General features: G+C 40.5%; 1 protein-coding gene and 1 pseudogene across 2 annotated transcripts; both read left to right on the top strand.

The window, feature by feature from the left end:
- Window positions 1–19,181: 19,181 nt before the first annotated feature.
- LOC106004085 lies at window positions 19,182–19,524 on the top strand (annotated as a pseudogene).
- A 73,108-nt stretch (window positions 19,525–92,632) lies between these two features.
- ANTXR2 (ANTXR cell adhesion molecule 2) lies at window positions 92,633–238,606 on the top strand. 2 transcript variants are annotated; one of them, XM_045070080.1, is made up of 17 exons: window positions 92,633–93,029; window positions 93,665–93,736; window positions 95,836–95,907; window positions 110,290–110,371; window positions 110,841–110,948; window positions 111,078–111,146; window positions 111,937–112,017; window positions 130,950–131,010; window positions 133,139–133,237; window positions 135,056–135,125; window positions 146,936–147,014; window positions 158,584–158,679; window positions 177,360–177,404; window positions 178,235–178,327; window positions 184,316–184,483; window positions 184,784–184,864; window positions 236,702–238,606. In XM_045070080.1, the coding sequence occupies exons 1-17, from the start codon at window positions 92,878–92,880 to the stop codon at window positions 236,738–236,740; spliced, it is 1,467 nt and encodes a 488-aa protein (XP_044926015.1). In that variant the 5' UTR covers window positions 92,633–92,877; the 3' UTR covers window positions 236,741–238,606. The 2 variants fall into 2 exon arrangements, with proteins under 2 accessions (XP_044926015.1, XP_044926300.1); XM_045070365.1 differs by lacking the exons at window positions 92,633–93,029; window positions 93,665–93,736; window positions 95,836–95,907 and adding an exon at window positions 107,302–107,742.
- Window positions 238,607–288,358: the final 49,752 nt, after the last annotated feature.

The raw sequence follows: 288,358 nt of genomic DNA, 5'->3' as shown, positions 1-288,358 counted from the left end.
TACCCGTGTTCCTATCCCAGTTTTCATTCCAGAGGACAGGTTACCGGTGGTGCCATCCAGAAAGAAGAGAGATTTTGGTATCACAGCCGCCATTGTGACAGCATTGACTATATCTACAGCAGCTGCCGCGGCAGCAGCAGTCTCGCTTGCTGCAACTATACCCACTGCGGAAGCTGTGAACACCCTTGCAGAAGGAACGGTGGCTTCCCTTCAAACACAGACTCAGATCAATGCACATCTGCAAGCAGGAATCCTGATAGTCAACCAGAGAGTGGATTTGGTTCAAGAACAAGTGGACATATGGGGGGCCCTATTGGGACTGGGATGTATAGTACCCTTCCCGGCAATTTGTGTAACTCCCATAGCCTATACTAATATGAGTGACCCTCTCCCAATACTTGCGGGGGAATTAGTCCGCAGAATTCCAAAACTATACTCAGCACCTGCTACTAGGCATAACAAGGATAAATAACACCAGAGTTGAGCTTGCAACCCTCCCAGCGATAATCAAAACATTGCAAGATGTGTTAACCTTTACGAAACAATGGGCTAGCGTAATTGGTCTGATGACAATCCTCGTGATGGGCTTGATTCTGCTAGTAAGGAAACTGCAAATTTGGAGGTGACAGCAACCTAGGCAACAGCAAGCCATGGTGCAGGCCTTGTTAGCCATCGAGGCTGGAACATCCCCCCAAGTGTGGCTAAGTATGCTGGATCGGTAGTCAATGACGGGTAAGATTGGTGGGGGAAATATACCAACCTAAGACAGGACGCAGATCATTGATATCTGCCGTCTGATGACGGGTAAGGATATTCCCCGCCACTGACAACCTAAGACAGGCACGATCCCTGCCATAAAAGAAAAAAGGGGGAGATGTCGGAGGCGGGCCCCTGGCCAGGGCAGCTTCCGCCATTAAAAGATGGCGCCTGGCTAGTTGCCAGGTTAGGATTGCCTCCTGAGACTAAGCGGAACGCCCAAAGAGGAAGTAAACAGCATTGGTTTCTAGTGAAGTTGTTCGTTTAGGTGCGCAGCCTGATTCGCTCCCTCCTGTACCCTGCTCGCTGATTGGTCATGTAAACCTATATAAGTGTGTAGACTGGCGGAAATAAAGGGAGAGAAGATACATCTGAACTGGGGCTTCTTGTCATCCTTGCGGTTCGAGGGCGATAATAATCAATGAAACACAAGCTGGTTCTTTGAAAAGGTTGATAAAATTGAGAAGGATCTAGCAAGACTGACGAAGAAAAGAGAAGACAGAAATTGCTAATATCACGAATGGAAGAAGAGATATAACTGTGGACTCTAGATGATAAAAGGATACTAAGCTAATACTATAAAAAACGTGACAAATCCATGAGATTCGATGAAATGCCAATTCAATGACAACCATAAACTACCAAAGCTCACCCAAGATGGAATGGATACCCAGAGGTCCTATACCTACTAAAGAAGCTGAATTCACAGCAATCAACAATAAGAACTAAAAAGTCATCGCTTCTCGGCCTTTTGGCTAAGATCAAGTGTAGAACAAAAAAGTCATTTGAAAAAATTTCTATGCTTATACGGCTTAACTTGTGAATATACCAAATGTTTAAAGAAAATATAACAGAAATTCTATGCAATTTCTTCCAGAAAATAGACAAGAGGGAAATATATCACAGTTCATTTTATGAGACCAAAATACGAAACCAAGACAAAGGCAATACAGAAAAAATCTCACAGATCAATATCCCTCATGAACATAGACATAAAGTCCCCAGTAAAATATCAATAAATTGAATCCAGCAATATTTAAAATGAAAATGATACTAAAGAAAAATGGAGTTTATCCAAAGAATGCAAGGCTGTTTCAGTATTTGAAAACTAATCAGTTTAATCTACCATATTAACAACCTCACAAAGGAAAACCCACATGATTTTATCAATCGATCCTGAAAGAGTATCTGATAAAATTCAACATACATTTTTGTTAAAAATGCTCTGCAAACTAAGAATAGGGGAGAGCGTTTTATAAACAACTACAAATAATCTACAGTGACATTGCACTTGGTGGTGATAAAATGCATGTTCCTATGTTTTTTTTTTTTTTCAGGGCAAATAAAAGAATATGGTTTTATTAAAGCACAGGGACAGGATCTGTGGGCAGAAAGAGCTGCACTGGAATTGTGAAGAGTAATTGGTTACACATTTTTAAGTTGGGAAGGATAGAAATAAAGGAAGCGTCCAAAAGGATTTTCATATGCTAACGAAGATTTATGGAATCCCGGAGGCCTGATTATTGTCAAGTTGAGGTTGTTTTTCCGCCTTTAACAAAACATTAACCTTAAGAGAGTTGGGAGTTCCTGGAGGAATGTCATCTTCTGCCTGTCTCAAGTATTTGTCAATGGATGACAAGTTGTATGGAAACTTAATTCTATCTACATTTCCTTTTGTCTTTGTTCTCTACATAATTCGCCCTGGAACAATCTTTAAGGTTGTTGAGGGCGGAAGGTCTTCTCTTCTGTGACTTCTTCCTGCTGAACAGGGGCATAAAGATGTCCCTACCTATGGGTCAACATTGATCTGTTGCAGAACTTGTATATATGCGTATAAATTCATATATATATATTTTTTTCTACATATAGGATTTCTGAATATAGATATGTATATATAGGAGCTACCAAATGCAGTAAAGGAGTCTTGGCACGAGAGGAGAGCCAAATACTGGAAAAAACAACAAAATAAGGTTTATATGAAAAAAGAAACCCCAATTAAAAAAGCCTTTGATAGTTGATCAAAATTTTCTTCCAGCCCAGGAGTTTAACCAATCACGAAAGGATAGGGAGAGAGAGAGATCATGTAAAGCATCAGTTCAAGTATTTATCTTTTAGCAATCCTGCTACATTTCTGTGATGATCTGGAATATATACACAACGTCCTGTTTTTATGATAGCACAAGTTCCACCTTGTGCAGCAATGAAAATGTCTAATGCCGTTTTATTTTGTAAAACTGCTTTACCTATTTGCATTACTTCAGTGTTTAATAGGGAAATGCTATTTTGAGTTTCATTTAGGGCTTTGATTGTGTATTATCAAGAGCGTCCACGTGCCAAGTGACATCCTCCAGACCTTCGTTGTCATTTGAAGAGAAGTTGGAGGTCTTCCACACGTTCACGGGACAAAGAAGCCATGTTAGTGGGCATACTGGCTTCCGAATTTGCAGAGTCTCAGAGTCCAGACGAGAAGACTCAGCTGGCGGGTTGGGCACCAAAATTATATGATTTGATGTGGGGTGGGGTCCTAGAGTGAACCGTCAAGAAAGAATTCTTGAGATGTTTTTGTGCAAAAAAGATAGTTTTATTAAAGTATGGGGATAGGACCCATAGGCAGAAAGAGCTGCACTCAAATATTTAGGTGATTGGAAAAAGGAAGGAAGTTCACTTTCCTCACTACTATTGAATACCATTCTGACAGTCCTAGCCATTTCCGTAGGGCAAGGAAAAGAAATTAAAGATGTATGGGGTGGAAAGGAAGAAATAAACTATCCCTGTTCGTAGATGACATTATTTCCAACACAAGTAATTTCCAGGAATTTTTCTTAAAATTTTAGGAAAGGGACGTCTGGGTGGCTCAGTTGGTTAACTGTTTGCCTTTGGCTCAGTCATGATCTCAGAGTCCTGGGATGGAGCCCTGCATGGGGCTCTCCACTCAGCGGCAAGCCTGCTCTTTCCTCTCCCTCTGTGATCTGTCTCGTTTTCTCAAATAAATAAATAAATAAAATTTTTAAAAAAAGAGTAAAATTTTAGGGCAAATATATGAGCTAATCAAAGTCACTAGATACATCTTCGAAAGGTCAGCACACAAAACAACTATGGCATACTAGCAAGGAGCAATTAGATATCAAAATTTTTTAAAAATTAAAGAAGTTTCTGACAAGGAAAATACCTATGAATAATTCTAACTGAACTGTGCAGTATCTGCATGCTGAAAATAAAAATGTTGACAAAAGAAATAAAATGCAATTTAAATAATAGGTCTTATTTATGAATTAGAATACTCACTATAGGAAAAATATCAATTTTTCTTCGTGTATAGATCTAAGACAATTGTCAAAGTTACAGAGGGATATTTTGTAAAGTATTTATGGAAAGACAAGGGAAATAGAGTCGCTAAAACAACTTTGAAAAAGAAGAATACATTTAGAGAACTTATAGTACCTGAATTTTAGACTTACCGTGAAACTACAGTAATCAAGACAGTGTGGTATTGGCAAAAGAATAGGCAAGTAGGTCAATGGAACAGGACAGAGATATAGAAATAGATCCACACAAATGCAACCATTTGATTTTTGGCAAAAGTACAAAAATTCTTAAATAGAGAAAGAGTAGTTTCTTCAACATGTAGTGTTAGAAAAATTAGATATTCATATCCAAAAGGAACTCCAAAAGAAAACAACTAAATTTCACATTTTATATACCAATATTAATGCAAAATGGGTCAGCTCTAAATGTAAGGCCAAAATCTAGAAAACTGAAAAAAAAAAACAAGCACATCCTCATGGCCTGGCATTAAGCAAAGACTGTACTGTCAAAAGATGATTGATAAAAGAAAAAAAATAACTCGGACTTAACTAACAATCAGCTTTTATTTTGGGCAACATTTTGGTGGGTTTGAGCATGAGACTGTCCAGAGGCCAGAGTGGGGGGCCACCATTCAAAAGGGGGGAGTGCAAGGGACCTTCTCAGGGTCAGGAGTTGGGAGACATGAGGTCACACGGCAGCCCGACAGGATTCTCCAGGTCAGAGAGTTCTGAAGAGCAGCCACAGTTTAGGGTCATTATCTTATCTATGGCTAATGCATGAGCAAGATTATGGGGTAGCAAACCTTGGTGGTGTGGGCACCTGGGTGGCTCAGTGGGTTAAGCGTCGGCCTTCAGCTTGGATCATGATCCCGCAGTCCTGGGATTGAGCCCCACGTCAGGCTCCCTGCTCAGGGGTAGTCTGCTTCTCCCTCTCTGCTCGCTCTCTCAAAGAAGTAAAATCTTTAAAAGCAAGAAACAATTGGTTGTGTAAAATGTGAGTTTGACAGGGTGGGGTTTGGGGCTAATGAGTCTCAGCCTGCTGTTAAGAAGTAAACAACAGTGGCGCCTGGGTGGCTCAGTGGGTAAAGCCTCTGCCTTCGGCTCAGGTCATGGTCTCAGGGTCCAGGGATCGAGCCCCGCATCGGGCTCTCTGCTCAGCGGGGAGCCTGCTTCCCCCTCTCTCTCTGCCTGCCTCTCTGCCTACTTGTGATCTCTCTCTGTGTCATATAAATAAATAAAATCTTAAAAAAAAGAAGTAAACAACATAGAAGCCAGTATGTGGAGGCCATCTTTGGCTCATGTATGTAACAACTGGATAATGGGTTGTGGCTCGAAGAAATTTGAGCGCATACTAGAAAGAGTCTAGATTGCCTTGAGGAGACTGTTGGTGGAAATGTGGATAGAAAGGCGATTCTGGTAAGGACTCAGAAGGAAAAGAGGAACAGATTACTGGAAACGGAAGGAATTTTATATAAAACTGGAGGAATTGTTATATAGTGGCATAAAACTTGGCTGCATTGTGTTCTGCAGTTGTGGAGAAAACAAACTGTAAATGATGAAATTGAATATGTTGCTGAAGAGATTTCCAAGCGAAGTACTGGAGATGCAGCCTGCTATTTTCTTTCTGCTTAGTAAAACGTAAAAGGAAAGAGATAAATTAAGGAAGAAACTGTTAAGCAAAAAGGAGCCAAGACTTGGTGATTTCAGAAGTTCTTGGCTTCTCCAGATTTCAAAGGATGTGAACATTAAGAAATTCACTATTAAGGAAGTGTGTTCTGGAGAGAAGTCCAAGTGTAGGGCTGGATAAGCTTTTGCTCATACAATTAGGATATACTCAATCATCTCAGGAGAAGGCAGAGGTGATGGGGTTTTCCAGAAAGTATCTAAGGCTGTGGACTCTCGTGACATACACGAGGGACCCACATGGTTTTTGAGAATGTTATTTCAGCAGGAACACTGCTAACTTGGACTGAAAGGGACAGAAACAGGACATAATGAGAGAAAGCTGTTGAGCTTCCAAAATTACTCAAGCAGGAAATTACAACTGCAAACATATGCTACCCTTCAGGAAAAAGTAATAATGATTCCAAGGGTAGAGCCCCTGCAGGTTGTATAGAAGCCTCTGGAGTCTCAGGGACAGAGCATTAAGATACACCGTATTATTCCCAGGTCCTGAGACTTAACAGAACTTTTCAGTATGTATTTCAAACTTACCTGGCACTGGTGACTCTTTATTCTTTCCACTGCCACCCCCCCCCCCCCCAACTCTCTTTGGGAATGGGAAGGTCTATCCTGTTTATGTCTAATGTTACACCTATCTCATCATTATATTTTAAAATTCAAATAATTTGTTTTCTTGTTTTATGTGTCCACAGAAAGAACTCTTTTGTTTCAGGGCAGAACACACAGAATCTGACCCGTACTTGATGTAGGTGATGGGATTTGGGACTTTTGTGCTGATGATAATTAGATGAGATTTGGGACTCAGAGCTGATGCTGTAGGGAAGTGAGTTTGGACGAGGATATTGGGATAGAGTGAATATGTGAGACAGACGTGAGTTTTAGGGGGCCAAAAGTGAACTGTGGTGGGTTGCACGGTGCCACTCTCAAAATATATGTCCATATTCTAGTTCCTAGAATCTGAGAATGTGATGTTGTTTGGAAAAAGGGTTTTACAGATGTAATTAAGTTAAGGATTTTAAGATGAGATCATCCTACATTTCATGAATAGGCTCTTAATCCATTGACAAATACCTTCATGAGAGACACAGAAGAGAGGCGTGGCAGAAGATGAGAAGAAGGGCCTGGAAAGACAGAGGTTGAGACTGGCATTATGCACCCACAAGCTAGGAGTGCCTGGAGCCACCAGAAGTTGAAGAGACCAAGACATTTTCTGTCTTAGAGGCTTCATAGAGAGCAATACCTTGACCTTGGACTCCTGGCCTCCAGAACATGAAAGAACTCATTTCTGTTTTGTTACAGAGCTCATAGCAATTGGTTGTGGACGCCCTAGGAAACAAGTATGTCTACCTTGTTCTGGTTTTAGGGTTAGGAGCTCTGTTAAGGGAGAACCATGTAGCATTACAGAAGAGTCCTGACATACATTTGGTTTCTTGGTGTAGGTGTGGGAGCCCGAGATTCGTGGTTCTGGAATGATTAGGACATGAAATTATAGCCCTAAGTTTACCCAGATATCTTCACAGCCTCCATACAGAGCAAACTCTTGTAGGAAAGGCTTAAGATTCCATGTTTCATAACAGTTTTGCATCTTACTGAGCAATATACAATTCCTCTGAAAAAGGTATTTTGTTTCCAATCTTCCAGTTTGGGGGGGGGGGCGGTCACTGCTAGAACAAGATGTAATTCCAAGGTACAGTTAAGACATAAGAGCAGGAAGACAAACTTTCTGAGCTGGTCTTCTCATCTGTAATATGAAAAAGCAGTGATATCCATTTGCAGAATTGTTCTGTTCTGTTTTGGTTTTTAGGATTGTTTATCTCTCAGGAGAAAGAACACAATGTGCTTTAAGCCTGTAAAGTCCTACTTGCAATGGTTAATTTTATGTGTTAATTTGACTGGGTCATGAGGTGCCCAGAGTAAACGCCATTTCTAGGTGTGCCTGGGAGGAAGTTTCCGGATGAGATGAGGTGGACGTGGCAAGTAGGGGGCCTCCCCCCGATGTGGGCGGGCAGCATCCCATTCTTCGAGGTCTTGGAGAGCAAAAAGCAGAGGAAGGAAGGGTTTCTTTTCTTCCTTTCTGCCTGCTCGGCATCAGTCTTCCCCTGCCCTTGTACTAGAACTTACATCACTGGCGCCTCTGGTTCTTTGGCCTTCAGATAGGCCTGGAATCACACCACTGGCTCTCCTGGGTCTCCAGCTTGCGTATGGCAGATTGTGAGACTTCTCAGCTTCTGTAATCAAATGAGCCAATTTCTTATAACAAATCAATCTCTCTCTCTATCTCTATTCATCTATTTATTTTGGCTTTACTTCTATATTCATTCTGTTTCTCTGGAGAACTCCAATACACTACACAATTCTGCTTTTAAACTAAATATTATTAGATGACTTTTAAGCCAAAATATTACAACTTTTATGCTTTACATTGTCAACCCCCCCCATACCTTACTCTAGTAGGCTCACTCATTCAGTCACTGAGTCAAGTAGCCCAACCTCTTATCAAGTTTTCACAATTTTGGATGATGCCTATTCCAGGCCAGATTTAGACTAAGAATTTGTGGTTTTGTTTTATTTTGTTTGAGGCTATTAAAAAGAATAAACTGCCTTTAGAAAATTGCAGATAAGCAGTTTTATTAGTATCTTCACCAAGTTATTCCCAATGGTCTATCACTTACCTATTATATACTACAACTGTTTAATTATTTTGGTATTTTTCTTATTGGTAAAGTGTTGCTCTTTGGGTTCCTGGACTCAATTCCTGTGTGTGTGTGTGTGTGTGTGTGTGTGTGTGCGTGTGTGTGTGTGTGTGTAGGTTTCCAATACCAACAAGCAATTCTGATACCAGCAGGGTCTGAGAATTCTGGTTCCCCAACCTGGAATCTCTCTGAATTCTCTTCTTGGGTTTTTATAAAGTCTTTTTTATCTGATTGATTAACTCATTGGCTCTTGGTGACTGATTCAGCCTCTAGTCATTCTACCTCCCTAGAAATCAGGGGGTAGAACTGAGAGTTCCAACCCTCTAGACATGATTGGTTCCCCTGTCAATAGCCCCCATCCTTTGGTATTTTCTGGAAGTGACCTTCATTAACATAAATTGTGGAGGAAAAGGGGTTTGTATGAATTACACCTGTTTCAGCTTTGTGGCTCTGAAGCAATTTCAGGAACTGAGACTAAGAGACCAAACATAATAAAAGATGTTCCCATTGCTCTTAGAAGCTCAGGACATTCCAGGGGTTTTGTGAACTGTGAGCCAGGAACTGTTTGTAAAGACCAAATATATATAATAAATATATTTTGGTCATCTGAATGATCAAATATATATATATAAAATAAATCACAGTATCACAGTTGGCCAAGAGATTCTGTTTGTTTCCCTGTTTTGAGAGAGCTAAGTATTCAATCATGTTGACTTTAACTATAGAGTCTTTCTGTGTCTCAGAACAAAAACAAAAAAAAAAACCTAGATGCAGGCTAAAAATCTCATTCAAAAATCTAAATAAATATTGCAAAATAATTCTTGATATTGAATTTTCTGTTTTAACCTAGATTTAGATGTCACTGACTGTAGTGGCCTTCATGTTAATTCATTTCAATCAAATGGAGACTATGATTTTCACAAGAAATGTCAGAAAGAATAAGATAAGAAAAATATGTCAGCTCTCACTATTCCTGTTGCAGCCTTTAGCTCCAAAATAATAGAATGAAAGGCTATCTAAATTTATTCATGCAAAACAATTACTTCCCATGTCTGATTCATTACCATATCGCCATGTTAACTCATGGTTATTTGCTTTCTCTGAAGCATTTTTTTCACTTTACTGTTTACTGCTTGTCCAATATTTTGTTTTTTCTACGATTCTTTGTTCAAACTGCAAAAATCTGAAATAGAAATATAATATAGAAGTATAGGCATCAACTAACATTTTCTATGGCATATGGTCCTTCAGATGCCATATGTACCAGTGTTTAGTGATTCTGGCAAAGAGGCATAGAATGGTGAAATCCAACTGCCAGGATTGCTGAAAACAAATATGTAAATGCTCCAGGGCTTTTGTTATTCATAACATACCTCTAACACAGCACATACAATATGCTGTTCATTCTGTAACTAGTATAACTAATAAACCACATTTTTCTCTCTAATTCTTTAAGGCGTCTCCAAGTTTGTGTGGTCTTCTGCCTCTAACCTTGACTCCCAGGACTGAACTCTGCATTTCAGGAAGCTCATGTTAATGAAAGAGGCCTAAGGGAATACACTCCTCCTTTTTCAAGGGCGTTTATTTATTTTTCAAATTAAAATCCGGAGTCTTCTGCAGGCCTCTTCTGTGGAACAAAGAAAATGCACTGGGCATGTTCTCTAGACAGTCATTAGGGGAAAGCCGCGAGCACCAGGAAAGGCAAGTTTGGGCAGAAGAACAGGAAAAGGTTTTTTTCACTGTGACACGGTCTCGTGGGCTTCTCAACAGCGAAGTTCTGTAGGTTGGAATGCGAGGGGAGGTCCGCAGAGAGAATTCTTGTGAAAAAGGGCGATAGTGACAATTTGAATAACTTTCATGCTGCTGCATGCATTCAAGCCCATGTAAAATGATCACAATTTAGGGAATGAAAGCTGACCTTGTTTTGTTTCGTTGGCTTATTTCTGCTGATTTAGACAGAGCTGACGCGGGGCACACCTAATGTCCACCTTTCTGTTTCACGGACGGGCAAGCCGCACGGACCGAAGGAGCCGCAGACCAGCCCCTAGAATCCACAGAGGTCATCACTTTCCATTTGCTGTCAGACAAGCTGTTTTACCTCTTTGAGCCTGTTTCCATATGTACGATGAGGATAATGTCTTCCCTGGGGATATTAGTGTGAGGATAATGTGCTCTAATCTTCATGGAAGTGCACTTCTCTAGTATTATTATTGTTAAAAAGAAAACATCTGTAGATTTGCTGGTAGTTTAGAGGCCTAAGGAGTCTTGCACGACTTATCACTGAGTATTTTTCTGAACACACAAACCTAGAAGGAAACTGGAAATAGAAAGTTGCGAACGTGCCAGTAAGATGGTCGGCAATGAAAATGACTTTTTCTGGGTCTGATTTTTTCAGGTTGAATCAAATGCATTTGCCATTTTTATAGGTCAAAATGATCTTAACATAGGAAATTTCCCTTGGTTCTTTTTAGCTGTTTTGATGGATTCCCCATGATAACATGCGTGCACGCGCATGCACACACATACACACACACACACACACACACACACACCCCTGACACCCTCTCCTGTCAAGCAGTAACTGATAACTAGCAGAGCTATCTGATTTCCATTTCTGCTTAATAGCTTCTTCCCTCTCTATCACCCCCCAGTTAAGGCACCAAATTATTTTGATCGTGACTTGAACTGCCTCGCGAATGCGAACCTTTCCTTTCCACTGCCAAGACTCGGTCCAGGTTTCCTTTCTTGTATAGATTGTTGAAATATTCTTCTAGCTAACATTTAACCTGGGAATTCTCTGTGGCAGCGACAAAGATGGTTTTAGGGCATAGGGGCATGCAGGATCAGGAAACTGTCTCCAAATGTAGTCCGTGGTCCTAGATATACAGAGACATAAATAAAGGCCGTTAACAGGAGGTCGGAGGAGAAACAGAGTGCTGAGGAGCAGATGGAAGACACCTTCAAGAGGAAGATAAAACCAAGGATCAGGGAGCTCTAGGACAAGGTAACAGAACCTGCATTACAGCAGTTATGAAAATTGCCCGTCCTCTAGTCTCATTGTCAGCCAGTGGAATTGGGGTTGGGGGGATACACCTCTTCTAACTTACAGGTGAAAACTGCCAGGATTCTTCCTCAGGAAAACTTGAGAGCTTGGCCTTTTATAGGAAAAGTAGACAGAGTTATGTTACATGGAACCCTGCAGAAAAATTCCAAAATGGGGCTCACGGCCCCCAAAGTGCTAACATATAATTATAACTTTTCTTTCCCATGAATCTACAGATAAGACTGATAAATTTTAGTTTTCTTAAACAACGTGGCTCAAGCTTGCTGGGCTCTTTTTTGAAATGTTCCATTACTGAATTGAAAGAAAAAAATGAATAAGATTCCTTTTTAAAGGTTCCTTCTGTTAGGAATTATATTTGACTTGTATTGTAATAGGTCTTTATCCACATATAAAATAAGGAAAACCTTGTCTCTGTCTTCCAAACAAAACAAAGAGAAATTACAATTGAGTTTTACCACAGGAGAAATAATTCCAAATTTCAGCCCAGAAAAAAATAATAAAAAATACTAAATATAAGAGCACTTTATGTCCTTCCTGGTGTGGCATATTGGACAAACATGCAGAGAATCAGCACTTAGGAACAAGTAATCCCTCTGTCGCTGCGACGTCATTACTGAGAAAATAATGTTAATTCTGAGACCATTAACAATTAAAATGCTGTGTCTTCAGACAGCGATGTCTGGCTTAGAGAGGAAAGCATCCTCCAGTTCAGCAGAAACTGACACAGAGTTCGTCTTGATTTTGTCATTGACTTAGGACTTGTCAGAGATGCATGCTCTACTAGAGAAGTCCTTCGGTTAGGAAATGAAGATATTAGTGGTGGTGAAAAGCTTTCAGAAGAACTTGTCTCTGATCATTCAAAGCAACCAATGTAATGCAAACATACTCCCGGGGATGGTATCGTTTGCCATCGGTGATCACAATTTTCAAGTGAGACTAGATCATGAGGCCTGCTTCCATCTTCGGTAAAGAACATGGACTTCAAAGGAAATGCAAAGTGGCCTCATGAAATTTTAATAAATACATTTTGAAAAATTCAGAGAGGACAGAGACCAATGCGTCACGCTAAAGCAGGGCTCCCAAGAAGGGTGTTAATCAGTGGATCAATCGGTTCATCAATTCAGTGCCCTGGAGCCAGATTCTGTAAGAGCCGCTGAAGAGGGAATATAAGTGTGACGCAGCCTCTACTCTCAAGATGCTTCTAGTCTGACAGAAGCGGAAGAAGAGAAAGACCAGAGACTCTCATGTGACTCATTATAGCGTCGTAAGAAGTAGCGAGTGAATTTGCTCAGGTGTCAGAGGATGTGCAAAAGGAGAATTACCTGCGCTTGGTTGTTAGAGATGAGTAGCGGCCTGCCAGGGAGGGAGGGGCCATCACAGTCAGAGGGAAGAGCATGGAGCACAGTTCCAAAGCCTGAAAGGGTTATACCGGAAAGAACAAGAAAAACAAGCTTGGGATTCATGGAAAATATGGATTTCAAAAAAGAGAAACTAAGGAGATGAAGAAAAAATGGATGTTTGGGAGTTTGGAAAATGCAGTGATTGGATTTGATTAGTAACTTGTAAAATAAGGCGATTATCAGTCTTCTCACTCAGCCAGTAGGTACCAGGCACAAATTGGCTTCACACCGGGATGGACTGGGATGAATGACGACAGGTTGTGAGATTGTGTAATTCTGACCCCCACCTTCTTCCCCCTCACTCCCTCCATCTCTTGACCCCCGCCTGACAAAGCATCTCTGCGGCGGATCCATGGGGCTCTCTGGCACCGTCCCAGGGTGCGGGCTTGGGAGCGTCTAGTTTTACCGCCGACTGCTGTGCGTGATTCCAGGACTTACACCAGGGACCTTTCTTGGATGCCCTTAAGTTGCTGGTCATGCCCTAACTCCACATGGATTCTGCCCATTCTTGAAATGACCAAAGTGAGCCAAGAAGCAGGCGAATTCTGGCCAAGAGAAATTCGGAGAGGAGGGGCAGTTGCATTGTTTTCCCATCAGATGCGGAGCGAAATGAATTGAAGAAACCTTTGATCATCTACTGGGAAAAGAGAGACTTCTTAGTTTCCTTGTATTTTAAAACATACTGTCTACGGCTATCGGGAATACTGCTGCCACAAACTTTGGTGCATGGATTTCTGCCCGTTACCGGAACGGGAACACTTGACATTGTTAGGTCTGTTATCAAAGGAACGAGACTGAGACAAGGTAAAAGTTATGCAAAGCTTTATTCTATGCCAAGCATTAGAAGGCAGACTGAAAGGCCAGGGCCGTCCCCGAAGAGAGCGACCCCTCCCAGCCTCACAGACTAACTTTTATAGAGCAAAAGCCTGGCCACACATCGGTGGCCAATGAGATTGTAACATTGCGTAGTCATGTTAGGCCACATGCTGGTGGCCAGTTGAATTATAATTTACCCTATAGTAGCTGTTTGAACTAACCTATTATTCTGGTCAGAATTGGCACTCAAGTTTGACACCCAAAAGATGGGGTTTACATTCTTTGTTGGTTAGGCAGACAATATGTGTGCTTTTTACTGATTGGATGTCTCCACCTGGCCTGACTCGTCTTTTTATTCTGGGCTCTGTTATCAGGAATTGGCTGAACTGGCCTTGTATTCTGGGCTCTGTTATTAGGGACTGGCCAACCATATTTTACTGGTTTTCCAGATTTGCTTCTGAGTAAGTTTCTCAGGGAGGGGGGCGGGGTCATTTTAAGTTTTACTGCACAAACAACAAAATGGCTGTTTAACCAAGATGGAGTCGCTCTGGCTAAATAGGTCCTTACAACATTACACATTTGTCTAACTTGTAGAATGGTGAAGACAAAGAATGTATTTTAATGTAAACTGTGGACTTCTGTTCATAAAATTTTGATGATGTTTTGTTAACTGTAAGGTGTGTAGCTCACCCTTGTAAGATGCGGCTAATGGACGGAAGTGGAGGAGTGGGTTATGGAATCTTCCTGCAATTGTCTGTTCCAATTTTATGTTCATCAAAACCAGTTTAAGACACTGTCTCCTACTTACTAAAAATCTAGAATCAGTTTCATGGAGAGATCTATACTAACCTGTGTTCCAAACGTAGCTAAGATCTGTGTATTCAGCAAGTAGACACTTTTTTCCCTATGACACATGGATCTTGTTTCAGTGAGAAATTCATCTTGCCTTCTGTACTTAATGGTGATGGGCTCAATAAATTTAAATTCATACATATGCAATGATAGAAAAAACATAGTTGGTGTTTACACTATGACTGTACCTGTTCTTGTGGGTCATCTTCTTCTAAAGCATGCAGAATGGAGGCTGGAAAGTGCATTTTAAATAGAGACCAGTGTCGTACTAAGGAGGTAGTATTTTAGCATTATTCATTCCATCAATGTAATGTATTTTGTGAGTAAATAATTATTGATCATCACAATAACGCAGGCACAAATGTTACCACTGAATAATTAAGAAAACATTTCTATGTATTCATCAGTGATTCTATATGTTACAGAATATTTACATATGTGTGCACACGTGTGCACATGCACACACGTGTGCAAATACACACAGACATGCCCAGTGTAGTTTAGAAAAGAGCCAAACCCTTTTATGATACATTTGCCAATGGAATAAACAATCTTGAATGTAATGAAAATCTTGCCAAGTCCTGTCAGAAAATTCTTGTGGTTCAGTGCGATTCTGGGATGGTGAAGAGCCGCTGAAATAACCCCTCACTCAGACTCTGGTGACGCGCTGGGGGGCTCTCGCCGTAGTTGTCACTGAAACAGGCAAATCCAACGTATGGACAGAAGGAGAGAAACGTGAGTGTGTGCTGTGTGTGTGCGTTCTGGTGCGCGTGTACATGCGCACGTGTACGGAGGGACAGCTGAGGCCTTTGATACAATGTATGTGAATAAAAATATGAATATGAATAATTGGCAGAAGGGGTCCGTCAGGATTTCAGTGTCTTTTTTTTCACTCAGTATTAAAGCTAATGGAGGCTTTTGTTCAGTTTATATTAATGGGTTTTAAGTCAACGCATAATAGGACAAAATAGTCACATAGAACAGAACTTTTCAAATGATGGGTTGTGATCCATTCGGAGGTTATAAAATCAATTAATAGGATTGTGACCAGCATTTTACAAAACGAGGTTGAATAGAAAACTATGGAGAGGGGCGCCTGGGTGGCTCAGTGGGTTAAAACCTCTGCCTTCGGCTCAGGTCATGATCCCAGGGTCCTGGGATCGAGCCCCGCATCGGGCTCTCTGCTCAGCAGGGAGCCTGCTTCCTCCCCTCTCTCTGCCTGCCTCTCTGCCTACTTGTGATCTCTGTCTGTCAAATAAATAAATAAAATAGTTTAAAAAAAAGAAAGAAAACTATAGGGAGTGTATATATAACATATTGGAAGTGTAAGTATTTGTGTGCGTGTGCGTGTGTGTGTGTGTTGGGTCATGATCTCTGCCTTAAAGTGGGTTGTAATTAAAAAAAAAAAAATTGACATTTGATAACCGTATTGGTCTGTCAGGATGTCCTAACAAAATACTGTAGGCTGGGTGACTTAAACAGTAGAAATTTATTGTCTCACAGTTGTGGAAGTGGGTCGCCCAAGATCAGGGTACCCGCAGAATTGCGTTCTGATGCCGGCCCTCTTCTTGGCTCACAGTCAGTTGCCTTCCTCCCGCAGTGGAGAGAAGAGAGCGCAAACTTTCTGATACCTCTCGTAACGGAATAAAACCCTTTATGAGGGCCCTCATGGCCTCATCTAAACCTAAGTCCCCTCCCAAAGGCCTCATCTCCAAATATCATACACTGGGACTTAAGGCTTCAACATCTGAATGGGAGGGGCATGATTTAGTTCATAGCATTGATATAGAGTTCATATCTTAATTTTATGTTCCATTTACTGTTTTCTCTTGTTGAGACGGTGAACTCCGTGAAGGCAAGTATTAGATGTGTCTCATCTCTATACCCTCCTCCGCCTCAGGAATGTCATGCACTTACTGGAAGACCCAAAGTGGTTCTCCAACAGATGGTGAGCGCTCCGGATACTTGTATCTAGAAGGGCAATTAAAGCAAGTCTTTGCGTTGATGTGGCTCTTACTGCCTGAGTGCCGGCCCTCAGTGCCATCATTACTAATTCAGAACTATTCTGTTGGAAGGAAGCATACGGAAATGTTGTGTTAATAAGTGTAATTATCATCTCTCAAGTTGCTCCACATTACAGTGACACACAATAGGATATTATTCAAGTAGATACTAAAATTTTTCCTTGTGAAGGACCTAGGTTTTATGTGACCTGAAGCTTGTACAATTTTGGAGAACTTCAGTAAAAACAAGAGTACAAAATACTGAATAAAAAATTAGGTTATAATAGTGAATATTTGTTAGAAGAAATAAAGAAACTGGAAAAATTATATAAGTTGACAAATACCACGAAGATCTACAAATCCAGAAAAACACAAGCAACGTGAGTTTTTATCAATGACTGACATTTCTATAATGCTTTCTTCCTACATTTATTTTAAAGGTTTTTTTTTTTTTAAGGTTTTATTTGTTTATTTGACAGACAGAGATCACAAGTAGGCAGAGATGCAGGCAGAGACAGAGAGAGTGGGAAGCAGGCTTCCTGCTGAGCAGAGAGCCCGATACGGGGCTTGATCCCAGAGCCCTGGGATCATGACCTGAGCCAAAGGCAGAGGCTCTAACCCACTGAGCCACCCAGGTGCCCCTTCTTCCTACATTTTTGTTGAACACACTTTGATTGCCTTTCCTGTAAAAATTTTTTAGCATATTTACATATGAATATGATACGCAATATCATATATTTTTCTATAGCAAAATAGAGAATAATAAGAGAATAGATTGTATCTCTAACATAACTGAGTTTTCTCTTTTATTATTGATAAGTGAGAGTTTTGGAATGCTTGATTTCACACATAATTGTACTTACTATTTGAAGTTACTGCTATGGATTTCTGTCCTTCAGATACATGGACCCTTATTATTTTCTATGAAGTACAATTCCATTAAAAAGGACCAAAAAAACTTATTATGGGTTTATAATTGTATAAGTTGCACCAGTAAATATATTTCTGAATGGGGATAATGCCTGTTTTGGTTAAGTACTAATGAGAACAAAATCCTCTGTTTGATTTTACATATGTGATGTTAGTAGAGGTCTCCACAGGTTAGCTTCCTGCTTAGTACATTTTTTAAATTTATCAATAAAGTTAGTAATTTATTTATTTTAGAGAGAGAGTGAACACATGAGCAGCAGGAGGGGCAGAGAGGCAAGCACATTCCCTGCTAAGCACAGAACTTCACACAGGGCTCCATCCCACAACCCTGAGGTCATGACCGGCACCCAAACCAAGAGTCAGATGCTCAACCAACTGAGCTCCGCAGGTGTCCCTTGCTCAGTGCATTTTAAACTGTATTTCTTCTGTATTATCCTCTTATTTGAGATGCCAGATGCCATAGGACATCCTCATTTTATGCTGCAAACTCTGGCTCTGCGCTTTCATGTCGGAACCCCAGGTAAGTCGGCACACTGAGTGGGAGAATTATAGGAAGACATTTCTAAAATGGGATGGTTAGTAACGACTTAAACTAAATACAGAAGTGACTGTAAACATAAATATATTTCAGTAAAGTCCAGCTCAATGTACCCCTGGTCAACGTTAGCCAGATCCCCAAATCATCATGACCAGTGTCAACCAGGGAAGGATGGTGGAAGGGAAGCTAGAGTGGAAAGACGCGGAAGTGTTCAATCAGTTGCATTTAAAGTATCTTTCTTTCTACTGGCATAAAGGCAGAGCTAAGCAAAAGGAACGGAATAGAGAATCCCCAAGTACACCCATGCCTATGCAGCCAACTGATTTTTGACAGGTGTACCAAGACTACATAATAGGACAAGGATACTCTCTTAAACAGATGATGTTGGGAAAACTGGATATCCATGTGCAAAGAGTGAAGTTAGATCCTTATCTTACACTGTAACAAAAAACTCAACTCAAAGTGGATTCTTGACTTAAATTTAAGACCTGAAACCATAACTCCTAGAAGAAAACAGGGAAAACATTTTTGACATTGGCTTCAGCAATGATTTTCTTGGGTACGACACCAAAAGCTCAGGCAACAAAAGCAAAAGTAGACAAGGGACTATGGCAAGCTGCACCTCTAAGGAAACAGTAGAATGAAAGGTAATATATGGAATGAGAGAAATATTTGAAAACTCTGTATCGGATAAGGGGTTAATAGCCAAAGTAATTAAGGGACTCCTACTACTCAGTAGCAAAACAAAGCAAGAAAACTCCATGGATTTGAACAGACATTTCTTCAAAGAAGACATTCCAATGACCAAGAAGTATCTGAAAAAGTGCTTAAATCACCAGTCATCAAGGAATGCCACAACATGATACCACCTAGTGAGCTTACCTATTATCAAAAAACCCCACAAAATATGTATTAGTGAGGATGAGGAGAAACTGGGAAACTTTTACACTGTTGGCTGGGATGTAAAATGATATAGCTGATATGAAAGTAAATATGGAGGTTCTCAGGAAGTTGGAAATAGAACTACTGTGTGATCCATTAATCCTGTTTCTGAGTATATATCCCTAACAATGGTCTCTTCTCTGTCTGCCGTCTTGGAGCGTATGGAGGCCTGCTCGGAACAGGGCTCCTAAAACGACAAATGTCTAGAAGGCTGTGGTCCAAGGCCACTTTTGCTGGCTATGAATGGGGTCTCCAGAACCAGAGGGAAGCGTACAGACCTTCTTAAAGTTGAAGTTATTTATGCTCAAGATGAAACTGAATTCTATCTAGGCAAGAGATGTGCTTATGTGTACAAAGCCGAGAACAACACAGTGACTCCTGGTAGCAAACTGAACAAAACCAGCGTAATCTGGGGAAAGATAACTCATGCTTATAAAAACAGTGGCATGATTTGTGCCAAATTCCAAAGCAACCTTCCTACAAAAGCCATTGGCCACAGAATCCATGTAATGCTGTACCCCTCAGTGACTAAAACTTACTGAACAGTAAATAAATAAATGTGTAGATTTGGGGAAAAAAACCCTGAAATCAAGATCTTGAAGATATATCTGCATTCTGTGTTCATTGCAGTATTATTCACTTGGCCAAGATATAGAAACAGCCTAAGTGTCAGTTGACAGCAACTGGATAGGAAATGAGGTATCTTATTCAGCCTCAAAAAAGAAAAAAAAAAAAAAAAAACAACCCTGGCTAAAATCAAGAGGACAAGAAACAAAAAGTGTTGGCTATGATATGGAAAGAAAGAAACCCTTGTGCACTGTTGGTGGGAATGTAAATTTGTGCAGCTGCTGTGGGAAACAGTATGGAGGTACCTCAAAATATTAAAAAAGGAAATATAATATGATCCAATAATTCTGCTATTGGGGATTTAGCCAGGGAAGATAAACGTGCTAACTCAAAAAGATAAGTAAACCGCTATGTTTATCACAGCATTATTTACAATAGCCAGGACAGGGAGGCAACCCAAATATCCATCAGAAGATGAATGGGTAAGGAAAATGTGGTGAAGTATTACACAGACATACAAAATGAGGTTATACCATTTGATACAACATGGATGGACCTAAAATGGGTATTGGGCTAAGTGAAATGAGTCGGACTGAGAAAGACAAATACCATATGATTCCACTTATAAATGGAATCTAAAAACATGAATAAACCGACAAAAAGCAGGATCAGAACTATAAATATAGAGAACAAACTGATGGTTGCCAGAGGAGAGAGGGGTAGAGGGATCGGGGAACATGGGTGAAGGCGAGTGGGAGGCACAGGCGTCCAGTTATGGAATGAACAAGTCACAGGAATCAGAAGCAGAGTGTAAAGAATACAGTGACATCGTAAGAGTGACGTGGTGGGACACGTGGTGGCTATACTCGTGGTGAACATAGCACAACGTGTAAACTTGTCAAATGACTAAGTTGTGCACCTGAAACTACCTTAGCATTATATGTCAACTGTATTCAAATTAAAAAAAAAGAAGAAGACGGAAACCCTACCGCCAGTGACGACGTTGACTGACCAGCAAGACATTACGCTCAGTGCAGGAAGCCCCCCACAGAGGATAAGCAGCTGCACAATTCCACTGATAGGAGCTATCTAGAGTAGTCAAAGTCAGAAAAACAGAAAGTAGGGGTGGCTAAGGGCTGAGGGGCAAGGGAAATGGGGAACTTTTGTTAAATGGGTATGAAACTCAGCTATTCAGGATGAACATGTTCCAGACATCTGTACAACATGGTACCTGCAGTTAACAATTCATTTTTTAAGATGGTAGATTTCATGTTCTTTCCACACAAAAAAACAGACAAAAAAAATTAAAGGGACAGGAGGAAACTTTTGTAGGTGATGGTTATGTTTATTACCTTGATTATAGTGATGGTTTCATAAGTCTGCGTGTCTCTAAACTCATGAAATTATATACATTATGTCCAGCTTCTTATATATTAATTATGTCTCCATAGAGTTCTTTACGATTTTTTTTCACAAATTTTATAAAACCTATCGCCATAGAAATATACTTCTAAAGTTCTCCTGAACTTGGAAGGGTTGTGTGCAAGGGAGGGCCTTGAAGCAGAGCGTTTGTCGTCTTCATGACAAGTCATCTCGGCGTTATTAGACTCAGAAAAGGAGCATTTGTTCTTTCGGTGTATTCAGTATAACTTGTCATAGGACTGTGCAACTCCATATCCTTGTCCTGTTGCAGCAGGACGGAGTCTCTGTTCACTCAGGTGCGCGTAATCCTGACTGGCGGTATTTCTCTCACATGAAAAATGTGGCTGTGACGGGGACTGTCCACCAGAGAACGTGCTGTCTCAGTGGGGACGATTTCCCGTCTGTTCTTCCTTGCTCGGGTCTGTACCGCGGAGGCTCTGTTCCTTTTCAACTGAGAAACGCATACCTTCACCTATAACACCTCACTTTCCATTATGTATGGATGAGGAAACCAGGTATTGGTGAGTAATGTGACTAAAGCAAGAATAATTTGTCTAATAGTGAAATTAGGGTCTAATCACAGGCAACTTGACTCTCTACCATAATGCTCTGCACTAAACATTGATTCTCTTATAATAAAAAATTTTGAAAAAATTTATGAAAACGTCAGGATTTTTAAGAAACTGGGACAGAATGCACATACTGAACGTTAGTTTCAAGTGTTAGCATTTCTGTTCCACCAGTAGCAATGATCAGCAACGCATTTTCTGGAGTTGAATGCCTTACTTATGATGAGTAATCACTGAAAAGAATTCTCAGCCCTTCTCAGAACATTCCTGTGTAGGTTCTTCCCAAATCTTACAGAGCACACTTCCAAAATTGTTTTGTTTATTCTAGTTCCTTTGCATAACTCCATATGTTCTACTAGAATTAAAAATTGTCAATTTAAACAGAGAAGCCTACTGAGATAGTGATTGGGATTCAGTTGAATATTGAGATCAGTTTGAGGAAAAATGGACATTTGAACAATAGTTGAACCTGTGAATCTACTATATCTATCTAATTATTTAGGTCTTTTAAAATTTTTCTCAGCAGTGCTTTATAGTTTCCTATATATAGGCTTTGTACACTTTTTGTCAGATTTATCCTAAAGTATTTCCCATTTCTGGATCCTATTGTAATGGTACTGTTTTCCTAATTTCAATTTCCAAATGTGTATTTTTAGAATATAAAAATAAAATTGATATATATGTAGATTGGCCTTTTGTCTTGTGATACTGTTTGGCTCACTTATTGGAGCTAATAATTCTTTTGTAGATTCCTTCGAATTTTTCACATAGAGTGTGTGTCTTCTGTAAAAAACAATTTTTAAAAATTTCTTCCTTTCTAACATGAATGACTCATATTTATTTTTTTTAAGATTTTTAAAAAAAATTTATTTATTTGACAGAGAGAGATCACAAGCAGGCAGAGAGAAGTAGGGGAAGTGGACTCCCTGCTGAGCAGAGAGCCCGATGCGGGGCTCGATCCCAGGACCCTGGGATCATGACCTGAGCCGAAGGCAGAGGCTTTAACCCACTGAACCACCTACGCACCCCCATATGTATTTTTATTGCCTTATTTTACTGGCTAGGATCTCTACATTCATGTCGAATAAAAGTGCTGAGTGATTTCCTTATCTTACAGGTAAAGTACCTAGTCATTCACCATTAAGAATTAAATTGGTAATCGAGAAATATCTTTAAGGTTGAGGAAATCCCTTTTTATCTATAATTTATAGGGTTTTATCATAAATAGGTGTTGAATTTAGTCGATCTTTTTTTTGCATCTATTGAAATGATCATTATTCTGTTTTAGCATGTTTTTCTCATTTGTTCTGTTTCAGGCTCATTAAGTTTGTTAGATTTGCAGATTTCATATTTTAATCAAGTTTGGAAATTTTTTATCCACTATTTTTTCAAATATTGTTTTGTCTTACCTCTTTTTCTCTTTGGGAGCTCTAATCACTCATGTATTTGATTGGATTACAAATGCTCTATGTACTTTCTTTTCAGTATTTTTTTCCTTCTGTTTTTCATTTTGGAAAGTTAATATTGTTATGTCTTTAAATCCACTGATATTTTCCTCTTCAGTGTCTAATCCACTGTTGACACCATTCCTTTTTTTTTTCTTTCCTGGCATAATATTTTTACATCTCTAGCAGTACAATTTTTTAATATATACCCACTATTTCTCTCTTCATCATGGTCATAGTTTTCTTTATTTAAATATATGGAGCTTACTCATATTAACTATTTTAATATTCCTATCTACTAGTCCTATTATTTATACCATTTCTGTATGTGTTTCTATAGTTTGACTTTTATCCTGGTTATATATCATATTTCTTGTTTATGTGCATAACTTTTAATTTTTTTGTTCATGCCTTGTAGTTTTTGATGAGATACCAGACACGTATATATGTCATTGGTTGATGGAATTTTTTTCATTTCAAGCTTTTATTGAATTCTAGTTAGTTAACATATACTGTAATATTGGTTTCAGGAGTAGAATTTAGTGATTCACCACTTATGTGTAACACCCAGTGTTCATCACAACTGCCCTCCTTAACGCCCATCATACATTCAGCCATTCCCCATCCACCTCCTCCCATCAACCCTCAGTTTGTTCTCTATAGTTAAGAGTCTTTTATGGTTTGATTCCCTCTCTGTTTTTTCCCTTCCTCTATGTTCATCAATCTCACTTCCTAAATTCCACATATGATTGAAATCGTATGCTATTTGTCTTTCTCTGACCAACTTACTTCACTTAGCATAATAGTCTAGCTCCATCCACATCATTGCAAATAGTAAGATTTCATTCTTTTTGATGGCTGAGTGATATCCCATTGTGTATATATGACTTAACCCAGTCATCAGTAAGTGGACATTGGGCTCTTTCCATAGTTTGGCTATGATTGATAATGCTGCTATCAACAGTGGGGTGCATTTGTCCTTTCGAATCAGTATTTTTGTATTCTTTGGGCAAATACCTAGTAGTGCTGGATCATCTGTTTTTAACTTTCCTATGTTGTTACTTTCAGTCATTCTGACAGGTGTGAGGTGGTATCACATTGTTGTTTTGATTTGTATTTCGTTGATGAGTGATGTTGAGCATTTTTTTTTCATGTGTCTACTAGCTATCTGAATGTCTTCTTTGGAAAAATAGCTATTCATGTCTTCTGTCCATTCCTTAACTGGATTATTTGTTTTTTGGATATTGAGTTTGATAAGTTCTCTATAGATTTTGGATATTAACCCTTTATCAGATATGTCATTTGCCAATATCTTCTGTTCCGTAGGTTGTCTTTTAGTTTTGTTGGTTCTTTCCTTCATTGTGCAGAAGCTCTTCATCTTGATGAAATCTCAGTAGTTGTAGTTCATTTTTGCTTTTGTTTCCATTGTCCCAATTGATGTGTTTAGTAAGAACTTGCTATGGTTGAGGTCAAAGAGGTTTCTGCTGTGTTCTCCTCTAGGATTTTGATGGTTTCCTATCTCACATTTAGGTCTTTCATCCATTTTGAACTTATTTTTGTGTGTGGTGTAAGAAAGTGGTCCAGTTTCATTCTTCTGCACGTTGCTGTCCAGTTTTCCCAATGCCATTTGTTGAAGAGACTACCTTTTTTCCATTGGATATTCTTTTCTGCTTTGTTGAAGATTAGTTTACCATAAAGTTGTGGGTTGATGGATTTTGATTTATTCTTTTAAGTAATGTTAGATTTTGTGTAGGTGCACAGGTAATAGTTGTATCCTTTCAAGGTTAATCTTTGTAAGTATAGAGAACCTGTTAGTATGGGACTAATTTAGCTCTACTACTGAGGTGATGTCTTACTGAGAATTCCACCTGATGACCATGTATTATGAAATCTTCCATTCTCATGGGTGAGAGACAAATTATTTCCAGTCTTGTGTGATTGCCAGAATTGTTTTGCCTCTTTCTCTTTGGTATTTTTTTCATCCTGACTTTGCATAGTTTTCTCTTACACATTTGCCAGTCAGTATTCAGTTGAAGACTCAGTGGGATCCATGTAGATCTATGGGGATTTCTATATAGAGCTTCTTAACTTCATTACTTTGCCCAGCAAATTATTGTTGCTTTGATCTCTATCTCCTCAACTAGGTGATAGCAATGAACTTTGGGTTCTTCCTTCCTATTTCATGGACTGGAAACTGTCTGTAAGCAGTGTGCTGGTGAAAATGTAGGGCTCAATTTAACTGCTTCCCATCCCTCAAGGATCACAGCCCTGTGCTGCTTGTTAACGTGTCCAAAAATTGTTTTTTCTATTTGTCCATGTTTTTAGTTGCTTACAGCAGGAAAGTAAATCTTCTCTTTATATTTCATCTGGTCAGAATTTGAAGTCAACAATGTTATTTTTAGTGTCTACATAGTATTCCATTTTAAAGATCCACTATAATTTCACAAGGTATCTGCTGGATATTTACATTTTTCCAATCATAAAAATTTTTATGTACAAATATTAAGAAAATATGTATACATATGTCTACATTTCTTTAAAAATTTTTAGATAAAATTTATGGGTCAAGGAATATAAAAATCCAAGACTTTATTGGTAAACTGAATGGATATTACTTTTTCTTCTTAAAAGAAGTGTTGGAATTCCTTAGGAACTCAATAAATAGGAGTCTTCTTTACTACCTAATTTTGAACAAACGTACTAGTGCAAAGGGTTGTAGGTGTAGGCCGAAATAGCATCTGTTTCCAAGAGAGGGTAAGTTATATCACGTGAAGATGAAGTAAGTCAACATACTGTCCCCAAGGTGACTAGAGTTGCCCAAGAACAAATAATGCTGGGGCATAGGCTTCAGTGTAAGGACAGAATTTGTCTCCGGTCATATTACCTTATTTGAACAAGTTTTCCTTTATTGAGTACCAAACCACGTAATGGTAACTGGGACCTTAATAAAAGGGAAATGAGTTTGAATTGGAAAAAAAAAAAAAAAAGCGATGGGTGGCATGTACCCAGTGGGAAGGTACTAGCAACAGGTTTCTAGGAGGAAGCAGGAAAGAAACGAGCTGACAACACTTGAGTTTATTCTTCCCAAATCTACCAGTCAGATAAGTCATTTCACTCCCTGGGACAGATGGAGTGAAGTTTCATAAAAGACAACAGCAGTTACACTAATTAAGGTCTTTCAATATGGAAGGAAATATCAGGGAGGAGTAAGAAATGTTTCCTTGCTAATGACATGTAGTAGCTATTGATAACTAAATGACAAATGTCAAGTATTATTTCATTAAATTCTTCCCTTAACTCTATGGAGTAGGTATTATTTTACAGGAGATCCTGAAGATCTGTACTGGGGAAGACAGAATTACTCAGTGGAGTTCACAGTATTTCTCAGTGTGGTTTGCTGGCCATCCGCAGCAGAAGGACCTAGGTAGCTTGTGTTTATTTATTTATTTCATCATTTTACTTATTTGTTTGTCAGAGAGAGAGAGAGAGAGAGAGAGAGAGAGAGCCCAAGCAGAGGAAATGGCAGACAGAAGGAAAAGAGGCGTCCCACTGAGCAGGGAGCCTGATGCGGGGACTCAATCCCAGGACCCTGAGATCATGAGCAGAACTGAAGGCAGACATTCAATCCACTGAGCCACACAGGTGCCCCCCTAGGTAGCTTTTAAAACTGTGGTAGGTAAGACAATTTCCAAAATTTGTGAAAAATACACCTTACATGAGATTTTCATGTAACTGAATTTAATTTATGCCTAGAGCCACTATTCTCAATAGATGACAGAAATATTAATTTGTTGACATTTAGTTAAAACCAGGAATTCATGGATTATTGTGTCATTGTGGGTTTAAATTTATTCACATTCAGAATTGTGTTCCATCCGTTTTCCAGAGGCCGTATCTAAGCTCCAAAGTTGTGATTTTTTTTTTATTGATTCCATGGCCTTAGAGGTTTGGTCTTAATTGTCCACTAAACTCGATATTCGCCTGCTAGGAATTTCACATTCACAGCTGGTTCTGTTCTCCTTCTGTAAGGTTTCTGTTCCTCTAATAGGGCAGGTTTCATCTACTCTTGGTTGGGGGCTGAGGGGGAGGGTGAGAGATTTCTGACTTTTACCCAAATTCCATTATCTATATTCTAATCCTTGGATTTTACTGTTCAAAATAGGTTTTTCCCCCCTTTCAAAGTTGTAGGCTCTGTGGAATTAAAATTTCTTTTGGAAACTAATAATTAGGGATTTCTGAGCGGCTCAGATGATTAAGTGTTTGCCTTCAGCTCAGGTCATGATCTCAGGGTCCTGGAACTGGTCCGGTCTCCTAGCTCAGCATGGAGTCTGCTTCTCCCTCTCCCTCTGACGTCTCCCACGCGCTTCACTCTCTTTCAAATAAATAAATAAAATCTTAAAAACAAATAAAACTAATAATTAGATTCCTGTTCTTGTTAATTGTTTTGTCCTGATATAATGCTGCCCAGCTGAATAGGGAAAGAACACCTAGACAATCTGGTGGTAGGAATGATGAATGGGGAGAGGAAGCTCAGTTATTATTTCAAAATATTAGCCTCTTTTGTGAAAATGCAGAAGGATGTTTTGAGACACAAGCTCTGGTTCTGGGGCCTGAGATCATCATTTTAGCAGGGTCCCCACTTTGGACACTGATCTCAGATGGACTCCGGAGGATGTTGAGGAAGTAGGAGATGATCTAGTTGGGTGTCATACTGATGTGAGTACTTGGCTGTTCACATGAGACATAAACATCGACTCGGATTTATCAGAATGCATGAGCCACAAAGCCTTCTGTAAAGTATTGCATCGTTCACTCTTTTTTCCGATGCTTTTGCCTGGATCTCTGCTTTTTCCCTCTATACATTCAGTCTTGTTTACCCCCGGTTCCACTCCTTCCCTCTCCTAGTTGTGGGAAGTGGGTTTGAAAGGAGTAGGAAGATTAATAGTTGTTGGGCATCTATGATGCTCCTGAAACTTATATGATCTCAGTTAATCTGCACAACATTCAGTTAATTCTCAGAAAGGTTAAATAAATTGCTCGAGATTGCACAGGTAGCAGGTGGCAGAGCTGGGATTAAAATCCAAACCCATCTGGTGTCGAAACTGGGCTTTAATTACTGTACGTTGTTGCTGTCCTTGACAGCGGCGTTAGTGATACCCCTGATTCCCTCATCATCAACATTTCCCTACTTCCTAGCCATATGGAAGACCAAACACTCACCTTTTATTTTTCCCATACCCGTTATCATATTGAGTCTGTAAAAGAGATTTCATGTTATATGGTCTTTTCTGTTTCAGATTGCCAATAATAGTACTCTTGTTTGTGTGGCACTTTGCAAAGTACTCCACAGTTGTGATTTAAGGCGTCTTTATTTATACTGACATGGGTTTGAACCTCAGGCTAACAGTTGTGTGAACAAGTTAACCCCTAAGATCCCCACTTTCCTTGTTCACTTTCTGTGTTAGGACCAGTAGAGTTTTAAAAAAATACGTATTTTTAAAATACAAGTAAATAAATTTGTACACACACACACGCGTGTGTGTGTGTGTGTATGTCTTCCTCTGAACGACTGTCTTCTGATCTAAGGGACCTGAAGATTCCCTTTGTGTAAGATTATCTTTCTTAATAACATCTTGGCTTATAGGGGCTTAGTTATGAATTGTTAAGAGAAGACCCAGGACAACTATAGGGGAAATGGGGAGGGCATGAGTTTCCAGAGAGGAGAAGGGACTGGGAGAGTTATTGTTTTTTTGGCCGGCTGGCCCTTTCAGGTTCCCTGAGGTCCAGCATCCTTTAATGCACAGGGTCACATCCTTCTCAGTCTCAGGTGGGGGCGCTGGCTTCATCCGAGGGCTTTCCTTGTCTCTGCTGAGCTAGTGCATGTGCCTTCCTTTTCCTGGATCTCTCTGGAATGTGTAAGTGTATTCATGTACTTCTTGATGCACTCCAGGGCTGCATATTTTTAAAATATTAGATATCAAAAACATTTTTCCCTTAATAAATGCGGTAAAGTGTGGATTCACTTACTTTTTGCAGATGTCAAACCTCTGTAGTGGGAGTGACCGTCACATGAAGATCTTCCTCTTCCGCTCTGCTTTTCTGGACTGTATGGGTTGTGCCTTAGCAGAATCTAAACTAGCCAATTAATATTATCTGTCTCTTGGTTTAAAATGGCCTCATTTTGTAAGATTATTGGACTATTCTGAAGTTGAGCTTCCTATGAAGACCCCTCCTCTCCTATCCTATGGGAAGCATGATACTGGATTCAAGGGGGCTTATATGTCCTCATGCTCATGGGAAATGAGGAGATTGAGGTTTGCGGGGATTTGGATTTTCCCTGTGTTTGGGACGATGCTCCTTGTCCCTCCTCACCATAGGCACCCTCGTGGGGTCGCCTGCGGAAGTCTGAGGCTGATGAAACCTGTGTTCTGGTCTCTCGGTATGACCAGAGCAGGGTGATCCTCTGCTTGGAGAAGTAGCTCTACCTTATCGACCTCAGCAGCTTCAACGGTGATGCTCTGTACTTCTCATCTCCCGCAGCAGGCCATCTAGCTCTCCACTTTACTGCACATCACAGGTTCTAAGTCTCTCATAGACATCCCAGAAAAAGACTCGAAGGCTATTTCTTGCCCCTTCATGGTGCCCAAATGTGACACCAGTTTCTAATCTCCTAAGTTGTCCTGTGTTGATGATGAGCACCTGAGGTCGTGGTCCACTGGACTTCCGCATGAGAAAGGGAAGAAATCGTTTACTTCTCATTCTGCTTACTTGTATATCTTAAGGTGCATTCCTCCTCAGAAGCAGTTTCAGAAACATATATTTGAGTACACGTATTTGGGAAAGGATCCATGGAAACACCAGTAGGGCAGAAGGGAAATGAGACCAGGAAGGGAAGAGAGCCATTAAAGAGTATATTATCCAGTCGCTCATGATGTGATTTGAAACAGAGTAGAACACATAACCTCATCACCTAGATTATCCCATCCAAGGTAGCAGGGAATTGGGGTATCCCATGCCATGTCCATCAGCCATTAATTGAGGGTTGGTCTTCTGGGACATTCATTTTCAAGAAGTTTCTGTTCACTGTGTGTGGAGGCAGAAAGGCTTTGATGGTCAGAGAAAGCCATCGGGCAAAGAGAGGAAAATGCTGCCGTTGGAATTCAGGCTGGCATGGGAGGGATGCGGCTGAGGCGTCATCAGCATCCGTTGCGGTCTATCCTGGCCCTTCTTGATGCACTCATGACCCATGATGAGCTTACTCTGTTCCGTCACTGATTCTTCAAATTTGTGGCTGGTCACAACTTCAAAAAACCAAAATAATACTAAAATCCCAACAAAGTATTTGATATAAAAGTGCTAGTGGGACAAATCACAGATCCCATTTCTGTACTGAATGCTGTGGTTGTCCCTGAAGTTTCTTTTCCTCTTCTAGTGCACATTGTGGTTTCTCCTCCCCTGTAGACAGCACCTTTGCTCATCGAGATGGCTCAAGTGTCCCAAACCTCCATTCTTGAGGAGTCTGAGCTCCTAGTTACTGTGTCTTTTTCTGGCTCTAGTGCCTATAATTTTCCACTTTTTCCATTTGTGGTTACCGTCAGGAATCTAGGCACTAAGAAACACATCAGTGAATTCCCTGAATCCCAGACATACTGCCCCTATTTGATAGCAGCCCATATAAGATTAAGAATGATAATCAGGTAGTACATGTAACTTTTCTCTGTTGGAAACAGCTAGGTGGCAGCTGTAGCTCTAGGTATACTGGAAAGCTTACTGTATCTCCTGGTGGAAGAACTTACAGTTCTTGTAGGAACTTGCATTCAGGGCATCTGGGTGGCTCAATTGGTTGGGTGTCTGACTCTTGATTTTGGCTCAGGTCATGAACTCAGGGTCCCGGGATAGAGCCTGTGTTGGACTCTGGGCCCAGCAGAGAGTCTGCTTGAAGAGATTCTTTCCCTCTCCCTCCACTCCTCTCCCCACTCTCTCAAATAAGTAGATAAATGTTAAAAAAGAAAAAAGAGAGAGAAAAAGCACTTAAACTCCTTCAAATGAGTCATTAGGACTATTGGTATGAGAGGCCATTCCCTCTGCCATGGATTCAGCACCATATAATGGCCATTGTTTCAAGGACACAGCTCACCTTGAAGGACAACAACCGGTGTTGCAGGGTGTCAACTCTATCTAGCAATTGGCTTCACCTTCGGAGGTCATTCTAGTGTTGTATCAGGCTTGCAGCTTCTGGATGATGGTGTATGCGTGGGATAGGGGATCCACTGATTGTGTGTCTTATTTACTTCATTATAAAGCGTTTGCATTGTGTTAGTATGATTTCAAATTTTATATCCAATAGCCCTGTTGATTTGGGGGTATTTCACTTTCACCCTGTAAAACCTCTTTCAGAATTGGCTATAGGTTACTCCGGTGAAATATAACGGGGACTCACTCTTGTATATACTTGCAGTGTGCAGGCTCCTTTGTCAAGGGGTTTGGTCTTCCCTTTTATGAATGGGCTCTGGGTCTCAGAACTGGTCTGGATCTGGAAATGGGTGAAGGATCATGACATTTAATTGCAGTGGCTGACACCAATCCTCTACTTATTTGCTCTTGGTCGTTTTGGTTATGTAGGTGAAACAATTCCATATTGTCCATATTGTCTGTCAAGGTTGCCTCTTGGAACTCCAAGGTGAATTAGCTATTACCATATGGCCTTTGTGAGCGAGGACCCTCCTTGTCATTGAGTTTAACTGCCTGTGCGTCTGTCTTGCTTCAGGAAATTAAGTGTTACTGCCTGGCCTCCCCTATTTTGGAATCCTAGCTTCTCCATTGACACTAGGAGACCCAGGTCCATTAGACCACATCCTGCTGTTATCTCTGACTTGAAGGAGCAGCCACCTCTACTCAGTGATGCTCGTGCCTTCCTTACTGCTCTAGTGACAGGAGTATTGTTTAGGCCCTTAGGAGGACACAGCTAATGTGCTCTCCAGTCGTGTATAATAAGCCCACTTAAATGTCCACGTCTCTGAGCTTTTTGACTGCATCTTCAGTACGTGGCCGAGGCAATCCCATCTCATTTGCTCTAGGTCAGTATCATCCCCACATTTCAAGGAGCTGCCCAGCAACATTAGAATTGGCCCAAAGCATCTTCGTGCCTAGTGTCCTGCATCACAAGAGAGTATCTGCAAACCCGTTTCTACCTGCTCCTCCCCCACGGTAAGCCCTAATATCCACTGGGCGCATGTTTTGTTGGTTTCTGCTGTACACAGTAGTCAGGTTCTTTGGCCTTTTTTGGTAAATAACATTTTGCTTTCCAAAAGTGATAGTACTTCTCAGTTTGGGTTGGGCTGAAAGTTTTTCCTGATTATTGTGCTGAAACAGTGGCTCTGGAAACTGATCTCCAGACCAGCAGCATTAGCATCCCCTGGGAATTTGTTAAAAACCAGATTCCCATGTCCTATCATAGACCTACTAAATCTGATACTCTGTGGGTAGGAGCTCAGTAGTCCTTGATTTCATGGGCACTTGAAGTAATGCTGATGCAAGTTAGTTTGGGAGCCATGAGCAGAAGTGGGGACAGATCTCGAGGGAGGCAGATATCATCTTGTGGGGCATCAGCCTTAGGTGAGGACTTTTCATGGTCTCCAGCTAAGGAGGGAAGAGTTGTTTTTGATACAGAGTTGTAGAAGATTTAGTGGTTCAAGATTCATATGTGTACATACCCAGATGTTCTTATTCCATATTTTAGGTCCCTTTCTTCCCGAATAGGGCTATAAATTTAGCGTGGGGACTTCCCAGGGGACTGTAAATTCAGCTTTTATTTGAAACTGACTTTAGACCCATAACCTGATTTTCAGCACACTTTGCCTTCTGACTACGGAAGATGAGAGGCTGTGAATACACTGCCACAATAAACCAGTGGCTTTCACACAATGTCTGGAGTGGACAGTTGCCTGATACGACCCTGTGATTTTTTTCCTATACCTCCATAGGTCTTATCATTACCACTGTCCTCTCGCTCTCGAATCTCAGAGATGTTGTATAAATCAGTGTATCGTCTTTCACGTGGGCCCCATCCCAATTCACCAGAGAGAAGTCGCATTGTGTTGCTGTAGCATACAGTGCAGCATCTCATTACTGTCTTAATTTGGAGTCTGTAGAAGAACGTTCCAAGACAAGGATTCAGTTGCTTATAGATTTAGCAGCTCACATCCCATTGCCCAGAACTGTGGCCCATGGCCTGATTGTACTGGTGATGACTCAAGCATACCCACTGTGATGGACAGCAGCAGAAGAGATGAGGAAGGGAAGTGTATATTGACTCAGCCCAAGAACAGTGTTTGCCTCGCAAAGTATGCACAAAACATTTTACACAAACATACATGTATGTAAATGCATATATATTTTCTTCTAGCTCCTGTTCTTATAATAATAATAATGTACAACTTTTAAAGTATAGAATGAGTAACAGGGTAATGGCTGGTAGAAGAGATGCTAGAAATGACCGGAAGTGGGGACATGGGTTTGTATTTAGAAGGGCTGGAAATGGTGACTATGCTTCTGTAATACCAACAATGGTTTGTGGGGTTGTGGAAATTCTCTATAGACTTCTTTCTACACTTAAAAGCAGTTTGAAAAAGGCAAGGGTTTAGAGTGCAGAGACTTTGCAAAATAGAGCACTGAGAGATCACAGAGAAAAAGATGGAATGCCCAAAATAATGAGAACCAGAGAGGATGCACAAAAAGATTGCTCAACAAGTTTTACTGGCCAGAAATGAGTTTGAACTCTTACAATTCTGTGGACCTGAGTTGCTAAGACGAAATCAGGAAATTCGTCATTTCCTGCTTAGGAAACTGAATGGTGAGGTTTACTTACCTGGTTGCTTTTCATGTAGCAACACTTCTTAGTGGTTTGCAGAACTTCATTTTGAAAAAGTAAGATAACATTAAAATAAAAATTTGAAATTTGATTCTAAAAAGGAATTCTGTTTCTATGTTTTTCTCTGAAATTTAATAGCAGTATGAGCACTCTGTCCTACAACCTCACAAATGCGTATGTTCCTAATGCTTAAAATTTTGTTTCTTACGCTATTTTCCACAGACAGAATGACATCTCCTTAGAGGATGCCTATTTCCATGTCTTCAAGCAGGAAAACATTAGGATTGGAAGCAATAGGTCTGAAACTCGCAGTTTTTGGCAGAGAGCAAGGTCATTTTTAAGAATGTCAGGGATAAAGACTAAAAAGATAAAGAAACTATCTAGTAAGATTTAAGTTACAAAAATGTGGGCATCAAAACACAATAATAATTATCATTAATTGACATAAATTGAATGTGTGAGAGCCTATGATTCATAATAACATGTCAAAAAAGTTTAACTATGAGGGCGCCTGGGTGGCTCAGTGGGTTAAGCCGCTGCCTTCAGCTCAGGTCATGATCTCAGGGTCCTGGGATCGAGTCCCGCATCGGGCTCTCTGCTCAGCGGGGAGCCTGCTTCCTCCTCTCTCTCTCTCTGCCTGCCTCTCTGCCTCCTCGTGATCTCTGTCTGTCAAATAAATAAATAAAATCTTTAAAAAAAAAGTTTAACTATGAAAAGTTTGAAAACTAAAAAGGAAGACGATGTAGGATTGTTCAGAAATTTATTTTAATAAGTAGAGGAAATCTTTCCTCCTCCTGTTACAGCACATATGAATTTTGAATAGAGAACAGTGAGTAAAATAAATGATCAGTACTGGTGTTACCCACAGTACTGGTGTATGATCCGTGGTCATACACAATAACCAAGGAGAAAGTGGAAAAATGACAGATCCAAAGGTCCTACAAAGGAGATTTACTTTCACATAATTTATTATTATTTTTTTTTACACAATCTATTCTTTAATTGGGTGATGAGACTTGTAGATGGCTACACTGACTAGAGTGATACACAGATACCGTAAGCATCCTTCCTAGATGCTTCCTGTCTCCTAGCGCTCACATCTTTGTGTGATCTGGCCCTGCCAGGTCGCTCACGTCTAACGAACAGACACAACGAAAGTGCTGACATGCCATTTCCTGCATGGTGTTTCGCAACGACTCTGCCTTCCGGCACTCTGTCTCTCTTTGGCTTATTGGCTTGTTTGCTCTGATGAAGCCAGCTGTCAAGTCGTCAGCTGCTCTGCAGAGCTCCCAGCAGCCAGTAAAGTCTAGAGACACTCTGTTCCACGGTCCAGGAAGAGCTAAGTTCTACCAACAGCCAAGTGAGTGACTTGGAGAGGTCACTCAGTCGAGCCTTGCGGTGACTGCATTTCTGGACTGCAGCTCTGTGAGAGACTCTGAACCCCAGGACCCGGCTGAGCCCTGCCCAGATTCTTGACCCAGGGTAACCGTGACATAAGAAATAGCGTTGTAAGCTGCTAAGTTTCAGAGTAATTTCTTGCTTGCTAATAGAATCTTAGTACATCAACAATGATAATGCCCAAGAAATGGCGTTAGGTGCATCCTTGTTCCAGGTCCAAGCAGCAAAGATCGGCTGATGGTCCAGAGTGCGCTACCTGGGCTACAGACAAAATCGTTCTCGGTTGTGTCTGCTGAGGTTTCTACTAGGAAAGTACATCTGCTAAACTCACTGTGAACCATATATAAGAATAAGAATATGCATTAGGATGAGAATAGAGCTAATAAAGAAAGAAAAGGTAATGTAAGGTTCAGACATTTAGGTAAATCTTGACTTCTTAAATTTTTTAAAATTAAAAAAAAATTTTAAAGCTTTTTAAAATTTATTTGACCCATATATACACACAGAGAGAGTATACGCAGGGGGTATGGCAGGGAGAGAGTGAAGCAGGCTTCTGCTGAGCAGGGAGCCCAATGTGGGGCTCGATCCCAGGACCCTGGGATCATGATCTGAGCTGAAAGCAGAGGCTTAACCCACTGAGCCACCTAGGAGCCCCCAGTATGCCTGTATTTAATTCATGTGACATTCCTGGCCTCTGCCTGTGCCCTTACTCCTCCCTCAGAGAAGGAAGAGCGACGTATTTGGTAGTCGAGTTTGGAAAGGGCCACGCGGCAAGCGTGGTGTGTTCGTCTTGACTCCCATTCCTCTCGGGACCCGGCTGTACAGAGCAAACACACATGGAGTGTGACTCCTCCTGCCGTCAGTGCTGCGGGGACAGACCCGTCCTCGAGAAGCCTGTGCTGAGCTCTCGGCTGGGAGTGTGTGAGTAAGTATGAGGAAAGCCTGGCCTGTTAGCCGGTCTCAGTAATAAAGCTGATATTTCTGTCTGCTTGATTCCTCTTTGTTTTTCTCTTGATTAATACAAAATATGGTTACGAAAAGGAGGACTGCTCTAGTATTCCTAACTCACATTGTCCTACCTTTAAATTACAGAAACAGTTTGGGATTTCCTGACAGATTTTTCCTCTTTGTGTGTACTTGCTTACAAAGAACTAGGACTGTAATGTTGTGTCACTTCCTCGTGAAGTTTCCACTTCCACCAGCCTCACAGGTACGGTCAGATTTGCATTCCCCACCCCACCCTCCCAATCAGGAAGACATTTCCACAACTTTGGTAGAACTGTGATATACCTGTAGTCATTCTTCTACGATTTCACTTCCTCACAAAACCGGTCTTAAGGACAAAAGATATTTTTCTTTTACTTGTTCATAACATTCGCGTTGGCTATGGTGACCTCTGCTAAATGTTCATAAGACGAACTGCCCTGTGTTTCAGGTATTCAGACGGACTGTTCAATGACGGGCATCTTGATAAGTCTGTTATACAGACGCGAGGCTATTTTTTGGTTCCGTGCAAAAGGCTGAGACAAGCACTTTGGGTGCTGCAGGTTTATTTGACTGGGGGCACAGGGAGTTGTTAGAAGGTGGGGGAGTGAGGCAGGGAAGGACGGGAAGTGTGTCCAGGGCGTCTTACTGACTTGTTTTCTGCTGTAACTGGAGGTCAGTTCTGCTGGGAGTCCTCTGAGGACCCACCGAGAAGACACTCAGAAGCGTCCCTCCAGGCCAGGTCATTTTGTGACCTTTTCTCCTTATTGGTGAGGGTCCCCCTTGGGAGAATTAACTCCCCCCAACTTGTGGGCTGCCTCTGCACAAGCAGAGTGAAGGAAGGTGGAGGAAGGGACCCACAAGGACGTGAGGAGGCCGGGGTCCTCGCAGCTTGCCCCAGATCTGTCTCCCACAGCGGCGGCTGAAGCCCGAAACGCGCAGAGAAGTGGCACAGGGCTCCAAAAGAGGCTGCTTTTGTTGTTGGGCAGGAAATGCTGAAAGAGAGCAACTAGTGACTACCTTCATCCCGTCAGTAAGCGCCTCACCTGTTGACCTGGCGTGGCTAAGTGATTGTTTGCTTTTTCACAAATTAAAGTCAACTTGCTTTGAGTCCTTCCAACCAGAGCAGTCAGATCCATCTGGAGCTTTATCTGTATCTGTTTGTCTATCTCTCTACTGACCTAGTCAGGACTTCCTTTAAGTGTCACTGACGTTGAGTTAAACATGCATATTACTTGAGTAATAATGTGTTGATACTGGTTCTTAAGTAACATCAGGTGACAGTTAAATTAAGTTGGTCCCTAAAGAGAATTGCTCCTCCTTTAGTCTTGTACCCGTGTAGCGCTGGTGCAAAAGTTGGGATTGTCTCGTGATTTCAAGATGATGACTGTCCTGCTGTGACGGACTTCACAAGAGTGAAGTCAGGGTTTCGCAGGTCACGAGGTACATTCCCTCTTGAACGGTGCTGTTGACAGGGGAAGAGAGGTGTCTCCAGCGACGGAGCTAAATTTGAAAGTTTGGGTTATTGAGTGGTAGATGCTGAAGAGAATCTCTCTCGGAAGCCAGTCCATCTGGATAGGATGAATATCTTAAGTTCCAGAAAACAAACAAACAAATATTATTTACAGTCCAGATTCTCTACATTCAAGTTTTTATCTTTTTATATTCTTCTTTTGTTGTCCTCTAGCATTAAATACGATCTTGTTGACATGTTTTATTTTCTTCTCCATCATGCTTATGGCTATTAAATAAAGGTTTGGTGTTCATCATTGACCCTTAGTGTTAAGGGATAACAGCATTTCCACCTGGTGTATTGGTAGTGGTTTATCAGTAAGCAAATCTCCAAGAGGAATCTCCAGTTCACACTGTGGCAATTCCCCCTTCTTTGTATTTTGTTAAAGAACAAGCAAAATACCTAGTACCTTTGGGTCTCACTAGAAATAGTGACAGGTCTCAATTGCTGTTTCACCTTCTACACTGGTTGATTTTATTCATTTGTCTTCTAAATCACATTGATTTCAAAGCCATCTTTTGTACTGTAATAACAGATGTAGGGCTTAATTCGTCTCCATAAATTGTTTTATTTTAGTGATCTATTTAACCATGGGGCATTAGGGATTGGTTCAGAGGCTGGTCTTATTAACATCTTTATAAACAAGGTGGAAAAGAAGTGTTCACAATGAGATTTCCAAGTTTGCCAATGACCCCAAGTTCTTCTGGTTAATGAAATGCCAAGCTGATGGGGATAAAGTGCCTGAAGACCTCATGAAGCTGGTCAGTGGACAGAAAATCGACGTACGAACCTCAGAAAGGACAAAGATAAGGTAATGAGCCGGTGCATTTTGGAAGAAAATAATCCAATGTATACTTGCGGAGTCATGGGCTTGGAGTTACCCACGACAACGCCGGGATCATTGTAGACTCTCTCTGAAGACAGTGATGGGTTCATTAAAGACTGGTAAAATTCCCACAATTGCCAGGGCAGGAAGAGAAGAAAACAAAGCATAGTACCCTCTTCTAACAGGCAGATATACCTGTTATTCATAGTTTGATCACTATTTTCAAGACTATACTGAGAAAGAAACAGGAAAGGGCAAGGCATCTGAAACAACCAAGAAGAATGGCAAGGGTGCCGGTAATGTAGATTTAAAAGATAAAAGCTCTAACACAGAATGGCAAAGTTTGAGAGAAAATAGAGCCAGACACCCAAACTATTTAACAATTCTATTCTGTATGTGAAAACTGGTTAACTCTCTTAAAAGAGGCAAAACAAAGACAAAAATCAAAGGCATTTTTAATAAATAGTTTCCACAGAGAGTGGATTCATGAAACTCATTTCCTGGGGAGAGAGTGTCTGATCAAAGTAGAGTTTCCAAAAAGAATTTAATGAACTCTATTGTATACATTTAAGTCGTGATTTAAGGGGGAAATGATGATTACGGATTTATTTCTATCTTTAAGCTGAATGTCAGTATGTATACATGCATTCTTATTACCTATCCTTTGGTATCTGTCAGAGGCAGGAAGAAAAGGACCGCTTCTCAGGACCAATAGTTGCATGAGTTGAGAAGTTAAAAATGGAGATGTATAATTAGTACATGAGTTTCTCAAACATCTGTCACATCATATTGTTTAGTGACTATTGAGACAAGGCAGTGAACATCTAACAGATTTAATCTTTGTAAAACAGAAACATTTCTCAACATTTTTCTTTCTTAAGTGAATCAGTGAATTCTGTTCTGGGGGAGACTAGCCCATATTAACAAACTCCCTCCTGAAACAATCTGAAAACTCAGGAATTTCTTCATGATTTGAGTTTATGTGTTTGAAAACATTGGACCGTAACCTTACTTGTTTTAACACTGTTGATTTTCCGTAGACAATGAAGAGCACCCTGGTGTAAGTCAGTCCACTGCCGTGTGACTCACACTTAATAATAGTCAAAGAAAATCTCAGAATGGTTAACGTGATAGCCATGCACAGACACAGTGTACTTCCAAGAAAATTGCTCTTTGTTGGCTACGATCTATTCTCATTTGCCTACCTGATTTTTAAGGATGAACGATAGTGGAAAATGATCTAAGGTGGGTCAACAATTTTTTTAAAGAGTTTATTCACTTATTTGCCAGAGAGAAAGAAATTTGAGAAAGACAGAGAGAAGGAACACAAGCAGGGGGAATGGCCGAGGGAGAAGAGGCTTCCCGCTGAGCAGGGAGCCCGATGCGGGGCTCCATCCCAGGACCCCGGGATCATGACCTGAGCAGAAGGCAGCCGCTTGATGATTGAGCCACCCAGGCGCCCCGACAAATATGTTTTGAAAAGGTCCAGATAAGAAACATTTTAGGCTTTCTGGATCATGTGGTCCTTGTTGTAATTGCTCAGCCTTGCTCTCATAGTGCAAAGACAGCCCTAGACAATATAAAAAACTTAGGTGAGGCTCTTTGTTCCTATGAAACGTTACTTCCTCAAACAGGCACCAGGCCTGATTTGACCTTTGGGTCAGCTGACATCTAGACTAAGGTTGATGTCTGGGTGGCACAGACCACTTACCATCTGCCTTTAGCTCAGGTCACGATCTCAGGGTTCTGGGATGGAGCCTCTCATCGGGCTCCCAGTTCAGTGGAGAGTCTGCTTCTCCGTCTCCCTCTGCCATTCCCCGTGCTTATGCGTGTTCTCTCTCTCTCTCTCTCTCTCTCTCAAATAAGTAAATAAAAACCTTTAAAAAAATAAACTAAGAGGAAGCTTAGATTAATGAAACATAACTTATACAAGCTTCCCAAAGTAAAGACATTAAATAGAAGCATCTGTTTCCTAGGAATCCCCTTTAATTTAATTTATGTATGTGGTATACCTTCACTTTTAAGACTTGTTCTGCTTGGCCCAGGTTTTATGTTGAAAATATTATGGGATTTGTGCAGAGATGGCCTGGGCTCAGGCCCTGTTCTTCCACTTGTTACCTGGGTAACCTTGCACAAGGGGCTTAACTTCGCCAAGTCTTGTTCTTTCTTCATAAAAATGGGACTATAATAATATTTAGCCATGAGAATGAAATAAGATTAGTGTAAAAGATTTTGTAAAAATCACTTATAAATATTTAAAGACGGCAGCAGTTACTGGACCACCATCCAGGGCTGCTGGCCATTTCTCTCACAGTATCTCTCTAAGCTTATTAGCTCCTGTTCTCTCCCTAAACGAGAAAGGAAAGCTAAGCCAAGGAGGGTCTTGTCATATCATAAACCTCATAAAAATAATTAAATTTTCCATTAATAATGAGCTTTTAAGAAATGTACATTTATAGAGAAAAAGAAACCTTAGAGTTTAAAAAAAATAAAAGAAGTTATAGTAGCTGACGTAAGCGATAATAGGAATTTAAGAAGAAAAGAATATTAGAGGGTGAGAAGTTGGAGACAATAAGCTGAAAATGAACGAGGGGCACCTGGGTGGCTCAGTGGGTTAAGCCTCTGCCTTTGGCTCAGGTCATGGTCTCAGGGTCCTGGGATCGAGCCCCGCATCGGGCTCTCTGCTCAGCGGGGAGCCTGCTCCCCGCCCCCCTGCCTGCTTGTGATCTCTGTCTCTCTGTCAAATTAATAAATAAAATCTTTAAAAAGAAAAAAAAAAAAGCAGAAGATGAACAATAACTCAAAGGACAAAGCCAAAATAGGGCCATCAGTGGGAGTTTAGGAGGGAAAAGAATTTGAAAGGCAAAGTTAATGAGAGTAGATTTAGTTCAAGGCTAGTCTTCCCGTTTGCCAGGGAAGCCCTATGTGCAGCTCTGGGTTTGTCCATCCCATTACGGTGTGACCACTTGACTTTGACACTTTGTTTCAGTCACTACACTTAGGACCATTCCATTTGTATCTGTATTTACGGACAGGCATCCAAAGGTAAGAGCCAGGGAAGCATTTAAAATAATAGTCCACCGTTCGGTTGGTTCTGTATTTCTAATCAGAGAAAGCTTCCTTGAGAAAAAGGACGCCCATGTGCCCTGACTACAAAATGAGTTAAGATAAATGAAGATTAAATAGCAGACTTGTTAATCAGGATTTGGGGTAGACTTACATTTTCACAGTCCATTTTCTCGCTCTCACTTTCTCGCTCTCTCAAGCCTGCATTCCTGCTTATACATTCTCACAACACACATCCACACCCACGCACGCCTGTCACACTTTCTCTACCCAGATGGATGAAATGGACTGAAGTTGGGTGCACCAATGTGTCTCTTATAATCAGTATTCACTGTCTCAGAGTCAGACAAATGAGGAGAAAATAAAGAACATACTTTTTTTTTTTTTTTTTTTTTGCAAACAGAGAAATGCCATTCCTATTTTTCTTCCTGATGCGACTCAGACTGACCTATCTAGGTACCACGTTCATATTAAGTGGATCGTCAGTTGTGCCATCTGGCCAACAGAAGGTTAAAAGTATGACTGTTTAAGGGGAAACAAACAATTCAAGAGGGTTTTATTTTCATTTCAGAAAAGAAGTATTTGGAATCTGTCTCCTCATCCCCAAACATAGTTATTTTCAGTCATTGGATTATATGTGGACTTGGCTACACCAGCAAAAATATAAAAACACACTGAAGAGCTGTATCTTATCTTTCGTTAATTTGGGTTTTTAGTGGATTTGGAGGTTTGGGCTTACCAGGGAGAGAGGACAGTTAAATAATGGGAACAAGAAGATTGGGAGTGGCTTGATCTGTGAGAGAAAGGAATTAACTGCTTTGTGGAGAAATATTCTGCAGATTCTATGAGGCACTTTCTAGGGTTCCCAAAGATAGAAAATCTTTTAGAAAAAACGTTAAGATCAAAATATTAATGGCATTTTCTTATTTTTTTCTGAGTTTAAGAATGGAGGAGAATGTGTTTTAGACACACCCTAAATATCCAGGCTGAAGGGAATGCATATTGTGGTAGTAGCATCTGTCTTGGTTTCATTTTCAGCGGTTTAGGTATCACTCTGTAATGAAAAGTGGGCCGAGTAGGATATCCTCCAAGCCCTGGATCCTCCGTCTTAATAAGATAAATGATTCTATATTCTTCTTTTACAAAATTTCTTTCTTTCCTTCTTTCTTTCTTTTTTTTTTTTTTTTTTTTTTTTTTTTTCTGATTCCAAACTTATTTCAGCCCCGTCTATACAAAGGAAAACAATTCCTGAGACTACGTTTTCAGGACCTGTTCTTCAAAAAACACTGAGATTGTCCATCTGAATCTTGTTATTTTTAGTCCAGTTGAGGGAGAAAGCAAGAATAAAAGATGAAAGCGTTACAGGTTTTCCCCCAGTTGACAGGTGTCTGATCTTATGCCCATCACCCCAACTCACTCCTAGAACCCGTTGTTTCCAAACGTAACAAGACCATTGTTTAAACGGGTAACTAAAGGGAAGACTTGAAGAATGACCTGATTGGATTGAAATTGCTTATCTCTAGATTGTCTTTCGGAAAATTGCAGATACCTGAAAGAATCAAACACATGCACCTAAACTTGCAGAGCAGCTTGTCAAAGCCTGTTTGCTTAAGAATATCCTGCTTTTGCTCTTTTTTTTTTTTTAATGCATTATAGAAGAAACACTCCACTATGGTAACATATGATGAAAGTGACACTGATTTGGAATGTAAATATATGCAGGGTGTTTTAAACCGACAGCATTTTGTATGAAAAAGTACTTTTAAAAATATATACTGTATTTGAAATTCAATTGACAGAGACTAAAACAATAACAATCATTCTATTGTAATTTTTAAAGTGTACATTGAAAGAGGATATTCACTCAAGGATATAATTTTTTTTACTAAGCAAGAAGAGAGTGACTATCTTATTCGGTTATTTTTTAATACTCGGCTATGAAGTGACGCTTGTTGAAAAATTGGCATTTCATTACATGGAATCATATCAAATTGCTGATATTCAAGTTTTTTAACCTAGATGGAGGGAAATTTCACATGGTTCAACTTAAAATATAAGGCTTTTTCAAAGGGACGCTATCTCTCCAAAAGAAAAGGGTTACACATTAGAGCAGTAACCCTTTTTGTGTTTTATATATTTTGAATGACATCTAAAGACTTGCAGTTATATCACTTATAATTTATTCCTGCACTTTCTCAGGGCTATTTTCTGGAAATTGTATGGAAAATTTAGAATCCACATGGATTTAGGGCTCTAATCTAGACTCACATTTTTTAAGGACTTGAATGTAGTCGTTGGTTTGCCAGGACAATTTAAAACATTTCGTTACATTTACACACCCATAAATCCACCACCACAATCAAAATGTAAAGCATTTCTTTCACCCCACTTTATGCCCCCACATCCCTAGGCAACCACTGATATGACTTCTATCACTATAGATAAATTTTACTCTTTATAGAACTTATGAAAGTGGAATTACATAGAGTGTACTTTTTTTGTTCCTGTCTTCATCCAGCATAATGTTGTAGAGATTCGTCCACGTACCAGCAGCTCATTTCTTTCTATGGCTATGTTGTAGTTCTTGACATGAATACGTTGTGATTTTGTTTCTACTTTCACCTGTTGATGGGCTGTTACTAGTTTTTGGCTGTTACTAAAGATGCTATGAATACTTGTGTACAAGACTATGTTTTCATTTTTCTGAAGCAAGTACCTAGGAGTGGAGTTTTTGGATCATATAATAAATATGGGTTTCAATTTGTAATGAATTACCAAATTACTTTTCAAAGTGGTAATGCCATGATTTTTGTTTCATAGCCTCTTTATTAGTTCTCTTGCTGCTACTGTAACAAATTATCTTAAATTCAGTGGTTTGAAACCACACGTATTTATTATATTATAGTCCTGGAGGTCAGAAATACAAAATGAATCTTCTGGAGCTAACGTCAAAGTGTCAGCAGGACTGATCCCTTGTGGAGGCTCTGAGGAGAGAGTCCATTTCCTTGCCTTTTTTCATATTTAACTGAATAATCCAGGATAATCTGTTATCTCAATATCCTTAAGTTAATCACATATACAAAATTGCTTTTTCATATAAAGAAATAGTCACAAATTCTGGGGATTACGACCTAGATATTTTGGTGGGCCATTACTCTGCCTACTATATTCTCTAAACTTGTAATCAAGTAATTTCAACTAAAATTACTTATTCAGCCAAAACTGTAAGGTGCATAAATTTTTGTGTGTGTAACTTTCTTAGGCTTAACTAGTACTTACATTTGGTGGTTACCGTGTGCCCAATGCTAGCGCATAGAGTTGGTAAAACCATGGGATGATGTAGGATCCAGGTTTATGTTGTTGTAGGTTTGTTGTTGTTTTGTCACTTAAAGGAGATGAAAGTGTGGTCAGCGGGTGGGAAGATGGGAAGCTGAGATGACCCTACCAGTAAGCTTTAGCGATGGCTAGAAATGCCCAATTTACATTTTGGAGAGTCTCAACTTCAGAGGGAAAGGGAAAGTCTGGTCAAGTCTGTCGGGATCCCAGAGCAGACGGGAACATGGTGTAGTTCCATGGGGTTCTGCTTCCAAATGGCGAAGTTTAGAGAAGCCCCAAGGACAGCATCATGTCTGGGAGGTAGATCGCAATGCTGGGAAAGATCATCTGATCACTAGCTTCAAGGACAACCTCTCAGAGCCCCGTGGCCTGTTAGTGGGAGAGGCAAGCGCTAACTATAAGTCAGTAATTCCAAAAGGGCCAAATGGCTTAGCTACTAATGTCTGGAGGCTATGATAGGACAACTTAGTCAAAGACAGGCGGGCGTTAAGTGTCCAAGTGTACCCAAAGACAGAGTGAACAAAACACTCATCATCGGCCAAGTGAAGACTGAGGATGCACACTTCATAGATATTCTGGGCCTGATGCTGGAGACCTAATGTGAGCCTCATAGAATTTAGATTATCCTCAACTGAGGGAAAAAAGAAAACCATGAAAAGATAGATTTTTAAATCCAAGGAGTTTGAGGTATATCTGAGAGTGGCTGAGCCACCATGAATTAGGAAGACTAAATTTTCCATTAAAGCAAACTTGAGAGTTAAGTGAAAATCATTTATAGAAAAACAAAGGTTACATTAGCAAACCTGACATGTTGCCTGAGAGGGTCATGCTTGTTAAATAGAGAGAAGGTATCTGAAAATACTTTAACAGAGGTCATGCGATTACCAGGCGTGATGAAGATTATACATATTGTTCCTTGAGATTTCAGATTCTTTGTTCTTAAGATCATCAGGAGTGTTGGCCTTAGAGATTTAGAGATTAATCTTAGGGGTTAACCTTCCTTGAGATCATGGGAAAGAGTGAAGGGGGTGGTGTGTGTGAAAAATTCATGGGAAGTCCTACTTGTGTGTGAAAGACCATTGTTTGGGTTTTGTTGTTGTTTGGGTTTTTTAAATGGCAAAGCCCCGTTCTCTGAACTACGGCCATTTCCTTTTCTATAGTATCAGATCTGTCTGTCCTGTCATGATTCCCCTTCCCTGTCCCAACCTGCTGTAAGATGACAGCATCAGGAGGCGGTGGAAGGGAAAGTGCTCGGGTTCTTCTGTCTTCGAGTCACACAAAGCGGGGGAGTATTATTAGGTGTCTGACTAGTTGCTAATAACAGCTTGAAAATGTGAACGTCCCTGGGCTGTGAGTGTTCTCTAAAGTTCATCATCTTGGCAGTGTGATGTGAGACATTTCACAGGGGGAGGACGGGTGGGAGGAGACGGGAGTCCGCCTCCCTTTCTTGTCGACCTTGCGCCTGTTTGTCACTCACCTGTTGGAACTGCGAACACCCTTTAGGAGCCCGATTGTCGAAGCCTCCTGTGAGGTGGAGAAAAGTCTCCCCTGCCTCTTAGCAAATCACGGTAAACATGTCAACACGTTATGGGATGTGGTAAACTTTGGAATATACGAACATCTGATGAGGAGATCTTTCTGATTGGAACTTTTCTGTTGGGCCAATAGGCAGGACTAGTTTTCCACTTTGCTTACTTTCAGGTATCCGAGACAGTCGGACGCACATGCTGGGACCTGGGGTCAGCTCTCTGTGAAATGTATGGAAACACACTTCACACATGGGCTTTTGAGTTCCAGCCTGCCAAACCCCGCACCTCTCCGCCTATTTTAAATGGATGGTCCTGCCTCTAAGTTGGTGCCTAGATATTCTAAAATAGATACATTAAATCAAGTGCAAAATGTGGTTAGATTTTTTTTTTCTGGGTGTTTGCAGCACATTTGTAAAAGTTGTTAAAAGACTTGTTTTGCTGAATTTTCATTAGCACATTCGTAGTGAGATAGTAACATTCAATATCACTGACAAATATATTGGGCATCTCTAGTAAGAGTTTTTCTAATTGTTGGATTTTTAGTTATTCAGGAGTTGGCAGAAATTCTAAATACGAATAATTTAAGGAATCTAACCACTACCGTGATGGCCCTAATATTCTAAGCAGTAATAACCCCCGCTGCACTTATGGAACACTTACTGTGTTCGGGGCATCGTATACTGTGCTTTCTGCGCGTTACCTCATTAACCACAAAACCCTCTCAGGTAGGTGCCACTATTACCCCCTTTTAAAGACGAGGAAACTGAATCTTTTTTTTTTTTTTTTTTAAAAAGATTTTTGTGTATTTATTTGGCAGACAGAGACCACAAGCAGGCAGAGAGACAGGTGGAGAGAGAGGGGGCTCCCTGCTCCACCTCCCCGTGGCCACCTACGCGCGGGTCATCTCCCCAGGGAATGCCGGACCCGAGCCACAGTCGGCTGCAGAGACCACCGACCAGAGCCTCCCAGCTGGACGGTGGAGTGTGGCCCCGCTGCGGCAGGTACATGGCCCTCGGCCTGCGGCACCGGCGCAACATGCTGCCCGAGGACGTCACCGCCGTCGCTGCGGTCACCATGCGCGGCGCTCAGGGCGCGGACTGCTGGCCAGCAGGCTCTGAGGTCTGGATCAATGGCCCCCCATGTGCTGTCCGGTGCGACCTGGCCGCGTACCCGCCGAGCAACACGACGGCCGTCGCCAGGGCCGGGCCCGCCTGGACCACAGGCTCGACCTGATGTGCGCCCCGAGGGCCTCTGTGCACTGGTATGTGGTGAGGGCACCGAGGAGGGGTTCTAGGGGCCGGGAGGACAGGGCGGCCCTGGAGGAGGATCTCGAGGAGGTGGGCATCGACCCCTATGAGGACGGGGACGAGGGAGAACAGCTGCCTGGACCGCACTCACCACGTTTACTGCAAAATCCTTTCGAAATAAACAGTCTCCTTCAATAAATAAATAAATAAATAAATAAACCCCCCAAACCAAAAACCAACAAACAAAAAGCTCTTTCTCCGCCTGCCTCTCTGCCTGCTTGTGATCTGTCTGCCAAATAAATAAACAAAATCTTAAAAAAAAATAAATTCTCAGTTTCCTCATCTTTAAAAGGGGGTACCAGTGGCACCCACCTGCTCCACTGCTGTCTGCTGAGCAGAGCGCCTGAAGTGGGGCTCGATCCCGGCACTCTGCGCCAAAGGCAGAGGCTTACCCTGCAGAGCCACCCCGGCGCCCCCAAAACTGAGACTTTAAACGAATTTAGTGAGCGGTAAAGCTGTGATGTGAACACAGTCAGACCAGCTCTATAACTAGAATTCTTAATCACCACCCTAATTATATTCCACTTTTTTTTAGTCTTTATTTATTTTATTTTTCAATTAAGTCTGTTTTCTTTACAGCAACATTGAAGAGATGGTACAGAGGTTGCCCACATACTGTTGCGCGGCGGCACAGCCTCTCTCTTTACCAATATCCCGCCCCCGAGCGCTACAGTTGCTTCAGCCGCTGAACCTATGTTGACACATTGTAACCACCCGAAGTCCACAGTTCAAATCAAGGTTCACTTTTGGTGTTGAACATTCAGTACATTCAGTGGTTTTGGACGAATGTGTTAGGACCTGTATCCATCATAATGGAACAGAGTAGGATATCCTAAAGATGCTCTGTACCCACCTCTTCATCCCTGCCCCTCACCCAACCCCAGGTAACCCTGGCCTTTTTATTGTCCCCATAGTTTTGACTTTTCAGAGTGTTACCTGTTAAAATCATGCAGTATATACAGCCTTTTTAGATGGGCGTCTTCACTTAGTAATATGCAGATAAGGTTCCTCTGTATCTTTTCATGGTGACATCACTTTTTTTTCTTTTCTTTTTTATGACCGAGAAGTATTCCATTGTCTGGGTATACCACAGCTTATTCACACATTCATCTACTGAAGGATGCCTTGTTGCTTCCAAGTTTTGGCAATTATGAATAAAGCTGCTATAAATATCCACATGCATTTTTTTTTAGAAGTTTTTTTTTTTTTTTTTTTTGACAGAGAAAGATCACAATCAGGCAGAGAGGCAGGCAGAGAGAGGGGGAAGCAGGCTCCCTGCAGAGCAGAGAGCCTGATGCGGGACTTGATCCAAGGACCCTGGAGATCATGACCTGAGCGGAAGGCAGAGGCTTAACCCACTGAGCCACCCAGGCACCCCTCACATACATTTTTTTGTGGATATAATCTTCAACCCTCTTGGGTAAATACCAAGAAAACCATGAATAGTGATTAGTGAGTCTCATAATAAAAGTGTGTTTAGTTTTATAAGAAATCACCAGATTATCTTCCAGAGGGGCCATATCACTTTGCTTTTGCCCCAGCAATGGGTTCCTATTGCTCCCCATCCTTGCCAGCATCTGGTGTTGTCAGTGTTCTGGATTTTGGCTTTTCTAATGGGCATGTAGTGGTATCATGTTGTTTTAATTTGCATTTCCCTAATGACACATGATGTGAAGCATCTTTTCGGAAGCTTATTTGCCATCTGTATATCTTTTCTGGTGAGGTATCTGGTAAGATCTCTAGCCCATTTTTAAATTGTTTTTTTTCTTTTAATTGTTAAATTTTAAGGGTTCTTTGTATAATTTGGATAATAGTTCTTTATCAGATATGTCTTTTGAAAATATTTCTCTTACTCTGTGGCTTGCCTTCCCATTCCCTTGGCATTGCTTTTATAGAGCTCAAGCTTTTAATCTTAATAAAGTCCAGCTCATCATGGATCGTGGCTTTGGTGTTGTATCTAAAAAGTCACTGCCACACCCAAGGTCATGTATGCTCTCTCTTACGTTGTCTTCTAGGATTTTTGCAGTTTTGGATGTTACGTTAGGTCTATGATCTGTTTTGAGTTAATGTTTGTGAATTGTGTAAGTTCTGTGCCTGGATTCTTTTTTTTTTTTTTTTTTTTTTTTTCATGTGGATGTCCAGCTGTTTCAGCACCATTTTTAAAATAGGTTTGTACCTTTGTTTGACAATTGGTGGTTAGTTCTCATCCGCATTAACAGCGTGTAGAATTTTGAAAGTGGTGGCAAGTACGTGGGTAGCCAGTGTAGAGAGCTTGTTTGGTGAACTGTCATCCTCACTATGCTGTCCGGAGAACTGCACATGGGTACGGTACAGGACGTTCCTTGTTCCTTTGGCTCCGACAGTGTTGGTGAACTTGGTGTCATGGTGTCATCTGGAGTTCCCATCTCCTTCCTGGTAAATTTCTGGCTTTCTTTGAGTGCCCGAGGGACCCGCTTCTTGAAACTCACTCCATGACTCTGCTTGTGAATGTTGATGGTTGTGCATCCTCTGGTCAATACCTCTTTGGGGTTTTGTATTTTGTGTTGTATTGTATTGTATTTTGGGATTGTATCCTGTCTTCTTTGTGGGAGCATCCTGCCAGGTTCTGGGTGGAAAGCTCAATACCATTTATTGAAGAGAGTGCCTTTGCTCCATGCGTTGCCTTTTCTCTTCTTTCTATTTATAAGGGTCTATTTCTGTACTCTCTACTCTGTTCCATTGATCTATTTGTCTATTCTTTTACTAAAACCACAGTTTTGATTACTGTAGCTTTATAGTACAGTATAGTTTACCCCTCTCTTATAGTTTGAGCTTGATAAAGGTTAGAATGTGAAACTGATATGACTTCCTTCCTTTCTTCTTTTTTCTCTTTTCTCCTGTCATACCCCTAAATCTTCTGATTGAAAGGACTTTAGAACACTGTGCATGTCTACTTAAAACTCACTATTTTAAAATTTAACTTAACTTAATTTAATTTAATTTATTTTTTATTTTAGTGAAAGAGAGAGAGAGTCTATGTTAGGGAGAGACAGAGGCAGAAAGAGAGAGAAACTCTGTGCAGACTCAGTGCTGAGCTCAGAGACTGACATGGGGCTTGATCTCACGACCCAGAGATCGGAGATCCTGACCTGAGGTGAAACCACGAGTCAGCACCTGACTGACTGTACCTTCCAGGTGCCCCTAAAACTCACTGTTTTGAGGCTTCTTTGCCAAACTGGTCCTAGCCCTTCTAACTTAGGTTTTTGTTTGTTTTGGTGGTTTTGATTTGTTTTTTATTTTTTAATTTTTTTTAACTATCATCTTCCCCTCAGTGAGGAAGTTACCTTCTGAATCCCAGTGAATGGCTGGGCCACTGATGTTCAGACTTCCAACCAGCCTTTCCATAAAATTTTACCAGGGTTATCCTCCGTCCAGTTTTTGCCACCTCGTATCAAATGGACATCTTGGTGATAATCTAGTTTTCTCCTGATGCTGAGAACTGATGGTATCTAGAACTTCTATGTACTCAAAGAGTTTCTTCAACTTTTCCTGTCTCAGCACTTAACATACGGTTTACTTTCTTATCTTTTCATTTAGACTCTAAACTTTGTGGATAGAAATAGTGTCTTTTTTATTATTTTATCTCCAGGACCTAGTAATATTGTTTGACTGTGTTAAGGCCTGTATCAGGTAATACTCTTTCTGTTGTTAATGACAGAAAATCCAACTTGAAGTAGTTTAAGCAAAAACTAAAAAAAAAAAAAAAAAAAAAGAAAGAAAGAAAGAAAAGAAAAGAACAACAACAACAACCCCAAAAGCCAAAAAAACGCAAACAAAACAGAAGAAAATCTCCCAGCATATTAGGTCAAGTAATTGCAAAATCCAAGGCTCAAGTAATGTTTAACAAGCTTGTCTTGTCTTTTTCTTTTTCTTTTTCCTTTTTTCTCCCTCTGCTGTGTTTGGCTTCACTCTCAGGCAGGCCTTCTTTAGATGGAGGCCCTTGGTACAGCAAATGCAAACTTTAGTCCTGATTCGACGAAAAAGTTAGGTAGTATCTGTCATCCAACTTTGTTCTTCACTTTCAGTATTGTGTTGACTAGTCTGGGTCTTTTGTGTCTCCTTATAAATTTTAGAATTTGTTTGTTGATGCCCACAAAGTAACTTGCTGGGATTTTGATTGGGATTTTATCTAGTCCACAGACTAGGATGGGAAGAAATGAATCTTGAATCTTCCTCAATATGAACATGGACTAATCTCTCCATCTATTTAGGTTTTTTTTTTTTTTTTTTTTTTTTTTTTAATTTCACTCATCAAACTTCTATAGTTCTCTTCACATAGATTTTACACATATTTAAAAAATTTATACCTAGATATTTCAGGTTTGGGTGTCAGTGTAAATGGCATTGTATTTTTAATTTCAAATTTCATTTGTTTATTGCTGGTATATAGGGAAGTAATTGACTTTAATCTTGTATCCTGCAACCTTGTTATGATTACTTATTAGTTCCTGGAGAAGTTGTTGTTGTACTTGCTTTTTTCAGATTTACTGCATGAACGTCCAATTGTCATTTGTCTAAAAAGATATTTTTATGCCTTTCTTCCCTTCCTTTTCTTTCTTTTTTCTTGTCTTAGTGCGGTAGGTAAAACTTCTAGTATGGTATTGAAAAAGAGTGGTGAGAGTCGATATCTTTACCTTGTACCTGATCTTAGTGGGAAAGTTTTGAGGTTTTTCACCATTAAAGCGGGATGTTAGCTCTAAGATTTTATAGATGTTCTTTATCAAGTTGAGGAGTTCTCCTCTATTCCTAGGTTACTGAGAGTTTTAACGATGAATCAGTGCTGGATTTTGTCAAATGCTTTTTCTGCATCTAGATAGATGCTCATAAGATTTTTATTTTTTAGCCTGCTGACGTGATGTATTACATCAATTTTAGAATGTAGAACTAGATTTGCATACCTGGGATAAATCCTACTTGTTTATGGTATATAATTCTTTTTATACATTGTTATATTCAATTGGATAATTTTTTTTGAGGATGTTTGCATTTTTGTTCATGAGAGATATTGGTTTGTAATTATCTTTTCTTGTTATATCTTTGTCTAGTTTTGATATTAGGGTAATTCTGGCCTCATAGAATGAATTAGGAAGTATTCCCTATGCCTCTATCCTCTGAAAGAAATTACAGAAAATTGGTACAATTTCTTCTTTAAATATTTGGTAGAATTTGCCAATGAACCCACCTGGTTCTGGTGCTTTCTGTTTTAGAAACTTGTTAATTATTGGTTCAATTTCTTTAATAGGTATAGGCTATTCATACTCTCTGTTTCTTCTTGTGTGAATTTTGGCAAATGTGTCTTTCAGGAAATTAGTCTTTTTCATGCAGGCTATCAAATTTGTGGTATTCTTTTATTCTTTTAATGTCCATGGGATTTGTAAAGATATCCCTTCTCTTATTTCTGATATTAGTAATTTGTGTCTATTCTTTTTTTTTTCTTTCTTAGAATGGCTATCTAACTTAACATGGTTATCAATTTTGTTGATCTTTTCACAGAATCAGCTTTTGGGTTTGTTAATTTTCTCTATTAATTTCTTATTATTAATTTCATTGGTTTCCATTCTAGTTCTTATTATTTCTTTTCTTCTGCTTACTTTGGATTTAATTTGCTCTTCTTTTTCTGGTTTCATAGGTGAAAACTTAAATTATTAATTTTATATTTTTCTTCTTCTATAGTAGATTAATTGAATACCATACATCCCCATTTAAGCACATTTTTTGTTGCATTCCACAAATTTTAATAAGTTCTAGTTTCATATTCCTTTAGTTCAAAATCTTAAAATCTCTCTTGAGATTTCTCTTTTGATCCTTGTGTTACATTGAAGCGTGCTGCTTAATCTCCATGTGTTTTGGATTATCCAGTTATCTTTCTGTTACTGATTTCTAGTTTAATTCACTGTAACCTGAGAAGAGATGTATGATTTCTGTTCTTTAAAATTTGTTAAATTTGGTTTTGTCACACAGATTGTGCTCTATCTTGGTGAATGTTCCATGTGACCTTGAGAAGAATATGTATTCTGCTGTTGTCTGATGAAGTTGTCTATAGATGTCTATTGATTGATGGTGTTGAGCTCAGCTCTATCCTTACCGATTTTCTGCCAGCTGGATCTGTCCATTTCTGATAGAGAGGTGTTCAAGTTTTCCAGCTATGATAGTGGGTTCATCTATTTCTCTTTGCAATTCTATTAACTTTTGCCTCCCTTAATTTGATGCTCTATTGTTCATTGCATACATGTTAAGTATTATTGTGTCCTCTTGGAGAATCAACTCCTTTATCATTATGTAGTATTCTTTATGCCTGGCAATTTTCCTTGCTTTGAAGTCTGTTCTGTCTGAAGAAAGCCACTCCTGCTTTCTTTTGATTAGTATTAGTATGGCATATTTTTCTCCATTCTTTTGCTTTCTTCTATATGTGCCTTTATATTTAACAGTATATGGTTGTGTTGTGTTTTTTGATTGATTCTAACAATCTCTGTCTTATAATTAGGGCATTTAGACCACTGATGTTCAAAGTGATGATGGATATAGTTGGGTTAGTATTTACATTATTTGTTACTATTTTCTTTTTGATACCCTTGTTCTGTATTCCTATTTTTGTCTTACATTATTTTTTTCCTTTTCTGTTTTTAACTGAGCATTTTATGTGATTACATTTGTCTCCTCTCTTAGAATATCAGTTATACTTTTTAAACTTTTTTAGTCATTGCCCACATTTATAGCTAATCGAAGTCCACTTTCAAATAATGCTATACCACTTCACAGGTAGTGTGAGTACCTTATAATATCAAAATAATCCTAATTCCTGTGAAGTGTGTAAACCTGGTGATTCACAGACCTGTACCCCTGGGGATAAAAATATATGTTTATAAAAAATAAAAAATTAAATTAAAAAAAAAATCCTAATTCCTCCCTTGTATCATTCTTGTCATTCATTTCACTTGTATAAAAGCATATATCAGCATAAGGTATATACATAAGATATACATACAAACATATATAATCAAATACTTTGTTGATACTATCATTTTGAGCAAACTATTATCTGTTAGATCAATTAAGAATAAGAAAAATAAAGTTTCTATTTTACTTTCATTTATTCCTTCTGTGATGTTCTTTCTTTCATGTAGATCTGAGTTTCTGACCTATATTAAAAACTTTAATATTTCTTGCAAGGCAGAGATACGGGCAAAAAAGTCCCTCAATTTTTATTTGTCTGAGAAAATTTCTCCTTCAGTTTTGAAGAATAACTTCACAGGGAACAGTATTCTAGGTCTGTTTTTTTCCCCCTTTACTAATACTTTAAATATTTCACTCCACTCTCTTCTTGCTTGCATGGTTTCTGAAGGGAAGTCAGATGTAATTCCTGCCTTTGTTCCTCTGTATTAAAAATGTTTTTCTTCTCTGGATTTTTTGGTATTTTTACCTTTTTTTCCTTTATCTTTGATTTTATGTAGTATAAGAATGATATGCCTAGGTACAGTTTATGGTATTTATCCTGCTTGATGTTCTCTGAGCTTCTTGGTCCTCTGGTTTTGTGTCTGATATTAATTTGGAAAATACTTAGTCATTACTGTTTCAATATTTCTTCCATTTCTTTCTCTGTCTCTCCTGGTATTCCTGTTGTACGTAAGTTACACCTTTTGTGATTATCCCATAGTCTTGGATAGTCTGTTCTATGTTTTTCCATCTTTATTTGCTTTTTTTATTTTCAAGGATTCTACTGATATCTTCTAAATCAGATATTCTTTCCTTAGCTCTGTCCAGTCTACCAACAAGCTTATCAAAGTTTATCTTTATTTCTGTTACAGTGTCTTTTATCTCTAGCATTTCTTTCTGGTTCTTTCACTGGGTTTCATCTCTCTGCTTACATTGCTTACCGGTTCTTACATGCTGCCTACTTTATCCATTACAGGCCTTGGCATATTAATCATAGTTGTTTTATATTATTCTTCTGACAATTCCAATGTTGTTGCCATGTTAGTTCTGATGGTTGCTCTGTCCCTTCAAGCCGTCTTTTTTTTTTTTCCAAAAGAGACTCTTTTTTTTTTTTTAAAGATTTTTTCTTTATTTATCTGACAGAGATCACAAGTAGGCAGAGAGGCAGGCAGAGAGAGAGGAGGAAGCAGGCTCCCTGCAGAGCAGAGAGCCCAATGTGGGGCTCGATCCCAGGAACGTAGGATCATGACCTGAGCCGAAGGCAGAGGCTCAACCTACTGAGCCACCCAGGTGCCCCCCAAAAGAGACTCTTAATCATAGGAAGCAAACTGAATGTTGCTGGAGGGGAGAGGGCAGGGGGATGGGATAACTGGGTGCTAGACATTAAGGAGGGCACATGATAGAATGAGCACCACATATTATATGAGAATGATGAATCATTGACCTCTACTTCTAAAACCAATAACAGATTATATGTTAATTAATTGAATTTAAATTTAAAAAATTAAAAAACTTTTTTTTTTTTTTTTGCTTTTTCATATGCCTTGTATTTTTTTTCCAAATTTATTTATAACCAGACATGTTGTATTACTGCTATAAATAAGCTTTGAGTAATATGGTGGTGAGGTGTCAGGGAGGGGAAATTTTTTTTTAGAAATTTTATTTTTTTAAAAGATATTTGTTTTAGAGAGAGCAAATGTGGAAGCAGTGGGCAAAAGGAGAAGGAGAGGGAGAGAGAGAATCTTACGCAGACTCCCTGCTGAGTTGAAGCCCAAGGTGGGACAGGATCTCATGACCCTGAGATCATGACCGGAGCCAAAACTAAGGATCAGACTCTTAATGGACTGAGCCACCCAGGTGCCCTGGGAGGGAAATCGTTTTATAGTCTGTGATTAGGTCTCAATCTTTTACTATCTTTTACTATATCTCTGGACTATGAACCCCATAAGTGCTTCTCAGTCTTTTCTTTCCCCTTCGTTGGGATGGGTTTGTCTAGAGTGTGTTGGAGTATATACTTCCATGTACTCCCTTTGTATATGGAAGGCTGGAGCCAGCTGGAGTTGAGTATTTCCCTTTTCCCAGAGCCAGCTAGGCTCTGATAATACCCCAGCAGGTTAGGCTCTGGTTAATTAGTTTCTCCCAAAAGAAGAGTGCTTTGACATATTTCCAAATGATTTCTTTTCTCCTCCCCTTGTTAGAAGCACAGGAGGATTTTTCTCTGATATTTATTGTGGGAACCTGGCCAAGTTCCTGTAGGTAAATCTCACAATATTTTGGAGAATCCCTTATCACTGAGTACCCCTGGAGTTTTAACTCTCAGATTTGTCCTAACTGAGCCTCTGGTAATTTTTCAATTACAATTCTGGTTTCCTACACCAGCACTTTCTCCCTTGTTGGTTTCTTCTTATGAGTCTATCATCTGGTTAGCCATGACTCTTGTGTTCATCTGCCTATCTCTCCAATCCTGAGGGCAGTGGTTTTCCCTTTGTCCTCCCGTCTTACGAATCCAAGAAGAGTTGTTGATTTTTCAGTCTCTTCAACTATGTACTTACCAGAATGAACTGACTTCTTATGGCTGGAACCCAAAGTTGTAAGTCTAATCTCTATTTTTTTGTCCCCCACTTTTGAATTTTTTACTAATTTCCCCCGATTCTGTTTCTTTTTCTCCCTTTCTCTTTCCCTATATATTCACCACCTCTTCTCCTCGTTTTTACTGGCCTCCCTTTCTTCTCAGACTCCTCTTCTCTTTCTCTCTTTTCCCTCTTTACCTCTCTTCTTCTAAGGTTATGTTTTCTGAAGTATTCAAATTGTAGAAAATATATCACTAAACCAACAAATGCTGGTACCCAAGGTTTTAATTGGAGACTTTTAGAGAAGAGAACAGCTTAGGATCATGAGTTCTAGCACGAGAGAAGTAAGGTGGGGGGAGCTTATTTTACCCTTTGGGTTGAGCCTTCATCCAAAGGTATTTAAGGCATTGAATTTCCATTGGTATTCAATGTTCTGGTCCCAGATATCTTTCTTTCTTTTCTGTTTCTCCAGGGGAATTAGGAGGGACTAAAAGGCAAATGATAAAGCCACAAGTAGAAGTGATTCATTAACCATGGAGCAGTTTAAAATGTGACAAAACTGGGAGTGGACAATGACTCACTGAGAAGCAATTCAGGGAAAATCTTCTGTAAGAGAAAGAAAACTATTAGCTGAAAGATAGGTGACTTTTGGGAAAGTTGTTATAGGTCTTTAACAGGTAGAGTACCTGGGAGGTTTGTTCATGCCTAAAGTTTATAGTAATTCTCTTCCTTATTTTAAAATACAAGAATAGGGGCACCCAGATGGCTCGGTTGGTTCAATGTCTGACTCTTGTTTTCACCTCAGGTCATAATCTCAGGATTGTGAGACTGAGCCCCATGACAGGCTCCTTGCTCAGCATAGAGAGTCTCTCTCCTTCCCACTGTGCCCCCCCCCCCCCCCCCCCACCGCATGCATACTCTCTTTCTCAAATACATACATGAATGAATGAATGAATGAACAAGTAAACAATTAAAATCTTTAAAGGACCAAAATAAACTATAAACAGGCAATATTCATACAGAGCATCTTACAAACCAGGTAATTTCTATGAATTATCTTCACAACAAAATAAAAAGAGACGAACAAAGATAAAACTGGACTTAAACACAGAGAAAAAACCGGGTGGGGTGGGAGGTGGGGTGGGGGTGGGCGTGAAATTGAGAAAGGAGATTAAAAGGGCATTTACCTTGACAAGCACGGAGAGATGTACAGAACTGCTGGCTTATTATACTGCACATCTGAAACTGATACAACACTTTGTTAATTATATCTGCAATAAAACCTATAATTAATAATAACATTTCTAGTGTTCTCTTCTGGGAACTCTGTGAGGTAATTTATATATATTTCTTTGTTAAATCCTCAAAAAATACATTATAGATAAATGCTTTTATTTCACTTATTTATATATGACGAGACAGGCACGGAGGAGATAAGCAACTTGCAACATTGCTCAGTTAATACCTGGCAGAATGAGGATTTGAACCCAAGCTCAGATGTACTTTTTTCTCAACCACTTTACTAAGCAGAATGGAAAAGACCTCATAATAATTTGGGGGTAAGTCTATCCCTATGTAAAGGCACCAAATTGGTCATCTTCTGGGATCTCTGACATTTTACTTACAGTTTAATCATTATAGTCTAAATAATCTGTACTCCTCCCAAGAGTTGTTATAGAGAATTATAAGGTCGAGCAGAGAATAGGAGATTCATATGGGGATAGCTATGTTAAAATTTTTTTTTTTAGGTCTTTTTTTTTTTCAATTTATTTATTTTCAGAAAAACAGTATTCATTATTTTTTCACCACACCCAGTGCTCCATGCAATCCGTGCCATGTTAAAATTTTAACAGTGGGGCCTAAATCTGTAATATTTTGGAAGTATTAATAACCATTCTCCCTTCCCCCTTCTGCGAGAATGTGTAGTTATAAATGAGCGAATGGGAACTGTGATGCTGGTCAAGAGGCGGGCTCAGCCGGAGAGACCCATTATAACATAATAGAAGTACTTTCTGGAGGAAGAGATTATGTAAACACAAGAGTTTCAAAGCCTAGAGAGAGAAAAAGGCTGGATTTAGCAGGCAGGAAACAGCAGTTTGCACTGGAGGTGGTTATGGGACCACTGTGGCCTCTACTCAAGTCATCTCTCCCTGATTTTAGAGAGAAAGATGAAAGGATCTGTACTGTACAAGTTGGGCTGGAACAGAGTCTGAGTTCACACTTCATGGTTTAGTCTAAGGCCAGTTTGTTGAAAGAGCAATACCCCCTGGTGGAAATTGCAGAATTCTCAGAGTCCTTGAAGGAACTTGAGTCCTGTTGAGTGGTTTGCTTGTGGAGTGGTTGACGACTCAGGATCCCAATGGGGAATACTCTCAGGAAAAGTGCTTCCCGGGGTCGGCAACACTCCCGTGTTCACTCAACACATATTCGCATGATCCTATTGGCAAGAGTGAGATGGAGAGATAGGCTGAGAGAGGTGAGACCAGACATCAGAGGACCAAATGGCAGGTTAAACATGGGACGATAGAGACCTTTGCTTTCGTCTTCATTATCGGTCTTTTAAAGATAAAGCATTTATCCCCAGTTTTCTGACTTCTGTTGTTTGACCAATATGTGCCTTATTTTTAAGGAATCAACTTTAGACTTGATTGGTCCTCTTTATTGGGTAGTTGTCTTTATTGTATTAATTTTTCTTATTATGTGTTTTCTTCTTTTTTTCCTCCCCACTGTTTTCCTTAAGCTGTTCTTTTCCCCTATGGAAATGGAAAAAGGATGCTTAGATCATTGAATTTCAGTCTTGCTTTGTTTTGCATGTTCATTTAAGGTCATAAAATCTCACACTTAGCTGCTTTTGATGAATTTTGATAAGTAGTATTTTTACTATTACTCATTTAAAATATTTTCTGGACTTCAAGACTTGATTTCTCTTTTGGCCTTTGAAATGTATTTATTATTTTTCAAATACTTGTAATTTTTTTTTATGATTTGTTTTAGTTTTTTTCCTTTGTGGCCATACTTTGTATATACTTTGTACCTAATTTTAGTTTATGGCCCAGTATATGGTCACTTTTTGTCAGTGTTCTGGGGACATCCAAAAGGAACGTGTGTTCAACAATTGTTGAATGCAGTGTCTGTTGTCACATGATGGTAGTTTATGTTTGCTAATCATGTTGATGAAATCTTCTACATCTTTCCAAATCTTTTATCTGCTTATTCTATTAGTTTCAGGAGAGAAGGATGTTGTAATATCCCATAACGGTTATAGATCTATTTATTTTTCTCATTTCTCTCTATTTTTTTTTTCATGTTTAGAATTATTATATCATCCTGGTGAATTGAGCCTTTTATGAAGTGCTCTCTTGAGCCCCAGTAATGCTTTTTGCCATAAAGTCTTTTTGATTTGGTATTAATAGGGCTATACGTGCTTTCTTTTGGTTAATATTTACAGCATATATCTTTTTTCATTTATCCTTTCACTTTTAATTTTTCTGTATGCTTATATTTGTTTCTCTGTGGGCAGGAAATGGTTGAGGTTTTTTTTTTTTTTTTAATTTCACTTTGAGAGTCTGTCTTCTTTGAGGACATTTAAGCCATTTACATTTAATGCAATTACTGATATGTCTGGATTTAAATGTCTATGTACTTTTTGATCATCCCAACTCATTTACTTTTTATCTGTTTTTTTTTTTCCTTCTTTGGATTGATTCCGTATTTTTCCCTTTTTTCTAATTTCTCTCTGTTATCTTAGTAGTCATACATTCTTTTAATTGTCATACTAGAGATTAAAGCATATATCCTTAAATTATCAAAGTAATCTAAATTAGTACTCTTTTCTTTTTTTCTGGATGATGCAAGAGCCTAAGCATGCTTTAACTCCATTTATACTCCCTCATGGTTTTTATGCTATTATTGCCATCTATTTTGATTCTTAGTAAATATTAAAATTCATAAATCATTATCATTTTTGTTTAAATGGCTGGTGTTTATTTAGAATTACCAACCTAATTATCTTTTTTAAAAACTTATTTTCAGCATAACAGTATTCATTATTTTTGCACCACACCCAGTGCTCCATGCAATCCATGCCCTCTATAATACCTACCACCTGGTACCTCAACCTCCCACCCTCCTGCAACTTCAAACCCCTCAGATTGTTTTTCAGAGTCCATAGTCTCTCATGGTTCACCTCCCCTTCCAATTTCCCCCAATTCCCTTCTTCTCTCCATCTCCCCATGTCCTCCGTGCTATTTGTTATGCTCCACAAATAAGTGAAACCATATGATAATTGACTCTCTCTGCTTGACTTGTTTCACTCAGCATAATCTCTTCCGGTCCCAACCATGTTACTACAAAAGTTGGGTATTCATCCTTTCTGATGGAGGCATAATACTCCATAGTGTATATACAAAGTCAATGTCCAGAAATCAGTGGCTTTCTTATACACTAACAATGAAAATACAGAGAGGGAATTTAGAGAATCGATTCCATTGACTATAGCACCAAGAACCATAAGATACCTGGGAATAAACCTAACCAAAGAGGTAAAGGATCTGTATTCGAAGAACTACAGAACAGTCATGAAAGAAATTCAAGAAGACACAAAAAGATGGAAGACCATTCCATGCTCTTGGATTGGACGAATAAACATTGTTAAAATGTCTATACTGCCTAGAGCAACCTATACCTTTAATGTCATTCTGATCAAAATTCCACCGATATTCTTCAAAGAGCTGGAGCAAATAATCCAAAAATTTGTATGGAATCAGAAGAGACCCTGAATCGCTAAGGAAATGTTGAAAAATGAAAATAAAACAGGGGGCATCATGCTACCTGATTTCAAGCTTTACTACAAAGCTGTGATCACCAAGACAGCATGGTACTGGCATAAAAACAGACACATAGACCAGTGGAACAGAGTAGAGAGCCCAGAAATGGACCCTCAACTCTATGGTCAATTAATCTTCGACAAAACAGGAAAAAATATACAGTGGGAAAAAGATAGTCTCTTCAATAAATGGTGCTGGGAAAACTGGGCAGCTATATGTAGAAGAATAAAACTTGACCATTCTCTTACACTGTACACAAAGATAAACACAAAATGGATAAAGGACCTCAACGTGAGACAGGAATCCATCAGAATCCTAGAGGAGTACATAGGCAGCAATCTCTTCGATATTAGCCACAGCAACTTCTTTCAAGATATGTCTCCAAAGGCAAAGGAAACAAAAGTGAAAATAAACTTTTGGGACTTCATCAAAATCAAAAGCTTCTGCACAGCAAAGGAAAAAGTCAAGAAAACAAGAGGCAACCCACGGAATGGGAGAAGATATTTGCAAATGACAGTACAGACAAAACGTTGATATCCAGGGTCTATAAAGAGCTCCTCAAACTCAACACCCACAAAACAGACAATCATATCAAAAAATGGGCAGAAGACATGAACAGACAGTTCTCCAATGAAGACATACAAATGGCTATCAGACACATGAAAAAATGTTCACCAACCTAATTATCTTTTGTTGTTGTTTTTAATTTTTTCTTGGATCTCTGAAATTCTAAGGCTATATCTCTCCCAGCTTCAATACTTTTTAGAATTTTCTTCAATGTGGATTTGAAATAATTAAAATATTGAAAGAATTAAAATATCTCTCCTTAGTTTTTGGATGTCGTTTTCTGTCAGTGGCAAATTCCAAGTTGCAGTTATTTTCTTTAAATTATTCCGTGGTCTCTGGATTCCATCATTTCTATTCATCCTTCCCAAATCTCTTTTCCTTGCCTTCCTGGTTCTCCGGTTATACCTATGTTAGATTTTTCTTCTATGAATCTTTTTTTTCTTCTTTTTTTAGAGAGAGAGAGAGAGAGAAAGAGAGTGAGAGGGTGCTTGGGTGGCTCAGTGGGTTAAGCCTCTGCCTTCGGCTCAGGTCATGATCCCAGGGTCCTGGGATCGAGTCCCACATTGGGCTCTCTGCTCGGCAGGGAGCCTGCTTCCTCCTCTCTCTCTCTCTACTCTCTCTCTCTCTGTGCCTACTTGTAATCTCTCTCTGTTAAATAAATAAAATCTTAAAAAAGAAAAAAGAAAGAAAGAAAGAGAAAGAAAGAGAGTGAGAGCGAGAGCAAGAAGAGGGGCAAAGGGAGAGGGAGAAAGAGAATCTCAGGCAGACTCCCCGTCATGACCTGAGCTGAAATCAAGAATCCATCACTTAACTGACTGATCCACCCAGGAGCCCCTCTTCATTGAGTCTTTTATGCCTTTAACATATTTTTTCATACTTTTGTCTCTCTATGAATCTTTTCCTCTGACTCACCTTCAAGTTCATTAATGATCTCTTTACCTTCTCTTAAACTTTTACATGAAGTTCCTGATTTTGGTTATTGCATTTTTCTTTTCTAAAATGTGCTTTATCTTGTTCTATGTCAAAATTGTTTTACTTCCTTTAACATATCAAGCGTAGTTATTTTGAAGTTACTATTGACATCCCTGTGGCTCTCTGTTTATTTTTCTTGGTTTTGATCAGATTGATTTTTTGTCTTCTCTTATTCCTCTTTATTTTTAAAAGATGTTATTTATTTAAAGACTGCATGGGTTGGGGGGAGGGGCAAGAAGGAGAGGGAGAAAGAGAGTTTCACTCTCTCTCAGCATGGAGCCTGAGGTGGGGCTGGCCTCATGACTCCAAGATCATGACCTGAGTCAAAATCGAGAATTGCAGGCTTCCCTGACTGAACCGCCCAGGTGCCCCTCCTCTTACTCCTCTTGAATTTGGATTGCATGTCTGAAATTGCATGTGTAACATCGTGGAGATAACTTCAGGCCTAAGAGAGATTTTACATTAGCTTCTTGGATATTTATTCCAGTTAAAGATTATTTGAAGGTTGACAACTAAAGGCCTATTTTCCCTTTCACTATTACTCACATTTTTCTAGTATTCTGAAAACAGAACCTCCGTTCTTTCCCTGTCACCTGTCCCAAATCTTTAATGGCTAGCCATTGTCTAGAGTTTATAACTTCAAATTATAGGGTTGGTATTCATAATTCTCTTAAATATGTTCTTTACTGACCTTTCCAATCTTATCTTCTGTTATTCCTCAAAATGTACTTTCATTTTGTGAATATAACTTATCTCGTGCTCTAGGGATATACTCACGCACTTTCTCTTTCTGTGCCAGCGTTCTCCTGCCTGGAAAAGCGCTCTTCTTCCAGATCTTCATCCTCTGCACCTGGAAGGCCGACTCCAAATTTCCTCGTGTTTGTGAAGTCACTTTGTACAATCCAGTGCGGAGCATCCCTGGCCTCCTGCAGATTATTCCCTCACCTTTTACTTGGTGAGCGTAATGTGTTGGCTACAGTGCTGGTGCTGACAAGTGACTTAGGTTCCCAGCTAGGTGTAGGATGAATTCCTTATAGCAGGCACTTTGACTCTCTCACTTAATTATTTCTGCAGCATCTAAAATTTTTATGTGTAATGATTATGAATATAATAGTTATTTGTACAATACAAATGTAGTGTAAGCCTCCATGTTTTTTCTCATATCTGATAAGGCTCTTTGGTCCTGAGTGCATATAATATATTGAGTCAACATTTTTTCAGATTCAAGGGAGGTGAGAATTCTTTCTAAAAGGGTTCTCATGGACCCCGAGAGATAAAATAAATTGTTCAATTACAGTGATTCTTTAATCAAAACAAAAGCATTGGGCATAAATATATGATATGTATACACACACACACTATGATAATGTATATATTATGTGTGTGTATATATATATATGCAATATTTTATACAGTATTATATGCTATATATTACAAGATGCATATATTCTTCAAATCTGCAAATGTTCAAAGAACCTGTCATCAGACTTTGAGGAGTTAAGTCTACAGATTCAGTGACAAACACTTGCTTCCTCATTCCTATAGTACCAAACGTCACACATTCTCAATCCTTTATAAAAAGCCATATTGATTGCATGCCTTCAAAATAGTATTCTGGAATTCCAGATTTTCAGAATTCCAGAAATTCGTCTAATTTTAGTAGCTAGAATAATAAATAATGCTAATAGCGGGTACTCTGGTGCTTTCTTACCCATCTCTTTGCTGCATCTCGTATTAGCAGCTGCTACATGTGTGCTGTGAGCATATTAATACCCTCTCGGTAGCTGTCTGTCCAGAGTCCACCGGTCCTGTGTCCTGAGCAGACAGCTTTGTGAGTGTTCTGTACATAGGCAGGAGCTTCTGGGGGTGGGGGGGAGCTGAGCCCCTGTCGACTAGACCGTGAACTTGGTTATAGAGCTTTATACTGGCTTTGCTCCTCCCCAGGTCACCCCCTCTTCCCTCATTCCTGCTTCCAGAAGTTATTTTCCATATAAACTACCTCAGTCTGAGTCCTTGTCTGATGTTCTGTTTTAGGAAATCCAGATTAAGACCGTCAGATAGTTTTTGTTTTTGTTTTTTTTAATGAGTGTAAGCACAGACAACAACTCTCCCCATTTAACAGGTGTTTACTGAGGCCTGCAGCTCCCAGGCACCACTCAAGTTTCTGCTGGAGATAAAGCATGAAGAAAAAGAAAGGTCTCCATTCATCAAGCTTCATCGCAGTGCAAATCACAGTCAAGTCTCAAGTTCTGCCATAGTGAGTGAATCTGGATCAGGTCTGTAAAGGAGCACAATTGGAGAGAAAGATTGGAGAAGAAGTGAGAAAGATTCAGAGCCTGAGGTGGGGGAGCTGGAGTTGGTTCCTCCTACAGAGAGAAGCCACCAGAGGCCTGGAGGGAGAGTAACATATTTACGGTTTATTAAAAGTTGGGGCACCTGAGTGGCTCAGTCAGTTAAGTGTTTGCCTTCGACTCAGGATCCTGGGATTCTGGGATCCAGCACATTGGGGTCCTTGCTCCGCGGGGAGTCTGCTTCTCCCTCTCCCTCTGCAGCTGCCCCTGCTTGTGCGCTCTCGAACTCTCTCTCTCTCTGTCAAATAAATAAACAAAATCTTTAAAAATAAAACAAAACAATCTGTTAATCTGTCACTATTTTTTATAAGGTTCAAACCTAGTTAATAAACAGATGCTTAATAAAGAGTTATTGATCTGTGTACAACTTGAAGTTGGAAGTCCAGATTCTATTGCTTTCTTTGAACATGGAATCTAACTTCTCTGTACTTATTTCTACATATATAAATAAGGTTAATAAAAATACTGACCTCATAGGATTCTTGCGCAGTACAAATAAAGGACTATAAGTGAAAAGCACATTTTAAATTATAAAGCAGACATCGGTATCAGTTGTGGGGTTTCAAGTGCAAAAGAATATTAAAGTTAGGTTAGTAAGTGTGTGCGTCAGACAAGTTCAAGGACCATGTGGAGGGTTCTATGACTCCTGAATCAGTCATATTTTGCTTTTCTCCTTCCAACTACCATACAGTTAGTTGGGTTGAAGCACCTCAATGGTCAAGCTACTTATTAATTTTGACATCTGATACAGCATTCTCAGTTTGCTGTGGCTTATAGTCCACGCCTAATCTGAAAGGTGCTGAGGTGTTTTTTTTGTTGTTGTTGACAATGACATTGTAAGTGTAAACACAAGAAAAGCAAGAAAACTGCCCTTTTAAGAAGAACCATATAATGGTATTCTTCTCATTTGTAGACCATGGTGGAAAAGCCAGAGCCTCCCTGATGTTAAACAGCATGGCTCTGTCACTATGCATGTTTTCTTTCTTTTCCCCCTGCATGCTCACAAATGCCAAATGACAAAAGAACACAGTATCCATGTGAGCCATTGTCCTCGGAACTATTAGGCAAGCAAATGAGTGTTTCATAGACTTAACGTGACAATGAATTACACGTCCAAAACAGGTTGTGTGTGTGGCTTAGCAAAACAAAATTAAGAGTCATTCTAGGGAAGGACATTGCCACAGCTTTGGCATAATTAGGAATCATCATAATCAAATACAGGAAATTGGCACATCTGCTTTTCAGGCTGTTGATCCAACTGTGAGGCTGCCTGTGCGCACTGGCACGGGCGGTTCTGATGCATCTCGATGTGTTCTGCAAAGCTGTCTTTGCATAAATATTTACATAATTTTCTCCAAACGCCACTATAAGCAGTTGTTTTTTATCACTTTTTCTCCCTTGGGTTATTATTTCTTCCCATCCCTACTCCTGGTGAAGGAGTGATCACTTGTTATTCTGAGGATTTCTCTTTCTTCAAGAAAATCGTGGAACCTGAGAGTTTTAGAAAATGACGCTGAGATGGGCGCCGTACGTTTCCTTGGGCACATTTTCTGGAAATACGCAAAACGAAAAGCTAGACGCAGCCCACCTGTGACGAGTGCAAAGGAGAGCAGCACGAGATAAGTTGGAGGGAGAATCCAGCAGGGGTTTGAGGGTGATGAAGAACTCAAAGCCAGAGTAGCTGAAGTGGGACAGCTGGCCTCGGACCAGCGATCACCCTTCCCCCACTCATTGTTATTAAAGGTTTGAAAAGCCTCCTACCGAAGTGCTAGAAATACTCGTCGAGGAGTTCCTTCTCCTTCTGCCACTCAGTTCTGACAGTTTCCTCTTCCTAAAAATGAGCGAAAGGATCTCTTTTGTCTTTCCTGGTTTTGATGTTCTGTTTTACATTTTTGAAACTACATGTATTTTTATACATATTTTATATTTAAAAAAAAATTCAATTTAAAAAAACTACCATCTTGTCTATTTTTCAAGCATTGTTTTGCTTTCCAAAGTACATACGCCTTCTAATTGTATTATTGTAAGTTTTATTAATAACATCTAAACTGCAACAAATAAAATATTTGATAATATTCTAAGTATTTGTATGTATTCTTCAATGTGGTAGGCCTATTTGTTCTATGTTAACATGAGCCCTTCGCCTTTGATGCAGACTTTGGCAGACATATCCCAAGGATGTTTACATTTGGTGGTGATGTGGATACATTTTCATAACCAAATGCTTGGAGGATTTACAATGGAGAATGATATGTTCATTTTTCCTTCCAAAAGCGTTAGGAAGAAGCTGCTTTTCAACAATTTGGAACCAAGAAAAGAGAAGAGATTCTAACTAGAAACAGGCAAGAAATCTCCCTTAATCATATCTCCCCCCCCGATTTACATTAATATGCAGATTATGAAGTATTGTCAGTTTTCAGTTGTATGACTAGTTTTGTGTCAATTGAATGAGTGGGGTGTGTGTGTAAGGTGCTTACTTTTAACTTTTTGGTAAGCTTTACGTAGTTTGATTCCAGAGCATAAATCATTTATTGTCAATAAATTCTTCTGTTATATTATACCATATTGAATCACAAGAATCTCTTCAATAATATTACAAAGGCCTTTTCCCCTTCTTAGTCTTCCATCCTTAGTGTTTTTTTCATTTGTTTGTTTGTTTTTTGTTTTTGAGAAGGAGAGAGCATGTGCCCGTGGCGGGATGCGGGGAGGGGCATCGAGAGAGGGATGGAGAGTCTTAAGCAGGCTCAGGTTGGAGCCCATCGTGGGGCTCTATCTCAGGACCCTGATACCAGGACCTGAGCCCAAATCAGGAGTCGGGTGCTCAACTGACTGAGCCCCCAGGCATCCTGTTAGCGTATTGCTTTTTGTCTTCGTGCTATTTCTTCATGAACCCCAGGTAACTGTTGTAGCACGAAAAAATCAAAGTTAAGTAAAGGCTGAGAAGTGGGCTGTTTGAAGGCATTGTGCTGAGGATCTAGTTTTGCTTTCTTTCAGTCTCTTCTCCTGGTATCTGTCTGACCCTTCCCACTCCCGATGCCAGACTTCTCCCTTCGCTTTTCCACATGAAGGGGTGAAGGCTCCTGTCAGTAGCCACTGGGGGCTTTCATTTTGCCTGCAGACACCTCGGGAGTGTTAGGTCCTCAGAATCATCCAAGTTAGGAATAAAGACATGTGTCCAGAGTTTGGTCCATGGCTGTCCTGTACTGACAACCCATTCAATCCTTTATAATTTTAGGGTTTATCTGGACTGTTTCTGTCTGATGCACTTGTGTACCTATGGATATTTTTAAAACCCTAAAAACCCTTGCATACCTATGGTGGTGGTGGTGCCATATCTGTATCTGTACAAACCATTCTTGTCCATCTAGTAATGAAATGTTGAAAGTTTCAAACTTTGGGGCACCTGGGTGGCTCAGTGAGTTCGGCATCTGACTGCTGATTTCAGCTTAGGTCTGGATCTCAGAGTAGTGTGTTTGGCCCTCACATGAGACTCCATGCCGAGAGTGGAGCCTACTTAAAAGAAAAAAATTTCAAACTTTATCTTTCTTTATAAGTCTGAGAACTCTAGATTTTACCTCTTTTTTTTTTTTTTTTTTTTTTTTGGCCAGGTCCTGGGAGTTAACACCTATGTTATGTCTTTAACTGGTCTTGGTTTGTGATTTGATTTACAAGCTGAGGAATTGTCAGCAACTTCTTTGATCCTATCTATAGCTCACAATCAGCTGGCAATTTTATATTTTTTCTGCTTGCATTTATCTAGGGCAAGACTTTTTTTAACTCCACATATGTCTTAGCATATTTGCATTTTATAATATAGTTATTATCATCCCTGTCTCTACTTAAAGTTAGTCTGAAAATATGTAATACGTACTTCAGAATTTGAGAGACAGCGTTATGTGGTGAAAAGAGCTCTTTGCCAGGAATTTAGTGTTTCTGTCCTGGAGCTGCAGTTTCTCATCTGTAAGTGAGGAAATTGGCCTGGAGAAAATGTTAGTACACATTTATTGAGCAACTACCATGTGCCAGCAACTGTCGTAGGTGCTATTGAGAAAAAGAGACAAACCCTCAGGGCTTATGATATTGTCAGAAGAAAAGTCAGTTCATAATCAATTACAATAAATGATAAAAAGTCTCTATTAGGAAATTCACAGAATGCTAAGGCTGGATTTATTTTTCTCCAGACAGAGTCAGGAAAAATTTCTTAGGGTAAACTCCGTTTAAGATGAGAACAGAGTAACAAGTGGCAGTAAGACAAAGGGAAGCGGCGTAGTATTAAAGACAGAAGTCTCCATATGGTATAAAAATACTATTATTGGGTCCTTTCCGCTGCATTTGTATAATAGTTGAGAAAATAAGATTACCTAGTTTTTAGAAATATGCAACTTTGGGCTTGATCTCTAATGATAGATCCTTACTTATTTTTAATTTCCTATTATATTTTTCTTCTTCAAGAGCACCCTCTGGGCCTGCTAATTCAGAAAAAAAAAAAAGTTTGTAATTTGAGCTACATGATTGACATAAAAAAATGTCCAGGCTGGAAAGAGCCCACAGCGCACTCAGTCTGGCCCTCCTCTTTTGCACGACTCTTTAAGACAACATTCAAGCGTCGTGTCTCCTAGTCTCTCATGGCTGGTAGGCAGTCGAGCTGGCACTGAGTGTAGTTTCTGGTTCCTGGCTCAGGGATGTTTCATCTCTCTCAGGTTGTCTTTTTGTAACAAGAGGATAAATAAATATATATTTCCTTAGTATTTTATATCCAAGTACCAGGAGGAGAAAATTATAAAAAGGAATAGAGGCAGAAATGGAATGGGATGGTTTTTTGATTTATTTGTTTTGCTTTGTGTTTGGCTCCCCGGTTGGTGTTTTCCTCACTGTGGTAGTTATGCATGTGTTCCTAAAGTTTAAAAAAAAAAAAAGAAAAAAAGCACCCCTTCACTCTTGTTTTCTTCATGTTATATTTTGGTGGTGTTAATTATATATCTGAACTCGTATTTTAATTGAGAAATAAGTATTGCTTTCACTTAGAAAAGCTAATATTAATTTGAATTTCTCTTTTTCTTAATGACATCTAATTTTTTGATAATATCATTTGAGTTAGTGATTTCTTTATTTGTATGCCAATTTGGTTGACCAAATAAGATAGGGTTTAGAGTTCAAATTCTGGCACAATTCTCGGTTCGTTCTGGACTCGGTATTTGTAAGTTGTGCGACTTTAGGCAAATAAGGTAGCTGTTCTCCATCGTCCTATTTCTTTATCTGTAAAACGGAGAGGAGACTGTGATGGGGATTTAATGAGAAAGTTTATGTAAAACATTTAGCCCAAGCCCAGAAAAAGATTCACTATATGTCAGTTGTTATTATTGCTATGATTTATAAAAAGACATGTTTTCAGTAAAAATATGGTTGGAGGTGTTCTCCAGAAACACTGCTCACAGGAGGATTCGTCAAAGCCAATTTAAAAAATTTTACATTTGTGGAATGGACCGAACTAGTTTTGATATTGATGTTACCACTGCTGTTGCTGGAAACCAGATTTAGTTTACGGGTCTTGGCTGCCAGATGAATGAAGTGGAGAGCCAGTTTTGTGCAAGTGGGCCCCACATGATTCCTGGGAGTGTCCGGAATGTGAGGAAGGCGCAATGTGTGTTACTGTTGCTCATTTCTCTTCCTGCCAGAAGTGACATTATCCAGATAGCTTGGCTCAGGCTGGTCATCCCACCCTGCTGGCAGCAGGACAACTGCGAGACAGAAACCAACCGCCTGGGCCAGGCAAAGTAACCCCCTGGGAAATATGGGAAGGGTTACAGATCACTCCTGGAAAGACAGAGAATACAAGGAAGAAGTTTGGGCAAAAATGTGAGAAAACTAAAATTGAAGTAGATCAACCGCATGGGATTCCAATTGGAAAAGGTGCGATGATACCTTTGAGATATGAATCAGGCTTTCCTTGGCATTTTCCGTTCCTATTGTCCTTCCCCCTAAGCTCATCCGCGCCCCTTCCGTCTTTGCGGACTGGACCGGTGGACACGTGCCCCGCAGACAGGCAATGCTGAGAACCAGATTTACCTGTCCTTTCTCTACTCCTTCCACATATATGCACGTCTTGGTGCTGAAGAAGGCCCTCTGGTGGTAGACGCGCCCTGGAAAAAAGGGACTTGAGGGACTTTCTACTCCAGTAGAAATGTAGTAGCTAGAACTAAGGGAATAATACGAACTTCTTGGACATCTAAGTTTGAAGAGGAGGTTCAAATGTGAGGCGTACATACATTTTTTAAAAAAGATTTGTTTACTTTGGGAGAGAGAAAGAGAGAGCATGTGGACGCATGTGCACGTGTGCAAGCAGTGGGAGGGGCAAAAGGAGAGGGAGAGGGAGAACCTAAACAGGCTCATGCCCAGCACAGAGCCTGACATGGGGCTCCATCTCAGGACCCCGAGGTCATGACTTGAGCTGCAATCGAGAGTTGGATGCTTAACTGACTGAGCCACCCAGGTGTCCCTGAAGCACATATAAATTATATATATATATATATATATATATATTCTCCTCTTAAATTTCCAGTGTCCATCCAAAGTAGACCGTAGGTAAACTATCTTTAAAAGGATTCATATTCTCATAATAATATTAATATTATTTTGTTGTCTACTCCGATGTCTGTCCTCCTGGTCCCGAGTCTGCTTGATTGCCATAATTTCAAGCCGGAAGATGATCCCTTCAACTCAGGGAGAGTCATGTATGTTGACTACCTTGGACTTAGCTGTCTTTGCCTTTCATAACTCCTACAGCCCCAGCTGACCAACACTGACCCATAGGTAGAGACATCTTACCCCCTATCCTGCAGGAAGCACTTATAGAAGATGAGAACTTCCACCCTCAGCAACCTTAAAGATTTAAGGGTCAAAATTGTTCGTGGGGAAAAGGATGAGAACAAACACAAAAGAGATGCTGCTAAGATTCAGTGTCCTTCCCCCTTGCGCTCTCTGATAAATTCCTGAGACACGCAGAGTGTGATCTTCCTTGAGGAATTCGTGGCTACCTTAATGTTGATATTTCATTAAAGTCTAAAAACAACTTTATCTTGGCAATAGCTAGCCCTCCTACATTTTGGAGCTCTTGCTTTCAACTTGCACAATTCCTTAGAAACTGATGTAATCCCTAAACCATGAACTGAGAAATTAATAATCAGTCACTCTTCACAATCCCGGGGCGGCTCTTTCTGCCCATGGGTCCTGTCCCAATGCTATAATAAAGAATCTTTTGCACTGGGAAAAAAAAAAATAAAAAGTTTCATACCCTTGCAGCACTTGTGGACGAGGAAGTACGAGGGAGTTTCTCGGGAGGATTTTACTGCTCTTCCCTATGATCACGAATCATAATCGATTCCTGCTGTACTGAACTAAACCTCCGTCGTGGTCGTTGGGGTGTCGGCCTTCGTGGTCATCCGTTCAGCAAACATCAACTGAGCAGCCATTGTAGGTCAGGCAGCACGCTTAGTACTGGGCATCCACTGACAAGAAGCAGATACGGTCTCCAAGGAGACCTTCTAGGTAAGTAGAGGAGCTAAAATTCTCTGTGGAATAGTAGTGACAGATCTTAGATCTCAGAAGTAATTTTCACACAAGGTTATTCAACTGTTGACTTAAGTGGAATGGATAGTCTGAAATTTCCTCTCTCAACCAACATCTCCTTTCTCTAAATAGGGCTGGAGAGGGCCAGGATCCTGGGAACACTGTGGGCAAGTGTGTTCTCATTGGTTGATCTGGCTTGCTAATTCGGAGTGTAAGACTTCACCTCTCAATCAGTCACTTAACATTCCGGTACATTTTTGGAACAACAGATAATTTTGGAAGCTGCCAAGCAGATGGATGAATGGTAACTGACTTAGCAGATCTAGGAAAACTGAAACCTAAGCCGACCAATAAACTAATTAAAACCGCTGAACCCTGGAAAGGCTCCCAAATTGAAGCCACCAGGTGCTTCCGAAGGTGGGAATGCAGGGCAGAGCTGAAAGCAGGACGTGGGTTGACAGCATTATAGGGAGGAGCTGCCGGTGCCTATTTATTCCCACTTTTTCCAAGCAGAAGCCTGAAGGTTAACGGGTTGAATTCAGGCATGTTTCCGTTTGGAGGTACGGCGGACAGTTAAATGCGGATATGCTGGGAAGATACCGTAACAAAAATGGGGAAAATGTGAACGTCTATATTCTCAAAAATGAGACCTCAGAAACCTTTTCCATGGGGTTCCTAATGCCCAGAATATTGAAGGCTCAATTTATAGTCCTTAGTCAAGAGACTGTAGGATTTTTCTGTGGAAAAACATAGCTCATGAGAAAAACCCTACAGATCTTGTTAGGAATGCAGCTTTATGGAATGGAAAATGGGGAGAGGAAATATTTGCATGTGAGGCAGTGGTGCGGGGAGTTAAATCCCATCTTTCATAGCAGGTAGTCGCTAGTGGAGAATCGGGATGTGTCATAAGAAGCGTGTTATTGAAGATAGAGCCGTAATACCAGAAAACAGTGCTGACATATTTGAAATGGATTTATCAATTTTCTTCCTTCCATCAGGAGCTGGGAGTTAGGTAGGTAAAAGAGAAATGTTTTCCTCTAAAATATATATATATATATATATATTTATTTATTTATTTATAAAGACAATCAGTAGAACACCATGTAGTCAAATATCTCGATTCAAGTTTTAGCTGCCCTGCCTATGATCTCTGTGACCTTGGTCATGTTGTTTACATTTTCTGAACTTTAGTTCTCTCCTTGGTAAATGGAAAAACAGGAATAAGCAGAAAGGAAGCAGTTGATAAGTAATACCTACGTTTTAGGGTTGTTTTGAATATTAAATGAGATAGTATATTTAAATACTTAGTGTAGTACACAATAAAGCTTAACTAATACTGTTATGACAATACTTTGTGAGTGATGTGAGTGAAGAAAAAGTGACCTCTGAGTAAGGAAAGGAAAGGAAAAAATATTTGGCTCTGAGTAAGCACACACACACACACACACACACACACGAGTGTGTAAAAAGAGGGGGAGGTGAGTGAAGCGTGAACAAGGTTAAAAGAAAGAGTATCAATTCTAGGAAGAAAGATGAGAGAGAAATTCTCTAAATAATCTTTTGCTGTCCCACTGTAACCCTTTTGTGGAACTAGGGGGCATATAACAAATCCAGAGTATTTACAGAGTCCTCGCAATGTGGACGGCACTATTTTCAACTACAAAGTACATCGTTGCTGTATTTCATAAAAGTGCTTTCACTTATGTCTTTTCGCTTCATTTTCATAATTGTCCTGTAAGAGAGGTAGGATAGCAAGTCACGGTTGGTTTATTAGGGGTAAGAAATGAGGAAGAGTGGTAAAAAGAAAAGGAAACTGTACAAGTTGCCCAGATATTAGCATAGCTATGGAAGCAAGGTAGAGGGAATAATTTTGCTGCAGCTCCCTATTTTTATAACTCAGAGTGACAGTGTGTTTATTAATTTTCAGTGAGAAGTACAGTCGCCAAATGAACTAAAATACTGGTATCACCTGGTTTGTACATTCTCTCTCATGTTTAAAAAAAAAAAAAACCACAACACATTTCCATGGAAATGCAAATGAGTTGATAGAAATGCAATCAGAACAGATACGGGACGTTTTAAATGGCTGATATCGGCAGATTATGACGCGTGATGTCCCCCAACACACCCTAAGGGTATATTTGCCAAGTAACCAGCATGTCCCTGTCAGCTGGCCGAGTCACCTTCGTCTCTGGGTGGTGCAGGAAGTACACCGACAGAACCGTGTTCCCTGACTCCATGCAGGCCATCTGGTGACACTGATTCTTCAGCTCCGTCCGTGCAGTTGGTTGGAGTACAGCCTTCCCTTACATCGAGTCACATTCCAGGCATGCCTTCTTGATGAGTATTATGTATTTTAAATGACAGTTGGAAAACTCAGTTCTGCAAGGATTGAAAATGAGTAATATACCCATATGGTTTTCTCATAGTCTTCTAAGTACATTAAAAGAAAGCCCAACAATTAACTAGAATGAACTTGAGTTCATTTTGGTAAGAATGAAGCTAAAGATGATTAATCTATTGGATCAAACAAATATGGCAGGAGAAGCGTAGGTGCTGGTGTCAGAGTGTAGAATGCAGTCTGGGATATTCTTTGTAATGCATGTGTATTTAAGATACTATCTAACTCTTTGAATCACCACCCTTATGTTGGAAACTTTGTTTGTCTTAGCTAGTGAAATGTCACTTCAACAAAACCAAAAGAATTTTAAAAAATACCCACATGCTTAGAAAGCAGAAAATAGCAAAATGTGGGAAAAAAGTCATCTTTGCAAGGAAAGGTCGGCAGAAACATATGGATCCCAAGTGAAATTAAAATAAGGTTTCTGTACAGACTAGATACTGTGGCAGATAACGATGCCACAGGCCAGACAGAAGGTTCCCAAGGCCCCAGGCTGCTTTCTTACTTCTGCTCGGCTGAAGACTTTATCCAACATTATTTTGGTGATAACACTTGTTATACATCCTCTGGATCTTCAGATGCTAAATCATCCCGTATTAGACTTCATCCAGGAAACCTAAAGGCCAACCATATTTCATCATTTCTTAAGTTTCAGTGATTATAAAACAGCCATCTGTACATGTCTGGAAGCATATTTTTATTTGGGTTATTATTTGATAATGTACAGACAATCCAATCTCCAAGCCTCCCTAATGTGTCTATTTAAAAAAAGTACATAGGAAATTTTTAAGTGGCTATTTTTTATATTTATATCCTATTTAGTTGAAATGTACAGAAGACTTTTTGCTCCATATTAAATAGGAAACGAATAAGTAATTACATAGAATGACAAAGAATATCTTCTTGGAAAATGATTTGACTGTATTATCTCATCGATTTTTTTAATTAAGGAAAGTGCCCATGTGCTTGGAGTTGGAGATCATATATAAGCATCCTATAGAGAAGGCTCTTCTGGGACTTTCCACCTAAACATACTCCTTTACCTTTCTTTAATGTTAATCATTACCTATCAATATCTATTAGATGCTTTTTATTACCAATCAGATTCAAAATAGGAAGAGAGTGAAACTTTAGATGCCATGAAAGTAGTTTTGCAATTCAGTCCTAGTCAAGGATCCCTCGCCTTAACTACAGATCTTGGAGCTTACACCATCAGAAACACTTGACCCTAAGCTGCCTGTAGCAGATGCCTGGCTGCTGACATGAGATGCTTACTCTTTGAGATGGAGGCAGATATGCAAGTAGCTTTGGCCAATTTGGAGATGAGGTAGAATGGTAATACATATTTGTTAGTGATCCAAATATCAGTGTGAATTTAAACAATCAGATTGTTTTCTTCTAGAAGGAAAGCTGGAAGAGCTTGTTTGTCTAGAGCAAGGATGGCAGGACGCGAGGCCAAGAGCAGCCGCGATGGCGCGTGGTGGGAATGGGAAGCGGGACGGAGGTCCGTGGAGAGCTGGAGAGTGCTGCTTGGGGTTATTCGATACCAATCAGGTTCCCAGCGGGAAACAGAAAATATTCAAACTGGATAATCCAAAGGAGAGATAGTTTATAAAGGACGGGGAATGACTAGGTCAGGAAGGAGAAGATTCCAGAAGCAGAGACCTGTGCAGAGAGAGCCACCTGTAGAAGTTGTGCCCTTCGGTGGGGAGACCCTGCAGAGCAAGGGCCAAGGCACAGTGGAAAGCAAACTGCATGTGGTGTCCATCAAACGTCCTGAACTTGGGCGCCTGCTAGTCAGCTCAGGTCATGATCCCGGGGTCCTGGGATGGATCCCTGCATTGGGCCCCCTGCTCTGTGAGGAGCCTGCTTCTCCCTCTCCCTCTGTCACTCCTCCTACCCCCCTTCCCTGGCCACTTGGGCTCTCTCTCTCTCAAATAAATACATAAAATCTTAAAAGGGGGGGGGGGAGACAGGAACCGAAGTCTCCGCTCTGTGATGTACAATAGCTAAGCCTGGATTTTGGTGCCTCCGTTTTCTCGTTCAGGAAAGATGATCTTTTCCAGAAAATGATTGTGAGGGTCAGATTGTGTAATTTGTATAAAAGCTACAAATGCCAAGCCTGACAGAGAAGGAGGGTTGAAAGAAATGAATGTTTCATCCCAAGAGGATGCAAAACGTGAAGGCACAGGAAAGAAGAAAGGAAGACCTTCTCTGTCTGAGGCAGGTCCGAAGGCTAATACACGGGGAGTGACCAGTCTACATGCATGTGCTCGCGGACGCGGATCAGACAGACGTGGTAAGTATGCGGCCACTACGGCAGCAACGCTGGGATCAGAGGACGTTACCTCCTCTTCCCCCCCAAATCCAGAACTTCCCGGAAGCATTAGGATCAAGAATATTCAGCACCTATTTTGCTAGTGGAAGTCTGACTAAGGAGAGAGACAGTAATACAGATACAATCACAGGGTTCATCCCCTCGCATACTGGAAATGGAATAGCCTGTAGCTTTTAGCAAAGCGGTGATTGCAAATATTTTGTCATATTTCTTCAAAAATTTATTTCATATTCACATATACATTTTTAGTCTGCACAGGACACTTAAAAACACTATTTTCCCCTCCTTTTCCCCTGTGGAACCAGCTTTCAGTTTAAATCCCAGCATCTAGTAATGTATGAAGAATGTTGATGCCCTGTACCTCCTACAAGATACTCTAGTAAGAAGAATGACTAGTTAAAAGGGATGATACACTTCTTTTTTTTTTTTTTTTAAAGATTTTATTTATTTATTTGACAGAGAGAGATCACAGTAGGAGAGAGGAAGGGAAGAGATCACAGAGAGAGGAAGGGAAGCAGGCCCCCTGCTGAGCAGAGAGCCCGATGCGGGGCTCGATCCCAGGACCCTGAGATCACGACCTGAGCCGAAGGCAGCGGCCTAACCCACTGAGCCACCCAGGCGCCCCGGGATGATACACTTCTTAAATCTGCATCGGGGAAAAGAGAAATTATTTGTTTGATCTCATGAGTTTGGTATTGTGTTGTGATAGCATCTAACATGAATGCAGTTTAAAATTCTATGTGAAGTCCCTCTGTTTGGACTGTCAATTCAGGGTGGAAAACCGTTTTGTTAGAAGTGTCAAGAGTATGATGAGTGGTGAAGATATCAGCTGTGTTAGCTGATTTTTTTGACTGCCACATGATTCTTCTTGTACTGTATCATGTATGAACAAAAAAGGCATTAATTCAAAGACTAGAAATTCAATGAGTTTTAAACTAATCACCTCAAGGTGCAATGAATTTATCAGCAATATCTTTTACATACTGATGTCTGTGCATACTCCGCTCCCTTGGTTTATATTCAGTATTTGTGCCACAGAAAGAAAATCATTAATGAATGCCTTTAAAATGCAAATTTGTCAAGGTCAGAGTTTCAAAAACAGAAGCTTGTTGGTTGAACCATGTTCTGCATTTTATTTCTCTTCAGTAGTTGGTTGGATTATCAATCAAAACGTTGACTATAATTGTTTAAAAATTAATTTGTAAAAGCCATTTTCAGCCTTTCCTTTGTGTGATGTGAGAGCAGATAGGATAGGTTGGTATATACAGTATAGATTTTGCACTTGGTGGAACTGAGGTATTCCAAAGAACGTAGCTGAAAGTAGAATTTTTTTTAGTTTTTTTTTTTTTTAATTTCTTTCAGCGTAACAGTATTCATTGTTTTTGCACCACACCCAGTGCTCCATGCAATCCGTTCCCTCTCCAATACCCACCACCTGGTACCCCGACCTCCCACCTCCTGCCCCTTCAAAACCCTCAGATTGTTTTTCAGAGTCCATAGTCTCTCATGGTTCACCTCCCCTTCCAATTTACCCCAACTCCCTTCTCCTCTCTAACTCCCCATGTCCTCCATGCTTTTTGTTATGCTCCACAAATAAGTGAAACCATAGGATAACTGACTCTCTCTGCTTGACATATTTCACTCAGCATCATCTCTTCCAGTCCGGTCCATGTTGCTACAAAAGTTGGGTATTCATCCTTTCTGATGGAGGCATCATACTCCATAGTGTATATGGACCACATCTGCCTTATCCATTCGTCCGTTGAAGGGCATCTTGGTTCTTTACACAGTTTGGCGACCATGGCCATTTCTGCTACGGACATTGGGGTACAGATGGCCCTTCTTTTCACTACATCTGTATCTTTGGGGTAAATACCCAGTAGTGCAATTGCAGGGTCATAGGGAAGTTCTATTTTTAATTTCTTGAGGAATCTCCACACTGTTCTCCAAAGTGGCTGCACCAACTTGCATTCCCACCAACAGTATAAGAGGGTTCCCCTTTCTCCACATCTTCTCCAACACATGTTGTTTCCTGTCTTGCTAATTTTGGCCATTCTAACTGGTGTAAGGTGGTATCTCAATGTGGTTTTAATTCGAATCTCCCTGATGGCTAGTGATGATGAACATTGTTTCATGTGTCTGATAACCATTTGTATGTCTTCGTTGGAGAAGTGTCTGTTCATATCTTCTGCCCATTTTTTTTTATATTATTGTCTGTTTTGTGTGTGTTGAGGAATTCTTTATAGATCATGGATATCAACATTTTGTCTGTACTGTCATTTTGAAAGCAGAATTTTTGCAAAGGGAATCACGTTTCCTTGATGACTCTTTCTACAAAAGAGGCGTTCTGGGTTTTTGTTGTTGTTGTTGTTGTTGTTGTTTTGTGGAGGACACCTTTTGAAGTATCTTCTTAGCACCTCATCTCTGGGAAATGTCCTCTCACCACCTGGCATGGGGCCCTGTCAGCCGTGTGATGTGTTCATGGTTGGTTACATGTTCATGCCTCTGAACTTGAGCTGTGGTCTGTGGTGGAAACCTGCTCCAAACTAAATCAGTACAGCAAAATCTTCTTGCCCGAGAATCTGAAATTGGGACCTGGACTTTCCAGGTAATACTAGTCCCATTCATGGGTGCCACATTTTATAGCTTAATAGTGTTTCCTTTTGTCTCTACCTGGTTTACGTTGGTATCTGTTACTATAACCAAATTACCTCTTTCTTGGGATGAGCCTCATGGATTGAATTCAAGACTGGTTTAGAAATGGCAGGCTTACTGTTTACCACCAAGGCGTCCTGGGACCCTACTCCAAAACACATGTTCTTTCCTCTGCGCCATCCCATCCACAGCTGCTCAGGCTTGCAACGTTTTTCCAGGCACACCATCTCCAGACGACATACATTTCTCTGAGGCACAGAAATTCTCTTGTCTTTCCACTGAGAGTGTTAGTCTTCTGATTTTACTGTTAAATTCACAGTTTTGAATGAATCTAGGCTGCAGTCTTTCACTGAAGACAAGGTAGAAAGCAATAAAATAATACTAAATTTTATCTATTTTTTATTATTAATTATTTTTTAAACATATAATGTATTATTTGCCCTAGGGGTACGGGTTTGTGAATCATCAGTCTTACACACTTCACAGCGCTCACCATACACATACCCTCCCCAGTGGCCATCACCCAACCACCCTCTCTACACTCCTCTTCCCCTGGCAACCTTCAGTTTGTTTTGTGAGATTAAGAGTCTCTTACGGTTTGTCTCCCTCCCAATCCCATCTTCTTTCACTTTTTCCTTCCTTACCCCTCAAACCCCCCACTCTGCCTCTCAAATTTCTCATATCAGGGAGATGGTATGACAATTGTCTTACTCCGATTGACTTATTTCACTCAGCATAATACCCTCTACTTCCATCCATGTCATTGCAAATGGCAAGATTTCATTTCTTCTGATGGCTGCATAGTATTCCATTGTGTACATATACCACATATTCTTTATCTATTCATCTGTTGTTGGACATCTAGGTTCTTTCCATAGTTTGGATATTGTGGACATTGCTGCTATAAACATTCAAGTGTATGTGCCCCTTTGGTTCACTACATTTATATCTTTGGGGTAAATACCCAGTAGTGCGATTGCTGGGTCATAGGGTAGCTCTATTTTCAACCTTTTGAGAAAGCCGAAGTTGGTGGCATCATAATTCCAGACTTCAAGCTCTACTACAAAGCTGTCATCATCAAGACAGTATGGCACTGGCACAAAAACAAACACATAGATCAATGGAACAGAATAGAGAAGCCAGAAATGGACCCTCAACTCTATGGTCAACTAATCTTCGACAAAGCAGGAAAGAATGTCCAATGGAATAAAAAGACAGTTTCTTCAACAAATGGTGTTGGGAATATTGCACAGCCACATGCAGAAGAATGAAACTAAATTTTATCTATTTTGAGAACAGTTTTAAGGGCTCTTGGCTCTTCTGTGTCTCTCCCCTCTAACTTGTCTTAGCTGTAACAACCTGAGCATTCTTCCAAAGCACAGCATTATTTAGGGGAGCCTGGGTGGCTCAGTTGGCAGAGAATCCAATTCTTGATCTCAGGGACATGAGTTCAAGTCCCACATTGGGTATGGAGCCTACTTAAAAAAGAAAACAAAAAACAAAACAAAAACCCACTTTATTTGTAAGAACAGATAGTGGGTAGGATTGACCTGAAATACTCTACATATTAGACTTCATCCAACTTTGCTTTGCTTTCTACTCTCTCCTCTCATGCACTGAGTGCTTAACTGAAATTAAATTTCTGTGTCCTCTAGGTGCTCTGCACATTCATTTTTCTATGCTTCTGTTCCCTTGGATGGGGGCTGGGGTGGGGCATGGGGACACTGTCATTTCTCCAAGCACATTTCCTGTACAAAATGCCGTTATAGGAACTTGAAGATGATATGTAGTCATACTACTTGTTAAGAGTATGATGACAGTAATCCAGAGAAAGCATAATAAAATGCATGATTAAAACACAATCCTAATACTAAGGATAAGAAGTAGGACCATGAGACAGATAAAGAAGGTAGTCAAAAAGTTGTGCTTATTTTTAAAAATATGGTTACTCTTCCATTCATCTCAACTGTTGATGTCAACCTTCTACCACCCCCCACCCTCAGATAGAAGCTGGTTATGTCTTTTCTTCCTACAGTTTCCTTCCCTTCATCTGTATTAATCTTAAAAGTGCTATACATCTTTCAAGATGTAGTTTAAATACTCTCTCCTTTATTAGCTTTTGATCTCTCTAGCTAAGAGTGATTTCTCATTCCCTGGAATTCCTTACAAACCATCGCATCATTTTAATCTTGATATTATGGTTATTTGTGACGCAGGAAGGACGTTAGGGTTTGAAGCCAATGACCAAGAAAGAGTTCTTGAGACACCTTTGGTGCAAAAAGGTGGTTTTATTAAAGCACAGGGACAGGACCTGTGGGCAGAAAGAGCTGCACCGGGGTGGCGAGGAGTGGTCCATTACGTACTTTCAAAGTTGGGGGGGGGGTTAGGGACAGCATAGGAAGCAAGGTTGGGAAAAGATCATTTATTACTGTCTAATAAAGCCTTAGTCATGAGACCCTTTAGATGTTTATGAATGGGTCATATGCTTTGGGGGTGATTGACTTAACGGGATCCTGTGGGTTGCGCTAGGATTGCTTTTGGCCCTTGGCAAAGTATTAACATCAAGGCAGCTGAGTTCCTAGAGGAATGTCACTCTGCCTGTTGCAAGGACTTGTCAGTGGGCTACCCATAGTAAGGAAAGTTAATAATTTTTCTTTTGCATTTGTTTCCCACTTAACTTGTTTAAGTATCTTAGTTTGATAAGTAAGAGATATAACTATAGGATCTCTCTTAATGGGCTCCAGGTACCCCAAGCGTTGGTGCTTCGTAGAGAGCAGGCATTAAAGAGTTACGTGATTGATGAATTTTAAAACTGTAAAGTTGAATTTCTTTGGTTGAAGCTGCCTGTATTTCATAAAGAAGTATTCGCTCTGTAGAAAGATCAGGGTCAGAAGCAAAGCTCTGGTTTAGTTACCTTTAAAAATACCCTCAGGCACTTGCAGTCCAGTGCTGTTGAACTTAAGTTGGTATTTTTGCTAGCCAAATTTGCTGCACATGAAACCCATTGGCCATTTGGGGATTGACAACTTTCCTACTGCTCCTTTCAAAGAACTTCCCAAGAAAACTGGGATAGATAATCTATGTGCCATATGTGCTGTTAAAATAAAGTTGGATATGCACTAATCAAGCGGTTTCCATGAGAAACACAAGGACTCAAAACTATGAAAAATCTTTTTAATTGTAGTACTTATGGTAGGCACTCCAAATAGCAAAATTACATTTCAAACTTTTTTATCTAAAAAAAATAGTTTATACCAAAGCTTAAATATCTTGGAGCAGAAACACTATGGCTGTTTAAATGTTATATAAAAAAGTTTGAAACAAGCAAAAAAAAAAGTTTTCTTTTTCATGTTGCCTACAAATCTTTAAGTCAGTGCTTAGTTTAAAAGAGCATTTCTAGGGACGCCTGGGTGGCTCAGTTGGTTGGGCAGCTGCCTTCGGCTCAGGTCATGATCCCAGCATCCTGGGATCGAGTCCCATATCGGGCTCCTTGCTCCGCAGGGAGCCTGCTTCTCCGTCTGACTCTGCCTTCCACTCTGTCTGCCTGTGCTCGCTCTCACTCACTCTCTCTGACAAATAAATAAGAACTTTAAAAAAAAAAAAAAAAAAAAAAAAAAAAAAAAAAGAGCATTTCTAAAAAAATTTTTTTGTTTTATGAAAATGGTAGCGACAAAGGTATAGGGTGTCCCTCTTCCATGACAGGTTGCAGGCGAGAAAACAAGGACAAACTTGAATCAAACAGATTAGCTAAGAACGTTGTCATTTAGACGTTGTCCTTAGGTGTAACTCCCAGGATCATCCGCTGGTTGAAAATCCGAAAGGTTGATCAAAAAGGCAATGTTGCTAGAAGCATCTTAAAAACGATTAACCGTTATCCACATTTGTTTCTATTGTTATTTTCCAAGTGTTCTATTATTATAACACCTCATAAAATAAATATTACAAAGACAGTTTAAACTCTTCTAAGGTACTCTGTATCAGAACCTCATAAAAGTAGGAGTAAACATGCAGCTTCTCTGTTTCAAGTGATCTGGGAGGAGCCGATTGAAAGGTCACTTATGTCCTTTGCAAGTTTAATCATTCCTAGCTGTAAATCGTTTCCTCTCCCTTCTGAGTGGTCAGTTTCTATCTACAGTCACTCCCGTTCTTTGAATTTGTTATTTAAAATTCCTACTTCTGTGTCCATAAGTAGCTAAAAAGATTTGTACTTGTCTTGCAAGATTCTCAGAGTAGATTGAATCTTCTTCTTCTTTTAATATCTAATTTCTCTTTTCCCTGCAGAGTCTGAGTTTACCAAGGAGGGGAATGATATCAAATAAGAGCGATGGATAATTTAAAAATTCCCAATTTCTTATCTCATTTCTTCCATTCATAACCTTTTACCGTAATTATAAATGGCAGCAAAATGACTAACTTAAGGTTCATAGACATTACAAGGTGTTAGAAATTGTAGATGTCTTTGAAAACAGAATCTGCTGTAGCTACTTTATTATTTTTTTGTAGTTTTTATTGTTTAAAGATTTTATCTATGTATTTGTTAGCGTGAGAGCACAGGCGGGCAGAGCGGCAGACGGCGGCGGAGGGAGAAGCAGGCTCGGCCCAGCGCGAGGGGCCCGGGCGGGGCTCAGTGCCCGGACCCTGGGATCACGGCCTGAGCCGAGGCAGGCGCTGCACCGACTGAGCCACCGGGTCCGGCGGCGGCTGCGGCTGCGTTAGATGAACCGGACTTAAGGACGGGAAGGGGCTCGCGGTCGTTCGGGTTGAAGACGGAGGGTGAAGGCCGGGCGCCAGGAGCAGCCCTAGAGCGGGGCCGCGGAGCCGCCCGACCCGCCGGACATCAGGGAGGGTGTGAGCCTGGACGCCGGCTCGTGACCCTCGACGCCGGCTCGTGACCCCCGGGGCTGCCTCCTGCACACAACGTGGTCACGACCTGCACCCGAAAGGACAGTCCGTGCCCTGCCCCTCTCCTCCCGGAGCCCGGTTCTGACTCAGGCCGGCACCAGCGACCGCGGTGGGTTCTGGACCCGCACCAGCGACCGCGGTGGGTTCTGGACCCGCACAGAACCTGCCTCCGGGGCCGCTCAGGAAAGGCCCATCTGACGCGCTTCCTGGCCTGCGGGGGCCGCGGTCGGGGGCGGGTTAGACCCGCGTTGCCGAGCGCCGTCCTGGAGTCCCCCATTCGGTCAACTCGTGTCTCCTGCTTCTTCGATTCTCCCTCCCCGAGGGGGATGCGGGGTCACGGCGGAACGACTGGGATTCGAACGTCGGAACATGAGTCCAGTGGAGACAAGATGCCCCCGGGACGTCGGGGAGTGACCATCTCCCCATGTCCTTCTCCAGAACGTCCGCATCTGACGGTGACGAATGTGCCTCCCTTTTCCGTTGACCGGGTTTGTCTGTCCTGCTGGGTGTCGCCACCGTCGTGACACCGTTGCCCACTGTCGTGTGTCATCCCCGACGTGACACCGTTGCCCACTGTCGTGTGTCATCCCCGACGTGACACCGTTGCCCACTGTCGTGTGTCATCCCCGACGTGACACCGTTGCCCACGTCCCCCCACACGGACACCTTCACCCACGCCAGTTCTGGCCTCTGACTCTCGGGTCCCGCGGCCGCACTGCCTGGCGCTTCCCGCACCAACGCGGGCTCTGTGGGGAGGGGGGCACCTGCAACACGGTCCCCGTGTCCTGCTCGAGGCTCAGCCCCGCCGCACGCCGGCCCCGTGTGCGGAATCCTCCCGCGCCGCTGCTGCTTGTACCCCGCGCCCCGCTGCCGGCCGCCCTCTGCCCCGCTCCGGCTCCCGCATTCCGGGCGGCGCGTCGTCCCGCACGGCCTGTCCACGCGCGGACACCCCGACCTGCGCGGACACCCCGACCTGCGTGGACACCCCGACCTGCGCCGACACCCCGACCTGCGCCGACACCCCGACCTGCGCCGACACCCCGACCTGCGCCGACACCCCGACCTGCGCGGACACCCCGACCTGCGCAGACACCACGACCTGCGCAGACACTGGGCGCTGAAGTCCAGGCTGGGCTCCGGCTCTCCCCGGTGGGCACCGCCTTGTACAGTGTCCTGCTTTCACGTAGGCTCAGAGACCTCACACTGGCCTGCACCGCCTTTACACACACACTCACGCACACTCACACTTGTACACACACAGTCACACTCTCTTACACACACACTTGTACACACTCACACACTCACACACGTGCTTATACACACTCACACACACTTGTACACACACACTCACGCTTACACACACTCACACACACCCTCCTCACCTGGGCCGTTCTTCCACTCCTCCTTTCGGCCACTCCCTCCCACGTGGACCTGTCTCTCACCCTTCTCGGGCTCCAGGACCCCTGCGCCGGAGGGACAGTCCCCAGGCGGCCTGGCTTCCCACGCCCTGCCCTGGCTGCTGCAGCTCCGGGCCACCCGCCACCACCTGCTTGCACCCACCATGGCTTGTGGCCTGAATTTTCCTGTAAAGGAACGGAGGGGAAGAGAAAGAACAGACGCACTACGACACCCGGAAGGTGGGGGCAGGGAAGTGGGGTGCGGACGAGCTGAGACTCAGAGGCACAGGCGTGTATGTGAGGACCCGGTGACTGCCACGGTTCCTCCGCAGCTCCGAACACCAGGGGCCCCGAGGGGCGCGGAGGCCGAGCCCGTGCTGCTGCTGTCCCGGGCCTCAAATCCCACAGACATGATCTCTCACTGGCACTTGTTACGTAGGTGATTAATGGTACTGACTTCACAGTTGGGAGTGGAAATGGCGTTGAAGCCTGTGTGTGTGGGAAGACGGAGGACTTCTGGAGAAACTCCACTGAGCGTTGAGAAGCTGGTCTGGAGAAGAGGCGAGGCAGTTCCGTGACTTGCATTCCAGGACTCCAGTCTGAGCCTGACCTAGTTTGTGAGGGTCTGACATCGCTCATGAGGGAAGGCCTTTCTCAGCCATGCTGCCAGGTAGCCTGGATTTTTGTGGATGTTCCGGGCTCTGTGGCTGCAGCACAGAGATGCCTGCTCCGGGACTGAGGCACTCATTCCCCACAGCCAGGAGCCCGGCTGCTGGCAGCTCCACGCTGAGCTCCTTGCCCTGTGCCCTAAGCAGAGGGAAGCTTCTGTGCCCAGGGGTATGCTTCCTCGGTAGGGGCTGCCCACATTGAATGACTGGTCCTGGAGGGGACACACAGCCCTGGCCCCGTTCCCTCCATCAATTCAGGACAACTGTAAGAGACCATCCCAGCTCCAGAGCTCCTGGGGGTTGGCTAGGCTTCCTCGGCAATCACGCGCTGGTTCGATGGTTCCGCTTTCCTTCTGACCATTCCGACCCGCTGCCCTCGCCCTCCAAGTTTTGCTTTGTAGAGAGCGCGCTCCAGCATACCTCCTGCCCGCAACTCTCAGAGTCTCAGGCCTGTTTCTGGGAAACAGGGTTTTAACACATGTCTTGTCCCAAATGCAGACCCTGTTGTCATGCGGAGAGATGTTGACTTCGTAGCAATCACACTTCCCAAAAGCTTTTCCTCCAGGCTCAGGAGCTAGCTCAGGCGCTGGGGAAATTTACGGTAGTGACTGTACTCGGTACAAGGTAACTAAGCTTTGTCTCCTATAGGCGTGGAGATTGATGTTCTTGCTCTGAGTCACCGCAGATACCCTATGATGAATCACCCCACGTGTACGGTGGGTATGAATCACTCCCGGTGTGGCACTTAACTTCCAGGAGAGTCGTATTTGTCACTGTGGATGTCATACAAAGATATTTACTGAAAACAATATAGATTGTGTGATTTTTAACACACCCAGGGTACGTTTATTTTATCTTTCTCTGTTTATTGCTGTTGCCTTTTTGCCTCTTCTGTTAGTTGTTGCAGGGAGCAGGGAAGTGGAGGGAACTTGGTGATAGGCTATTGGAAAGGGGAACTCCTGAGAGCAGGGAATAATCTTTGGGCTTAGAACAGCAATAGATGCGGGCACCTGGGTGGCTCAGTGGTTAAAGCCTCTGCCTCTGGCTCAGGTCATGATGTCAGGGTTTGAGCCCTGCATCGGGCTCTGTGCTCGGCAGGGAGCCTGCTTCCCCCTCTCACTCTGCCTGCTGCTCTGCCTACTTGCAGTCTCTCTCTCTCTCTCTCTCTCTGTTAAATAAATAAATAAATAATCTTAAAAAAAAAAAAAGACCAGCGATAGGTACATAGTAGGTATCAAGAAACATCAGTAAAATGAAAGTCCATAAATTAAATAAATAAACAAATAGGAAAATAGATAGATAAAATCTCACATGAATTCCACAGGAGATCTGCAGGTAAAAGAGGTAGACAATGACAGTGGACACTTTTATGATCAGGTGTCAATCTCAAGCAATTCGAACTGCATGAAAAGGAGTTTAAAATGTTTTTGGATTTATGAGCGTGTTTTATGTGACAGTGGTAAATTTGAACATTGAATTAGAAGTTTGGTTTGGTACAAAGAGTCATTTTCAAAGAATAGAGGCTTGCATGGATGGTGAAGCAAAAGATTCCAGCAGAAGTCCAGATGATTTGATGAAACAAACACATTTTAGATTGTGTCTCTAACTAATTCACGTTACCACCTCTCTCTGCTCAGACATCTGCATTCCCTACCCCATTCTTGATTTAAACTGAAAGTTACCCAGGGCTCTGGCATGTCTCTCAAGATGCAGAAGTTGGTTTGAAACCTTACCTGGCTGGTGTCCCGCTGACACAATGGCCAAGGCCTCTCATCTGAGGCAGGGAAAGAGAAAGCTGTCGATACTTCTTCTTCAGGCCCTGATGAAATTCCCAAACCTGTCCTAGCTTTCACTGTCCCTCACTACTGCTTGGGAACAGGGTGGCCAACAGCCTTCTTCACCAGGGAACATCCCACTTTGACGCTGAAAGCCCCATCTCCCTCGGTAGGGGGCAAATCTGGGCAGTTGGTTGCCTGCGTAATTAATGGTCTTCCCCTAGTTTTTGTTAGGTAAAAGAGATTTTATTAATTATTTGTCTCTGCAAGGTGAGGCCACTTCTCTGCTTCATTATAGATCTTATACGAACAAGACTGGGCTCAATTAATTACCCAAAGTAATAAACAAAAGAATGTAACATGCTTTAGTATGTCCATCAGCTCTGTTGGTCTTGTAGTCGGGACAGAAGAAATGAGTAGGAAGACATGAGGAGGGCCTGGGAATTTTGAGGAAGAACAAGTTGTTTTTTTGTTTTTGTTTTTTTTTTGAAGATTTTATTTATTTATTTGGCAGAGATCACAAGTAGGCAGAGAGAGAGAGGGGGAAGCAGGCTCCCTGCTGAGCAGAGAGCCCTGGGATCATGAACTGAGCTGAAGGCAGAGGCTTTAACCCACTGAACCATCCAGGTGTCCCAAGGAAGAACAAGTTTTAAGTTCAAGATATTTTGTTTTAGTTTAGGCCTAGGACATGATAGATTCTGGATCAGTTTGTGGGGTCCCAGAAGAGGAACAGGCAATGAATCCAGAAGCTAGGGGAGGTGGGGATACAAACTGGTGTAGCTACTGTGGAAAACTGGTATGAAGTTTCCTCAAAAAGTTAAAAATAGAACTATCCTTCAATCCAGCAATGGCGCTACTAGGTATTTACCAGAAGGGCACAAAAATACTGATTCTAAGGGACATGTGCATCCTGATGTTTGCAGCAGCATTTCCAGTCATAGCCAAATTAGGGAGAGGCCCCTTTCCACCCCAGCAGGTACGAAGCAGATGGTGCTCTCCAAGAGGCAGTCCGACTGGGGGTCTGTCTGAGTTTATTAAAGCTTTCATCCTGGGCTCCTGGGTGGCTCTGTGGGTTAAGCCTCTGCCTCTGGCTCAGGTCATGATCTCAGGGTCCTGGGATCAACCCCGCATTGGGGGTCTCTGCACAGCAGGGAGTCTGCTCTGCCCCCCCCCCACCTGCCTCTCTGCCTACTTGTGCCCTATTTCCAAAAAATAAATAAATAAATAAATAAAAGCTTTCATCCATTCATCTCTCCCAGTCTAGCTGCTATAGGAGCGAGGTCCAAGGTGCCATTTCATTGTGTCCTGACTGGTCCCCTTGCTGCTTCCAAACCCATTGTCCTACCAGCTGGAATGATCTTTGAAAAGCAGAGACCAGAATACTTTATCCTGTATCCCACCGCACGGGTTAAAACCCTGTAATGGGCTCCTATAAAGTATCTTGTTTGTCACAGTCTACAATGCCCCGTGTGACCTGGCCCCTGCCTGCCTTCCTCACTGCATCTTACCCACAAAGTTCGAGCCATTCTGCTTTTCCTTCCTTTTTCTTGAATGTGCTAAGCCCATCTCTACCGTGAGCTGCACACACTAAGGGGAGTTTCCTCCTTTGGTTCTCGGAATAGCTGATTGCCTTTCTGAGTCACCTAGCCAGTCGTTTTCTATCATATTGCCGTATTTTAACTCTGCGAAGCACCTGCTAATATGGTATTTACTTCTTTACCTTCGTTTTTCCTCCTCGGGCAGGCTGCAAGCTTCACGACAGCGGGCCTTGTCTCGTTCTGAGCAGGGCCACCGCATCAGTGGTCTTCAGGACTCTTTTTAAAGGGACTGGTGCCTGGTGCCAAAGCGCTCACGAACTTGGTGGTGCGTGGAAGACAATGTCCAGGCAAGGTCAACGCACGACAGCCCGGCCACAAACAGAGGGGCCGGGACAGGCAGCGCGTGAGTCCGCACCACAGAACTTGTTCTCATGAAGCATCGACTTAGATGACCCAAGAGGAGGGGGGACACCTCCTGTTCCTGCCAGGGGGGCCGCAGGTTCTGATCGCCCGTGTCAACGCGGGGAGGCGAAGTCGCAGGTGGAGGTGCGGGGGCGAGGCGGCCGCAGTGCAGGGGCGGGGGCCCGAGTCCCTCACGCTTCGGCTCCTGCAGGAGTGCGGCCCGGAGGGCCTAGTTGGCTGCAAGATAAAGTTTTTAAATTTTCTGGAATTTGGGACAGATGACGGTTGCATGGGTTATTTGGGGGCACAACTTTCCGGTCCTAGAATTCTGCCCAGGGCCTGGCCTCCACCCCTCCCCGCTGCCCGCACCCCTGTCTGGGCTCCGAGCCAAAGGTTCACAGCGCGGCTGCGGGCGGGGAGGAAGCGGCCTGGTCCCGGCCCGCGGCTCGGGCGGCGGCGGGAGCGCCCGCGGCGGGGGGGGGGGTGGGGGTGGGGGGCGGGGACGAGCCCGCCCCGCCCCGAGGCGCTGCCCCCGGGGTCCCCGAGGGCCGCTCGCAGCCGCGCGGGTCGGGGCGGCCGCGGCGGACGGTGCGGTTCGAGCCCTCGGAGTCCGGCCCGCCCCGCGGGACCCACGCGCGCGTGTGGCTGCGGCGCAGGCCCCGCCCCCGGACGCGCACCCACACCCGGACGGCCCGGCCCGACCCCCTCCGCCAGGCCGAGCGGCCACTCTGCGCCGAGCCGGGGCCCGCTCGGCCTCCCGCACGCAGGGCAGCGGCCGGCGCCAGCGCGGAGCCCGGGGGCGCGTGTGCAGCGCGGGGCGACCCGGCCGGGGCGGGGGCGGGGGCCGCGCTCCACGTCTGCGCGGCTCCGCGGGTCCAGCGGCCGCCGGGCTTCGGCGCTGCGGGCGGAGCCGGGCGGCCCGGCGGGTCGGCGGCGGCGGCGAGCGCCGGGCCGGAGCGGGGGCGGCCCTCGAGCCCTCGGGGGCCGCGCCTCCGGGGCCGTCGTCGGGAGTTCCGGCGGCCGCGTCTCCCTTTGTCCTGCTGGGACCTCCCTCCCCGCGTCCGTCCGCGGGTCCCGCCGCCCCGGCCGCTCGCCGTCCCCCGCCCCGGGGCGCGTCCCCGCCGAGCCGAGACCAGGGCGGTGGGAGCGGACGCGGCCGCAGGATGGTGGCGGGGCTGTGCCCGGCGCGCAGTCCCGGGAGCTGGCTGGTCCCCGGGCTGTGGCTGCTGCTGCTCGGCGGTCCGGGGGCGCCGGCGAGCGTCCCGGAGCAGCCGTCCTGCACGAGAGCCTTCGACCTCTACTTCGTCCTGGACAAGTGAGTGCTGGGGGGGGGGGGGGTTCTTCTGGCGGCGGCGGTGCAGGGGCTGTGGGGGGGGGGGGACACGAGGCTGCGCGAGCGCCCTGGGGAGGGGGGCTGGAGCCCGACGGCGGGGCTCCGTGCGTCCACGTCCGAGGACCGGGAGCTCTGCCGTCGGTGCCGGCGGGTCGGGGGCTCTCGGTGGGGGGGGGGTCGGGGGGCGCTGTTGGCTGGTCCTGGGGCCTCTGGGGAAGGGGCAGAGTGTCTGGGGCGGCCGTGTGCATCCCCGCAGCGCGGACCGGCCTGCCCTAGGCCCCTCTGCCTTCGCCCCCTCGAGCTGGCTGCACTTTGCGGGGCCCCATCCTGGCCCCAGCGCTGCCCCCGGAGCCTGCAAAGCCCCAGGTTTGCATTTCCCGGGAAGGAAGGTTGTGCTTGTTTCGAGGAGGCGGGATCCTTCTCCGAGCACTTGGGCAGGTGGTCCCCGAGGGCGGTGGGCTTCCCGGACACTCGGGCGCCCAGAGAATCCCGGGAGCCAACCCGAGTCCAGCCGCCGGGGCTGTAACTTTGCTTGAGGTACAGGCCCGGTGACCCCCACGTACACGTTTTGTTGTTGTGTTTGGTTTGCTTCTGATCAGCTCGACTTCACTTCGCAGGTCTGGGAGTGTGGCTAATAATTGGATCGAAATTTACAACTTTGTGCAGCAGCTCACGGAGAGATTCGTGAGGTACCTCTGCTTCCCTTTCCTTTTCCAGGCCGGGAGTGGGAGGTGCAGGGAAGTAGCCCCAACTGGAAGATGCTCCTGTTTCCAGACCTTCTGCAGGGAAAGCCTCCCCTGAAATGTTGATTTTTAGGTGCCTCCAGACCATTATTACACACATATAGTTACCAGGACGGCCCTTCAGTTGTTCAGGATTATTTCGTCGGGATCCCAGAAAGTTGGCTCAGGCCATGGGGAGGCATCTTCAAATACTATTACACATGTCTTTTCCTTTCTGAATTTTCATCTGTTTTGAATTTCAGTTACGCTTTCTCATAATTTATCACATTAAACAAATTTTATGCTAATAGTATCCATAATGTATTTTTCTTTCCACACAATTCTTAACATCGTAGAGGTCCTCATTAAAAAAAAAAAAAAAAAAAGTGTTGGTAAACTTCAAATGAACATGTGTTAATAACCCACTACCAGAAAAGACACTTGTGTGTGTTTAAGAGAGGACTCTTGTTTACCCAATGTGTGGGCGTGTAGCTGGTTTAAAATTTAACTGTTCTATATATGCAGTAAGCCTTACTAGGAGACACTGGGTTTTCTCCTATAACAGGCATAACTGCTCTGAAGTACAGCCTACTCTCTTATTTACGGGTAACTAGGAATTAGTGGCATCTCTATTTAAAAATAACCCTAGAACACCAGGCCTTTGAGCCTTTTTTTTTTCTTCCTCTACTTTTTCTTCTTCTTCTTCTTTTAAATGCAGTGAGCAAATGCAAGTTTATCAAGATAATGGAAAGGACACAAAAAGGAGCTGTATCATTAAATATTGCTTCTTTCAGTCTTGTTAGCCCAAATGTTTTCTGTAAAACAGGCTTGGATGATCAAAACATTTTGAAAGTCATGTTGTAAGTAACTTCAAACAATCTGTAGAGGCCTAGGCAATCCTTGCTTTCAGTTATTGGCAGCAGTAAACTTATCCCTATAAAAATGTATGCTTGTCCATGTTCAATCATCAGTCTCCTGCTTAAAAGCCAAGTATAACACTCTCATTTCTGGACAGGGTCTGAAGTAAAACTGTCTAGGAAAGAAAAATAAATAAGGCCCTATATCTTTAAATGTGAAAGGCAGTAGAGACGGTTTATAAATTTTCTGATTTAATCTGAGAGTGTGCAGAGAGTATCACATAGATTTTGATTGAAAGTAATGGATCATTTCAATACAACATTTTGAAAAAGCGGGGCTTTTATTTATTTGGTCTGGTTCGCAAGTTGCAATTCTATGCTACGCAGTTCTCTGGCTCAAATTTAGTTGCTTAGTTACTAAGTCATGATACGTTGTAGAAAGTGACTAAAGGCTGACTACTGGATGAGAGTGTCTTTAAATATGGAAAAGCCTTTGAGGTCATTCTGATCTTCAGTTTATAGATCTTAGTTTCCTGTCTTCAGTTGTAGAGCTTGGTCGTAGTTGGGGGGAGTGTCTTGGAGACAAGAACCGGTCTGTGAGATAACATGCCCAGAGCTTACCAGATGTAGCTAACTGGGCCATGGCTTGCCGGTGGGCAGTATGATGTTTGAGACTTGGACAATAGAAAAATGTCTAATCGAAACTGATTTGTGAGTCTCTTTCCCATTGTCCATGATACTCTTTAAGTTTTCTTACTTGGGGATCACTTTTGTCTGAACTCTCATCATAATTGTGGTAATTTAATCAAACTGACGCTCTCCAACCCTTCAATGTTGCTGATGACAATTGCTTAGAAGGGCCTGGCCTCTTTAAGGAGATGAGCTAGAACAGGGAGAATACTGAAGGGAAGAAATCTTTTCTTTGAAAAGATTTTACATCAGCATAGAATTCATCTTTCTAGTTAGTCTCTTCCCTGAATGGCCTTAGGGGTCGTGGAGGATGGCTTGAGTGCTGAGATGCTGTGACTCATCCCGGGCCGGCTTCACAGTAATGTCAAGCAGAGTCCGTGTATCTATTTAGGAAGTCCCATTTAGAAGAAGCCTGGACCATCAGAGTCGGATTTTAACTGAGACTCCATAGCCATGGGTCTGTATTACATCCATACTTCTTTTAAAACTGTTTTAACTGCCTCTTTTCTTATTTTGCAGCCCTGAAATGAGATTATCCTTCATTGTGTTTTCTTCTCAAGCAACCATTATTTTGCCATTAACTGGAGACAGGTTAGTGCATTATCGTTTCACTGTAGGCTTTTAGTGGAGACTAATCTTGAAGGAATGATTGATAATTCCAAGTGGTGATTCAGGCCTCCCAGTGGAGTCAAGCAAATGCACAGACAATTCAGCTCTGTTCACTAATAGAGGAGAAAGGAGGTGTGAGGAATAGAAAAGACCAGATAATCTGAAAATCAATATCACTCTTGTAGGCTGTGGAATGTACAGTGAAACCCAGATACCTCCCTTAGTTGGGTACTCACTACTTCCCAACTTTCCCCCTCTCTGGTACTATAAGTAGTTCTACATCCATCCTGTTTAAATGTAATATATTAATCTACTAGGAATTTGCAGGACATCAGGGAGGAGAAAGATACAGTTCTCTGGATAATTTACTAGATTCAGCAGATATCCCACATCTTTCGTCTTACTCTGAGATCCAAAGGAACTTGCTTTCTATTTTTTTTTATTATATATATACTTATTTTGTGTGATAAATATACTATATATGTAATATAAAATATAACATATAAACTTGTAACTATGTGTAAAAATACATATTTTATATACTTAAGTATATATAAATATAAATGCAAATATAAAGATTATACCTATAAATGAAAAATACATAAATTCTTGTGAAAGATGTGGTGTTTTCCAAGTCACTGCCGTGGTTTTTTATATGACCTCTTCTGTGTCACCTGAAACCAGTGACAAGTTAGAAGTAGTCACTGACATGTTTTAAAGAATGGCTAGTTTCCACTGGATCAGTTTTGTGTAGTAGACTATGAGTTCCAGAGTAGGAAGAGAGATTTTCTTCTTCATTTTTGTATCCACTTTACTTAACACAAAGTATGGAAAGATAGTTTTTGCTCAATTCCTGTTGGATGAACGGATGGCTTAGCATTCTTTTCAAATCCTATTTCTCCGAACTGTTATTTCAGTCAGGGAGGCTGGTGTACTTTGTTTGGCATAATATGTGGATTTCTGAAAAGCTATACTTGAATACAGCTTTTTTTTTTTAATAAATTAATTTTTTCTTTAAAAATGTCAAGAAAATAAGTGTGCCTGGATGGCTCAGTGGGTTATAAAGCCTCTGCCTTCGGCTCAAGTCATGATCTCAGGGTCCTGGGATCGAGCCCCGCATCGGGCTCTCTGCTCAGCGGGGAGCCTGCTTCCTCCTCTCTCTCTGCCTGCCTCTGCCCACTTGTGATCTCTCTCTGTCAAATAAATAAATAAAATCTTTAATAAAAATGTCAAGAAAATGTAATTTTTTTAATGTATTTTGTTTCTTTCAACTTTTTACTTAAGCTCTGGTTAAGGAAACATAATATTTAAAGAAACTCAGGGAGAGAACTTACTTACATGTTGCAGAATTAATTTGGAAAATTATGTGTGTATATATATACATATATATAGACATTATGTGTATATATATCCATACATATGGATATATATATATATGATATATATATATATATATAAACTTCTAATTTATTGGTGCTTTAAGTTTCGCTTTTTCTGGAGAGGAAATGCCTCTGTAGATGAGGCGTCCCGCTCACGACCTCTGTCTTCCCTTTGAGCCTTTCCTTCCGTACTTTCTTGTGTACGTCTCGGTGTCAGAACAACAGGAGTCCCTTATCACCCACGTGCAATAGCTTTGCTTCCATGAAAAGAAATTTTTTTCATTGCCCAGTTTAATTTTCAAAGATGCACATAGATCTCCTAATGGGGTCTATTCATTAGGAGAAGGAACAGACAGTTCAACATTTACCCAGCGCATACGTAGGGAAAAGCCCTCGGCATAACACCAGACACAGAGTAGCCACAGTCGTCACCTGCTTGTGCTACCAGGTTCTGTGTAGGCACTTTCCGTGGGGGTCCTCCAGCACTGGGCAGATGAAGTGTAGTGATTAGCCAACCGAACTGGTATTGCTTAGAAATGCTTGGAAAGGGGTTAAAGTGTTAATCTAGTTTGGAGAGTCTTCCCTTATCATGGGGGGACTCTCACAGAGCAGAGGACTGGGGGAAAGGGCTTCTCTCTGAAGAGGCAGCAGATTGAGGGTTGCAGTGGAGAGTCACCGACCCAATTTCCTAGCCAAATGGTCAAGGACAAGATAATTCGACCTCTTCATGCCTCAGTTTTGTCCGTTTATGTAATGGTGACAGCGAGGATGGTGACAAGAGTATCTGCGTCGTAAGACCGTTGTAGAGCGAGGTCCGTGAGTGTGGAGAACGCATGCAGGACAGAGCCCGGTGCGGGTGTGCTCAAGAGACGGAAGTTCTGTCCTTGTTACTCTCCATTTCTACTACCATTATCATTGCTTAGTCTAGGGGATACGTGGTGTTTCCATGATTACGGAGGGATGGTGCTTACATAAAGGGGTAATGGTCCTGCTTAAAAGGATTTATAATCTAGGACGGATGTGAATAATGCTGCTTGAACTTAGATACAGTTCACTCCTCTTACTCTTTTTAAATAATGATGTGTTCATTTTTGATGAACTGTACGATCTGTGGCATGCTGAATTTGTGTGTGGCGGGGCAGAAAGCACACTAAGGAGGCCTCGGTTAGAATTACAGCTGTGCCGCTTCCTGATTCAGAGACGTGGGCCGGATCGTCTGCTCAGGGTGTCAGTTTTTATGTGTGCAAACGGTGACAGAATTGGCCATGTTTTCTTTCTTTATTTTTTGAATCTTTATTATTGATACTCTTGGCTTTCTTAAGAGCGTTTTTGTAAAGATCAAAATAAGACAATGCAGAGAAAAGTACTTTGTATATCACGGAACGGTTTCCGTTAAAGGGTAATATTTTCTGTTCCTAGTTGTTCTTTTACCAATTTTATTTTATTAAATCAGTAACTTCTCAAGTGTCTCTGTCCTGGGTATTTGGTTAGAGGGTCACTTTTCCTCCATTACCTGCTCTCAAGGGTGTAGAAACAGCTCACATATTTAGATACAAAATCCGAACAAATATTTCCACAACTATTGTGGATCTTTGTTTCAAAGCGTAGACAATGGAATTTTACCTATAAACTTAATTGATGTCCTAGATCACATCACACAGAGACCTGATAAAATGAGACACACAGCAGGTTCCAGAGTTTTGGTCCTATTGCTTATAATTCTTCATTCCTTTGGTCATTATGAGAAGTACTTCATGTTTCTCAGAGTGTTGCTAAGTATTTTCGGTAGAGATGAAGGAGATTGGAAGGCACCGAGTCCTGAAGACAGAGCAGTGTCTTATAGAATTTCAACATGGCGTCCAACACGCTGTAAGTACGTGAATAGAGTAATAAACGTGGCAGGATATGATCAGTTCTACATTTTATATACTCATAATATAAAAACTTTACCCTTTTAAGTGTTTCAGTTTGAGACACTCTCTTCTCTTCTCTTGCCCCATGATTTTTGTCCTGTGGGTATCCGTTAGCTCATTCATCTACTTATCTACCTACCTGCTTGCCTACCTGATATATGACGTATTGGGAATTATGGGCTCTGCGGGCAACACAAAGACGAGTAATCTAGTGTGTGTGAGAGTAAGGAGTGTGCAAATGCACTTAAATAGCTCACGGCTGGGGCGCCTGGGCAGCTCAGTCATTCACGCCACTGACTTCGGCTCAGGTCGTGATCCCAGAGTTCTGGAATCGAGTTCTGCATCAGGCTCCCAGCTCCGCGGGCAGTCTGCTTCTCCCTCTGACCTTCTGCCCTCTCATGCTCTCTCTCTCTCTTTCTCTCTCTCTCTCACTCTCAAATAAATAAATAAAATCTTAAAAAAAAAATAAATAGCTCAGGGCTGTATTATAGGATCAGATAAGAGGAAAGTCCTGTGTTGATTCAATATGGACACATCTGGCCTTTCAATACTAGGGAACCTGAATCAAGAGTAATTTTAAAGGATATTTTTAGTTATTATGCTACATAATTGGGGATAGTGAATTATGCTCAGCTCTATTCAATATGATCTTAATGATGTGAAAGTGATTTAGTTGAAAACATTTAGTGAACAGTTATTATGTGCTAGGCAGTGTGCAAAATGCTTTCCATTCATTACCTCATTTAATCCTCATATTAATACACGTAATACATGCTATTATTATCTTAACTCTACAAATGAGGAAATGGAAGCTCAGAAAGGTAATGTAGCTTATCCAAGGACGTACAGCTAATACATGGTGAGGGTATAATTAGCCACGATGGTCTTTTAAAGTGTAAGGTAGCACATGCCCCTCTCATGCTCACCACAGTTCTGATGGCTTGGGATGGAAAGCCCATGTCTCCCGGTGGCCTAAAAGCCCTACCTAAATGCCCTTACGCAACCCTCTCCTACCACATTGCGTGCCACAGTTTAGCCCACGAGTCCTTCCGTTCCTTGAACAGGCCAGGCTTGTTCCCGCATTATGAATTTTGCTCTTTCTCTGCCCCAGGACTTCCCGGGGCTAGCTCATTCTTATTATTGGGCGTCATCCCTGTGCCCCCTCCTCTGAGACCCTGAGCCTGGCCATCAAGTCTACAGGCGCTCTGGCCCTCCTCCTCAGAAATCTGTCACGATAGTCTATTTGTTTATCACTTTTTGAAATTTTTCTGTTAATGTATTTTGATCTCCGTCGCCCTGGCTAACTTGCACGAGAGCAGAGGGTCTTCTTTGTCTTGCTCGTTCATGTATTTGCTACTAGAACAGAGCCTGGCACACAGTAGATACTCAGCAAATGCTTGCTGGGTGAACGGTTGAATTGGTCTGACTCTAGAACCTGCGTTATTAACTACTATAATATATTTTCTCTCTTTGAGACATGATAAATGATGACTTAGATTTTCTAAATTTCTTTCCTACTCTTGTAGATCAGTTACAAACATTTTCAACTCTCTTTTTAGTGTATTTGTTCCCAAATTGAAAAAGTCATATAATTGTTTGACTTGAGCACAATGATCAATTACTTAAGAAAAAATATTCCTGCGGCAGACTTACAGGAAATTAAAGGGAGAAGTCATTTGATTAAGTTTAGAGAATATATACATTTCTGTTATTTGAAAAGATTTCTTCTTATTCCTTAAAATATGATTTAAAATTTTCCTTGTGATAAAACAGCCCTTCATAGGAATTGGTAGCTTATAAATCGGTTCATTAATTTTACACAGAAACTTGGCAGTATCTGTAAAACTTTAGAAGGTTCCTATCAGCCATTCTGCTTTTTAGGACTGTGTTCCACAACCCTAGCACCCATGTGCAAAGATAGGTCTGTGCAAAGTGGACCCTGCAGTGTCGTTCTTAATAGTGAACATTGCATTCAGCCTAAATGTGTTTCAATTGGTGTAATTAAAAAATATAGAATGGGATGCTATGTAGTCATGAAATGAAAAATCCATGTATATTAACATGAAAATATATCTAAGATCCATTAATTGAGAAAAGCAGGTGGCAGAATTCTCTGTTAAGTATGATTTTGTTTTCCTAAAATAAAAACAAAAAATCTTTAACCGTTTTTATGGTGTGTGTGTGTGTGGTCATAAATGCAAGGAAAAAAGTCTGGAAGACACAACAAGCTGCTGACAACGATACTGTCTTAGTGAGAATCAGGGTGAGGAGAACCTTCATTTTTTAAATTTCCATGCACATTGGTGATTCAGTTTTATTTTAACATTATTATTTGTAAAAAGACAAAAACAAAAACAAAAAAACCCCCAAATGCTCAAATAAAAAAAAATGTTACTGACGTCTTTAGCCAGAGATAGCTGCCTTAGGGACAGAATGGAATTTGGGAGTTGGAAAGAGAACGCGTTCAGAAAGGACACATATGGGGCACCTGGGTGGCTCAGTGGGTTGAGCCTCTGCCTTCGGCTCAGGTCGTGATCCCAGGGTCCTGGGATCGAGCCCCACATCGGGCTCTCTGCTCAACGGGGAGCCTGCTTCCTCCTCTCTCTCTGCCTGTCTCTCTGCCTACTTGTGATCTCTGTCTCTGTCAAATAAATAAATAAAATCTTAAAAAAAAAAAAAAAAGAAAAGAAAAGAAAGAACACATATCCAGTCGCTACCTTGGGGGATCCTGACGTCTCCTTTTTAAAATGAAATCACCAGGCGTGGACCTTGAGTCAGGTAGACATGGACGCGTCATACTAGTTGTGTGACCTTGGGCAAGTAATGCCACTTCTTGGTGGCCGGTTCTCTTGCCCGATGGAAGGAGCGAATCGTTCCTACCATATCACCACGTCAGGATGATTACACGCCTGTGACCCATGGTGTGGGCCGGGGTCGGAGGCTGAGAAGGAGTTCGGAGGTGATCAGTGTACACCACTGTCACTTCATCCCCGGGCGGCAGGATTCGAACCGTAGTTCAGAGAGGCCACATGAATTTGCTCGAAGTGACACAGCTCGGTACTTGGGGTCCGACTCCGGACACGAGCGCTCACCGTGGTCGTGCCTCGGACTGGCTGGCCGTGTTCCCCTTCTCCGCTTTGCACGGTTAGACTTTGCCATAATCCCGAGCCCTGTTCCCGTACAGACCAGTGATGCGGTGAGAGGAAGTCACTGTAGTTTTCGTTGTTGTGAATCGTATTGGAGAAGTGGTTCCTCCCAGTTAGAGAAGTCCGCTTGGGCCACACTTTGTGCAGATCCGGAGAGGTCCTGGCGAGGCAGCAGCTCAGGTTCTGGGTGTGGATGCGCTGGCGGTGACTTTCAGGGCGGCCCCGCATCTGCCTCAGGGTCTCCAGCGTGGACCCCGGGGTGTCCTCGGGCCTGGGAGACGCACCGGCGCGGGTGGTGAGCTGCGGGGGTCGGTTTCTCCTGGCTCACCGGGCGGGGAAGCGGGGCAAAGCGTGCACCCAGGCGGCCAGTGTGGGCCTCGGGTGTGACCCACGTGCCACACTCCGGTAAGCGCCGACTAAGCTGCAGAGAACTTTTTCACAAACCCAGACTGCACAGCACTGTGTCAGCAGCTGTTTTTGAATCTAGAGCCGCTGCCTTGGATTCGCTGGTCCGGACTCTGGACCGCAGGGACACTGGCATATGTTGGCCTTAGAGCGACGTGTTACAGAAGCCATCAGCAGGTTCTGATTCGTGACCGAACACTGCAGAACTTAGTGGCTTACACAACGGCCGTTTTATTGCCGTTCACAACTCTGTGGGTGGACGGCGTGGCCGGGAGGTTCCTCTGCCCCATGCGATGTGACCGACGCTGCCGTCTTTAGAGGCTGGTGGTTCTTCTGGAGCTCAGCTGGAGCTGTTTGGTGGAAGGACGTGGTTCTCCTCCGTGGGACCTCCTTCTGCGGCACCGCTTCCCGCGGAATGATGACTGCGGTCCGAGAGAGCATTCCAGCCGCAAGTGTTGCAAGAAGAAGGAATCAAAGTCCCCATTTATTTAAGGGTTGAACTCAGATGGCCACGAGCATCACTCTCCCTTACCCGATGGCCAGGCAGTAGCAGTGCGAGGCCAGATTCAAGTGGGGGGCGCGTCAGTGCCGTCTCTTGATGGGAGAGTGGGCCTATAGGGAGTGGGAAGGGGTGGACAGAGGTCGTATCAGAGGTCACCTGCTAGAGGTTCTATGAAAAGTAATAATGAAACTCCAAGATGCATCTCTTTCAAAAGAGATGTAAGCTTGTCGGCTTAGAGAGAAGATATAACCCTTGCATATAACCAAAATAAAAAATTAGACTGGTAATTTGGGCTCTAGTCTTTAGATTCTAGTGTGACCTGTAATCCCTCTCAGTAAAGTCTGAATGCGAAGTGTCCTTAGAGAATTACTTTCATAATTTTTTATTAACCTCTTTCTTTCTTTTATTCTTTTCCATAAATGAAAATAATTTGTTTATTAACAACATTAATACATTCTCTTTTACTTTTATATTTTTAACATTACCATTATGTTCTTCTTGAATCACGTTAGCATAGATAGGCACATTTTACTTCACCTCCATAATTTTAAAAAGTATTATTAAATTTCAGCTATCAAGTACTTAAAAATTAACAAAAGGAAAAAAAAATTAACAAAAGGTCAGGTACCTTCTAGTGCACTGTGAGGATGGAAGTTTTCTTAACTGAAAATGACTGCAAATTTTTAGAAATATCTTAAAAATTTTAGCTGTGAAAGAAGTACATTTTGAGGGTGTTGGTATTCAAGTCTATATTCTTATTCAAGAGCAAGAGTCCACACTCACGGATGTGACTTGTTGTTTGTGTAATTTAATATAAAGTTTTAACAAGGTGTGTTTTGCGAGGAAGGAGTAAAGGCACAGCTCCCAAATGAGGCTTCTGAACTGGGACTAACAAAGCCGATAATCGTCCTTGAGTTTCCTTCTGCAGAGAAGGAGACCAGAGTAGAGCGGGGGTATAAACAGTGGGTGATGATAATGGACTCCTGCGTGCTGTGCGGTACACGCAGGGTTCTCCATGGGATGGTACCTTTCGTTTTGATTAAATTCTGCTACGTAAGTGCAGTCCCTCACCCCCATTTTTCAGATGGGAGAAGTGGAGGACCAGAGAGCTACCTAACTTACCCGGAGTTGCAAAACAAGGAGGTGTGACGGTTGAGAATTGAGGTCCAGGCCCGGTTGCTAGAGCTGTGGGCGGCAGCGTTGATGCAGAGTGACGAGGGTGTGCTGGTGGGAACCTCGCTCGATCCCTCTCGCGTGACCTGATTAGGGAATTATAGAATCATAACTAATTACAATTATAACTCATATCTGTTAATATTACTATTAATAACTAATGCCATCTGATGGTGGTAGTGTACACTGATAACCTTTGTACCAAACACTTCATATGTGTTACAATGTGATAGCTTTTCCAGAAGAGCAACATGGCGGTGGAGGAGAACCTGTGGGGAAGAGAGTTTGGTTTAGGTCCTACGCACGCTCTTTCTCTTGTCTCTCTTCTGCTACCCGCTCTGTCCAGGCACCTGCTACCTTCTGAATGCTCAAAGCCGAGTTACATTATAAACATCATAGTGGGCACCCCCAAAATATCTGTAAAATGAATGAATGAAATCCCTGCTGGGCAGGCATTATCATTTACATTGTATGGAGATGGAAACTGAGCCAGTAAAGGGCCGGTGGGTGCGGTTTATTAGCTGTAGAACCAGACCTTAGCTCACCTCTGATTTACGCAGGCTGCAGGCTCCCTCCCTCATGACACAGCCTGTCCCCTGACCTCTTCCCAGGACCTTCTCCCACCGAAGTTCCATGTAACACCTTTCCTCCTCCTTCTCCTTCCTCCTTTCTGGTTTCTTCTTCTTCTTCTTCTTCTTTTTTTTTTTAAAGTTTTTGTATTTATTTGACAGACAGAGATCACAAGTAGGCAGAGAGGCAGGCAGAGAGAGGGGGGAAGCAGGCTCCCCGCTGAGCAGAGAACCCGACACGGGGCTCGATCCCAGGACCCTGAGATCATGACCGGAGCCAAAGGCAGAGGCTTCACCCACTGAGCCACCCAGGCGCCCCTCCTTTCTGGTTTCTCTGGTTTCTGTATCAAAGTGTTCCAACTCTCAATTTGCTGAGGGAGTGCTCCTTGGAATCGAGGAGAAAGTAACCTGGTCATCAAAACCCTGCGCACATGGGAAATGACTGATACCAACTGAACAGCAGCAGCACCTACCACCTACTCGTACCTGTAACTGACTCAGTGCTTCTTATGTGCCACTGAATCCTCACAATGGCCCCGTGGGGGAGATATTTTCATCCCTGTTTTACAGATGAAGAAACAAGATAGGGCTTGGAATTAATCTACGTTCTCTCTGGCTATAAGCTGTACTATCTGAGAAACTGTGTTTTATAGTTTAAAAAAAAAAATTATCCTAGTTACCCCCAAACCCTTTCAGTGGAGGACTGACTGGCAAAATACTTAAGGAAAAGAGCATTCCAATAACATGGAAAGCTTTTTAAATTAGATCAGAGGTGGGCGCCTGGGTGGCTTGGCTGGTGGAGCGTCTGCTTTAGCTCAGGTCAAGATCCCGGAGTCCCAAGACAGAGTCCTCTGGCGGGCTCCCTGCTAAGTGGGGAGTCGGCTTCTCCCTCTGACCCTCCCCCGTCTGGTGCTCTGTCTCTGTCTCTTTCACTATCTCTCAGATAAATAAAATATATGTAAAAAAAGAAGATTCGATCAGAGGTTCTTATTTCTGGGTAAACATTAGAATACTCTGGGGAATTAAAAAAAAAAAAAAAAAAAAAAAACCCTGAACGTATCACAGACCACAAGTAAATTAGAATCTCTTCAGTTAAAGCCCAGAAGGGACTTTTTTTTAACGCCCTTCTGTGATTCCAGTGACAGGCACGCTGGAGCACTGAGATGTAGATAGGATGTAGATAAGATGTAGATAAGATGTAGAGCTGTGTGTGGACGACCGGGAGCCCTTCTCTCTACCACTGTGCAAACTCAGTGCTCACTAGTGGGAGGTGCTCAGCAGGTGCATGTACATTGAGTGAAATCTAGAAAGAGTTTTGAAATCTGGAGAGTCAAGAGGTTGTCCCTTGGAAAGTTCAAGTACTATACAAATATATTGTATAAACATAATGTCCTTAGTCACAAGCAGAAGGTACTTAAAAAAAATGTGCCTTAATTGTGTTAGTTGGGCAAGTCAGCATTCTCTGCCAATAATTTTATTATGTCACTCTTTACAATATATATTTATTTGAGTTATGACATGGACACCTTCCAAAATCCAGAGTGTTCTATGGATGGAGAAAAGCCGTCGATGGGTCCCAGTGTGTGGTGGTGTGGTTGCTATGTTCCCTTCCCTTCTCTTCTTGTCTGTCCTAACCGTTCCCTTCCCTTTTAGCTCTCCCTTCTCCTGCTCAGCAGAGAAACTGGAGAGATACTAACAGAATGGAATGTGTTAGTTTATGGATTAAAAAAAAATAAGTCAGTGTTTTTTTTTGCCTCTCTCTCTCTCCCTTTCTCTCTGTCTCTTCAGTCAACGTAATTATGATGTAAAAAAAGAGTTGATTATAGATTTTAGCCCACTGATTCTCAACAAAAAAATCAGAGGTTTACTATCCCATTAAATTTGTTTCAATTCTGCCTCTTTCCAAAGGGTATTGGAAGCTGCAGCAAACATCACAACATTGCAGAAAGATAATAACATAGAAAAGTCAAAATCTTGGAAAAGAGGATGTAGCAATATGATAACCATAGGAACTTAGCGGAATTCTGTGAATGAGTAAGAAATTAACTGTAGGCTTCCCAGCAGTTACGGCAAGAAACAGCTGCCATAGTTGTAGTTAGCAGAACGGAGGAAGTGTGTAGTGATTACTCAGGGATGACGAGAACCTTCTGCCACGGACCTTAGAGGGGATGTTATTATGTGTTATGATAGCAGCACCCTTGACTACAGCTGCACAACAAATACCAGAGTGGTTTCAGTATCACAATTCCTGTGGCAGGAGACATAACGTGAAAACCAAACGTGGTGAGGTTGATCTAAGATGTTGTTGAATTTGAGCTCCGTAGCGTGCAGTGTTCCCTTTGTTTTTATCATCCCCCACTTTTTTCTTTTTTTCAGAGCTTTCTTAGAGTTGCAGTTTCGATGAATCAGTTCTCTTTTTAGCCTACGACATCATTTTGTTTTCCCCGCTCCCCAATTAGCTGTTTGCTAACAGACAGATTTAGAACTTATTTTCAGTTGCTTGGCATCTTTCGAAGGCCTGAGATCTGCCTTGTCCTGTTTTGGCTTTTGTTTTGCCCTGTTTTGCCCTAAAATGACACTGGTTGGTGGAGGCTGACAGACTGTAGTTCCAATGAAAGGGGATAAGACCAGGCTCATGTGTGTTGGTGTTAGCGACCATTGGCAAGAACACTTCGCCTCCAACGACCGTGTAATGATGGATCCGTACTACTTAGAATATTACGGTGTCAGGTATGGTTATGGGTAGAAAAGCCAGGGCTACTCTTCTTCTTCCGGTGAAATAAGCTAGCTGAGTCCTGCCTTCCAGAAAGATTCTGCATTTCATGCAGGGCAAGTTCTTGTAGCCTCGAGTCCTCTGCTGGTGTTGTCTGGTTCTTAGAAGTAATTAAAGGGTGAGGTGAATCTGAACTGAATGGAGAAGACGTTTTTTACCATGTTACCGTGCAAAATCTGTTTGGTTAAACTTGAATTTCAGTTGTCTTTTTCATTTCCCTTTTGGCAGCAAGCATTAATGCTTGAGGACACACTGCCACTCATTTTTTGGAGATACCGAATATTTGGTTTTGGTCTGCATACAGACAGAATCAGTTTCAAGTTGTGTCTGTAGCTATTAAACCTAAATTTTTAGATAAAACAGGCTTATAAAGTAGGTAATTTACTCCATCATCTGTGAAATTTTGAATCTTTTTCCCATGGTAGATTAAAAAATTTATTGAACACTACTTTGTAAAAGGCAGTATAATTAGTAAGTGAGAGTATGAAGATACATTATAAATGATAGACCTAGCGATCGTCCACTGTAAACTTCCAGTCTAGTTGAGAAGTGAAAACATTACATTTAGTTAAGTTAAATTAAGTACGTTATTTTAAAGTAGAAAGTTTTTGAGAGACAAAGTTATTTATTGTGTAGTAGAAGTTGATGGTGGATATGTTTGGGGTACCTTAAGAAAAGAGTATAATGAAGTTAAAGATAGGTTCACAGTAGGCTGACTTTGAACCAAGAGACAATCAGCGCGGCTCAGCAGAGATTACTGAATCAGGAAGGAAGAGGATTAGGATCATATTTTGAAACTTCTGTTATGTTTTTGGGAAACTCCTTGAGATGGAAAACTTGTCTGATAATAATTTTCATTACAACATCAACACACAATCACTAACTTTTAAAAACATGAGTGTAGCTCTGGTGAGTGACTCATGTATTTCAAATATTCAAAATACAATATTGCAGCATGATAAAACTTTTTTTTTTACTATTTTTGACATATGTTTTAATAGTGTATGATATATGTTTTATGCATATAATTTTAATAGTGTATATGTGTATATATATATCCTTTTATGTATGACTCTAGTAAGTTACTTTTTATAGTTTTTCATCTATCATTCTTAATTGTGTGGTTGCTTTTTATGTTTTATTTAAAGCACTATATTTCAGTTTACATTGTGGGGACTTTTTTATTTAAAAAGGTGTTTTTCTGGGGGCACCTGGGTGGCTCAGTCAGTCAAGTGTCTGACTACTTATTTTTTTTAAAGATTTTATTATTTATCAATCCCAGGAGCCTGGGATCATGACCTGAACTGAAGGCAAATGCTTAAAGACTGAGCCACCCAGGGGCCCCAAGTGTGTGGGGACATCATCATAGGGTTGTGGGATAGAGCCCCTTGTTGGACTCCGTATGCAGTGAGCATGAAGCCTGCTTGAGTCCTCTCTCTCTCTCTCTCTCTCTCTCTGCCTCTCCCCCATCTGGCAAGTGCTCTCCCTCTCACACACACAAAAAGAGACTTTGCTTCTTTATAAAAACTAAAATTCTGAAAACAATATATTAAGATCTCTCTTCTGATCCTTTAAATTCAAAAATTTAAAACAAAATTTTGAGTTTATTTTGGACTGTTTTTGCCACATTGTTGTATTTATCTCTTACGATTCTTAGGGTTTCTCTATTTTTCAAGGGGTCTTTGGAACCTGTACTGAAAAACCCTGAAAAATTGGTCTTCTCTTACTTAATACACACAAAATAGCTTTTAACAATGTATTCATGCTTCCTTTAGACATACTGCATTGGGATATTAATTAGTCATGATGAGAAGATTATTCTATAGTTTTTTTTTTCATCTTTTTCCTTCATATTGCCTCTTTCAAGAGCCCATTACCATCCATTTCTCCACCCATCCGCCCACTTATCCTTTCCTTTGCTCATCAGGTAGGTGCTCAGTACCTACAGTATGCAAAAGAGTGAGTTAGTGTCTGGAAGGGTGAGAAGATGCTGCAAGTGTGCCTAGATTCTGAGACACACACTCTGGGAAACAGGTAGAAACTGCGAATTTCTATAAGTAAGGGTTACGTAATGTGCCTCAGAAATTTACAGACAACAAAGAAATTTCCAGCTTGTAGGGTAGTGGGTAAGTGTTTCAGAAATGCTTTTTCACTTAAGCTGACCTATACAATCTCGTTTGTTTTGGATGAAGGAAAATGTTTTACTCCTTAGCCTTTAGTCAGACAAATATAATAGAAGGTACCTGTTCTCAGTTCAAAAATGCCTAGAATAGACCTAGATTTTTCAAGGTATTTCACATTGTCAGTGCTTTTATTTTTTTGTAGTTAAAATATGAATGCTATTAAATACTATTACATAGCAAAAAGTATGAGAAGTTATGTCCTCAAAGCCTGTGGCTTTCCTCTTCCTGAAGGAATCTTGATTGTAGTATTGCCATGTTTTTTGATAAGTGCTTATTGTGCTCTTTGCTCATTTTTCTTTTGTTTAATTTTATATTTTTCAGAAGCAAAATCAGTAAAGGCTTGGAGGATTTAAAAGATGTTAGACCAGTAGGAGAGACATATATCCATGAAGGACTAAAGCTAGTAAGTTCTTCACATTTCTAAGTATGGGAGAGAATGTTTTCTTATTCTGTAATCCAGTAAACTCTAACTTTCTGGTCAAACTCTAAGACCTCACTACATGTTTATCTTTAAAAAATTAAAAAAAAAATTTAAATGCTTTTAGTTGTTCTGAGGATGAGACTGATTGACTGTGGTGGTGAGAAAAATTTGGATGGCATTTTGCTTTTTAAGGAATTTTTCATTTTCTGTGTGGTTATTTTCAGACTAGTCAATCAAAGCTTAAAATGTATATCCTTTAGACCCAATACTAACTACTCTATAATGTGAATCTATGCATATTTCAAATAAAATACTTAACACAGAATACCCTGTTTTAAAAGCCAGTCTGTAATACTTTGCTTTTGTCAGACTCATAAATTCAGCTTGATGGAACATGCTGGTTAAAAGTTAAGATTAAATTGTTAGTTGGATAATTATTCTTCATTTTCAGGCAAATGAACAAATTCAGAAAGCAGGAGGCTTAAAAACCTCCAGTATCATAATTGCACTGACAGATGGAAAGTTGGACGGTCTGGTGCCGTCATATGCAGAGAAAGAGGTGAGTATCGAAGTGAAACCGTTCTTCAGACCCCGGTGTGCTTTGCTCTGTGTCTCTGTGTCTCCAGCCTGATGTTTGAGTAATCCTGACCGCCCTGCGCTGCTCTCTCTCTATCTCTCTCTCCTCTAGGCAAAGATATCCAGGTCATTTGGGGCTAGAGTTTACTGTGTTGGCGTTCTTGACTTTGAACAAGCGCAGGTGAGTGCAGCCGGTCTGCAAACTTCAGTCTAAATGACGTCATTGTCTTCAGAATCTTTTCACTGATGGCTTTCTGTGGCCCTAATTGGTTGCTAACCATTTTCTACGGAGTGATTTTGAATTCTGCATCAATAGTGTCTGATTTTGATTGGTTTCATTACTAAAAATGAAACTCTAAAGTTTCTTGAATATTCATTTGGTTTAAAGGAACTAATATTATAGAACACACATTTGGATTAAAATATTACGAATACTCCTTGAACTCAACTGACAAGATTATTATGACAGTCGTATTTAGGTGTTTTAGTTTGATTGAATACTTGACTCTTAGGAGTGCAAGCACTTGGGAAAACTGTTTAGAGGAAATCTTTAATATTTTCATTCCCAAACCCTGATTTTTTCATTAAGTTTTGAAGGGGTGTGTGTGTGTGTGTGTGTGTGTGTGTGTATCTCCCCCCCTCCCCCGCCCTGCTCACCAGATGATTTTACATTTAAATTTTTGGTTAAATATGACTAAGATTCCTGTGTCTCTTGACATTTACAGCTAATAGAGCTGTGCACTCTTTAGAGACTCAAACTTGAGACCAGTGTAAAGGGCCTGTGGGAGATTCATTTCATTGTAATATATTTGCAGTAACACTAGTGCTTCTCCTTCAGTCCTAACAGGCTGCCCTGGTGAATTAATCCTGTAGTATAGTTTTTCAGATGAACATAACTGAAACATAATGGTGTGTATAAAATGTATATGTCTCAACTACCTGTTAATTAAATGTTCCTGCTTTTTCTAAAGCTGGAAAGAATTGCCGATTCCAATGATCAAGTTTTCCCTGTGAAAGGTGGATTTCAAGCCCTTAAAGGAATAATTAATTCTGTGAGTATTTTTCTGGGAGTAAGAAAGGCTTATGACCTTAGGTGCATTTTACAACGTAAGACGTAATCTTTGTATCCGTGCAGATGGTCGCTGTCTTGAAGAAAGAGAGTAAGAAGGACATTTGGTTGGTATTGAGAACATGGCGGCACTGACCCTAAAGATGTGGATTTTGTTTGTGTTCCTTGTCGGTATGAAGGCTTGTAGGTTGAACTCTGAGCCTGGGTGTGAGATTTCAAATGGAAGATCTTCATGGACAGTCTTAGACGCTCGTGCCCTTTGAGCGTGGAGTTCCTCACCGTCTGCATCTCTAGCAAGTTTTATAGGCTTTGTAGAAGCAGCGTAAAATAAATACCTGGGCCGGAAGGTGTGATATGTGTCCCTCCAAAACACGGTGTTTCTTAGCTCTCGGGCGGGCCCCGTGCAGCGGCCGCTGAGTCTTTGAGCTGCCGTTGTTGGTTCGGTTCTAAGGGTTCCTAGTTTCGCCGGAGCTGGTCGAGTTTCTGTTTGGAATCTAGCGGCACAGTCTCTGGGGATAGAGAGTCGGGACCCCCTGGAGCGGGGGGAGGCGGGATGATGACAGGCCGAGCAAAGCTCCTTGGCTTCCACAGCTCAGCTTTATGTCTCCTTTTACTGCCTTTTGCTGGAAGCACTAGGAACAGTTGCTATTAAGTATTTATGATATTTTGGTAAACACCATCCTAAAACGGAATGTGAATGATATGTATTTGCTAAGCCGAAGCTTTTCCTCTCACCTTTAGGTATTTACTGAAGGGAAAAACAAACAAACAAACAAAAAAAAAAAACAGTAAGTCTCAGGGTCTTTGGATGTTTGGTTCTGGTGTTGAAAATTTCTCTTGAAAGAACATGTTTTTCAGAAACCAAGGAAGATTGATTGCTTTTTTTTTTTTTTAAGTAGCCTGTAGGGTTTTTTTTACCCTAATTCATGGAACTTTTCAAAGAAGAAAATATGATTTGGTTCGATTGCATATCAGTACATCTAGGGGACAGGCCGAATGTAAATGCAGGATAGAGATTTTATTATTTTAGGAGCTTGATTATGTCTAGTCTTTAGAAAAAATTTAATTTAGAAAAAAATTAATTATGTCTAGTATTTAGAAAAAAATGCAGATAAAAAATAGGAAATATTTGGATTCATATTCATGTGGATTTATGTTTGAATTCAAGGTAAATACTCTGTAACTGTGGTTTGTTTTAAAATATAGGGAAGTGGGTGGACAATGAAAAGAGAGCATAGTTTGATCCTGGAAATCAACAAATCTGTGGATTGGATTTTAAACTTTTAAACAGGATTTCATTGTGCTGGGGAATTTGTGGTTATTTTTATAATTCTAGTGGGAAGGAGAGAAGACCTCGCTGGGTTATTCCCTTTGGAATTTTTTTTCCCCCTTCTGTGTAAAAGGTTCAATTCAAAATCCTCGGTGACTAATTGGTTTTTAAAACTCTGTGGGCTGTAACTACGCATTTCTCCTTCAAGGAATTCGTAGTTGACTACCAAAGTTGTTTTGCTACATTTATTTGTTAAGTTTCATCTATTTTATTTGTATTAGGGAAACTTGAGATGGAATTTCTAACTACAGCCTTTCTGGCCTGATGTTCTCGATGGACTTTAGCTTGAGTAAGTTATGTTGAAAGACTTGGCAGGCAATTAGAAAGATTTGTGTCATTTCAGCCACAGATTGCATGCAAAGCCTCTTGCCTTTCATTTGCTGGGGCCTGTGGTGGAGTGTTCATTCTCATTCGGTTAAACTTCAGCTGTTTTGTCAAAACAAGGAGGAGTGAATTATTCTTGGGGAAGCCAGCCTCTGGGGGAGCGGGGCAGCAGTCACATGTCAGAGCTGAATGGGGTCCATACAACCAAAGTTGATCCCACGCATGGTTGAGATTTTGATGGACACGAGGATCGTGGGATTTTTGCTCGCTTGGTTGAAGTTTAAGGCGATTCAAGCACTTTATGTCTTTTCAAGGCAGGGATTGCTGCATCTCTGGTAATATACAAAAGCTATAATTCTGCCTGGAATTTGAATTGCACTTTATACTTACAAAGTACCATCTTATCTTCAAAAATTATATTTGGCGTTTAAAACAAATATACTGCATCTAGTTCAGGGTAAGGGCAGAGAGAAGAGACTATCCCTTTCTTCTTGATGATTTACCAGACTAGTGGATAAAATTGTACCGTGGAATGGATTTATGCAAAGCTAAGCAAATGTAAAGAATCAGAAAATGTAAGAAAAATTCAGATGTCTGGTACTTTGAAGGCAAGATATTAGCTAAATTGGGAGACTATTTATTTATTTATTTATTTTTGCTGGTAGTTATTCATATATGTCAGGCCTTATTGTCAATTAATTAATTTCTTTGATTTAATTAATTTAAAATTAAATTGATTTTTAAATTAATTTAATTTTAAATTAATTGAGAAAAAATGTAAGCTGATTTTCATGTTTTCTTTGTCCTCTTGCCCATCCAAATCCAGCGACCGACATGGTCTGGTCCCCTTGCTGTAAATCACATTTTGTTAAGTCATGGTTTGTTCAGAATCAGCTTCTTAATCAGCAAAGATAGGAGTTTCATTTTGGAGCCTTCTTTCATTGTAGTTAAAAAAAAAAAAAAAGAAAGAAAAGAAACACTGTCCTGGTCCTTTCTCTTATAGCTTCAAAAGTGAGTGACTGGAGAAGGCTTTGTTATGAACAGTTTGCATATGAACAATTTAATACCTTCTCTAAAACCTATTTGACTCAGAAAATCATTTGCATGTTTTATTTTGATTAAGAATGAAATAGATCATTTCAAAATTTTAGCTTTTTCTCCAGGCAAACATGATCTCTAATAGTTTTCGGAATACCGGTTTAATCGCCAATCTTATTAGGAATGGGAAAGTCTGAAATTCATTACCAGCTCAAGCAGGAGCGGGTGAGAACGTTCCTCTTCACACCTCCCTTCCCCCACTGTCCGAGTCGCCCTTTCACCCAGTCGTTGATTGAGCCCTAACCTTGCCCAGGGCACTGTGGTAAGCTCGGAAGAGGGCCATGAACGAGGCACATTCTCTGTTCTAAAGGAGCTTGAAAATACTGCTGACTTGAGGCCTGGGATGCGGTAGCCCCTGCGCGAATCCCAGGATGTGGGGGTTAGGGCGAGGTGGGAAAGCTCATGGGGTCACTGCGGCTGACAGAGAGGAATCCTGCCTTGTAGTTTCCATTAAGATGCCAGTGTGGCGCCCACGGTCTCTCGTGGTTCTATGGACTCCGGGAAACAAACGGAGGGTTTTGAGGGGCTGGCGGTGGAGGGTGCGTCAGCCTGGCGATGGGCATAAGGAGGGCTCGGATTGCTGCAGCGCCGGGTATCACGTGCAAACGGAGAATCTTGGAACACGACGTCAGAAGCTAATGATGTACTGTGTGGTGACTAACATAACGATAAAAAAGTTTAAAAATAAATTAAAAAAAAAATGGCTAAAGTTGACAGAAGGAGGGGCTAAGTTGGGACACATGAAGTCCTGGGAGACTTCCGGTGCCGCAGCTTCAGCTGTGCTCTGACAGTTGGAGGGAATTAGAGGCAAGCAGTCCAGAACTTCGGAAGGAGCCGGGGCTGAGGCCGGGGGCGCGGGAGTGAGGACGGCCTGGGTGATGGCGGAGTAGTGAGGGACAGTGTTGACGGGCAGGCTGGATCCGGGTTACGGAAAATCTCAAATGTTGGAGTGGGGAGTCGGCCCTTGTCTCGTGAGTAACTGGAGAAGAGGCAAGAGCAGCTTCTGGGTGAGACTTGTAAGCTGAGAAAGTTTAGAAAGAATAGCCTTGCGGTAATGTGTAGGGTAATTCGGGAGACGGAAAGACGGAAGGTGTATTATGAGCCTCTTGCACGAGTTCGTTGTGAGAGACGCGGTGGAAGGAAACCTGGTAGAGCGAAGCCACTATGACGTTGGGGACAAGACCCGAGTGTGAGTTCCAGCCTGGCCGCGGCCTAGCTGTGTGACGTTGGGTACGTTCTATCACGTAATGTCTCTGGTTTTAAAATTCTCGTCAAGTCGAACAGGGACAATTCTATTTCGTTGGGTTGTTTTTTGAATTAAATGAGATCATGATTAAGAATGGTCTGACTCAGAAGGGTGGGACTTGCAAACATTTGGTAGGAAGCTTCGAAGGTCAGGAAGTTGGGCCCATGTAGGATGGGGTTACTGAGGTTTCTGTAGGGCAGTCCATGGAGAGAGATGGCGGGAATTCTAAATAATCAGTGGCTTAGCACTAAAAGGACATGGCCTCGATAGGTCAGAGGATCAGATCTACCAAGTGGGTCGTAACTACAAGGACTTCTAGATGGTGTAGCTAACCAAAAATCAAATAGTTGGCCCTGCCCTGGTTCCAAATCCTCAGGCTTTGGGGCTAGGGCCCAGCCAGCAACTGGGAAAGGAGATTCCCATGACAAAACTGTGTAGAATTTCCGGAGTCTGCATTTAGAAGAGAGCTCCAGTTCTTGTTGGGGAACCCATAAGCTGGTTAGTGATTCAGAGTAGAAACCTAGTTGTTCAGGGGGAAACAGCATCTCCCGTGGACCATAGTTCCTTAGGGCATATTTTAGGTACCGAGATTCTAGGTCTGTCCCAGTTAAACTAGGTCAGGGACCATGAGGAACACACGGCCTGGTCAGAAGGCTGTCAGGAACGGGGAGGGGCCGGAGCTCCAGGGACACAGCCTTTCTCTCTTGCTGAGCCAGCTCGGACGGCTCTGGAAACTGTTAGTGGCTGTTGTTACTGCTGTGATGGCAGTGAAATGGAAACAAGAAGGTGAATTCGGGAGACCTTAGAAAGTTCCTAGAACCTGAAAGATCACTAGATATAGGATGAAAAGGACGGAGAAGGGAGCAGATGTCACTTGGACATTCCCCCCGCCCCAACAGCTCTGAATAAGGGGAAGCAGGGAAGGCCGTGTTTGCAGAGGGGCCCGGAAAGCCGGAGGACCCGGCGGAGCAGGCCAGAAGGGCAGAGGGAGAAGTGGAACTGGACCTGGGGAGTCCCCACGGGCATGTCCCTCAGGGATGGGGCAATCCAGGGCAGTGTGCAAGTCAGAGAACTTGAGAACTGACTCATTGTTCCCCTCTTGTGTTTTTCTCCTCTCTGTTGCCCACAAATCCAAGGATATAATTCTTCTCTTTTCCACTTTAGATTATCTTTAATATCTTAGAATGTTAAACAGTTACTTTTGGTTTCTTGGAAAGGTGGTTGCAAGACTTTTCTTTGAAAAGGAAGTGTTATTTGAACTAATCAGACGGACATGTGAGTGGCACATGGTTCATCGTTTCATTAGGTGGTATTCAAGATGAAACAGAGCCACAGACTGGTGCATAACATGGAAAGAATAAAAATAAAAATACTCCATGAAAAACCTCCCTCCCTCTTTTTTTCCCTCCCTAAAAACAAGACGTTGGTATGTTATACTCTTTGCAATTATTTCTACAATTGTTTTTTGATAGAGCACCTCAGAATGTATTAAGCAGGGGAGACAAATCCGTTGTGAAACTGGTTTTATAAATAACCCTGATCCAGAAGAATTAAGAACACTCTATCCTAGGTGATGGCAGCGAATGCCCGAGTTCCCACGTTCCTAATGGGGATGTAGAGGAGCTTAAACACAAATAGGAAAGGAGTGATCCCTCCTACGCGAAGGAAATTCAGATCAGACTGAAATAGATGATTCATAAAGAGAAAAAAGGGCAACATGTATTTCAAAAAATAACTTCATTCGTAATGCCGAAAAGGTAAGCTCCAGCTGAACTTGCACCGAACTGTTTGTAGCAGTAATGTCTGTCGTTTTTGAAACGTTTCTAAGTAAGGTGTCTACATTGTGTTTTACCGAAATGAGAAGACCCTGCAAAATCATTTTCCTTACATGCAAATAATTTTCACGGAGAGCTGCCTAATGGACAATCTGATAAGACCTCACTTTTAAGTGATTTTAGCAGGTTCTGCTACGAATGTTGACTGTTTAGTTGTGGAAATCTTTATTTATAAAATCATGGTGTGATAAAAAAAAAAATCTTCAGTCTGAGCTAATGATAAAGATATAGTCACGGGGACAAAACCCTAACTGGTAAGACTTATTTGAAATTGGAAATCAGTTTCTAGGACTTTTTAAAAAAAGACTGGCTATAATGTGAGGCTCACTATAAATCAGCTTCTTCTGGGCTTCTGTTTACGCAAGGATCATTAGTACCGAATGTAGATGAGGTGTCTCATTGTAGCGTCTTCACGGCAGTGTAGGAAGCCCGAGGCCGTCGCTCTTCCTCCCTTTTCGCCGAGTGTCCCGTGCGGCGTTAGGCGAGTAGTGATTGCTTGATTCATCTGTATCAACGAGTGACTAAATAAGATTTGCACTTTGAAAATATTTTCATGTATTTATAATATGGTTATGGTGTATTTAAGCATTTAAAAAAAACTTTTTTTTTAAAAAGGTTTTATTTATTTATTTGACAGACAGAGATCCCAAGTAGGCAGAGAGGCAGGCAGAGAGAGAGGGAAGCAGGCTCCCCGCTGAGCAGAGAGCCCGATGCGGGGCTCCATCCCAGGACTCTGGGATCATGACCTGAGCCAAAGGCAGAGGCTTTAACCCACTGAGCCCCCCGGGCGCTGCCCCTCCTCCCCTTTTGTTCCCTAGAGAATACTTTACTTTGAATTGACTTATGATTCCATATAACTTTGATTTCATCTTCTTATTTATATTCCTCTGTACTATGACTAGGGCTTCAAAAACCAAGTTCATACTAGCTTAAGAGGAAAAAAAAAAACCCTTACTGTCTTATATAACTGGGTGGTCCGGAGAGAGGAAATTGCCTCACGTGTAATTGAGTCGGGAGAATCAATCCAAGTTCTTATGATCTGTCTTCATCAGTTTTATTTGCCTCATTCTTTCCTTGTTCGGATGAGTGTCAGATGAAGGTAATTGCCTGAGATTTCAGGCTTTGGGACCAGTTGGCTTTGCAAAGAGAGAGCTGTCCTTTTGGGGCATCCGTATACTCTGTCCCAGACAAGGATTCTGAGTGACTCAGTTGAGTCCAGTGCTCCTTCCCGTCACATATTTAAACCAGCCAGAGTATCACGTCTACGCAGTGACGAGAGGTAGGCAGCGAGGCGGAGAGGAGAAAGCGTCGTGATCCGCAGCCTCACTCAGGATCTCATGCAGTGCAGAACGGTTTCCTCAGTACGCGGGCAACTGTTCCTACACCTGTAAGGGTGGAAAGTGTTCTCGGTAGGAAAAACACTCAATAGCTGTTATAGTCCATTATATTCAAATACCTTTAACATGTTTTTGCCATATATTCTAACAAGGCACTTTATTCCTTCCAAATTCCAAAAAGCTAAAACTTAAACATAAAAAATAAAATAAATAAAAATAAAAATTTGTTTTAAGCTACTCGTTTTAGGTACTGAAATTTTATAATCTTATCTTGATGTCCTTCGTCCAGTGCTCTATTTGCATATCCATGATGATTTTACTTAATAATAACATTATTCTTTTTTTTATTAGATTGGAGCTGTAGTTAGGAAAATCAAATCTACTTTTAATAAATACAGCTTTGTGACATTTTGTGAGAAAACTAAGCTGGTACCATTGGGTTATATAGCCAAAATTAAGTGCCAGATGTTTATTTCTTAACACCAATCTGTTTGGGCTACAAAAGATGACCTTTAGAGGCTCACCTGTTCTTGAAAGCAAATTCAGTCAAGTAGAAGGACATTGATAAGGAGGATAAAATGGTTAAGAGTTATGGCTTAAATGTACCACCAGTATAAATTATAATGGATAAATGCATGATTTCTCAGCTACATCTTATTTTTCCCCAAATATAATAATTCCCAATTTATTTGGAAACTTTTTTTTTTTTTTTTTTGAAAACTGTGTTTAATATGCTTTTCTGGGGTTGGGTTACACATATTGACATGGTACCCTTGACTTTTCTGAGTTCTTTGTTTTTAGACATAGGTATTTGATTGTAAAGCTGGTAGAAGAACGGGTAAATCTTTGTTTTTCTATCCTTGTGGCATAGGGAAATATTTTATTTGCCACTCTGGATATTGAAAAATTAAATAGAACAAAGACAGACTTAGAATACTCAACAAATAGATTTCACGTTTCAGTTAATAAAACAAGAGAGTGAACAAACAGGACTAACATGAAATACTGCGTGCATCAGAGTGAAAAACATTGGGATTCAATTTCTTCAGACTCTAAAACAAAAAAAGGTGGAGGCAGATAAGCTTCTTTTCACATCTCAATCCATTTTTTGGCTGATTTCTATGTTGTAGTGAAAAAGGAAGACCTGCTAATATGATTTGTTATGAAAATTCAGTTGTGAAATGTGGAGAAACTTCAACGTCATTTGAGGTTTTTATGTCAGTTCCTGATATGGGCATATTTTTACCAAGAGTATCATCAGAACTATTCATCTGTTATGTTTGGAGCTGAAAAGAATAAAAGGCAATGATTATAACTCACATTCTTCCTTAGATTTCTTAGAGTAAAAGTTTGTTTAAAAATTTCTCACTAGTGCTTACACAACTCGCTTTCTGGCCAAGGAGGAGAGAAACCATTTTTAGTAATGGGCCAGGGCAGAGCACGCTGTATCGAGCGGCTGGTATTTTGAAGCTCCAAACAGTTTTTTAAAATGAACTCATCTAAAACATGTGCTTACAAATAATCTTTTAAAAGATTTTATTATTTTAAAATAATCTCTATACCGGGAGTGGGGCTCCTACCCTCAACTCTGAGATCAGCGTCACATGCTCGGTGGACTGAGCCCCATGGTCACAATTTACAATCGTTTTTCACTGATGTCGGACCTAAAGAAAAATACATTTGATAGGGATGTTTGGCAGCCAGAGAGAAAATAAATATCATCTGAATATTGTAAGCTAAAAAGGAAACAAGAGAAGATTGTGAAAACATCCTTACATTTCTTTTAGCTGCTTATTTTACCAGTATGTACGGATAATTACAAAGGTTTCATTTTGTTGGGACCGTAGGAATAATGCTGTTCAGTGATTTTTCCTTATGAGATATAAACTTAGAATCCTTCGTATTAAGATGAACTCCTGTAGTGCTTAAAGCTGCTCAGTGAGTACGGAAAAAAACTCGTTTTTTAAGATTTATTATTATCCTACTGGTATTTTTTGACATATTATATGTCATGGAAATTAGCAGTTTCTATCTGTTAAGGACATACCCAGGGTGCTTGTAAATTATCTATAATGTTCTATTGTAGATGATGTTATATACCCAAAGTTGGTGTTTGAAATTTATTACTATAATGAACTTTTAAAATTTTTAATAAAGTTGAAGAAAACATTATAGATGTCTAGGTAGTATATTGAATTTAAGTGTAATGAAATAATCTATTTTTGGGGAAAATCTTTAATATTTAGAACGGAATTTTACACATGAGATCACAAAGGAAACCAGTTAATGGAATTTAATTTTTTTTCTTTTTTCACATATCCTGCCTAGAATTAACCATTTAAGATACCTTTATATTAAGTTCATGTATCTTTTCATGTTGTTTTTATCGTTTCTTAATTTTTTCCCCCAATTTGGCTCATTGCCTTATCAGTGCCATGATTACCAAAATTTATACAATGCAAAATAACCCACCTTTTCACTGTGTGTGACAGGAGGTGTGATTTGATTCATTCAAGTAGCGCCTAATTAAGCTCTGTATTTTTTTTAATGCTTAACTGTTCAGTATTACACACCTCATATATTTGTCTTATAGTCAAAATGCTCATGCTTTTTATTAGAAAGTTTTACATTTACTTTTCAATTAATTCAATAAACATTAATTGAGCAGCTGCTATTTTTTTAAAAAAGATTTATTTATTTATTTATTTGACAGAGAGAAATCACAAGTAGACAGAGAGGCAGGCAGAGAGAGAGAGAGAGAGGGAAGCAGGCTCCCTGCTGAACAGAGAGCCCGATGCGGGACTCGATCCCAGGACCCTGAGATCATGACCTGAGCTGAAGGCAGCGGCTTAATCCACTGAGCCACCCAGGCGCCCCAGCTGCTATTTTTAATATACTGTGTTATCTACCTTTTATATTAGGTTGGGTTTGAATATGTGGTATTATCATTCATTAGAAAAGGGTTTACCTAGTTTCTTCTGGAATGGGCTGTATTCTATTTTCCAAATACAATAGCCTTTCTGTAGCCATTTAGAAATTGGAAAAAGTACAGATTTTAAAATTTGTTTTTATTTATATTAGTTGTGGAAAATTTCTTTTTTTAAAGCTGATCATTTGATCTTCAAATCATAAAACCTAGATATGACCCCAACCTTCAACATCAGCTTCAAAGACACCACATGTCCTAAGTCATATGCTGCTTTGTTTCCCCATCTAACTAATTCCGTGCTGAGTTTTTGTTTGTTTGTTTGTTTTTAAAGATTTTATTATTTATTGGACAGACAGAGATCACAAGGAGGCAGAGAGGCAGCAGAGAGAGGAGAAAGCAGGCTCCCTGCTGAGCAGAGAGCCTGACTAGGGGCTCGATCCCAGGATGCTGGGATCATGACCTGAGCCACCCAGCACCCCCATGCTGACTTTTTATCTTGGGTGTCTCTCAACAACAGTTTTTCACTAATCAATTCCATTTTATCTTAAATGCCTGGAAAAAGGCCACAACTATGTACAAATATGCTTTTTTTTTCAGGCCCTAATATGGCTTTTACTACTTCCATGTCCCATATCTGTTATTATAACTCGTGTACATTATGTAAACATGTTGAGGAACTTACAAGCTCTCCGATCAGTATATGGTTTCATACATACCTTAAATATCTCAGAAAGAAGAAATCGAGTACGGCGCTGTCTGGTTATTTCTGCTCTAGATGGCTCCTTGATGATGCTGCCCCCTTTTCCGGATTTTTCTTCAGTAGTTATAAAGACCTGTTTGTAACTTTATAGGGAAGCAAGACGAGCTGCTTTGTAACCAAGAGGGTATTTAAGAGTTGTGCCTGACTCTGCAGTGGTTCTCACCTCTGTTCCTGCGAGCACTGCGGGTTCTGGCTACAGAGTGCACTGCTGCTACTTGCCACTTCGTATGTAAATTTGGCCCAGAGTGAGATCCTGCAACCTGACCAGAGCGTTCGATGTAGGCTCACTCGGAATTCATTTGAACCTGCCTGGAGTACTCGGAGCGAAACGCCATTCTGATGCTTCGTTCAAGTCACCCTGCAGAGAAGGGACAGTGACAGTGGGACTTACTTTGATCTTCTGCCAAATCTCCGTGATCTGAGAGACGCCAGCAGGCACAAGGTCAGGGCTGACTCCTAAGGCTGCGTCTGGTCTTCCTGCTAAGCAACAACGAACCCAGAGGGAGGCACAAATAACCATGCTTCTCTATCCCTCTCCCTTGCCAAATAGAGAAATTCCATGAAATTAGTATTTGTGGTGTACACCGAACTAACCAGAGTATTTGGATGAGCAGAATTGCACAAATTGTGAATTAAAATTGGACACACCAGATAGAAGCGACAGAAAACAATTCCAATTTGTAGGGGTGAAAGCTATTGTTCCTCTTGTAGTTTTATCCCAAACCACTGGGAAGAGGGGTAATATTTGCTCAAATTTATTATCGTAATATGGTGCAGACTTTTTATCACATGTTTAAAAGGAAGCGTTCAAGACAAACACACGTCATTTTTTATTTTTTTTAAGGTATTTATTTATTGGAGGGAGAGAGAAAGTGTGTGTGCGAGTGTGCACTCGTGTGTGTGCTGGTGTGCGTAGGAGAGGAGCGTGGCGTGGGGATGTAGAGAAAGGGAAAGGGAGAGAATCCCAAGCCGACTCAGCGCTGAGCACAGGGTCTGCACGGGTCTTGATCCCACAACACAGAGATCAGAAGCTGAGTGTTAACCAAGAGTCCGAGGTTTAACCGACTGAGGCACCCAGGCGCCCCAAGACAAATACATGTGAAGCAGTCCTGAATGTTTTATTAAGGAGACAGGACAGTGACTGTGATTATAGAGATTAAATACATAAAACTGTCTTCTAGGCATTAAATTCACAGTTTGCGACAACATATTGGTGTTTAGAATTTTTATACAAAGTACTAGAATTTAGAATTCTGTGTCTTTTAACCTCTTTTCCATTCTCTTTTTTATTTTCTTTTAAAGATTTTATCCATCCAGTTAGCAGACAGAGAGATCACAAGTAGGCAGAGAGGCAGGCAGAGAGAGAGGAGGAAGCAGGTTTCCCGCAGAGCAGAGAGCCTGATGTGGGGCTCGATCCCAGGACCCTGGGATCATGGCCTGAGCCAGAGGCAGAGGCTTTAACCCACTGAGCCACCCGGTGCCCCAACTTCTTTTCCATTCTTGATTCGTACTGGCTTATAAACACAAGTGTTGCCAATGGTCTTGTATTTAGCAACAGCTGCTCTGCCGGGACGACCTCTCCTGGAGGTCACACCGTCATCTTCCACCCAGCCGTGCCCTGTGGGTGCCGCCGTACGTTAAAAAGTTTTCAGAGACTCAATGGTTCACAAATAACATAAGAGGGAAAGAAAGCAAGGGAAGAACAGCAGAGGAGCAGACCTCCCTCGGGTAGGGAAGCCCACCTTGCTTTCCAGTGTGCGCGTCCCATTTAAAAAAAAAAATAATAAGATTTAAGAAAAAATTATTTGACAAAGAAAGAGAGAATGACTCAAGCAGCGGGGAGGGGCAGGGGCAGGCAGAGGCAGAGGGAAAAGCAGGCTCCCTGCTGAGCAAGGAACCCGATGCGGGGCTCGATCCCAGGACCCCGGGATCATGATCTCAGCCGAAGGCAGACGCCTAGCTGACTGAGCTACCCCGGCACACCCGGGCACCGCATTCTAGAAAACATTTTCCCTTGTGCTGCTTGCATTTCTTGCTTAACTGAATAGTTGTGCTGTCAGAATTTCCATGCATAGGGATTTTCGTGGTCTAAAAACTCTCTCTTAAGGGTATAACCCTGTTAGGTTGTTTGAAGAGTCATCATTTCATATATTTGCACTCATATATTAGTATGAAATCAGTTCATGAGCTGAGAACAGCTACATTGAGATGGAATTTTTTGGGCAGTAGAGAACCTGGATAATGATTGTGTTTAAAAAAGGGTTGTTTGTGTGTCTAGCAACCTAGGTGAGACAATGAGCGAGGGGGAGAGAAAGACTAACATTTCTGTATAAAAAATTCACCTAAAGTCTGTTCCTTGTCCAGAAAAAATGGAGAAAAACAAAAGAAAATGAAACAAAAAACCCCCAACCTTCTGCCTTCTGGCTCCGAATATCCTTTCTGTTCCTAGGACTCAGGCAAATTCTGGAAATGTCTGAAACCTCAATGTCTTTAAATGCCATTGACACCATTGTTTTTATGAAATTAAAAAATGTGTTCAGATAACAAATTGATTTTCTAAACACAGTTTGATTTTCTTTTTCCAAGTGCTTGCTGTGCCCCCAAATCAGAGTTAGGACCTTCTGTTGTTCTAGTATAGCGTCTCTTGTCTTTTAGGTTCTAGATTACTCTGAGAAGTGAAGAGTACATGTGTTTTATCTGTGCAAAACAAATTTGAGATAGAAAACAATAGTAAAATAAGACAATAGAGGAAAAATTAATCAAAAGGACGAGGGCCCTAAGCATTTGCATATCCTATATGTTACTAATTCATAAGATGATCTAAAATGTTGACTTACTTAAATTGGTGGAATTGAAAATTTTTTTTGAAGTAGGCTTCACACCCAGCATGGAGCCCAATGCAGGAATTGAACTCACAACCCTGAGGTCAAGACCTGAGCGGAGACCAAGAGTCAGATGCTTGACCCACTGAGCCACCCAGGTGCTTTGGAACTGGGAATTTTAAAACAAATATATAAAAACCCCAATAAACGTAGGTGAAAGCTTAGTGACATACTCTTGAAGATAAGAAACAAGATAGATTGTGGAATGTTTTGATAGTATAAAAGGAATGTGGGCAAAACAAGCAGATACATTTTCAGTAGTTTGTTAGGTGTTAGACTTTATGATGGTTAGACTCTGTCCCAAGCCTGGAGGGTAGCAGAGTGCCCTGGTCAGAACAGGCTTTAGAGTCAAACTTGAAGAGATCTGGCTGGGCTATTTAAAAACTAGTTGTTCTTATTTAAAAAATTGAAATTAAAAAGACCTCTCTAAAACCTCAGTTTTCTCGTTTATAAAGTGGGGATTAAAAATAGTATGTATTTCATAAGACTTGAGAGGATCAACTGAAGAAATTCAGCTAATGTGCTTAGCACAGTTCCTGAAACATAATAATTTCCCCCCAAATGATAATAATTATTACCATTGTTAGAAGTTCTTTTGCATTTTTGACTCCTGATATTTGTACTAAATTTAGGAAGTTTGACTTTTAGTTAATTTGGCTTTTGTTATCCCTGTTAATATTTGAGGACTTAAAAATAGGGATTAAGTAATAATGTACCATTATTTTCATTTGTAATTATTCCTTAACACTGATATTACTTTTTGAGTGAACAGATGCTTAGGTAGTATACTTCTTTTTCATGGTGAGCATCAAGTTCTTTGCCAATTTATATATATGTGTGTGTGTGTGTGTGTGTGTGTGTGTATATATACACTTCAAAATCTCAAATGATGCAATTTTGCATCTAGTGTGTGCATGGATTAAAGTGCCTAGTTTTATTAATAGCATTTGGCTTGTCTTTAAATTTCGTCTATGGTGCTATTAGCTCTCTCTGATGTCAACCAAGGCCGACCTTTAGTGGAAACTATTTTCCGTTTCTATTGAGATATAATGAAGACAGATGGCAACACATATTTGAAGAAACATCCTTACAAGATGCTGTGTTGTACAATGACGGAAATGCAGAGTATGAAAGATAATGCGTCAGTTATTGTAGACGGGACACCTGATCCAATGTTCAATCAATCAATAACAGATTTAATTTAGTAAAAATTAACTAGAGTGTTTAAAATATTTGTCCTCTCTGTCAGTTGCCATTTGGTGATGGTAATTTTAGTATAATAGACCTATTTTGGTATCTTGAGCATTTGACTTGTGTGCAGTGGCTTGTATGGAGAATAGATTATAAACTGTTTCATGTTTATGGAACTGATTGTTTAAATACTTTAATGATGGGGGGCACCTGGGTGGCTCAGTGGGTTAAAGCCTCTGCCGTCAGCTCAGGTCCTGATCCCAGGGTCCTGGGATGGAGCTCCACATCGCATCTCATTCTCTGCTCAGTGGGGAGCCTGCTTCCCTTCCTCTCTCTCTGCCTGCCTCTCTGCCTACGTGTGATCTCTGTCAAATAAATAAATAAAATCTTAAAAAAAAAAAACAAAAAAAATACTTTAATGATGGAAAACTGTCTGCATACAGACTTTTAATTATTTTGACTTCTAGTTATTTTCCTAATATAGGGACTCTAGATGGTAAACTCTAGATGGAAAAACCAAATTTAGGATGTATTTTCTTTTTTAAAAAAGCACACACTTTCTTTTCTCTCTTCCTTCTCCACCACATTCTCTTTCCCTCTCTTTGTTTTTCATTTGGAAGTGGTTTGGGTGAACTTTGAAATTATGAGTTTCTGGATTTCTGACAGTCACAATTTATTGGAGGGCTAGATGCTTTTTCACATAAATTAACTTTATCCTGCCTGATCTTTGTCACAATATGGTTGTTGACTTGCTTACTAGATAGATATTTTTAGTATTCTCAATAATTCATGTAATCTGTATTCCCTAAACATGTATTGGTTGTGCTGTGCATATAGAACAATGTACTGGTCCCAAGAGGATTGTACAGTGTGATACCCTCTTTTTATACCAAAGAGTTTGTCTTCTAATCAAGGAGGTGATGCATATACCCAACTAATTGAACATCAGGTCCAAAGAAATTAAAAAAAAAAATCACCACAAACTTCAGAGAAGGGCAGGTAATGTCCTGTGGGGGATTCAGCCGGATTCCTGTACATGGTGCTGCCACTTTATGACTCGTGGTCTACACTGCCTGCCTTTCCATGAATGTGCTCCTCGAGTCACTTTTCCATTCAGTAATATCATATCTTTAAAGTTCATTTTATTGGGGCGCCTGGGTGGCTCAGTGGGTTAAAGCCTCTGCCTTCAGCTCGGGTCATGATCCCAGGGTCCTGGGGTCCGGTCCCGCATCGGGCTCTCTGCTCAGCGGGGAGTCTGCTTCCTACTCTCTCTGCCTGCCTCTCTGTCTACTTGTGATCTCTGTCAAATAAATAAGTAAAATCTTTTTTTTAAAAAAGTTCATAATTAATGTACATGTATTCTGAGGTATAAATGTATATTACACAATTTCTTGCAATATATAACCAATCTTTAATTATTCTTAGTTTCTGCTTAATGTAACTTGATTTCTTTATTCTCAGAGTTGAATAGAAAATAAATTTCTAAATGATCTTGAACCTTTATTTTAAAATGAAATCACCTTACGGGAACTGGCTTCAGAAATGTATAGCAACAGTCCTCAAAGGGGTTTACTCTCCAGTCTTCAGGAGAGTGCCACACTAACTGATCATTTGATCTTGCTGTTGGAAATACCATTTTATTTTTGGATTCTTGCTGTTTGTTTGTTTATATTTAGAGAGTGGCGGCGGGGTGGGGGGAGAGAATCTCAAGTAGGTTCCACACCCAGAATGGAGCCCAATGTGGGGCTCGATCTCACCAGCCTGAGATCAAGACCTGAGACAATCCTGAGCGGAACGCTTTACCCACTGAGTCACCCAGGCGCCCCTGGAACTATCATTTTAAAACTATTCAGTGGATTACATCAAATTAAAAGAGGAAGTCAAGATACACACATGTGTCTTAAATATTTTGAGATCTGACTTATTTATGGTCAATATTGCTAGGAGAGAGAAAACCAGCACAGTTTTAGAAAGTCCCAGTGGTCATTCTGGGTTGCATCTTCTTGGCCTCTGGAATATCTTGTAATTTCTCCATGTACCTTATTCTAAGGAATCTTTAAAAAACAGCTGCGATTTCCAATGGATTCAAACTTTAAACCTTTCATAGTTTCTCTTGATGCTTGAAACATTTTTCAGTAATTGGCCCTAGAGGTGTGCCTAAAATAACAGATAAAGAAATTGTGACCTGAAAGACGTTCCTTCACAGGAGCCTCCTTAACAGGATCAGTTTTTTTTTTTTTTTTAAAGATTTTATTTATTTATTTGACAGACAGAGATCACAAGCAGGTAGAGAGGCAGGCAGAGAGAGAGAGAAGAGAAAGCAGGCTCCCCGCTGAGCAGAGAGCCCGATGCGGGACTCGATCCCAGGACCCTGAGATCATGACCGGAGCCAAAGGCAGAGGCTTAACCCTCTGAGCCACCCAAGCGCCCCTTAATTTATTTAAAATAAATTCCTTCAGACTTGCTGGCAAGTCAGATAGATGGGGAGGCTTTGTGTTTCCCTTTGATTTGCACAGCTTCCTGTTCTTTAATCTCAGACTGGCCAAAGCCAAAGCTAGAATGCTGCATTTTGGTTAGTTGGAACCTTTTTAGCTCCATATTCCTTTAGCAAAACTTTTCTGTTCTGTTCCCCTCTGAGTCTTGTTACCTGTATGGTGTTAAAATATTGGGATTCTTCCCCTCCACGAGGTGGGTCAGTGTTTGACAGTGGTCCTCAGCTCTTTGCCCAATTCTTAATTGAAGTGTGGTACATTCTCCCGAGAGGAGTATTGATTATAGGGGATAAAATAGCAGACCAAGAGGAGGTCTTTGGGCAATGTAAAACCTTTGGGTGACTGTGGAATCCATCTCTGGTCATTCCTGAGTTTAAACAGACCTCCTTCAGAATTTCTCAGACATAAAATTTTACTCTATTTGTTTCCCAATCACTTAACCTTCAATTGCTTTGCAAAAAGTAGATCTACTGGCGAAGGGATCTTAAAAAGTACAAGTGACACCCCCTTCTCCGTGATGTCTCTTCAGCGACAGAAATTCCCAGCTGGCTTTTAGAGTCTGACAATTTATCCTTTTGTTATTCAAGAAAGCACGGAAAGTGTTTCTGCTTCCTTCCTTCCTGTTCCAGCTCTGAGCGGGAGAGGCTGGAGCCCACTGTCCGTCATCCGTCTTCAGCTCTGTCGAGAAAGGAATGTCTCCCAGGATCATCTGGAATTTGTCTGAATTTGATAATGTAGAGCAGAGCAGTTCCAAAAATAAAGACGGGCTTGTTGTGTCCATTAGGAGCCGCTTATTGCATCACTGTTGTTTTTCACTTGTAGCCTTGGGCCTTGTATGGTGGTTTCTGTTTCTCGGAACAAGCTAAGAAGAGCCATTCTGTTCCTGCGCTCTGGGAATGCTGGAGTGCGGACTCTGTGTTTTTGAGGGTCATACTTGGCCCATACGTACAGAGAGCCTGTGTTCCGCAGCTGTAACGTTTGGTGCATATAAGGGGGATTGTCATCTGTGGGAATTGAGGCTGAGACATCGAATAAAACGCCACAGCCAAAGAAATGTTTATTTATTGATACTCTATTGAACCTCTTAATAAAAAACATATTAAATTCGCATAATTGAGCAGGAGGACTGATGTGCTCCCTTGTTTTTGCCCGACAGGAAAAGTCAGCCTAGATTTTATGGCAACCGAGAAAGTGTAGTCGTCTTTGTGTTCAAGGCTCCCAGACGTGGAGGTGGAGGTTAGCATCTGCTTTATCTGTGCTTATCTGAGTTTACTCTAATCAGATAAGGATTCCTACAGAACAGTCTTGGAACGTGTACTGAAGGACAGCACAGAAATTTTCTGAAGACTTGAGAGTAGTGTCTATGATCGTAGATTTTCTCTGCCGTCTCTTGAAGTTAAGGGGAAGACTTAAAGATCATTAGCAATCTTATAATTCACTTTGCATGTTAGAAATTAATTCTCTACGTTGGTCTTCTTTTCTCCTTTTTAGATACTCGATCGGTCATGCACTGAAATTCTGGAATTGCGGCCTTCAAGTGTCTGTGTGGGGGGTAAGTGGTTAGAATTTAAAAATACCATGTAAGAAATTGTATTTTTTTTCCCCTCGTTAAATTATATGATTTAAAACTCATGTTGGAAAGAGAATAACAAAATTAACTTTTTTGGCATCCTTTTCTGTAAGAATTTTTAAATAATTCCTTGAAATATTTCTATTTTAAATTCAAATTTTTTAAGATTGGAGTGTTATTTTAAATAATGAACATATTGTGTGACAGGCTTTTAGAATTTTCTGTATATTTAGTTCATGTTTGAGACCTTTCCTATGACAAGTAAAATAAAATATGAGATTTTTTTTTCTTTTATCTGGTTGTACAAACAGTCTTGTATCTGTGGACTCTGAGCTGCGTGCTTTGGTGACCCGGCCAAAGCACGGCTCCCGGCGGCTCAGGGCACGCACGGGAGTGACGGACGGATGGGCGATGGCGGGAAGAAGCAGGAGGCTTCATTAGCCGGCATTGGAACAAACCTGGCTTTAGCACTCCCAAGCCGTCCTTACCAGGGGGAATGTGATGCTCTCTGGTCTACTCTGTTTCTTCTTCAAGGCTGACTTGGAGTTCCTTTTAATTTAGAAAAGGAAGAGTGTTGGGCCTAGTGGGAGAGGAAATGTGCTGTGTAATTTCCCATGGAGCCTCCCAACCGCTGGTGATGGTCTTAAGTTCTGCATCTTGAAGACTCCCTGTTTAACGGTCGCTGGGATGTTGAAGAGGAGTAGCGCATTTGACCATCCCAGAGCGTCCCCTTCATGATTTTACCTGCTCGTCCTAACAACAGTTCGACAGTTTTTTCTTTCCTTTTTTTTTTTTTTTTGAAGGATTTTTTTTTTTTATTTGACAGAGAGACACAGCGAGAGAGGGAACACAAGCAGGGGGAGTGGGAGAGGGAGAAGCAGGCTTCCTGCTGGGCAGGGAGCCTGATTCAGGGCTCGATCCCAGGACACTGGGATCATGACCTGAGCCAAAGGCAGATGCTTAACGACTGAGCCACCCACGTGCCCCTCGACAGTTTCCTAACCCCTGGCCCAGGATGACGAACTTGCATCAGGAGTTGCCCTAGCTGACTCTGTCCGTCTGACTCGAAAGCCCTATTCTTTTTGCTGAGTCACATCTTAAGTTTTACCTGCACTTTTTAAGTGAAATTCCTTTTATAATATACTTAATGAACAGTGGCATAGCAGTATTTCCTTCCTCAGTAAATTACTGTGTGCATGTTAGACTGTGGTAGACAGGAGGTCGTCCGAGAAGACTGAGAGGTAATCACTGTTGAAATAGTTAACATGCATCTTACAGCTGAACAGCAGACAGTTAAATGCCGATCAAGATATTTGATCAGTTCACTTGTGTTTCCGGCATTTTATTTTACTGACATTTAGTGACAGCTGCTCCTCTGTGAGTCCTGAGCAGTAAGCTGAATAAACTTTCCTTAGTGACTGGCCGTAGATCGTTAATAGTCCAAAAGGCATGACCTTTGGTGAGTTATAAATCTGTATGCAACAGAATGAAACCGGTGAGTGATGTCAGGAAACCGGGGAAGAACTCCATATGGGCTGTCGGAGTAAGGAAAATACAGCACTCGGCAGTTCTGAGAAACCGAGCGCATGAATAAGTAGTTTTCTCTACATTCCCGTACCTTGATACCCTAGAGGAGAGAAAAACAACGAAGCTTCTTTCCTGCGGATACTTTCCTGACCACAGAATTTGGGGAAGTTTTCCTGCTTTTCTTTTCTATGCTTTCCTTTCTCTCTCTCTCTCTCTCTCTCTCCCCCCCCCCCCTTCTTTCTTTCTTTTTCTCGGTCAGAGAAGATGAGGCCCGGGAAGTTTCTGTGCTACGTGGGGATAACTGTCAGGCTTCAGTTCTTACATCCTGGTTACTATGGGAAAACACTTTGTCTAACAAATGAAATACTGCCTTCCTATGTGGCAGTAAATAGTATCTTCCCCGAATTTCACTAAGGGGCCCAAGAAAGAAAGTCGGAAATAAGCAATGTCTTCACTGTTACTAGTAGGCTTAATACTATGAAGAAATTCATTCTGTGCATCTTGATACTTTCAAATTATTATTATTATTATTATTATTATTATTGTAAAGCAGGGATTAAAATGTTTATTTTTCTTCTCCTAGATGAATTTCAGATTGTTTTGTCCGGAAGAGGATTCAACTTGGGCACTCGGGATGGAAGTGTTCTCTGCACCTACACTGTAAATGAGACGCACACACAGAGTAGGTTCCTCGTGGTTTCCTTGTTGCCTGCGTGTCCGCGTGGCATATGAGCACCACGCGTTGTCTCTTCTTTCCAGCTGAAATCAACCATGCTCTATTTTTTAATCATAGGAGGAAGAACTGAAGTCCAGTGATAGTACAAATAGTAATAATAATTATTTTTGTTACTGAGTGATTATGGCCTTTGTTTATAACTTAAGAAATGTGAACCTTGTCCTAAGGAGCCTCATTTTACAGATAATGGTCTAATGGCGGAAAGAGTAAAATGATTTGTCTTTGGTGACATAGTCAGGAAAGGGCAGAGCAGAGAGTTGAACCCAGTTTTCCTGACCGTCCTCTATGTGGACATCAACTGCTGGGTTTAACTGCCTCTTTCCCCAGATTTATTTATTATCACCCTTGCCTGAAAATCGAGCTCTCTTGGGCTGTTCTACTGCTTATTGCCTTATTTTATTCTCACTCATTTTTTAAATCTAATTTCCCAATAGTTCGCCCAGCAGCTCCTGGACATAGGCTTTTTGTCTTACAGATAAAAGCCTTACGGATATTTTATATATTTTATATTTTTAGATAGTTTACATATTTTGATCTCTAGTGCCTGCTCAGAGCTGTTTGTTGATAATTATCATATTTACACAATTAGGTTTTATTTTCCCTAATGTGGCTTTCCAAACAGCAGATGAATATAATGTTTTTATCTCCATTGTGCAAGAAGCTCCTTCAATAGATCCTAATATTCTGAGCATTTTGGGTCTCTTTAAGACCTTTTTCCCTCATCAATGATTATATCGGCTTCCAAGATTGTAATTTGTAAGGCAGATGCTGTAACTCTGTGAACTCTGCTAGATTTATTTTTTGAGAGGTGCATGTAAGATTTGCTGCTGCCCTGATGGTACTAAACATCCCAGTAGCGCAGCTTTGGCTGTGCGCGCAGCAGCCGTTCAGCGTGTTTGCTGAGCTGGCGTGGGGAGGGTCTCAGTGCGAGCAAGGCCGTAACCACCTCCTGCCTCTCCTGTTAGCATCTGCATTTTGGGAAGGCAAGACAACGGTATTTGCACCAAACTCTCCGGAATAGATTCCGCAGTTGAAGAGGACAAAATATTTTTATTTGTCTAAATCTGAGAGTTAGTTTCACCCGACTCCCTTTGAGTATGAGTAGATATTTGATTGTAGTATAAGCATAGTTTTTCCTTTGTTACGTAAAATGAAGTTTATTAAAGTAAATCACTGAAGAAATAATTGGAGTCAGATTGTGTTTCCATCCTTTACATTCTAGGATTATCCATTTGCTTATGTAACTTTTCTGAATATTTATAGGTCAGATTTCCCCCCCATATGTTATTAAAATTATTAGGGCAATTTAAGCATTTAGTTTTATGAAATTTATTTATTTATTGTAATATCCAGCTATCTTATTAAACTGAAATAAATTCAGTCTTTCTTGGATATTCATCTTGTCTCATTGTTTTTAAATTCTGCTTCTTAAAAATATGTATCATTTATCCTTCAAAGTCTAAGATATTTGAAAAGTGGAAATGGAGAAGATGATAATTTTATAGTCTCTACAAATATTTGTGAATTTAGTCTAATAAAAGCCATCACTTATAATTTGCCAATACTGTATATCGAGGAGGCTTATGACCTCTATTTTTTCATTTTTTTTTCCTTCTCTTTATAGATGAGAATCTGTTCTTTTTTATGCTAATGTATTTAATGTTTCACTGTTGACCTGATTGCAGTTAGATTTTTCATAGTATTAATGAAACTGTGTGAGATACATAGAGCTCTGTATGAATTCAGTGGCATTTTATTTTCTAGGTGTTAATCCAGTAAGTGTGGACCTTAATTCTATGCTTTGTCCTGCACCTGCCCTGAATAAAGTGGGAGAGTAAGTACTTCCTTAAAAGCATTGAAAAAACATGTTAGGCTATGAATTATTAGGAAATGGTGATAAATATACATTAATTACTTTACTGCCTCTTTTTTTTTATGTACAGAGTGAACATGAAACAGTAAGCTCTAGGCAAACTGCTCTGAACTGCTATAACTATACATAATATACGCTTAGTAGGTTAAAAATGCTAATGTCTGCTTTATTTTGTTTCTTAAATACTGATTAAAATGCCCTATAAATAGTTATCTGGATGGGTGTGAGAACTATTGCTAGAGCCTTTAACTAATCTGAGCTGCAATCATTATTTCAAACTTCATAGAATAATACGTTTACACGTGTACATACGCACATACACACACACGTGCACGTTCCAAAGTGAGATTTTGATTAATTCCTATGATATTTACTTATTTATTTATATTACTTTTTAAAAAGATTTTATTTATTTATTTGACAGAGAGGGAACACAGCAGAGGGAGGGGGAGGGGGAGAAGCAGGCCTCTCGCGGAGCAGAGAGCCCGATGTGGGGCTCCATCCCAGGACCCTGGGATCATGACCCGAGCCGAAGGCAGATGCTTAACAACTGAGCCACCCAGCCACCCCCTATGGTATTTAAATATCAATATAAAAGAGCAGGAGGAACATGGCTCAATAAGGCATACCTGGGACTAGAAAATATTTGAGCTTTAATTTGTATCCAGGTCCTGTTAACGTCTGTTTTCTCGTGATCTTTGGTGTGGTTATAAACCATAATGGTAGCTGGTTAAAATAAGGATATTTAGTTTGGAAGAAGAACTTTTATTTAAAGCACCCAAACGCAGGTAATTTCACTAATAATTTAGTTTTTCTCTTTGTGATTTTTCCCCCTTTTTTTTGTGAAGGAATGATTGGAGACAGTTCAGATGTTCCCTAGCCCAGCAGTAGGGGATGGATACAAGATGTTTAGGATACTAAGTAAGTCAGAGGATTACTCTGTATTGATCTTGCATGTAGAGTAGAGGAAAGTAAAATATACAAAGTTCGTTAGCTTCTCTTGGTTTTTTCTGCTTCAGTCCTCAGCAGGAACGGTCCTGTTAAGGCCGGTCATTTATGTCGTCCTGCACTCCAAATCCTCGATATTTTCCACTCAGAGTGAAAACTCTGACACTGCAGTGTTCTACAAGGTTCTATAGGATCTGGGCCCCTTTCTTCCAGCTTCCTTTGCCCCTTCCGTATGGGCACGCTGGTCTCTCTGCTGTTCCTTAGCCACGGCGACACGTTTCCACTCACTGTTCCTCTGCTTGAAGTTTCCTTCTCGTTCACTGGAACCCGCCGCTTCAAGCCTTGTTCAGTGTCACCTCCTCGGGAATGCTTCCTGGTCACCCTCTTTAATCAATACAGTCTTCTTCCTCTTAAGTTTTGAGCTCCCTCTTCATGTCTTTCAGGGGTAATTTTTTCTCCCAGGCATTTATTTGTTTGTTCTTGAGTCTCCCTTCCTGATACGTTAAATTTTGTTGTTTTTGTTCTGTCTGTAACACCAACACGATGCTTGACACAGAACAGATCCACAGATGTTTATTAGATGAGAGGATGTATGCATTTTTTCTCAAATATTTTGAATTACTGGTTACATAAAAGCAAAAAGAATACCTTGTATTCTTTGTATATTTGTATAACGAACTTTGTATATTTTACTTTTGCTGTGGGTAGGGGCAGGGGCTTACATCAGGTAAAAGAAGAATGACCAGAATCTTTTTGGGGTGGCGTGCCATTTAAGAGAAGAGCAAACTATCTTGGCATTTTAATAACAGTGATTGGATTAGGAAGACAGTTTACTTTCTTCTCCAGAGCAGTTATAAAATGCAATATGCCTGTTCTGTCCCAGACATTGAATTTGTTCTCCACAGACTTTGCCCTGAGCACTCCTGTTTTGAGGAGACGACTGTAGAAAGTGCTGGTATTCTTCAGTACTTGTAGATTGGCTAAAAACCCAGGAGATGTCATTTTACAAAATTAAATAGAGCGTAATAAACATGAGGCACGAGAAGTCGTCATTTGTTTGGCTTTGGACATTACTGTTTCACCTACAAGCAAACTGAGAATTTGGGGGGAAGGAAATCTAAAATAATTATTTTTGGTCTTTCTTTGTTGTTGTTGTTTGTTTGTTTTTTTTTTTTTTTTTTTTTTTTTTTTTTTTTTTTTTTTTTTTGGTATCAAGTACATGATACCACTGAGGCAAAGCATGAAAAGATTTTATTTGTTCATGTATTCAGCATCTGGGGACATCATTGTTGTTCTTCTAAGTATGTTGCAAGTAATTTGGACCTTTCCTTTGCCTTGAGTTTTCTTCAGATACTTTCGTAGGTGATGAGCTCTCTTATGAGATTGGATTAAAATCAACACAATGGAAACAGTTTAGCCTTGTAAGGTGACTGATGCTTAATATGTTTGCCTAATTAGCTTTTGGCTAAGGATTCAAACCCATTAAGTAGCTAGTTAGTCTATGTTTCAAATAAACACATCTGGCCCAACAATGAATGAGGGTTTTTCCTGTGTGAGGGTGACAGATGTGGTGATGGTTCCCCCTGTTCTCTCCCTTAAATAATTAACAACACCCCGGTGCAGTAACCCTACATAGGCAGCCTCAGAGCCAGCTGCACAGTCTCAGAGCGGGATCCGTGGACGTGCCTCATCTCATTAGCCCGCTCTATCAGTTCCCTTCTCATCTTTATGTTACTTCCTGAATTCCATTTGGTTTGAGGATTTTTCTTTTTCAAACCTAAAGGCTTGTGAATTTCAGTTAGTAAGAGAGTTCATGGGAAGTTGCTTTACTTGGGGGAGACGGGGACAGAGAATATAGCAGCGGAGCTAGGACCACAGGTTTGCATTTGGAAATTGATCCTGTGAAGTAAACAAAGGTTAAAGGGATCTGGGCACATCTTACCCAGGTATGTCATCGGTCAGCATTCTTGAAATGGGTCTTTGAAGTATTTTCTTTGAGAGAGATCTCTGTTTATCAGATTTCTTTATTTGTTACAGATATCCAGATGGAGATGGATTCTTTTTTTTTTTTTTTTTTTTTTTTTTTTTTTTTTTTTTAGCAATTTTATTTATTTGAAAGAGAGAGAGAATGAGCAGAAGGGAGAGTGGGAGAGATCAAGCATGGCCGGTGGGAGGGGGCAGGAGGAGGGAGCAGCAGCGGGGAGAGGGAGAAGCAGACACTCCCGCTGAGCAGGGAGCCCACGGGGGGCTTCGATCAGAGGACCCTGAGGTCATGACCTGAGCCCCAGGTAGACGCCTAACTGACTGAGCCACCCCGGCGCCTCTGAGATGGATGCATTCTTAGTACTTAAACAGGAGGAATGTAAAGGTGCTAGTCATGAGGTTGTTCTTTTGTATTTCTTTCACTGGACACAATTTAATTTTAAAGTGTCACATGATGAAACAGATGAGCTCACCAAGAAAAATCTGTGGATTGTTGGGAAGTTTATTTCTACCAGTGGCTCCTTTGTACCAAAACGTCTCCAGTTTGAATAGGAAGGACGCTGTGAAGTGCCTTGAGTCCTTCCCCCGCAGGGCTTCCGCCTCCTGGCGTACCGTGCACGTGTCCCTGTCCTCGCAGGACGGGCTCCTCCTCCGACCCTTGTGGAGTGAGACGTCGACAATAGCACAGCTGCTCTGCAATAGCTGAGATCTCAAACCTGTAATTTGGCAAGAAGAACAGAGCAAATTGGGTAAATATACATAAACACATTGTGAAGAAAGAAAAACAGAACAGAATGAACCGGAGCCTTATCCTACAGCTTGTTTGATAGAGATGATTTAAGGAGGCATATGGTATAGTTAAATGTGCTTTCAAAAACATTGGCCAGAATCTTCTGGCAAATATGAAATAAATATCTAAATCAGATGAAACTGATAGTATTAGTTCTCTTAAGAGGCAGTGTGGGAAGACACTTGACAGAGTGTTTTAGTAAGAAGTGGTGGGACATTAGTGTATGTGGAAAATTTCAAGCATGTGATATTGAAGGATCATCCAAATGAATGGTGCGGCAGACTCGGGGTTAGAGCCCGACATGGTAATAGGATCTTGTTATTTTCTTCAATGTTGTTGTTTTTTTCAGTACAATTATTTTGCCTGGAATAAAATTGATTCAGTCCACTTGTCTTTCTCGGTTAGACAAATTTTCTGCCTTTTGCCCAGCTTCCCACATGAACACTTCTTTTAAAAAAAATGTAACTATATATGGATGTGCATACAATCCCTAATACCATTATTTTAGTAGCAGGGGGTAAAACAACACCTTATTCACTCTTCTGTTCCTAATGAGGAATGAGACTTGATTTATTTATTTTTGTCATGGATACTAGGATATTAGGTATATCTTTACTCCGAATGTAAACATCAGAATCTTAGTGAGAGCTAATGTGATCTCAACCTTAGTAAGGCTGAGGACTCTCTGTTTCTTTATTTCTCTACCCCTACCCCCGTGTTAGAACCATTATCTTTTCTTTCATGTGGTATATTGCTTTCTTTCTTTATTCTTTTTAAGGATTTTATTTATTTATTTGACAGAGAGAGCACAAGCTGGGGGGTGAGGAAAAAGGAGAAGTGGGTTTCCCACGGAGCAGGGAACTGGATTCGGGGCTCGATCCCAGGACCCTGAGCTGAAAGCTCAAATGACTGAGCCACCCAGATGCCCCTGTTGCTTTCTGATTAGACCCATAAATGTGATCGGTTCACCTAAGCTGTTTTGCATCTCCGTCCTAAGTATTATATTTAGTTTTGGAAATTGTCTAAGAGGAACAACCATGAATTTGAACACATGGAGTGATGGCCAAAAAGATGTTGCCAATGTGGAAATGTTAAATAGGGCGAAACTTAAACTACTGAAAATGATATGGTTCAGGTGTGACACATCCGCTGTCTTCAAACGTCAGCTCTGTCATGTGCGCGACGGACCTGACCGAGTCTTCCCTGTCCCAAGGGAAGGAGGACGTCGCGGAAGGCACAGGGAAGCGCCGTGCAGCTCCGTGTTAGGACCATCTTTCCAACAGGGTTATTCAGCGTTTAAGTGGCCAGGAGTGTTCAGAGAGGGACAGACGCACGATGAGATAGAGGATGTCCTTAAAAATGTATTTAAATCCTCTTATGGAGTGCTCCTAAATACTACCAATTGTTTTTTGCTATTACTAAGACATTTGGGATTTTTGGATGAAAGGCACTAAAAATTGAGTGATTATTCCCAAGTATATTTTCATTATTTTATTAAAATATACAAAAACAGGGGGCACCTGGATTGCCCAGTTGCTTACCACTGCCTTTGGCTCAGGTCATGATCCTAGAGTCCCAAGATCTAGACCCACATCAGGCTCCCAGCTCTGCAAGGGTCTGCTTCTCCCCTTTCATGCTCTCAAATAAATAAATAAAATTAAAATATATATATATATATATATATATATATATATATATATACAAAAACAGCTAAAAGGGGTTATTTTCAATGTAATACTGAAAAAAATTATAACTTTAGGCATGATGTATGGCACATCTCTGAATATAGCTTTTTTTCCTTCTGAAATCTGGCAGTCTTCATATATTAGTTTACACATTTATTGAAATATCTCAAAAATTATTTTATTCAGGAATCCTTTAACTGTTTTAAAGGAAATATCCTTAGACAAAACACTAATTTCCATATACACCCATCACTAGAAATAGAATCTTTAAACTATTCACAAATATGAAGACTTAAAAGTAACTTTTACAAAGGTCTGTGGACTATTTAATGGAGCTCTCGATTTCAAAATACCTGGAGTCACCGCAGTTCTAATAACATTTTGGCTATTTGCCAGCTGGATTTTCAGTATGTGCAAATTGGAGGTAGATTATTTATTGCTTCTAGCAAATGTCTTTCACAATTTTATTTAATTTTTTCATCTTTGTTAATGGATCATAAAATGGCACTCTTTTGTTGGCTTTGCATAAAGTCAGCAGTAAGTGAATGCTTTGCCGGTAGGCAACTGTGGATTGAAACGTCAACCGTATTTCACAGTGTATGGAATTTCTTAGTTCAGAGTAGCTCTGACATCTGGCACTGAGCTATTCTGTTTTGGAACTCTCCTGCATCTTTAAACATTAAATAAACTCTCTGTGACCATTAGGATTTACCGAGTTTTATTTACTTAATTATGTATCACAATACTATTTAATAATTTTTCATGTGGGATGAATTTAGTTTTATCACTGTGGAGTATCAGTGACATTAAAATGCACGTAAAGCAGTCTTTTTGTTATGGTAAGTGGTTGAGGTTTCTTCTGACCCAATGTGGGGCTTGAACTCAGGACCCTGAGATCAAGAGTCGTGTGCTCTAGAAACTGGGCCAGCCAGGTGCCCCTATCCTTCTACTTTGAAAAAATATTCCAAGAATGGAACAAAGATTGGATTAAGATATTTGTAAGCAATTCTAAATGATGTAGAACCAGTTTACAGAAAACAATGTGGGAAGTTGTCAGTTCTCAGCCTTCTTCTCTGCCCTGACCGCCCCGGCATTAAGGACCGCGGGCCAGTCCTGTCTCAGAAGTTTTCCTTTGTCTTTCATGATTTGTATTCTCACCTCCCTGGCTGTTTCTTCTCAGGCTCCTCTTCTTAACTCAATTATCCATTAACTCAGTTATCATTATGGTGAGATGCCTGACCATAAGTGCATCTTCTTTAAGGCTTCCTTTTCTTGATGAGGAGCTCCAGATGTCCAGACAAGATCTTTTCCTTAACTCTAAACCCACTATCCAAAGGTCCACTATCCAGTTGTCTGCTGACTCACCTGGATTTTTCATGCGCACATTCGACTTGAAGTTCCCAAGATAAAAGTATGTACTTCTCTTCAAACTCTCCATCTCCTGTGTTTCCTGCGCATACCACCTCACAGCAAGGTAGAAACTCTGGTCATCTTGAATGATTTCTTTCCTCCTTACCTTGTACATCCAATGAATGTCTAGTTGTTTTTATTCTAACTCCTCTATAACTCCCAATTTTCATTTTCACACCACCCTTAGTGCCACTATTTCAATGCAATTTGACTTTAGTTCTTACCTGAAATACACCAAGATATTTGTAATTGGTCTTTCGACTGTAGAATTTACTCTTCCAATCCATGCCCTGCTCTGTAAGAAGAATGGTATTTGTAAAACACAGTTCTGACCGTACTTCTACATTATTTAAAAACTCTTAAGACGGATTCCAAGTGTCTAAACGATGGCCTTCTGGGTTTATCAGAGTCCTTCCCCACGCAGGCCGTGTATTCTGAGTCGCCCACTCGTTGCCGCCGCCATGTTGAATGGTTTTAGTTCCCTGACTGTTCTGTGCTGTTCTGGCTTCCAGCCCGTCAAGTAGCGCTCCTCCCCCTTGGATCCCTTTCTCATCGCTTTCCCTCGTCATCTCCTGATCATTCCTTAGGATGCGTCTTTGAGTGACTCCCTGCGGGAAACCTTGGTTGATGACCCCACAGCAAAGCCGAGGAGTAGTGTCTCCCACCGCTGGGTCCTGTAGGAGTCCTGTGCTTCTTCCTGTTTTAGTAGGAACACACTCTGTTAATAATTGTTTATGTGGCTCCCTTTCATTACAGTTTAGTGCTGTGTTTTATGTGTTACTGCAGCTTTGTTACCCGCACATCTTAGCTTGGTGTGTTGGAGGCAATTTACAAATAGTTGTTTAATTCACTTACAATAGAATGATTGAGTGATCCAATGATTTTACTGACAAACATTTATAAACTAATTTAGAGTGCAGTTTGAGGTTTAAGCACACAACCTATGATGTTGGGTTTAATCAGATGATGTTTTGTAACAGGGAGGAAATTGAAAAATTTCTCTACACCAGCCTGCATGATGTTTATACACAGGGCAGCTGTCGAACAGTGTCTCTCTCTGTATTTTAGCAGTAAATAGAATAGAAGTTCTTTAAGCAAAAAAGTGTTAGGTAAGTATTTTATTGCTGCTCTGTATTCTTCTATATTATCTATGTCTTTTTTAGTTTGGGTCTCAAAGATTTTATGTGAAAAGCACCTTGTTATTTTAAATAATCTGTTAGAAAAATAATCAGGTGTGACAGTAATTTGGGAATACTGCTGTGTTCCAGCCACTGTGTTAAGTATTTTACATTTATTATTTTATCACGCTCTCCTCCCCCAAACAACTCTGAAATAGGTTCAAGTATACCCATTTTACAGATGGAGGGACGCAAGGCTGAGTGTAGTCACTAGGCTTCAAACCCAGGACTCCTAACTCCTTAAGTCCCGGGCCAGATTTTAATTGATTCTTAGGATAGATAAAAACGAACTCCCCCCACACTTCTCACTTCTCTATGGAATTAAATAAAACCAAGATGGGTTCTACTGTTAGTAATACACTAACCAGAAGTAGGGGTTCCGTAGGAATGAGCAGTCCATAGGTACTAACAGAACTGACGTGAAATCTGACGGGAAACATTACGTATATTGGAATTTGGGGATAACGAAAGGTCAGGGTATTAGGTTTGGATCAGAGGGTAGGATGGATTTACCAATCTGTGTGCCGGCAAAAGAGTGGCGTAACTTTAGGCAAAGGTAGCTTTCATGGCATTGCCAGTTTCCTAAATTTAAATTATTTTAAAGATGTTTTTCTAAAGAAACAACAACATTTAAAGGCAGAACTAATTTTAGTAGTGTATTTTTCATGTTCTCTTAGTATCTAGTAAATGCCATTCTGGTTAACCATGAGCGACGTATGAATATGGTAAAAACCTGGGGGACGGTTACTTCACTGTGACCCATGAGAGAAATTTCAATGTAAGACTCTCATGTACTGATCAGGGATTAAGGACGTTTGGGGTAGAAGTAAATGCACTTTGACTACAGAGTCAGAGAAGTTCGATGATGGGGCGGGTACCTTTGCAAGTCTGGGTTTCCTCCCTTGGAAAGTGGAGGAGACGCTGCTGCCCAGCTCCGTGGGTCCCTGTGCAGGTTGCAGGAGAAGATGAGCGCGGCGTGGGGGGCTCGTCGTAGGGACTCAGTAGACCCCGTCATTGTCAGTGCTGATGTCGATGACCATGGTCAGCTCTCAAGAAGGGGAAGGCCACCTTGTTTTGGTTGAGGCCTCATGTCAGAAGAATCATCTGGGGCTTTCCGTATCTGTGGAGACTTGACTCAGTTTTGTGACACTAACCGCGTTTACTGAGATCTGGGGATAGTGCACAGTTGTTTCGGTTGCCTACAAGGTCTCATCAGCATGTATCTCTGCTAGGGGAAGGGGTGAATTTGTTGTAGGAGGACCTTCTGTTCTTATTCCATTTGGATAAGCATGAACATTTTTTTTTCCTTTTTCTCCATCTAGGAGCATTAGAATGTTTAATGTTTCCTTCATTAATTAGAGAATGGCTTTATTTCTGGTGAATTCTAAGCACCAAATTATCAACAACTTCAGTCTTATCTACTGAACTCATAAAAATTGAATCAGTAATTTATTTGCAACAATCGTATATTATTGTGACTTAGATCATCTTCCCCCAAACTAAAACCATGCCTACCATGTGATATGCTTTCTGGTACTTGTTTTAGAATAGAGGAATTGGAAACCAGGAGATTATTTTTGGATTCAACTATGCTTCATCTTCAAAAAGAAAGAAACAAACCAAGGCACTCATTTCTGCAGAATAAGCAATTGGGTTGCAGTTTCCTTTCTTAAATAAGCCGCTTGGCATTCTGTGGGAAAGTAGTTCAAAAGTTCAAACAGTTGATGTAAACATCTTAAGTTTTCATTCATTTCTGGAGATAGCTGAACTTTTTTTTGTTTTTTTAAACAAAACATTTTGGAGGGAATAATTTATAAGACCTATTTTTAATAGGAGTATTCCTGAATCTTGAAGAAAAGTTCAGCTCCAAGTTTGCTAGGAGTATCTTTCCTGATGGCTCTGTTCCTGTATGACCCCAAACTAAATATAACATTGAGTAAAAAACACATACAGATTTTGATTTCAATAAGCCTGTGTGGTCTGATGGGGAGACTTCAAGATTACTCAGAACCCTACCTAGCTTTACCACTTTAGGCAAAGCAGTTAGCATTTCTGGGTTCTCTGTACCCCATCTGCACAACTGTGGAACGACCTCCTACGTTAAGGGCTCTTGTGAGGACTAAAGGAGATAATGTCCATGAAATGCTGAGGGGGGTCTTTGGCACGGAGCGGGGACTAAATAATATGTCTTGTCTCCCCTCCCTGGCATCATAATCGAAAATTTTACTGGTGGCTGAAGATTGTTTCTCTTTTATCATAACTCTCTGCAACTAGTAGCATTTGGCTTTCAATTCAAGGGATAGAGAAGAAATCTTCTAAATATAACAAAATTTTACTAGTTTATAATTTCAATAATAGTTGTAGTTTTTAGGGCACCTGGGTGGCTCAGTGGGTTAAGCCTCTACCTTCTGCTCAGGTCATGATCCCAGAGTCCTGGGATCAAGCCCTGCATTGGGCTCTCTGCTCAGCAGGGAGCCTGCTTCCCCCTCTCTGCCTGCCTGCCTCTCTGCCTACTTGTGATCTCGCTCTGTCAAATAAATAAATAAAATCTTTAAAAAAACAGTTGTCGATTTTAGCTCTTAATTCTTAGAATTCAGAATGTTTTATGAGAATGGGAGTATGGCCCTGTATAGAAGCCGGATTACCAGAATGTTACCTACCACTTTCTGCTTTAATGGGTGTGCAGCTTTGAAATGTTGGCACACTGATTATTATAGGATAATATACCATGTAAACTATTTTGGAAAAGGGCGGTTTCCTTAATATTTAAAAGTCTTCTCTTATTTTCCCCTCTCTTTTGAGGGGAAAACACTGTTAGAGCGTTTTTTTTCCTTGTTAGAGATATTTAGTAAAAAAGTTACCAGGGGTGCTCGGATCGCTCGGTGGGTTAAGCATCCAGACTCTTGGTTTCAGCTCCGGTCATGATATCAGGGTCCCGATATCAAGCCCTGCACTGGGCTCTGCGCTGGGCATGGAGACTGCTTAAGATTCTTTCTCTCTCCCTCTCCCTCCAAAGCTTTGTGAGCACTTGTTCTCTCTCTTTTTTTCTCTCTGAGAAAATAAAAATAAAAAAATTTTAAAAAGTTACCAACCCCTGACTGAGTGATCCCAAATAATTACTAGAATCTGAATTAATGAAATTTAATTATTACTGTCTTTTAATTCGAAATCATACTTCAAAACTAAGAGCAATATTCTAACTCTGGTGATTCTTAGCCGTGAAAACAATCATCCTTTCTTCTACCTTTGTCAAGACATTTTGATGTCCCGGGACCCTCCACAAAAATACCTACAAGTAAATTGAATTATCTTTTTTCTTCACTTTAGTTCTCTTATAGTATTACTTTCTCTATATTTTACCCTTGAATGGTTTTTTTTTTTTATTTCCTATTTTTTTGTTCATAATAATCTTACAATGATAGTAATATCTGAAGATTGGTAAAGGAACCTAAATAAGATGTAAGGTTTTTTTTTTTTTTTCTTTTTTTCCTCTTCTTCTTTTTAGGTTTTTGTGAAAACAGTCTCAGCATTTCTCTTAAGGAATTTTTTTAAGTTCCTACTTACGTTAATACTTCTTCAGGAACAATTAGATCATCTAAGGTGTTTGCTTCTGGCTACTAAGTAAGGACTCGATGCAGGAAAGGAAGGCGCTGGCACAACTGATCAAAAGTAGAGTTTCTCGATGGTCTGAAGCATAGAAGGAAATAAAAATCTCCCACAATCCTCTGGTTTTTAATGTGTCTTTAATTACTTTTTTTTTTTTTCATTTTCTTTCAGAACTCTTGATGTTTCAGTGAGCTTTAATGGAGGAAAATCTGTCATCTCAAGCTCACTAATAGTCACAGCCACAGAATGTGTAAGTAAAAAGTTTGCATGAAGTTATGCTTTAAAAATAATTCCATCCGGAAATAATTACGGCTTGTCCATGCTGTTGCGTGCCACAGTGAGGAGGATGCACGCGGTGACGCTCGAGACCACCACAAGGAAACGCCGCAGAGAATTTATTTTACATGGTTTCTTTGTTCTCTTTAGCCTCATTAAAAAGATATTTTAAGACTGTATAACTTTTATTTTGATATTTATAAAATTCAAAAGTTATATTTAAAAATCAAAATAAGGAAGGAGAATAAAGTTCAAATGAAGCATTTTCCTTGAAACATTAAATGTCAAAATGGAATAATTTTTTTATGTTATGAAGGTTGAATTATTGTGCCTAAGACATTGATTATGTTTTTGAAATTATTAGTCTATCTTAATAATGGCCTCACATTTCATCTATTTTAAATGTTGGTGCTTTCTAATATGAGTAAGTAATCTGATTTTGATAACTTGATATATCTCAGTTTGGAAATCTGTTTTCGTTGGGATGATTGACTTGTAGTACCTAAGATGCGGTCATTTAGAATGTAAACTTCATTGTTAAGACAGTGTTTTTCTTGTAGTTAATTTTTGGGGCTCATGGAAAGTTTTGATATTTGATTGTTGAACATGAAAACAGGAAACACTAAAGGGTATGAGTACATGGCTATTATTTTTATGAGTATATTATCTTTGCAAAAAAGACATTAATCAAAGCAAACAAAATCCCTAAATTCTGGCCTTTTGAAAAACCAAAATTACAAACCTAAACATTTTCTCATATCTCATGGTTTCATGGCTTTATATTCTGATCTTTAAATCAGAGACACATCTTTCCTTCAAGAAACAACATAACTCAGTATTATCTGTCTAGGGACACTTGTTTTCTCTTTGCAAGAAAACGTTGCAAGGAAAATAGATATCCATATGGACCTTTGGGCCACTATGGAATTTTCCGGATTAGTCTTTATCAACACCTGTGTTTCAAAAACACTAGGGTTTTTTTCCTCTTTTTATTTGTAATTCATGTTGCAATTTTCAGGTTTTCTGGTCTCTCAGGATGTGGTTGGGATTGCAACCTTTTTGTGGTTATGTCGTTTCTCAGTGCTTAGGTCACTGAAATGGCATTCTCACTCTGTCCTTCCTCTTACTCTGCACCCCTAGCCATCTTTTTTAACCTGTCTTGCATGCAAGCAGGAAAATGAGTGTTTGCATCCCATAGCCACACACAGCTTTGGTGTGCAGGATGCATTTGGAATTTACAAAACACTGTACTTTTACAGAAGTCCTCCTCGGCCTTTCCGGTTCTCAGGAGAGCCCATTGTGAGTCGAGTTCGTTTGAGAGTAAGGGGATTTTAAAAAAGGTGACATGGGTTGTGTCAGACATGGAGAGAGTGAAAGGGCAAGTTGTAATATTAAGTAAGGGGTCAAAGTAATTTTCTTGAAAAGGTGAGATTTGAGTAGAGGCTTGAGGAAGGTGAGGGAGTGAGCCCTGACGACCACCCGAGGGAAGAGAGTTTTACGCAGCAGGAGCAGCGTGAACAAGGCTAAGGAGGCGCCATACCGGACAAGGGTAAACCGGGCCGCGGGCGGGAGAGAGGTAGCTGGGCAGAGCCAGAGTCTCGAGACGCGTGGAGGGAGGGGCGCAGGTCACGTCTGGTTGTCTGAGCCATGTTAAGGCCTGGAGTGTTTCTTCTGAGGGAAATGGGGAACTGTTGGAAGGTGACATGATATGGCTTAATACTTGGAAAAGATCATTCTGGCTACTATATAAAAATAGGCTTCACACGAGGGCCAGATGGTTTTTAAAAAATCTGGAGACCAGGTCCTTGGCTATTTCAGTAATCCAGGAGAGGGGAGGATGTCTCCCCTGAGGAGTCAGCGGTGGAGATGGTAAGACGTGACTGGATTCAAACACATTTGAGTACAGGGGGAGCACGTGGGATGTGCAGACAGATTAAATGTGGGTGTGGGAGAAGGACATTAAAGATAAATCTGGCCTTTTTACCTGAGCAACTAGTAGGATGAGTTGTCATCAGGTAGAGTGGTGTTTAGAAGAAGACGAAGACTTCTGTTTGGGGAATGTTGAGTGAGGGATGTCTCTGTGGCCATCTCCGTGGAAGTATCGTGAAAGTAGTTGCTGAATATACAAGTCTGGAATTCTAGAGGTCTGGGTTGGAGATACACATTTGAGAGTTGTGTAGAGTGAAGTAATCAATGAAATTCCACGTGATTTTTACTGAAAAAAAAAAAAAGAAAGAAAGAAAGTAGCTTTTATGAGCTTCAAACAGAAGGGAAAGAGTACCAAAGAAAGTCGTTTTTGTTTGTTTGTTTGTTTGTTTGTTTTTTTTAATTGGAGAATAGTTGCCATGGTTTTATTTGTTTCTGCTGTACAACATAGTGATGTGATATTCATGTACATTTTGAAATGGTAACCACAAAAGTAGTTATCATCTGTCCCTCTACAGAGTTGTTACAATATTGTTGACCATGTTGACTATGTTCCTTGTGCTATGCATTACTTCCCCGTGTTTCATTTATTTTCTAACTGGAAGATTGTACTTCTTAATCCCTCTCAGTCTCATCCAGTCTCAGCCCTCCCTTCTGGCAACCACCAGTTTGTTTTTGAGAAAGGTTTTGTATTCTTGGAGGCCGGGAGAAGCTCGGTCCTGAAAGGACAGCAGGACCTAGGCAGGAAGAGAGGAGGGGAAAGCAGATTACAGATAAACAGAAAAGGAAATTGAGAGTAGATATGTTTGATTGGAGTGAAAATGGTGGGACGGAAGCTTGGAAAGAGGAAATTGTAGACGGATTATCAATAGCCTAAAGAAAGAGAACAACTGATGGAGTTAAAGTATCCTGCGGCGTGCTGGGGTGGCACAGGCGGTTGGGTGACCAAGTCTTGGTTTTGGCTCCAGTGGTGGTGTCCAGGTCACGGGGTTGATTGAGCCCCACACTGGGCTCAGCTTAAGACTCTCTTCCTCTGTGCTTGCCCTCTCACTCTCAACTAAATGGATAAATCTTTAGAAAAGTAAAGTATCCTTTGATTGAGGAAAGGATCACAGTAATAATTTGTCAGGTCTGTCCTTCCTTCTTCTTCTTCTTTTTTTATTTTATTATTTTTTTTGCCTCTCCTTCTCTCCTTTCTTCCTTGAAGTGAGAGAAATATGTAGTGATAAAGAAAAATTGTGCCGGACAAAGCTACATAGGTGAGGAAGACCTTCTTCACAGCTATTACAGAGCCCCCTGGCTTGAGCATGCTACTCTTATGCCAGGGTTGTGGGTTGGAACCCCATGTTGGATGTAGAGATTAATGAAAAAAGAAAATCTTAAAAAAAAACTATTACAATAGGGGAGAGAGATTGAACTCAAGACAGCCGGGACAAGGGGTGGAGGGAGTTGCAGGCCACCTGTGTATGCTACTGGGCTTTACCCAAAAGAAAAGTACACTTTCTTATATTTTCCTGACAAGAAGTGGTGTTAAAACTTGGAGCTAGGCACCCATGAGATTAGGCCCCTGCCCTTCCACAGAGACTGAGAGATGGGGCACCGTTTTGTTCGGTGATTACATTTCAAAGTGGTAGCTCTCAGGTTGAGAAAGACATTCCCTCTAGGACCCATAAAACTGGAAAGAGACTAAAATTGATATACATTCCAAAGAGACAGAGAAAGATTTTGCAATTAGAAGTTTTCTAAAGCAGATTCTCTTTAAAAAAGGGAGATGAGGGACCTATTGCCAGGAAGAAATCTGTCTAAAGTTTAATCAGGCTGAGGGAAAGTGTAAGTCCACCTTGGTCCGTAGGATAAGTGAAGTGAGTAACAGGAAGATAGCTCAAGAGGTGGGAAGGTCAGGACACTTACCCTGTAAAGGAGCCAGAGGGAAATGGAATTCCCATATGAAAAGAAGGCAGCATTAGGAGGTGAAGGAGAAAAGGTCAGAGGTCACAGTGACCTTGATGCTTCGGTTCAGATTGATGATTTATAGCCTTCTGTGTGAATTTTATTATTCCAGTAGTTATTACAAGTTAATACCGTGATTCATTTTATTGCACTAATAATCATGGTGTAATTCATTTTCCCCATTAGAATTAGCCATTATTGTGTATTCAAACTCAAATACCTCTAGTGTGTGGTAGTAATGTTATCATTTTATAGCTATGGAAGGTGAGATGCACCTGCCGATGTTGTCTTACATCTCTGTTCAAGGTAGAATAGGGTAGTGGGCAACATTATAAATGCCCAGGCATCGTGTTCAGTGCTGTTCAGTTTGTCGGGCACATTCGGGTAGGACGAGACGCAGGTCCTAGTATCACTCATTGTAGGAGGATGTCTTCGGCTTTCACGGGCGTTGGAAAGCCCAACAAAATAAAACACCACCGCTTTGGCAATTGACGAATCCTTGTGGAAATCCCACAAATAAAGAAGCCCTTCTCGTGTGCTCCAGGAGCATCAGGCTCAGTTCTGCCGAGGCCCTTACGTCACTGAGCTGCAATTTCCTGTTTACTTCTGGGCTTTTCTCTGCAGTTTTGAGATGTTGACAACAGGGCCTGGGCCTTGCTCTTTGGCCTTCTCCCAGTGTCTGGTCGCGACACAGGGCCTGTGCTCCAAAGTGATTTGTTGAATGAATGAATGAAAGTAGCTGTATAACTAGTTTAAAAGTGGGAAAGTGAAGGATTAGATTTAAGAGACTTAAGAGGAGAGCCTGAGAAGGGCTTATATCTAGACAGTGAGTTCCCTTCATCCGTCTCAAAAGATCTCCTCAATGTGTCTCTGCTTAAAAAAACCAGTGAAAGGTATCTTTCCTTTTTCCCTTGGAACTACTGTTCTCTGGACTCTTCTGACATAACCGTATCCAGAATATGTTTTGTGAGCATGTATTACGTGCCAGACACCGTGCTAAGCCCGCAGTACCCGTGCCAAGCACTTGATGACTTCATTAAACACGGACAACTCAAGAGGAGGCTATTCCTGTCCCTTAATTTTGCAGGTGAGGACCAGAAAGCCACCTGCCATCCCTAGTGCACATTTAGGCGAACACATTGGAAGGTGCCTCTTCTGTGGGGTAGACCAGCTGTGCTCACAGTGCCTGGCTTGGTGCGGCCGCACATGGGCTGACTGCAGCCCTCACTGCCCCTGAGAGGGGGCTGGCAGCCTGGGGGCTCTGGACGTTTACTTACTGCTCAGTGTCACTGTCAAGTAAATGCTAGGATTGAGAACAGAGTCCGAGGCCATCCCCCGGCCCCGCCCCCAGCCTGAGCTTTTGGGCAATCTGCCTGTAACCAGGGCCTGATTTCCTTTATATAGAACACAGGTTGGCGGTTTGTTTCTGTAAGAGGTCGACAGTATGAGGGTTTGAGGGCCACACAGTCTCCATCACAGCTACTCCCCTCTGCCGTCGGAGCACAAAGGCTCCTGTACGCGGGTGGGTGGCTGCATTCAACGGAGCCGCGTGCCCTGAGATTTGCGTTTTATGTAACATATTCTTCTTTTGATTTTTTTCAGCTATGTAGTAACATTAAAAAAAAAGTCTTAGCTTGCCAGGGGTCTTATGAAACAGATGAGCTGATTTGGCCTTTGGGACATAGTCTGCTCATTGCTGGTAGGGAATCTTCCAAGAGAATCCAGAACATCATCAGCATTCTGGGACTATTTTTTCTTTTCCTAAATCTAAGTCTATAGGAGAAAAAAAATTATGGGGACCCGTTTCCCCTTTCCCACATCTGTCTTTTTCGATTGTGGCTCTGTAATCAATTATTTTCTAGGTAGGTCATGACAGTTTTGACATTTTTTTGAGTGATTCTTCTTTCCCACAGTTATGTGAGTTTTGAAAGTTTTGAGCGATTGCTCTTCCTCACAGTTCTTTTGCAAGGACTGGAGTGGCTGGTTTGTTTTTATACTTGTGTGATTCTCTTGGCTAGAATTTCCGTTGCACGGGCAGGGTGAAGTTTCTGATTAGAAAGCTTGCTTGTAATGAAGGAAAGGAAATTAGATGCAGACCAGGTTCAAACACTTCTTGTATCCCGGATGACTGCAGACCAGACTCTCTCCACCCTAAGGTCAGGCTCAGGCTCTGCTATGTCCTCAGTTACGTCTTAAAAGAGTTTTGGCTTCATAGCTTGAACCGTCATCTGGGTAGTAATTCTCAAACTGGACTCCTCAGCTGACTTGCACAACCAACTCCTCAGAGACATCTGAGAATGCCATTTTTTCAAAACTCTGGTTACAGATTCAGTCCAACAAATGGCCAATTGAAAGGTCATCCAACAAACAGACACTGATCCGTTGTAACAGATGGCCAGTTCTCTTGTATTAAAAAGAACTACCGTTTTTCAGAAATTTGTGTCTCAGACCTTCTCTTTAGCTCCTTCAGGTGCCACCAAGTCCCCTCAAACGCTGTGTTCAGCCACCATTGTCTTTCTCTTGTCCTGTTAAGAGGTCACTAATTCTGCCCCATTTTCTCTCTGGGCTGGCTGGCTTCCTTTCCTTTCCTTTCCTTACTTTTCCTTTCTTTCTTTCTTTCTCTTTTGTAAAGGTTTTATTTATTTATTTGAGAGAGAGACAGAGATCGCAAGAGAGAACACGAGTGGGGGGCAGAGGGAGACGCAGTCTCTCTGCTGAACAGGGAGCCCCACGTGGGACTCGATCCCAGGACCCCAGGATCGGGACCCCGAGTGCAGACGCCCAGATGACTGAGCCACCTCTCTGAGCCCCTCCCTGGGCTCCCGTACTTCCTCAGGGCCCCGACCAGGTTATCTGCCTCCCACTTCCCCACATCTGTGGTCATTCGCTCGGGGTCTGTCCCTCCAGCTAACCCGTGGGCTTCGCGAGGACTCGTGCAACTCTATAACTGTGGCACCTGCTCACTGCCTGGCATTGATGACGCAGCTCCGTGTGTGACTGCGGCTCTTACGTCCCCTCCCAGGACCGAAGTCTATGTGTTTGACCTTTCCTCAATTTGTTTATAAAGCCACGTGAACAATGAGGTGATTTCCCTTCCAAGACTGAAGCCTTTCATGCTCTGAGAATGGCTCTGGCCAATGAAAACAACGGAACCGGAACCGGGAAAACCTGAATTTGTATCCAGTTAATTGAGCTCCTGTCTGGGCCTGGGGGCATCGGGGGACGGCTCCATCGCTGACCGCAGGGTTGCCGTCGCAATGCAGGACATTCTTAGCTTCCTCTGCCCTGTTTTCCATCACTTAACTAAAATACGATTAGGATTAGGTCTGCAGGTCTTTAGATAAAGTGTGCATTCTTTTTTAAAAAATTTTATTGAAGATGAACCTTTGGAGTCAGTTGATGTAATAATATTGCCATAATAAATGTTTATTTCCATCTGGATGTGCATAGTATTTTATTAATGTTCCTAACAGAGTCATTGTTTTGGAGGAAAAAAACCAAGAATTTTAACTGCCTGTCATGGCGAGCCCATCTACTTGACATTCTGTCAGTGTGATATCTGAATCTCCGGCTAATGACACATCCATAGCAAGAAAAAAACTGTAACCACTACACTGTTAGCAGATTGATATCCTCTAGTTGCATGTTCCTATTTCTGAGCACAGAGTTTGAATTCTAAGAAAGGAGGAAATGAAGTGTTCGTAGAACTTTCTGAAAACTGTATTGCACAGACAGTCCCTTTCCCTGAGGGCTGTGGCCAGGTGCTCAAGGCCCAGGTGGGAAAGGCCCGGTAGGGTTTGCCATATTCGTGCTGTACATAAACAGATTGGGGGTATCTCCTCGAAGAGGTAGGATCCCGAATTTATGCATTTGACAGAGTTTCTCCCATAGGATATCACACTTTCCTATGTATTTCTTTAACATTCTTATACTGTCATCTTCCTCTTTGCCTAGATTTTGGAGCTGAGCTTAATCAAGGCTGTGCAGAGTCACATGATTTGTGCATGACTGTTTAGAAGTCTGTGTAGAAAGATACCCTTTGAGTACTTCTTATGTGGCCTGATGTGTGTTCTGAATTGTTTTCTTAGGTTTTAAGGACAGAGAATTTGATATTTGCTTGGAAAATTTCCTCAAAGTATTGACATTCTGTCTCTTTTTCTCTCCCTTCCTCTGTCTCTCTCACACACACACACACTCGAGTTTCTATGAGCCAGACATTAATTGAGATATTTAAGATACATTAATAATAAAATGTTGAGCTCATATTTTCATTCTACCAAGAGGTTGCCACATGAATCCTTGTCTTTTTATTTCTTTTCTTGAGTTAATTCTTTATGGTGAGTATCACGTAATAGCCTCTTCTCGTGCCTTAAGGATGGTCAGATAGTGAATGGTAGAACTCAGTGAAGACAGTGTGTGTGTGCAAGTTTCCATAGTTCGTCTCGTCTTCTGGAAGATGAGATAAATAAAATGACCAGAGATTCTAAGTGATAATATTTTGGGTGGTGGCTGTTTTGGTGACTTCGCAGCCTTACGCCAGCTGCACAAATACCGGTGTGCTTCTTCCTCTTCCGTCCTGAGGCAGAATCAGAATCAAATGATGGCTTTAATTGTTCATGTGGAGTTCATGCTTCATCTCTGGAAAGTAATGAATGTTTGATGATCTATGCTGTCCTGAGCATTAGTTATTTTATTTTTTTAAAATTTTTTATTTATTTTAGAAAAGATTTTATTTATTTGTTTGATAGAGACAGACACGGTGAGAGAAGGAACACAAGCAGGGGGAGTGGGAGAGAGAGAAGCAGGCTTCCCACTGAGCAGGGAGCCCGATGAGGGGCTCCATCCCAGGACCCTAGGGTCATGACCTGAGCCGAAGGCAGATGCTTAATGACTGAGCCACCCAGGCGCCCTGAGAATTTGTTATTTTAAAAGTAGATTTATTGAAACTGAAAGGCTGCTAGTAATTGCTGTCTACAAAAGTGGGGTTGTTTGGGGGTGGTTTCCATGCTGCTTTGTGCTCATCTTTTTTTTTTCCTTCCATTGTGATAAGAACAGATGATACAGGGAAAGGATACACATGTCGAGATTTTTCTGATAAGCTGAACCTAGTGTGTTTTGCCAGCACTTCCTCGCCCTGTCTTCTGAGAACGACCTTCTCTTCTGTTCTCAGTTGTTTACATGTAACTGGTTACGTACAGATTCTTATCTCTTTTGTGCATCTGCCATTGTGTATGGCCTTTAATTTTTTTTTTAAATGTTTATTTATTTATTTATTTATTTATTGAGGGAGGAGCCAAGGGAGAGAGAGTCTTATGCAGACTCTGCACTGAGCTCCGGGCCCCAGGGGCTCGATCTCACCACCCTGAGGTCATGACCTGAGCCAAAACTGAGGGAGTGTGGCCCTTACCCAGCGGCGCCCCCGGGTGCCTCGTACTGCACTCGAAATTCCGTTGCAGAAAGTTCTGACTGGATGCTTCTACCACTATTACTTAAACATTGGGAAATGTCTCAGCCTTGGTCAGTCCCAGCCCTTCTCGGCGCGGGCTCTAGGCAGTCCTAGATTTAGGGGTATCGGCGGGGTTGTGAGGAGAAGGACGGTTCCGTGGGCCGCGAGCTGAGCTGCTTTCCTGCAAAGCCGCCGCTCAGAGCTTGGCAAGCGCGTTAACATGAACAGCGGTTTTCTGAGAGAGAGAGAGCTGGCATGGTAATGGCTTTTCCACAGAGTTTCATGCTGTGGGAACCACTGGCTTTCTTATTTTATGGATTAGAAAACAGAGGCTCCAAGAAATTAAACAATTTACTTAAAGTTAAACCTCTAGACCAATACTTTTAATACGGTGCCATTGGAAGATGGATACTGGTGCCCCCCCCACACACACACCGTGCCACCCCTCTCTCTGTCCGCCCTTGGGATAAAGTGGCTTTTACCCTGACCTCTGGGCTTTGTTTTGTTTTCTCTTTTTAATTTAAATTCAATCATCGAACATTACATCGAAAACTAATGTTTTGTTTTGTATTTTAAAGATTTTATTTATTTGAGAGGGGCGCGAGCAGGGGGAGCTGCCGAGGGAGAGGGAGAAGCAGGAAGCCCAGTGGGGAGCTGGTTCCGGGACCTTGAGATCATGGCCTGACCCGAAGTCAGATGCTTAACCCACTGAGCCACCCAGACACCCCTGGGCACATACTCTTACTTGTTTTGAATGACAGGAGATGTATCTCTGAAAATGCCCATGAAGTCCCAAAGAGAGAATATATTGATTTATTTACAGGTTTTTTTTTCCCTCTGCATTCATTCCTTTGAAAGAAAACAAAGAAATAAAACGAGGAAAGAAATAAAACAAAGAAAGAAAAAAAATACACACACAGAAAACAGAACGTTATTACTGGGGATACTAGAGGGGGTTTGGGGGCAACACCTTGTGCCCTGGGGAATTTTATCCTCACGCCAAAAATTCCGTAGATACTAGTCTTTGCATTTGGGCGTTTTGCAGGCCTATCTCTTTGGACTTCATTCTCTTAGTCAATCATTTTAAATGCCAAGCATGGCGTACACAGCAGTACGTAGGCTGGGCAGAGCCCCATGACTTGCTGGAGCTCACAGTGAAGAGTGACAGAAAAGAGAAATTAAAGAAATAATCACAGTGTATCAGTGTATCACAAATAATGTGTGATCAGCTCAAGACTGCAGTACCGAGAACCATAAGGGTACAGTGAAGAGGAGCCTCCCTAGGCAGAGGCTCAGAGAAGGCATCCTGGGGAGGGGCTTCAGGCGAGCCACGTAGGAGGACTAGGTGGAGGTGACAGGAGGGGGCGGGGCAGGGCCCAGAGCAGGTTCCTTAGGGCCGGAGGAGCTTGGCGGCAGGAGGTGAGAGAACACCAGTGCGGTTCTTGAGAGGCTAGCTCCCGAGCCCGGAGAACCCTCTGAGGTGCGAATGTTGGCGGTCGCTTTCTTGCACTGATGCAACGTACCATCTGCCAACAAGAACCGCGGCTGCTGGGAAGCCCGGGCGGCTCAGTCCGTTAAGTGTCTGCCTTCGGCTCAGGTCGTGATGATCCCAGGGTCCTAGGATCGAGCCCCACATGAGGCTCCCTGCTCAGCGGGGAGTCTCCCTCTCTGTCTCCCCAGCCCCTGCTCCTGCTCTCTCTTGGCGTCTGTCTTTCAAATAAATGAATAAAATCTCTAAATTTTTTTTTTGTTGTTGTTTAAAAAAGAACCATTTGTTGTTGGTTTCTCCCTTGCTTGGTCATTTTTGATATTTATTGTAAATAGTGTTTTATCGTCCTAAAATCTGGAAAAATGTTCCATAAGTTTTGCCTAAAAGTAATCATGCTTGTGATCCAAAGCCTTCTCCAGAGATAAATGATAGGGACCATACGGCCCTTCCGTATAACCCCAGGTAGTGATTTTTCTTACATTCTTTTAAGGCATAATTTAAAACTGTTTATAGCACTTTGGAAGCTTTCTTTTTTCTACTGTTTTAACATAACCTGTATGAAATAGAATATAAAGGAATTTATAGAATTTAAAGGAATATAATGAAAATCTGATTTGACATTGGTTATGCTCTCTGCATCATTTTCTGGTGTGTCCTTAAAAAAAAATGTGTATTTGGAATGTAACCCTATGCTTTACTGACCACTTTGTTTCTGTCTTCTGCCTCTTCTAGTCTAGTGGGACGGCTGCCATCATTGCTATTCTGGTGTTACTGCTACTGCTGGGCATTGGTTTGATGTGGTGGTTTTGGCCCCTTTGCTGCAAAGTGGTGAGTAAGGGGGATCTGCACCTCTACATCTTTGCAAAGCAGTGAGGTCTAAAGTGAGGCCTGAAGTATGACTCAGTGCCAGTGTCCAACAACAACAAAGTTTCAGTAAGCAAGTTGAGTTTTAATAGTTTTTATTACACACTAAATTCTAGAAAACATGCATGCCAATAAATATTTATTATCTGACTTCGTCTAAAACACATTTCAAAATCAAGTTTGGAGGGAGGCGGGGAGGGGGGCGGAAGGTGGGAGAGGTCGGAGCGATGAGGGGCTTTCCCTGCAGCGCAGAAGAGCTTCCAGTAATTTGAACGACACTTTCACTTGGGGTCACGGGGAGAAGCTGGGGATCTGTCAGGTTTTCTTATCCGTTCGTACTGAATGCTTCATTACCTCTTTGAAAAGTCTATTTTGGGGCCTTCTCTGTTTGCCTCTTGGAAAAGCATTTTAGAAAACAAGTCACGGACAGATGTTAGGGTGTCTGGCAAGTCCGCAGTTGTGAAGTTATGACTGTTGGTTTGTTTGTGTCCTTTCGTGTTTGAGTCAAACCTTGGAAAAAAGACAGGTTTCTATTCGCTTTCTACTGCTACTGTAACAAATCGCTCCACATTTGGTGGCTTAAAGCAACACAGACTTATGATCTAACGTTTATTTAATCACGGGTAGGAGATGGGTCTCGCTGGACTAAACTGGGCTGGAAGGTATCGACAGAGATTCGTTCCTCTGTTAATGCTCTGGAGGAGTCCCTTCCCCGGTTTCCCACCTTCTAGAGGACACACCAGCCCCTCGCCTCATGGACCCTCCCTCCAGCTTCAAAACCAACAACACTGCATCTCCTGGGCCATGCTTCTGTAGTTACGCTTCCCTGCGACTCTTAACCCAGCTGGGAAAGGACCTCCAGTGCTAAGGAACCATGTGAAGAAACTGGACCCACCTGGATCACCCAGGATGGTCTACAGGATGGTCTACCCTCTCAAGATCCCTGACTCTCTCAAGCTGCAAAGTCCCATTTGCTGTGTCATGAAAATGACTCATAGCTCCAGGGACCTCGGGGTAGGGGGGTTGTCATTCTGTCTTCCACGGGGTGGACTGTTGGGTCGTAGAGTTCAGCACATTTCAAGCATTCCAGTTGGGACTGTTCAGGTTTCATAGGGAAAAGTATCCTGAAGAAGCACCCGTTTGAAGCCCACCTCCTCCTCGATAGCGTTCCTTTCAGTGTTGGCACGTCACACAGAGCTGGACGTTTTGTAGATCACAGTGGGGTTGTACACGAGTTTACAAGACCGCCTCTTTCCTCCCTCACTTTCGCTGACTCACTTCAGTTTCCTTGTAACTTCAGGCACTAGTCTGCAGGACTCCGATGTCTATTACTAATTATCCTTCAGTCCGATTTCATGAATCAAGAGTCCTTGATCGCAGAGTAGGTGGTCCATGGAGGAGGCACAGAATTAACTCCGACAACGGTAGACACGAGAAGCATCCTGTCTCTTTGCTGAACTAATCAGTTTCCTGCCCTAGCGATTTCTGCTCAGTTTCCTGCTATAATCTTGAGTATCCTAATATGGTTATTTTAGGGTGGCCTGCATTCTCGAGTCTCAAATTGAAAAAGCAAAAAAGTTGCCCTATTATGATTGTTTTTTTTTAAAATTTAAATTTATTTAAATTTTAAATAAGTATAAATTTATTTATTTTTTTATTTAAATCTTGCTGTGGTGGGGTTCCTTCATTACTTCACAATTTCATTTATTATCGAACAGAGGGCTCAGTGTCAAAGTATCTGATTTTTTAGAAGATGTATGTGAAAACCAAGCTAGGCTTCTCTGGGACATTTCTGATGGGCTCAGGTCCAGATCTTGACCATCATTTTGGATGTTACGGAGAGGACTCCGTCTCTGAGAGTGGGTCCATTTACCACCCCGAGACTACAGATCGTGAATCATGGAGTATATTTCTTTATGCAAAGCCTAGAGGGAAGCCTTGAAGGTGTGTCGTCAGGATGTCGGGAGGGCTTCCTAGCCTTACGAACATCGTGAATGCTTACTAATTTCTGAAACTCAGCTTAATAGAGACGCCCACCTGTTTATGACATTTAGAACTACGGATTAAAGGACACCTAGCCCTGAGTATGAACTGATACTTATACTTAGGTACAAATGAATCATAGCAAATGTTTTCTAAGGTAGCTTTAAAAGCAGGGTAGAGGCAAAATTCTGTACTTCGCCCTTGGCAGCCGTGTCAGTACTATGTTAGGAACTGGGGGGGGAGGGTAACAAGAATGGCTGTAAAATGCCGTGGAAACTCACGTTTTAATACGGAAGCACAGAAATGTGGACGGAGTGTAATTGGAGGGACACCAGCCACCCAAGAGCAACATTTGTAAAGCACAGTAAGAACGTGAGGAGGAGGGATTTGCCAGAGTTGTGGGGTTCTCTCAGAGACACTCTCCTGGGCTGATGCCTGCAAACGGAGTTTTGAATAATGAATAAGATGTTTACTGTGGATGAGGGACATTTCCGATGACGTGTGCGAGGAATTGCGTCGGGTCCCTCCGGCTTCGGGAAGCAGCAGGCGGAAGCCTCCCTAGCGCGCCAGGGAAGGAACAGCCGCGCCAGGGAAGGAACAGCCGAGAGATCGTGTGGGGTGTAGGGAGGCTTCCTCTGTCTTTTAGGAAGTTTGAACTCACCCCAGGGATGATGAGAGGCCACTGGAGAGATTTGGTGGGTGTAGTCCCCCCCCCACCCCCCAGGAAGCCGTGCTTGCTTTGTAGCAGTGTGCGCCCAGGTCTGGTCCTGGTGGGGATTAAGTCTGTATCCAGCCGAGTTTCCATCAACAACTGAAGTGGAAAGCCAGAGGCAGATCAAGCACCTTAGAGAGGGCCACTGGCCTAGAATGGAAGACAAGCTGAGAGCTGCAGGAGGACGAAGAGGGGAGCGGACAGAAGGAGCAGAGGCACCATGGCCAAGGGGGTCGTCCTGCAACGGCAGGATGTTTGTTTCATTTTGTTCCTTTCAGAGACTATGTTTGCGCTCCGCTGGATTTAGAATGTAGTTTGCGCAAACTTATCCTTAGGGGTTAAATGATTACGGATCAACTTAACTTCGACTCTGTTGTCACCATGATATTACTTCTAATGGGAAATGAATTGCATTTGTGACAACTTGGTGTTGTAAAAGTTTTGTTTTGTGTGAATGTTTTAAAGGACTAGGGGCAAACATTTAAATCTCATCTTTCAGCTGAAACATGATGAAACAGCTTAAAATGTCTATTCTTGATAAAGTTCTAGAACATAGGTGAGGTTCGTTGGGATGAGGTCTGGAGCCGATGACCAAGAAAGAATTCTTGAGACATCTTTGGTGCAAAAGTGTGGTTTCTTAAAGCATGGGGACAGGACCCCTGGGCAGGAAGAGCTGCTGCCCCGGGTTGTGAGGGGTGACAGGTTGTGTACCAGGAGATTGGGGGAAGGTGAGGAAAGGGAGGTTTCAACAGAGCTTTCGTATGCTAAAGAGAGCCGGCAAGGTGCCTGGAGGAGGTCTTGATCAAGGTTATCTTTCACTTTTAGGGAGCCTTTAACATCAAGATAGTTGGGAGATTCCTAAAGAATGCACATTTGTCCCACCCACGAGTGGTGGGGGTGAGGAGGAGATTGCGAGGTGTCAGCCTTTAGCTTTGACCTCAGCTAGCCTTCTGCTTCCTCATCATTCTCAGGAACTTTTAGATGTTGTCAGCAGTCCCCCCTCCTCCGGAATCCTATGCTCAGGAGCTGGGATAAAGACAGAACGTTTGGAAATAAAGCCCTGACAGAGGCCCTAATACTTCTTACACATTCTTATTCTTTAATTTCTTATTTTATGTAAATATCTTATGAAATGATTTGTTCCTTGTTCAGAGAAGATTAATATTTCACAGATGTCTAATCCATAACTCAAAAATGACAGAGTCACTTACATTTTAGACAGTGGTTCTCATTTTTTTTCTTTTCCCCTGCCCTAAACAATGGGAAGCTCTCAGAGCAGTCTCGGTAAGCTTTCCAGTGGGGGTGATTCTCCCATTGGTGAGGTTCTCCAGGGTTGAATGACATTTGGAAAAGTCCTTGTAGTAGCTGAATAATGGTCCCTGAAAATATGCAGGTGTTAATTCCTGGAAACTGTGAATGTTATCTTCTTGTGGCAAAAGGGACTTTGGGATGTGATTAAATTAAGCTCCAGAGGTAAGGAGATTAGCAATGGAAGGAGAAAAGGCGTGACCCCAGAGGCAGAGGTTGGAGGACACCCCTACTAGCCCGGGAATAGTGACAGTCACCAGAAGTTCAGGGAGGCAAGCAACAGCTACAGCTTGGGAGCCTGTAGAAGGAACCAGCTAGGGGGGCTCTTAAGCCCCACATCAGATCCCTGCTCAGCGGGAAGCCTGCTTCTCCCTCCCCTACTCCCCCTGCTTGTGGTCCCTCTCTTGCTGTCTCTCTCTCCATCAATAAATAAAATCTTAAAAAAAAAAAAAAAAAGGAGGAAACCTCATTTTAGCCTTACAAGACTCAGTTCAGACTCCTGGCTTCCAGAATGGCAAGAAGTTTCTGTTGTGTTAAGCCATCGAAATTGTGGTAATTTGTTAGGGCGGCATTAGGAAACCAGTACAGTCCTTAGATGATTCTGATATTGCTCAGGGATGGGAATCACTGCATACTTATGACTATCGATTAGGGCAGTTCTTATGTGATAGAGCAACTCATTACCAAAATTGGTCAAGGAGTCTAAGAGGTTGTAACATGGAAGACAGTGACTTACTCTTCACACTGTTAGCAATGGTTAAAGGCTATTAAAAAATCAGTATCCATTTTTTAAACTTAGAATTACTTTCTGTTTCGTTTTGACTGACTATAAAATGAATTTACATAATGTTTTATATTCGGGATTTACTTATTTCAGAGTGGCAAGGAGATATTGGGAGAAACAGGCTTCTGAGTGTTGAAAGTGTTCAAGTCACACATGTGGTTAGAATCATTTGACAAGGGCATTCATGGACAGCTCTCTGCTGGGGCTGCTTGTTTACCGTCCCATTCATATTCAGATTCTGAACCACTGAACCCCAGGAAAGCTAGGACGTGACCTTTTTACTCTGCAGGGAAAAGCAGAGAACTTGAACATTTTAACTAAGTAACTGTGTCTCGGAAACTATGCCACTGGCCTCATTTGCTGTACCAATTTGGGATCTGGAACAAGAAACATATCAAAGTCGTAAATATCCCCTCTAGCATATTTTATACTAAAATTTTAACCAAAATCTTCAAATAGTTACCCTGTCAGATTAGAAAAGGAAATTAGGATCGAACAATTATTTATGTGATTATTTGTGGAACATTTCTCTCACTTTATGGTCTAATAGTTTCACGAAGTCAAGTACTCTGTGTATTTTATTTTACTCCTCATTGTAAACCAGTCATCTCCTGCAGTAAACTGTCTCAATTCTTAAAATTGAAACACTTGACAAGTTTTTATCAGAAGACCACTTCAAAATAGGTTACCTTGTTGCCAGTTTTAGTCAAAATTCTGTCAACTATGGGGAAGCATTTTACACGAGAGGATTAATGATTAATGGTACAGCCTTAGTTCTCTGTATGATTTTCACTGGTTTTATTTAAAAGGTATCCTTTATGATGTATCTGTAATAGGAAATGTGGCCTTTGCCATTCTTTACAATAGTTACTAAGAGATAAGTAGGTAAGGATCGGTAATGGTAATAAAATTCTGAAGTAGAAGCAATTTAACTTTTGTCTGGTTGCTTCTCCTTGTATCCAGCAGGGATTTCAAACCTGAGGATCTGGGGAACTTAGGTGGGAAAAGAAAATCTTTATTTTTACTTCCAACTGAAATTTATTTTCTTCATTTTTGAATGTAGACCACTCTCCACAAAAGTATTGGCAGTTCTGGAGACTTTGTAAGCAATAGTAATCACAGATATCCTCTATCTTCAGATATTTTTGAAATATCTTCTACAAGTATCATAACTTCAAAAGTTAGAGTAGTTCTCATTATTTAATGTAGTAATTCTCATTATTTAATGGACTATTCATAACATAGCCTTTATTTCTATATCAGAACTTTTGTGATTTTTTTTTTTTTTTACAGACCGGATAATTATATTGCAATATAATTGGATTCCTTAAAGTCCTTTGTATTTTAATTTAGCTCAATTAATCTGGGAGGGATCTGTACATTCGCTGGATTGCCAGAGAGGGGTACAGCATAAAAAAGTTTAAGGAAAAACCCCTGCAATCGGAAATCAGGCCACAGGGGATGCTTTTCATCTGAGACTACTTAAAAATTTTAACTCCTTCGGTTCATTTTAATGCATATTTTCAAGGATAAAAGAGAGAGACAACATCATTTAAAATATGGCACAGTAGTTTCTTCTGTGCACGTGTTCTTTCCATGACAAAAGAAACCTACAAGTGATAGTTGGAAGACTTTTTCCCATAGTAACCACGGGGCAAGCGCCCTGGTGCACAGCGGACGTTTTTAGGCACCATTATTAGTGAATTACAGAGTGTGTTGAGTTTGCAAACTATTCCGTGAGGGAAAACTTCTCATTTTTGTGTGAAGTTATTTCTCACCATCTGTTGCAGAGTCTGCGTCCTGCTCACCGAGGATGCGCACATCCATCCTCTACAGCTGCTGGTCGTTAACAAAGACATCAGCTGCCTCCTTCCTTTTTCCTTAAATTAAAAAGGGGGGCAGGAGAGGTTAAAAGAAACTTACCATGTCCTGAATCACGAGTGAGACATTAGCAAATATGGGTGTTTTCATCGCTGTTTAGCTTGGAAGATATGCTGAGCTGGTGGCAGATTTGTTTTACTCTCAGGATGGCAGAAATGACAGTCCTACGGTTGTGTCATTCGGCATAACCAGACAGCGCAGAATTACGGATGTAAGGCTAATGAGGTGGCAAACAAAGGCTTTCTGGAGTGTTGTCAATTAGAGTGTGTTATACAGCTGCAGATAAATATCCAAATATGCTGGAAATGATAAATGTTCACTCTGCCCTCATGTCGTTGGCCGGAGTTCTCCACCCTCGGGGGAAAATTGCAAGCGCCTTTTACCTCGGTGCATTTAAGACATTACATAAAGGTCTCATAAATCTTAATTTAAAAAACAATTTTGAAAAGTTATCCCTTTAAAGCTCAATTTGCTTATAAGTAAGTTGAGCTTTCATGATGAGGTTGTATCTGCCTGGAGCTCTGTGCAATCGTTTTCTTAGCCAGCAACAGCTGTGCTGTTCTTTCTAAATAGTAATAACCCTTCTATATTGCACTTGTTTTTTATTGTCCAGGAGGGCTCTTGATGCCTTTATTGAGTTACTTTGAGAGTAGCCTGATTTTTTTTTTGGGGGGGGGAATGCACAATAAAACAGAAGTAATTTAAATTTTAATATGCCTTCCTTGCACCATTAATTAAAATGATTTATGTTTGGTTGCCTCCTTGAAATAGAGTGTGATGTTAGTGCTTATTGCTTCCATGGTGATGTTTTCCAACAGAACATCACTTGCAAAACGGGGTGTCCAGCTCTTCCTGGTCTAGTGTATTTGCTGTGACAGCAGCACCTTTCCGTAGCTCTTGTCCGAACACACTCTCGCACTGTTCTTCCCAGTCCCCGTTTGGCATTTTAAATCGTATCTATCGTCTGGACCTCCCACTGGTTATTTATCTGTACAAAGTAGGAATCTTTGATCACTGACGAGTCTGTCAAGGAGGAAAGGAGAGGGCGGATGCGATGGCTCGGATCGTATTTTGATCTGGATGATGAAGGCATCTAACTTGAAGAGAGGCAGAAAAAAGCTTCCCAGATTCCAGTGTAACAGAACTTGGTGCTTCTGCATTTGCTCTGTGATCTCATCAGAAAGAGGAAGGAGAAGGGACAGAAGCCCCCATCTATTTCAGACCAATTTTCCTGAGCACTGAGAGCAACTTCTCCATTGTTTGTGGGCTCTTAGTTGCGTAGATGACATTGCTGATAAATTGGGCATTTGTTTTTGTCACTGGCAAGAATCAATCCTGAAACGCTACTTGATCTACAGGCGTTGTATCCTATCTTTTTTTTTTCATCCAAGGCAGTCACTGTTGACAGTTCTTTTCACTCTTTTCTGAATATTGGAACATATGATCGCATCAAGCTGGCTGCAGGCTCCAGTGCTGACATTTTCTAGCGCAAAGAATGCCCACATCACTCGAACATTTGAAAAGTGTTAATGAGCAGATCAAAAGGACTGTTGCCTGAAGCAGCTAACTTTTTTTTTTTTTAAAGAAATCGGCTCTCCTCCAAACTGAAATCTTCATTCTAGCAGCTAAGTAGATGAGATGTAATCCTCCGTGATGATGATAATAACAAATGAAAAAAAAAATTGGAGGAGAATCAAACTCTACATATGGTTCATAAAGTGGTGAAAGTGTTTTCCAGAATCTTCAATACAGAACTCAAGGATGCTAAGTGGAAAAAATCCTGGCAACTAGGCAATATTATGCCTTTTAAAATCTGCAAATTCTCATAAAATATGGTGCATATGAATACATCCTTTTCTGAAATGGATGTGTTCTTGCACTATTTAGTACAAGAATGGGATTCTCATGACTGTTATTTTTAATGTATTTACACTGACAGTAAGGTTTCCTTTTTCTCCTGCACTGGTTTTGCTGAAATGGAGGGATATCAGTTGGACACAGATTTTTTTCCATTTTGACTTTTGAGCCAAATGGCTTCAGATTATTTTCACCCTCTTTTGTTCCTTAGGAGGCCCTGTAGCAGAGTGGCGAGAGGGAACATTTTGAAACATCCCATAAAAATCATTTTAATTCCTGCTCCAACATTTCTAGGTCAGTGATGTTGGGCATATTAATTAACAAGTTATGTCTCTATAAAGTGGGAATGATAATCTCTATCTTTCATAGTTGCTATAAGGTTTAAATTAAACTCAGTCTGTCCGTCTCTCTACCTACCGACCTACCTATCTCTCTTCCTGCCTACCACTTCTACATCCATCCACCCACCATCCATCCATCCATCCGTTCACGCCTTCCAGCAGGTAACAACTACTCAACACGTCTTCAGCCTTTTCTTTTGCCTCCTTTCCCTGTGCGGTTCCAACTGTATTTTAAAAGGATGTCATTTGGCAGGAGAAGTCAACTCAAGAGTTTGGAGATGGGCAGACCTGAGTCCTGCATTTCAGTCTGACTTCTGGTTTCTCTTTGTGTACCCGAGGGCAAGCTAGTCTCCCTCTCCTGATATCTAAAATGGAGATAGGCATAGGAACTTCACAGGGTGGTTAGGAGAATAAGAGCAATTTAGAGTGTATGACATATAGCAGCACCAGTAAAGGGTGATTTCTGTCAATAGCAGCAGCACAGAGATGAGCCTTAGCTCTGGGTTGGTTTCTGAAGGTTCAGCCTTAGCTGTTGTGGTTGTATCCCGTAATTTACTAGATCAAAATTTGATTTAAGTAGAGTTTTAATGGCTGTATTCCATTTTAACAATGTGGAAAATGTACTTGCTAGAGTTTCAAAGTCAACTTAAACTCATAATAAGTCAAGCATTTTAGACATACATAAGATGAATTACACATTATTGGGGAAAACAAGCCTTAATGTTCTTTTCTGGAACAAGATGAATACAAATGTATATTGACACATGGCCTGCTTAATTATGGAAAAGTATGGAAGCAAAAAACCTAGTGGAAAAGTTGTGATATGTATTTTTTTAAATATTCTATCAGAATTTTCATATTGGAAATGACCTACAATTAATCAAGTTTATTTCTTAGATGAAGAAACTTAGGATGGTCTTACGTCTTCCCATCTGCCATTGAGTTAATTAGTTCTCTGATTTTATTGGTTGAAAGAGAAATTTGATGCTTCATTTTCTTTGAAACTAGCAGTATTTTAGTTTCATGGGAACCTGTGTCTATCTGTTTATCATTTATATTTTTTTCCCTCAGTATTTTTCTTTTAATTTAAGAGGTTGGCTGTGAGCCCTTGTGAACATTTTCAGCCAGTTCCTTCAGGTCACTTTCAATCATATTTTAGTACATTATTTTCTGAGCGCTTTAATAGGCACTGGTGATACTTATAAAGAAGGAGAAATGATTATTGCCCTTAAGAAATCTACACTCTTAAGAGATAATTTAAAAATTTTCCAAATAAACATATAAGCCCAAGTTAATGAAGCACAAATGACTCAACTGTGCAGCAACATTTATTTTTAGAAGTTTTCAGGCTTCCAGATAGACCAGTAGGAAGACTGGCTGGGACTTAACATGGAAATGGCCATCTTATTTAGGGCAAGCAAAGGGATCTTCACTTTTTCTAGACCAGAGATCCATATAAAGGGATATTTGTAGATAGGGTGTGAGGTCAGAACTGGATCATAGGGAGGCATTTCTATGATCTCTATAAGGTTGTGGCTTATGATACCAGGTAAAGGGTCTCCAGTAAAGAGAGAAAATGCAAAGTGTCTCTTATCCTGCTATCCTGTTGTGAGTTCGTCAGCAGTGGTCGTATGAGGTTTTATTTTATTTTATATTTCATTTTTAAGTAGGCTCCATGCGCAACATGGAGGCCAGTGTGGGGCTTGAATTCATGATCCTGAGATCAAGACCTGGGCTGAGATCAAGAGTCCTGTGCTTAACCAACTGAACCAACCAGGTGCCCCATATCCTATGAGGATTTTAAACTGAAACAGTTTGCTCCTATCATGCTAAAACAAATGCTGTGCAGGATAAAGAGTATGACAAGTACGACATGAAAGAAAAGGATGAGTCATGGAGGAAGATGTTCAATGATGTTCAGGAGGATATAACATAGAACCAGGTCAGGGTACGGTTTGTATCCTCAGAAATATATGTCAGTACAAGATGGACAGGTAATAAGCAGAGTAAATTGGAAATCCTCACAAGAAAGTGAAAATAAATTCAGAGACACTGTACTCAGACTTCGTGAGATGAAGGATGGACCTTGGTCTTTTTCTAGTGAAAGGGCTCCAGAGAGCTTTTTTAAAGTAATTTGCAGAACTAAGAGTAGAAGCATGGTTTGTAAGGATCTTCTAATAAAAGTCAGTAATTCATAGATTTCACTTGTGGTCATTGGGCCCATTGATCTATTTTGACCAGAGAAACAATTAGGCTTCTGTTAGGAAAATATACCTGGTTACACAGGTTAGATTGAGGGATGGAATTAGAGATAGAAAAATAAGACAAATGCCTAATTTATGTAAGTAGAGCACGTAGACATTGATGCCAAAAAAGCTATGGTAATTATCGAATATCAGTGTTGTCACTGTGTTATTAATTCAGATGCACAGAGCATAAGTAAAGACTGATGGGGTGCACCTGTTTGGTCTGAGTACCACACATCTATTTATAACAGCTTGGCTACACTTAAAATGCTATTATTGGTTCTGGCAACCCCACTTGGAGATATTGATTGAATGACTATGTACTAAAGCAATGGCCCAAAATCACCAAAGAACTCAGGACCATTGCATGAGAAGTAGTTGTGATCTTAGTTGTGATGAGTAGATACATGGTTATTTTGTTCTAGTATTCAAAAATAGGAACTACTCTCTTCTGGAAGAAAGATTAGTTGTGTGTGTATATGTGTGTGTGCTTCCATATTCTGGGATCGGGACTGAAGAGTGGAAACTACAGAGAGGGAGGCTTTGGCTTCTTTGGAGGGAAAAACCTTCAAGTGATGTGAATTCCTTGCCAGTGGAAGGAATTGCTTCGTGAGGTATGAATGTCTCTTTATTACAGGAATTCCAACATAGCTGGACTACCGTGTGGTGAGAAGTTTTCAAAATATTGAAGTTTTGGTTGAATGTGAATTGGAGAAGTTGAAAACTGTTGTACTGGATATTTTTAGGTCCAGAGAATTGAGAGTCTACAATTTTAGGTGGTAACAGAATGCAAAGGGTCCTTCCTCCGTCCTTCCTCCGTCCCCCTTCCCTCCCCTTCGTTCCTTTCTCCCTTTCCCACCTCCGTCCTTTCTCTTTCCTCCTAACTTCCCTAGATCCCTTCCTTCCGGAACAGAAACTCTGTTCTGTACCAGTCACTTTACTATGTCCTGGGAATACAGGGAACAACAAAGCAGACATAAATTTCCTCTTTTGGAAATTACACTTTTATGGGTTAAGATAAAATGATCAACTCTGGTAGATGCTAGGGAACCAGTAGGCATTTATGCCTATGAAGGAAAGCTTGTCCTCATTGGGACGACTAAGGAAGTCCTGGGGGGGAAGGTGAGGGATACAGAGAGAGAAATATTTCATAAGGGTGGAAAGGTCAGGGGAGAGAGAGAGAGAGAGAGAAATATTTCCCAAAAAATCTGTTGGACATGGTAAATGATTCGGTAAAGTCATTTAGAACTGAAGAAGAAATTATAGATTTTGTGAAAAATTGGAGACTGCAACTAGAAGGAGTAATTTACTTTGAAAGAAACAAGGGAGAAGAGTTGGCAGTTTTGATCCCTTTGAGTGTGAAATACTGATAGATCTGGTTGTCACTGACTGAGTTTGTATGCAGTTTAATAATGATATGAGGTGCTTCCTTTCTATAAAGGAAATGTACCTGTAGCTTGATCATCTTTATTTTATTTTACTACAACATATTTTATTTTATTTTAAAAGATTTTATTTATTTATTTGACAGAGATCACAAGTAGACAGAGAGGCAGGCAGAGAGAGAGAGAAGAGAAAGCAGGCTCCCTGCTGAGCAGAGAGCCCAATGTGGGCCTCGATCCCAGGACCCTAGGATCATGACCTGAGCCAAAGTAGAGGCTTAATCCACTGAGCCACCCAGGTGCCCGTACAACATTATTTTAAATCTTAAGCCTCCACTAGCATTGATTTCTGGGCTAATTATAAAAATTCACAGAGTTTTTATCTTTTAAAATTACTAAAAAGAAGCAAAATTTTATGTTTATTGGTAAAATAAAATTGAATTAATTAAAAAGGCTGAATAGAAATAGCTGCATTATTTGTAGCATTCAGATTTTTGAATGAGTTAGAGGTTCAGTCTAACTAAATGTCTGAATGTCTAGTGTAACAAATGACTAGATGTCTAGTCACATCTTTGTAGAGATTATATCTATTTGAGATTTAGATGCAAACTATAATTTGAACAATGAAGATTTTATACATAAAGAAAATTAAGAGTTCTCTAAGCTTTATAAATAACATTACATTTTAAAAACTTTTCACTGTGGAAAATTTGAAACATATAAAGAGAAAGTCTAAAATAATGAATTCCCTCCTGTTTCTTTCATTCAGCTTCAGTGATTTTAATTTAAGGCTGATCTTATTTCATCTATAATCCTCTCCACTTAACCCACTCCAGATTATTTTAGTGAAGTATCAGAATCATATAATTTAAAGATAAGCAGTCTTTTACAAACAGTATCTGTTGCAAGGAGAGACCAAAAGCAACAAAGACTAGAAAGGAACAGAGATAATCTACAGAATAGTGACTTTACAGGTAATACAATGAAACTAAATTTGTACCTATTAGTAATGACTCTGAATGTAAATGGACTGGGTCCTCTTTAAAAGACATAGGGTATCAGAATGGATTAAAAACAAAAAAAAACCAGACCCATTGATGAGCAACTTACAAGAGACTCTTTTAAACCCAAAGACATCTTCAGATTGAATACAGTGGGGTGGAGAAACTTCTGGCATGCTAACGGACAGCAGGAGAAAGCTGGAGTAGCCATACTTAATCAGACAAACTAGACTTTAAACTAAAGAGTGTAATAAGAGATGAAGAAGGACACTATATCATAAGAAAGGTGTTTGTCCAACAAGACGATCTAACAATTATAAATATTTATGCCCCCAACTTGGAAGCAGCCAGATATATGAATAAATTAATAACAAACTCAAAGAAACTCATTGATAATAATACAGTAACAGTAGGGGACTTTAACACCCTACTTACAGCAATGGACAGATAATCTAAGCAGAAGATCAACAAGGAAACAATGGCTTTGAATGATGCACTGGACCAGATGGACTTAACAGACATATTCAGAACATTTCATCCTAAAACAGCAGAATATACATTCTTTCTGAGGGCATGTGGAATAGTCTATAGAACAGATCACATACTGGGTCACGTCAGGTCTCAACCAATACAAAAAGATTGAGATCATACCATGAATACTTTCAGAAGACAATGCTATGAAACTTGAAGTCAACCACAAGAAGAAATTTGGAAAGACCACATATACATTGGAGGTTAAAGAACATCTTACCAAAGAATGAATGGGTCAACCAGGAAATTAAAGAAGTGTAAAAAAAAAAAAAAATACATGGAAGCAAATGAAAGTGAAAACACAGCAGTCTAAAACCTTGGGATGCAGCAAAGGCAGTCACAAGAGGGAAGTATATAGCAATATACTCAGGAAGTAAGAAGTCTCAAATGGCACAACCCAACCTTATACCTAAAGGAGCTGGAAGAAGAACATCAAATAAAACCTGAAACCAGCAGAAGAAGGGAAAGAATTAAGATTAGAGCAGAAATAAATGCTGTAGGAAAACAAAACAAAACAAAAAAACAAAACCAACAGCAAAACAGATCAGTGAAACTTGGAGCTGGTTCTTTGAAAGAATTAACAAAGTTAATAACCCCCTAACCAGACTTACAAAAAAGAAAAGAGAAAGGACCCAAATAAATAAAATCATGAATGAAAGAGGAGAGATCACAACCAACACCACAGAAATACAATTATAAGAGAATATTGTGAGCACTTATATGCCAACAAATTGGGCAATCTGGAAGAAATGGATAAATTCCTGGAAACATATAAACTACCAACCTGAAACAGGAAAAAAATAGAAAATCTGAGCAGACTTATAACCAGCAAAGAAATTGAAGCAGTAATCAAAAATCTCCCAATAGAAGAGAGCCCAGGGCCAGAGGACTTCCCAGGGGAAATTCTACCAGACATTTAAAAAATTAATACCTTTTCTTCTGAAGCTGTTCCAAAAAATAGAAATGGAAGGAAAACTTCCATATTCATTCTATGAGGCCAGCATTACCTTGATTCCAAAACCAGACAAAGACCCCACCAAAAAGAATTACAGACCAATATCCCTGGTGAACATGGTTGCAAAAGTTTTCAATATATTAACTAATCAAATCCAACAGTACATTAAAAAGATTATTCACCGTGATCAAGTGGGATTTATTCCTGGACTGCAGGTCTGATTCAGTATCCACAAGTCAAACAATATGATATACCACATTAATAAAAAAAAGGATGAAAACCATTTAATTCACTCAACAGATGCAGAAAAAACATTTGACAAAATACAGGATCTTTTCATTATAAAACCCTTAAGAATGCAGGGATAGAAGGAATATACCTCAACATCATAAAGGCCATATACAAAAGATCTACATCTAATATCATCCTCAATGGGGAAAACTGAGAGCTTCTCCACTAAGGTCAGGAACACAACAGGGATGTCCACTCTCACCACTGTTATTCAGTGTAATATTGAAAGTCCTCCCCTCAGCAATCATACAATAAAAAGAAATAAAAGGCATCCAAATTGGCAAGGAAGAAGTCAAACTTTCATTATTTGCAGATGACATGATACTCTATTTAGAAGACCTGAAAGTTTCCATCAAAAAATTGCTAAAAGTGATACATGAATTCAGCAAAATTGCAGGATATAAAATCAATGCAATGAAATCTGTTGTATTTCTATATACCAATAATGAAGCAGCAATAGAGAAATCAAGGAATTGATCCCATTTGCAACTGCACCAAAAATCACAAGATACCTAGGAATAAACCTAACGAAAGAGGTAAATGTTGAAAACTATAGAACACTGAAAGAAACTGAGGACACAAAGAAATGAAAAAACATTCCACATTCTTAGATTGGAAGAACAAACATTGTTAAAATGTCTATACTACTCTAAGCAATCTACATATTCAAAGCAATCCCTAAGAAAAAAAACCACCACCTTTTTTTCCCACAGAGCTAGAACAAGTAATTCTAAAATTTGTATGGAACCAGAAAAGAACCTGAGTAGCCAAAGTGATATGAAAAAAAAAAAAGCAAAGCGGAGGCATCACAGTTCCTGAACTTAAGCTATAATCATCAAGACAGTATGGCACAAAACAGACACATAAATCAATAGAACAGAATAAAGAACCCATAAATACACACACACACTCACACACACACGAATATTACTCACCCATCAAAAAGAATGAAATCTTGCCATTTGCAACAATGTGGATAGAACTAGAATGCATTATGCTAAGGGAAAAGAAGTCAAAGAAAGACAAATTCATATGATCTCACTTATATGTAGAATTAAGAAACAAAATGGATGAACATAGAGAAATTAAGATTAAAAACAGAGAGGGAGGGAAACCATAAGAGATTCCTAAATACAGAGAACAAACTGAGGGTTGTTGGAAAAGAGGCAGGTTGGGGAATGGGCTGAATAGGTGATAGGTATTAAGGAGGGCACTTGCGGTGAGCACCGGCTGTTAAATGTAAGCAACGAATCACTAAATTCTGCTCCTGAAACCAGTATTCTACTGTATGTTAACTAACTTGAATTTAAATTTAATACTAAAATATATATGTATATATTTTATATATAACTATATATAACTATAACTTTATAACTATAACTTTATAACTATATATATATATATATATATATATATATTTTTTTTTTTTTTTTTTAATAAGAAAGAAAGGGGTGCCTGGGTGGCTCAGTGGGTTAAAGCCTTTGTCTTTAGCTCAGGTCATGATTCCCAGTGTCCTGGGATCCAGCCCCGCATCGGGCTCTCTCCTCAGCAGGGAGCCTGCTTCCCTTCCTCTCTCTCTCTGCCTGCCTCTCTGCCTACTTGTGATCTCTGTCTGTCAGATAAATAAATAGATAAAAAATCTGGGCACCTGGGTGGCTCAGTCTTTAAGTGTCTGCCTTTGGCTCAGGTCATGATCCCAGAGTCCTGGGATCAAGTCCCGCACTGGGCTCCCTGCTCTGCGGGAAGCATGCTTCTCCATCTCCCACTCTCTCTACTGTGGTCCCTCTCTTGCTGTGTCTCTCTCTGTCAAATAAATAAATAAAATCTTTAATAAATATATAAAAAATCTTTAAAAAATGAAAAAAAATAAAAACATATCCATGATTATAGTAATATACCTGAATAGTAATAATAATTCTTTGATGATGCTCAGTTTCAAAATTATTAGTTTTAAACTTTTGAAATTTTTAAAACATAATTGAAATATTTGATCTTAAAGTGAAACAGTTCATATTTTTAAATAATTGATCTTCTTAGGCTAGAGACTTGGATTTGTACTTGAATTATCAGAGCCGTTGGCACTTGGTCATTAATTTTCTTTTACCTTTTTTTTTTTTTAGTTGGGGGGAGGGCAGAGGGAGAAGAGGGAGAGAGATTTCAAGCAGGCTTCATGTCCAGCACAGAGCCCAAGGCCCACACACCTAACCTAATGACCTGAGCTGACATCAAGTCGATGTTAAACTGACTGAACCACACAGGCACCCCGATCAATCATTTTATATCATGATGGTGTGAAAGGTCAAGCTACCCCAGTGCTGGTAGAAGTCACTTAGATTTGATCTCAGGCTTCATTCCTCTCACATAAAGAATCAGCCATATACAATTTCATGAAAGAACATACTGAGTAATGATTTATAGGAAGGGCATCTTGGTTACAAAGTCGATTAGCTTCTAGACTCCCTGGTGGGGAAACAGAGTAGGTTAACTTCCCTGCATCTCTTGCAAAGCAAGTTAACTTGTGCATTGTACATTTATGATGAAGTCAATGAGTCTTAGAAAGACGATTTCGGTAGAAGATTCCTGCTGTGTTTGAGGGGACATACCATAATCTAGTGGAAAATGTTTGCATTTTGACGTTGGAGGAACTGTTTCGTGAACCTTGTGCAAGGTATTTGACAATCTCTGTTCTTGTGACTCACCTGAACACCGAAGGCAGGAACACGTCTGTGGCATGAAGATAAAATGGACGAATGAAGGTGTTTCGTGAATTGTCAGGTGGTCCCACAACCTAGTGCTTTCGACAATTTAGCGTCTTCCTGGTTCTGTGGAGACTGGCTCAGCAGGAGGTCCTTTCCCTGGGGTTCTCTCGTGTGGTTGCTGGGGCCGGTGGGCTGGTGTGATCTGAAAGCTTGACAGGCCTCCAGGTCCAAGAGACCCGTGTTTGCCACTTTGGCTGGGATGGCGGACATAGCGGGGAGCTGGCCCGGCCCCCTCCTGACCCAGCCTTTCCGTGAGGTTATCCCGGTGTCTTCCTCCTCCCGACCCGATGGTCTCAGGGTGGACTTCTGGCGTGACAGCCGCCTTCCTCCAGAGTGAGTGTCCCAAGGATGTTGAGGGAAGTGGAAAAGCTTCTTTTGACCAGCTGCAGAAGTCACATGCTGCCATGTCTGCCTCATGCTAGTCAGTCAAAATCTAGTTACAGGTGAGCCTGTATTCCAAGGAAGAGGCGTAGCCCTTGAAAGGCCAAGTTCACTGGGGACATCTTTGGCGTACCACAGTGTGTTACTAATCAAGTTATTTTTACACGTCTTTGCTGTCTCCTTGCCATGCCACCAAAATTTTTACCTTTTTTATTTCTTTTTCCCCGGACAGGTTATCAAGGATCCTCCTCGACCACCACCTCCTGCACCAAAAGAGGTAAGTAGGTGCCTAGTGAGTGATGTGGATTCTTCTCTGTACTTGGATATCATGCCCGTTTACCTTGTTGCTGAATAACTGCGATACCTACGTGCTGGCTTTTGAATTTATGAAAATTAATTGGCATTTTTCATCTTCTTGTGTTTTCTTGCATGTGCTAGAGGGATAGGACCTTCAAAGACAGATAAATAGAGACCGGCCGTGAGACTCAGTAGTGCGCAGAGATATACTTTACTTTGTCAGTATATCAGTGGTCCTGATGTTATTTGCTTTACTTATAAAAAGTTAGGGAGTTTACAGGTGTCATCCTTTCTTCAAAATGGTCATTACTTTTATATCACTCTATTTGTTAGCCAAAATTGTGTTACCAATGTGAAATATGGAAGTAGTGCACTTTCGAAACTTCCCAACTGCCTATCTTTTTAGTACCAATTTTGCCATTTAACTTAATGTTTATGTTGCTGCTTTACATGATTTTTGAAAGCTGTCTTAAGTTTAATGTCTTAACCTTTTTAAGTTTGAGGTAACAAATAGAATTGGGAAAAAAACAAATGGCGCTGCTCATAGTTAAGGAACAACTTCGGGTAGTCTGGTGAGTTAAGGGAGATTCCTAAAACCGGAAGACCAGGAACCTTCCATTCTGTAGAACTCCACTTGAAATTTATGCATGTAAGCCCAAGTGGATCCAGACGCCACATATATAATGGTTACTCCATTTCTTCCTTATCGATGGCGTTATTCAGAAAAGTGTTTAAATATGTGTTCATTCTGACTAAACAGCATTTTAAGAAATTAATTAAACCCGCTTTTAAAAACTTGCATCTCCGTAGGAGGAACAGGAACCTCTGCCTACCAAGAAATGGCCCACCGTGGACGCCTCTTACTATGGTGGTCGAGGGGTTGGAGGAATTAAAAGAATGGAGGTTGGTACCTTTAAAAAAAAAAAAAAAAAAGCTGCTAATCTGCAATGTGTAATTCTAGAACTATTAAGCCATGGAAACTGTGCTTTTCAGAATTTAATAATACCATCCAGTTTTATTTAACACTGGGTCTTTTTTGGATAATTTTTTTTTTTTTTTTGTATGCAAGCATCCTGGCCATTTCAGAATGGTTCAAGAAGAAGTGACTTCATTAGTCAAAGAATTGCATTGATAAGATGTTTGAACTCTAAAGTGCAACACAAAGTTAGGGTTATTCTCACTATTTTGGAAAAAATTACTGCAGACAGCATCAACTTTGTAGAAGCCAGCCACTTGGAGTAGCAACAATGCTTGTCTTTGAAAAGATCCAATAGCTATGTACTATTTAGGGATAAAAATATTAAAATATTCGGTGGTGTGGGTATGACCTTATCACAGATGTAAAGGAAGCACATTTAAGGCATTTCTTAAATAGCTTTTAGTTAGCACTTACAAACAATTATAATTAATTCTAAATATCATTTATAGAATATATTGAACTTCTAGACTGGCTCAAAGTGTGGATTAGAATTGAACTTTAATATTGTATCTTAAAGATGAAACGTGGACTTCTTACCACCACAGAAACAGTTTTCAAAGTGATGGATTAATTAATAATAAGCACTTACTGCCAGCACTGAGCCAGCCCTAGACCACAGCGTGGACAGGCCAGCATCCCACCTCAAGGAACAGCTGGAGAATTTTCTCAGTGACAGACTGACTTTATCATTAAACACAGATTCTGGCTTCTCTTTCTTCTTATTATTATAATACAATTATTAGTAATTATCCTTTACTTCTTGGTAAGAAGGACTTTCACGTGTTCTGCCATCATATGGGCTTTGTCCTTTTACTGCCAGCAAAAATCAGTGAGCTAATTAACCGCCTCACAACTGTTGCAATATCCTCTTTTTTTTTTTACATTTCAGTAAAATTCAGATTCCCAAGGAGAGTTTCCCCTTTTCGGAATAAATTTCAGTGTTCTTCTGAAGGAGCTCAGACCTATTTCACATGGTTGTCATTTCCCAAAGTGGTTATTCAAGTCATCTGATAGTGATTCTCACTTTCTTGACCACATTAGATCTTAAGATAAATCACATTTTCCCTAAAATAGCATGCGCTTTATTGCTGAAATATTCTCCAAGACTGGTACCCCACTGCTAACAAGCCACGGAAAAAGCAGGTGCTAGAAGCTATTACATTTGTCTCTTGGAGAAGATAGTGCGTATGCGTTTGCACGTGGGTGACTGAGTATCAAACAGTCCCCGAGCACGTGGCTGGGCAGCTCTTATTGGTCAAGCAAGGTTTTGGTCAAGGTGATTTACTGCCTGCTTCCCTTTGTTGTGTCATTCTAGGCTGGAGGGGTGAGGAAAGATTAGATTAGATAAACTAACGTACATGAAAAACTTGTGAATACAAGAGTTATATACCGTTATATTCAGTATCGAAATACTGCCCTTCCCAAATTATTTTTAATTTTTTTCACCTCATTCCAAAATGTGTGTAGAAAACCTGTAACCAAGGGGAAAAAAGGTTTGACAAGCTATACTACAAAATGTTAGCAATTTTCTCTGGAGGGAGTAATTTTCAATGGGTGCTACATATTTCCCTATTTTTTCCTCTTTTGACAATGAGCGTGCACTACTTTATATTCAGAATAATAAATTTAATTCCATTTTGAAATCTATACATTTAAATTACCACATGACAGTGAAAAGCACATGTTAGTAAGTGAGCCTTAAATGAATAATGTTTTTGCTGAAAACACTAGGAATTATGCCAGATTTTCCAGTGTATTATAGATTGCGATCTCTTTCTAAAGAAAAGCATCCCCATGAACTCCTGAAGTGGTCCTGAGTTAAAAGGAATAATGCAGTTTATGGTCAAGAAAGCCAAGGACTCATGCACATTCCTGAGTAATTCACATTTCAAATTTCAAGAGTTACTAATTCTTAATATGTTGAAATTTCATTGCCAGTCCTTTTCGGTTTCAGAAAATTTATGAAATGGACTCATCCACTTTTAATAAACTGGGGTGCATTGTAGCTTTGGACAGTTTTAGCTACGTTGCATGTGGTATTCCTTCAAATGAGATGGAATGGGCATGAGAAAAACAAGAGAAAGTAAATGTGAACATTACAAAGGAGAGACAATACATAAAGATACACAATAAAAATTGAATCGCGATTTAAGCATCATTAAGCTCTCTCAAATCTGATCTTATTTAAACTTCGGGAAAATAGAAAACATAATCTGTTTTTAAATCATGCCTATTTAAACCTGGAAAGTATTTCCTTAAAAAAAATACCCTTTCCTGGGGAAAATAAATGGAATTATTGAAATTATGTGTGCATCTGAATTACAGAACAAATCTTTGTAACTAATGTTATTTTAAGCCAGGATAGGGATTTTACATAGATTTTTTTTTCTTACTCCTCCTTTAAATTAAATATTTAAATGCTCTGGTAACGGCAATTTGCAGAAAGCTGGAACTGAGCTGATGTTAATAACAGCTGTTAGCACAACTGATCCACAATACCTAATGACTTCAAATGTGTGTTTCTGCCAATTCAGTGTGAAACTGTTTTTGTTTCTTTTCTCAAATCTGAAATTGCTCCTTTATGATACAACCTCCTAGTCATCCAAATATTCTCTGGAAATTATGGAATTTTATGGTTTATTATGAAAGCCAAGTAGAGTTGGAAGAATTTAGCTATCAAGCTTGCGCTTTGATTTTTTGTTTTGCTTTGTTTTGTTTTTTTCCATAGTAAAAAGGCCAGGCATATTAATTCTGCTAATACTTCTTTTTTTTTTATCAATTTATTCTTTTCTGTCCTTTTTGAGTACCTCCATGTGCTTAAACTAAAATACTAAAATGTTACATTTGAACGTATATATGTTTACAGGCATACCTTGTTTTATTGAATTCTGCTTTATTGCACAGATACTGTGTTATTTTTACAAATTGACGGTTTGTGGCAACTCTGCACTGAGCAAGTCTATCAGTGTCATTTTTCCAACGGCATTTGCTCACTTTGTGTCTTTGTGTCACTTCTTAGTAATTCTTGCAATATTTCAAACTTTTTCATTATTATTATTTGTTATGATGATCTGTGATCAGTGATTACCACTTGCTAAAAAGCTAAGATGATGCTTAGAAATTTTTAGAAATAAAGTATTTTTTAATTAAGGTATGTACATTGGTTTTTTTAGAACTAAGGCTATTGCACACTTAATGGACTACAGTATAGTGTAAACATAACACTTACATGCACTGGGAAACCAAAACATTCATTTGCCTCATTTATTATACGCTGTTTGCTTTATTGTTGTGTCTGGAACCGAACCCCCAGTATCTCTGAGGTATGCCTGTAATTGCTTTTGAGAGTTTTAGGAAAAATCCACAAAATATTTCCTAATTTTAGACTTTAGGATTGAGTGAGAATTATTTATTGGGTTGTTTGTGATGATGGTGATTTGGATGACAGACCAGCTACTTCATGAACTAACACTAAGGATTTAATTAATGAGTTTTCTTTAGGCCTTAGCAACAGTGTTTCAGAGGGGAGTCTCTAAAATACACTGAGTCAGAACTCCGGGTCAGGTGGTTCAGTGGGTTAAGCGTCTGACTTCAGCTCAGGTCATGATCTCAGAGTCCTGGGATTGTGCCCTGTGTCGGGCTCCCCACTCAATGAGAAGTCTCCATCTCCCCTGCCCTCCCTCTGCTTGGGCTTTCTTTCTCAAATAAGTAAATAAAAAAATCTTAAAAAAAAAAACAAAAACAAAAACAAAACCTCCAGATCAGCCACTTTGGTGTTCTTTATCTGAGAACTGTTCCAGTGATTCTGGGAGGAAGACTATGATTGCCCTCACCTCTACAGTAGCAGCTGTGAAGGCTAGGCTAGGACGCTGTATATGTTACATCCGTAATTTCTAAATAGATGTAACATTTATCTACTTACATTTTTATTCTGAATTACTTTTCTGAGTTACGACATTTATTTGGTGAGTTAACTGTGTATCTTTTTTTGCTTTTTGTTTTTTCCCTTAAAACTGAGACTTCACAACTGCCAGGATATATACACATACATACATATGTATGTGTATATACAGGATATATACACATACATACATATGTATGTGTATATATGTATGTCTACATGTATAGATGTATGTCTACATATATATGTATGTGTATATATCCTGGTTTTAGAGTTTTTTAGCTCAGTTTAACCATATCTAAAGATTTCCTAAGTTTCAGTTTATCTAGATGAAGACACTGTGATTAAAAGAGAAGGTCATTGCTCTGGAAAGAAAGCCAACTAGCTAGCTCTCAAGGTTTAATGGTGTTTAAAACAATTTTAACAACCTCATAAAAAACATTCTAGTACCACTGATCACGCTGAAAGATGCAGGTACATTTTAATGACTCAACAGGGTCCACTTGAGTTTAAAAGCCTATTCTAAAATTGTAGTAAAAAGGGTAAAAACATCTAAGTAAGCCTTATCAAGAAGCCTTGGGTAGTTCTTCCTGTGGACGGTAATCCTTGTATCCCTAACCACGAACTCAGGTCATTAAAATGCTTTACAAGGTATTCAGTTTTCTTTCCCTTTGTGGAGATCACGTAATTCTGGTGAGTCCCTGTGTCCTGGACAGGCATTTGTAGTTCTTTGCAGTTTCACTTCCCTCATCTTTGTCGTCTCTGTGAACGTCCTTGGCTTTTGTAGGTCTTCTCCACGCTCCTGCTGGATGATGTCTTTCTCTAGGGGTCACAGCCAAGACCTTGCCTATAAGGAGATAAAGCTCAGCTCAGATTTTGCTCTTAATTCCTGTTCATTGGAGAATAAGGAAAACAATAATTTGACTCTATAGTTTACATATAATTAGGTTATATAAAATTATATATATAATATATAAATATATAAGTATATGTAATATATAAATATATAATATACATATAAATATATATTTATATATAAATATAATATATATTTATAATATATTTATTTAGACTCTATAGAGAGTCTAATAAATATATATATATTTATTTAGGCTCTCTATAGAGTCTCTCTATATACTTATTTATTTAGTAAATAAATATATATTTATACTTATATGTATATTTATATATATTTATAATATATAAATAAATAAATATATATATATATAAGTATATATTTATTTAGACTCTATAGAGAAGGCAATACCCTAAAATTTGTGGCATTCTCTAGTGCCCCTGAATTTTTCTTCTCAGTGCAGAGCCTTTTCAGATTTGCCTTCCTCAAGGAAAAGCTGGTATGTCAAATAACCATATTAAGGTGAGCTCAGAACTAAAGACTGAAAGCTACTTCACAAAGTCAAGTTTAGAAAAGTAAAGAAAAATCACAAAATATTTTTTACTTCCAAAGGCTAAATGTTTCAATCATACTTTTCAACTGTGTGTTGATCAAAGTTTGATGAAAAGTTTGGAACAGTTGAGTCCTTTGTATAAAATACATTTGTGAAATACTAATAAAGTACGCTTGTGGAATTCAAGCCTATTTGAAACTTACTGACTTATTTTAGGTTCACATCCCTGCCCTGTCACTTGCTGGCTGTGTGGCTTTGGGCACATCACTTAACCTTTCTGTGTCTCGGTTTCCTCAACTGGAAGGAAGAAACTAGAGTATCCGTAGTGTCTATCTCATCGCATTTTTTGGGTACGGAGTAAAGGCAGTTGTCACATAGTAGCTGCCCGTCATCGTCCCCTCCCCCACGGCCATCAGTGCATACGGTAAGTGTTTAGCGAGACGGGGAACAGACCTAATGAAGTCCCAGAAGAGGAGGAAGTTAGAGTTGGTGCTGCGCATCTCTTTACTCCAAGATGGTGAACCCGAGGACCATCTGCTAAATAAGTGTGTTCTTCCAGGACACTCGACGTCTGGTACAAGTGTCTTCCCTTTGTGTTAAAGGTTCGTTGGGGGGATAAAGGATCTACGGAGGAAGGTGCGAGGCTAGAGAAAGCCAAGAACGCTGTGGTGAAGATTCCCGAAGAAGTGGAGGAACCTGTCAGACCGAGACCGCCTCGGCCCAAACCCACATACCAGGCTCCTCAGACGAAGTGGTACACGCCAATTAAGGTCAGTGTCTAAGTTTTCTGTGACTTAACTGAGAGGCTGTAGCTAGAGAAGCAATGACCTCTTTAGACCCCACAGTCCCCAGGTAAGGGAGGACCAAGTGTCCAGGAGCCATTCATGAGCCGTTCTGACAGCTGTTTCTCAGTGGCAAGGACTTCGTTTTTGTCATTGATTTTTGTTTGTTTAGGTTAGGGAAGAAATGAGAGGAGAGAAGAAGACTTTCGCGTATTCATTTTAATGCTTTATTTAGTGACTAGAGGTCAAATACGTGCCCTCGGCATTTACAAATCCTGCTTCCCCCAGGGTCGTCTGGACGCGCTCTGGGCGCTGCTGAGACAGCAGTACGACCGGGTTTCCCTGATGCGGCCTCAGCAAGGCGACGAGGTTTGTATGTGGGGTGCGGTGGCCAGGAGCGGAGTGCCTGGGTCCGTATGACAGAGGTGGTGAAGTAATAATCACAAAGAACTTAAAGCTTTCCCTACTCTTGGGGAAGGAACAAGTTATTGTTGTGTGCAAGTTCCTATTACATGGGGCGCTTAATAAATGATCATCTACTGTTAGAAAACATCTTCGAACCATGGTTTACCACGAGTCCCTTCTCAAGGAACACGTACACATTCTGGTCTGTCCTACACATACTCCAATAAGCGCGCTCATTGCTTCAGCCTTTGACTGGGACTGGGACATCACATTCTGAGGTTTTGCCACTTTCCCAAGTGGGAAGGACAGACTTGGGATTAGTCGTTGGAGTCTTTCTCTACTGTTTACCGACAGTGAGGCCCAGGGAACAGACAGAGCCTCCTGTTCTGTCAGGTATAAATATATATTTCTGTGCTTTCAACACTTATGCAAGCTAATTTCTTAAATATATCAAAGTGTCTTTTGGTAGTCCTGCCTTAGCCACTGTTCCCGTCACCTGTAGTCAGCCGTGGCCCAGAGGCCGATAATCCTTCTGATTTACGGCCAGAGGGCCAAGAGCAGCCTGAGGGCACATCACAATGACTCTGTCATTCATCTCACTTCCTCTCGTCACACAGACATTTTCTCATCTCACAGCATCACAAGAAGAAGGGTAGGTGCAGGACAATGATATTTTGAGAGGAAGACCACATTTACATAACTTTCATTACAGTGTACCACTGTAATTTTTCTATTTTATTATTAGGCATTTTTGCTAATCTCTCACTGCACTTAATTTATAAATTAAACTTTATCATAGGTGTGTATGTATGGGTTTGAACAAAGTGTACATAGGATTCCATACTGTCTGTGGTTTCATACATCCATTGGGGATCTTGAGGTATATCGCCTGTGGATAAGGGGAGACTGTAAAGCATCCTAGAAATCTGCCATGGTGAGATATACATACACTCACATTAAAAAAATACGTACACACACATACATGTGTATACATTTTTCCTACCCAAGAAGCCTATTTGATGTTTTTTTGTTTATGGAAATTTGGCTAGAATTCCTTTAGTGTTATGATTTCTTTAATATATTAGCACTATTTTTTGTCACTGTAAGAAAAATTGCTGAAGACATTTTCTTATGTAACTGCGGACAGGTTTGGTTCAGACACAACACTGTTAGCAAGAACAGGATCATTTCGTTGTGTGCCGCCCTGACCATCCTCCTGATCACCAACTCGGAAGTGAGTGAACTTTATTCACCTCAACTTCAGAGGAGCTGAAGTTCAGTCAGGTGCAATAGGCTGTTTTTTCAAGGATGGAATGATCAAAGCAATTAGTAGCTATTTTGCGGCGCCAAACTAAGTTATGTTCAGTGTTACACACTTTAGCGTGGTGCGTCATATACAAAAATATATACATCTTTAAAATTTTACTTCTGTGAACTGAGGGTCATTTTAAAAAACATCTGAGTTCAACCATTTCGGAAGTCCGGTTTGAGAATTCCCCACGGATCGCTTATCCTTTGCTTGGACAACAGGTAGAGATGACACAGGTGGTGTATGAAGGAGCGTCTTTTGTTACCAGACCACTGTGGCTAATAGAAAGTGAAAGGCCTGGTGGGAAGTGTTTTCGAGAAGAAACAAATAGGACGATGAGGATGGCTGGATGGATGAATGGATGGACAGATGGAAGGCAGGAAGGCAGGCTGGCTTTCATTTGCAGGTTTGCTAATTTTTATACTAGTTTATGCATTTCTTACATTCTCTGCTAATTTTCTTTTTGGCTTCTTTTGCATGAATGAAGCTCTTCAGTCGCTCTATTCTTATCCTCAGGAGCACAGTAAATATTGTTACCGACAAGGGCAGCCATGGGACTCTGTGATATTTGTGTCTCCCCAAAATCTGACCACTCATAAGACACGTAATCTTAGTAAATGAGTTGGTCAACTTTAAAAGACTTTACAGGAACTGAAATACATCATATAATATCATCCAGAAAAGTAATATTTAATTACTCATTTATATAAAATCACGGTTGCATGGTGCAGAGGCATAATCTGTATGGACTCATGAGCATCCCACAAATTTGATTTGAAAAAAGAGCAATAATATTTCTTAAATTCCAATACCTTTTTGCCATTATAGTATCTTTCAATTGAGAAACAAAGTGATTTACCTAGTGAGAAAAAGAGGACCCAGAGGTAGAAAAAGAATCAGGATGTAGAGCATATTTTGCACTGCTAATTTTGACGTACATTTGGTGGATGATATTAAAATGGGATGATTTGCTTTGGTAACGCTTTGTTTATGCATGAGAAGAAGATCATGGGTCATCATTACCTTCTACTTACTGTGGCTAGTTAAGCCCTCAAAAATTAGATGGACTGATTTTTCACGAGTTCAGTATGTGTAGACCTGGATTGTCTCCTAGATTACATGGAATAGAGAACATTTTCAGTTTAGGAGACCAAGATGTGCAAGTGGCAGTGGTTCCCGCTTCTCTGGCTCTTTGGGTCGCACACTCCAGGTAACCCAGAGTGGAACCACTGATTGGGGAAACTGGTCTAGGGGTTTTTCGGACAGCTTTAGGTACTCGTATTGACCTGTGATTGGATACCGTAGCACATGGAAGGGTAAAATCCTATCTTCAGTCTTACTCCTATGAATCCTGTCAGTACTTAATTAAAATATGTTGGATTACTAGGACTGTCATGAACGGTTTCGTGTGTGTGTACTTTATAGGCATATAGAGTAGGGATAATCATTGTCCTTCCAAACTTAATCACTTTTATTTCACAAACCTATTGTTCCATTAAATTTTCCCATTGAATATTAGGAAATTGGTAGGTAGTGTCGTATTAGCTTAGGTCAGAGACCTCCGTCGCCGCCAAACGTTGGTCTTGGCGTGTGGAGCAGCGCAGGGAGCAGATGTTATTAGCTATTCAGGACAGTCTTTTTAGAAGAAACTTTCTTATCAGCATATTAGTGGGTGAAAAGTTTTGCAAATTATGTATTTTCCGGAGCTCACGAAGCCTGTGCCGGCCCGGCCTGCACGTGTCGGAGGGGCCGCCCGGCCACGCGTCCAAAGCGGCGTGTGCGGTGCCGGAGCCAGCGGAGGCCCTGGAGGCGTTTCGGGTCGCGGGAGGCGAGGCAGTGGCTCCGTGTTGTCGAGACCAGCAAGAGCGCGTGTCCTTCGCGAGCGTTACCGGAGTCGTCGTCGGTCGTCGCCGGTCGTCGTCGGTCTTGAAACCCAACACACGGGGCCGGCGAGCCGAGGCCGCGCGGAGACCGCAACACGGCGGCGGCCGGGCTGGGCGGAGGCTCCCCCGTAGCGCGGGGTCCTCGGCGCGTCGTGGCGCGGGACAACCGTCCTGTGTCTGACCTGGAAGCTGCGTCCCGCGGGCGCGGCCTCCGGGGGTTCGGCGCGAGGAGCACGTGGCGCGGGGCTCGGCGGACCCCGGTTGCCCCGCCGCGCCCCGACGGCACCAACCGCTCCCATGTGCGGGGGGGGGGGATGCTCCGACGGCGCCGCGCGCTCCCTCGTGCGGGGGGGGGGATGCTCCGGCGGCACCAACCGCTCCCTCGTGCGGGGGGGGGGATGCTCCGACGGCGCCGCGCGCTCCCTCGTGCGGGGGGGGATGCTCCGACGGCGCCGCGCGCTCCCTCGTGCGGGGAGGGGATGCTCCGGCGGCGCCGCGCCCCCCTCCCCCCACCCCCGGCTCAGGCGCGGGCCCGGGGCGCGGGGTGCGGGCGGCGGCGGCTGGCCCGGCCGTCCGCGGAGGCTGCGCCGTCCCGGCCCCGCGCGCGCTGCCCGGAGGCCCGAGACACCAAAGGCGCGAGCGCGGGCGGACGCAGCTGCGCTCCGCGGCTCGCCTTGGGCGCAAACAGAGATCTGACGGCGCCCGCCTTGGCGGCGCTGGGGGGCGCGGGCGCGGGGCGGCTCCGGAGACCGCGCGGCGCCGCAGCATCTGCCGCCGCGGGTCCGGGGGGGCGGGGGGGGCCGCGCGTCCAGATTGCGGCCCCCGCGCCAGCCGCCGCCGCGGAGCCCCGGGCGCGTTTGAAGGCGCGCATCAAACGGGCTGCGGAGCGCGGCGGGGGCGCGCCCGCGTTTCAAAGCGGCGTTTGTTGTGCGACAACAAGGGGTCGGTGCATCCCGCGCGGGCCGCTGCGGAGGGCGGGGGCTGCCGGCGGCGCGGAGGGAAGCGCGGCCGGCCGCGGAGCGGCTCCACCGACCGGTTTCCTCTCCGGGGGCGTCCGGGCCGCGCCCAGGTTGCGCTCACCTTCGGCCGGCGCCGCGCCCCGGCGGCCGCGTGGACCCGGGCGCCGCAGGGGAAGGGCCGGGGCCGCGCTGGGCGGGTGGGTCCGGGCGGGTCCACGCTCTGCTTTCAAGACGGCGTCGCGACTTCTCACCCAGGGGCGTGAGGGAGAGGATTTTCGGACGGATGCGCATTTTTAGCAAAACAAGAGTTAGAAAAGCCCGTTGGCTTTTTGGATATTAAAGTAAAACGTTGAGTCAGAAGCCAGGATTGCAGGTTCAGGCGTGTTTCTTTCTGGGGCGTTTCCCGCTCTGTCTTGCAGGTGCGGCCGACAAGGGCTGCGGGACGTGCGCTCCGAGCGGGAACCTGGCAAAGATCGCGACCCCCGCACGCTCCCACGACGCGGCGTTTCAGTGCGGTCTCCAGGGTGCGGCCACGCAATAGTCTGTGCTCGTGCCAACCGTTAGTTTGAAGGCAGTTCGGGCGCCCTCAGCTGAGGGACCCCTGCAGGGTCCCTGGGCGCTAAGGCAAAGGCGTGCTCTGCAGCGCGAGCAGCCGGGGACAGCGGCCTGGGGGAGATGCTCGAGGACAGCCGAGCTGCCTCCGTCCGCGGTCGCAGGAGCCGCAGAGGCGCCTAGTGCGTTCCCAGTTAAGCCACGGGTATTGCACGAGGAGGACTTGCTTCGTTGCGCAGGTAGCATTTTCGGGTTTGGAAAGATGGACGGTAGCTGCTTTCAAAAATGCAGTCCTTTTGCCAGAGCCCAATGTCTGCCCTCTGGTTTTAAAAAAGTCTATACGAAAAGAAAAAACATATCTGAGAACAAAGCCCAGGTTCATTTAAAAGGCTCGGGAGAAACCTGGTGACCTCAAGGGCGAGCGAGGACGGCGGCCCCCTTGTTCCCACCTCTGCTTCGGGCCCTCGCTCCCTTGGCCGCGCGTCCCGCTGCTGAGGTCTCCGGTGGGGAAGGAGCCGACCGGCCTCGCAGGGCAGCTGCTCCCACGCTCCGACCCCCCGGAGCAGGGTGAGGGCCAGCTGCTTCCCTCACCCAGCGCTCGGGGCTCTTAGACACTCCATCTTCAGACCGAATCGCCTTCTGCTGGGAGAGGGCCTGTGCCCCTGCCTTTGCGCTCCCCGTGGCATCTGCGAAGTGTGAACCACCCGTGGGTGTTTCTGAACAGATTGAAACCTTCCCTCAAGCGATCGGATATTTCAGAAGTTTTCAGTGCTTGGACTTCCGCTGCTAGGGAGTGCGTTTTTACACTTAGGTGTTAGCTTCCTTCTTAATATTTTGTGTCCTGTAGCTGGACTTTGCAGTAGATTTTTTAAGAGCTGTAAGAAAACCCTTTATTTTAGGCTGGGTCATTGAGGCCTCGTGTACACAGAATGTTCCGGGTAGCTTCACACCTTTTCTTTTTTGAATCCTTCAACGAAAGAATAGAGGAAAATATCAAGCTTTTTTTTTTTTTTTAAATACTCAAGTGATTGCTTACCTTTTATTTTTGTAAGATCTGAAATTTTATATGATGGTTGAAACCAATTGTGATTGACACGATTGGGAAAAAAACTACCGTCAGTTTCCTAGCCTTTGTCTTATATATGCTGTCTTTCATTCGGATTATCTCTTGTCTATATTTGGGGCACCCTTAAAATACCTGAAATATCCTGCTTAAATTAGTAGAAGTAATTAGCTTTGGCTTATACGTATTTGAAAGATAAATTTTTACTTGAATAACACACGGACATGCCATTATTCCTGTAATCCCACTGAGTATGTGTGGATATGTGTGTGTGTATGTTTACTCTAAATATATCTGTGTAGATCCATGTAGAACATATTTTCTCAGTATGTGTGTTATCAACTAATGCCTGTTTCAGTGGAAAATAATAATTTCAGGAAATAGATTACTTTTTTGATACTATTTCTTAGGTTAAATAAAACTGTCTCTTAATTATAGATAAAAGCAGGCAAAAGTACTGGTTCAGTTTGGTTCCCTAAACTGAAATATAAAATATGTGAACTGTAATAATTTAAATTACTACCAAAAAAGACTTATTTCTTCAAAGAAAGTATAAATAGAACCTGGATACTTAATTGGCTTCTTAACCCCCCAAGCCAAGCATAATTTGGATTTACTGGCCTCATACATATATTATATTGACTTATAAGTTTAGATTTTCTTGGTTAGATATCTTGGTTAAAATTGGTCAACCAGCTTTTGAAGGTCAAGAGACAAAAATTACTATATTAGTGTAAATACCCTCTTCTGAAATTAATGTGCTGATCTTAGAAACAAGCTTTTTAAAAAAATCATCAGTGAGTTCTGTCACACTAAAACAATACTTCAAAAATATTGAGACTTAATATTGGTTGTCCAGGGCTAAATACATTATTTTCTTAGCCTTAATATACAGGATTGCTGTAGAACATCTTGAGGACAACGATTAAATCATCCATCTGGGAGCAGAAATGTCAGCACAGATACAGGTTTTCACCTTTGTTTTTAACCATTTTGAGTACTTTATGTGTAGCCTTTTACAATATTAATTATGGAGGATTAAATATATTTAAGTAAATCACTTTATAATTCTAATAATTTACAAAAATCTGTATTATTCTGCATATATTAAATATTCAGCTTTCAATGTAGAGCTCAAAGGACCCAGGCCAACGGGAGAAAAAAATGCATTAAATTTTGTAGACAGTTTATTATTTTAACAAAGTACATTATGTTGGTGCCTTCATGTCTACCAGACCCCCATTTGTAAGTTTAGTTTAAGGAAAGCTTTGTAACTCATGTAAGGAAATTGGCTTGAATAGGAAGCTTTTATTGCTCCCTTATTCTTCAAAATGATTTTATATGAACATATTATATAAATATATACTTTAAGGAGAAATAAGTTTTTTTTTTTGCTAAATATCTTTCATTTTTATTTCTAAATAAAACACTTGGATTTTTATAATACACACTTCTAATCTCTAAGTAAGTCCTTTTTAAAATTGCTTCGTGTCTTTATAGTTTTTGTTACTTCTGCACAGAAACAAATTGCAACCTCTAATACCTGAGAAGTTTGTAACTGATATAACTTTCAGGTATGGAGTAAAAATGATTTACTATTCAAACTTTGAGAGAAATTGTTTCAGAAATACTGGTGGGCATTCACTTGTTTACCATTGTATGACTGGATTAAAAATTTTATTTCAAAGGGTTCCAAGGAATTTCTTGAGTGTTTTTTTTTTCTTTCTTCCCTTTTTAAAATTAATGAAGTTGAGGTAGGTTTTACAAACTTGCTCCCATTTCAAAGCCATTGTACCTCTTATCTCTCTCCTTAAAGAGGTCTTTTCACTTCCAAGAATGTGGAAAAAAAAATGTATCTGATTTCCTGAACTTTAGAGTTCCATAATATTTCTTAGCAGGTTAGTATGCTGAAAATAGTTTATATTATACCTATATTTTAGAGTCTTCTCCAGTACTAAGCACATTTTTTTTTTAAAGATTTTACTTATTTATTTGACAGACAGAGATCACAAGTAGGCAGAGAAGCAGGCAGAGAGAGAGGAGGAAGCAGGCTCCCCATGGAGCAGAGAGCCTGATGCGGGACTCGACTCGATCCCAAGACCCTGGGATCATGACCTGAGCCGAAGGCAGAGGCTTTAACCCACTGAGCTACCCTGGCGCCCCAGTACTAAGCACATTTTTGTTTTGGATCAAAATTAAAGATTTCAAACAGTTTTTTTCTTAAACCAAGCACGGTTTTCTGCTTACAGTAAATTCTTCTATTAGAACCATTTCCTGACACTAATGGTATCTTAATGAAGAGTTGATGATGAATTCAGTAAATTTTACTCAAATATCATTAAGATCTACCCTAATGAGAATGGGCTATCCTCAAAAGGATTATATGGTTATGCAATTATCCACATGATATCTTGTCATATATCATATCCTACATTGCTTATCTAACAAAGTAAATCTGTAAAACACATTTCAATAAAGAATTCAAATAGCACATTTATATCTATAGTGTACAGATAAAAGCTATATCTAGAGTTAAGTGTGTTTACTCTTGGATTTCTTTCTCTACATCATTCGTTTCTCTCTTTTCCCTCCTCTTAACTTTGGTTGACTCCTGAGGTTTAATCCTTGGTCTCTTGTTAGTCTCACGAGTCACTGTGTTCTCCAGAGAGCGCCTGGATGGGCGCTGCTTCGCTGCCATCATTAGACAATTCCTCGTCTCTCTTAAATTCTGCGGACTACCACTGAGAGCGTATATGAATTTCTTCTTGGGTGTCCTGTTGTCACCAGGTCTCTACGTATGGCTTCCAAACCGTAGTTACTAACTACACAGCTTTTCTGGCCGTTGTTCCCTCTACGCTTCATCTCATGTATCTAAGTCGATGGTTTCCGCAACTCAATGAACAGGGTCAAGACGTTAGCTTTCTAATTCTGCGTATGGAATCTTAGGCCAGCAAATCACAATATTTCACTATAATGCAAAACAATGAGCTATTGATGAATATATGCGTTAAACTCTAGTGATTCTCAGGAGATACATCATTTTGACTTTATACACTTTAGAATTTTTGTTATCAGGACTTATGATTTTAGGTTCATGATTCTTCCCCTGAGACTAAGCTACTAAGAAAATTAAGACTTCAGAGCAGTTCTGAAATTTGATAAATTTGAGTTACTTCTTATAAAGATATGGCTGAGGATGCTGATATATAAAAGTGTTATTTATGTGGGGCTGAGATTTATCATTTTGGATGATAATTAATTTATAATTCAATCTACTGCACATTTACTGAGTTACAAAAACAAGACACCATTTTCTTTTGGGTGGAATTCTGAATGGATAAAAGGTTATCATTTTTATTAATTCTCTTTGTCAGGATATGTTTCATATGTTGTTGTTTGCAGTTATATTGTTCTCTCTCTCTTTTAAGATTTTATTTATTTATTTGACAGGCAGAGATCACAAGTAGGCAGAGAGGCAGGCAGAGAGAGAGGAGGAAGCAGGCTCCCCACTGAGCAGAGAGCCGGATGCGGGGCTCGATCCCAGGACCCTGAGACCATGACCTGAGTGAAGGCAGAGGCTTAACCCACTGAGCCACCCAGGGGCCCCTGTTCTCCTCTTTTTCTAAATCAGATTTAGTCTTTGCTGAGCATTTGATCCAAGAAGAGTTTTCAGCAACTGGAGTTCTTGCTAGATCTGTTTGTCCCAGTGACATCGTATATTAATGGCAGGCAGTCTCTTCTATAATCGTCTCTGTGCAGAGCTGTATGTGGCTTATGCTAGCTCTGAGCGCCGTGTTGGTCCAGTTCATGGAGATGCTGGCTCTTCGGAGCAGAGAGAAGAGGGCTGATGATTGAATTCAGTTCATACTCTCCAGAAGAGGTGTGATGGCTTTATCTGTCCTCTGAATCCAGATTTATGAACTAGTCCTATGCTCTTAACTAGATTAGTTCCTTTTCCATTAACTGCTTAAAGTAGGCCAGCTGTCTGAGCTGTTGGTTGTAAATTTGCTAATGTCTACTTCGTTAATCTCAGATACAAAAGGCAACAGAGAACAGGAACAAACTTTTAGGACCTTGGGTTTTCACAGCCTGAAGTGAGCGTGGAATGGTTACAGGAATGAGAAATTGAAGGGATAGGAGGAGGCGTCACACTGAGGAAAAGGGGGTGACTTCTGTCATTAATCTTAATTAATTGTCAAGAGTTTTAAATCTGAGTTATTAATACTGAAGTTAAGCCTTTAATGCACTGTTCAGGCTTTGGCATCAGATGCTCTTTTATGAGATAAGAGGTTTAGGAGGGAGAGTAGGGTGTGTGTGTATGTGTGTGTGTGTGTGAGAGAGAGAGAGAGAGAGAGACTTACATAAATATTTTCATTTACATCTTTCAAACATTTCCCTGGGTTAATATTCAGGCCTTCACCTTTTGACAGTTACTGTAGGGCAGTTAGGAATTATAGATAAGTAACAATAAATCCAAATAAAATCCCTAGGTACAGCATCAGCAGTAAATCTGAATGATATTACTTTCATGGTTACTAGCATACAAAATACTTCACCGAAGAGGAAATGTCGGATTATGGGCTAGAATAGAAGGAGGGAGCATCAGGAGCAGAAAGAGGAAAACAGGGGAAGAAAGAGGAAAAACATGAAAAACGAGGAAGAAAGATTATTCCTCTGAAACACATGCAATAGGAAAGTCAAGTGTTTATTTAAATAATAAGCTGCAAATTATATGTTTGTAAGGTTGCCTACGCCACTACCGTGAGGCATTAATCATTTGGAATGAAACTGACCCTTGAAATGACTAAGACATCTACTTAAAATCTCTTTTGTTTTCCCCCCTAGCTGTTCCATTCATGTTTGTCGGGTTACTCTTTCACTATTAAATCTGTGTTATTATTCTGTGATACTTTAAAATGTGAAATCACAGAAAACTCTATTATGAATATTTTGGCTATAGAAAAATGACTTGCAATTCTTCCAGATTAAATCTGTAAAAGCACATAAGAATCAAAATTTAAGAATACGGTTTCAGGATTAAATCTCATGTTCTCCATGCAAAATAAAAAAAAAAAAAAAAAAGAGGGCTTCAGTGAAAATATGCAACGCAATAAATTAGTTTTTACATGTATAACTGACTTCTGACGACTGTGAACTAAACTTCAGTAGCAAGTTATAGTCAGCGACTTAAATATTAGTGTCTACAAATTTGAAATCACGGATTTGGCTTGAGACATATATGTTTATTCTTTGCAGCAATGTTTTCTTCTTTTCATTTTTAAAAAAGATTTTATTTATTTATTTGAAAGAGAGAGAGAGTGAGAGAGAGCATGAGAGGGGAGAAGGTCAGAGGGAGAAGCAGGTCCCTGCTAAGCAGAGAGCCCGATGTGGGACTCGATCCCAGGACTCTGGGATCATGACCTGAGCTGGAAGTCTGTGGCTTAACCAAATGAGCCACCCAGGTGCCTGTTTTCTTCTTTTATATTAGCTCTAAATGTAAATAAGAAAAAGCATGAAAGTGAAATAGTATTTATTTATTCACCTATTTATTTTTATACACAATAATTATTGGAGAGACAAGCAAAAATGTGCATATGTCAACAGCTTAGCTCTTAATTTATAGTTCGTGGACAGCCAGTAAGGGATTGGAGCTGGGCAGTAACATGATCCTCTTGAAAGGTTCTCAAATCAATTTGCGACAAGAGTGGAGATAATTTGTGTTCTCCTGTAGAGCTGAGCCCCTTTATCAATGTTTTTGTCTTTGTCTATAGTCCTTTCATTATGACTCACGAGAAAGAATCATACAAAAATTTTGAAATAGCAAGTCTCGTGGATTGTCAAGAAGTCAAGGGGTTTCTTGGATAAGGTAACACTTTTTCCAGTAGGAATCCTATTCTTTTTTTGCTAAAGGTTTGATATCAGTTTAGGTTTATTAGCGACCAAAAAAGAGTTTCATGGCTTCAGATATTTATCTTGATTTTTCAGGGGTTTTCTTCCTTGCGTCTTAGGGATATGTAGATAGATAAATGCAGCTCAGGTGTGTGATACCAGTGTACATGAATGTATGTGTGTGTTCATGTGTGTATGTTCATGCGTACTTGAGGAGTGTTTATGCATCTAGTGGGGCAGCACTGCCGGTACTTGTTGAGGGCACTGCTTACTTCAGGAAAGAGGAAATCTTCCCTTTTTTTAAAAACAATTTTAAATTTTTCTATTGACATCTAATGTATTATTTATCCCCAGGGGTACAGGTCTGTGAATCGTCAGGCTTACGCACTTCACAGCACTCACCATAGCACATACCCTCCCCAATGTCCATAACCCCACCACCCAGGGGGAGTCTTTCATAGGAAAGATTCAGAACTCAAATCCAGCTAACAGTTCTGTTCAGTATATCCAACACTTCATTGTGCTCAGAGTGAGGTGTCTGTAGTATTCCCATATTAGACATGAAGAGTGTGAGACTGAGGTGTTTAGTGAATTTCCCGAGGTTATGTTGCTGGAAAATAATAGAACCTGGATTCAAACCCACATTTTCCGGTTTCTGGTTCAGTGAGCGCTCCGTTTCGCCCTGCTGTCGTTTCTCAGGGCAATGCTTTCTTTTCCTTCCTGTTCAGACAATAACTGACCGAATTAAGAAAATTACACAGGTCGGGAAGTACTTTTAAAATTTCAGTTTTGAATCTGGTTCTTTTGATACAGAAATTATTAATTTTGTATCAATGTCCATATCAATAAATTGTTTTGGAATATATACAGACCGCATGTACGTTACTCCGTCTCTATGTAATGTACATTCACTTTTGCATGCATCTGTAAATAGAAGATAACATTTAGAAGTGGCAGTAGAGTTCTCCGAAAGTTGATAAGGATCTTTTACGTCATAGAGGACCTGAGAAGTTGTGTAATTTATCTTTTTCCCCCGGGCCTGCAGTTCCACGCTCCAGAAAGAAGACCACGGTCAAAGGCACAAGAGGTCGGGCATATCTGTGTATTCCAGGAACACTAATGTTCTAGCCTGGGACAAGAACTTGGGGATTAGGGAAGTAAATTATGAGAAGAAGCAGGATTACAGAAGTCCTAAAGCCCTTGGTGACATATTGGTAAGATCATTACATTGGGAATCCAGAGGCTTAGATCCCTATACTGTCATTGATTAGCTTTAAATCCAGCACAAATTGCCTCTTCTCTCTGGTCTTCAGTTTTCTGATGTGTATATAGAGAAAAAAGTGATCACAAAGACATCTTTGAATTCTAGCAGTCTTGTCTTTTTTCCCCTAATTTGAACCAAGCCAGTGATATGAAGACAGGACTTTCCCCACAGCGTTCACACGGCTATCCCCAGGACATTGTGCACTGTCTCTTAGCAGGCTTTAGTAAATTCTGATGAATAAAAAAATTTATGTCAGTAGAAAGTTCAGTCTGTTGTTTACAAACTTGTCTAAACTAATTAGTACTTTTTTAGTGATTAGACATTTTGTAATCCCATCAATATATTTTTTTAAAGATTTTATTTATTTATTTGACAGAGAGAGATCACAAATAGGCAGAGAGGCAGGCGGAGAGAGAGGGGGAAGCAGGCTCCCTGCTGAGCAGAGAGCTGGATGGGGACTCGATCCCAGGACCCTGAGATCATGACCTGAGCATAAGGCAGAGGCTTAAGCACTGAGCCACCCAGGTGCCCGAGCCCATCAATAATTTTAATACTACACACAAACAACTTGAAATTAATATAACACTGTATGTTAACTTCACTGGAATTAAAATAAAAAATGATACATACAAATATTTTACAAGTTACTTTAAAAGCTAAAATGTTGCACATATTCCTCACCATATTCTGAAACCTGTTGGAAAACGATAACGATACTATGATTCTAGATCCATAATGGATACTCTGCTGCTATTATGCTTTAAATAAATTAAATAAAAATAACTCCATATGGAAGAAAATAGAAAGAATACAGATTTAAGAGAGCATTTAAATTTTATGCCAGTTTTCTGTCTTTTTAAGGCTAGTCTATTTCTCACTGTTTTTCTTCTTTCAGAAAAAGAGAAGATATTGGATTATCTCTATTGTCATTTTGATATGTTGCAATTTGCTGCCTTGTGTCACAACTGCAAAGTAATTTAAACACAAATTTTCTTTTATTTAGTGCTATGGTAAGCAGTGAAGTACTAATGTGTTTCTGTCATTAAATATATATAACTACATGGAACCCTTCTCCCATTGGGTGTCTCTGAAATTGATTTTCCAACCTGAGTTATCAGTAGTGGACAAATGTTAAATGAAAATCAATCACTTTGATTTAAATTAACCAAATACACTTCTATTAAGTGGTCTTTTTCCCTTAACTAGATGACAACACTTTTGGTGATCTCTAGTCTTTAAATGCTTTTAATATAAATCTCTAAGGACAATGGTTTGATCATAGTTTTATTCTTATAGTAGAATTACCTTAACTCTTGATTGGTTAGATAAAATTTTATTTTAGATATTATTTATAAATCAAACAACCCTGAATTAGTATTATTTTAATATCAAATTCTTAGATCTTTAGTATTTCAAGTGTATATTAGAAATATTTCATTAAGAATATAATGTGGATAGGGGCACCTGGGTGGCTCAGTGGGTTAAGCCGCTGCCTTCAGCTCAGGTCATGATCTCAGGGTCCTGGGATCGAGTTCCGCATCGGGCTCTCTGCTCAGCGGGGAGCCTGCTTCCCTCTCTCTCTCTCTGCCTGCCTCTCTGTCTACTTATGATCTCTCTCTGTCAAATAAATAGATAAAATATTTTAAAAAATTAAAAAAGTATAATGTGGATAGAAACAGCAATTTTTTTACAGGGAATTATAAGGAACAAGCAAGACTTGGAAACAGAGCAAACTTTAGCTTCTTTTCCTTTTTTTTTTTTTTTAATTTTGTTGTAGCGTATGGTAGTTCTGTTCTTAATTTTTTGAGGAAGCTCCATACTGTTTTCCATTGGCTGTATTAATTAACCTATTAATTTACTTATTATTTATTATTAATTTACTTATTTGTAATTGCTTGTTTATAATTTATTTTATTTACTTATTTATTTTTTAATTGAAGTACAGTTGAGACACAATGTTACGTTAGCTTCCGGTGTACCAGATAGTGATTCGACAACGCGTCTGTATGCCATGCTCTGCTCACCGCGAGTGTGGCTGCTGTCACCAGACAATGCCGTGACAGTACCATTGACTGTGTACCCTGTGTTCTGCCTTCTATCCCTATGACTTTAAAACAGGCAAAGATACAAAATCAGGAAAGACCCCAATGCAACATATACTTTAGGTAATTATAGCGATGTTGGGACAGTGTTAGGATCCAAAACTGTCATGGCCAGCATAGAAAGTCAAGAATAGACTTAACTAAAAAAATTGTTTAAGAATATAATTCCATGAAGACAGCACACATCACCAACATTATTAATACCATCATTAATAACCAAACGCAGCATAATCTCTAGAGAAACACTTACGTACCAGATACTACGCTAGTGACCTTAGGTATGTTGCACTAATTTTTAAAACAACTCACTGCAAAGTACATTTATCCCCATTTTATAGATAAGGACGCTGAGGCTCAGAAAGGTCAGGTAATTGCCAGAGTCACATAGGTAGGTGGTGAGTGAATGAGTAGTATTAACTTTCTTTGAATTTTAAATATGTTATTGGAAAATTTAGTTTGCTAATTAAATTCTACTTTATGTTTCAGATTTAATTGGCCAATTACACAGAAAATACAGAACAGTTTAAAATTCACTGTTTTAGTTCTAATTTATAGGCTGATACCTTGAATTGAGAATGAAATACCAATGAAATTAGATTGAAGAGACCAACATAGAAATGGGACACACTAGTAAACTATTTAAATAACCTCAGAATCACTAGTGACTATTTAAACATAATATATCCAAAACGTAAATATTAAGCATTTTAGTCAATCGCACTGTTGGAAATATTGGGCTCAGAAAGTCATTTGTGGATTGATTTTTGAGCATCTAGTTATTATGCAGATACCAAGGCTTAGGAATAATTATAAAACATTTTCTTTAAAAAATAAATGAAATATAAGTAGTGGTAACAAGTCAACAGGTTACTCTTTTTTATTTTTCTTTAATTTAATTCCAGTTTAGTTAATATGCAGTGTTGTATTAGGCTCAGGTGTACAATACAGTGATTCCACCATTCTGTGCCTTGTCAGTGCTCATCAGAGGACGTGCACTCTTAGTCCCTGGCACGTTTCTCCCACCGCCCCCACCTCCCTTCAGTTTGTTCTTTATCGTTAAGAGTTTGTTTCTTGGTGTGTCTCTCTTCATTCCTTTGTTTGTTTTCTTTCAAAATCCCACGTATGAGTAAAATCATGTATATTTGTCTTTCTTTAAGTGGCTTCTGTCACTTAGCATTATACTCTATCTAGCTCCATCCACGTTGCTACAAATAGCAAGATTTCATTCTTTTTTACGACTGAATAATACTTCATTCTCTCTGTGTATCACATCGTCTTCATTTGTCTATTGATAGGCACTTGGGCTGCTATCTAGTTTGGCTAATTATTGTAACTAATGCTGCAATAAATGTAGGGGTGCATGTATTTCTTCTAATTAGTGTCTTTGTATTCTTTGAGTAACTACGCAGTAGAGTGGTGACTGGATCACAGGGTAGTCTGTTTTGTTTTTGTTTTTGTTTTAAGATTTTATTTATTTATTTGACAGAGAGCAAGAGCAGGAACACAAGCAGGGGGAATGGGAGAGAGAGAAACAGGCTTCCCCACTCATCAGGAAACCTGATGTGGGGCTGGATGTGGGGCTCAATCCTAGGACCCTGGGATCACGACCTGAGCCAAAGGCAGAAGCTTAATGACTGAGCCACCACACTTCCTTCCACAGTGGCTGCACCAGTTTGCATTCCCGTCGGTGCACTAGGGTTCCGTTTTTTCCACATCCTCACCAGCGCTTGTTTCTTGTGTTTCTGATTTTAGCAGTTCTGACAGGTGTGAGGTGGCATCTCACTGTGTTTTTGATTTCCATCTCCCTGGTGATGGGTGATGTGGAGCATCTTTCCATGTGTCTGTTGGCCATCTGGATGTCTTCCTTGGAGAAATGACTAGTCATGTCTTCTGCTCATTTGTTTAACTGGATTATTTGGGGGTTTTTTGGTGTTGAGTTGTGTAAGTTCTTTGTATATTTTGGATACTAATCCTTTACAGATACATCATTCGCCGGATCTTCTCCCATTTGGTAGGTCGTCATTCAGCTGTGTTGGGTGTTTCCCTTGCTGTAGCTTTTATTTTGACAGAGTCCCAACAGTTTACCTTTGCTGTTGTTTCCTTGCCTCAGGGGACACATTTGGAAAGATGTCACTATCGCCAACTTAACAGGTTACTCTTAACGTTAAACTTCTAAAATCTTTCGTTCTCATCTATAAAATCAAACTAAAAGGAAGAGTTCCACCCGGGGCTTGGATGATGACACAGTTCCCAATTACATTTTTCAAATGTACTTCATACCAAAATTCCTGTTCGCTGTAGTAAAGCCATAATTTTTAGTTTGGGATACTGTTGGGACTTTCTCGTCATTTGTTATTTATAATCCCTGAAAACAACCTGCTTTTCAGGATGTTTCATCATCTTTTTGGACGTCTTGAATTTATGTTAAATCAACTGTTTATTTCCCTCCTTATCGTCTCTTGCTTCAGCTCTCATTTTGATCCGTGGAACAACTGACGCTGCTTGTCGGAGTTCTCCTTTGATCCGGCTCAGAGCAGGATGCCTCAGTTGTCCTTAAAACCACCTGCCTGGAGTACTTTTTCAAGTGTCTCTCTCCTCAGGAACAGTAGTGAAAATTGAGGCAAATGGGCTGCCATTACTTTTAAGACAAATCCCTGGCCTGCTTCCTTGTCAGTCCGAGCTGTGCTCTACTGTGTGCACCCTAAGTCTCTTAAATGTCACATGGGGCACTTCCTCATTTTAAAGCCGCCTTTCATTCTGTTTTTGATGAGGCATCTTGGAAGATTTTCATGTCATGGCATGCTGACATTATTATTTTCATTACTATATTGCTGAGAAAATGCCTCTTTACCAAATTGTAAGAAAGAGTAAGTCCGTCTTATTCCCAGGGTATCATTCTGTATGCTCCCTCTCATTGAAAGATACTAATATTAATAGTAATGACCAGACAATTTTTGTAACTGAAAGTTACAGAATGTCCATATAAACCAAGTTTTAAAGCCGAAATTATGATATTTAGAAGAAACTGTTTTCTAATTCTTTCTAAACATTTATTGCTTTGTTTTTGGAATATTTTTAGGAGTAAGAAACAGGGTAAACACAGGAATAGTTAATTATATTAATATAATGGTAATAGATGGTATGTAAGGTTATAGGTGAATATTTGATTTTTAAAATTATTAATGCTAGAATTTTTCTTTTCTTGGTGTTTTGAAAAACATGAGCATTTAAACACATTTCCTGTTTTTGTCTTTTTTGAATTTTTGGTTAAAATTGTTTTTAGTAACATTAGACTGAGAGGAAAATGAACTATAATCTTGACAATAAGCTCTTACAAAAAAGTAACGATTACTAGATATTCCCTACCTACCAGGAATTTAAGATCTAGTTGGGGCAGGTGATAAAGTAAAGCTCACAAAGTATAACTCAAAGCAAAGAAAGTAAAGTTCTTTTAACAAATAAAAACAAAAACAAAAACATGAAGCCAACCTAAGAATCTAGAAGGATTTTAATTCCTAATCTGATTTTCTCATATGCTATGGCCATGAAATCTATGGCAGTGCAGCCATTGATACTGTATTTTGAAGAATTAACATAATACTTTTGCTTTATATGAATTCGTAGTAAAACACACATGATTGTGTTACAGATAATGTGTAATATATATTTACAGCAAAGAATGGTATGAGAGAACATTCAATTATACAGTCGCAATTCGACAAACAGTAGTTTAAAAAACTGAGCTAGAATTAATATGTGAGAGTCATAAAAATAAAATTACTCATTTCTTTGTGAACATTCACGATTTTAAGCAATTTTTGAGACCCTAAAATACTTAGTACACAGTCCTCAATAAGACTGTAATCTACTTAAAGGACCAAGAATACACATATAGATAACAAAATAATGAAATACATAAAAACAAATTCAGGTAGTAACAGAAGAAATGTTGCCAAAGCGTTGCCTAATTAATTTCCAAATGAATGGTCTAGACATTAATTGCTGTTCAAGTTATCAGGGAAGAGCACTTCAGACTAGGATGTAAAATGACAGTTTATAGATGAAGAAAGATTTGCGTTAACCTTGAAGGATTTGTAACAGGTGGAGAAGGTAGGAAAGTTCTCGTTTGTTCCACAACAGTGGTTCAACTGTTTTCTTCAGCAACTTCCAAGCTGTGTGGGGTGTGGGCGTGTGTGTGGTTGTAGGAAATAAATCAAGGTCAGATCCAGTTCTCAAGCATCTAGTGTATTTGACTTACACTTAGCAATCAATGTCCAGCAAATAGTTATTGCTCTATTAGTCAAGTTTTTAAAACCTTTCTGCCACACTGGGGCGCCTGGGTGGCTCAGTGGGTGAAGCCTCTGCCTTCGGCTCAGGTCCTAATCTCAGGGTCTTGGGATCCAGCCTCACATCGGGCTCTCTGCTCCGTGGGGAACCTACTTCTCCCTCTCTCTCTGCCTGCCTCTCTGCCTGCTTGTGATCTCTGTCTGTCAAATAAATAAATAAAATCTTAAAACAAAACAAAACAAAACCCAAAACCAAAACCTTTGTGCCACCAAAAAAGATATTTTTTACTGAAATTTGTTTTCTTCTGGAAACATTTTTAAGAAGTGTTAGGTTGCTGGTCTACACTCTATACACTCCTGGATGGGTTGAAAGAAAGAAGTCGGGGCTCATGCAGGGTCCCCCCGGCGAGGGTAGAACAAGGAACAGTGGGGTTTCATCAGAGTGGGGTGGAGGAGTTACAAGGGGCTCCTGACGGGACCTGAAGACTAAGAGGCGGTAGGGGTTCGACAGCGAGGATAGCAAGAGGCGCGAGCTCCTGACGATGGGCTGTGAAACTGAGCTCGAAAAAAAGTTGGAAATGCTCGGTAGGAAGTTAGAAATACTAGATTTATCAAAAACAAACAAACAAACAAACAAACTCCTGCGGCCATATGTAAGAGTCTGAGGATCGGTTCGTCCCACTCTGTGTTGGTTATTTTCTCTCCTGTAGGTCAAAACCACATCTGTCTTATTTTTTTAAAATTAGAACTAGCTTCCTGACTGCTGTTGGCAGATGTTCTCATTTTCCAGTTCTTGGCCCGTTTTGGCAGCAGGAAATGTATGAAAGCGGACGCAGCAGGGGGTGGGTAGGTGGCGAGGGCGGCCAAGGAGGGAGAGGGAAGCAGCCGCTTTGGTTCATCACATTCCGACGCTGCTGGCTTGCCGTACTTGTTAGTGGATAACTAGCCTTTCTCCCGTACTTGTTAGTGGATAACTAACCTTTCTCCCGTACTTGTTAGTGGATAACTAACCTTTCTCCCGTACTTGTTAGTGGATAACTAGCCTTTCTCCCGTACTTGTTAGTGGATAACTAGCCTTTCTCCCGTACTTGTTAGTGGATAACTAGCCTTTCTCCCGTACTTGTTAGTGGATAACTAGCCTTTCTCCCGTACTTGTTAGTGGATAACTAACCTTTCTCCCGTACTTGTTAGTGGATAACTAACCTTTCTCCCGTACTTGTTAGTGGATAACTAACCTTTCTCCCGTACTTGTTAGTGGATAACTACACTTGCTCCCGTACTTGTTAGTGGATAACTACACTTGCTCCCATCCCTTCTGTGTGCCGGCTGAGCTCTGTTCTGTTTTTAATTTAATCCTTGGAAAACGTAGGTTCTCCAATATACACTAAAGAATTTAACAAAGATCAAACCGTGGTTTATTTAAACTCAGTTTCATGACATCAGACCTCACACTTACAGTACACTGGCGTTGTGCCTTATAAAGACATACTCCGCCAAGAAGTAAATTCCTGGGGCATTGAAGAAGCAGATTTTACGTGCGTGTTTCCGGCCATGTGATAACTCGGGTTTTCTAACCTGCTGTATTAGCCTGCTCTTTCCCAGGAAGGACCTCCAGAGAGGTGAGGGTTACGGCAGTTTGGGGACCCACCTGGGACGGGGCAGCTGTGGCAGCTGAATCCAGCCCTTGTTGTCATTACTGACCTGCCCGTGACACTTTATCTCAGCCGTCCCTGTTTAGTGTGCAGTGTGTTCCATTCAAAGAATTACTGCCTGTCATCCTTTATTTAACAGACGGCTCTGAGTCATCCCAGACATGTAAGCGTCAGGTGACAGCGCACCAAACCCACGGGGCTCCTGGGTCTTCAACCTGCATGTGCGGACCTCTGTCTCTGCCTTTCCTTTCTCCCCGTGATGTTCAGATACACCTTATTTATTTTTTTTTTTTTAATTTTACAGAGAGATCACAAGTAGGCAGAGAGGTAGGCAGAGAGAGAGGGAAGCAGGCTCCCTGCTGAGCAGAGAGCCTGATGCGGGGCTCGATCCCAGGACCCTGAGATCATGACCTGAGCCGAAGGCAGTGGCTTAACCCACTGAGCCACCCAGGTGCCCCTCAGATACACGTTATATTTGAAGCATTTTCATTTTGTTGTTCATATTGAAAGCTCATCTCCTTGGTTTTTAAATAATAGCAAGATGTTAAGGGATAATGTTTTCTGAACAGAAAGCATGGCCAAAGGATGTAGAATCTCTCTTTGTCCTGCTTAAAATATTGGAGATAAAGTAGAAATCAGAGAATGAAATAGGACGCAAGGAAAGATGATGACTAAGTCCAAAGGGTATAAACCTTGTACAAAGGGTATTATAAAGCAGATATCAAAAACTTCGTTTTAATTTAAGGATCTGACTTATTGTTCCAAAGACAATTTTATTTTCTTCTTTCCACCTTCCCTCCCTCCCTTGCCTTGCTTTACTCTTTTTTCTTCTCTTCTCTTCTCTTCTTTCTGTCTGTCTTTCTGTCTGTCTTCATTTAGTTTGAGGGAGAGATGGGATTCTAACTTACTGAAATGGAAAGGGCCTCCATCATGATTTCAAGTCATTATAATATTGTTACAGTATTTATTGAATGTTTAGAAATTGCTTTGCCCAGAGATGGAAGACTGTGACTTTTTTTTAAAGATTTGTATTATCTTTGTTTTGCTTGAGACCCTACTCACAGGCATCTGTTATGGCTTTTTTTACTTAAGAGAGTTAGTCTAAAATGTGCTTCTGAATTTCTGTGTATCTTAATTTGATAGCCTAAGAAAACAAAACAAGTCATGCCTGAAATTTGTAATAATGCATGCCTTGTATTCATTTTGTGAATGACACCCAGCTTTAGTGTCCAAAGTCTAGATGCAAATATCAGCTTTTGAATTTACCAACCGATTGGCCTTGAGCAAGTTATAAAACCTCTCTGTGCCTTAAAACAACAATAACAACAATAAAAAACCACAGAATTTTTCAACTGAGGCTTCTTGCCTGAATCACAGAACAGAGAAAATATTTTAAGGGACTGGACTGATTTTCATTCTCCCAAGGATGCAATACAGCGAGCATAAGGCTTGGGTGAGAAGTTAGTGTATCATATACAGATAGACGCCCCCAAAGATCTTAAGGCACTCACGGAACCTTGGTTGAAAAATGCTAACGAGGCTAAAAAATTTTTCCACTTTGTACATTTTGCCACTGTTTCTCTCATTAATTGAGAAAGGCTTTGGTTTTGCAAACCAGAAGTGAATGCAGTTGACTAGCAATTTATTTATTTTTCACTTCCCAGATTATCACTCAAGGAAAAGAAGGTCAATTTCTCTGAAGCTAAAATTAATTTCTCAGATATGTGCCTTCTGGATAGAGTATAATTTTATAACAATAATGAATAGTGAGGACAGAAGTCTGTTTTTAGGTTTTTAGAAGTTTGGTTTTAGGCTTATTCAAATTTATATTTGTGATATTAAGTTTATATATTCTATTAACGTTGGCAGGCGACCTTTTTTAGAGTTTTGTGGTACACTGACGAGACACTGAGCAGTAGGTAGTTACTGTGCACGAGGGTACGTTTTTGCAGTAAGTCGTGTCATCACTCAACAGTGACCTTGGTAGGTGAGAGGGAAGGCAGGAGAGGCATCCAGTGCCTCCCCAGAGCAGGCAGAGCGATGCGTATCAGAAGACACTAAAGATTTGTCGTCTGTGGCAAAGGAAACAGTTCTCTGCTTGTGTAGTGTTTCTGACATCACCCATAGTAAGAGTGTTTAGAAGCTCTAAGTTAGAAGATGTTCTACTGAAATGAAATAATAAACAATTTTATGTTGTTTGTATTATGAGCTTGTCTCGCTGTCTATTCTTTGTAGCACTTAAAACATGAACGGGGTCATCCCAGACCAGTCTTGGTTGTCAGTAGGACCGTACTGCCCCATAATCAGGTTTACCTGGTTGAACTAGTCTGTAAGAACAGGTTTGGTTCGAAGAGGAGGGAGTGGTGCCAAGCAGCATAATTACCATTTTTCTTCCAGTTTCGTATTTTGCTTATGTGAACTTTCTTCCCCGTTTACGTCAGCTGCTTTAAAATAAGACACATGTGAATGATCCACTGAGCCCGGAATTTGAAGGACGAGAGCAATTCTGAGGGGAAGGACGGCTCTCCTCAGGTCGCTTTTCTCAGGGTCTTCACATCACCCCAACTCGCTAAGAAGTGGGGGTTGCAGTTCAGTTAGTGTAGTTCGCTTCTGCTTGCCTCCGGCCCGAAGAAGCAAGCGTCGCACACCCAGCCGAGAGTCACAGCAACTTGAAATCCTGTCTGTGGATACACGGAGTCTTCACGTCAGGAAGAAGAGAGCCGAAGCATTGTGCCCTTTTAATTTCCGGTGCTGTCTGCTGCTGAAGTTTTAGGGTTAGGATGTGAACTCCCTGCTGTATACCTTTAGGTGGCGTTAACCATCCTAAGACATAAATGCCTCCAGTCAAACAAAATCAAGGAGGGTAATCCGCTTTCACCTGATTCTTTTTATCTTTTCCCTTCCCTTCCCTTTGTTTTCTTCCTTTATAGTTGGGCAGTTCGTGAGAACTGTAGGAAAACTATTTCCTGGGACGGTTCCACAGAGCAGAGTAGGGCCGCGCCCGCTCAGAGACTGATTGCTGTGGGCTGCTCAGTTCTGAGCCCTATGAAGGGCCGTTCCCACGTCAGAGACCCCCAGGGAACTGGGGAAGGTCTCTTGAAACTGCGACACGACAGATTGTCCTTGTCCAGTCCTGCGTCCTTCGCGGGAACAGGGCTGTCTCTGAAAGCGCTCCCGGGGAACGTTCTGGAGACACTTACCGTAGAGTCTGCAGGTGCGCATGACCTCGCCGAGTCACCGTCGCTCTCTCTTTCTCCCTGGGCTCTGTTCCTCATTGTACTATTTACTAGCTCTGTGCCCCGAAACACATTCTTAGACGCTCCAAAATGCATTTTCCTTTTTTCAATATTTAAAATAGAAATTATTACATAATAGCACTTGACCACACAGTGTTGTTTGGAGATTCGTTGAAATAGTGAAGCACATAGCCCAGTGACTGAAACCCAGAAAGTTCTAAATAAATATTTGCTGTTATTATTTTTACTGTGATAATTATTACATTTCCCAAGTTGGCGGCCTCTGTTTCTTAATTTCATTCTAACTACATTTTCCCACTTTACATATTCTGCTTTCGAAGCGTTTCCTTTCCCTCCTCAGCTTTTTTTTATTTATCACATTTCAAATTTCAGGTCATTATGTGGTGACCAAATCTGGGATAGATATGGATCTATGTGTCAGAACAAATATACTAAAGTAAAGCCTATTTGTGATGGCCAAGATAAATTTAATTTAGGTCTTAGTTGCTGTAATTCAGACCTTTTTTTTTTTTTAAGATTTTATGTATTTATTTGACAGACAGAGATCACAAGTAGGCAGAGAAAGAGAGAGAGAGGAGGAAGCAGGCTCCCTGCTGAGCAGAGAGCCCGATGTGGGACTCGATCCCAGGACCCTGGCATCATGACCTGAGCTGGAGGCAGAGGCTTAACCCACTGAGCCACCCGGGCTCCCCTAATTCAGACCTTTTTGACCACCTGGGGCTCTTTCCTCTCTTCTTGTTGCATCAGAAGCAGGATGGTGCCGTCCTTCGGGGGAGTGCCAGCACAACACCAGAAATGGGTCTGAACACTGTGGTCCAGAGGTACCTGATAAAAACTGAGTGTTTTAGTTTAACTTGGGTTGAGGATCTCCCATCAATATGTAGTAGTTTTATTAGGGCAGAAAATGTAAAATTGCCTCCTTGGCTTTCTGTTATGTCCTGTAAGTACCCTGCTTCGTTTCTGTGGAGAGTGCACGAGCCAATAATACCTGTGAAATGCTGAGCCCATTGTCCGGCAGTGAGTAAATATTACTAACTGTTTTAGCCATTAGATGTAATACAGAGGAAGTCGGTGCATTTCTCCCAGTCAAATGATGAGAGATGGGTGCTGGTTGGTGGAGATCTGGAGCTGGGATTGTAACGGGGATTCTGAAGAGTAAGATCATTCCATACTTAGGCTAATTGCTGCTATAGAAAGACACTTTGAGGATCTTCGTAAAAAAGAGATGGCCACGTTGAACTTGTGCACACGTTGCTTCGCGTACCAAGTGGACTTCTCACCGGGCAAGAGAGGGGCACCTGCTTGCCCTGCATCCCTCCCTGCAGTGGGTGCGGCCGTGCAGGGGCAGAGAGGAGAGAGAAGGCCCGCTGTCCCCCAAGCAGCCCGAGGGTGGCTGAGTCCCGGCTGAGTCCATTTCCAGTAAAGCTGCTGGAAGCAAGGGTCAGATTCCGGAGTTCAGTGAGTCAGCTCATGCTTTAAACACCAAGAGTGACCCTGTTCGCAAAGCCCTTATGCTTCCTTTTAGAAAGCCTGAGTGGTAGAAGCTTGACATGTCTTTAGGCAGTTACGAAACCACCTGTAATTTGAACTGAAATATTGTCCTGTAGGCAGGAGTCACTCTGCTGCCACCTCGGGCTCCAGGGTGAAAACACGGGGCTAGAAGGGGAGAGAATCAAAGGGGCCGGGAGTCCGGCAGCAGGGGTGGACATGCTTAATGTGTTTAAGAGATTAATAGGCTATTGAAATGAAAATTGCCAACACAAAGCGCGTTATCCCAAACTCACAAACATAAGTATAACAACCATATGGGCTACAGCTCAGGCCAATGGGTTGCTTTTATACTGTGACAGGCAGAGAGGAGGCTTGTGTGTGTGAAGGCTAAAAAAATTTATTTGTCACACAAATTAGAAATATACACGTAAGTACAAGAACTCCTGCTCACGTTTCTCCCCCAAGCGATACACTACATCATTCTTCTGGTGCCGTGCCAGGACCCGGTACTGTAAAGATCTGAACGTTTTACTCCTGCTGCAGCAGTTTAAAATGGTCTTGTGATTTAGTGGCTTTTAATGAGTCTAACAGTAGTGATTATTCCTATATATAATACAATATATTAACCACTGTGGGTTACAAAGTAGCCATACTTAAGGTAATGTACTACTTTCTCAGCATTCTTTAAATTTTTCTGTAGGGACAGAATAGGTTATAGAGAGCTTGGCATGAGAATACAGAAGCATTTTGGATACATATAATGGGCTTGAATTCTAGAGCTCTCTTCTCCTGCTTCTGCATTTCACAAGGATATCCTCTAGAGTAAAATATGTTGTTAATTTGTATGAGTAGCACTAGCAGCGATGCTGGGCTTTGCAAAGCTGGTGGCAGGTTTTAATTGGCTTGTTTCAAACCCAGAAATGAAGGACATTTTGCCTTCAGACTAAGCAAGATTACTTCTCGGTGCTCTCTCCTTGTGACCATCCCTGTCTAAATGGACAGTAGCGATGTCTCTAAGCAGCCCCTGGAAGCTTTTGCAGAAAGTTGAAACAACAAATTCCTAAAACTGAGGAATGGGGTGAGGCAGTCATTTGTGAGTAAAAACTAGAATGAAATAGTAACCAGCTGTCAAAATCTCATTTCTTGTTTTTGTTGAAAAGCAATGAATTATTCAGTAGTATTAGAGGGATTTAAGAACCCCAGCTTAGCTTGGTGATAGGTAGACAGTTAGTGCTCAGTGTAAACACATGGCTCCGTGGAGACTTAATTGCTCAAATTGTACTTTGTCAGTGACACGCAACAGTTGATGACTTCTCTGTTTCTAGTTGAGATAATGAAAGAGCAACTTGTTTTTTGAGAATGGTATAATCTAGGCGGTATCGCTATCAGATAAGTCGCAAATCAGAGTTGGGAAGAAGTAGCCCAGGAAAGGGGCAAAAAAAAAAAAAAAGGTCGCTTGCAAATGGGCAATGTTTTGTGAGTGAACCAGCGAGCACGTCAGTGAAAATACTTCCAAATACCGATCCTCAGAAACCAGCCCCGCTAGCCTCAACCTTCACGGATGCTGTAGTCTTCCAGAAAATCTCCCCTTCTGCCCTGTTCTGTTCTCTTGTAGATGGTTATATGAGATTGGTTTTCAAGGAACTTAATTGAGCCAAATCTGAATCTTTTGAGGTTTTCCTATTACTGGTAATTGGCTCATTAAGAAACTGAAATGGGCACCTTGTTTTCTTAATGCTACTGTTGAGACTGTAGTGATTGATTCCTATTCTCTATAACCAAGTTTAAAGCTTAATTAAGTTTATGGGTGTTTTTAAACTGCATAAAATTAGGGCTAATTCATTTATTTCTTAAGAGTAAAGAAAAAGATTATCAGTACATTTTTCTCCTTTGTAACAGAGATTAAAATGAGAAACGCCTTCAAATGATTGAACACATAATCGAATTATTCATTACTTGCTGACTTTATTCCTAGAATTGTACAAAAGATAGCAAAAAGAAAATTATAGTTCTTACCTTTAGATAGTACCCTTGTGTCTGTGAGCATGGTTATGGAGAAGTGTAGCATCTGAACCGTGGGGGCACTATTGCTTCTTGATTGTAAGTGCAAAGGTCGTTATCATCCCGAGTGCAGTAAATAACCAGCTTAAAGTGAATCCCTTTAAGTACTGTGCAATAATTTTAAAATTAATTGCTTTCCAATTATTTCATGTGTTAGTTTTTTTCTTCTTTACTCTCTTTTAGGTTTAATAAAGGATTTTTATTTCTTTTGTGTCATTGTCCAGTCCCCAAGACCAACTAGAATGCTGTTGAAATATCTCAGTATTTCCTTCCATCAGCAATTACACCTGAACTTTTATGAAGAAATAAATTATCTTAAAAGGAAGAGAAACTTTAATAGAATTAGAAAAATGTGAGAAGGTTTTGGCTGTTCATTTAGGTTTTGGATGTGAGATTAAGGGGAAAGCTTCTTGTACTGGATGTTTGAGTAGGGTTCTATTGCAGGGCTGCCAATTACAGTGTTGGCTGAGGAAAAAGAATTGTAATGGGTTTGAAAGAGAGTAGCCAAGTTCAGATGACAGGAGATCTGAAACTAGTACAGTTACATAGCATTGTATCATTTTGAAATTTATCTGAATAGAGATTAAGAATCCAGAGAAAAAAGAAAAGTACCTATGGACTCAATAATTATCTCATTTGTAGTGTTTGAGCGATGATCGTAACCACTGAAGCCCTTTAAGAAGTGGCGTCACAGTAGTACTGGCGATGGTGTGTCTGGTTACTTCCTACACTTAGAACTGAATGCTAGCTCAGTATTAGAATATGCGATCAATAATTAGATTGTAATGTGTCAAATCCCAGTCAACCACATTTTCTTACAACTTGAAGATGGGGTCATAGCTCTCAGTCCTTTTTTGGGGGGGATGCACTTGTAGTTTAAGAAAGTAGATCTCCCTGAAAGCTGAGCCACCTCTTGAGAGGACACGAACACAAGTCTCCTTCTTTGTTGGGCGATCCAACAGCTAGAACATGGTAGAGATGCTCTTCGTGTCATCACGTGATGTCAAGAGGCCGGTGCTCCTTCCGAAAACGAGTAGCCAGGATAGACACAAGTGGGCACAGCATACTCCTCTTCTAATCCACCTTAGATTTTCAAGTCCTTGGGTGGAATTATTAACGTATCTTACCGTTTCTGCACACTTCAGGCATGTCAGCATAAATACCAGTGTACTTCCCTACACTGTAGTTTCTACTACGCCTCCTCATCTTAGCGTGTTGACTCGGCCTTCACCGTTACTGCTCCTCTGGCACTTCCTGTTGCACGTCCCCTTTTTGCTGTCCCATCTGGCCGTTGAGCTTCCCTTTTTATGATCCATATTTCACCCTAGACAATCTGCTCTCAACTCTTTGTTACTATTTCATTTTCACATTTGTGAGCCATGATGTACCATCACAGGTATGTGTAATTCCAGGAATGCTGTTTCCAGGTGATCAAATTATGTCCTACATAGAGGTGGAAACCAGGGGAGTAATGGAGGGTCATTGAAATCCAGCCCCGCTTTGTGCTGGCCAAGCTGGGTCTGCCTGGAAGAAAGGACACTTGTTCTAATCAGCCAAGGTGGTGAGGTTAAAAAAAAGAAAAACCAAAAATAGGATCTTACAGTTTTTAAATTCTTCACATTATTGGAGGGCATTCAGTTTAATTTTAGTAGCATGTTATATACCTAATTTTATTAAATTTTTAAAAAGATTTATTTGTTTTAGAGAAGTGGGAAGGGGCAGAGGGAGAGGCAGTGAGACTCCTAAGCAGACTCTGCACTGAGCTCTGCCAGGGCTGGATCTCATGACCCTGAGATCACGACTCCAAGATTCCCACGCTCAACCGACTGCACCACCCACCTGCCCCTAAACCTGTCTTTTTAGCAGTGGCCAGCACTGTTTTGTTGTTTTCTTAGAATGCTCGAGTCAGTCCTCTGAAAGCACTCAAGATCTCGCTCCAACAGCTGTGTGTTTGAAAGAAGTTCTCAATAATTAGGTATTTCTTTGGTTTGGAGCTTGACTATAATGTAGGTGCTGGTTTTTGCTCCATTACCTGCTTTGAAGTTCTAGATAAACAATTCCATGTATCAACCTATTTGCCAGTTCATCTCTGTTAGATAGAAATACTAGTGGTAGTAGTAGAGGTAGTAGTACTAATGGTAGTAATAGCCTTTGTTAGTGCCTATCTTTTTTTTAAAAGATTTTATTTATTTACTTGACAGAGATCACAAGCCGAGGCAGACAGAGAGAGAGAAGGGTAAGCTGGCTCCCCGCAGAGCAGAGAGCCCAATGTAGACCTCGATCCCAGGACCCTGGGATCATGACCTGAGCCGATGACAGAGGCTTTAACCCACTGAGCCACCCGGCGCCCCGTTAGTGTTTATCATGTGTCTGACACGAAGCTTCGTGTGCAAGCCTATAATTCTCCCACTAGCTCTATGAGGCAATACTACAACTCCTACATTTTATAAATAAGGAAAATCAGGTGAAAAGATAATGTCGTTCCAGGTCGGATGACTCTCAAATGGCAGATTGGGTTTTCAAAGACGACAAAAAAAAAAAGCCTCTATTCTTTTTTTTTTTTTAAAGATACACTTATTTATTTATTTATTTGAGAGAGAGAGAGAGAGAGAGAGAGAACACAAGCAGGGGCAGGGCAGAGAGAGAGAAAGAGGGAGAGAAATCCCCAGGCAGAGCCCAACATGGGGCTTAATCCCAGGACTTCTGCTTCATGACCTGAGGGGGAACCGAGAGTCTGCTGCTTAACCAACTGGGCCACCCACGTGCCCCAAAAAAGCCTCCATGCTCCCCACACCTTCCATCTTATTCAAAAGCATTGACAGTCATTTACTGATACACAGAAACTCTTTCTTGTTGCTTTTTCCATATTCTTTTTTTTTAACATGCCACAGTTTATATTAGAGAAAAAGTTAAAATTATTAGCAGCTATTTAGTTTCTTTCAATAATTTGATTCAGTGGGAAGACTACAACTAAGGAAAAAAACTGCATTTTGTGTGTGTGTGTGTGTGTGTGTGTGTGTCTGTGTGTGTAGAAAATAGGGGTAAAATAAAGAAGATAGCAAGTTTTCTTTTAAATGTTTCTTATTGCCGAACAAATATGTACTTATTAAGGAAAATTTGCAAAAATTTCAGGACAAAGAAGAAAACAGTGTCTTCCCAAATCACACAAACCAAAACTATTCAAGAAAGTATTACTTCAAAACTTTTTCTGAGCCTGTTTTTAAAATATAAATGAAATCATTGTATATAAATACTGATTTCTAGCCTTTTAAAAAATGATATGATTATCATTCTTTATATTGTCACATGGTTTTTATGATAACACTCATATAAGAGTTCACCAAGCTATAATCAGTGTATCCTGTGTTTGGATAAGTTAATAATTTTTTCAGTGATGGGAAGGACACTGTGTTACCTAAGGCAGTAGTGATGACTTTTATTGTGAGTTGGGTAATTTGAGGAGCAAATAAATAGGTGTATAGTGAAAAATTAGGAAATTAAATTAAGAAGGAATATCTTTTTGCAAGGAAAATGCGTCCCTCCTCTGTGCCACTAAGAGTTGTTGTGAGCCGCTGAAAGAATCATACAAGGACATTCTGTCTGCCCCGCTGTTACTGCCCTCCTGGACTGTCCTTTCTACTCTCGCTGGACTGAATCACACATCAAATGTTTAACCTTTTCTCCTCTTGGCGGCACTCTTCATGAAACAGACTTACCTCTGAGGTAGGCCCAGGTAGGATTACTAAGCAGAGGTAATTTTGTTAATGTTCTGTTTGTCTTTAGAATGAACAAAATAGGAATAGTACAGGACTAGGCCTGTATCAGGGGTATCTTGTGGGCGTTCCAAACTTAGAGTATGGTGATTTGACTTAGTGAATATTTTGTTTTTCTTTTTTTAACATAATCTTCAAAAAATCTTATATTAGCAGTTTGCGATAAATTTGAGTGTGTGTCGGGAGAGCTTGAGCATGTGAGCGTATGTACAGACGAGAGCCTTTGTTTTTCCTCGATACTCGTTCAGCCAGCGGTTTATTACTGTGTACTGAGAGACCACACTGACCAGGACAGACCCAGGCTCTCTTGTGGAGTTTACCTGTAGCTCAGGAGACAGAAAACCAGTACTTAGCCACGGAATGGGAAGTCGTGTGAAGAATGATGTGTATAAGAGTTACTGGAGGCGGGGAGACGTATTTGGCATGTTAGTACACAGCCAACAAGAATTTGACGTAACAAGAACTAGAAAGAAAGCACAATGAGGTAAGGAACTAGAGAATGGGTGGGAAGAGTGCATGGACCCTCAGATACATGAGAACGTGACCGCGCTCACGCAGGTGCACAAAAGACATTATCCCCTTTTTTGTATTATTTCTAAGGCTAGACCATTCATTGAGATGCCGTCTAAATTAATACATTTGTGACAAATAAGATGAATTGAATGTGCTTATTTGTTCAGGAATTTCTGTTGTTGGCCTGGGAGCAAATAGGGAGCGCCCCCAGCCGCGGGTCAACCTTGCCCGTCACAGACTTCCTGTAAGTGCACCGCGGTTGTCTGGACTCTGTTCTGGGCTGGCGTTGGCCTTCTTTTACTAGATTACATTTATGCATCGGTACCATCTGTGCCTGCTGCGCCTTCTGTGAGCTAGCCCTGGCCAAATGACTGGCATTTATCTGGAAGGAGAGAGGGAGGGAGGGAGAGAGAGAGAGAGAAGGGGGGAGAGGGAGAGATCCAAGAGCATTTATTCGACTCGGCTGGTGCGAGAGGACTTAGGGAAAGGAGACACGTCAGTGAACATAAAATATTTGCCCCTGGTGCCCCCTGACTCCACCCCTTGTAAAGCTAACTACTCGTTTGCTTTCTCTTAAAAAATAAAATGTTATAGTTATTTACTTTTAGCTTGGGTATGCAAAAGAAGTTAAAACCAAGCATTTAAATAAGGAAGTATAGCAAAACACATTTGCAAAATTTTCAACTTGAGAGAAATTATGTGCGATTTGAATATGTGTGTACTTCTATGACAGTGAATATATATAATGTGAGTTTGGTCTTGTTGTTTAGATTGGTAGACTGCTCGAGTTGGACTCTATTTTGGTAAATGTGTTGAAATGTAGACTTAAGACTATTACAGTCATGGAGGAAAAGTATGGCTCTACATTGAACAGATAATCAGGATGCTGAATTTAATCTGTAGAATCTTTGTGAGATTGTGTTACAAGCTACAGCTGACCATCAGGCAATGTGGATTTGAAATGCGTGGTTTTCTTAGTGATAACATTTTCATTTCCTTAGCTTAATTTTTTGTAAGAATACAGCAAATAACACATATAATAACGTACAAGATACATGCTAATTCACTGTTTATGTGATCTGTGAGGCTTACAGTCAGTAGGATGTTGTTAGTGTTAAGCTTTGAGAGTGGGAAGTTATATGTGGATTTTCAACTATGGGGGGGCAGGGCACAGCAACCCCCTAACCTCTGTACTGTTCCCGTGAGAGGCAACTATATGTGGTATTACAGAATAGATCAGCAACTCCCATACCTAAAACACACTCTAGAAGTGTTGATGGAAATAAGTAACTCTCTGGTCAGTAAAAACATGTTGAAGAGTTCCAGCTCATTTACACGATTACCTGTTTTTATCTCCTACCTACTTCTACTGGGCTTGATTATCTGGTTTCCCTCCCAGTGACAGATTAGAAGCAGGACAATAGAACTGAGGGCAGAGGGGCTACGAAAGATGGACACAATGCAGTAATGAGAGGTCAGCATCTCAAGGAAGAGAATCAGAGAACTGATAGGCACAGAACTCAGACCAGCACTGCCATGGCGGTGGGGGGAGGGTCATATGATGTAGGAAGAAAGAGCTTCACATTCCCCCTTATGCCCTGAGGACATTACTGACTACATCCCGGTATAATAACCAATATTCGTTTTTAGAAAGTTTTATCTTGATATGAGAACGTGTGCCAACAACTCTGTGTAGGAAGGTGGAACATTAAAAGGAATTGACTAGCTGGATAAATAAAATAATCATGGGGGCACTTGGTGGCTCAGTCGGTTAAATGCCTGCCTTTGGCTCAGGTCATGATCAAAGGGGTCCTGGGATTGAGTCCCACATCAGGCACCCTGTTCAGCAGGGAGTCTGCTTCTCCCTCTGACCCTCCCCCCTGCTCATGCTCTCTCTCACTCTCTCTGTCAAATGAATAAATCAAGACTCTTTAAAAATAATTATGATAAATATATATAGATAGCCACATAATAATAATCTATAGTAAAATTTGTTATATTACAAATTTTAATTTGTGATAAATATTAATCATTTAATATTTATATTAATATTTTATATTAATATTATATTAATATAATTTTGTTATATTAATTACACATTTATTTATTATATATTATATATATAAATAAATGTTTTCATTTAAACATAAATCTTCCATAATATTCCTAACTTAATTATTATCGGTATATGGGAATTTTCAGTTTTTGTATATCTTGAATTCGTCAGTGAATTGTACAAATTATGATATTTCAGCTGATTTTAAAATCCTATAAATAATAACTGCTTATTATGACAAAACATGTATAACACAGACTTAACAATTTTGGCCATTTCCAAGTGCAGGAGTCGGTAGCATTAGGTACTTTGACAATGGCACGCAGCCATCACCGCTGTTCATCACTAGAACTCTTCCATCATCCCAATTGAACAATAACTCCCCTTCTCCTGTTCCCCTACTCCCTGGTAACCATCGTTTTATTTTCTGTCTCTCCAAATTTGACGATTTTAGGTAAGACCTAGAAGTGGCATCATATAATGCTTGTCCTTACTAGCATAATGTTTTCAAAGTTCATCCATATTGTAGCATGTATCAGAATTCTTTTTTAAGCCTGAATAATATCCCATTGTGTGTATATGCTATACTCTGTTTAAGCATTTATCTGTTGACGGACTTTGGGTTTCGTCTGGCTGTGATGCAAAATGGCGCTGTCGACACGGGTGTGTAATAGGGACTGGACACGGCTGTTTCGGTCCCTCCTTTCTGTTCACTGGGGTGCACACACACAAGTGGGATTGCTGGGTCATCTGACAATCCTGTGTTTAGGTTTTTGAGGAATCACCATTCTGTCTTCCCCAGTGCACCATCTCCCTAGCCCCAGCAATATGTGAGGGTTCCAATTTCTCACATCTCCAACACTAGTTATTTTGTATTCATTTATTTATCAATATTTTTATAATAGTTATCCACACGAATGTGAAGGGGGAGAATGGTAAGCTTTTTTTTTTTTTAAGTTTCTGCTTTTCTACTTATTTTTCCTTTTGTAGGTAAGTACTAGGTACTTCCAGCGCGGGCACTTTGCTTGGCATAGGAGAACAAAGATAAAAGACTCTTATGATAAGTTAGGGTAACCTCAGAGCAGCTTTCCCATATAAGAGACATAGTTGGATTTCTTAGTTTATTTAAAAATATCTACAGACATGTTATGTTCAGCTGTCTCTACATTTGATGAAATTGATTTTTTAAAATAAAATAGTTAACTTTCACATGTATGTCTTTACAGATCTTTATAAATTCTCATTTTCCTTTCTAAGCTTGAAATCAAATCTCTGAATTTGCCTCAATATGGCAACCATCTCACTTCTCACATAAGCCAACATAACCTTCAAGATAGGAAACTGACATGTGGTTTGTAAAATAATAAGGTTAGAACTCGAACCTTATTCTGACATCAAGTTAGACACATTTCCTATCTCATCAACAACGTGGTACAATAAACTGTTTTCATAGACATGATTGGGATTGCTATGTTTAGGTAAGCTAAATATTTTGGTTAACTGAATTTTCTCAAAAACATCCCCCAAAACATATGAATCTTAGATTATTAATTCTTACAGAAATTGGACTCAAATTCTCATTCACAAATATTGACTGATTCATTCAATACATATTAATCACTATTAATTCAGCACACCCTTCGCAATCTTGAAAGTTTTCCAAAGCCGTCATTTCGGATCAGGGTTTAGGATACAGTTCTCCCAACATAAAGACCTAGGACATTGTAGTGATTGTTCAAGAGCACACTGACTGGCAGAAGGTCATTTCTAAGGTCATTTTGTTAGGCATAATTTGTCTTTTCCCCCTAAAAGCGAAAAGCAACAAAGGACAATTTCTTTCAGGTTTTTTTTTTTCTTATCTTGAGAACAGCTGAATGATGTTAAATTTTTGTCAGACTTTGGTTGCCCCATACTTATTGTTCATAGACACCATCTCTGCGATAGTGCACTTAAGCGGACAGATGGGAATTGTTAGGCTAACAGTACTTGCGGATTGCTGTTAGTTTATCCCCTGGCTGATTTGTACGGGTGCTGTTTTTGGTTTGGCTCCATACAAAGTGACCCCACGTCACACAAAGAGAAGGATTCTCCAGATATAATCCTTTGAAAAATCTGTGAATAAATTTTGTAGAACCTGAACAATGAGCTATGAACCGTGGAAACTTTAAGTCCTGGAGGTTAGATTAATTGTTTCTGTTGGTCCTGAGTCTCAGTAACATGCATGATTTGAAATTATTATAAGGTAGCTTTTGAACCAATATTTGAACTTGGAATTCAGATTTGCTTTTTATCATTTCCATATGCTCTGTTTTAAACATATGTCAGACTGTATATTTTAAGCTAGAAGTACCAAAAGATCCACATAAAAATATGTTTTCTCCATTATCAAAAGCTTCAGTGCCATCGTCATTTGGAAAAAAACAAAAACAAAAAATAAAACCCAGTGAATATGATTTAAGTCTGTTAAACAGACTTTTAATAGCACTAAATAGAATGGACATCTGGCTTTCTTTTTGCAAGGTGCACTGATGTTGTCAGGGGAGAATAAAAATGCTCATACAATGGTCCGTGTTTGGGGTTTGACAACATAAGAATATTTTATTCGTTCAGTCTTCTCTAAGTTCCAAAGATAGATGTTGACTTTGATGAAAAAATACAATGGTATATATTTAGAATGACCAATCTTTCACATTGAAATCTAAAAATGTGCTGCTGCAGTTGGATTTTTCTCAGGGACGCCATTCAAGCAGCACAGTCCGGCGTCATCCCAGTAGCCTTTGTCTCTGCGCTGATGGGATGCCGGGTTAAAGGATGACAGCGTGGCACAGCTTTGGTTATGGTCTTGTGCTGATGCCTGACTACCTCTGTTTTGTTTCCGTCATAGAGCTGTTTTAAAGTGGCAAGGTCTTGAAAGTGAATTTTCGTTGTCATATCTAAAAAGTGTACCAGAGGCTGACTTTAAAGAAAGCAAGTTTTATGAACATTAGAGGTTGTGTAATTGCAAGAGGCCGTTTCTCGCCTTTTCCTTTCACGTTTCCCGACTCTGAAGAATGTTCTGTGCTCCAGTGCTGCCCCAGAATTAATAACGTTCTAGTACCTTCTCACCAAAGGAAGAACAACTCCAACAATGCATTGCAGATTAAAGACCTTCTCGTTAATGTTAAGTAAGATGTATTCGTGGAAATTGATTTATCAAGATGTATTTATTCTTTTAAAGAATGTTTTCAGTCTTTTTAAGCCCAAATTTTTACTTGTTGATAAAGAGCCCAGTACTAATTAAATCCTAAGCTTTCACATTTGTCAGCAAATGCCACCGATGTTGAGAGTGTTTTAAAAATAAACCCTTTGGAAGATCTGCGTGAATTGTGCTCTATTGCTTTCAAATTCAATGGTGTTAATAACTAATAAATGTAGAATAAGCCCTCATTGATGCATAACTCAGTCTCCAGAACGTTTTAACAATGAACAGATCGCAAGTAGTACGCCACTTGTGTGAAGAAACCTGTTTCTTCTTAGAACAAGTCTATCCTGAAGTTCAGCCATCTCCCTCTTATGCGAAGCCATTGCGTTGGCATATAGGAAATAGGTCTAGGATGGCTTGGATATTCATGTCTCAAAATAAGCCAGGAAGACTTTTGTCCATGGAATGATGGCCACTGTTGCTTGATTGCAATCAGTTAGCAAAAACTGAAGTCCGGTTTTATAATTTTGTGTTTCTATGTTTAGACAAGTGAACCGTTGTATTTTATTTTATAGCTTGCTAATGGTTCTGTAGTTAGATTGAATGATATTCATATGGATATCAATGTCAGTTACGCATCTCAGAGAGACAGTAACTGCATAGATCGAATTCAGTACCTCAAACCCAGTAACTATTAACTCAGCAAATACTGGTAAGCCCTCAAACTGTACGGTGAACACCGTGTTAACGCATTTGCAAAATGGTGGGGAGAAAATGGTGGTGGAGCTTGGGGTCTGGGAAAGAAGAGGAAGCTGAAACTAATACTTAGATTTGTTTGTTAAAAATAAATTAGGAGGACTGCTATAATGCTGAACAATTCTGCTATCATCTAGAGTCTCTTGTTTTTTGCAGTAGGGTAAGATATTGGGCTAATATTATTTTTGGCATAGAAAATCATTTTGGCTTAAAATATCAGAATTTGTTTTTCTAGGATAACTGAACATTGACTCTATATTCACCTCAGTGTATCTGTATATCTTCCTCTCCTCTCCTCTCCTCCCTCTCTTCCTCTCTTCCTATCATTCCGTCATCTATCATCTCTTTTGCACAAACTCAACTTTATTGAGTTCTGTGGACCAAGAAGCAAACTGCCCTTTGTATGCAGAAGAACCTTATTACACACGAGTTATTGGTAGTTGGAAACACTGTCATGTTTGTTTACCTATTTGAATACATCTATATGCTTTTATGTGTATAAATGTTTAAACTTTGAAAGTATATTCTTTCTGTTTGGGGAATTATGTTGGATTAATTATATCTCTAGAGATGGTTTAATATTTCCACAATTATTTTAAGAGTCAGTCTTTTTTGTTGATATGCTATTTAGGCTGGGAATGCCTGCATTGATTAAGAGGCAAAATTAATGCATGTTTAGTTTCTTTTCAAACTGTGAGCAAGGGATTCCCATTAAATGCCATTAAATTCGCACTCATCAGTGAAATGACATCTGGGTCACAGTGGCATCTATCTTTACAATATAAATCCCTATGGCTGTATTTGAAAACTGTCTGCACATAAAAGCAGGGAGAGACCTCATGCAGTTATCAGCCTCATTTTAGTATATACAGTTTAAGGTGCCACTTCCAGTTTTGTTCTCTATGGTGTAAATTTAGTAATAAATGTAGTCATTTGGCTGCTGTGCCAGCAGTCTAGAATGTAGAGGTATAATGTGAAGAATTTTAATCCACATTACTTCTGTGTTACAGAAAAGCATATATCATTTCATATCGTACATCTAAATATTAGTCTCTAATAAGCAAAATTAAATCCTGACTTTGGGGATTTGGATGTCTTCTCAATTAGATATAAAAATGACTTCACCAGTTATTTAAGATTGTTTTTCCAACATGTGATAAAAAATAAGTAAGGGATAAATTTGTTGCTCAAAAATTGAATACATCCATATGTCTTCTATTAGGACTGAATGCCTGGCATGAGTCCACTAAATACTTGCCATTCTGAAAGAAAACAATATTCCGGTAACTCATATTCCAACTAAACTGATAGGTGGATTTTTTCATAAAATTTTTTATTTATAGTCCTAGAAAATAATCTGTAGTTGTCCTTAACAATGAAGATTTGAAAACTTTACATTTCTGTAAAGTATCTTTAATTGATATTATCTATATGTTATCAATTTTAAAACTTGAAGTTTTTAAATAATTGGTTTACTTTGAAAAAGCCTTAGTTTCAAATTAGCTGGGAATTTAGCTGTCTGACAAATGACCCAAAGAACTGTGAATTCTTTTAGTTCTTTTAAGAGAGCTAGTAAAAATCTCTGTGAATTAAGTGCAGGCTGAAATCATCAACATAGTTTTAGTATTAACTTTCGAGTGAGACAATATGTACTGTTTCAGGGCCACAAAAATGAAGACTTAATTCTTAGAAACTTAGCAAGAGATACATCACTGCATCCCTAGGGTCTTATATATTAGGAAAATCTCTCAATGAATATTTTTCAGTGTTGATGATGTATATGTAAGTATTCAGGATTTCTCTTAAATGTGCCAAAAGCAGTTTGATAAGACAAATGAATTTTCTCAATGCCCGATTTCCTAGGAAAAAAATACATGAATTGCTTATAAAAGTTTTGCTCTGTGATATTAACATAACCATTATAAGTCTAGTAATACCCTAATGGAAATTAGTATTTTAATGCAGCATAAATTAATTTATTCTATTTCTCACCTAATTACACAGTAATGATGTAATATGGCTTTCATTTGGGTTTTTTTAACATTTTCCTAAATGCACAGTTCAAATATGGATTAAGTTTTCAATTAGCCATTATTTGATATAATGGTAGTTATTTGAGTTCTTTGTCTTGATATTGTCTGTTGAGTGTGTGTGTGTGTGTGTGTGTGTGTGTGTGTCTCAGAGAGGGAGGGAGAGACGGATGAAGGGAGGGAGAATATTTGGCACATGTGAATCTTAAGATGTTTGAAAAGTAACTCATTTAACAGTTTAACTCAATCTACTCTGAAAGAGATGAGAGAGATCCAGATGTTAACTTTGTATAATTCATAACTTTGCTTAAAAAAAAAAAAAGATTTTATTTATTTATTTGAGAGAGAGGGAGATCATGAGCAGGGGGGAGGGTAGAGGGAGAAGCAGACTCTCTGCTGAGCAGGGAGCCTGATTTGGGACTCGATCCCAGGACACTGGAATCATGACCCGAGCAGAAGGCTGACTCTTAACCAACTGAGCCACCCAGGCCCCCCAGTAACTTTGCTTTTTAAAAGGAGGGTTTGTAGCAGTTTCCCTGTGAGGCTTTGCATGATTGGGTCCCTGCTTCCTCTCTGACCTCGTTGTCTACCTTCTGCGTTGTTCAGTCTGTTCCCACCACACTCGGTCCCTTTCCTGTAGATACGCCTAAAACGCCTTACTCCCAGGGTCTTTACACTTGATTGCTCTCACAGGATTATTCTTCCCCAGGTAGTCCCAGTGTCATGGACTTCCTTTGAATCTCTGCTCAAGAGCTACCTGGAACACTTTTTACACAATTAAAACTCCTCTAGCCTCGGTTCCCGACACACACTTACATGTAGTGATACTTTGTACCCCCCTTACTGTGATTCAGATTTGCCTTTTCTTTAGGCGTGGATCATTCGTAAGTGGCGCTGTGTGCTTTACAATGCATTGCATCAGTTGTTTAGCTACTAGGTATGCCAAGAGAGATCAGAGAAAGCAGGTGGTAAAAGCCTGATCCATCATATTGATTCTTCTATCAATTTTTGACATGGCCCACGTTAGTGTTTCAAAAATTTATTTTATTTTGGCATAAAATGTCCCAGACTCATCTTTTACATTTTCTGTTTTAAAACAGGAATAACCTATTCAACTCCAAAGGGCCCTAGATGTTTTTAGTAGATAATGGTATATAGAGAACACATTTTGGATATTAGGGGTGCTAATTATTATTGGGCTGTCATTGCTTCTAAGCATCTCAGTCCATAAACCTAGAAAATTAAATAGTTTTGAGAAAAATCACGAGTTTATGGTATATTTTTCAATTCCAATTTAGTATTAAGAGATTTTATTGAATATTTTAAAATTTATACTTGTATTACCTTTCTCTTAACTTGTTCATAACAGTACCAAAGAGCTTACTTATTTGCTCTAACCTATTAAGTACATAGCTACACATTAACAATAAAATAGTATTAATAAAATTAAGATTGATGAATGAAACAAAACATTTCTTTGCTGTTCTATTTATCATTGGATTATATTCTATTATTGATATATAGTCAAAATACTGTTTTATTCATTTAAAATAATTTTTTTCTGGGTATAGTTATGTATCCAATTCATTTGTTTCAGTTTGTTTCCAATTCTTATATCTCTATATTTCATTTCTATCTGTTCTGTCCTTCTTTATTCTGTTTCTCCTTCTCTGCTCTCTTTTGGGTTAACAGAGTAATTTCCTGGAATCCATTTCTTGTCCTCTCTTTCTTAGCTATATTTTGGTGCAAGTTTTTTATGGTTGCTCTGGAAATAACAGTATGCTATTTGAACTTGTCACAATTTACTATCAAATAATATAATAGTTTAAAAACAGTATATAGGGTGCCTGGGTGGCTCAGTGGGTTAAGCCGCTGCCTTCGGCTCGGGTCATGATCTCAGGGTCCTGGGATCGAGTCCCGCATCGGGCTCTCTGCTCAGCAGGGAGCCTGCTTCCTCCTCTCTCTCTCTGCCTGCCTCTCTGCCTACTTGTGATCTCTGTCTGTCAAGTAAATAAATAAAATCTTTAAAAAATAAATAAATAAATAAATAAATAAATAAAAACAGTATATAAACATTACAGTGGCCTAATCCCCATTTCCTCCCTGTGTGCTTTTATTATCATATATTTTTAATTCTGCATATGTTAGAAATTCCATAAGGTGTTATTTTTGCTTTAAGTAATCAGTAATGTCATAAGGAAATTTTATTTCTTTTATATATTTGTATCTCTTGTTTATTCACACATTTACCCCTCTGTTTCTCTTTATTTCTTCCTGCAACTCTAGATTTCCATCTAATGTCTTATCTTTTAGTTTCAAGAGCTTTTAGCACTTGTTTTTGCTGAAGTCAATTCCAGATAAATTGTGTCAGGTTTGCTTATCTTAAGATGTTTCTATTTTGTGTAGATTTTTTTCCCCTTTTTTAGACTCAATTAAAAAAAATTCTAGTTAGTTAACATATATGGTAAAATTGGTTTCAAGTGTAGAATTTAGAGATTCATCTCTTACATATAACACCCAGTTCTCGTCACAGGACCTACCCTCCCTAATACACACTACCATTGAGCCTGTCCCCTGCCCACCTCCCCTCCATCAACCCTCAGTCTGTTCTCTATAGTTAAGAGTCTCTTATGGTTTGAAGAGTCTCTTATGGTTTGCTTCCCTCTCTCTTTTCCCCATTTCCCTTATGTTTATCTGTTTTGTTTCTTAAATTCTACGTATGAGTAAAATCTTATGGTATTTGTCTTTCTCTGAGTGTTTTATTTCACTTAGCATAATACACTCTAGTTCCATCTGCATTGTTGCAAATTATTTTGCCTCCATTCTTGGAGGGCATTTTCTCTGAATATGGAAATTTAGGTTGACTTCCCTTTCTTAGCCCCCATTTAACATTTTTGGGGGAGTTCCATTGTCTTGTGCCCTCCACTGTTGCTGATAGAAAGTTGGCTGTCCTGCTTATGAGTGTTTTCTCTCTATATACTGTCTGGTGGAGGGTGATAAGGGACAGAGAGGCATGTTTTTATGATATTCTCTGTTTTTCATAACTTTTATTGTATGTTCCCTGATACAGTTTTTGTGTATTTATCCTGCTTGGGGAGTCATTAAGTTTCTTTGATCTGTAGGTTTATGCCTTTCATCAATTCTAGGAAGTTCTCAGCCATTATTTTTTTCAAGTTTTTCTTCTCCATTATTTCTCCTTTTCTTCTAGGACACCAATTATTCATTAATCCATTAGATGTAGCCCCACTAGTCTCAGATTCTCTTTAGTTGTTTTTTTTTTTCCTTTGTTTTTCAATTTGAACAATTTCTGTTCCCCCTACCTTCAAGTTCAATGAGCTTTTCTTATGCTGTATGTCTATTTTTACATGAATAAAAAACATTATTCTTTTTTTCTAAGATTTATTTATTCATTTGAGAGAGTGTGTGTGTGTGTGTGGCACACAGTGAGGGGGCAAAGGGAGAGGGAGATAAATCCTCAAGCAGACTCTGTGCTGAGCACAGAGCCTGATGTGGGTCTTGATTTCATGTCCCTGAGATCATGACTTGAGCCAAAATCAAGAGTCACACAATCAACTAACTGTGCCACCCAGGCACCCCACAAAACGGTATTCTGCTATTACGTTTTCCTCTCTAGCTATTCCATTTCATTCCTATTTATAGTTTCTGCTGAAATTTACCATATTTTTATGCATGCTACCTATCTTTCTCACTAGATTTTTTTTTATCATAGTTATTTTAAGTTTTTTTATCTATTAACTGCAGTTTTGCCCATATTGACTGTGTTTTCCATTGATTATGGGTCATAATTTCCTGCTTTTGGTGTGTACCATAATTTGTTATTTTTTGCTGGTACATAAAAAAAGACTAGATGACATTTACCTCTAGAAACAAATATATCACTTCCTCTGTCATGTTACCAATCTGTAGCTGAGCTGGATCACAATTTGTTATTTTCTTAGTTCACCATTGGCTTAAAAATTTTTGAGGGAAGTGTCAGGGATTTCTTTTCATCAGAGCTCTCTTCCTCTTTCATGCTCTCTCTGCTTTATAGCCCACCTGTAAGCTCTTTTGACTGCGGGGAGTTGTCTTTGCTCTCCAGCTGCTGGTATTGCATTCCCCTCACTCACACTCTTTGCCACTTCCTACAGCTTGAGGGACCAGCTTCCATGTTGATTCCTGCCTATAGCCTTTGACTGGCCAATGCCTAGGCCTCATTAACCTTGGAGATTTATCTCAGTTTTTCTGTTCCTAAGTTTCAGCAGGGTGCTGCCTTATTATTTTAAAAGGTGCTGGGTCCCTCAGGGTTATTTTTCTCAGTCCTCTCATTCTCCAAACCTTTAGTGAGCTGTTTCCTTTCCCTTGGGGAAGGTCCCTTTGGAGAGGGAAATATATCTTTTCCTTCCTGACTTTCTCCCAGCTTTCAATTGATTACTTCCATACTTCCATGTTCTAACAGAAAAGCTCATGTACTATGGAGGGATCGCTCTGAGATTTCCTGCCATATTCTCAGTTTTTGGCAGCATTCTGATTTGCTCTTAGTAAAGGCTATTTTAGTTTGTAGGGCTTTCTTTTTATTAAATATTTTTTTGAAAACAAAATATTTATGATTGCATTTGATAGCATATAACAAGATCTACTAAAAGATCTCATTTACATCTTTATCAACTCCACCCTGGGCCCTCCTTCAACCTATCAGTAACTGTTTTTACTTTTTTAGAGAGCACCCTCATTCTTTTTAACAGCTGCATATGATTTATAATATTCCATTATCTATCTGTATCTTATATTTATCTTGTCTATTACTGGTGGATATTTGGATGGTTTTCAGTCTTTTGTTATGTACCCATAATGCTATACTGTGCATATACAGAACTTACATACTGTTTTTCTATAGCTAGAAGTTATATTTTGACTTTTTTTTTTTTTTTTACTGTTGGTTTAAGACCAAAGATATAATTAGTGCTCTGAGATTAGAAAGTAGAAAATTATTCCTACATTACTTATGAGGTGTCCAACTAAAATAATACATGGAATTCTGATTTTACATATATAATTCTTTTGGGCATCTATTTTCATTACAATGTATCATGAGGCCCAAGAAGGTATTTTCAACAATATTTTTGGAAAGCTGTCAAAATTGTATATCTATATCTCTTACAAGTAATAACTTTGAAGGATCAATTTCATATCTAATTATGAGGTACAAATTAGATAGTTTATTACCTTCCAATTGTATGCCTGAATCTCAAGAGAAACTAGGAGACCGACCTGAATAACATTTCCCTGAAGTAAATGTTAACAGTATGTGTGGAGTCACTAAAATTTTGCAGGTGTCATAATAGAATGAAAAGGGTAAAAAAAAATTTGAAAGTAAAATTTTCAAGCAAACTCAGCCCTTCATGACATCTACTGTATATCCATATGGTGTGTGGTCTCTGCTGTAAAATGGGGCATTTATGCATTGAGTTTCCATTGCAAAAGAGTATGTGGAAATTATATTTCAGCTCAAAATCTTGCACTTTTATTTTGAGTAGAGAATATAAAGATTATCTCATATTATATATGTGTGTATATATAATTGTATGTGTTTATATATAAATCGTGTGTTCTCTCTCTATATATATATATTTCATGTATAGATGGAACTCTGAAAGAGAGATGATAGTCTATGCCCTCTCTTCAGTCTTGTACCTTCAGTTGCTGTAGAAAATCTCCACTTAAAGTGCATATTGTATCCTCAAGTTGGCATTCTTTCCTGATAATCATGATTTCCAGGACCTTTTGAATTGTTTTGTGTCTATTTCTATATATCTGTGCTTTGTATACAATTTTAAATTTAAATTGCTGTTTACAGTTGCACAGAGCATGAAGGTTTAGTAAATTCTTTTTAGAAGTAGAGATATAAATAAATCAGCTATCTGTGTTTGAAAAGTCTACACTAAAGTGTAGGTGTGTGCTTTAGCTTGTCAGTGGATATTTATGAGGTGAACGTAATACTCTAACAGTTATAGCAGTGAAATATATCCTGTGCAGATAGCTAGTAAAGGAGTTCATAGGCGTTAATGCCAGCAGAATTTTAATGCTCAAGAGATGGGAAATGTGGCGCTTGCTCTGGCTAACACTACTATCACTGGCTACAGTGAAAATGAATAGGTGAAATTGGTTTTCAAAAACTGTAATAGAGTTGGGGGTCTGTATACTTAACCAATAGCAAATATGTCAGTTTTTACAGTTCCCTTGTTTTTATCTCTTGTTTAGTTAACAAGCAGAGCAATTAACAGCATTAGACAATTTTATTTTGGCTCTCAATTTCCCACTTTTGTGTATGAGGAGACCCAAGAGAAGGTATTGCCAACAGCGATTTCTAGAGAAATGTCAATGAACTTCTTGTTCTAATAGATACTTACTAAATGCCTGAAAATCGCTTAAGTAAAGCTAAAGCTGACAGATTCTGTGAATTTAGACTTTGTTATGACCAAAGTTTTATTTGTGATTTATCCTTCATACATTTTTTTCCTTCTTAGGCTAAGGGAAAGTAGATAATGGAGTAAAGCTTCCTCACAGAGCTCTACTCTAAGAGATGAATTGATATGTTAATGCATTTCAGGTTTATAAAGAATGAATCATAGTACACCTGTTTTTTTTTTTAAGATGCCAAAGAAAACAAGGTGAAACTTTTAGTTATTAGACAAAGGTTATTTATGCTTATAGAAGAATTTTGGGGACTTTATGAAGAACATTATAGTTTTAATATGGTTTCATGTATAAACTTTAAGTTCATATTAATTATCTAAGTTAACTCAGATTAAGTTCAAATCATTTGACATCATTTGACATAGCTATCTGCAGAGTACCTCATTAAGTCCTACGGGAATAAGAAAAGGAAACAGAAGGGAAGTAGACATGATGTTTTCTTTTTGTATAAGATAGAAGTTGAGTTAATTCCTTTGTGGGAGGGTTTTGAAGATTTAGCTCAGTACGAAGTCTTCATGAATAAGAAAATTGAAATTTCAGAAAGAAATACGTATTAGTTTACATTTCCTTACACCTGGTCTACTTCTAAGGAAGTCTTAAGAAGAAAACCTACAATAAAACTTCAGAATAAAAACAAAGAAATAATTGTGGGCAGAAGTCAAGATCCAGCTATACCAGAAAGTGAGCACTAAGGGTAGTGGTAACTTCTAGAATATCATGCGGCCGAGCTCTTTGGAAGTCAGCTCACAATGAGAAAGGCTGAGCTGTGGTCGCCTTATGTAATACAAAGGAAGCAGGTAAACTTAACGGAAGTGAGGAGCTTTTTCTAGCCGACTCGTAATTTCAGTAGTTGGTCCCCTAATAACTATGTCCTCAGCAGCAATTTTCCAAAATAGAAAATTCTCCTTATAGGAACAGAAATCATTTGAGCTCATTATGTGACCAGAAGTTGAGGGAATGGTGTCCTAGATCTAGATCTAGGAAGGCCTTTCTAAAGAAAAGTAAAGAAACCAAGTCTAGGTGTATGAATTGTTTACCCGTGACCTGACTTAACATAGGCATGAAAATCTTGAATAATAGTTATCTTAATACATTTTGATACAAGCAAAAACAAAATCTTATAGTGAATTACGCTTTTAAAGGTAGGTAAGGGCAGAGTTATTTGAGCCAAATGAGGATTGAGAGGCTTGTGTCGTGCCTGCTCCTTCCTCTCCTGTGCACTGCGCCGGCCGAAGGCACCCCCCAGGGCACCTTGGAGAAGTCACTGGTCTTCATGGACTTTGGTAGGAAAAAACCCAGACCTAGAGAGACGGCTAGTATTTCACTTAGAACTTCCCTCTTGAAGATAGTTTTGCCAACTGATCTGGAGAGAAGGAATTCCAGAGTTACCACGATGAGTACCTGTGGCATAAATATTCTACACTATTGGTTGAATAGAGAAATATATGCTCTAGATACCAGGGATATGGTTAGAAAGATTGATGTGGTATGAAAATTGAAGAGCTGCTCTCTCTATTTATTTTTTAAAGATTTTATTTATTTATTTGACAGAGATCACAAGCAGGCAGAGAGGCAGGCAGAGAGAGAGGGGAGGAAGCAGGCTTCCCGCTGAGCAGAGAGCCCGAAGTAAGGCTTGATCCCAGGACCCTGAGATCATGACCTGAGCCGAAGGCAGAGGCTTAACCCACTGAGCCACCCAGGCGCCCCAACTTATCTATATTCTTATTTGAATCAATCTCAGTCTGCATAGCACTTTTGAGATAGGCTGTGTGTGCACATGTATATACATATACATGTGCACACACACGTATATACATATACATGTGCACACACACACATTTTTTAAAAATTAGGTTGCTGTTTGTGGCCTGAAGTGTTTGACCAGGCTTTCATGGAAACTCCTAGAGCTGCATATCATCAGAGTGAAAACACTAACTGTGGGTTATAAGGTATTCTGATCACCGGCTATGTCACACCCGCACACTCTCGAGTAGGCTTGCATTCAGATGGCTCAACCAGGATGTTCAATAAGTACAACCCAGAGATGAGTGAACAAATTGGTCTATGGGAACGTGGAATGCTGAAATGCTTGGCACAGTTGGTTGTCGGGAGTGTCCCCCGGAGAAAGTAGGTTACAGATTCCTCTGGGAGGAAGATCCCTGATGGAATACTGAATAAAAACTCCCTTCTGGCCAATACTTCCTTTCTTTTTTTTTTTTTTTTAATTATTCCATTTTAATCTTTTCCTTTCTAGGGCTACTCTCTTCCAGTTTCTCTAGATTTTCTTCTATCCTTTCCCATGGCTGTATTTTCCTCCTTTGTAATCCTTTTTCTTTTTCAAATTTATACTTACTCTGTCTTCCTGTTTTTGAAGTTAATCACTATGTATTCGTTCATTTATGTGTTTACCATCCATCTACTCTCGTTTCTAAGTGAGGATTTATTATGCGTGTGCTCTGTGTAAGGCACTCAGTGACACAGACAAGGTATGGATAATAAGTACCTGTTTCTTATTGAGAGTTTACTAAGTGCCAGGTAGTGTACAAAGTGTGTATTAATAGATTAATAGGAGTCCTAAGAATAATAGATCCAATTTTTATTCCTCATTGTACTGATGAGGAAACTGAGGCACAAGCTATGAAATGAGTTGCCCATGATCACACAGTAGTTAACAAGTGTCAGAGCTGCGATCCATAACTAGGGCTTTGGAACCCTTAGACTTAATCACTATTATCTTACTTTTTTAGATATTCAAGCTGATAGTTAGGATAGTTACGGTATAATGTGGTTTGGCTGTAGTGGAGATGCCATGGAAGCTTTGAGGGAAAGAGCTCCGTGACTGGGAGAACATGGTAAAGCTTAACAGAGGAAGTAATTCTTGAACATAACTCCTTCAAGTTACCATTTTTTGGATTTCTGTAAATTAAAAATACACCCCCACATTATCAGCTCTTGATAAAAAAGTGGAAAATACCGAATCCTTGATTAGGAAGGGAAAGGTATTTATTTACTTATTTATTTTGGTGATGGTGTGTGTTAAGACACAGGAGTGGATGTTGCTTTTAACAGGTGTTTTTAGTACTTGCGTCAGTAGACATTTGATGGCTGATGATCAGGACTTATTCCCAAATTTTGTAAGTGTGTAAGTAAGCACCTCAGAGTCAAACTCAGTAGGGTTTTCTTCATTTGGGTTTCTATGTCTATAATTAAACCACATCAAATGAAATGAAAAAATAATTAGGTCTGACATAATTTAGACATTGAAGTGATTTTAAGAATTCAGGTGAACTATGAATCTCATTTTTAAAAACTATCCAGTTGCTTCAAGTAAGTGAATCTGAGTCACTAAGATTAATCTGGTGTATAGAACAAAAGTGGTCAGAGAAGGAGCCCTATATCTACATTTAGTTAATTAGTGATGACAGTCAAATAAAAGTAGAGATTCATGATAACTTTTCAAAATTGTGCAGAAGAGAGAAAACCTTTACTTTTTTAGGTCCATAAATATACAAGAAAAAGATGTCATTAATTCACGTCTATGCAGCTGTAATATAATTCTTCATGGATTTGTTGGATTCTCAAAGGACTCCAGAAGATCATATTTTTAATGTTCATCACTGTTTTCACAGGCATAGTTCAGATCTATTTCTTACTGCGTCTATAGTTAGACTATTGTGGCTTAGAAGCACTGTATTATTGCTTTGCCCAAATATTTATTTATTATGTCATTTTTCCTACCTGTCCCCCTTGAAAAAAATGTTTAGAGAAGGGGTATGTAATGAAAATAACATTTATAATGTTCCTATGGCTTTTGGTAATCATACTTAGCTAATTTGGAGAAGAGCATCTTTTCACTTGACATTCATTTTAACGATCTTGTTTGAGGGTTCTAGACAATACAAAGTCTAGTCTGAGGACATGACCTGTGACCGCTGCATTACTGAGGATTTGGACCTCATTCTCAGGTAGTCTTCTCTCTGCTTTTCTCACACCCTTTTGCCCAGATATTATTTGTAGACATTAGGTACAAGATAAGTAATAAAATTGACAACTAGAATAATATTGTCTCCAAATTATTAAGAAGACGTATAATTTGATGAATGTCTCTGCCTTTTAGGAAGAAGTTAATGGAAACTACTTTACTTTTTTGCTTTTCTCTTTCTTCATTAATTTCTGAAAGATCTAAATTTATTGAGCAGACATTTTTGAGAGGAAAATGGACCACAATCCCATTTTGATGTTTTAGGCTTTCTTCTCCAACAGTATTTGTTGTTCCTTTTGAATATTCCCATGGATTGGCTTTCTAAAATAAACTTCATTGTTCACAGTTAGAGAGAAATAAAGAGAAGTTCTAAAATATGAAGTTAGAGAGCAGGTAGTAAGACAAATAGGAGAATCTCAGTAAGATGATACTCCTTACCCTAAAGTAGACAGTGGTACGCTAGCTTTTGGCCTGTTGAGAAATCTGGATGTGATTTATGTAGCAGAGGCTATCAGCAGGGTCATACCAACGAGAGGGAAGAGGGGATCCTTTATCACTAATTGAAAACTTTTTCAAATAATTCTTGGATTTTTTACAATTACATATGTAACAATGTGTCTTTGTAACCTTTCTTGAAGTGCTAAGGAGTTGGAATGACAAAGTCTCTTTAAAACTGTGGAATGTAAATAAATAGTCACCTTTCGGGGAGGACATGTAATGATGGCCTGTAGTTGTGCACAGAGAAATGGTCAACAACAGAGGACAAGTTCTCTAAGTCTTTTGCAAACCGGTTGTGAAATGCAGTCCCAGAGCGATGCCCTGTCTTCCCGCTCCCTGACTCTTACTACCTCTCAAGTGCATTCCTCACATATACATTTTAGAAGCACCAGTTTTACATCAGTTTTAAAAGCACCAGATTGCATAAAGGAGTACTTTCATTTAAATCCATTATAGAAGGAAACATAGGGTTTGGCTTTGATATTTTTGTTGCTGAGATAGTAATGCAGTACTTTAAATAGCAATAACATAGTTCTATTTTACAGAGTTTTTTACACTCTAATTTTACCATACCATTGTGTAGATGAACTTGCTGTGGAAAAGATCTGAATGAACTACCATGCTTTGACCCAGGGGGAAAAACTTGACTTTGTAGTTCATCTTAACATTGACCTGTTCTTGCATAATACCTAGAAAACTAGGTATTCTTATGCTTTTTATAATTGCTTTACTAATTCAATCATGATTTTTTTTTTTTTTTTCATTTCTAGGGCCGGTGCATAAACTTCTCCCGAGTTCCATCTCAGTAAAAGGAAAGCAGGAAGACCAAAGAAGATATGAAGATACATCTTACACAACTGATATCCAACCAAATGAGAAAAAAAAAAAAAGTGAATTTCAGAAGTTTTTGGAAGAACAGCTTTCTTCCTTTCAGTCAGGAAATGTTTTCTCTGCCTTCTGCTTTGCTTGCACCAAACACTTTTAAATACTCGTTCTGCCATCTACATGAGAGTTGGTGAAACCCACTGGTAACTCATGATTCATGACATTGGACATAAAGACTCATGTTAGTCTACCTGCTATGGTTTATACAAGAAAGTTCATTGGAATGTGGAGAGGAGGAGAAAGCAAAAACAACAGCATGAAGATATCAAAACAGGGACCACAGAACAACGGGCCATGACGGGTCTGCAATGGAGAGAGGAGTGCTTTACATGGAGACACGGCACTTGCATTTTTACATCGCAAGATTGTCCGCCACAGGCGGAGTATGAAATTTCCCACCAAGCCAAGCAGATACGGGAGTCCGTTGCCTTATAGCTATGTCAGATCACCAAATCCTCCCCGGTCCCCTATCACACTGTGCCTTACGGGAAGCTTCTGACTGGAAAATCTTGTCATTCTAACACTGAAAAGTGCACACGCATGACAAAATGTAGACAGGATGCCTCAAGGTATTGGTAGCAAGCAAGATTTTGCCCTTTAGTTGTTGAAGACACCTTTCTTCATTATGCACTCGGGAAAAGAAGAAAATTAATAGAGCGTTATTACACAGGAAGACAGCCTCTAACCAGGGGTCTTGAGTGGAGTTTAAGGGACTTGCGCTTCGAGAACTCGTCCCCGGGAGTGGGGATTTACCCCACTCTCTATGTTTAGGGTGTAGTAGCGCATAAAGCATTAATAACTGTAAACACACCGGTAGTTTGTTTTGCTTTAATTTAAAGGAAGCGGTAACCACAAAGCTTCCGCTCAGGGTTTTTCCTTCCTCCAAGTCTCCAAGGGCTCTTCAGCGTCACAAGCCAGCAACTCTCTTTGCATGAAAATTTCAAAGTTTAATTAATATAATTAAAGGCAACAGCAAGCAGCAGCCTGTGAAGATTTTGCTCATCTTTTTTATGCCTTTTGACATTGAATGACCTATTACTGTGTGCGCATTCCTTGGATCTTGAGGGGCACTCTACCTTGGTTATGAGTCAGTAGAGAAAAAAAGACCTCCTCTCCTCAATTTATACATTAAATTTTCAGGAGGGCCGGCCACCACAAAACATCGAAATGTATGTATTATAATTTTTTAGAAAAACCACCATCGTGTCACGTCGACGATGCCAGGTTATGTTAGCGTGAGCGGAAACACTGGGGGGGAGGAAGAAGGCAGCCGCTGAAGAAGAAAGCTCAAATGATCCAGTCACTTTCGATACTGTACTTCAGATGCGAAATGGATATTCGACTCGAAACCTGACAAAACCCGCCTGCTGTGATGTGAACTGGGATAGACAGTGACCAGCGGCTGGGTCAGTGGGATGTCTCCCTGCGAGCACACAGGCTTATCAAGTGACACTAAAAATAAGTTCAACCACCATCACGTTGGAAGGACGGAGGCGAACGTTTCGTGTTCGGCGGGCGTGCGAGTGCACGAGACCGAAAGAGCGATTCGGAGCATCCCGGTATAATTACCCCCATTGTGCCCTTAATGGAAATTTCAGAGGACGGGAGTGATTCTGTTGGTTGGTGTCCAGATTTGTGGCACGGCTCCAAGAAGCCTTACTCACACACACAAATATATATATACATGCATATCCTCTAGCTTGAATCATTTGCTCAAGTTTATTTATGTCACTGGCTGGCTGGATCCAAAGTCATGTGTCTCCATATTCGTAAATAAAATTTTACCTGTGCCTCTGCGACCATGTTATTTAAACCTACATAAGCTCAAGCTTTGTGTTTGGCTAAATATAGAATTGTCCTGGTTCGTTTCGGGATAGAATTATATTCAGTTCCAAGATGTTGCTTATGGTCACAAATGGTACTATCGCCATTCGGTTATCCATGCGTGCAAGTGCCCCTTGGACGCCTGATGCACGCCTAGGGAGTTCCCATAGATCTTTGCTCAACATTTGCATCTGAGACAGCGTGTATTGCTGTTTTCCCAAATTGGCGCTTCATTTCTGATCCGTGCACACCCATAAGCGGTATTTAAAAGCACCAAAGATTCTGCAGAAGCTACGGCTTTTTCTTGGGATTTGTCCCCTGGAGTTGGTCCACTATCATACGGCATTGGTGTGGCATTTCGATTTTGCTGCACGAGCAATTGTGAGTAGACCTCTGTCCTCAAAGGACAAAACAGCTTTCCGTGAAACGTGAACATGAATAGGTTTCCAGTTCTAATGCCACCAGCAAGATCTCTCAGTGACGAGGGAGAGGCGATGGTCTATATGTAGACTAAGAAAGCACCATTCGTAAAGTTCAAAGACAGATGGAATTTCATTGCACTAAAGAGATGAACCAGATCTATGCTATTTTCTCTCATTTTGCCATCTAACATGTAGAAGAATTTGCTTTGAAAGAGTGCTGTTTACTCACCAAAGAACTAAATCAAAAACCTCTATGCCCTTAAACAGGAAAGTAAAAGGTTAGAATAAAGCTATTCCTATAAGTTTAATAACATTTTAAATTTTTTATAGGGAGAAATAGTTCCCGTTTAATTTTCCGGACCTAATGTCAGTTGAGATCTACTTTCCGTGTGTAAACGAGGAAATCTTCTTCCGTGATCCATTTGTGTTGCATAAGGTTGCGACAACAATTAAGTGGGAAATGACTCCTAACTTATGTGTCTACTCTGCCTGGAAAGAAAGTTTTGAAGGCATCTATATATATTTCATAACAATGTCTGTTCTTTATGGATTTGATCCATAAATATTTATCTATCTGAAAACTTTGATACTTGGAATGTTTTCCTTAAAGCATTTGGTGCTCCAAGAAAAAACATTTGGTGCTAAGAGTTGCAGCACTGATGCCTTTCCCCAAGTTAATTCTATTTTAAAAATTTATATTTCATTCCCAATGAGATGCAGAGTAAAATTTGAGACCCTCCATTAAGTAGGGAGCAGCATCTGTCTCCTATAGATAATTCTTATTTTGACAAAAATAGAGAAGGTCTAAGCCTCCTATATTTAAAATTGTTTGAGAAATGATTTGCTTATATTCCCCCTGAACTTTATTCGAACCATTTTAAATGATAAATTATTCAATATTTGTTTTTCTAATAAATCCTTACTGCATGTAAGATCTGGGTGTCTCTGTGAAGTCAATAACTTTACTATGTAAATATCACTGACCATTGTTTACTGCTCAGAGGCCATGTGTGAGTTTAGTTTTAAAATCAAAACACGGTCTATAGTATGGCCAAAAAGTATTTAAAACATTTTTGATTGATCCATTTCCATGCATCTTTTTTGAATTTTAAGAGAGCAAAACGTAATTAGATGCCATAGACAAGGATCGTAAAGCACTTTCCTCCTCCATGGCAAGACCATGCTTAACTTTTGTTAGGTCTTGGACAGCATCGCATTACTTTAGGAAGTTCATTAGTGTTGTATTCCTAAACAAAATTTGGTAGGTATGTAATTCGGGGGAGAAATAGAGACATTATTTTAATACGAAAGGAAATGTGTAATCTGGAATCGGAATAAATGGTGCATCTGTCATGCATTTAAAGAAAAGAAGGGGCAGGTGAGGCTAGAGGGTGTCTGCTCTCAGATAAAGACGCTGAGTACTGCTCCGCGTTCCAGTCCGGGGTTAGAGCCGTACTTTGCTTAGTGAACTTCTATGGCATATTTCTGAGAACACTTTAATTTTGGTATATTCCTGCACTTACTAGGATATAATTCAGTCAAATTGACCAAAGGAAATAAATTTTGAGAACTCATAATGCAGCAAGCCCTGTGCTATTTTTTTAAAAAATAAACTTTATTTTTGTACTCTTCTGCCAAAAGAAGATGCTGTTTAAAAAGTGCACAGTAGAAGGTGCAAATTTGTATTAAATGTGCTTGTTCAGATTACTTTACAAGACCTATATTAAGGTAATGTGGGGTGTGTGTGAGAGAGAGTGAGTCACTGTGATGTGCTACATACATATCCTCCTAGCTTAGGAAACAGGGGACGAATGACCTAGCCCAGAGAGCTGGCCACCACTCACTTGCTGAAACTGAACTGATCAGCTTCTCAGCCACAGACGAGAGATGGACTGGAGGTGTCTCGAGTTCCTTCCAGCTCTGACAACATTTCTGTGAATATAGTCATATTGGAGGTTTTAGTATTTATGTATTTCATATTTTTAATGACTGGCCTCATTTGAAGAGAATAGCATTATTAGCTCTGTAAACTGCCATTTAGTTTCCAAAAAGACATTGAACCATAGTACATGATTTTATAATTAGCCATAATAGAGTAATTTCTCAGTTAATCTCTTACAACTAGAATTTGTCAAAGAGGCAACTGATAATAAAATTTATATCTGTTGAAACCTCTGAAACGATGAGTAAGAAATACTGGGAAGTACATCTGTGTGTTTCATTCTGACCTTACAGTCATAGCAGGTGTCCCAAAGGCATATGTAAAGATGTGTAGAAATTGTAACAGTATACCTACACTACCAGTTTTAATGATGAGGTACTTTGTATACTGCAGAAAGTTAAATTATTAAACCCTTCTTTTCCTTAGTCAAAATTAGAAAACAATCTTAATTGACAATAACTATGCTATGTTCCCCATCGGAAGTATTCAAAATGGCAAACATTTTACTGATCAGTTTGAATACTACTTAAAATATATAGTATTTTAGAATTGCTAAACTTTGACAAAGTTACCATTGTTTTATTATAGAAGAAAACTATGGAAGTGAAAATTTAAAGGAAAAAAAAAAGGATGCTTCACATTGTCTCCTAATCACTGTAAAGTTATTTATGTTTTAGTTGAATTATATTTGCAAGATTGTAAATGCCAGTGGGATAAACCAAAATAAATTGTAAAAGTTATTAAAATGTACATTTAAGTAGATCTCAATTTGGTTAGAAACATCACAAGTTAATCTTGTAGAATATATACAATCCAAAAGATATGCATTATCTTTATGCTAAAAGGCAAGGTATTCAACAACTGAGATGCAAAACAAAGGAACTGAGAGCTTCCAAAGTCATAGATAATAGAAAAAGGAAATTGTCACATCATGTGCTAAGTTAGAAGCAAATGTAAACCTCTAGCCATGCTTTTGTACTCCACCATCTGATTTGTGTAAGTAACTTGGGAAAGAAAATCACACAATATAAAATAAGATTGACTAGTTCTAGCAGATGACACCTGTAAATAGAATTTTTACCAGTTGAAATTCAGATGTGAAATGAGATGATTATCATTATCACACTAAAATTTTCTTTTGAGTTCTTTTTTTAATATCCCATAATCGTAAAAGTCTCTGTTAATTAAATAGAGCAATGACAGACCTTCATCTTCTTTAAATACTTTGTTTGTGTGAGGCTGTCACATGGAAAGAAAGATTATATTTTAAACAATATGTTCAAGTGTAAAAAAAATCTTCAGCAAATTCTTAATGTTTAAAAAAGTGGGAGAAAGTTCCAGGACTTTTATAATCAACATCATGGGATTCTTCATAAAGAGCTGAGTATTTCAGAAAGATTGAAAAGATTTTAAATATATATTTTTAAAAGGATATCAAAGACTATATTATTCAATATTCAGTGTGTTTTATCTCATTTTAAAGGATATTGTTATGATCAGAATAATATAGACAACACTGAAAACAAAAGAAAATCACAATGGCATTACTGTTTGTTTAATATCTCTGTATTTCTGCAACCCTCCAGAAAGCACTGAAATGATGAATTTTTGTTAATGATTTAAAAAATTTAACTCAAACGGTGAAGACCAGTTCATTAGTGGTTTCAAAATTACTGAATCTATTGAACTGGTAAAGATAAAGTCATCACATTATTTTTTCTAATCACATATGAAATGGAAGGGGTTCCTGTGCTTTAAACAATATTTCCCTTGACTCTTCAAAAATCAGTCCAGTAATCTCGACCCAAGGTCATTATGCATATGTTTATAATTTCTAACTTTGGAAAAAATGTTCTTAGTGTCGATTATGTTGAGAAGAGAGGGCTTTATTAATTTTCTGTTGCTTCTATCACAAATTACCACAAACTTGGTGGCTTAAAACAACGCAAATGTCTCTTAATGGTCTGGAGATCAGAAGTCCAAAATCCATTTGAGTGAGCTAAAAAGTTAAGGTTTCCACAGCATTAATTCCTTCCGGAGTCTCTGAGAGGAGGATTTGGTTTTGTGTCTTGTTCAGCTTCTAGTGGCTGCCTGCAACCCTTGGCTTGTGGCCCCTTCTCCTGTCTTCAGCATGAGTCATCCACCCTCTGCCACGGTTACCACATCCGCTTTTGTCTTTCTCGTCTCCTCCCTCAAAATCCCTCACATGATCATATCTGCAGAGTCCCTTTGCCGTGGATAGTAACAGTCCCAGGCTCTGGGGATTAGAACATGGACATTTTATGGGGCCATTATTCAGCCTACCACAAAGATTAGCATGATTTACCTTTCATTAAATATTTCCCTTGTATCTAACGCCCCAAGAAAATCCAAGCTGGGTTCAAAAGTATCCATCACATTGCCTGCCCATGTTCTTTAGATCGTGTCATCACACAAGTGATTTTGGTTTTGGAGGAATTCCATTTGTCCCCATTCTACTGTTTCATATTTTATTTGAAATTTTTCTCAGAAAAGGAAAAATGCCAGAGGATAAATTCTTGGAAGATTTTTTTGCCAGATGATAAACCTCGCACAAGGCTGAGAAGCATATGGACAGTTTTTTATTGCCTCTGGAGAATTTACCTGGTCTATCTGCCCAAGCCCAGAAGTTAGCCTAGATTTAGTCCCTGTAATACTTTATGCTGTCCTACTGAAAACCTATTTGGAAGGTATTGAAATACCACTAGAGACAAAGGACAAAAATAAGTTGATATTGCTAATATCAGCAAAATACATATAAAACGAACTTGAGAAACACTTCTTAAATTATTGTATTAACTATTTTGTGCTAACTCATGTGGTGTTCACACTGGTACACCCCGTGTTTATATAGGACATTGATTGCAATCTTATCTCTCATACAATTTATATATATATATATATATATATACACACATATATATAATATATGGATATTTTATGTGTATGTATATATATATCAAACTATATTATATATAATATATATGTAATAGTTACCTGTTGAATCTTAGGTTGTGGGATATGTGTTCTGGAGTGACATCATACTTGGTCCCATATATGATATCACTCCAGAACATACATTCCACAACCAAGAATTCAACAGATGACTATTGCGATGTCTCCTGAAGGCCAGACAGTGCCTGTGGCTCACCAGGGAGATGCTGTAATGAATCAGTTGATCTTCCTTCTAACGGAGAAAATACCTTCAGCAAATAGGTCACAAGTGGGATGAATATTTTAAATGTTGTTAATATTGATTACTTAACTGGGTTGCAGGTTTCAGGGGAAAAGCTGGAAGAACAAGCACTTTCAAGGATTAGGACACAAAGGGAGAAGGAAAGAAGAATGCGGTAGACCTTGGAGAAGCACGCCCCAAGAGTCAGTAGAAACAGGCTGTCTGTGGTGACCCAGAGATGAGAATTACGGAAGAGAGAGCAGGAGGGGTGGGGAAAGGCGGGACAGGGTGGTTTAGGAAGGGACTGGAAGGCGTACGGCGCTGTTCACTCTTTTGTACCGCATCTTCAGGATGGGCGGAAGTCGTCCAGCAGGTGTCCGAGGTCTAAAGCAGGAAAGCAGGATCAGCAGGTCGGGATTTTGAAGCAGAGATTAGGGAGGAGACCGTAAAGGAAAGGGTGCCGTGGACACTGCGGCCTCTCTCCTCAAAACCCACCTCCTTGTGCACTGTCCGGTAGCACGTTTCTGAGCTGCTCATACCTCCTTGAATTATGGGAGCATTGGTTTTCTACTGCCTCAATTAAAACCTACCCCTCAGTTTTAAACAGATGCCATGTGTTTAAAGTTAGAACTAGTCATTCTTGCTTCACACTTGTATTTTTCTCTGTTACTTTTAAAGATCCAAAAAGAGTACTACTATTTTGAATAATTTGGCCCACAGTACTACCTCCCCCCACATCCTGTCTCTATGGGACTTCTCAACCCTGCGCCGAGATCTCTGGGGTCTGACCCCCACCTTGTCTCTTGTTGCCTTCTTCAGCCTCACCCCCACATGAGCTACAGTGAATGCCCTGTGAATGCTCGGGCAACCTGTGCCCCTGTCACAGCATGTCTGGCCCAGAAAACCACTCATGAGGATGCCTCTCCTATCGAATTAGCCTTCACTTTGGGGGCTTCTGCTGCAATGGAGACAAAAAGACCCCCAGTTTAATGTGATGTTATAATTTATTAAACAGGCACCATTCTTGGCGCTGGAGAAACAGTAGCGAAGAACAAGATCTTGGCCCTCGTGGACTTTGCATTCAAGTGGAGAACTAGGAAACAAACAGTGGGACTTCCAGAGACATTCTTGTAACGTGTCCAGTGTATAGTACAGGCCAGATGTGCCGTGAGGGAACTACAACAGGAGGAGATACACCCTGAGTAGAAGGGATTTACAGTTGAGGGAGTCAGGGAAGGCATCTCGGGGGCCGAGAATTCCAGGTAGAGGGAAGAGCACATTCCCAGGGGCTGAAGCGGGAAGGAACTTGGTAAGAACAAGATGGTGACTGGAGAAGGGTAGAGGCGTTGAGAGTCTGTGATGGGAGAAGAAGCTGAGGCAGCAGGAAGCAGAGCTGGTAGGGCTCCCGAGGCCCCGGAGGTGGATGAGCGGATACTGTCACCACGGCTGCAAGCCAGTTCCTGGAAGCATCGCGCAGGACAGTGACATGTTCTGCTTTGCGCCAGGGGCCAAAAAAAAATAGGACTCTAGCTTCTGTGTGGAGAGTAAGCTTTGGGAGGCCAAAGTGGAAGCGAGGAAATGTGTGTGAAGTACTGAGAGATCTCTCCTTTAAATTCTGTGTAAGTTCATACATGTGTTTGCCAAAGAGCAGTGATCAATATGGAAGAACTAGGGTTCAAGTTGATATTATTAAAAGGAGTACCAGGGAGTTAAAACTATCTTATTTTATTTTATTTTATTTTATTTTATTTTATTTTATTTTATTTTATTTTATTTTATTTTATTATGTTATGTCACCTAGAGTCCATCTTCAGTTCGGATGTAGCGCTCCATGAGTTACAACTGTCTTGTACTCCAGTTCTTATGTGCTTGGTAACTGGAACAATAAACCACCTTTCCTCTCCTCTTGGTGGTGAGCAAAAGAGCACGACAAGCCGTGTCGAGGAACTTACCTCAGTGCAGAGGGGCTCTTACAAAGTCATCCCTTCCGAGCTTCAGCTCAGTCCCCCCACGTGAAGTGAGTCTCAGATCCGAGCTCTGCTACAGCGGCCGAACAAAACTGCATTTCTCCACGTAAAACAAATAATGGAGGCTTTCCCCCCTCCCCTGAAATAGAAGGGAAATAAAATGGGGAAAAGAGAGGAGAGGAGAAGGGTCGAGCAACATTCTAGAAGGGTAGAGCACACAGTGAGAAGCGGACAGAGGAACGGTTGTGCGTGAGAATGGGGAAGCCTGAGCTGCTGTTTCCGGGGCAGGCATTCCTGCCGTGCAAGGCCTACCGTCGCCTAATTTCGTCTGCTGTTTTCGTGTTACTTAAGGGAGTTTCTTGAGTTCAGGAAAAGCTTTCAAGGGATGATAAAATGATCCTTAAGGTTAATATAAAAATGAGCCTCTCTGAAAATGTGCTAAATATTGAGAACTGGCCATTCTAAAACTGATGAATGGGTTTAAGGTAAATTATATGGCTCTTAAACAGCAAGTTGTCCCCACCTGTTAACTGTTTTCCTAGACTTATATATATATATATATATATGGTATATAATAGATATTCATAATATATATACATGGTAACAGAGGAGAGTGATTTTAAAGTCAATAAAACTAATATCTCTTGCAATCATTGTTCAGGCAGCAGTCTTGAACAGGACATCCATAAAACTGATAAATTCTAAAATGACAGAAATAAATGGGGCCAGGTTCTCCAAATTTCCCCTAAAATATTATATCATGTGCCAGTGAACCTTGAGTTTTTAGGAACAAATTATTAGACTCTATGCATACAATAAGGGTAACATTTACATCTCTCGTATTTTTTACTTTAGATAGCTGCATACACACTCCTTTTTAGGAAATACACTTGTATTCAAAAGTGCTATAAACAATTCAAAATATGAACCTTTGTGCACTTCACAATCCTAAGGATATCCCTAATACGTCCGTGAAGCATTTGACATTTGAAAATAACGATTTCTTAGCATGCTTAAAGAAAACAAGGCAAATCACTTAACATTAATAATTTGCATTTATTTATCTTTTTATATTTTTCCAAAGTACGTCCATGTGTACTTTTCACTGTTTTTATTAATAAATACATACAGGACTTACTCTATGTTTCCAGAGCAAATCTGGTGAAAACCCACGCAGATTAGTGTGAAATTACGGTGTCAAGGTATGGGTGGAAGGTGGAAAAAATGATCTTCCCATGATGCTCAGTAAAAAGAGTCTTGCAGCATGAATCCTGAGTGGCCCATTTAAAAATAAACCCTGATCACATAAAATGAGATTTAATGCTAAATGAGGCCTGCTTTATATGGGCAACCCTAGATAAACTCTGTACCGCTGAGAGTATCTCATTTTGCTGCCACACAATTTTCCGTGTATATTAACAGCCTTCCTGAGGAAGCAAAATACTTTTAAATCATTTAATGTACTTTAAAACATTACTTTGGTCTAACTCACAGATAAGTTAAGCCACATAAAAAATTTAATATCCCCTAAGGGTAAACAAAACAAAACAAAATACCATAAAAATGATGAGGTTAAGAAGGTTGACATGATTCCTAGGAAAAATGAAGGCTTCTGTAGGAAATTGTTTTCAGGGCCAGCTGAAGGACATTATGATAGAGATCATTGCTTTAACATAATTTCAGAGGCAGTTAATGTTGAACAAGAAAGGAAAGAAAACCCAAGACAGTGAAAGGATAATTAATTCAGTCTTGGTTTTAATTTCCAAGGATCATATGGTGAAGTGACCCTTCATAACAGACAACTGAACTAGATTTATATTTTGCTTTTTTACCTTGTGACATTTAACTCTTTCTGGTGTTTATTCCATTTTGACATCAATGTTTCCCCTACATTTTACCAACTGAGCTGCACAAAGCAGGTGGGGAACACTGTTGCAGAGGACGAAGCCAGGCACCTCCAAGGCATCCTAATCTGCTGATAGTCCCTGGAGATGGCATCATGTGCCTGGGGTGGAATCCTGGGGGTAGCAGAGGTTAGTCGCGATTGGTAGCCGGGAACATGAAGACCCCAGATGAATGCAAACCCTGTTGCCAAAAAGGGACCAAGGAGGTCAGACGCCAATCAATGCGCGGTGTTACAAGTGATGAAAAGCAAAGGTAAGAACAAAGTCATTGTGGGAAACCCGCCTTATTTTGCAGATTCTGTAGCTTCCCTGGTGAATACTGACGGTGCCTCCATGTGCCCGTCTCTGCTCTAGGCCAGGGGACCCTGCCGTGAGGAAGACAAACTGGTCCCAGCAGTGGTACTGACGAGGGCGGACCAGCATGGAACAAGACGACGCAAGGTCATGAGTTCTCCAAAGGGGAGACATGAAGTGCTAAAGGGCCAGGCATTGGGGGGGTGGCTAACCTCATCTATGTCATTCGGGGTGGGGGGGGTGGCTAACCTCATCTATGTCATTAAGGGGGGGGGTGGCTAACCTCATCTATGTCATTAAGGGTGGGGGGGTGGCTAACCTCATCTATGTCATTCGGGGTGGGGGGGTGGCTAACCTCATCTATGTCATTCGGGGTGGGGGGGGTGGCTAACCTCATCTATGTCATTAAGGGGGGGGGTGGCTAACCTCATCTCTGTCATTAAGGGTGGGGGGGTGGCTAACCTCATCTCTGTCATTAAGGGTGGGGGGGGTGGCTAACCTCATCTCTGTCATTCGGGGAAGCTGTGACGATGCCACTGACCCCGGGAGGGTGAGTAGCATTTCCTTCCTCCCGTCCTCCGTCAGTCCGCACTGAGCAGCGTAAGCCCGCCGTGGGACAGCAGACGGCCTGGCACGTGATAGGTTCGAATGAGTATCTGTCAATGAGTTAGAAAATGGTCATTGAGACTTCCAGTCCCTCCACGACGGAGAGGTCCTCATCCCTCCCAAGTCCTCCCTATAGGAGCCCCAGGTTCCTGCACACAACGCGACAAAAACATAGGAGGCCCGTGAGAGGTGCAGCGAAGCAGGCCGAGTCCCAGCACTTGAGGAATGACACGCAGGTGAGCCCCGGCCGTCTGTCCTTGGTGCTTTACCTGACAAAGGGGCTGCAGAAGCCTCCAGCTGGGAATCCTCAACAGGACAGACCTAGAAAGCCCCAAACACAGCCTCGTTCGACCAGGCAAAGGATAGGGGAAGGGGGCCTACCACAGAAAGCCTTTGTGCAATACTGCGTCAAATCCAACCAGTGACGATGGGAAAAGAACGCGCTCCCCGCCCCTGGTGCTTTCCGTGGAGCTGAGCGGGAAGCTGCCTCCGGCACTCAGCACCTCACCATGCCACAGAAGCCGGGAGTGAGCTCCTATTCCCCCGCTGGGTTCTCTCCCATCAGTGGAAACAAGTGGTAGCGAGTTGAGGGTCACCCTTAACTAGCAGCCATGAGACTTCAGTAAGGGGTGGCAAGGTTGCACGAGTCACCCTTATGCTTTAGTCCACAGCCCCGGTGAGCATCAGCAAGTCCTCCACACACCAAGATTCCATTTCTGGAATTGTTGCCACATTCATCTTCTTTGATTATTTTTGTCATATTTACAAATTGATCTATGTGTCATTTCTTTCTTTCTTTTTTTTAAATTGTAGCATAGAAGTTAAACTCGCCACTGAAAAAGAGTATAATGAATGTGTGTGTGTGTGTGTGTGTGTGTGTGAACACTCTTTCGAACTAGTATAACTTGTTCGTTCCCATTCAAGGTTAGAAGGCCTCAAGTCCACACTGTAAGGAGATTCACATTTTGAGGCAACAGTGGTATAACAATGCATTTCATGCTGCTGTTCCATAGTTTGCCTAAGCACAGAGAGAGACCAAGCATTGCACTGGAAGGCTCCAACCACCCCATTCATACCAAGTTATGTTGAGCTAATCACAGGAGAAATTTCTCTTTTCCCGGGGTTTTGCTTACATTTTTAAGCTAGTTAGAAGTCAAAATTCAGTCAGTGTTTCCTATTCCTCTTCCGAACTCTAGTGAGAGACCATTTGCCCTACTAAGTAAAACTAACATAACGAAAACAATGTATGGGGCTTAATGAATGAATGAAATTAATAGATAATTATTAATTACCAACATACTAGTGCATCTTGCTGGCCACTGATTCACAGTAGTGAAAAAGACAGAAACATGATCCTTGATCATTATTAGCAAGTGTCTTCTCTCTGATTTCAATAGTTGATATAACGAATTACTGTAACTCTCATGTCTTCAAATAACACAAATTTATTATCTTCCAGTTCTGTAGGTCAGAAGTCTGACAACATTTTTTATGGAGCTCCAAGAGAAAGATCTGTTTCTTCGAGCTTATAGGATTAAGGTATCTGGTTCTGCTTGCTTGGCTGTCAGTGATTGCCACCCCAGTAACCCAGGACCACCTCTTTCCTCTGCTCATGGCTTTCTACCATCTTCCAAACCACCATGGCAAGTCAGATCTGCCTCACCTAATATATCACTGGCCCAGTCTTTTGCCTTTCTCTTCCACTTTCAAGGAATGATTAGATTGGGTAGATAATCCGGGACAAATTCCCCTGTCAGGGATCTTTATCTTAATCCCACCTGCAAAGTTCTCCCTGACGAGTCAGGTAGCATATTCATAGGGTCTGGACATCTTTGGGGGAGGGGAGCAATATTCTGTCCACTGCATGGAGAATGAATTTAAGAATTTGGCCTGTGAAAATATTTTCTTGAAATAAATTTATTTCAAGTAAAAATTTAAATTCATATCATATGCTTTGAGAATGAAACTAAATTAAAAAGTTGCTCAGATGTTCATAATGGCATTTGAAAATTCATGTTTGTTTTTAATTTCAGATAAATCCAACTTATTTAAACTCAGGTAGAAAAATTCTGGTTTTCCTCATGCCAACCAAGCCCTCTTTTCTAGTAATTTTGAAAGGCTCAACATTCTCGGGTTCTTTGTCTACAGCCATTGGCCACATCCACCATACAAACTGCCAATTCTGAATTATTGTTTTCAGTTTTCCTGTTACAAAGCTAAGGAACGCTGCTGAGGACACTGAGTCAATCATCAATTGGCACCATCAAAAAGAAGAGTGTGTGTGTGTGTGTGTGTGTGTGTGTGTAGTTTTCCAGTATCATACTTATCATACTTTAACGTACTGAGCCACCCAGGTGCCCCAAAAGACTCACTTTTCAAAAAAAAAAAAAAAAAAAAAAAGCTTCCATTTTGGGATGAAAATAAAAATAATATAAAACCAAAAACTACCAAACGATGTAAGAAGAACATAGAAAAATTATCAACACATAAAATTTTATAAGGAAAACACAAGTGAAAATAGAGACACAGATTGTCAGAGGCACCTGATATTAAAAGCAGGTCACATCTCATGACTGGTTTAAATATTCAAACCAGGAAAAAAGTTAAATGGCTTATTTCAACAATATCTATTGATTACTATGTGATAAGGGGTTAACATACAAAAAAGAAAATGCAGGTCAATTTTATTTAATTAATTGGAAAGAATTTTGTATTATTTTTAATGCTTCTTTAGAAAACATGAGACATCAAAGATCTCTTAGGACATAGATTTCTTCAATATCCTGCTCAGAGATTTGGCTTAACAATTTGGCTTAACAATTTGGCTTAACAACAAGGCTTAGTTGTATGGAAAAAGGAAAGTCTCTATATTCAGATAACTTAACCAGTCAATTACGGGGCAAGTGCTAACAGCTGTGTCCCATTATAAACAAAATATGAATTCTAAGATAATCAATCCATCATACTTAATATATATTTGTACAATGCCTTTTTGTACAATGCCTGAATGCCTTTTTATAGGATGAAATGCAGTAGTCTCAAAGTAGTGTATCGAGGTGTTTAAGGAGCAGTGTGTCAGTGTTGTTAAAGTGGGAGTTCATGTCATGTCATTCTAGAAAGAAATTTTAAAATCTTTTGATGTCTTTATGGACAGTTTTTAAAAAATTCAAATGCTTGATAAATTTCTTAATAAATTTCATTTCCCCGTATGATACCATTATGAGGTTTTCTTAATGGTAAATTTAATCCACAGGAAAAAATACATATTTCTGAGTGGATAAACAAACCAATGGAAACAATTGATTTTCACAAAACTCATTTATTCTAAATAAGTTAGGGACAGTGAGAATTTAGCACTGTCTTGGGTGGCTCTCTAAATTCAACAGTTAGAGAAATAGGAAATTTTTAGTGAAGTGTCTCCTGATACAAATGCAAGGAATACAGTGCCTGATAGCTCAGTCATTAAGTGTCTGCCTTTGGCTCAGGTCATGATCCCAGGGTCCTGGGATCGAGCCCCACACCGAGCTCCCTGCACCACAGGAAGCCTGCTTCCTCCTCTCCCACTCCCCCTGCTTATGTTCCCTCTCTTGCTGTCTCTCTCTGTCTAATAAATAAATAAAATCTTTAAAAAAAAATGAAAAGCAAACCAAAGGCAAGGTATAGAACAGAGTTTTTTATACTGTTTTATCCTGTGGGCAGTGATATAGGAAATATCCACTGGGATGTACCACTGTCATCTCACACTCAACAACTACAACAGCAACTCTCAACGTGACCGCTGAATAGCTTGGCATTTTCTATTTCCATCAATTCATCAACCAATCATGACATCTAGAAATCATAATCAATTCATTCCTTTCTTTATTCTCCTATTTCTTACTAGCACTAGTTTTCCCTTTCTCTTTTTTGCTTTCCTTATTCCAATTAATAATCTTAAGTAGTCTTGTCCAATAGAACTGTCTGAGATAATGGAAAACTTCTATAAATCTACACGTGTAATATGACAGTCACTAATCATATGTGAGCACTTGAAATATAGCTAGAAAGACAGAGAAACTAAATTTTCAATTTTATTTAATTTTAATTAAATTAAATTTAATTATGACCGTGCCCTGAACAGCACACAGTGTAAGCTTCATAAACTTGCTTCATCCATACATGCATCTGGTCATTTAAAAATACCTTTCGTGGGAAACCTACAATGTGCCCAGGCATAGTGAAGCTTCAGATTCCCAAAGGGTCTAGTGGCAAAGAAAAAAAGTTGTCAAGGTGTGTGCGCAGGGGGGTATAGGTGAGTAGCTAAATACCAACTAGATGCTGAGAAAAGACTTCTTGAGGAAGGTGGTGCTTCACATGTGACTCAGTGGGTAAAGGGTAAAGATGAGGAAGGGCAGAGAGAGAGAGAGGCCTGTTGAATATTAATGAAGCAAAAGAGAACATGGTCCACTTGGGGAGAAATTAGAGAAGTTCAGCATGGCTGAAATATGAAATTTGAAGTAAGGAAAATGTAATGAGATGAGCCTAGATAGTTAACCAAAGACCTCAGTGTGATGTCTCCCCACTACTTTAAAGTGTTTAGAAGATAATTGTGAGGTAAAGGACTAAATCCAGTTTTAATTTGGTTCTTAAAATGTGTTTATTTTTAAGTAAAAGAGATATAAATAGACATGGAGGTAAATAAGATATACAGGAGGGAGAATGGGTTGGAGGGTGCAAAATTTGTGGGGATGTCAGTTGGGAGATTGTTGCCATAGTCCTAGTCTGTAATGATGGTAGGGAGAGAAAATAAAATGTATTGGGAAAACATTATAATGGAGTTCGAATCAGCAAGATTTGTGATTGATCACCTGTAGGATGTGAAGGGAATTGAGGAATCAAGACACCCCACAAATTTCTGACTCTGGCCTGATGGACTTACAAGAGACCCGCGATGTCATTCATTAATGTGGGAGGGTTGACCTGGACTGAAAATTATTCCTAAGATAACTCACTCACGTGGCTGTTGACAGAAGATCTCCGTCCTTGGACGTATGAAGTTCTTGATAGAGTTCTTTGAGTGGTTAGAGGGTTTCATCGCCCAGAGCAAGTGGTGAGCGGAGAGAGAGAAAGAGAGACAGCGAGAGAACACGATGCTTTTTATGACCTAGTTTTGGAAGCTGTGCATTCTTCTACCTTATCCTATTTGTTAGAAGGGAGTCAGTAGGCCCAGCTAAATGGGAGGGAATTGGGGAATTAGGTTCCAACTTTTGAAGGGAGAAATATCAAAGAATTTATGGACCTATTTGAAAACTACTACTAAAACTACAACTCTAATATAGGGGAAATATGAGCTTATTTATTATAGCAGTTAGCATTGGTCTAACTATTGTAGGGGAGCTATGACCATAGTTCTTTTTTTTTTTTTTTTAAAGATTTTATTTACTTATTTGACAGACAGAGATCACAAGTAGGCAGAGAGGCAGGCAGAGATAGAAGAGGAAGCTGGCTTCCCACTGAGCAAAGAGCGTGATGCGGGGCTTGATCCCTGATCCCGAGACCCTGACCTGAGCCCAAGGCAGAGGCTTTAACCCACTGAACCACCCAGGCGCCCCTGAACATAGCTCTGATCCTACTCATTTGCCTTCGTGAAATACACAAATGGCAATATTCAATGGCCTGTCAGGAAACACCTGCAGTCGGAGTGTGCCGACAGAAGAGGGGCCCAAAAATGATTCTAAAAACTCAGTCAAACTGTGTGAGGAGAGCCAAGAAAGAGCGCCATGTAGAAGTTATTGAATCATAGAATTTTGAAAAGGAAGCAGAGGTTATAATGCACACTGACTTTAGGTGATAAATAGTTACTCCTGGAGAGGAAGAAACAGAGAAAGGATGGGGATTGTTAGGTATCGCTTGTGTTTTATTTATTTTTTACTAAGATAGAGTTCCAGAAAGCATGACTGTATGTCTGTATTTGTTTGATTTGATGAATAATGAGTGTCTGTTGTATTTATTATATGTATTTTTATATTTGAAAACACTTGTGTATTTGAAGTACCTGTAATATTAATAAAATTTTAAAACATGATGAACTTTGCAAAATTCCAAAGAAAGTTAAGTAGGTAAGGATTGAAAAATACCCATTGGAATTTAGTAATAGAGTGGTCACTAGGGATCTTGATAAAAAAACAATTTCAGTGAACTAGTAGTTATAGAAATCAGATTTAAGTAAGACAAGAAGTTAATTGGGAGGTTGACTGGAAAGATCAGAAATGGGACTTTTTAGATCAAGATAAGTTATATTTTTGTTACTGTTTCTCTCTAAAACAGTGACTTAAGTTTATTTATTAACCAAGGTGGGGGAAGCCAGTAGGGAAGGATGTCATGCAGTATCAGACCAAAACCCCCAAAGAGCAAAAGAAGGTCCAGAATGCAGATAGAAGCCTTGTCAGGTGTCGCGGCCGGCGGGACAAATCGACCAGGAACATGAGGGTAAGAGGATGAAGAACAGAACTCAAGAAGCAGAGAGATGGGGGCAGGAGGGACACTGAGGAGGATGTCCAACAGAGCCGGTTTTATTCCACATCTTACAAGCATTTATAAGGCAGACCCAATAGAAGGAGTAATACATCAGTATCTAGTCAGATAACCGTAAGTTCCTATAACAACTTTACATGAACTACAAACAAATCTCGTGATGCCAGGTAATCATGGCTAATGCCATTAACTACTATTGATACAAGAAGTTACGATCAACCAGGGAGTGGGTTATGGGAAGTACAGGAACAACAAAGACCAACTAAGATTTCATGACCCTGACCACATGGTTCCCTTCTGTAGGGAGAACTTGTGGAAAGTCACGTAGGCGAGCGCACGACACATAGCACAGACCCTCTCTCAGTGCTACTCAACTTTCCTGTCCTTAACCCGTTATCAAGGCGTCTGGACTTTAAAGGAGACACAAGTCAGGGCCTGGTTTGATCCACGACTCCAACCATGCCATGGCCTCCAACAGTCAGGAAAGGGATTTGCGTCTTTCTTTGTCTTCCTGTGTGGTGGGGAAAAATGTGAGAAGGTGAGCGCAGAGGTTCTTGTTAACGGCAGGAATTCAAGAGAGTCACTGTGAAAGCCAGGCGGGAGCATGAGTAGGGCTTAATAAGCATTGGCAAGTCAGGATAGCTGCTTCAGGAATCAGAAACTAACCCGTCACAAAACTGTTCTGGTGCCTGGGACTACCCACCTGAGTCACCCTGGCTGCTTTCTCAGAAGCAGGCGGTGAAATGGAGTTTGGGGTGCAAATGTTTATGGGGATTGATGCCTACAAAAGAGTGGAAACTGTCTAATGAGTTTTTGTGGCCCACTGGGTGAGTAGCCACAGAGCATTCATGTGGTGAAGGTGAATGTATCAATACGTCGAAGTTCCAAGAACAGAACGTTGAGTAAAAAAAAGCAACCTGCCTAAGGATATCTGTCATATGATAAAATTTGTGAAAATTTTTAAAACAAACGACTCGGGGCGCCTGGGTGGCTCAGTGGGTTAAAGCCTCTGCCTTCGGCTCAGGACATGATCTCAGGGTCCTGGGATCGAGCCCCGCATCAGGCTCTCTGCTCAGCAGGGAGCCTGCTTCCCCCTCTCTCTCTGCCTGCCTCTCTGCCTACTTGTGATCTTTCTCACTGTCAAATAAATAAATAAAATCTTTAAAAAAAAAAATAAAAAAAATAACACAAACGACTCAATAATATACGATATGTTATGGATAAATGGAGACAGAGTGGAAGTATAAAAACGTCTATGGGAATGGTACACATCAATTTAGTCACCTCTGGTCGGCATAAAATGGAAAAGAAGGGAAGGTTCTATCTGCAAGGCAAGTATGTCAAGCCTCATGCTTGACGCATAATAAACACAATAGGTGTTAACTAATATAACAGTAAAACATGTTAACACATGTTTATCCTTGCTGGTGTATATACAGGCATCTGAGGTTTTATTTTATTTTATTGCTATTATGTTTAAGAGATGTGTACTTCATGATTTTGAAGAAATAAACACCATCAGGGACCCTTTCCTATTAGACAAGGTCAATAATAATAGCAATTCCCAACATGACATGTGACTTTAATTTCAACTTTTGTAGGGCCAAACCTCTATGAATTGGTGATTAAGTGAAATAGTCAAGCCAGTCACACACTGTTTGAATACACATGCATGCGCACACACACACACACACACACACACACACGAACCTGCTCTCGGTGTAACATAAGCACCGATAACCTCATTTAAAGGCTAAGGCCAAGTGCATTTGTCTTTTCTCTTTATCTGATGAATTCTTCAAGGGCAAGATGGTGTCCCTTAATGGTCTGCTGGCCAGCCGTCCCTGGAATATTGTGCGCACTCAATAAATAATAATTACTTCAGCTCCTTAATAAACAATCATGCAATTACTCAATAAATAATCATTAATGATAATGAAATGACCGAAAAGAATGGCAAAACTTGAAAAAAGCTATACATGAGATGTACCTGTTTGAACCCAATTAAATGTGATTTTTGTGGAAGGTATATTTATTTAGAACTTGAGCCCTGTGAATTTCATATAGGTATTTTGTGCCTTAGATTTTAGGTCACTCTCGCTCTTTTAGTTCATATTATCATTGATGTCTCTGCTATATTCACGTATATGCATATAAAGCTGGGTTATGCATGTGTGTATACATATATGTATATATCCATATCCCTGTATATGTGTGTATGTATGTTTGTATATGCACACATTTTTTAATGTTTTTTCAACTTAATTTTATTTTTTCAGTCTTCCAAGATTTATTGTTTATTGTTCAATGTTTATGGATAAACACATTGTTTATTCAGTGTTTATTCATTGTTTATTCATATATTATGTTTATATCCCACTCAGGGCTCCGTGCCATCCATGCCCTCCTTAGTACCCACCACCAGGCTCACCCAACCCCCCACTCTTCTCCCCTCCAAAACCCTGTTTGTTTCTCAGAGTCCATAGTCTCTCATGGTTCATCTCCCGCTCCTATTTCCCCAACTCCCTTCTTTCTCCTTTCCTTCTCCCAATGTCCTCCATGTTATTCCTATGCTCCACAAGTAAGTGAAACTATGTGATAATTGACTCTCTCTGCTTGACTTATTTCACTCAGCATAAACTCCTCCAGTCCTGTCCATGTTGATGCAAAAGTTGAGTATTTATCCTGTCTGAGGGAGGCATCATACTCCATTGTATATATGAACCACATCTTTATCCATTCATCTATTGATGGTTATCTTGGTTCTTTCCACAGTTTGGCAACTGTGACCATTGCTGCTATGAACATTGGGGTAGAGATGGCCCTTCTTTTCACTAAATCAGTATCTTTGGGGTAAATACACAATAATTTCTTAAGGAATCTCCACACTGTTCTCCAAAGAGGCTGCACCAACTTGCATTCCCACCATCATGTAAGAGAGTTCCCCTTTCTCTACATCCTCTCCAACACACGTGTTTACTGTCTTGTTAATTAAAATTAACAATGTGGTTTTGATTTGAATCTCCCTGATGGCTAACGATGATGCACATTTTTTCACGTGTCTGTTAGTCATTTGTATGTCTTCTTTGGAGAAGTGTCTGTTCATGTTTTCTGCCCATCTTTTGACATGATTATCCGACAAACACATTTCTTCCATCTCATTCCTGTATCACTGATTCTTGGCCAATCTGTGAGGCATTACATTTATCTTTGTCAGTATGTATGTGGGAAGAATAGTCTCCACATTCTAATACCATTGACACTGTGGTGGTCTACTTGGGCCCCCAGTCTTCTATGCATCAACCATCACAGGTGTTAGCTAATATTATGACTATCAGATTACTATTCAGTGATCTCATAAACTAATTTGTAATGAGGTATTAGTAACTCAAAGGATCACTTTCTTACTTTAGTAAGGACCATTGATACTTTTCTCTGAATAAGTGATTGACAGTATGAATTCAAGACATATGTACTATCCATGCATGCTGTTTTGGACATACAGTTCAATAGGGTTCCTTTGCTAGTAATCAGATCATTGCATATGTACATATCCTTGCTACACAATTCAGATGGCAGGTGAAAAATTCACCCTGTCATTTTTTCTCAGCTCTCTAGCTTTTTCATCAAACAAATGAAAAAATCATTTTGATTTTGCATTATTTTCCTTTACTTTAGTCCTATTAAAATATAAACCAACTTTCAGCAGTGCATTTGGGAAACAGAATAGCACATTAAAAATCATGTGACATGTTGTAAGCAAACCTAAGTTGATCAGCCCACAATTCGCTACCGAATTTCCAGTTTGTTTCTCAGCTGGACTTCTTATTGGAGGCTCATCCATTTCCTCCTTTCCCTTCCATAACTGCAACTGAAATTAAATACTGTTCATCTCATTCATGATCCAAGATGTGCCTCTCAAAAAAATGAATGAAGGTCTACCCTTTCTGAGCTGGTTTCATAGAGCAACTTTAAAGAGGGAGTGGTGCACCTAAAGAACTATGTAATTCAGACAATGTTTTTATTGATGGGAACAATTTTGCTTAAGTGTGAAAGCTTTTTTAAAAGAGGATAATGTGAGAAATAGATGTAATAAAAGGAATGAGCCCTTTAGATGACAATGGGTTGATAATAAGGACTTGATGTTATACTTATGACTTATTTTGTTATTTCAGTCTAATGGCCTTAAAGGTCCTTTAAAAATCATCTAGGCGGATATATTATGTGAAGATAATAGTGTAGGTGGTTGTTTCCATTTGACTTTAAAATAAACTTCAAAGTCAGGAACTTTTGTATTATGTTGGATTGTTGAATTATGTATTTTTGAAAGGCATGGTTTTCATATGCAAAATATCTTCCCAATATGTGCATATTTTAAAAGAATTCTTTTACTCAAAATGTAAAAACACAAAAATAAGTACCTCAATTCAACCAAGGAAATTGGTTGATGAGTCCTCTACCAGAATAGCAAGTCAACTCTGCCCCTTTAAAACTCACCTTTGTCTCCACTGCCAGAGCCATCGCTGAAGATTAAAGACCGGCTTCAAAGAGGGCTATTCTTTCTCTTTTACCTGTTCATTAAATGCCAAGATAGTTTTTTATTCAATTATACATCTGCCAATGAAAATGGTAAGCAAAGACAACATCAAGGCCATGTTTTCCTTTCGATCATTGTCCCTGGTGAATTACAAGGGTGTGAGCTCTCCTACAAGAATTTATATTGACCCAGGCTTCATAAATCTGGCACAGGAGACTGCGTAGCTGAGCTATATGTTGTGATCATGTCTTTCTGCTAACAACATTAATCATTCGCTCAAGAGGAAGTAGCAGTTCAAGAATGTTCGGTCGAGGCTCTAGTCAGAAAGGACGTCTTTGCCGAAGGCTTTAATGTTGCCCTTTCCCCTTGGAGTGTCTACACTCCTCTCTATAGGTTTTCAGGCTCCAGCCCACCTTGGACTCCTTTATAGGCAATGCCAAGATTAACAAAATATACAAAGAATCATATACTCATGAGAAAAATATATTATATTTGTCAGCCACAATTTCTAAGATGGAGATAAAGTTAAAAGGACACGAAATACATTTGCATATGAAAAAATAATCTTCCATGTTTAGAATCACTTGAAGTTGGAGATGTATTTGAGATAAAATGATTTTACATTTCGACAGCTTCAAACTAATTTTTAAAACACATCGTTTTCTCCCTAAGAAACTACTGAACTCGGGGTGCTGGGTGGCTCAGTCATTTGCCTTTGGCTCAGGTCATGACTCCCTGCTCAGCAGGAAGCCTGTTTCTCCCTCTCCCACTCCCCCTGCTTGTGTTCCCTCTCTCCCTGAGTTTCTCTGTGTCAAATAAATAAATAAAATCTTAAAAAAAGAAAGAAAGAAGAGAGAGAAAGAAAGAAAGAGCTAAATTCAACCAGAAACCGCCAGCACATGTGTCCCTGAAATGTTCCAAGGGAAGACAGCAACATGACTCTGGCAGGTTATGCATCTAGCCATCAACATTTTATTTGGAAAAAAAGAAGGGCTATGACTAATATACAGGAAATTGTATTAGAGAACAAAACAAAACAAAAAATTAAGCTAGTATGAATGAAATGAAATGAGAGTGTTTTAGGTATCACATACTTTTAGGTATCACATCTCCATTTCTTCCCATTGTCTTTGTGACCAGATAGGAGTATTACTGTAGAGTTTTTACTATAAGTAAATGAGTAATATGCCCTATTAAAATCTGATTTCTCATTTGTCCTCGTATAACTATAGTAACTTTTATGGGAGATTTTTGGTTTTTTTTGCAAAGTTATTTGTAATCAAGTAGTCAATTATTTTATTTTATTTTATTTTAAAGAATTTATTTATTTAAATGACAGACAGAGATCCCAAGTAGCCAGAGAGGCAGGCAGAGAGAGAGGGGGAAGCAGGCTCCCTGCTGAGCAGAGAGCCCGATGCAGGGCTTAATCCCAGGACCCTGAGATCACAACCTGAGCCAAAGGCAGAGGCTTAGGCGCCTAATTATTTTAAAAAGTGAGATACACTTTGTTGAACACATTCTTCCTGACACTATTGATGAATGCATAGAACATTTCTTTCATTCTTTTCTTTATTTGCCTGTTTTTGTTTTGTTTTGTTTTGTTTTTTAGCTTCCATGAAGAGCAAAGTGTGTAGGTGACACTTAGTTTTAGTTCTCAAGATAAGTATGGCAGCATTTTATTGCACGGAGACAAACAGAGGAGCCCTCGGAATTTAATCCTTTTCTTGCCAGTGCAGAACATGTGCCGTCCTTTTAGAAAATCTGGTTCCCATCCTTCATTCCTTCATGTGTGATCACTTTGGAAAACCACTTACATAAGAATTTAATTGTACAAAGTTTATCAGACTGATTTATTTCATATCAATGGCAGTTTTAATTACTGTTGGAACTATTGATTTGCCAGTTATTCTGGGTCTGGAAATAGAGAGGTCAATTGAATTGACTTTTTAAAGTATATAAAATGGTAATAATTATCCCCAGCCCTGTGTGCAAAGATCTCTGCCCCTAACTGGCAACTCATAAAGCCATGGATCCTCTCGGTATATCTGTACGATAAAGACCATTTCTAATGCTGCAATCTCATGGTGGATATAGAACCAGATTGCAGAAGATTTGTTCACTGCTTATTAAGTCATCTTATACCATCTGTACCCGGACTACATTTTATTTACAATAAAATTAAAATGAGTCTGTGGATAATGAAGACATTTAAAGAAATGCTGGATTACATAATTCAAAGCACTAAAAACAATACCAATGCTAATAGTTTGTACAAATACAATGCAATATGACAGTAAAACTACTATATCAATAATATTTATTCTTTATGATGTAAAATAATGCTTACAAATGATAAAAACAAAAATTCAAGTAAGGAAAAAGTCCTTCATAATACAAGAGGGATTCATATGATTTTAGAACTTCTACTCCCACTTTTTTTCTCTTCATATACTACTTAGTATTGCTTGAAAATTTACAAATTAGAATGTCTGTGAAATCCTAATCTGCTTGAAAATTTACAAATTAGAATGTCTGTGGAATCCTAATCTACTTAAGCAAAAACATTTTGCATGATCAAGAAATCCCTCACACACATGAAAATAATCTAAATCACCAAAAAGAAAATTTTAACAGGGTATTTCATAGGGTCTTTGACAATATCTCTCCTCCTCAACTGTAAAGCTGGTTACTTTACAAAACTCAGATCAAGTTTGACATTTCAGTATTGAAGTATCATCAGGTTTCTAGGAATATCCCAAGAAAAATAAATAGTTATGTTAGGGTTGAGATTATTACAGGCATCTTGAGATTTTTCATGTAGAAAATTATTTTAGATTTTTTTCTATGTAGAGGAGTCAAACGACAAGAAATGAAAGCAACTGCTTCAAGGAATGGCATGGTAATTATCAAGATCAATATCAAGAAAATTGGGTTGATCCATCTTTAAAAAGCTAATCTAATTAGAAAGTACAGAGAGACTTTATTAAAATACTTGAGCCACAGTCTTCCTGGAAGTTCTTAAAGTAACACTGATGTGCCAAAGAGTTTTAAACCTCTGTCTCCAGTGAGGTCTCTCTTCACGCTCCAGACTTGTGCACCTGCTGCGCAATATCAACCATCTGGATATTTTAGAGTCAACTTCTACTCAATATGTCCAAAATGGAACCTCACACATTTTGCCCAAGCCTGAAAACAAGGTGTGTGGGGGGGGAATCTTTATCCCTTTAAATTCCAAATTCAATCAGTAGTCAAGTCCTGTGATTGTGCTATTTAAACATCGTCTCTTGTCCTTCACTTCTCTCTATCCCATGAGGACTGCCACATTCCGACCACCATTGCCTCTCGTCCCAAGATGCTACAGTATAGCCTCCTCGCTGGCTTCTTGGTTTCCTTTCCCTCCAATCCACACTGCAGTAAGGGAGAGAGAAAGCAGGGAGTTTGGTGAACAGGGGGAAAGTCAGTGAGACTCTGATTTAGACTCATCCTTGACAAAATCTTTAAATATTTTCTGAGTATAAACAATTGAAGGTGGATTGTGGTGGCTCTTATGCCCTGGTTCTTGCTTTCCTCTCTAGCACATATCTCTAAACCTCTTGCCTTAAACTCACTGAAATATACATCAATGTAACACATCACTCTCTTCTTGAATCTGTGAACATTCTACCTTTTTGAATATTTTGTTCTACCCTTTGTCTGGCTAATCCCTATTCATCTTTCTGATATCATCCCTCTTTCCCTTTTTGTAAAGATTTATTTACTTATTTTAGAGAGAGTGCGTGCACCTGCATGGGGTTGGGAGGGCAGAGGCGGGGGAGAGAGAATCTTCAAGTGGACTCCCTGCTGAGTGCAGAGCCCAACTTGTGGTTCCAACCCAGGACCCTGAGATCATGACCTGAGCTGAAATCAAGAGTTGGGTGCTTGCGTGTTGGATGGCTGAGCCACCCACGTGCCCCCCTTAGATCACTTCTAAATGGAGCCTTCACTGGCCCTAAAGGCCTGGCTGGATCCCTCCTCCTATTTGCTTCCAAACCACCTGTGCTTTCTTCATCAGAGGCCTTCCATACTGCATTGAGATTCCTGACTACTTGTAAGGTATTAAACCAGGAATTGTGTCTTTTTTTTTTTTTTAAAGATTTTATTCATTCATCTGAGAGGGGGAGAGAGAGAGAGACAGACAGACAGAGAACATGAGTGGGGCAGGGAGGGCAGAGGGAAAAGCAGACTTCTCCCTGAGCAGGGTGCATGATGCCGGCTGGATCCCAGGACCCCGAGATCATGACCTTAGCCGAAAGCAGATGCTCAAGTGATTGGGTCAACCAGGAATTGTGTCTTTTTAACCATTGTATCCGCAGGTTTATATTTTCCAGATTTCTCTCATTTCTTCCCCCTGGGCACCTTGGTTCCATCCAGGTGGGCTACCCAGAGCGTGGGGAGCTCGTCCCTGTCATTCTCCCTCTCTCCATTACTTTCCCTTGAAATCACCCATATCTCCCTACATCTCACTCGTTCTTCAAAGTTCTGCCACCTAGCACCCCATCCAGGAACACTTCCCTGGTTACAAAGTGCAGAACTCGTTGGAGCCTTTGTACAGTTAGGTCACACTCAACTGGACTTCTATGTTAGATGCCTTTTTGATAGTCTTCTTCTCTTCCTTATAGCACATAGGAAGAGATTATATATTATGCATCTGTGTACCCTTAATTCTTACTTCTTAACACTAGTACCATGGAATAAACATTTACTGTATAAATAAATGCCTACTAATCTCCAGTTTTAAAAACTCATATGTCAGATATACTAATCATTGTCTTGGTGTCTCTCTTCCTGACATGGCTTCTCTCTTTCCCTTCTGTCCTTTTCCTGATTACCCACTTAGAGAGATATTTCAAATATCGTACCCTCCATGGTTGCCTTCATGAACCCGCTGCCACACTCTGACTTCTCCCTCACTCTCCTTTTCCTGTGTGCTTCATTATTATATTATATTATATTATATTAATTTCATATTACTTTATAGATGTTAACATATCATGTTGGTTATTTTCAGATTATTTCAAGGATATTTATTTTGCCTCCTAAAACCACTTCTAAGTTCTGGACAGAAGCTTTCCAATAGGACTCTCTGTTGGGATGGACATGGTCTGTATATCTGCTATGCAGCAAAATGCGCACTAGTCATGAGCACTTGAAAAGTGGCTAGTGTAACTGAGGAACTAAAATTTCAATTTTATTTAATTTTAATTAATTTATATGTAAATAACAACATGTGGCTAGAGGCTCAAGGCTAGAGGCAGTTTTCAATGCCAAAGAGAGACTATTTTAAATTATTACTCTTCCCAATGTGTCTGGTACCTAACAGGAAGCAATGCCTCATGTTTATAAGGTATTTTACAATTAATATATAAAATACAATTAAATACAGAATCCTACTTGTTTCAGAATTACTCTTTGATGCAGGTGACATAAATAGCATTGAACCTATTTTTGAGGTATAGTAACCAAGAGGGTAATTGATTAAAGCAAGGCCATATGGAAACCACTGGCAGATTTGAATCTGCCTCTTTAAAAAAAAATCCTAGTCCTTTTCAAGATGATGTTGACCATCAATAAAGTCTACCAACAAATGGAATTGTTAAACTAAGAATTTACTTAGATGGTAGAATCTTCATTAACTGGTCATCTATTTACACATTCCAAAAACACTCCCTGGACCCCTGCTGTGAACCCGCCACAAGTGGTGAATATGCGATCCTCGCTCAGCGGGGTGCTCAGCGGGGTGCTCAGCGGGGGGGGGGGGGTGACGGGGTGGGGGGGGCTGGGAGTGGTGGTGAGTGACGGTGGGGGAGCAGGTAAGTAAGTCAAGGAACACAGGTGGGAAAGGTGCTCCGTAGGGCACAGGCCGGGTGGTTAGGTAGAGAGTAACGCGGGAAGCTCCTTCAGATCAGGTCACTGGAGCGCGTCCTCACGGGTAGAAGATGCGAACTGAGACCTAAGGATGGGAAGAGCTGGAAACCGGTTCTCGGAGCCGGAGCAGCAAGTCCTGAGGCGAGAGGGAGCCCGTGAACTTGAGGGACAAGGAGGCTTGTGGGGCGAGAGCGTGATGCACGGGGCAGGGGCTTAGTCTGCTCGGCTGTCAGGACAGCAGTCCCAGAGTGGGGGACTTCAACGCAGAAACTTACTTTCTCACAGCGTCAGAGGCCGGAGCTCCGAGGTCAGGCTGCCCAGCAGGGCCACGTCCCCGTGAGAACTTCTCTCCTGGCCGTCAGCGCCCTCTCTGCACACCGCCTTTCCCTGGAGCCCGTTCACGGAGAGAGATCTTCGGTTTATCAGTTTGGGTTTTCAGTGCACTTCTGGTGTTAATAGAGTCCAGAGCAGGTTATACTATTAAATCGGATTAGAAAGAAAAGTGGACTTCGGTCATGTCATGCCTGGTAAGGAATTTGGATTTTATTTAAAGAGCAAAGGAAAAACATATAAAAATGGGAAAATCGTTAAGTATTAACTCAGCTTTCTTTCACCTTCTAAAAAATGTATTCATCCAGTGGACGTTTACTAGCTCCTGTATAAGAGACAGCATGCCAAGCTCTAGGACCACAAGGTTCAGTCCCAGGTTAAAAACAAACTCATGGAAAAGCAGTCTTTCCAACAAGGGTTTGGGAACAACACTGACTCCTACCTTGCAATACATAGAAAAATTAATTGGAGATAAACCACAGACTTTAGTGTAGAAGCTAAAGCTACAAAGCTTGTAGAAGTAAACACATGAGCACTCTTCATGACTTTTAGGTAGGGCAAAGAGTTCTTAGAAAGGACAAATATGTATAACAATGCATTAACTGTCAATCAATTATAATATAGCATGCAATATAATATAATATGTATTACAACTAAGTACAATATACTATAATGTATACAATACAATTATTGAAAATTGGACCATCAAAATTTAAAAAAAACTTTGCTTATGGAAAGACACTTAAAAATAAAAAGGCAAGTGACATACTCAAAGAAAATATTTATAAGTGTTAATCCGACAAAGAATTGTAACTACTATATATAAAAAAAAAGTCTTACAACTGAATACTAAAAGTACATAAAAATATAGGCATAAAAATATGGGCAAACAGACATGATAAAAATATAACAATGGTCAAAAAATACATGAGAAGATGTTCATCATTAGTCATTGGGGCAGTGCAATTTCCCTGCACTCATTAGAATGACTAAAACAAAAGGTAGGCAATACCAAATGCTGGTGGTGGTATAGGACAAGACAACTCTCACATTTCCAGTGGAACTGTAAAATAGTATAACCAGTTTAGTAGATCCTGATACAGTTAAATATGCACCTACCCTATAACCTAGCAATTCTACTCCTTTGTGTTTACCCAAAATAGATTAAAACACATATTCAACAAATACTTGTACATTCATGCCTGTGGTATCTTCATTCATAACAGCCAATAACTAGAAACGATCAAGTGTCCATCGACATAAAAATAGATCCCAACGTGTGTTATATTCATTTGATGGAAGATAGTAGCAAAAATGCTGATACATTCAGCATCGTGGATGAATCACAACAATAGCACACTGAGCAGAAGAAAACAGCATGAAAGGCTACATGCAGCGTGATTGTGTTTGTATGAAGTTTAAGTGCAAGCAATAATAATTTATAGTAATAAAAACTGTAAAATAAAGTTCCAGGGACGGGTGAGGATGGTTGACTGGAAAGGAAACCGTCAGGGAGTAAGAGGCGTCTCCATCCTGAGAGGCTGATGCTTCCGGAAGTGTGCTGTTGGTCGGAAGTCGTCCAGCCCCACACATAATGCTCTGCACATTCTACTGTGTGTAAAATATATAAAATAAAAAATAAATTTCCTAGTAACATATGATGAGTAATAGGAGGGAAATGCAAAGAAGCATTGGACTGAAACGCGGAAAGGAATCAGGAGTGAAGTTTCTCATCGAATCAGACTCATTCGGGAACCCATGTTGGGCGCAGACATGACGAGCTGGACTGACTGGACGGTGGTATTTCACTCGACCTGGGCCATGAGCCAGGCTCAATGGTGGGAGACTTCTGACTTCTCTTTTCACCTTGAAAGCACAGATACTCCAGTAACTACCAGGAGACTCTGATCTTAAGAAAAAGGTAGATTAAAACTTGTGACGAGATCTGAATTCTCTCATTAGTGGCATCTGCTGACTTTGTCAGGTCCTGAGTTTGAGCTCTGCTGGAAGGATGGAGAATTTCCCATTTTGGAACTCATTTATGTTGTTGTTCTGTTGAAGCCTGAGAGTGCTAACCTCAGTGCTGGGGCAAGCCTCAGCTGTTCAGCCTTATTATTAAGGGAAGGGCCATTCAGCTGTAGTCAGTTTGGGAAGGGTGGGGATGCACATTTTTTATGTGTTTGCTTGCTAATTTTAAGTACATGCATAAGGATAGTGGTTGAATACTAGCTTTCAGTTCAAAGTCAAAATGAGGCAAATTAAAATAAGAAGGCCAGACATCAGATTAAAATATTTTCAGCTTTTTAAGGAAAATGCTGGGTAATGCAATGAACTCTGCACAAGGGAAAGCAGCCGGCTGCCTCTCCTGCTCCTTCCTCCCTCTTCCTCAAACCCCAGTGTGCTTTTGCATAAAATATTTAATATAGTTCTTGTAATGACTTTCAAAGAAGGAACATCAAATATTTACTAATTAAAAAAACAAAACATGGGACGCCTGGGTGGCTCAGTGGGTTAAGCAGCTGCCTTCGGCTCAGGTCATGATCCCAGCGTCCTGGGCTCGAGTCCATCGGGCTACTTGCTCTGCAGGGAGCCTGCTTCTCCCTCTGCCTCTGCCTTCCACTCTGTCTGCCTGTGCTCGCTCTCTCTCTCTCTCTTACAAATAAATAAATAAAATCTTAAAAAAACAAAACAAAACAAAACACTAAAGATTAACTTGCCCACATTTTCGTGGCTAAGAAGTGTTGATGACACCTGAACTGCAACCCTTATCTACACCGGCCTGCGGAGCTGTGAGTCTCTCTACATGCAAGACACACTTTTTTAAAAAAGATTTTTTTTTTTTTTAATTCATTTGACAGAGAGAGAGAGAGAAAGAAAGAGAGCACAGAGGGAGAAGCAGACTCTCCTCTGAGCAGGGACCCAACTCAGGGCTTGACCCCAGGAAGTGGAATCATGACCTGAGCTGAAGGCAGACACGTAACCAACAGAGACACCCAGGCACCCCTAAGAGACATACCTTTAACACAGAATTCCTTCCAGGGCTATTTGGGTTTAGCTGGGTGGCCAATCCACAAACTGAGATCTCAGGCATCTGAGGAAGAAGCAATTTAGGAAGACAGTTGGGGGTGAAGGCTCCTGATATGGCATTACACTTGTTCCCAGTCCTGTCAGGCTGGTTCCATGCACGTGGAGCCCAAGCATTCGTGAATGGGAGGCTGCCTCTGCTTTCTCCTGTGCGCGCCGGCAAGGGGTCAGCGTCTGCTTGGCCTGTGGTGATTGTTGTACGGACTTGGCATTTTACATTTCATTGCCTGGTGACTTCATAACATTATGACTCAATCTATTTGGAAAGCCTCTCAATTTGGTTCTTCCTCCCATCTAACCTGGCCAGTCCAAAAAAGGTGGCTCATTGACTGCCATGTGACAGGTCCTCAGAGAGTGCAGAGAAGGCAGTTCTCGTGTCTCTTTGGAAATCATTTCAGCATATGGCTTACCTACTTAGATTTCACTGAAGCTAATTTTAAAAGAGTTTGTATTCTTTGGGCAAATAGACAAGAAGGGACCCCTGAAGGGCGGTGGTGATCATTAGACAACCACACAGTGTGGATATGAATGAAGCTGTGTGGCATTCACACATGCTGTACATGTATTTTTCAAAACCTTGAGACCTCATTACTCTTCTTCTAGTCAACACAAAGTGTTAAATTTCCCTAAGTCTTATTTTTCTTATCTTTAAAATAAAGACATTGAACCTGTTGATTTTTAAGATCTTTTCCTACAGAAACATTTCCTTTTCTATACTGCAATATGCTATGCCTATATATTTTTATGTTTCTTAAAAAAACAGAAGTGTAAATAGGATGGATTCAATATTTCATTTGTTCATGTTTTCCCATCCCACAAATATTTATTGAGAGCCTACTTAGTGCTAGGGACTCTGTTGACTCAGGTGCAACAAAGATAAATAAAGCATGGGGCCTGCCCTCAGAGAGAGAGATTGTTGCATAGAGTTGGATAAAACTCTACTGTACAGAAGGCTGGTGCCATTCTCATGGGGGACATTCTTCTCAGAGATAACAGATGACAACTGCTCTTCCTTTCATCTCAAAACTCATGAAAGGTCCATTTATTTCACAAGCCAACGGGCACACGTCCCTTTAGCAATGCGCTTATCTACTGTTAACTTCCTCATAACCAGGAGCATCTTTTTTTCCTCTTTCTTCTTCCTTTTTTTTTTTTTTTTAGATAAATGAATAACACAGGAGACAACCAATAGCCAGTTTATACTCCCTGCTGTCCTTCTAAAGCTTCATAGCCCAAAATAAAGGTGCTGCGGAGGTGGAGAACCCAATTTCCATTCCAAGATTTGCACAGTGGGTTTCAGTCAATTAAAATTTCTGTTCCTAAGATACAGTTGCTTATGGAGGCAAGTAGCACCCACATTATCTGGAAACAGTGATCTTGGTCTAGAAGAATGGTCTTTCCCCAATACCCACTGAGACCCCAGTCAAAGGATCCTGTTCTGTTACCGCTACAGGATACCATAAGGCTGATTTCATCTCCTTGCTCAGGCATCAACTTCTTCTTATTACCTGGGTTTTGACTCCTCTAAGCAGCACAACAAACATCTTATGGGGGAAACAACATGTTTGTCATTCTTTTTATCCTCACTAATGCATTGGAAGGAGGCCATCTGGCTGCCTTTTGGGTAAATCCATTTTATAACAAGATTTTTTGTGTACGATTCAGTAATTAAACCCCTTTGGATAGAGTTCAAGATGGACCTGCCTTATGCTGAATTTTGCTTTAGAGCAAACTGTTAGTCACAGGTGCCAGTGAATTTATAAATCAGGATGAGAAGTCTCTTCTAGATTTTGGAAGATTAGTCATCTTCTTGAATTTCCTTTCACCTTAGGTGCACTCTTCTTCAGAGGTGAGCAAGGTGAGAATGTGATTAGAATTGCCCCTGGTCTGACATGGCTAAGATTGCTGTCTGCCGTCTAGCCTAAATGTGACCTCCCAGAACGGAAATGCTGAGCTGAAGACAGGAGGGTATTGATGTTAGTCATTGCTATAGACACAATAAGAGACTTATCTATTCACTCATTCATCCAGTAAATATGTACTAGCCGAGGGTACACAAATAACTAGAAAGGCTTGTGAACTCATTAAGACATGATTTATTAGAGACTCAATATTCTTTTGTTGTTGTCATTCTTCTGTGGGGGCTTCAGTTGTCAAAGTGTGATATGACATAACATCACCTTTGGGTACTTTCTAAGAATAATTTATTCCCTTTGAATGAATTACCTTGCCATCTCAAACTCAAAAAATATAAATCAGTACAAAAATATGGTTAAAAGTCAAGTGCTCAGTCATGTTTTTCTTGATATCTTGTGAGAAAATGCTCAGCTTCTTGGTTTGCTGTGCTCCCAATTTCCTATGCCATGAGTCATGGAAAGTTAATACTCAGTTGGAGACTTTTCTTCTGGCTGCTGATTCCTATGAAAATCCCTTGAAAAACATCATCAGTTTGATTAGACATCATTTGCCTTTCTTCTTGTTTCCACATCTTCCACTTCTTCCTTCCTTCCCTCCCTTCCTCCCTTTCTCTTTCTCTCTCTCTCTCTTTCTTTTTATTTTAGATTTTACTTATTTGTCAGAGAGAGAGAGAGAGAGCACAGGTAGGGGGACCAGCAGGCAGAGGGAGAAGCAGGCTCCCCCCCGGAGCAAGGAGCCTGGTGAAGGACTCCATCCCAGGACCCTGAGATCATGACCTGAGCTGAAGGCAGAGGCTTACCCCACTGAGCCACCCAGGCGCCCCAGCACCCACTTCTGGTGGGTGAGATAAACCGTTCTCAGTAGGCCTCTGTGTTCTCTCAGCTATGACAGAGTTATGATGTCGTTCACATCAGCAACACGGAGGGTTTGTCTGACCAGGAGAGCAACCCTTTATGACAGTTAATTGGGTAACAATTCACTTTTATATCAAGCTAAGTTGTTTGCATCTTTTAAATAGATGATTAGCTTAGAACCTCTCCTCAGGCATAAGAATAGTCTGCTTTAGGAAGAGTAAGGTATTTGAGCTCTGGTATTTTCTGGGCATAGATTTGCTTTTGTTTTGAACACCCATGAATGGTCACTATGGTCTAGTCTCCTTGAGCAGAGACAGAAAGTTCCCCAATTCCTGAAGATTCACCAGATGGTTCCAGACTTCAGAAAACAAGTGGTGACTTTGGTCTCTTTGTGGCTTCCAGGTTGACTGACACAAGTCAACCTCCACAAAAGGACAGCTGATATTTATAGTTAGGGAGAAATGTACTATCTGACTTAGGTCTAGACTCTGCAAGAACTAAAGGGGTAACAATGGGTTTGAGGGCATAAGACCAATGCTTGGAACTATCATCAGGGTCATATTTGGAAAAAGTCTTTCTCTCACTGAGGTTCTTAAAAGCTGATAATATATTTGTGATTCACTTTGAAACTTCCTGAGAACAAACTTCATCATGAGGTTTTTAAGGCATTTTTTTGTTCTGGTTGGGTCCTATATTCAAAGAGAAAATTATCTAAGTAGAAGCCAAGACATGCTGCCATCCAGACATGTTTCTAGAGAGGTAAATTACCACAGGTGCGAAAACTTCTCAAGAGCTCCCGAGTTTAGAAAAAATTAAAAATAGTTCATTGCAATATTGTGAGATATATTTTTGTCACACACTCTTGTGCATACTACAGCATGATTATTTCAAAGGCTTGTCAAACTGATCTTGTGTTCACAGGATTTTTGTGTAATAGCAAATTTTATTTTATTTACTTAATTTAATTTAGTTTTGTTTATTTTATTTTATTTGGCTTGTGGGTTTGGGTCTTCTTGGCCACAGTAGATTGTTCTTTGTGTAAGGTGTGGATATTGGAAGGGACTGAGAGACATATTGATGAATTTTACAACTTGCTAGCTGGAAGCCTTCCTTGCTAGTGAGAGTAAATTGCAAGGATTCCCCTGTGGAGCGTAGTCTTAGGAACACGTGCTTCCTTCGGTAAGAGTAAGACAGCTCTCTCAGACTGAGGCAGCCAGTGCTAATGATCTGGGCTTCCATCAGTGGAAACTGAGTCCATGAAGTCTAAAGTGAAAAGGGTTGAAAGGCACAGTGAGTGTTTGAAATTACATCAAGAGCATTGCCTGTGCTGGTCAAATTAGTGGCCAGAACAACACAGTGCATCACTGGATAAATGAATGACCTGTTTTTCCAAGAGGCAAGCCTGTTAAGGCATTACCACCAGGAGAATAGCAGGTGGGGTTGCAGATAAAGGACTGTAAGACTTTTCTCCCCTCTGGCAGAACCGGCAGAAATGCCACTGATGGAAGAGCCACCATCCCATGAAGAGGCCAGGAGTCTTTGAAGGCTAATAGATTTTTAGTTTTTATATTTCTTCTTATAATATAAGATACATTAAACTATGCATATAAACTTTATCTGAATTCAACAGTATACAGAGGTCTTAATTGAAACAGGTGTTCATCGATCACACCTGTTCTCCATTCCTGAGTCCCACTTCTCAAGAAGAACATCCATGTAATGACTGTTTCTTCTGGTATTCCTCTTCACTTACCTAGAAAGCAGAATAACCGTGTCATTTCTTGATTGAAAAACTTTAGACTTTATGGTTTGATTTCTTACTACAGATAATAAATATTTACGACCATTCCTCCTGCACCCTCTCACAGGTGCACAAGTTACCTTCTTCTGTCACTCTAATATGGCTGTTTTGCCACTTTTGGTTAAGCCAATATTTAGTATTTACTTCATTGTTATCACATAGATGTCATCAATTACTGAGTCATTAAATATAATAAAGTGGCTTTCTTGTATTTGTACAATTTTTGCATTTTTTGTCTTTTCTAAAGTTAATTCTTCTTAATTCATTTTTATGCATTACTAACTCATAAAAATCTGTGAAAGAACTGACCAAACACATTAAATAAGCTATCTATTTTTTCTTTGAGTTTTTATATTTCTCCAGGAACTTTTAATTTTCTTTTTCAAATCTGGCCTGTCAATTGCCAGATCTCCTGGGATTTTTTCACAACCATCGTGTCCTTTTTTGCCTTGGATTTTACATTGCCTTCATGTTTTCTGTATTTTTTATTCATTCCCTAATTCTGTTGGAGTGCATTCTCTAGTAGCTTTCCGCAAAAGGTTGCATAAGAAACTGATGTTCTGAAACATTGCATATCCGAAGGTACCTCTGTTTTATTTTCTTTGTCATTGGTACTTTGGCTACGGGATTTTGGGCTGTACGTTATTTTTTCACTATCTCCTATTTTAGCATTGCTGCTAAGAAGTCTCATACTGTTCTGATTACTGTTCCTTGGTAAATTCCTCGAATTTTTTTGTCTCTCTGGAAACTTTTGCAAACTTCTCTTTCTTCTTCCTCCCTCCTCCCTCTTTCCTTCCTTCCTTCCTTCCTCTCTTTCTCTTTCTGTCTCTTTTTTCCATTCCCAATGTTCTTGTTGAGATCTTTAAATCTGAAATCACAAACACATGTTATTTTTAAAAAATATTTTATTTATTTATTTGACAGAAAGAGAGAGATCACAAGTAGGCAGAGAGGCAGGCAGAGAGAGAGGAAGGGAAGCAGGGTCCCTGCTGAGCAGAGAGCCCGATGTGGGGCTGGATCCCAGGACCCTGAGATCATGACCTGAGCTGAAGGCAGAGGCTTTAACCCACTGAGCCACCCAGACGCCCCACAAAAACATGTTCTTAAAAGAGATCTAGAAAATGGAAAAGTTACTTGTATTTTGTGTTCAATAATTTTGTCTTTGGTTCTTTTTAAGGATTATTTTTCTAAAACCCTTATAAATCGCATGTTGACCTCCCAGACTAATCCTTCTGACCTCCCCCCTCCCCATATTTTTTTTTTCTTTTGGCTCTATTTTCTGAGTCAATTCCTCAACTTTATTTTACAACATTCTTATCGGTTATTTATATTTTATATCTTCTCTCAGATTTTAAGTTCCAAAAGCACTTTCCCATTATCTGATTGTTTTCCACTTATGTTATCCTGTCCTTATCACATGGCTGCAAACTCACCTCTGTAGGAATACTAATCGAAGAGTTTTCTGCTGATCTTTTCTTTTGGAGGGGTGGGTCCTCTTCTTTTATGTTAAATTCTCTCTTCCAGTGTCAGATTTTTCTTTATATTAAGGAGATGAGATGTACAGCTGCTTCTAGAAGTACAGAGGATTATTCTAAATTTTCCTCTTAATTAAAATAAACTTATGAAAAAATTATATAAAATTTTAATTGAATGCTTTTTAGGCCTGCATGAAAGAAAGAGACCAAAAACAAAGTGGAGGAACCCTTGGAGGTAAAACACACAAGCATACCTTGACTGTGAGGAATCCTAAAGAGAGAGACTATAAGAGGCTGCTGGATTAGATGGGAGGCTGGAGGAGTAATTCCAGGCTTACCAGTCCTTGTACATACCTTTAAGTATACTTTATGTCATTTCTCATTGCCTTACGCTTGACTTCAGCATATATCAAGTTTTTACTTTTCCCCAAATTTTACCATTCTTTAAGGCTATGAAAAACTGATGGGTGGGGTAAAGATTAAGGAAGAGGAGCAAATACCAACAGAATTCTTGATGGATGGAGTTCTGGAGACTCTTGGTCTATTGGGAACAGGGAAGGCTTTCTACCACTTAGTGACAGAAATTTAGTGGAATGATCTTTTTCTTTCCTCGCACCCAAAACTTTTCTTAGGGGTAAAGTGAGCTAGGTTTTCCTTAGGTGATAGCTTCTTTCATTTTCCAACTTGAATATGTCGTGTTTCAATATGGACTTTTGTTGTGTTTTTTGTTGTAATAAGCATGAGATACTTCTTTATGAAATGTTATATAAAATCTCCTATTTGATGCTTAATCAGACCTTTCTTAGTAACTGAATCATTTATTCTTTCCAGGAAACATGGCTAAAGAGGGGAGATTTTCTTTCTCCATACTAATCACAGGTTCTTATTTTATTTCCCTTTTGTTGATTTTCTTTTAAACAAAATTTAAAATATATTTTTTCACAAAGTAGCCAAGAAAAAGAGAAATTATCCCTCATCCTCTGAGTGTAAAAGAACAGTAATAATCTAATATCAAGAGCCTTTAGGTTAGTGTCTAGCTTACAAGTACTTCAGAAACACAGTATTAGAAAAGAGGAAACATGTCTCAGCAAGCAGGTGGTTGTACAAGAAAAGAATGTCTATAATGGCTGGTCTGCATTTCTGGAAGCCAGAAACACTGTGCTAACACAGCCTTAATATAGCTGCAACAGACAGTAGGGTATGACTTAATGATCAAGCAATAAATAACAAAGAAAAAAACAAGCTATAAGTGGTACATAGCAAAGTGTGAAACAGAAGTCCTGAACTACGGAGCAGAACTTAGCCAAGTAGCTTCAGCACTTTTGCAGGACTGTGAGATCTCTGGATTGAACTGAAAGCTTTTTAAGAAAAGAAATTGTATCTATATGTATATCTCTTGATAAACATGTTTATTCACATACACTCTATTGTGGCAGAAGTTGTTTCTAATGGGCCATTATTACCCATTCAATGATTTACTTTTTTATTTTATTTTTATTTATATTTTAAAAAGATTTTATTAATTTATTTGACAGACAGAGATCCCCAGTCGGCAGAGAGGCAGGAAGAGAGAGAAGGGGAAGCAGGCTCCCTGCTGAGCAGAGAGCCCGATGTGGCGCTCGATCCCAGGACCCTGAGATCATGACCTGAGCCGAAGGCAGCAGAGGCTTTAACCCACTGAGCCACCCAGGTGTCCCTCAATGATTTACTTTAAAACCTTAACTGAGTGCCTGCTCTGTGCCCAGTTTTAAACCTGGCACAGTGGATGCAGAGATGTCCCAAAGTTCATGGTCCCGCAGTAGAGACAAACAGCAACTTTCCCATTACACCATAGGATGCTGTGTTCTGTGGTGAGGGGGGCAAAGGAGGCTGCCTGAGGAGGGCCACCTAAGCTAGCCTAGAGCCAAGAAACTTGCAGAGGGAGCGGTTGGAGGCCACATGAGAGAAGGCTAAGTGTACTTCTGGGAAGGGAAGAAGCATATACAAAAGCATGAGAGACTTGGCTCAAATCGGCAACTTGGGTTGAGTGTATTGGTATATACGGTACAAGGACTAAGCAGGTAGACGTAGATAAGATTATGCCAGGGGTCACAAAGTCACTGGGAAGCCATTGGCGGGTTTAGAAAGATCAACTTCGTGGCAGTGTAGCATGTAGGTTACAGGTGATTAGAAGCGGATGCTGGAAGACCAAAAGAAAGGCTGTTACAGTAGCAATGTGAGAACTAATGAAGTCTCAAAACAAGGTAATCACAGTTGATATAAACAGATATCCAAAATTTAAGGAATATTTTGAAAAAGTAGGATTAACTGAAATTGATTGCAAATTTGATGTGGAATAAGGGAGTCGGGGAGGAGGATGAGTCAAAGGAGATGCTCAAGTCTCTGATTTGGGCAATGGGTATGGGTCCTGCCATGTAGGGAGTTAGGATAGTCTGAGAAAAGCAGCAGATATTGAGCAAACTAATGGGTTCACTTTGTGGTGGGTTCTGGGTTTTTTTGGCATCCAAGTGGAAATTCCCAGACGTGGCTGTACATAAAAAGCTAGAGGTCAGGAGGAGATCTGGGCTTAGACATGTACAATAGGGAGTTACTGACTAGAGATAGTAGTTGTTACCATTAGTATGGAAGTATTAGCTAACCAGATTGGCCAAGATAAATCTAGAGACATGTTGACTGTTCAGGAGCAGATAGAGAAAGAGTAGATTAAGAAAGTGACTCAGAAGGACTAGCTGGTGAAGTCAGAGGACAACCGTATGAGAGTGGCCCACCAGACAGCAGTTCAAAGAGCGAGCCAGGGTTACAGTGGTAATTGCGAAAATGTAGTCAAGTAAATTAAGGACTGAGAAGCTGAAAGAGTGATGATACAAATTATCATCCCCAATAGGATAAATCGGAAGAATAAAGGGACCATGATGGTTGTTTTATGGGTCAATTTGACTGGACCATGCAGTGCCCAGATATTTGGCTATACATTATTTCTGCATGTGTCTATGAAGTTGATTCAGATGGAATAACATTTCAATCGTTAGACTGAATAAAGGAGATTGCCTTAACCCGTGGAGGTGGGCGTCATCCAATCAGTTGAGTCTGAATAGAACAAAAAGAGGAGGAAGAGAGACTTCACTGTTTCTCCACCTGACTACTTGAGTGGGAATATTGGTTTCTGCAGCTCTGAGTGGGATTCACACCACTGACACTCCTCATTCTCAGGTCTTTGATTTAGACTGGAATTTATACCATCAGTTCTCTTGGTTCTCAGGCCTTTGGACTTGGAGGGGAACTACACGGCCAGCTTTCCTGGGCTTCCAGCTTGCAGACCACAGATCTTCTCAGTCCCTATAATCATGTGACTTAAATCCTTACAATAAATCCCTTCCTGTATCAATCATCTCTATATCTATATTATCTCTATCTATTTATCTATCTGTCATCCATCTATCTGTCTCTTTAATCAATCTGTCTACACATTCTGCTGGTTCTGTTTCTCTGGAGAGTCCTGACTAATACAGGGGTTGTTACTGATAATTATGATAGGGCCACAAACATAAACCAGATGTTCTCCAGGCAAACCAGTATAATATGGTCATTCTACATTTGGAAGAATTATTTCAATGAAGTAGTCAGAGTGGTGGCTTTACATGGTAAGAGTAAAAGAGTGAAGTGAATGATAAGAAATTAAAGTACCTGTGAATGTAGTTTTTTTTTTTTTTTAACAAGCTTCTATTTAAAGGGGAGAGACTGAGTGGGAATTAAGGGGGGTAGGGGTTAAAAGAAAACATTTGCCTGGCAGAGGCTTGAGCAAACCTGTATGCAAAAAAGAATGTGCCAACAAAGAGGAAGAAGTTAGAGAATTTACCAAAAGAGAGAATACATGATTGAACCACTGTCGTATGGGAGCTGGAGGATATGGCAGGATTAGCTTTCAAAAGGACGATAGAGTATTTTTTCTAGAGAGACAGGAGAAAAAAGAAATAGCAAATATAGCAAATGTGTGGGTGGGTGAGTGTGAGGTCGGCCAAGTTTCCACCTGATGGTCTCTGTTTCTCAGTAAAGCACGCTGGGAGGCCTAGTGCTGAGTGTGGAGGATAGTGGAGGATAGGGTTACAGGACAGGGAGAGCAGGAGCGACAGGTAAGGCTACGTAGTTATTCTGGAGAGTGAGAGACAAGCTGATTAGGAGCACCCCAGGATTTTCAGGCAATATTATGGGCGAACTGGACGCTGTTAACTCTCAGAGACATAGACCTACAGTTTCATGTTTTATGCTTCCCCGCCCATTTTAAGTAGTAAGGATTGTGGCATTGGTACAGCAAACGAATGCACAAAGGAGTGATTCAAATGCTGGATTATGGTCCCCGTGGGAAACGTGAACAGGAGGAGGCTGACTGATGGGAAAGAATGGGGAAGTCAATAAACATCGGGTGTCACGGAATTTAGGAGATGAAGATGTTATTAAAAACACAATAGCTAGAAGGATAGGAAGCTGTGTAGAGAGAGTGGAGGTAGAACTTTAAGATTTCCGAGGTGTGTTCATTCTGGGTGATGGTGACGTCCCAGCTGGGTCCATGGGTGCGTGTCTGCCGTGGAGATGAGCCATGTTCTGGAGTTGATGTTGGCTAATTCAGCCACGTAGATGTAGAAATCATTAAGAACTGTGATAGAACATAAAGCAGAGAGAGGAAAACCTTAAACCAAAGAGCGGTGAGACAACTGATGTCAACAAAAATACGGGGACGATATGGGTGATCTAGTCAGATACTTTTTCCAAGAATTTGGCGAAGTGAAGGTTCTGTGTGGCCAAGTGGAGTTGAAACTGCACGTGCTCCCTCTCAGTGCAATGCTGCAGTGGTCTTCTAGGTGTGTGGTATCATCAGACAGAGATTTTCACCCAGACATGAGGTCTGGGAAACATTCTGTGAAGAGAGTGGAAGGGTTTGCAAGAGTAAGAGGACTGGTCGTGAGAAGGAATGGAAGGGACCGGCTGGGTCTAACGACAACCAAGAGCAAAGTATAGCTGAGGGGTCAGTCTGCATTTGGGGAGGTGGACAAGGATAAGAAGTGTTTATTGAAGCTTCTGCTGGTTCTATCCTTCCCAGCTCTGGAAATCTATGTGTAGAGCACGGGCTGTAAACTCCCAGACAGCAGAAACCGTAGTGTTTGGTATGAAAGGAAGGCATGAGTGCATCCTGGGGTGAGGGGCGAGAGGGTTAACAGTAATGGTTAAGAGCACGAGCTCTTAAGTCAGAGAGCTCTGAGTTGGGATCCTGGGTGGGGAATCTTGAGCAATTGTTTAACTTCTTTAGTTCACAACTTCCTCATCTGTCGTTATTGGTTATGTTAGTAACGACACTTCAGAGTTTCTGGAAGCAGCTGGTGTCTGGGTAGCACCCAGACCTGGCAACTTTTAACCGTTTTATTTGTTGGGATGATATCTGGTGTGACAATAATTTGTAGTTCAAGCTCCGAGGTTTTTGCTTTTTTTGTTTTTGTCTTTGTTTTTTAAGCAGGCTTCCAAGAAGAATAGTGATTAAAAATCCTAGAAACGGTATACCAGTCTCAGAATTAGTTAATAAATTAGTTAAATAAAAACTGCAACATTTCTACCCAGTTATTATGACCAATATTTTGGGGTAAACCTTGGACAAATGCAGCAGAACTACAAGGATCCTCTTTTTGTCCTGGGACTAGTACAAATATTTGTTCTTTTTCAACTCTACTCTTACCCTAGAAAAAGGCAAAATATTGCAGGAGTGTGCAGCTGTGATTTCCAGTTAGTTTGTACCTTTCCTGAATTTTCTTGGACTTTGTAGACTCTTGAGCTCCAATGACAATTACTATCTACAGTGTTCGCTTTTCCCAGAAAAGTATACATGAGTTACAAAGAAGAAATCTTAACACAAAATTATTTTAAGTTATTTAATGAATAGGAAATATTATACTGTGTCATATGTGCCCACGGAGAATTTGGGTGTGATCTGTATCAGGAAACCCACTTATCTAACCTAATCTTCTGTCTTATTTCCCTGGGTTTGCATTGGGATCTTGTGTGTTACTTGCAACTTGGCTTGTTTTTCCCCCCCAAGTGATTCAAAGTCCTTCTCTATTAGCCCTGAAAACATCTTTGTTGGGGACAAGTGGCATGTTCCTTCTCCAAAACTCAGTCTAATACCCTTAGAATGTACATGACTCATGGGAAAGCAGGGGAAGTCTCTTCCAAGCCTTTTACACCATTTCTGGCCCAGCCTACAGTTTCCTCAGGCTCTGATCCTTTTGCTCTTTTGCCTTAAAAATCCCCAGACTGCAAAATAGCTCCCACCCACTGGAACAATTTTCCTTGCAGGCCATCAAATTCCACTCTGATCTTCCCAACGCGGGGAGGTGACTTGATTCCTCTCAGGGCAGGAAACCACCTCATGTCACTGGCTCTCCCAGCTCCCCACCTGCGAGTGAGCTCCGGAGCCATCTCAAGACTTTGCTCCAACGCTCAAGATCAAGTCCTCCTCCAGATTTTTGATTTAAGCTGTGGGGTTTTCCAAAGAATTTACGTATTTGACATGAATATTTTAAATGTAAACTTGAGACATTGTTGTCAGCAGAGCTATGGCTGTGAATCTCTCATGTCTTCTCTTCTAGGTCTGTCTGTGCTACTGGACAAGGACACCTCCAGAAAGCCCACACGGGACAGGGGGTCTGGACATGACGGCGTAACAATGTTGCTTTGATACTCAAGTGGCCAGTGGGTCACTGGTTGGCTTATCCAGCAGGAGTTTTTGCAAAAATTACTTCGATGAGTGTAAAGAAAAAATTCCGATTTTCTTTTCCTCCCCTGGAAGCTGTAGTAAGAATGAATCAATAAATAATTTTGATTATTTTAATTAATTTTGATGAATTCATCCTAAAGAAAAATGTAAGGCCTTGGGTAGGGGAAGTTGCTGAAACCCTACTGAGGCAAATGCTAATATTGCTTTCAGGGTCAAAGACTAAAAACCAGTAAAGTTAAATTTGGCTTGTCTCTCCTTTGGCATGTGTTGAGAGTAGAGATTCAGGGACATTTTCTCTCTTTTATACACAGATTGAGTTGTGTAGTCATGAGTTTATGCAATACTAACTAGCTTTAATCCAATGAGAAATAACGTGATACAGCAAGACTATATATAATGCCTGGAACAACCAGAAAACCTGAAAAAAAAAAATGTTCTCACTATGTTATGGGTCTACAGAACCCTGCAGTATTAAGCAGAATGAGATAAAAATTTTTTACCTCTTTTCTTTCCGCTGCTCAATTTGCTACTTAACATCCTCTCTGTCATAAATGCTGAGTAATCTGTGAGGGAATTAGAATCTAAATCAGGCTTATGTAGCTGTACCTGTACGTGCTAAACTTGCTTGGAACTAGATGTAATTGAGCATTACAGTTTTATTTTTCTTAAAATATTTTCCCTGATTAAAAGATAAACTCATATACACACATTCACACATACAAATATTCCCATTAATGATTAGACAAGTATTTAGGTATGTGATTATTAGACTGTTGTGTGTGAGCAAAGAAAATAGGAGAAATTTAAAGCACTGAAGTAGTTTTAATGAAGGCATAGTATTTTATGTAGATTATTTCTTCAAAACTGTCTCATAAAGGAAGGGAGAGAGGAATGACAAAGCATACTCATCTGAGGGTACTGGGGCCCAGTTTTACCTGAAAAACTCATGTGAATTTTATACTTTACTGTGTATTGATAGCTGTCTTCAACTCACTAAATGTAAAATGTCATTTACTTTAATGGTGTATTTATTTATTTGAGAGAGAGAACAGGAGGAGGGGCAGAGGGAGAGGGAGAGACTCTCAAGCAGATTCGCCGCTGAGTGTAGAGCCTGATATGGGGCTCGATCCCAAGACCCTGAGATCATGGCCTGAGCCAAAATCAAGAGTTGGCTGCCTAACTGACTGAGCCACCCTGGAGCTCCATAAGGTCTTATACTTACAATGACCTTTTAAGAGGAAGAGAAAATAATGCCCGCTTTTCCTCACCAAATCTCTGAGTAACATGAATTTTCCAGAAAGATATGTTCGGTGTCTGTCCTTTAGTTTTGTGCATGGCTGGGCACCTGGAGTGTAGCTCTCATGCAAAGGGTCAAAGCTGTGGCTGAACAGAGAAATCACTAACGCACCTTTTTAAAATCACCGATGCCCAAGCTTCACTGAAGCCCAGTGAAATCTACAGCTCTAGGAAGATTCTTAGCACTGATATTTTTACAAAGCTCCCCAGGTAAATCCAGTGGGTACCCAAGGCTGAGACTCACTGCCGTAGCTGGAGACGTCCTCTAGTTTGAGGACCTTGGAGGACATTATATTAAGTACTCCCTATCTTTATACCTGCAGACAGGTGTACCTGTTGTACCTCTCTTTGGATTTGTCTCCCTCACCCCCAGGACCCTGGGATAGCTGTTGAGTACCACAGTGAGCTGATTGCCGGGAAGCGGAAACTCAGCCTGCAGTGAAACCACACCTAGTGTACAGCCCAGTGAGATCCTGAAGATCAGCATCCAAGCCACTGATTCCACAGCAGAGAAAGAGAACTACTCATTTTAAACAGTTTGGGCATGGTTTCCCCTCCCCCCATGGTAACTTCCTCCAACTAAAGAAAATTTTAATTTGATAAATTCCAAAAAGTGTAGATTTTTGGAAGTATTTAATAATTATAATTTTATCAGTTTGACTTTTTAAAACCCCACCAATTTCTCCTACTCTATTTTCAGTATTTGCTGAAGGATGACATCCCCCTTGCCTTAATCATGTGCCAGATTACTCGTAAACCTGGACCATATGCCACTGCAATTTGCTGATGGGCCCAAGCTGTTTTGGTAGATAAAAAACCCGAGGGGATTAGAACGGCTCAGTCCTCGCTGTGAACAGAGCAACTGTGCTGGGGCAGCTACCTGCTCACTCCTCTGTCCGTGTCCATGCATCACTCGCTTCTCTTCCTCCAAGTCGCTGGTGACCCCAGCACTGGAGATCATGTCAATGGTGCAAAAGTGTATTTCACTCCAATGAGTCTTTCTGTAGACAGACAGAAACCAGGTTTCAGAGACATGGATCATGTGAGCCACGGGATAGAAATCACGATGTGTGGAAGTCAGAAATGCTCCCCCGGGTTTGGCTTTTGGATGGTCCCAGTGGGGTGAGCCCTCTAAATGGATGAGTGACGTAAAGCATCTTTCTCCATTATTTGACTCCGATTTTCTGCTCCGCACAGTTTAATGGTGATGTTCTCCGTCATCAGTGTTTGAGTGACTGCAGGTTCTTCTGCTTATAATAATGTGAGCCTCGATGATTTCACTTCGGAACCTCTGTGACTCTTGAAATCAGAATGAGGCGGTTGATTTTTTTCTTTATTTTGAGAGAGAGAGAGTATATGTGTGAATGGGGGTGGGGCAGAGAGAGAGGAAGAGAGAGAAGCTTTTTTTATTTAAGATTTTATTTATTACTGGAGAGAGAGAGAGCAGGCACAAGAGAGCACGGACAGGAGGAGCAGCAGAGGGAGAGGGAGAAGCAGACTCCCCACTGAGCAGGGAGCCCGATGTGGGGCTTGATGTCAGGACCCTGGGATCTGGACAGCTGCTTAACCAACTGAGCCACTCAGGTGCCCCAGAAGAGAGAGAAACCTAAGCAGGCTCCACGCTCAGCATGGAGCCCAACTCTGTGCTTGATCTCAAAACCCTGAGATCATGACCTGAGCCGAAATCAGGAGCTGGATGCTTAACCCACGGAGCCACCCAGATGCCCCTCTTCTATGCATTTCAATGAGGGTTTTTCATCTGGTGTGTATTGTCTGGAGGGAATTTAGGTTTCTCCTTTTTCCAAATTATCACTTTATCTGCTATGTTTCCATCTTCTCCAGTTAGGAAAGAGGCTGTAACAGGGACAGAAACAACACTATTGAGGAAAGAACTATTTATATTTCTTATTATTTCACATCTGCCTTCATTGGTCTCATTCTCTCCTGCCTTATAAACTTTTCCCATGTGGGTGTGAATATATATATGTACACACACACACACACACACATGTATATATATATATCATCCCCATTCAGGGACCTCACAGGAATGACAAAGTTCCCATAAGCCTCTGCATTAAACAAGCTGGGGACGGTAGGGGCAGATACACCCCTGAACTGGTGCTCACGACATTGGGTTGATATCTCGAGTAGTCAGGCCAGAGCCGCGTGCCTTGCTCTGTGCCAGGTTCCAGAGGGTGGGTGATTATCTGGTCTCCCTGGCTTTCCCACATTGATATGGAAGGCAAAGTGGTGTGGGTAAATGGGCCAGAGTTAATTTAAGAGCCATGAGCTTAGGATTTGAACTTTCTTAGTGACTTTTGGAATTCTGAAAGTTAAGGAAACATATTTTTTTAAATTCTTATGCTTCTACTGCTGAATTCTGTCCCTGAAATGGCTTTAAAAAGTGAATATATTTCTGAAAAAAATTTTTTTTTTGTTCTGAGACAAGTTATATCATTAAATCCACACACAAAAATCCCTGCCACATGGAAAATATATAAGGTAGATTTATTTATAGTGATTAGAAAACAAAATAACAAAATTTATGATGAGCACTCTGGGTTATAAGCAATGTCTTTCAGCTCTTGAGGTCAAAGATTTCAAAGTCTCTTTTTTGTCAAAGGAAAGCGTAGTAATAACAAACAGCTTAAAGATATATTTACTAGGTTCTGATAGTTAAATAAATAACCATTTAAAAATTTCTTAAAATCTTTAAACATCATAAGTAATTCTTATAAACAGAGTAAAAGATGTGGGAAGTGTGAAATCAAAAATGTTTTTACTCATTAGAGTTGACCTTATATAGTTTCACCACTTATGAGTTATCAGGACATCTGTAACTTGTGAACATGATTTTCATATTTTATCCCCAAATATTATGTATTTTCCCTTTATTTTTGAAAACATATAAACATTCAAATGCACATATTGAGTGATATATTTTTCATACTTAGTTATACCAAGTTGTTAAAATACAAATGAAAACAATATATTTTTTTAATATATTTTTAAAAAGATTTTATTTATTTATTTGCCAGAGATCACAAGTATGCAGAGAGGCAGGCAGAGAGAGAGGGGGGGAAGCAGGCTCTCCGCTGAGCAGAGAGCCCGATGCGGGGCTCGATCCCAGGACACTGGGATCATGACCTGAGCTGAAGGCAGAGGCTTTAACCCACGGAGCCACCCAGGCACCCCCAAAAATCTCTTTTTTAAGACATTCCAAGAAAAGCATAACGAAGTATACTACTAAAGTTCTGTGTCCTTGCTTTTTCACAGAAAGGGTCACCTTTCCCGAGGAATAACAAACTGGCGCGTTGGGATCTAGAGAAACATCAGAAAAGACAACCAAAGTTTTCACTTGCGTACTGAACGTCCAGTAGAGGAAGCATGACATCTTTTTTCTAATTATTGAAAAAAGAAAGAGCGAATGGAGGATCAGTGTGCCGCTGAAGGGTCAAGCAGGTAGAGAAATGGAAATCTGTTTCCAAATCTCTTTCCATACAATCGTTTTAAAGACAGGCATGACAAAGTGATGAATATTGAGGACACGTGCCGTGATGAGCACTGGGTGTTAGACTTATCTAATGCGCCGCTGAACACTGCACCAAGGACTAATTATGTATTATTTAGTGGATAACTAAATATATTAAGAAAAAGATGTCCTACAGGAAAAAATAATAAAATAAGATAAAATAAAATAATTCGTTTAATTACTTAAAGTGAATTGATCCCTGAAAATACAATTTTTTGTCAGCATCAAATACGCCAAATTATTTGTCATGAAATTGATAATCATTAATAACTATTTTTAGATTAAAAAAAGAACGGGATGAGAGACAGGGTTTCAAATAGTCAGGTTAGAAAACCTAGACTGACTCTTCAGTGCGACTGTGTGCGATGGCATCTGTACTGAGTGCCTCACAGCTTCCCGGGCCGTCCGCTCACGCCAGCCATTGACGCAGTCGCCGGGCTGTACAGCTGTAGCAGGATAGGCTCGCCTCACTGCACCGGGACCTCGGGTCTCCACGGACGGGACGCTGAAATTCAGTCCGCTGGTGCTCGTGCTGTGGGACAAATGAAACAAGGAAGCAGGAGAGTGACGCCAAGGGGGGGGGGGGGTTGCAATTTTTTTTTTTTTTTTTAAGATTTTATTTCTTTGTCAGAGAAAGAGAGAGCACGCGCTGGGGGAGCAGCAGGCAGAGGGAGAAGCAGGCTCCCCACGGAGCAGGAAGCCTGACATGGGACTCGATCCCAGGAGCCCAGGATCATGACCTGAGCCAGAGGCAGACACTCCACAGACTGAGCCACCCACGCGCCTCTGCAATTTTTTTTTCTTTTTTTTTTTTTTTTGCAATTTTTAATAAGGTGGTCAATGAAGACCTCGTGGGGAGGAGAGTGTCGCCACAACGGCCTGAAGGGAGTGGGAGAGTGAGCCTCCTGGGCACAGGAAGCAGCAGGAGCGTGCCTGGAATGTTCCCTGGGACCACAGAAGCCAGTGTTCTCGGGCAGAAGCCAGAGAGGCAGAAAAACAGGAGAAGAGGGGACAGGAGTGTTCCCAGGACGCAGAGAGCTTCCTAGGCCTCCCCACAGATGACCGTGTGCTCTCTGATGCGCTGGGAACGGAAGGGAAGTTTCGGGAGAAGGACCGACGTGATGTGGCTGGTGTTGAGACTAGACCGCAGAGTGTGTGGGCAAGTGGGGAAGCAGAGACATCTGTTAGGAAACTATTGTAATAATTCAGTCAAGAGACAATAGCTTTGTAAAAGGTGGAAGCAATAGATGCGGGAGATGAGGTAAGGTTTGGGTATATTTAGAAGGAGAAGCAAAAGAATTTGCTAATAGCCAAGATAAGAGATATGAGGACAGAAATGAAGGATCGTTTCAAAGTTTTAATGGAGAGACAGGAGGGAAAACAT

The sequence above is a fragment of the Mustela putorius genome, unplaced genomic scaffold, assembly GCF_011764305.1.
Source record: "Mustela putorius furo isolate JIRA1106 unplaced genomic scaffold, ASM1176430v1.1 tig00000040_pilon_pilon_pilon, whole genome shotgun sequence".
In the NCBI taxonomy this organism is placed as follows: Eukaryota; Metazoa; Chordata; class Mammalia; order Carnivora; family Mustelidae; genus Mustela; species Mustela putorius.
This window is presented reverse-complemented; position numbering and strand designations above follow the sequence as displayed.

Bases quoted from the DNA above. Each gene is read 5' to 3' on its own strand.
- ANTXR2 (XM_045070080.1), top strand. From the start codon at position 92,878: ATGGTGGCGGGGCTGTGCCCGGCGCGCAGTCCCGGGAGCTGGCTGGTC. The intron at 93,030-93,664 runs GTGAGTGCTGGG...TTCACTTCGCAG, and splicing joins CTCTACTTCGTCCTGGACAA to GTCTGGGAGTGTGGCTAATA. The intron at 95,908-110,289 runs GTTAGTGCATTA...TATATTTTTCAG, and splicing joins TTGCCATTAACTGGAGACAG to AAGCAAAATCAGTAAAGGCT.